Below are 288,358 nucleotides of genomic sequence, written 5' to 3'. Positions count from 1 at the left end.
CACCAGTTGGTTGTAGGACTTATCTTGTGCACATCCACCTGACTAATGTCAACTCACATGCAACACCGTATTCGCTGTATTAGGTGCCCCCTACTATGACAGAAAATGTTCATAACAGTCCATATTTTCTTGTGTATTTTTAGAAAAAAACAGGATAATCAAATGGGCATATACGGTAATTGTCTATTATCAATCTTTTTGTGTTATATCGACTTTCAAACTAAGTTTGTAAACTACTGCTCGGTCTCTGTAAACACATGTAACTTGTTTAAGGTTTTAGTCATTTAAAGCAGCTCTTCTGTCAATTTTATAAGCATTCAGGGCGCTTATTACAGCAAATAAGGAATAAGAATCTTCGAAGATGGTGACATTAACATTAAGATGGCCAATCTTTTTTTTAAATGGGCATAACACAGTTCAACATACATTAATACAGTTCAAACATGATATCATCTTTTTTACTGGACGGAAATTAATGTATTCAGTATTCACCAAAACAGTTCGTAAAAAAGCAATCCATGATCAAAGTCAAATTCAAGGATCAGCATCATCAACAGTAATAATAACGATAATGACCAGCGGCACCATGTCCACCCACGATTGCATGCTCATAGAACAATGTGAAAAATAGAAACTTTTATGGAATGTTCAACCCGTGAAACATCATTATAGATAATTAAGTGGTTGATTCAAGATTAAGGTCTTCGCATTCGAAATTCCTATCAAACACTTGAACTGCAATATGATCCCTGCCTGTCATCGCATCAGCAGTGTTAGTACATACATTCAGCATATTCAGCATAGTGAAGTCAGCAAAATCAGTGTTACAATGGCAACATAGTCCCATTACTATACCAATACACAAAATATTATATATACTGTAGCTGTAATTAAAACTTATGAAACAATTACAGAAGGAGATAAATTCTTATACCTCCATGTCAGAATGATGAGATCTGATTGGTTCGCATGATCTTGATGGAATACAATGTATCCCGCCTAGCAGGCAAATAAATTTCTGAGCAGAGAAAAACTAGCTTATACCCCGCCACAAAGAAGACAGGCTGCATGTGGATTTCTCAGCGGGAAAATACATCCCTTATACCCAACTTTGAATCAAAAGGCCCCACATGAGTCGATGAAAGTCACATGATATAGCAGAAGTTAACCTCAGCTCAATCGAAACAGCTGTTTTCGATCAATTTTGAATTTGTTTAATTGTTTTACAATGGCAGATAAAAACATGTCGGTAAGATAAATTCATTGAAGCAGTATCACCACAAGTACCCCCTGTAAAACTGCTACAACTTATAATGAAGAGCGGCGGACTTATTACCTGGTGTTGGGACGCTACAGACAGATGATCATATTAACACAGACGAGCAGTTGCAATACTGACAAGCAAACAATACTGTGTTCATGACCTCCATGGCAATATCATGAACATTATGGTAGTTATTGTTACACATTAACAATTTATATCTAATCATTATCATACACCTGATCAATATATAGATTGTAAGGCATGGGAAGTTCATATTGTTTGCCTTGAGAAAAGGTGAGGCTTGAGAACAGTTGAGGTGAGGTGAAATGAGATTTAATGTCCTGTTCAAAATTACCTGGAGAATGGAACCTGTATATGAAATAATTCATTTCAACTCAATCACATTAATATGTTTAGGATTTTTTAATCACTCTAGGACCGCCTCTGTGGTCTAGTGGTAGAGCATCTGCCTGGAGAGTGGAAGGTCCAGGTTTTGATCCCCAACCGTGTCATACCTTGACATTAAAAGATGGTACTTGTTGTTACCCTGCCTTATGCTTGGCATTAAGGGGCTAAAACAAAGACTGGTCAGCTTGGAGTCAGCATGCTGTGCCTGAGTGGGGTATTTATGATAAACTGTGACATGATATTTCAGTGGGCTAGCACTATAAAATCGGCATTCGTCCAGGCTAGTACAAGCAGCCACTCACACACATGTGCATACACATTGATATGTAAGTTCAATAATGGGATGTATTAAACTCCATTTCACCTCACCTTTAATCACTTGATTTACTGATCAGTTGGCCCAATATTTCTCAGTTGCGAAATGAAATTAAAATTGTGTGAAGTCTGAAAATTATTTCTAAAAATGAAGAAAGGTTAAAAGCAGATAAATAGAGGAAGGTAAGTTACCCCTACAACTGTTATTCCCAAAATACTTTTTTCCTCCATTTTAAAAAAAAAAGTCTTCTGACAATATTTATGCCATCAGTAAAAGAACATCCTGTCTCCCCAAAATTTCATGATGACCTTCAACACTATGGTTCTGAAATAATAACTGTAAACCAAATAATTGAAGCTAGACGCTAAAGTGACTACATATTGCATTAGTACCATGCTACAGTGCTGTAGCGATACATAATGCCAGATTCCATGCCAATAAATAAATGCAGCATTTTTGAGAATGTATGGACAGCACACAACTGATCAACATTAGAATACATGAAAAAGAATATAATCAATGAATGCTCAAGTTCAGAATAGCAATAATATCACAGCTGTGGATATACATTAATTTCAATCTGAAGCCTGGTTTCGTATAACGAACCACAGAGACAACGCTTCCAGCCATCATGAATACACATCACATGTTGGTGATGAAGATAAACACACAATCGGTAAATCACCGTCAGGCCACGAATTAAGAAGCTCGTCAGTTAATCACCTCTTTCTCCCCCCAAAAACATAATTCAAACCTATTTGATATATTCACATTTTACCCCTTACTTACTTTTCTAATTAAGCAACTGTAACCATGGCAACCAGGCTGTAACCATGGCAACCAAACTATGTCAATCTTTTGTGAAATGAAACAAAATTAATGCATTGAAAAAGCTGAACAAATAAACACGATGAACATGTAATAAAATCTGTAGAATGTGAAACAAATATACAGTGAAACCATCTTAGTCCAGGAACCAGATGATAACCGTACATGGGGAGTGAGTGAGTGACTGTTGTTTCCCTTCAAGATCAGTAATACTCCAATTTTATCACAGTGGCCTGTAAATCTATTGGTTGATGGTATGAGTGAGTGAGAGAGTTGGGTTTAACACCGCTTTTAACAGTATTCCAGTTATATCACGGTCTGCCGGCTTAATGTGGGTGGAAAGCCCAAAGTGATGCAGGTCTCAGATGTTTACCACTTCGGAGAAACCCACGAGCACTGGTATGGTGCTGACAAACCTAGAAACATAATCGGGGCAAACCGGGATCCGAACCCTCAACCATAGGTTTCTGGCGTGCCCAAGGGATGCAACTCTGCACAGCGAATCGTGGCGCCTTAGACGACTGGGCCAACCGTGCCCCCTTGACGGTATGAACATCAATGCACACTGTCTGGGCACAATGACACACACTTTTCACCATGAGATCCTCATTAACTGGATTGTTCCAAAAGCCTCGGGGATATTGGAGACCTTTCTGACCCAGAATTCACACAGGATCACAATTAAAAAAACATTACACAGACATCAATCTAGAATATGTTAATGAGGTTAAAATGGTTTCACTGTATGAAACAAGGAGACGGTCAACAGTGACCAAAATGTCATGGCGCTAAACTATGTTCTGGTTGTGAGACAATAGCACTAATCCATATACAATGTCCATATATTATACATGGCTGCTGAGGCCAATTGGCCTTCTTGGTTGAAGCAGGACACAGGTTAAACAGTAAGCTCTAAAACTACAGTCTGTTGGCAGCTCATGGCTAAACCAGGAGGCAGTTATTTCATAAGCTCTGTATTAACTACAGCTCAATATACAGCTCATGGCTGAACCAGGGAACAGTTATTCAATAAGCTCTGTATTAACTACAGCTCATGGCTGAACCAGGGGACAGTTATTCAATAAGCTCTGTATTAACTACAGCTCATGGCTAAACCAGGAGGCAGTTATTCAATAAGCTCTGTATTAACTACAGCTCATATACAGCTCATGGCTAAACCAGGAGGCAGTTATTCAATAAGCTCTGTATTAACTACAGCTCATATACAGCTCATGGCTAAACCAGGAGGCAGTTATTTGAATAGCTCTGTATAAAACTACAGCTCATATACAGCTCATGGTTGATGATAACAGTCAAACAATAAGCTCTGTATTAACTACAGCCTGTATACAGCTCATGGTTGAAGAAGGCAGTCAAACAATAAGCTCTGTATTAACTACAGCCCATATACAGCTCATGGTTGAAGGAGACAGTCAAACAATAAGCTCTGTATTAACTACAGCTCATATACAGCTCATGGTTGAAGAAGACAGTCAAACAATAAGCTCTGTATTAACTACAGCCAATATACAGCTCATGGTTGAAGATAACAGTCAAACAATAATCTCTGTATTAACTACAGCTCATATACAGCTCATGGTTGAAGGAGACGGTCAAACAAAAAGCTCTGTATTAACTACAGCCTGTATACAGCTCATGGTTGAAGAAGACAGTCAAACAATAATCTCTGTATTAACTACAGCCCATATACAGCTCATGGTTGAAGGAGACAGTCAAACAATAAGCTCTGTATTAACTACAGCTCATATACAGCTCATGGTTGAAGGAGACAGTCAAACAATAAGCTCTGTATTAACTACAGCCCATATACAGCTCATGGTTGAAGATAACAGTCAAACAATAATCTCTGTATTAACTACAGCCCATATACAGCTCATGGTTGAAGGAGACGGTCAAACAAAAAGCTCTGTATTAACTACAGCCTGTATACAGCTCATGGTTGAAGGAGACGGTCAAACAAAAAGCTCTGTATTAACTACAGCCTGTATACAGCTCATGGCTGAGGGAGACAGTCAAACAATAAGCTCTGTATTAACTACAGCCCATATACAGCTCATGGCTGAAGAAGACAGTCAAACAATAAGCTCTGTATTAACTACAGCTCATATACAGCTCATGGTTGAAGGAGACGGTCAAACAATAAGCTCTGTATTAACTACAGCCTGTATACAGCTCATGGTTGAAGGAGACGGTCAAACAAAAAGCTCTGTATTAACTACAGCCTGTATACAGCTCATGGCTGAGGGAGACAGTCAAACAATAAGCTCTGTATTAACTACAGCTCATGGTTGAGGGAGACAGTCAAACAATAAGCTCTGTATTAACTACAGCTCATGGTTGAGGGAGACAGTCAAACAATAAGCTCTGTATTAACTACAGCTCATTACAGCTTGTGGTTGAAGGAGACAGTCAAACAATAAGCTCTGTATTAACTACAGCTCATGGTTGAGGGAGACAGTCAAACAATAAGCTCTGTATTAACTACAGCTCATGGTTGAGGGAGACAGTCATACAATAAGCTCTGTATTAACTACAGCTCATATACAGCTCGTGGTTGAAGGAGACAGTCAAACAATAAGCTCTGTATTAACTACAGCTCATATACAGCTCATGGTTGAAGAAGACAGTCAAACAATAAGCTCTGTATTAACTACAGCTCATGGTTGAGGGAGACAGTCAAACAATAAGCTCTGTATTAACTACAGCCTGTATACAGCTCGTGGTTGAAGGAGACAGTCAAACAATAAACTCTGTATTAACTACAGCTCATATACAGCTCATGGTTGAAGGAGACGGTCAAACAATAAGCTCTGTATTAACTACAGCCTGTATACAGCTCATGGTTGAAGGAGACGGTCAAACAAAAAGCTCTGTATTAACTACAGCCTGTATACAGCTCATGGCTGAGGGAGACAGTCAAACAATAAGCTCTGTATTAACTACAGCTCATGGTTGAGGGAGACAGTCAAACAATAAGCTCTGTATTAACTACAGCTCATGGTTGAGGGAGACAGTCAAACAATAAGCTCTGTATTAACTACAGCTCATGGTTGAGGGAGACAGTCAAACAATAAGCTCTGTATTAACTACAGCTCATTACAGCTTGTGGTTGAAGGAGACAGTCAAACAATAAGCTCTGTATTAACTACAGCTCATGGTTGAGGGAGACAGTCAAACAATAAGCTCTGTATTAACTACAGCTCATGGTTGAGGGAGACAGTCATACAATAAGCTCTGTATTAACTACAGCTCATATACAGCTCGTGGTTGAAGGAGACAGTCAAACAATAAGCTCTGTATTAACTACAGCTCATATACAGCTCATGGTTGAAGAAGACAGTCAAACAATAAGCTCTGTATTAACTACAGCTCATGGTTGAGGGAGACAGTCAAACAATAAGCTCTGTATTAACTACAGCCTGTATACAGCTCGTGGTTGAAGGAGACAGTCAAACAATAAACTCTGTATTAACTACAGCCCATATACAGCTCATGGCTGAGGGAGACAGTCAAACAAAAAGCTCTGTATTAACTACAGCCCGTATACAGCTCATGGTTGAAGGAGACAGTCAAACAATAAACTCTGTATTAACTACAGCCCATATACAGCTCATGGTTAACCAGGAGACAGTCTAAACAGTTTTTTTTGGACAGTGCCTTGTGTCAAGCTCGGCAGTGGGTGAGGAACTATCTGGTGACCCCAAGTTAATTACCTGCTGACAGGTTTTTATTACCAAACAAGATCCTTCTCCATACGGACATTTCCTGGGAATTGCACTTGATAGTCACCCCAACAATGTATAAATTTTCTTCCTAGTTTCATTCCATTGCTCTGTAGCTGAAAAACTGCTGATACAAGATAAATGTTGAACTCACTCACTCACTTCACAAGTGTAGGACATACAAGGAAGAGGGTTGGTTGGTTGGTTTGTTTGCTTTGCCCCACTCAGCAATGTTCCAGCTATATATCGGCGATCTGTAAATAATTGAGTCTGGACCAGACAATCCAGTGATTGACATCATGAGCATTGGGACGATGACATGCATCAACCAAGTCAGCGAGTCTGACCACCTGATCCTGTAAGTCGCCTTCTACGACAAATATAGTCGCCCTTTATGGCAAGCATGGGTTGCTGAAGACCTATTCTACCCTGGATCTTCATGGCAAGCATGGGTTGCTGAAGACTTATTCTACCCCGGATCTTCACGCGTGTACCTGATAAAGGAGTAAGCAGCAGTAGAAATTGGTACTAGTCCCATATTCCTTTCAAAACTGCTCAATAGTTAAGGAATCATAAGGACTAGTAGAAATTTGCCCTCTTTAAGGGTTTTGCTATATGTTATCATTATAAGGACGAGCGGTCTTTAACTGTTAGTTTCTAACACTGAGTAAGCATATCCTCCGAAACGTTGCATTCCTCATAATAAAGAACATCCATAAATTCTCTTCCTGATGTGCATCACTTCTAAATGCCATTCATAGATTTGTATGACATATGTCCCTGTCACGAGCTGAGTAGTGCATATTCATGGTGATATTATTCAAAGTCAATAACATATTCTGCAGAAGAACAATGCTGGGCAACAATGACCTCAATAGATCTGTATCAGTGCGGGAACAGGACACTGGAGGTCATGTTGCTCTTGCCACTTCCTTCCTCCATTGAATGAATGTCTTCCTCTCTTGTCGTTGACAAATCATCATAGTCATATTATGATGCAGGAATTAGGGCTGGGACAGGTAACTCGGGTACTCGGGTCGGGTGGGTACTGAGTAGGACCCGGGTACCCACAGTACTACCCGGACCCCTGGTTAGTCACGTGATATATTGTTTAATGACAAAAATTATCTAGAACTCTATGATTACACTACAAGTCACTGAGGATCCCATTAGTTCTTGACTATGCACCCATCTGCACGACTTCTGATTTTTCATATGTTGAATAAAGATATATCTTAATTCAACTTCAGTGTATGAATGACCAGATTGTTTAATACATGTATCTACATACGTTATGCCAGGGCTATGCTAAAAATGTTCCCAATCAGACATTTTGAGACATCACCTGAGATTTACAGTGGGTACCCGGGTAGGGTTGGGTAATAGAGGGGTGGGTACCCGGGTAGGGTTGGGTAATAGAGGGGTGGGTACCCGGGTAGGGTTGGGTAATAGAGGGGTGGGTACCCGGGTAGGGTGGGGTAATAGAGGGATGGGTACCCGGAGAGGGTCGGGTTATAGAGGGATGGGTACCCGGGTAGGGTTGGGTAATAGAGGGATGGGTACCCGGGTAGGGTCGGGTAATAGAGGGATGGGTACCCGGGTAGGGTTGGGTAATAGAGGGATGGGTACCCGGGGAGGGTCGGGTTATAGAGGGATGGGTACCCGGGTAGGGTTGGGTAATAGAGGGATGGGTACCCGGGGAGGGTCGGGTTATAGAGGGGTGGGTACCCGGGTAGGGTGGGGTAATAGAGGGATGGGTACCAGGGTAGTAAATTATGACCCGTCCCAGCCCTAGCAGGAATCTTGAATATTTGACACAATTCACGCTTAATCACTTGTTCAATGAGTCTATTTCACATTTTGCCTGTCAGTACTACTTCCCACAAGTGAGTGAGTGAGTTGGGTTTTATATTGCTTTGGACAGTATTCTAGTATTATCACTGTGAAACTGTTTGTTTATGTGGGAGGAACGCCAAAGTGATGCAGGACGTTTATCACTTTGATGAAACCCACAAGCACAGGTTAGGTGCTGAAAAAAACTTGAAACATAATTGGACGATTCGAGACTCGAACCCACAATCAAAACTTTCTGGCGTGCCAAAGGGACTCAACTCGGCACACCGAATTATGGTGCCTTAGATGACTGGGCCACCCATGTCCCCAACTTAATAACTACAAAATCATCCAAGGGACAAACAGAGCTTGCTAATATTTTCATTATATGTTTTAATCAATGTTTGACGTTGACTGTGACTGGCATTTCCAACTCTCATGTCAGGTGAGCTAAAAAAACCTCAAAAAGAGTGCAACTTTAATCATCACTGACAACCAAGTTATTCCTTTATGAATTAATAAATAGCAACTAGATAATATAATAATACTTAGTTATGGTATGAATAGCAACTATTTGAGATCCACAATGGGCTATACCGGCGCTCACATCCTGCAAGGATTGCCCCCATTGACAAGTTATACATCACCAAATACTGAGCTTAGAATCATAAACAAATCTTCTCTCAATACTGAAAAATGAAGTGACAACAAATTTTTGGTTCAGAAATACTGGTTGTTATTTTGACAAACAGCAAGGTGTTGAAATCTACATGTTTACTTAGAAACTGTGGCTAGAAACTCCATCATGCTTGCTGACCGTAATACTGCTGGTCACATCTTACCTCTACTCAATGGTTGTTAGCATGTAATAAATCTATGCAAGTACAAATACTACTATCAGAACCTGATGAAGCTTTGAACTGTGGCCAGCACAAACTCCAGGACTGGAGTCTACTTGCTAGGATGCTACGTTTTTATTTCTTTCTCCCACTCTTGGCGTGAAATGCTGTGATGTTGGTTCTGCTAACAAATGCTGTTACTCCTGGAGGCTTTTCCCTTCTTTTTCCCCTTGGTTTTCCCTTTCTTCTTCTTCTTTTTCCCGGGCGTCTTCAGCTCCATGGCACTCTTGGTGCGTCTGTCCTCATCTCGCTTCTGTAACCACAGCAGATGGTCTGCCCTTGCTGTCAGGAAGACAAGGACATGTCAAACATGGAAACAAAGTTAAAACATGTCAAAAGAAAACAAAATCATGAGATTAATGAAGGAGTAAAGTAAGCATATATACTCTGAAACATTGTGTTCCTAATAATGGAGGAACAAAACGTTTCAGTCGTTCCTCATAATAGTGAGTGAGTGAGTGAGTATGGTTTTACGCCGCTTTTAGCAATATTCCAGCAATATCACGGCGGGGGACACCAGAAATGGGCTTCACACATTGTACCCATGTCGGGAATCGAACCTGGGTCTTCAGCGTGACGAGCGAACGCTTTAAACACTAGGCTACCCGACCGCCCCTCCTCATAATAATACCCGTGAAGATTCCGGGGTAGAATAGGTCTTCAGCAACACATGCTTGCCGTAAAAGGCGACTATGCTTGTCGTAAAAGGCGACTAACGGGATCGGGTGGTCAGGCTCGCTGACTTGGTTGATGCATGTCATCGATCCTAATTATGTGGATATCGCGATGCTCATGATGTCAATCACTAGATTGTCTGGTCCAGACTCGATTATTTACAGGCCGCCGTCATATAGCTGTAATATTGCTGAGTGCGGCGTTAAACAACAAACCAAAAAATCCTCATAATAAAGAAGTTGACATCAATATATTCTCTTCCTTAATGGTAGCAATGTCATACAAGGTAACAGAGCTGGAACAAGTCATACAAGTTAAAAACTTTGACATTGTCGGACATTACTGAATATGTACTTCTTCAACTCATAAATACAGAAAGCATTAATGACGGAGACTGCACTGAAATGTGAGGAAGGCAACTTTTGACCCACTAGCAATCGAAAACACATAAAAACCCCAGTAAGCTTAATGAGAGATAACTTTTAAGAAAGAACAACACAATATGTTAGTGTTGGCACTTTCAGTGAGTAAAAAACGGCATTTATCACACATAATCCTGTTACAGTGCTTACATTTGTAACAATTATCATGGTTAAAGAAAACATTATAAGCCAAAGGCTGAGGGGAGTAGAGATATGTAGACTTGTAACTTTTTTTGTAGTCTGTCTTACAGACCCTGATACAAATATATCAAATGCAGCCCATGTAAGTCTATAATGTTTGGAAAGTCTAGATTTCTGCAGTATCTGAAAATAAAGAGAGTCTCTGGGCTCCTTTTTATTAAATTTTTATTAAGATAATTTAACAACTATTTTTATTCTGTACGATATGTTCATTTCAGAGACTAGATGTTAGTCTACTGTTTTTGCTTCTATACCAAGAAATGATTATCACAAAGTTCTCATCTAGTGTCAGGGAAGAGTGAATGAGTGAGTGAGTATGGTTTTACCCGCTTTTAGAAATATCCCAGCAATATCACGGCGGGGGACACTAGAAATGGTCTTCACACATTGCACCCATGTCAAGAATTAAACCCAAGTCTTCGGCGTGAGGAGCGAACGCTTTAACCACTAGTCTACCCAACCGCCCCTGTCAGGGAAGAATGTGAGGGGGATGGACAATCCTCTGCACTGACTTACCCAACTGTTTCTCTGCTAGTTTGAACTTGTTATATTCCTTAGGCAGCCAGAATCTTGGGTGACTCAAAAGCCTGAAATCATCAAAACAGACAAGTTAGAAATCATTACATAACACCCCCCATGAATCAGCAAACTCACAGGTTTGTTTGTTTGTTGTTCACCGGTAAACGCTGCACTCAGCAATATTCCAGCTATATGATGGTCTGTAAATAATCGAGTCTAGTCCAGACAATCCAGTGATTGACATAACGAGCATCGATCCACGCAACTGAGATGACATCATCAACCAAGTCAGCAAGCCTGACCACCCGATCCCATTAGTCGCCTCTTACGACAAGCATAGTCGCCTGTTACAGCAAGCATGGGCTGCTGAAGACCTAACAACGGGTACAGACATTTGTAATGTGAGCAGGTGATTGATGTGTTACACCAAAGTTTGCAATATTCCAGTTGTTTCACAGAGGGCTGTAATTAAATGAGTCTTGGCCATGCAAACCAATGGTTGTTAGCATGAGCAACAAGCCACCCAAGTGACCACCCAATCCTTATTTAACAGGACACCTATGGGGATGTATTCCGCCCCTGAATCCTCAAAGTGAGAATGAATGATTATGGTTTTACGTTTCTTTTTAGCAATATTCCAGCAATATTGTGACTGGGGACACTTCAAATGGGCTTCACAAATTGTACACATATGTGGAGAATTGAACCTGGGTCTTCGGCGTGATGAGCGAGTGCTTTAACCACACAGCTACTTCACAAGGATGTTTGTTTGTTTGTTTGTTTGTTTGTTTAACGCCGCATTCAGCAATATTTCAGCTATATGACGGCGGTCTGTGAATAATCAAGTCTGGACCAGACAATCCAGTGATTGATATCATGAGCATCAATCCACGCAATTGGGATCGATGACATACATCAACCAAGTCAGCGAGCCTGACCACTCGATCCTGTTAGTCGCCTCTTACGACAAGCATAGTTGCCTTTTATGGCAAGCATGTGTTGCTGAAGACCTATTCTACCCCGGGTCTTCACGGGTCTCTTCACAAGGAGAAATCATAACCTTCAGAAAATAATTCTGAACTGTGTACCATATTTTCTTGTGTATATTACATACTTGAGCACAATGTGAATTCCCTTTTCTTGGGTACAAAATTGCCATCAAGTCAATAACTACATCATTTTGCTACAGGTGAACAAAGAGAAGATAACAAATTTGGTCAATGTAAATGTAAATTTGTGTCAAAAGATTATTAGATATGATGATTTACAATTTCAATCATATTTTCTGTTAGGCTACCATTCTTATTTACAAGCAGAGATTAATATTGTCACATTTATAGTCTCGTTAAAATAAGCCAGATATAGCAATCAGCTATATATATCCGTCATCTCTTCTATTTTAATTCAACTATCATGTTATTGGTATAGTAAGAATGTACGGGGGAAGTTGGGTGCTTTTCTTTTAGTTTGCAATCTCAAACCAATCTGATAAAACAAACCAGACATAAAATCATCTGGGAAATAGTAAATCAGTCATAAAAAAAATTAAAAATTTACAATGATGGCATTCCATTATATTATTTTTATCCAAGATTTCATTCAATTTTGTTTACATTAATATCAGCAAAATCATGTATGAACTGATCGACAAATAACATCAACTCACCATGAAGTTGTGCGCGTCTTCCTATCACTGAGTAAGGATAAGAATTTATGGATGAACAACTTCTTTATTACAATTAAGAGCAACGTTTCGGTGTAGGTTCTACGCCGGGCATACCATCAACTCATCAAAGACCCCAATCAGCCATAATCCCGTTGTCTACATTACTGACTTCATCCTTTGTTTATGTCACTGACTTCACCGATGATTGTCATCACTACCCTTGTGTGTACATAACAGGTTTCTCTACTCCAGTATAACAATACCTACTCTACTGTATAAACATTGCCTCCTACTTGTAAACATACTTGCCAACCACACTCTGTATATCACTTGCTTGATAACGGTGTTAGAACCTACACTGAAACGCCGCTCTTAATTGTAATAAAGAAGTTGTTCATCCATAAATTCTTATCCTTACTTAGTACTCCAACTTCTAAATGCCTCTCAAAGAAGTTTTCCTATCACTGTATTGAAATTTCTTTTCAGTTATGATATTGGCCTTGACAATGAATATTTTTTAAACTAAATCACCAATCGATAGGGGAGAATATGTGTGAACAGCTGATTGCTATTTACGGCTTATTTTATGAGACAAATACACATGTAATCCAAATCAATGAAACAATGTCCGGCATACAGTACACAAATACCACTGAATTTGTAAATCATCATGTCTAGTGATGTTTTATTGTACATTTCATGTTTTCGATGACCAAATTTGAAAACGTCAAACCAAGCACACAAACTCCTATTGCCGCCGTGACCATAACACAAGATGTGCAGTAAAGCAGTGTGCATGTAAAGGGAAGTAACTGTGTGCTATACTGGATTGACTTGCTTTTAAGTATTGTAGCATTTCACTGCCGGGGTCATGTGTTCGAGACGTGGAATATTTAAGGATTCTTTAAAAAGGGAATGAAAAGGAAATGTGCGGCAGACTTTATGATAATGCAAGTGATGCCAGAGAACCAAGACTATTTTTTCAGCCTAACAGTGAGATTGGTTTAAGGAGTGTATCATATTTTGTGTTGTCATTTTAGGTCTGAAAAATTTGGGAACTCTTGCATTTCTATGTAATTTATTCTGTATGTTATTAAAACAGTAATTAATAATGACCAGGCTGTGATGAACTCACCCGTCAGATGGAGACATGGGTAGCTCGGAGGGGAGATCGTAGTACAGGGTCTTTCCGGTCGGTGGGAACAGCGCTCTGGAGAAACAGGGAATGTTACAGTCAAATGAAGAACTCTGGGATCTGTTTCACAATGAGATCTTATCACTACGATGATCGTAACGCCATTTTCTGACACAGATTTACAATAGTCTTAGCACTATTAACACACAGAGTGTGTCTAATGCATGACAGCTTAGGTGAGGCTGACATATCAACCTCATCAGGACACTGTCAGGGTGAGTTGCTTCCCTTGTCAGATCATGCACTTAGTGAATTTTTGGAATGTTCCTGACATTATTTTACAGGGTGATCTGATGGCTTGAACAAGTCCTGATTACATGATTGTACATTATGACTCCCATTCTCTGATAGAGATTTACAACAGTCTCAGCACTACGGTGATCGTAACTCCCATACTCTGATAGAGATTTTACAACAGTCTCAGCACTACGATGATCGTAACTCCCATACTCTAGTAGAGATTTACAACAGTCTCAGCACTACAATGGTCGTAACTCCCATACTCTGATAGAGATTTACAACAGTCTCAGCACTACGATGATCATAACTCCCATACTCTGATAGAGATTTACAATAGTCTCAGCAATGCGATGATCGTAACTCCCATACTCTGATAGAGATTTACAACAGTCTCAGCACTACAATGATCGTTATTCCCATACTCTGATAGAGATTTACAACAGTCTCAGCACTACGATGATCATAACTGCCATACTCTGATAGAGATTTACAACAGTCTCAGCACTATAACGATCGTAACTCCCATACTCTGATAGAGATTGACAACAGTCTCAGCACTACGATGATCATAACTGCCATACTCTGATAGAGATTGACAACAGTCTCAGCACTACGATGATCATAACTCCCATACTCTGATAGAGATTTACAACAGTCTCAGCACTATAACGATTGTAACTCCCATACTCTGATAGAGATTGACAACAGTCTCAGCACTATAACGATCGTAACTCCCATACTCTGATAGAGATTGACAACAGTCTCAGCACTACGATGATCATAACTGCCATACTCTGATAGAGATTGACAACAGTCTCAGCACTACGATGATCATAACTCCCATACTCTGATAGAGATTGACAACAGTCTCAGCACTATAACGATCATAACTCCCATACTCTGATAGAGATTGACAACAGTCTCAGCACTACGATGATCATAACTGCCATACTCTGATAGAGATTGACAACAGTCTCAGCACTACGATGATCATAACTCCCATACTCTGATAGAGATTGACAACAGTCTCAGCACTATAACGATCATAACTCCCATACTCTGATAGAGATTGACAACAGTCTCAGCACTACGATGATCATAACTGCCATACTCTGATAGAGATTGACAACAGTCTCAGCACTACGATGATCATAACTCCCATACTCTGATAGAGATTGACAACAGTCTCAGCACTATAACGATCATAACTCCCATACTCTGATAGAGATTGACAACAGTCTCAGCACTACGATGATCATAACTGCCATACTCTGATAGAGATTGACAACAGTCTCAGCACTACGATGATCATAACTCCCATACTCTGATAGAGATTGACAACAGTCTCAGCACTATAACGATCATAACTCCCATACTCTGATAGAGATTGACAACAGTCTCAGCACTACGATGATCATAACTGCCATACTCTGATAGAGATTGACAACAGTCTCAGCACTACGATGATCATAACTCCCATACTCTGATAGAGATTGACAACAGTCTCAGCACTATAACGATCATAACTCCCATACTCTGATAGAGATTGACAACAGTCTCAGCACTACGATGATCATAACTGCCATACTCTGATAGAGATTTACAACAGTCTCAGCACTATAACGATTGTAACTCCCATACTCTGATAGAGATTGACAACAGTCTCAGCACTACGATGATCATAACTGCCATACTCTGATAGAGATTGACAACAGTCTCAGCACTACGATGATCATAACTCCCATACTCTGATAGAGATTTACAACAGTCTCAGCACTATAACGATCATAACTCCCATACACTAACAAAACATTCAGATAATAACTTGGAGTGTGAGGTGCTGACAGCAACGACACCTACCTCTCCAGCGTCTCTGGCTTGACATTGCAGCCCAGCTCTGCCATTCGTGTGTGCATCTCCTGGCACGCCAGGTTCTCCTCTGTCTCCAGATCATGGGACGGCTTCTTGGTGTTGATGTAGATGACGCTGTCGGGGTCCCAGCTCTCCTTCTTCCGGGACAAGTTAGTCTGTGAGTAGTTGGCGTACCGCTCTGTAACAGACAGGAAGTTATAGCATGGAGTTGGTGAGCCAGTAGTTGGCGTACCGCTCTGTAACAGACAGGAAGTTACAGCATGGAGTTGGTGAGCCAGTAGTTGACGTACCGCTCTGTAACAGACAGGACGTTACAGCATGGAGTTGGTGAGCCAGTAGTTGGCGTACCGCTCTGTAACAGACAGGAAGTTATAGCATGGAGTTGGTGAGCCAGTAGTTGGCGTACCGCTCTGTAACAGACAGGAAGTTATAGCATGGAGTTGGTGAGCCAGTAGTTGGCGTACCGCTCTGTAACAGACAGGAAGTTATAGCATGGAGTTGGTGAGCCAGTAGTTGGCGTACCGCTCTGTAACAGACAGGAAGTTACAGCATGGAATTGGTGAGCCCGTAGTTGGCGTACCGCTCTGTAACAGACAGGAAGTTACAGCATGGAGTTGGTGAGCCAGTAGTTGGCGTACCGCTCTGTAACAGACAGGACGTTACAGCATGGAGTTGGTGAGCCAGTAGTTGGCGTACCGCTCTGTAACAGACAGGAAGTTACAGCATGGATTTGGTGAGCCAGTAGTTAGCGTACCGCTCTGTAACAGACAGGAAGTTATAGCATGGAGTTGGTGAGGTAGTAGTTGGCGTACCACTCTGTAACAGACAGGACGTTACAGCATGGAGTTGGTGAGCCAGTAGTTGGCGTACCACTCTGTAACAGACAGGATGTTACAGCATGGAGTTGGTGAGCCAGTAGTTGGCGTACCGCTCTGTAACAGACAGAAAGTTACAGCATGGGGTTGGTGAGCCAGTAGTTGGCGTACCGCTCTGTAACAGACAGAAAGTTACAGCATGGGGTTGGTGAGCCAGTAGATGGCGTACCGCTCTGTAACAGACAGAAAGTTACAGCATGGGGTTGGTGAGGCAGTAGTTGGCATACCGCTCTGTAACAGACAGGACGTTACAGCATGGGGTTGGTGAGCCAGTAGTTGGCGTACCGTTCTGTAACAGACAGGAAGTTACAGCATGAAGTTGGTGAGCCAGTATTTGGCGACTGCTCTGTAACAGACAGAAAGTTACAGCATAGGTTATAAGTGAGCCAGGACCTTTTATCTTATCTTACATTTAAACTTCTGATTATTTAAGGAGCGGGCAAATATTTTCCATGTACCGGTATACTGCACGTTTCATGCATTTATTCATCATGGCCAAGTTTCATAAATTAGCAACTCAGCCCTGTAATAAAAAAAGTGAAACCATTTGTGACCAGTTTCCTGTCGAATCTCATTAAAATCAGATCTTAGTTTTTGCTACATCCTTACAAAAATCTGAGGGCATCCATTACAGGTCACACCAGAACGACCTTTCGCGACGAATAAAATGACTAAGAAGAAGTAGACACTAGCCAATCAGATTGTATGGCAGTATTTCCTCAGATTGTATGGCAGTATTTCCCATGGGCTATGCAAAGTCTCTTCCGCTTAAATGTTGATCCCACTGACGCGAGAGATGAACGATGATTTTGACGGAATCAGTCGTATATCCTGTATCTGTCATTTGGAATACCCCGTATTAACCTTTTTGAGGTGTTATAAACACATTCCGACTGTCAGTTTCATGATATAGCAAGTGACGCTCTGATTGGTCGGACAAAGGTCATTCTGACACTTTTAATATATTTCAGATTATGGGCTGACCAATTAACAGAGGCAGGTAATTCCAACATGTTTTCTGTTTATCGTGGTGATTATACCAGTCAACACTTACTTTTACTGGAGCGAGGACCTCTCTCTGCTGTAGCAGCAGACTGGATCCTGCGAGTGTCAGCATTGCTGCAATATTAACACAGGATCAGGGTGGTGGTTGTTGAGTCAGAGGGTATGTGTGGGGGGAGGTGGCAGTGGGAGGGGTGAGGAGGGGTCAGGAGGGTCTGTCTTGGGGGTGCAGTCAGAAGGGTCTGTATAAAGAGGAGGAGTCAAAAGAGTCTGGAATCGGGGAGGGGTAAGGAGTGTCTTGAAATAGGGGGAGGAGTCAGGAGGGTCTGGAGATAGGAGGAGGAGTCAAGGTCTGACATAGGGTCTGGAAATAGGGGGAGGAGTCAGGAGGGTCTGGAAATAGGGGGAGGAGTTATGAGGGTCTGGAAATAGGGGAGGAGTCAGGAGGGTCTGGAAATAGGGTGAGGAGTCAGGAGGGTCTGGAAATAGGGTGAGGAGTCAGGAGGGTCTGGAAATAGGGGGAGAGTCTGGACATGGGAGTCAGGAGGGTCTGGAAATTGGAGGAGGAGTCAGGAGGGTCTGGAAATAGGGGGAGAGTCTGGACATGGGAGTCAGGAGGGTCTGGAAATTGGAGGAGGGGTCAGGAGGGTCTGGAAATAGGGTGAGGAGTCAAGAAGGTCTGACATAGGGGGAGGAGTCAGGAGGGTCTAGAAATAGGGGGAGGAGTTATGAGGGTCTGGAAATAGGGTGAGGAGTCAGGAGGGTCTGGAAACAGGGTGAGGAGTCAGGAGGGTCTGGAAATAGGGAGAGGAAGCAAAAGGGTCAGAACAAAACTAACAAGGACAAATCTGGTACCATTACCAAGACTGACAGCATTTAGAGATAAATTAGTTTTCTTAACCTTCAATTAGATGCATATTTTTATGTGAAGGGTGGTTTGCAATTGTCAAGGATTTCAAAAATAAGGCAAAAAACAATGAATGATTGTGAGACTCACAGTTTCCTGTCCGAAGTGACGAGACAGGAGGTGGGTCGGAGCATCGAGTTATCCTCCGCATCTGTCTGCATCTGTAGAATCAAGCAGCTGGTCTTCATACAACACACAAACTGAGCAACATGGGTCACTTTAGTAACAACCCCACTGACTGGTCAGGCTGGTGTTCCTGGTGACCAATCACAACCTGCCTTTCAAAAAGATTTCAGAAGAATGACAGGGTATCTCAAAGAAGTAATTAAACTGATTGCCTGTATTTCAAACTATTTATCACCTGTCAATGACCTGACAATGATTAATTTATGAATAATTTCAACAACTATCCGTAGCTTATCCTCACTGGGGTTTTTTGGGCATGGACGTATCTGGTCCTGATCAGAGACCAATATTTAACACCATATCAGCAGCAAATTCCCAACTTGGAATTGTAGTTTTAAAAGAAATTGTGTATTTATGATACTTATCCTATCTCACACTCTGCATTTCTTTCTTCTTCTTATTTCAGTCCTATGTGGAAATGTGTTTGAAATTCCCAGCTCCTAAAAACATTTCACCCGAACACATATGGTATCTCGTGTAGGTCGCTATGCACAGGATTATAGTGCGTGACCCTTTTGTTTGGGTAGTAACCATGGTGATGCTGGGATGTGTTCGAGTGAATTGTTTTCAGAAGCTGGACACTTTGTTCAAGCATGTTTCCACATAGAAAGAAGAACAAAGAAATGCATAGCGAGATAGGATAAGTTAAACAATTGAAGATTTTCCCTATTCATGTTAATCATGCTAAGATAGTTATAACTACTATTATGGTTTGTAGAAGTGACTTTCATTTGTATTACTTTTACTTGTATTTCACTGATAACAGGACCACTACAAAGTCAGAGGCATTATTGTATTGGATGCATGGTTGTAATACCCTGAATTTGAGAAATTGAGGACTTTAAAAAATTCCAATTTTGCACAAAATAATCATTCTTTTCCAAATTTGCCTGCCAAGGGCACTTCGTTTGGAATCCTAGATAAATCCTAGTCTGGTGGCAGCTAGTTTGAGTTCAGTACAAGTAAATTTGTGCCCATAATTAAGTTGCTAAAACAAGGACTTGGTCGCCTCGGACTGTGCATGGGGTGTTCATGTTAAACTGAGGCATGATATCTCAGTGGTAGCACACACACACAGAGACACACAGAGACTCACTCACTCACTCACTCACTGGATGCATGTGATATTAAACCCCATTTCACCCCATTGGTGCCAGCCCAATCTTACTTCTTGTTTTACAAATTTTCTTGGTCAATTTGCAAAAAAGTAGGAAGTTAAATATAGAGAAAATATTTTGCCAAGTTGATTTCATAACAATAGCTCTTTGAAACTTTTAACAAAAATACAAACATAATTAATTTTCTGTTTTGACATTTTTTTTAGACTTGACCCATCTGTAAAACACGAAAATACATTGTGTGGCCGAGTCAATTATTAAACACTGAGTGTTCAAAGGTTTTACTGACACTGAGGGAGATGACGCTCTCTGTGTGTATCTTGATGATATTTTCGTCAGCTGTGGGTTCCCGCTTGGGTTTGTGTCGCTTTGTGTTGGCTGACCTCCCACGACGTTGAGGAGCCGGGGGCGCCAAGAACATGTTGTTGAACTGGAACCAGTCACAGAAACCATATAATAGTAATAATTGTATATACTCACGAGGGCTGGGATGGGTAACTCGGGTACCCGGGTTGGGTGCGTCCTGAATAGGACCCAGGTACCCATAGGACTACACGCAACGGTGGTTAGTTATGTGATAGATTGTTTGATGACAAAAACTCACTATAGCTCAGTGGTTACACTAGGCTCTTTCCTTTTGACTTGTATGTTTGAATAAAGATAAAGCTTCAGTCAACTTCAGTGTACGCATGATCTGATTGTTTGATACATGTATCTAAATAGTGAGTACCCGAGTAGGGTCAGGTAATAGGTGGTCGGGTGGCCTGGTAGTGGCCTGGTAGTAACTTTAATAATCACACATTTACATAGGGACCATATTAAAAAAACAGTCATAAAGGAATAACTTGAGACTTTTTTATCGTATATTTCTATTTCTACAATGGAGGTATTAATTTGACGATGCAGTGGTCACATGACTTGGTCACATGACAGTGGGCCGACAAACTATGGTGTTGATATCTATTCCAACAACGTGTTGATATCTGTCCTCACCAGTATCATAAAAATGGTGCAGTCCCAGGAAGATTTTGTGATTCTGAGATCACAGAGAGATTTGCAGAAAAGTCACAGAATTTGCTTTTTTATAATCAGCCAATACACTAATTTTCATGCTTTTCTATCAAATTTTGCACTTGAATAATTCCCAAACATGTAACATGCAATTCAAACAAACAAAATATGAATCCTACAATAAAACAAATTTGAAATTAATTATTTTCATTTTTATGACCACATAACTATGTCTTAATCTTACCGGAAATAAATCTCAGTGACACACTAGCATATTTAGCTGCATACTTTTATGTCTTATCCAATGACACCTGTTTACATCGAAAGTTTGTGAGATTATTTCATTTCGGATTTGGATTCAAGTTTTTGATAGCGAGATGTTGCATGCTCACACTGCCGAGTGATTTGAAGATAGAAACTTGACTGCTTCTAGCCTTATGATTGTATCATTCCATGGCTTCGTAGAAGTTACTTGTATTTCACTGACCAATTTGAGTAAAATAATGAAGTTTTCCTAAATAGTCTGCCAAGGACACATAGTTTGGGTAAGTGAGTGAGTTTGGTTTAACGCCGCTTTTAACAGTATTACAGTTATATCACGGTGTGTCAGTTTATTGAGAGGAAAGCCCGAAGTGATGCAGGTCTCAGACGTTTACTACTTCAGTGAAACCACAAGCACGGGCATGGTGCTGACAAACCTAGAAACATAATCGGGGCGAACCAGAATTCGAACCCACAATCATAGGTTTCTGGCATGTCCAAGGGACATAACTCTGCACAACGAATTGCAATGCCTTAGACGACTGGGCCACCCGTGCCCCCAGGTGCATATAGTGCCCGCTGAGAAGTCTTATACAGTAAAATTTGACAGCTCTTAGGGGGCGGAGTGTAGACAGGGGAAGGAGTCAGGAGAGTCTGGGAAAAGGGGAGGAGTCAAGAGATGTCAAGAAATAGGGGGAGGAGTCAGGAGTGTCTGGAAATAGGGGAGGAGTCAGGAGAGTCTGGAAATAGGGGGAGATGTCAGGAATGAGGGGGAGGAGTCAGATGTCAGGAAATAGGGGAGAAGTCAGATGTCAGGAAAAAGGGGGAGGATTCTAGACAGGGGGAGGAGTCAGGAGAGTCTGTAAGTAGGGGAGAAGTCAGATGTCAGGAAATAGGGGGAGAAGAGTCAGGAGAGTCTGGAAATAGGGGGAGGAGTCAGGAGAGTCTGGAAATAGGGGGAGGAGTCAGGAGAATCTGGAAGTAGGGGAGAAGTCAGATGTCAGGAAATAGGGGGAGAAGAGTCAGGAGAGTCTGGAAATAGGGGGAGGAGTCAGGAGAGTCTGGAAATAGGGGGAGGAGTCAGGAGAGTCTGGAAATAGGGGAGAAGTCAGATGTCAGGAAATAGGGGAAGAAGAGTAAGGAGAGTCTGGAAATAGGGTGAGGAGTCAGTACAAAACATCCGATTGGGAAACGTTTGACCGTACTACTGTCAAAATGTATTTAGATACATATATAAACCGCTCTCGTCATGAATACACTGAAGATGACAGACGTTTTATCTTTATGCAAACACATAAAGTCAGAAGGAATGTGTGCATAGTCAGAAAGAAATGTGAACATTTGTCCTTTATAGTGTAACCATAGAGTTCTAGATAATTTTTGCCATTAAACAATATAATCACTTGACCAACCACGGGTCCGGGTAGTCCTGTGGGTACCCAGGTCCTACTCAGTACCAACCCAACCCGAGTACCCGAGTTACCCATCCCAGCCCTAACAGGCACACACTGATACTATAAAATATTACATTTGACAGACAGAATCTTGTTTTGACATTTATGTGTAGGCCCTCAACTCCAACAGCTTATGTTTGTACCTTTTCTTCAGACTTGGCTGCAGCCTTAGCAAGGATCTCGAGGTCCTCTGGGGACAGAGAGGCAAACCCCAGACTTGTGGAGGCAGGTGGCTCTGGCTCTGGTTCCGGCTCCTTGGTTTTGGGAGGAACCTGAATAAGACAGTCTTGATTGAGTATGGTTTCACGCCAATTTTAGCAAAATTTCAGCAACGGCAGGAAACATCAGATAAGGGTATCACAGATTTTAGTGGAATCGAACCAGGCCTTCAGTATGATCAGTGTACGCTTTAACCAGTAGGCTACCCTACCACCCTTTGGATGAGAGTGTAGGTGTTATACCTCTTACAGTAGATTGTGGAAGCATTAGGTTTTTAGAACTTGCACACAACGGCTGAAGTCTTATCATGGCTAGAATCATAATATTATATCATGTGTTGGCAAAACAGTCTAAGCATGACAGGACTACTGGCAGTAGCTAGACTGGCAGTTGTTGCTTCCAGTTAAGTTAGATCCATTATTAGCAGATCCTGAAGGTCAATAAGGGAGGCAACTCCTCACCTTGATAGATACAGCACTGTTCCTGGGGGACATCCTTTTCTGTTCCAGATAGTCAACGGCCACAGCCAGCTTCTCCCTGGGTTTAGTGGTGGAAATGAGAGTTCCTGGGATGATACTACGTTCGGTCTTCTCCACCGGCATATTGTCGTCGAACTCGAACGTCTTTATGGTCTTGTAGATCAAGTTCTCCTTCTCCTCACTGCAATTCCTCTCTGGTGATTTACCCCGGTCGGTTCTCATCGCCACTTCGTAGTAATTCTTTTCTGTTTGAGATCTGTATAGTTTTGGATTAGACGGTGGATGTAGGAACTTTGTGATGTTTTTCCGTAGATGTGAATGATTGGTGTTGTTCACGGACAAAACGCTTGATTTTTCGTCCGCGTCGTCTTCATTGTTGTCTTCACTCTCTGTCAAACTGACTTGAGACACCATTGTAATTAAATCAATTTCTTTACGAATCTTTTTCTTTTTTTCCTGTGTTTCCTGTGCGCTGCTTTTTTCACTTTCAGTGTCGTCATAGCGAACTGTTACTGTGGGAACAACAGGCGGAACTGGGACGTGGTTACGTGTCACTGGCCTCACATCAAGTTCAAGGCCAAGTGTGTCATGATCATGAGTGACAATATCACCCTGCACCATCTTTTTCTCTACTAACATCGTAGACGAATCTACACCGGAATTAATCCGACTTCTTACATGACTGTAATCAGAACGCGAAAATTTCTTTTTAGCCATGCCCCGCCTGCCAGCAGAGAGAGTTGCCACTTTACGTCCCGCATTCCTTGGGGTGATGTCAACCGTGACGTTACGGTCCTCCCTGATGAGCACTCCGGCCCGGCCTGCACTTCGCACGTTTAGTCGACTCATGTGCTGCATGGGAGACGTCGTACTTGGAGACACAGGAAGAGTGCGGGCATTCACGTCATACAGACTTGGGCTCCGTCTCCCAGAGACCTGTTCCTCATCCCGAGGTGACAAGTTGCTGTTATCCACAGGCTGCGTGTCAATGTAGGAGATTCCAGAGCGCTGGTTGTACTTGACGAGTCGGCTCGACTTTGTGGTGTTGTTGGTGGTGTTGTTGGTGGTGTTGATGGTGGTGGTGTGACTCTCAGCCTCCCGGAGCAGCCTGGGAATGAGATGGAAAGTCACAATATCAATATGAATGTGTCACAGATAGGATTAGCATTGACTTAGGGAGATACCTAAAGAAATATTGGATTGAATGTTAAGCTGTTTAATGAAGCCCATATAAAATGAAAGAAACATAATTGGATGATGGGCTTTTAAAACACTCCTTGCATACAGGCTTTAATGCACCAGTACATTTGAGGTGAGGTGCTCAAAAGCTCTCAATATCTCATAAATGTAACAAATATTATGTTCAGCCCTCTAAGAGAACCACATCATGTACTTGTATGTAATACCTGTTGGACTGAGCTGAGGAAATTCGCCCATTTCAGGGAGACTGCCAATTTACTGAGATTACCCCCAAATTCCTTTGTGACTGTAACAAGACAGCCCAAATCAATCTCAACCTGATTTACATTATTTAGGTTCAGAGTGGAAGCATCGTTATGGCACAAATGAGAATACTTTTGAGAACAATCGTAACAGAATTTTGATGATCAGTTGGCTTAGTGTTGGCCTGAGCATCAGGTCTACATTGTGTACTGTATACCAGGGTGTACACTTGATACACACAAGACTTTCACACATACATACACACAGGCACACATATACGAGAGACACACACAGACACAGACAAAAGCAAAGCACACACACACACACACACACACACACACACACACACACACACACACACACACACACATGCCTGCTCAAAGATACAGGTATTCTCATGCACGCATCCCCTCACCGCTCGGTGTCCAGTTCATCCATGTCTGCCTCCTCATCCTCAGCTTTAGGTAGAGACAGATGGATGGGTTCCGGTGTCGGCTTCCGGAGCAGGTAGGACTTGTGACTCTCACAGGGTAGCGACCTGGTCATGGGAATAAGGACAATGAGGTCAAGGTTTGAGAGGTGTAATTATATTCAATAGATAGAACAGGGCTCTCACAGGAAGGGACCTTCACATAGGAGTGAGTGAGTATGGTTTTATGCCACTTTTTGCATTATTTCAGCAATATTACGGCGAGAAATTCCAGGAAAAAATAAGCTCCACACATTGTACTCATGTGGGGAATTGAACACACAAGTATTCGTGTGATGAGTGAACGCTTTAAAAACCAGGCTACTCCACTGCTCAACTTCACATAGGAACAGGGAGAGAAAAGTTATAGAATTAAAATTATATTCAACAAACAGAACTGGTACATGACCTTCACATTGGAATAGGGAGGTCAAGGTTAGACAATCATACATGTATGTAATTACACAACTTTCCATTGAACCTGTATCAAAATGTGAAACATCCCAATGAGAAAGGTCACGAAAGAGCCTTGTCATAAGTTGTTGAAAGATCTGTTGAGTAATGTTTAAACTTTGTACTCACTCAACATCACTGATATTATCCAGAGTTCCCTCCCCTGGTTCCGGTGACACACATGGGGCAGGGGGCGCTCCACTGGTAGAGAACTCATAGTGACCATATTCTGGAAGCAGCAAACCATCACTGAAGACTCATAACATTTCCAGGAATGGAAATAAACAAAGGGTTATTCCCAAGGTTACAACCATAGTAACTGGACATTTCATGAAATCCCCATTTTAAGCTGAAGTAATGACAACAGGGGACACTTACCTGACTCAATGGTTGTGTTTGAGTCTGCAGCGATGTTGGGGTTGATCATGTCCATGTCGATGCGCAGCCCAGCAGGGGGACCAACCCATCCAAGCCCGGTTGCCGACCCCACACCTGGTCCGCGTGGGGGGCGCCCGTTTGGATCATACTTGGACCCTTTCACTATAAAACAATAAAGGGTCCATACACTATTACCCTGACAAATTCCAATGACTTTTCCATGGATTAAGCACTTGAACATGCTTAATTCACAGTATGATTCACATAATTGCATAATTACCATTTGAATATGCAATAAATTAGATAATTTCATAACATCTTTTTACTTTTTTTCCATTACATAATAAAAGATAAATTTCATGGTTTATGCTGACAACCTGAAATGTTTATGTACAACAGATAGATACTGTTTTTTGCCAGAATTTAATTGCCCATACTTAAGGGTGCACATAACACACGAGTGCATATTATACGCGAATAATGTGTACATTGATCAATCGGAAGGGGTGCTAATCGGGATTGATCACAAGCCAATATCTTTGCAAATGTCGCCGTTGGCGCTTATTAAAGAGGGGCGCTTATTACGTCGAATACGGTAATGTGTGACATGGTTGAGCCTGAACATCGGATCATGTTAGTTGCCTCTTACGACAAGCATAGTCGCCTTATACGGTAAGCATTGGGGTGCTGAAGACCAATTCTACCCCGGATCTTCACAGGTTGCAATTCCGATTGTTGAACAGTTTGCATTCCAAACTCAACTCTCAAAGAGGAGAGACATAACCTCCTCACCTGCAATGGTTATTGGTTCACTTGCCGGTGATGTCTGCGGCAAGTCTTTGGCACTCTGTGGTCGGTTCTTCCTGCCACTAGGGGGCCGAGTACATCCAGTTGTTTTGGCGCTGGCAGGACGTTTCCTGGTTGGTGTCTTTGTGGCCTCGCTATGATGTTTGATTAGCTCTGGGATGGATGAGTTACTTCCCCTGAAGACAGAACATTCAATTTTTCATCAGCAGGAACATGAGTTCAAGTTTCTTTCCTGAACAAGCTGAAGAAAGTACATATTGATCAGTTTTGGGGGAGATGAGTTTAAGGCATTAAAAAATAAAAGAATTGGTTCTCAGGGAATGGTTTTGGGGGGGTGTTGTTGTAACCAAATAAACAATTGTGCACAATCAACCTTAGGAAAGGGCCTCCCTATATAAATGTATTCCTTGATGAGTAAAATACTGGAATACAGTATTTGACTACTGTTGTAGTTGGAATATTTAAGGATTATTAAAATAAAAATTTATATGGAAATAAAAACAAAATGCAGTGAACTTTATGATGATGCGGGTGGTGCCTGAGAACCAAAACTATTATCTATTTAGCCTAATAACAGTGTTCGAAATACCTGCCTGCCCGACCGTCCGAGACGGGTTGATTTCAACTCGGGCTGCCAGATTTTCAAATCCCCCTGCCCGACGGTCGGGTTATATTTCATGTGTGAAAATATTCAAAATATTTCCCGATGATAAGCATTAATTCACATGATAGACACAATTTTATGGATAACAACTTCTTTAATACTGTAAAAAGCGACGTTTCGGTATAGATCCTTATACCGTTGTCAAGCAAGACTGAATGAGGGACATAGTGCAGAATATATATAGCAAGTGGAGGATTAACAGTAGAGGATTAACAGTAACAACAAGGGCATACATGAGTGGGATAACATAGGTAGGTGTGACAACAAGGATGATGCTATCTTCTAAGTAATGCCTATCAAACAAATTAATTCACATGTAAAGATGAATGATAAAATGTAACCAAAAAGAAACCCCGTTAGCTTATCCTGAGAAACATATGATTATAGTGGGCAGGCAGGTTTTGGTCAGGGCTGGCAAGTATTTCAGCTAGCCAGTCCTGTGGTCTGGCTGAAATTTTTGGGAGTTACATACCCTGCTAATAAGGGATTTTTCTCTTGCTGAAATCTTAATAACATAGACTGGTATTTAACGGGGCTACATTTTCAGTCCTTAATCATGTTAATGAGTTCATGCACTTATTTCACTGTATTAACTAATGGTATTAGGGTATTTTCTTACCATGCATTCTTCTGTAGGTTTACAGTTGACAATGGTGGGTCTGTCTGGATTTCGGACAGGAACTGGTTTCTGCGGTTACGATCATACACCGATGGAGCCTTGAGGTCACGTGGGTCAGCAAGGCCCAGGTTATAGACGGTGGTCTTCACCTGGTCAAGGCGGGCCAAGGACACACTTGCAGGACCGGTCCAGTTCTGAGGAACAGTTCGCATATTAACTATACATACCAACCAAGTGCTGCATCACATACAGAGGGAATGACAATTTTTGTATGTAGCCAGCAGGGCTTGCTCCTCCTAAAAGTTACTGGCCATTCTCCAAACTGGCCTACAACTAAATGGTGGAGGCTGCAAATTGGACGAACCTGAGGTCGCGTAGCCACTTAGCTGTGCTCTCAAAATTTTAGAACTCTTCACCCCTAAAACCTTTTTTCCTGCACTCTGAGAATATATCTTGGCTTCCATTTGCCTCATTTCATGATGAATTATGAGCAGATAAAGATGTTGTTGTACACAACATTACAAAATGGCAGCCAGTTTTCATTCTACCAAGAGGATGATCGACATAGATCTTTGAGTTAACCATAAACATTACCTCATCCCTCCTAAATATTTTCTCATCAAAACTACATGATTCATGAGAAGTGTCCAATTAAAATAATTAAACAGACATGGGGAAGGGGTGAAATTTTGACTAGCCAGACGGGCCATCAGTCATGGCGACCCCTGTAACCATGATGAGTGAGTGATCAAGCATTATCTAAAAAAGCAGTCAGCACTGAGGCAGCATAGGTTGCTGGGGACTAATTATGACTCAGAATCCCGCCGGGGGTCAGGACAGCGTGACTGAACATGACATACATACACGATACATCCAGATGTGTATCTCAATACATGATACAAACTGTATATTTGGGAGACAGTTGTGAGAGGATTTCTGCATCCTAATTAGTGAGTGTAATGTACGTGATGTCATTTTTTTCCTCAAAATTTGAAAATATAACTTTTCAGTTCATTGTTCCTAAGCTTTGTGATTCTGGTGTATCGTGATACATATCGCATCGTGGCCCTCCTTATTGTTGCACCCATAACGGCCAAAAGGAATCCTTCAATAATAGTGAATCAGTAGTGAACTTTTGAATCATATTGCGAAGCTCATCAATTACATTTATCAAAATATTAAACAAAAGCCAAGGATTGCTGTCAAAATTCACATCTATATCATGAATGATAAACAGTTTCATGTCCATGATATCATCATTCAAAATGTTGAAAGAAGACTTTTGTGTCAACTAGCCCAAACCTGTCACTTGACATAATTTTTAGTAGAATCGAGTATTAATTGATGGAGTTAAATAGCAAAGCTTACCAGACCGAAAGAAACTTTACCAGACTTGTTCTTCAGACCACAGACTACACGGTAAGATCAAGACTTTAGTCAGGTTGTGCTGTAATTTTACCATGTTTGCTCAAATAGTGTGGTATATCCCTTCACTATGGCTATAAAAAAGTCCTGATTTCTCTGCTAGGGGACTGGATAATCTGCCGATCACAAATCTAACAAATCTTAGATCAACAAGAGGTGAGTTGAGATGAAATAGGATCGTTAATGTCGCATAGAAAATTATGACACTAACAAAGCGACAAACATGGACATGTGTTTGTACTATTCCGGACAAATGCCAGTTTTACATTACTCGTCCAATGAGATACCATGCCACAGGTTCACATGGATACCCCAGTCAGACACTGTAAACTGACTTTGAGTCAACAAGTCCTTGTTTTATCCACTTAATGCCAAGTACCAGGCAGGGTAACAACAAGTACCATCTTTTAACGTCATGGTATGACACAGTCGGGGATCGAACCCTGCACCTTCTGCTCCCTGGTTGGACGCCCTATCTACTAGACCACAGAGGCAGTTGACCATTAAGAGAATCTGTCCACATAATCAGGGTTCAGCTTTACTGTATGGTTGCTAGTCTCTGCACTCCATAGTATCATCATGGCCAGGTCACACATCAGCATCCATCACCTTCCATTGACAACTATTTTCACTACTGTACTGGTACATCAAAACTATAGTACGTAGTGACTACAATAATGAAAATTGTACCTAGCTTTTACCTGAAATGAATATTCAGAAGAAAGTCATAAAAAAATCAATATTAATATTTCTCAATAGGAAATAAAACGAATATTCATTCCAATATCAGAGTCACGGAATCAAATAAAAATTCATGGATAAATCCCTGACTACAAATGATGATGAACAAACACAACCAACCTTATTGACATATTTCCCCATAGAACAGCTCTAGCACCATCGTCGTTTCATCCAACTGAAAATCACCTGACACTACCCAAATCCACCTCAGATTCTCGCTACGAGACGGAGTGTATATAAACGACCCAATACACAATCAGTTGCTAGGACAAGGCCGCGCAATGAAGTCACACTGTTTATATGTATCGGAGAGAAGATCCTCAACTGAGGTCCACATTCATAATTAATCTGCTGTTTCCGCGTAACTTTGCTTGTGAATAATGAATGCTCCCTGATTGAGTGCCTCCACCGTCAGTTGAGGATCAGATCAGACACAACACAGTGGAATATAGAAAACTTAGCAGGTGCTTCCATGTTGTGTTGACATCGTATGATCTTTTATGACAAGTCACACTGACACTGTGCACTCTTATTTTCTGTTCTGTACAGTGTAATAATGAATGTTTACTTTTCAACTGAATGCGTAGTCATAATCAATACCTGCATCCCTGTCATACCAGTTTCACAGGCTCTGTGTTTGAGTGAAGTACACTGACAGATCCGAGTGGGTGGGTTCCAGAAGGTCGTGTCTCCCCCCCAAAACCACCATTTTATTTTTAAGATCATTTATTTGTGTAGTTGGTGAAAATCTAAGTTTAAGCAGGCAGCTTACACCCCCACCTTGAACCCCCCCACTAAATGAGTACATCTCACAATATGAATAACCCTCACTAAACTAGTACATCTCACAATATGGACACCCTCACTAAACCAATACATCTCACAATATGAACAACCCTCACTAAACTAGTACATCTCACAATATGGACACCTTCACTAAACAAATACATCTCATAATACGAACCACCCTCACTAAACTAGTACATCTCACAATATGAACCACCCTCACTAAACCAGTACATCTCACAATATGGACACCTTCACTAAACAAATACATCTCACAATATGGACACCCTCACTAAACTAGTACATCTCACAATATGAACCACCCTCACTAAACCAGTACATCTCACAATATGGACACCCTCACTAAACCAATACATCTCACAATATGGACACCCTCACTAAACCAGTACATCTCACAATATGAACCACCCTCACTAAACTAGTACATCTCACAATATGAACCATCCTCACTAAACCAGTACATCTCACAATATGGACACCTTCACTAAACCAATACATCTCACAATATGGACACCCTCACTAAACCAATACATCTCACAATATGAACCACCCTCACTAAACTAGTACATCTCACAATATGAACCACCCTCACTAAACCAGTAGATCTCACAATATGGACACCTTCACTAAACCAATACATCTCACAATATGGACACCCTCACTAAACTAGTACATCTCACAATATGAACCACCCTCACTAAACTAGTACATCTCACAATATGGACACCCTCACTAAACTAGTACATCTCACAATATGAACCACCCTCACTAAACCAGTACATCTCACAATATGGACACCTTCACTAAACCAATACATCTCACAATATGGACACCCTCACTAAACCAATACATCTCACAATATGAACCACCCTCACTAAACTAGTACATCTCACAATATGAACCACCCTCACTAAACCAATACATCTCACAATATGGACACCTTCACTAAACCAATACATCTCACAATATGGACACCTTCACTAAACCAATACATCTCACAATATGAACCACCCTCACTAAACTAGTACATCTCACAATATGGACACCTTCACTAAACCAATACATCTCACAATATGGACACCCTCACTAAACTAGTACATCTCACAATATGAACCACCCTCACTAAACTAGTACATCTCACAATATGGACACCTTCACTAAACCAATACATCTCACAATATGGACACCGTCACTAAACCAATACATCTCACAATATGGACACCTTCACTAAACCAATACATCTCACAATATGGACACCGTCACTAAACCAATACATCTCACAATATGGACACCCTCACTAAACCAATACATCTCACAATATGAACAACCCTCACCAAACTAGTACATCTCACAATATAGACACCTTCACTAAACCAATACATCTCACAATATGAACCACCCTCACTAAACTAGTACATCTCACAATATGGACACCTTCTCTAAACCAATACATCTCACAATATGAACCACCCTCACTAAACTAGTACATCTCACAATATGGACACCCTCACTAAACAAATACATCTCACAATATGAACCACCCTCACTAAACCAATACATCTCACAATATGAACCACCCTCACTAAACTAGTACATCTCACAATATGGAAACCTTCTCTAAACCAATACATCTCACAATATGGACACCCTCACTAAACCAATACATCTCACAATATGAACAACCCTCACTAAACTAGTACATCTCACAATATAGACACCTTCACTAAACCAATACATCTCACAATATGAACCACCCTCACTAAACCAATACATCTCACAATATGAACCACCCTCACTAAACTAGTACATCTCACAATATGGAAACCTTCTCTAAACCAATACATCTCACAATATGGACACCCTCACTAAACCAATACATCTCACAATATGAACCACCCTCACTAAACTAGTACATCTCACAATATGGACACCCTCACTAAACCAATACATCTCACAATATGAACCACCCTCACTAAACCAATACATCTCACAATATGAACCACCCTCACTAAACCAGTACATCTCACAATATGGACACCCTCACTAAACCAGTACATCTCACAATTTGGACACCCTCACTAAACCAATAGATCTTACAATATGAACCACCCTCACTAAACTTGTACATCTCACAATATGAACAACCCTCACTAAACCAGTACATCTCACAATATGGATACCCCACTAAACCAGTACACCTAACAATACGGACCACCCCCACTAAACCAATACATCCCAGTTCATTCATTTGAGGATGAAAATGTTTTCTTTAGCTTGACAAAGTATATACGGTTTCTGTGTATAGTACTGTGACCTTTCTATCGAGATAGGTATTCAATTTTAAGTTTATTGTTACCATCATTATAAGTCCTATCATTATAGTTACAGCCAGAATTGAAGGCATAGGTGAGGTGAGGTGAAATGGGGTTTAACGTTGCGATTATTGCATTTATATAGTTACGTGCATGCACGTGTGTGTGTATCGGCTTGTACTAGTCTGGACTCATGCCAATTTATAGTGCTAGCTCACTGTGATACCATGCCGCAGTTTAACATGAATACCCCACTCAGACATAGTATACTGACTCCGAGCCGACCAGTGCCTTGTTTTAGCCCCTTAATGCCGAGCTCCAGACAGGGTAAAACAAGGACCATCTTTTCACGTCTTTTGGTATGACACAGCCAAGGATCGAACTCCGGACCTTCGCTCTCCGGACAGATGCTCTACCACAAGACCTTGGAGGCGGTCGACTGAAGGCATTGAAATATCATTCAGTTCTTCTAACTATCTAAAAATGCATGCTATTGACCACCAAATATATTATCACAATGATTGGTATATATTGCATGAGGACAGTATCATGTTTCACTGAGCATGTTTTCATTAAAAATACTGGCAATCAAGCCATGTCTTTCTCCATGCTTGTCATGCTACACAAATCTTCAGCAGTCATTATTTATTCAAAACGAGATGAGATACTCTGTATGTTTGGCTGGAAAATCAATTGACATTGATGCCACATCTGAGAAATGCTTTTTTAACACTTTCTTAACTTTGATAAAAAATAAGCAAGACTAAATTCAAGCAGTCCTTGTCATAAACCTTATGTCAAAAGATTCAAGGTGAGGTGAAATGGGGTTTAACGTCGCGTCAAAGATTATAGCACTATGTTAACTCCTTTTATCGCTATTATTAACCTTGATGATAGAACAATTTCTTGAAAAACGTGCATCGCCAGGGGAATTTGAACCTGCGAAGTCCGCAACAAAGGTTAATGAATGTAGTCTTCTGCCACACCAACATGGAAGAAATTGTATGAAGTTAACAACCAAATATTTACTTGCATCAGACAGATTAGAGATAACAGTTTATCCGTTTATGAACAGCAAAACATGTGTTTTATGCAGTATGTTTTATGTTTCTCGATGCATTGTATGTACATGTGATTTGGTAGGTTAACGTTCAACAAAACGGGCAAGTACTGTTTAGGTGATTGATAAATGTGCTCGAGTTGGTCGAAAATGAATGGTATACTTGCCCCTGGACATGCATTTTATAACCCGAGTCGACAAAGGGCGAGGTACATTTGCGGAAGGCTCGGGGAACACATTTCACGTGCTTCACGCAGGGCAGACTCACACAGTGTTCTTACAGTTAAGAATAGAGTTCCTGAATATCTTTCAAAATACCTTTAACAAAACAATGTTTTTAAGCATTTTAGGAGCTATGAATGTAGGCCATGGTATATATAGGTTAGGCCACAAGGATCTTGTGTTAAATCACTGAGATGGCTCCGTTCTTCAGTGTTTAACTGACCATTTCAACGATTGAACATCGGATCCTCGTGGTCTAACCTATACTTAATCTATAATATCTTAATCTCTGCGCCTCCAGGTTTAACAAACCATTTTAGTTATTAAACATCGAATCCTCGGGGTCTAAACCATACTTAATCTGTCATGCCATGACCGATTAACTGTAGTAATATGAAAAAATTGGATGGTCCTTAACTTCTTTTGAGTAGTATATTTATCAATATACCTATGATCAGAGACTTAACTAAACTTGCTCAAAGCCTGATATTCAGCCCAATGTCAGTAGCAAATGACAGCTTAAGATTCCACATTACAATTACAAATTTCCCAATTCATGTGATAACTAATGGCTTTGTAGAAGCTACTTGTATTTCACTGACTGATTTGAACAAAAGGGCACATAGTTTGGGTGAGTGAGTGATTTGGGTTTAACACCGCTTTTAACAGTATTACAGTTATATCACGGCGTGTCAGCATATTGTGAGAGGAAAGCCCGAAGTGATGCAGGTCTTAGACGTTTACCACTTCGGTGAAACCCACGAGCACGGGTATGGTGCTGACAAACCTAGAAACATAAACAGGGCGAACATGGGTTCAACTGGGTAGTCTTTTTGGAATTTATTATATAATTTTCTTAATTGACAGGTAGGGCCCAAATAGAAAGTTCCAGGTACCCAATTTCGCCAACTAAAATATTGTTGAACACATGAAATAAAAACAAGAAAGATTTAATTACTTTACAATATTTTAACTCATAACTTTATATCCAAACTACTTTAGTGATAATCATGATATAATCACATCTTAGCTATTTTATGCTTATGGACTAATAGAGATGTTTGGGTGGCAAGTCTTAACATGCTAAAGGAAAAACATGGAACTCCTCTCTCTTCATGCTCTTAAACCCTTGTGCAATGATGTCATCCTAAACTAGTAGTAGTAAGAATTGGCACCAAGTCTAAATGTAGCTACCTCTTTAGATACAGTAAAAGAATAATCATAATCGTTGTAAACTTCCTCCCATTTTATCTTTCATTTCTCTCCAGTAAACACATGGTAAATGAGTTTTCACTTTTTTTCAAAAACACTCACAAACGGTTTGTTTACCTTGCAACCCTAGGGTAGTCAATCAGTGATGTGAAGGTCTCAGACAATCAACTGATGTGGTGTAGTAACTTACCGACGCAGCTCTCTAGAACAGCATCATCCACTATCTACCCCATCATCTCACTCAGGGTGTGGCTACAGCTCCTTAAGTCTCCCCAGTTAACGAACATAATTAATTATCCATATGAGTTGGGTATACGAAGGTTTATACAATCAGCCCTTTGCCTGGCAGACACACTCGGCAATAGGGTTGTGTCTGTGACTATCAACTGTGGCAGACACACCCGGCAATAGAGTTGTGCCTGTGACTATCAACTGTGGCAGACACACTCGGCAATAGAGTTGTGTCTGTGACTATCAACTGTGTCAGACACACTCGGCAATAGAGTTGTGTCTGTGACTATCAACTGTGTCAGACATGCGGCAATAGAGTTGTGTCTGTGACTATCAACTGTGGCAGACACACTCGGCAATAGAGCTGTGTCTGTGACTATCAACTGTGGCAGACACACCCGGCAATAGTGTTGTGTCTGTGACTATCAACTGTGGCAGACACACTCGGCAATAGAGTTGTGTCTGTGACTATCAACTGTGGCAGACACACCCGGCAATAGAGTTGTGTCTGTGACTATCAACTGTGGCAGACACACTCGGCAATAGAGTTGTGTCTGTGACTATCAACTGTGGCAGACACACTCGGCAATAGAGTTGTGTCTGTGACTATCAACTGTGGCAGACACACTCTGCAATAGAGTTGTGTCTGTGACTATCAACTGTGGCAGACACACTCGGCAATAGAGTTGTGCCTGTGACTATCAACTGTGGCAGACACACTCGGCAATAGGGTTGTGTCTGTGACTATCAACTGTGTCAGACATGCGGCAATAGAGTTGTGTCTGTGACTATCAACTGTGGCAGACACACTCGGCAATAGAGTTGTGTCTGTGACGATCAACTGTGTCAGACACACTCGGCAATAGAGTTGTGTCTGTGACTATCAACTGTGGCAGACACACTCTGCAATAGAGTTGTGTCTGTGACTATCAACTGTGGCAGACACACTCGGCAATAGAGTTGTGCCTGTGACTATCAACTGTGGCAGACACACCCGGCAATAGAGTTGTGTCTGTGACTATCAACTGTGGCAGACATGCGGCAATAGAGTTGTGTCTGTGACTATCAACTGTGGCAGACACACTCGGCAATAGAGTTGTGTCTGTGACTATCAATTGTGTCAGACATGCGGCAATAGAGTTGTGTCTGTGACTATCAACTGTGTCAGACATGCGGCAATAGAGTTGTGTCTGTGACTATCAACTGTGGCAGACACACTCGGCAATAGAGTTGTGTCTGTGACTATCAACTGTGTCAGACATGCGGCAATAGAGTTGTGTCTGTGACTATCAACTGTGGCAGACACACCCGGCAATAGAGTTGTGTCTGTGACTATCAACTGTGGCAGACATGCGGCAATAGAGTTGTGTCTGTGACTATCAACTGTGTCAGACATGCGGCAATAGAGTTGTGTCTGTGACTATCAACTGTGTCAGACATGCGGCAATAGAGTTGTGTCTGTGACTATCAACTGTGGCAGACACACTCGGCAATAGGGTTGTGTCTGTGACTATCAACTGTGTCAGACATGTGGCAATAGAGTTGTATCTGTGACTATCAACTGTGGCAGACACACTCTGCAATAGGGTTGTGTCTGTGACTATCAACTGTGGCAGACACACTCGGCAATAGAGTGGTGTCTGTGACTATCAACTGTGGCAGACACACTCGGCAATAGGGTTGTGTCTGTGACTATAAACTGTGGCAGACACACTCGTCAATAGAGTTGTGTCTGTGACTATCAACTGTGTCAGACATGCGGCAATAGAGTTGTGTCTGTGACTATCAACTGTGGCAGACACACTCGGCAATAGAGTTGTGTCTGTGACTATCAACTGTGGCAGACACACTCGGCAATAGAGTTGTGTCTGTGACGATCAACTGTGGCAGACACACTCGGCAATAGGGTTGTGTCTGTGACTATCAACTGTGGCAGGCACACTCGGCAATAGGGTTGTATCTGTGACTATCAACTGTGTCAGACACACCCGGCAATAGAGTTGTGTCTGTGACTATCAACTGTGTCAGACATGCGGCAATAGAGTTGTGTCTGTGACTATCAACTGTGTCAGACACACAAGAAGTTAAACAATAAACAAACAAACAAAACAAGAGTGAGTGAAAGATTTATGTTTCAGCAATAGTCCAGCAATATCACTGCCTAGAAATAGGTTTCCTACATTGTATCCATGTAAGGAATCGAACCCACTTAGGCTACCCCACCGATTCCTCAATCAAATATTAATCCAGAGTGTCCATTGAGAATAACATATTTTCCCAGCACACAATACAATCCCAGAACTGGACATGTTTCACTAGAGTAGGTGATCGTAACCTTCCATAGTCCGTAACCTTCCATGGACGTAGTCCATGAATTATTCATACAACATGTACCTGGACGGTCGTGGATCTATGGACAGTGGCAACACAGTTCCCATATGAGCTAGATGTCATTGTCATTACAATTTTCTGTTTGGTAAAAGTTGTACTCAGTAATGTACTCATCAATGTTCTAGCTATAGGACGGCAGCCTATAAATAATTGAGTCTGGACCAGACAAACCACATCATCGGGTTACAATGATACACAAATGACCAAGCCACTGAGCTGGACCACCCCATCTATTTAGTCACCTCTTACAACTAGCATAGGTTGCTGGGGACCTAATCTAACCCCAAATCACTGGAAGGGAGAAGGGTGCTACATGGAAGGATGGGGTGTTGCATGGAAGGGAGAAGGGTGCTACATGGAGGGAGGGGGTGCTGCATGGAGGGAGGGGGTGCTGCATTGAGGGAGGGGGTGCTGTGCATGGAGGCAGGACGGGTGGCAACGGAGGGATGGGGTGTTGCATGGAAGGGAGAAGGGTGCTACATGGAAGGAAAGAGAGGCAGCATGGCAGGGAGGGGGTGCTGCATGGAAGGAGGGGGTGCTGCATGGAGGGAGGGGGTGCTGTGCATGGAGGCAGGACGGGTGGCAACGGAGGGATGGGGTGTTGCATGGAAGGGAGAAGGGTGCTACATGGAAGGAAAGAGAGGCAGCATGGCAGGGAGGGGGTGCTGCATGGAGGGAGGGGGTGCTGCATGGAGGGAGGACGGGTGGCAACGGAGGGATGGGGTGTTGCATGGAAGGGAGAAGGATGCTACATGGAAGGAAAGAGAGGCAGCATGGCAGGGAGGGGGTGCTGCATGGAGGGATGGGGTGCTGCATGGAGTGAGGGGGTGCTTCATGGAGGGAGGGGGTGCTGCATGGAGGGAGGGGGTGCTGTGCATGGAGGGAGGACGGGTGGCAACGGAGGGATGGGCTGTTGCATGAGAGGGAGAGGGGTGCTATGTGAAAGGGAAGGGTGAATCACTAGTTCAAAACATACAATTAATTTCTCTGACAGAAACAGCCAAACAAATCTTTTTTCAACAACATATATTTTTCATGACATCCAGCATATGCAGAAAACAAACAAAATTGGATGTTGATAAAAAAACCTGAGCTGAAATTATATGCTGGCAATATTTTCTGAAACAATTTAAAAAAAATATCCCAGTGTCCCCCCAACCCAAAGATTATCAAATGGTCAGTCACCTAGTATGTTGAGGAGTTTCAACAAAATGAAGGGCAATATTGCATCAACCGTCACTCCCTCATCTCAACCCATACCCTCCGTGCACCGAACTGAGCATCTACGTGGTGTGTGTGAACTTTTTCTCCTCCACATCAAACCCTCATCAAATATTCACCCATCAGCTAATGACGACCTTATACCAGAATGCTCTAACCTTCATCCCAGATCACTGGGCCTTTTTATAACAAGCACGCCCGATAATTTTGTGTTAGCAGTTGTTAAGTTTCTATCATTGGGATATGAAGGCTGGTGATCAAGGGAACATCACTGGACATCCCAGTTTAGAACAGGAAGCTTGAAGGTAAGTGCTGAAGTCGTTTCAAGGTAATCAGTAAGTATTTTTCTATTTACTATATGATGTTTTATCAATATACATGACATAAGGCCCAAATTTATATATTTTATGGCTTAGAGATATTTTCTAAAACAGCCTGTTGTAGTTGAAATAAAAAAACATTTTGTGTAGCTCAAATGTATCTTTTATGTGACATGAAGTTTTGTGGGTGGGTTTGGTTTAGTGGGACAAAATAAATGTTTATACATGTACCATTTGTCAATAGGGGAATATGTCTGCTAATACATGTACCATTTATCAATCGAGGAATATGTCTGCTAATACATGTACCATTTATCAATCAGGGAATATGTCTGCTAATACATGTACCATTTATCAATCGGGGAATATGTATGCTAATATATGTACCATTTATCAATGAGGGAATATGTCTGCTAATACATGTACCATTTATCAATCGGGGAATATGTCTGCTAATACATGTACCATTTATCAATCGAGGAATATGTCTGCTAATACATGTACCATTTATCAATCGGGGAATATGTCTGCTAATACATCTACCATTTATCAATGGGGGAATATGTCTGCTAATACATGTACCATTTATCAATCGGGGAATATGTCTGCTAATACATGTACCATTTATCAATCGGGGAATATGTCTGCTAATACATGTACCATTTATCAATCAGGGAATATGTATGCTAATATATGTACCATTTATCAATCGGGGAATATGTCTGCTAATACATGTACCATTTATCAATCGGGGAATATGTCTGCTAATACACGTACCATTTATCAATCGGGGAATATGTCTGCTAATACATGTACCATTTATCAATCGGGGAATATGTCTGCTGATACATGTACCATTTATCATTCGGGGAATATGTCTATCTATTATCTATTATAAATTCAGTTATGTTTAATTTTTATGCACAGGAATGCAGATTGTTAGGTATATAATTATTGATGATGCACACATCCAAACGTCACCACTCCAAACACTATCTAACGTGGGACATCTTTTGCAATCAATCAGTTAGGTTTGGTAGGCTCTGTTTTTTTAATGAAAACGACAGGTAAATAACTGTGCTGGGAGTCAAAGGGGGTTGTCCCTACTTCTCATGCATTTTAAAGGACGGAAGCGGAAGTGTCCAAGCATGCAAAATATGCACTTGTTGTGAATTGCTTTTCAATTCTCAGATGCTTTTATAATATTCTTCATACAAAAACCATCAAAATGAAATGGTTTAGTGTCAAATATTTTGGCTACAGGAAACTGTCTTGGTACTTCCACCCAAGCCGCCACTTTCACTCGTTACATTGCTCAGTAGTGATTCAAAAGCTGACTCACACACGTGGCGTTACTTGCCAATTTCACTCCTTTTTCCTGACTATGATCAACATTATCCATACTGTGTTCCCTCCAACACTTTTCTGTCACAAAATCACTCAACGAATTATTAACTACCATGTCATTCATGAATACACAGACATTTGCACGAAGTTTAAGTGTGGGCGTGGCTCAGTCAGTTAGCTGTCAGGCTAAAACTCTGATGGTCTCATGTTCGCTTCTGACAGATTCTAACAAAAACTGGTTGCTTGTCTTAGTGACATGTGCTCCCCTATACTATCTTTGACACCATAAGTTATTTATCATTTATGCCATTAATTACAATGCAAATGTGCTCTTGTGATTACCATGTACTATTAACCGATGACAAAATCCACACCATCGGGGACCAATTACACATAAAGGCAATCCCAGTTATACCGTGTAATCACACTGACACGATCAACACCACACCCCACAGCTCGGATGAACTTAATCCATTCTAAAGGGTATCTAGACGGTGTAGGTTCTTTTTAGTTCATTATAATGTCATGTCATGACGTTAATATAAAAACACAAACATTAACCATGCAATTACCAGGGAAGTAACGTCTCTCGAGTTGACGATTGGTCATTTGTACTATGGTGATCAACTGATCGTCAAAGTCACATACTCTGTTTTGATCGAAAACAGAACAAACTCTAAGCTCACCTTTGCAGCAATAACCCTGATTTCATCACATTGGTCTATCAGGTCATCATTTAGGCTTAAATCCCCCTCATCTTCAATGTCTTCCATGTCTGTGGCAAAAGAATGAAGAAAATCCTCTTTACAATAAGAACTGACTCCCAATAAGTTTACATCGGAACATGTTATCCGCCATGATAGCGCTTCAAGCACTAATTCCTGAGCCCTTTAGTAACGGCACATTTCATTGGCTCATTGAAAACATCGCTTTTAACATATCAATTTAGTTTATTCTGGTGTTGCAAATCTATTTTCAATTTTTTATTTGCGTCTGTTTGTAACGGAAAAATCAACTATATTAAATCAGCATTAAAACCAAACTATTTCATAGCTAATTTCTTTAAAATCGTATATTACTCAATGACCCAAATCCCCTGTTAACCAATCAAAATACATTTTACATCGTGTCCGTTTCAAAGAAACCGGAAGTTCCTTCTCCATGGAAATGTGTAAACAACAAGGCGTCAAGACGGAAATGTATCGTGACTTGTGAACTTGTCCCACCATGTAGCAATCGTATGGAAATAATGAAACAATAAAAGGTACAGAAAATACACCTTTCACTTTCTGATGATTTTGATATTGTGGAGAATATATTTGTTTGATTTCTAATTGTTGAACCGTAAATTAATTTGATTTTAGATCTTGATCTGGGCCTAGATCTAACTAAAGATACTAAATTTAGACCTAACAGAATTTTGTGTTTCATTGACTGAAGTCTTGTGAAGTCAAAATACTTTCTGACGTAATTGTCATTTGTCAAACGTTTTTCATGATCAGGGACTTGACCAAAGTACGGCAAATAATTTAGACTAAGCCTACTTGACTACACTACAGTGACTTGCTCCCAGTTATGGTTGGTGATACAGTTTATAGTATGTTCTTTTCATTGGGGTTAAACAAAAACATAGAAGTGAATAGATGTGCATATGATTTGTGAACAGTTAATTCATCCATTTACAAACCAGAATGCAGAATAACGGACACATTCTGCCGCTTTGGTAAGGAATGTGCACATGCTCATTCCTTAGTAACAGTTTCTAAGTTTTTTAGGGGTGCAGGCTAAAACGGCACCTCAGCCAAATGTCATTTTTTGTCGCCTTGATTAAATAACTTTGGGGTTGGGGGTCTTGTCTCTCACACAACACCTTGAATCAAATGCTTTCGTAAGTAAATGTAATGTTTATCATCAAAGTAGATACATACAAAATACAACAAAGTAGATACAAAATATGTGTTTGCTGAAATGTGGCACTGATGGATGTCACTGATGAGGTTGTCACACACCATGATGTAACTTCTATTTTCAAGTACTTTTTCAATGTTGATGTCCAGTTTTTTATGTTTATGGATTGCCTTGATATTCAATTTCAACGTTTATTCATATTAAACCTTACAAAAGCAACCGGGGTAATTTATTCTGTTCATTATGAGCTTTTCACCATATTTCTAGTATATCGAAGGTGTTGCCTGCGGGTTTATTAGTAGCATCAAACAAATGTGGCGGATGGGTGTCTGGTATAATGCAAGTGTACCCATATACCATTTCATGTATTGCTTGTTGTCCACAGACATCTCATTGTCCAAATATTTTTTTGTCATGTCTATGAAAACATTTATGAAACTTAACCAAATGTAACATTAACTTATAACTTAAATTATCAAGAGAACAATGGATGAAATATGAAATGTCCAAGTCACTACAGACAATATTTAAGTGAACAATATGTACAGTGATCGATAATCTTGAATCCCCTACAAGCTTATACATACACTATTGATTTCTTATTCTGCAGATTCCACTCTTACATTCTTTCATAGATAAGAAGACTTAGATGTTATTCAAATCTGGAGGCACTAGAACACTGGCACACTTTGTGAATTATATGTGAATTTTTATCCAGAATTTCTGCAGATTATAAACATTTTGCTGATACCATGATAATTGTTTACTAATTAGACAAGTTAACTGTTGGAAGATCTAGTAGACGAGTCAGATGAATTTGATGTAGGAACAACACGCAACATTTCCCTGTGCATGTTAATGATGATGTAGATGGAAACTCAGATAATTTTTTGTAGTGAAAATAAAATTTAATTTCTGACCCTGACAAGCTGTAAGAAACAGTTCACCAAAGTATCAAGCCATTGCCTTTATTTTTACACTAACATATGTTTTGTAAGGCCATGTATACATGTGGAATATATGTTATTTGGTAACAAAACTAATTGCAAAATATTCTTCTGATTGTATATACAAAAGTTGGTAGTTAAAATGAATCAGGTCTACTTAATTTGTTTGTTTTGCACCTCTCGTCATTCCTACTGGTGGTGGAATACGGTTGCTTAACACATTTAACAGGTGTTTAGTTTCATGCCTATTACCTCGCTAATAATATTATTGTATAAGCTAGGGTATTGTTATAATTCTATGTGCACGATCAGTTTTATTTTTTGTGTAGACAAAGTTTAGTATAAATTCAGTGTTAAACATGACCACTGGTCTGTTGGGTTGAGACAAGCAACTATCTGGAAGGGCAAGTTCAGTCTGCAACTTTAGCCACTAGTCCAAAGCCTGAGTCTGGTAAAATTCTGTTCAGTTTAGTACACTCAGCTGATAATTGTCCATATGATAACACTAAAATCTAATGAATCCATCTTCGGACTAGTAGACGCAAAAGTTACTGGGACAGCTTGCAAGTTGTTTCCTTATGAAGGTTACAGAAACCAGTAGCCTGGACTGACCTGTGGACTAGCGGAATTATACTCATGGTGTCTATCCCTGATGCGGTTATGTTTAGATCATTGCAATGAAAACATTATTGTAAAGAGTGAAAAGATTAGAGGATATCTTCTGATATCAGGTTATTATATATTCAGTGGTATCGTCTGACTCTGAGACTAGATACTTTGTCTTTATGCTAATTCAACCTATTGTTCCATTGTTTTAGTGGTCGTTAACCAGGCCTTAGAAACATGACTTCATGACATTGCTTTGTCACAATAATTTGAGATAACATCATCCATTATTCATCATATCACAGCAGATTTTGTGTGATGAAGAAAGGTTGGCTTAAGCGATATCACTTTATGTGACAAATAAACATTTTATTGAATTTAATTTTGCGAAAGAAGTGTTGAAAGATTAATTCATTTTGGACTGAAATCCATAATTTCACATTGCTCAAACTTATTGTGTAATTTTATTGCTTTCAGTGATTTGAGGGGAATGGAAGCCTCAGGAGGCTGAAGTGTTCATCATCAGAAACGAACTTGAAGATGTCGACCACCATTAAACCTTCTGATGGAGAGAAGGGGGCCCCAGGGGGTGGCTCCCTGAGTAAGAGTACTCACAAGAAATCTGAATCTGTCGGCGGTGAAATGCAGGGTTACGTACACGAACCTAAGAATGTCAACGTCCACCAGTTCTACCCAGTACTGGAACATACCTTCACAAAGAGCGCCAGCAGGTTTGCCGAGGAACAGCAGCACCAGATGGAGGTTGCCATTAAACAGTTTGTTGAGGAGGAGAACGGGGGTGGCATGAGGGCAATCACAAGTGGCGGGGATGATGGGGAAGATGCTGATGGAGGGGAGCTCCAGGCTGATGCCAACAACTGTGCCGAAAATGACCCCCAGGTAATTATGATCCATACTGCCTTTGACGAATATAAAATATATATACTGAAGCAATTTCACCAGACAAATGATTCTCTATTGTTTGTTCATAAAATGAATTCAAGACACCAGGCCTCAAAGTTTGATATACTTGTTGGGAGACACCTAGCTCCTAATGTTAGTTTTCTGAGCGGTGTTGAAACAGCCAACACAATTTCACTAATTTACTCAAGGAGCAAAATTATTAATAAAGTAATAATCAGTCCTTCAGTAAGGTTTATTTTTCAATCATAATACAGTGAAGGAATATAACTGTTGGTCAAACCAACAGAGCTGGTTTATAGCATTCAAGTTGCAATTTGAATTGTAGAAATTGGGAATGATAGTCTGATATTTGTAGTCATTAAGAGGATTTTGCTTGAGGAAATCTGGAGGCAGTCTGGAGGAAATCTCACGTCTTCATGACAAGAAGTCACTTTGCAGCTTCATGATAAGTCATCAGGGTCATAGAGGTCAAGTTCATAACTTGGTCGCAAAACCAAGGGCTGGATGGATGCTAGATTAGACATGTTAGGATGTAGTAATGTACATGATGTATATTTTATCAATTTTCTGTGATCTTTTCCCCCAAATCATGGTTAAACATAATTTGTCCACAGGTTTGCAAAACATTAAATTTGCTCACTAGATATGTTGGGTGTTTTCAAAAATATGGTGGTTTGAGTAAAAATGTTCTTTAGTTCCTCTTTTTAGAGAAACAATATTAATGTCTTGAAGTTCTGGCTGAAAATATGTTCTGTTGCAAACAAAGCTCTGTGGCTCCTCCCTCCAGAATATGACAGTCAGTCCCTAAACTTCATTGTTTTTGAGGGGAGCCAGTCGTCTGAGGTGCCACAATTTGCGTTGCAAAGTTGCGTCCCTTGGGCATGCCAGAAACCTGTGATCTTGCATTTAAACTCTGGTTCACCCCGATTGTGTTCCTAGGTTTGTCAGAAATACCCAAGCTCTTTGGTTTCACCATATTGGTAAACATCTGAGACCTGCATCTTCCTCCCACATTAAGCTGACAGCATTAAACCCACCTCACTCACTCATTGTTTATGAAGCTTTAAGTTATTGAATGATACATGTGAGTTGAACTGATTGCAGCTGTTCCGTGCTATTTGGGGCAAGAAGGTAGGTACTGTAGACAGCCAAGTGTACAGACAGCCATTGGCCACAATTAAGTAATTTTGCTTCCTGTAATTCTCCATGCTACCTATGATACATTTATTTCAAAGTTGCAAAAATAATTTATTTCCAAGCTTTGTTTAACTAATTTTTGCATGTATGTAGACACTGCTTGAATTATTTTCAGGGGTAGATTTAACAACAAACTTGTATGTAGCCAGCAGGGCTTGCTTCTTTTAAAAGTTACTGGCTCTTCTCCAAACTAACTGGCCTACAACTAAATGGGGGGCACGGGTGGCCCAGTCGTCTAAGGCGCTGCAATTCGCTGTGCAGAGTTGCGTCCTTTGAGCATGCTAGAAACCTATGATTGTGGGTCCGAATCCCGGTTCACCCTGATTATGTTTCTAGGTTTGTCAGCACCATACCCGTGCTCGTGGGATTCACCGAAGTGGTAAACGTCTGAGACCTGCATCACCTCGGACTTTCCTCCCACATTAAGCTGACACGCCGCGATATAACTGGAATACTGTTAAAAGCGGCATTAAACCCAACTGACTCACTACAACTAAATGATGGAGGCTGCAAAGTGGCTGAACCTGAGGTCGTGTAGCCACCAAGTAGAGCTCTGAAAATGTTAGAACTCCTCACCCCTAACACGTTTTTCCTGCACACTGAGATTTAATCTTGGCTTCCATTTGCCTCATTTCATGGTGATTTATGAGCAAGTAAAGAAGCTGTTGTACAAAACATTACAAAATGGCAGCCGCTTTTCATTCTACCGGGTTAATACAATTAAAAATATTAAACATACACAGAGAAGGGGTGAAATTTTAACTGGCCAGGCAGGCCATCTACTTTAAGTTTCAGCAAGCCCTTTGTAATTTTAACTGACTATGGGCCAACAGGCCAGCAGTTAAATCGACCCCTGTTCTTTTATATTTTAAACACGTCAGCAATAGTGAACTGGTGAACACTGTTGTTGCTAAGTTCACAGGATGTGGCAAAGTTTAAACGAAATGCTGTAAGAAGAAATGTAATGGAAAAGTAAACATAAATATTGAATCAATGTACAAGCAAAAATTTTGAAATTTGGTTTGTAAATAAAATCTTGAAAACAATTTGTGCTACATTGACTGGAGAATTACATTTGGAGAACTCGCTTATGGCCAATGACAACTGATGTTCCACTGTGTGCTGTAGTAGTGTGTGTATAGATGTACAACCAAATGTATATAGCATGCGAACGACGTGTTATATATCCGATACTACAGTGGGATGATGATGCTGATATTATTCATATTAAGATAAATCAAATCATGATCTACTAGCCTGAACATTTTCTGTTGATTTAATGTTATTTTTAGCCTATCAGTAACTGAGCTTACCTGTCCAACAGAATTTTACTAGACTCAGACTTCGGACTAGTGGATAAAGTTGCAGACTGCAGACTTATTCTGCCTGGTTTCTATCTCTATTCTCTTACAATAAATACACTAGACCCTCGTGCCTCGTGCCATGGAGATTGTGGCATCACTTCCAAAACAAAGTAGTGGTGGAGAATAGGTCTTGTGTAATTATTACCAATGAATTGTGATATGATACACTACAGGATAATTAAGGATTTTGCACAGTTTTTACTCTTTTTCCTTGAAACAAGATTAAGGCCACACGTTTTTAATTTTATGTTTCACAGATTTATTCCAGCTTTTCCGTACAAGATTGGTCAAATAAAGATAAAAAACCCCAGCTATGTCAATCATTTATTTATTTATGTGAAAGTCTTTCTGATGTGGAGTTAAAACTGCAGCTGGCTTCTCGGATCACTGATAGTGATGTAGACATGGAATTTATTCATGACCTTTTATTTTGTATAAGAGGGTCTATGTTACTAGTGGGAGACATAATAAAAATAAATATTTTTATGTGTAATTTATTCTTTTCCAGCTGCTTTCAGTAGGGGTGGTGTGTCCGTGAAATGAAAAATAAAAAAAGTGTGGCCAAAACATTCAGAATTTTTCATACTGAAACAAGATATGATCATTGAAGACCACTGCCACATTGTTATCCATCCTTACAACATGTAAAATAATTCTTGTAAACTTATCATGCTTATGCCTGACTTTCAAATACCTACTGTATATGACCGCGGATAAGCCGACCCCCTAGATAAGCCGAGGTATTAACTTGACCATTGAAATACGAAAGAAAATGATATGACCCGCAGATATTAAGCAAGAGAGAGGCAAAAAACACTGCGAAGTCGGACTGCAAGACATGTGCCGGTACTCGCAGATATTCAATAATATAAGATAAAAAACGTTGTAATTATATTGAAAAAGTAATTATTATTTCTAATAAAGATTTAACAAACCAGTCATCCACTTTCATAATGTGGGAAGCTGTTTCTCTTGTCTTTTTTTTAATCTCATTATGATAGTTTTTTGTTGCCATCAACAACAAAGCGCAATTTTGTGAATCGGTGTATATAGAAGTATAGAAGTAGTAATTGTGCATCTGCATTCAACTTTATATAGATTTGATGGAAGACTTGAGTAGTTACTAGATCTTTGTGGACAAAGATGGCCCATTTACTGTACCTCAGTTGTGTCCCCTAAGCATGCAAGGATCCTATGATCTTGGGTTTAAATTCCAGGTTTGCCCTGATTATGATCCTTGTTTTGTGAGCATCTAGCTCACTGATGTGTGTGGGTTGCAGAAAAAGGAGTAAAAACATCCAAGGCCTGCATCACTTTGGACATTCCTCCCACACAAGCTGACACACTGTGCCATACATGAAATATTGTTCAAAGCAGTGTTAAACTCAATTCACACACTCACAGTTGAATGGGCATGTCGAGCTGCCATCTATTTCAAGCATGGTCATTCTGTTACCGTATTCGACGTAATAAGCGCCCCGCTCTACTAAGCGCCCACGTTGACATTTGCTGATATATTGGCTGGTGAACAATCCCAATTAGCACCCCTTCCGATTGATCGATGTACACAAGACTAATTTATTCGCGTATAATACGCAGTCGTGTGCTATATGCACCCTTAATTATGGGTGCAATAAAATTCTGGAAAAATATATCTGTCGTACATTAACATTTCAGGCTGTCAGCATAACCATGAAATTTATCTTTCAACTCTGTTTTTTTCACCAAAATAATATTCTAATAAGAGCCCCCTATTTCTAATTTTGAGAACGCCCTGGGCACTTATTATGTCGAATACAGTATCTTTGTTGACCATTTCCACTGTACAGTCTGTGTCCTTAAACCTGTAAACGTAGTTAAACCATAATAATGCAACCATGCCTATTTTGTGATTGAAATATTTTTACCTAGATGTGATCTGTAGCCAGTGATGTATCTGTGTGTTCTGTCTAGAAGTGGTAGCCATTATTTCTTACACAAATATGTCTGTTTTATGTATAAAGGATTGTTGAAAAAATACTTCTTCTTTCCTTCTCTCTTTCTCTTCTTTTTTCAAGTCAAAGTTGTTTTTGTACCAGATTCAAACTTTTTGCACACATCTGGTCCTTCATAGTGTATACATACATCTCCCACAAATGGTCATTTGGTACATTAGAAATCAAGTTGATGTTTACAGTTTTGTAACTAACAAAATGATTGTTGCAAAACAACCTCTCTTCATACCCTGAAAGCTTTGAAAAAAAGTATCAAGAAACAAGACTATTTATTTTAATGGCCTAAACAGCACTGTACGTTATTATTCACCATTTTGTTTTGAACATTTTGAACCGCCCTGATCATGTTTCTAGGTTTGTCAGCACCATGCCTGTGCTCGTGGGTTTCACCAAAGTGGTAGACCTTCGGAGACCTGTATCACTTCAGGCTTTTCTCCCACATCAAGCTGACATGCTGTGATATAACTGGAATACTGTTTAAAGCGGCGCTGAATCCAACTCACTCACTCTTCAACGTCGTAACATTAGTTTTGACTATGATATTATCACATAATTATGCACAGATTGTTTGAATTCCACTATGGGAATGAACACAAATTAAGATAATATTAGTCACATGAATATGACAAATTCCCAAATTTTTGTATTCCAATAATGACCTTCTAGTCATTTGCTGCAGACTTGGCGCTTCTGAGCAGATCTAGAAAAGTCCCTGTAGTGACTTGTTTTGTGTATGACTGTTGTGATGTTTCAGAAAAGGTGCATGTTGTATGTGCTGTAGTCAGTGTAATGAACACCTCTCGTGTTTGAGCAGTTCAGAAACCCAGGTGATTGGGTGGATGTCATTTATTTCGTTTACTGAGATTTATGTCATAGTTCATTCCAGAACAGTAAATACATGGCTGCAGTTTCTTGTAGGGTCAGATTGTTTAAGTGGGTTTATGGGTATTGATAGTAAAAGATATGTTTAAAGGTTGAGTGAGAGTGAGTGAGTATGGCTTTACGCCGCTTTTACCAATATTCCAGCAATATCACGGCGGGGGACACCACAAATGGGCTTCACACATTGTACCCATGTCGGGAATTGAACCCGGTTCTTCGGCATGAACGCTTTAACCACTAGGCTACCCGACCACCCCTTTTAAAGGTGGAAAAAATATTTATATAATATATAGATCCTTGTATAGGTCCTCATAAACATGATAAACCTAAACTCTGACCAGTATTCACATGGTAATACTGATTTATCGCTGATGTATAGAAAATCTTAGAAATCTTTTGGATTGTTTTTATTGTCAATTGATTGTTACTGGATATGGTATAAAAAATACTTTATATTTTTACTTTTGAATTTTCAATTTTAAGGTTGGTGTATTCTTAAACCAGTAATGGAGGTTTGGTTCATGAATATGCATGAATTTCACAAAAAGGTCCTGTGGTTTGCAAACAAGAAACCATGGTTAAATGGCCACCGCACCATTCCACAAAGTGATGATAACACAAGGACATTTGTAATTCCTGCGTAGGTTATCATAGCACTAGGATTGCTTATTGGATTAGGCATCTGGGTATGACAGTTACTTTTGTGGTGGGGTAGCCTTGTGGTTAAAGCGTTTGTTCATATGCCAAAAGCCTGGGTTCAATTTTCCACATGGGTACAATGTGTGGATCCCATTTCTAGTGTCCCCTGCCTGGATACTGCTGGAATATGCTAAAAGCGTCATAAAACCTGACTGACCCACTCACTATCTGTACTATAGTGTCAGTGTTTTGTTTTAGTGTCAGTGTTTTGTTTTAGTGTCAGTGTTTTGTTTTAGTGTCAGTGTTTTGTTTTTGACAATGAGTCTTCGTCCCCCTGTTCAGCCCGAGCCCCAGCCCGAGCCAGGTGTGTTCTCCACCGCGGTGGATGAGGAGACGCTGGAGGCAGCGATGGCCAGGAACAAAAGTATCTTCACCACAGAAGAGTGGCAGACGGAGTCGAAACCCGCCACGCCCGGCGGGGGACAGATTATCAGTGACAGGGCCGATGAACAGTGAGTTGGTGGGGCAGCAGGCGTCAGGATTTAATTTGTTTGTTTTTTTCATCAAGTTTTGAATGTTATTATTTTTTGAAAGGTGTATTGAGGAAACAAATAGAGTCTTTACTTATCAGATAACATGTTTATATCTTTGTGTGACCTGTCAAAGTTGACATTTTTATGAGTGACACAGCCATGAGTGAGAATGTCACAAGAAAAAGACATTTTCCATCCTTGTTAATAAGCAGAGAGAAGACATAAGCAGTTAGTATGAGTCAGGATAAGTATAAATGATATTTTTACCCTAATAAATTCATTTTGCGTTGCTGTCTGACAGTGGAACATCATCGAACTGCTTTCGGAAACATACTTGACAGTTTTAGTTATCTCACTGCACAGCCATGTAAAGAATCAAACTGGTTAAAAACTAGACGTAATTTAAGATGATAGAAAAGGACAAAGTTATCTCCAAGTTCATGCAAACTGGTTGTGTTTTAGATGATTGACAACAAAGCTTTACAATTCCTAAATTACCTCCCTTTGTGAAAGAAAGTCAGATTGTTGCTTACGAAATTTAACAAGTTATAGACCTAGATATATAAAACATTTTTTAAATGTTGTTAATATACTATAAAACTAATAAATAATTAACCCATTATGTTTTCAATGGTACCCAGGTCTGAATAATCTAGTTCCACTGATGACCTGTTTATCACTGAAGTATTCCTCTTGTGTAGTTTAAACAGGTCCGAGGAGTTGAAGAAGTCTGGGGACCACGTGGCAGCCATCAAGTGTCTGACGAAGGCGATAGGCCTGATGCCGGATGACTCAGTGTTTTACATACAGAGGGCCGAGAGCTATGTCCAGCTGTGTGACTTCCAGTCCGCTGTCCTCAACTACAAGAAGGCATGCCTCCTGGGACCCAGCAATGAGAAGATCTACAGTCGGCTGGCGTTCCTCTACTACTTTCAGGTGAGCTATACTCCACTACTTCCAGGTGAGCCATAGTTGTTCTGGACCCCGGCAACAGGGTGTTCTACGGTCGGCTGGCGTTCCTCTACTACTTTTAGGTGAGCTAGACTCCACTACTTCTAGGTGAGCTATAGTTGTCCTGGACCCTGGCAACAGGGTGTTCTGCGGTCGGCTGGCGTTCCTCTACTACTTTCAGGTGAGCTATTCTAGTTCTGGACCCCGGCAACAAGGTATTCTACTGTTGGCTGGCGTTCCTCTACCACTTCCAGGTGAGCTATAGGTGTTCTAGACCCCGGCAACAAGGTGTTCTAGTGTCGGCTGGCGCTCCTCTACTACTTTCAGTTGAGCTATACTCCACTACTTCCAGGTGAGCTATAGTTGTTCTGGACCCCGGCAACAGGATGTTCTACGGTCAGCTGGCGTTCCTCTACTACTTTTAGGTGAGCTAAACTCCACTACTTCCAGGTGAGCTATAGTTGTCCTGGACCCCGGCAACAGGGTGTTCTACGGTCGGCTGGCGTTCCTCTACTACTTTCAGGTGAGCTATTCTAGTTCTGGACCCCGGCAACAAGGTATTCTACTGTTGGCTGGCGTTCCTCTACCACTTCCAGGTGAGCTATAGGTGTTCTAGACCCCGGCAACAAGGTGTTCTACTGTTGGCTGGCATTCCTCTACTACTTCCAGGTGAGCTTTACTAGTTCTAGACCCCGGCAACAAGGTGTTCTAGTGTCGGCTGGCGTTCCTCTACTACTTCCAGGTGAGCTATCGTAGTTCTGGACCCCAGCAACAAGGTGTTATACTGTCAGGTGGCGTTCCTCTACTACTTCCAGGTGAGCTATAAAAGTTCTCAGGGCTGTCAGTATTCTCCAAGTGTTCCCAGATGAAGACTGACCACTGTCCACTGTTTCAGGGCCAAATGTTGTTTGACCAGCACCTGTATGCAGAGGCCCTCGAGTCCTTCTCCAGGGCGGCCGAGATGAAGCCTGACAACATCGGCTACCACATCAGAAGGTGAGTACGTCAACAGAACATGATGCCTGGCTATTAGGACAGAGACTAGGGCCTTTGACATATACCTTGGAAGATATGGAACCATGAGATAATGTCTACCTGTATTCCATTACTGCATTATAAAAATGAAGAAAAAAATCAGTCTAACTTTAATTTCTAATTGAGTATGTCTAGTTTGAATTTTGGTTGTTTTTACAGGAATAAAATGTAGGCGACTGTTGCAGTCTGAAACTTTTACCCACTCTGTCTGAGTCAGAGAGTAACATTGTCTGAAGTCAGAGAGTAACACTGTCTGAAGTCAGAGTAACATTGTCTGAAATCAGAGAGTAACAGTGTGTGAAGTCAGAGAGTAACATTGTCTGAACTCAGAGTAACATTGTCTGAAGTCAGAGAGTAACAGTGTGTGAAGTCAGAGAGTAACATTGTCTGAAATCAGAGAGTAACATTGTCTGAAGTCAGAAAGTAACATTGTCTGAAGTCAGAGAAACATTGTCTGAAGTCAGAGAGTAACATTGTCTGAAGTCAGAGAGTAACATTGTCTGAAGTCAGAGAGTAACATTGTCTGAAGTCAGAGAGTAACATTGTCTGAAGTCAGAAAGTAACATTGTCTGAAGTCAGAGAAACATTGTCTGAAGTCAGAGAGTAACATTGTCTGAAGTCAGAGAGTAACATTGTCTGAAGTCAGAGAGTAACATTGTCGGAAGTCAGAAAGTAACATTGTCGGAAGTCAGAGAAACAATGTCTAGATCAGATAGTAACATTGTCTGAAGTCAGAGTAACATTGTCTGCAGTCAAAGAGTAATCTCTGCCAGTAGAAGGTCATATTTTAACAAATATTTTAATGGTTGAAGAGACCAGTTTAGGCTCAGATTTTGAGACAGAGTGTTGTTGTAATATGCTGACATGTGTTGCAGTATCTCCTGTTTGGCGGCGCTGCAGCGTCATGGAGAGTGCCTGGCATTGGTCAACAAACGGCTGGAGATGGACAACACCAACGCAGACCTCTACATCATGAGGGCCAGGTTGCATGAGATGTTCAGAAACGTGAGTATGGACGGACATTCGGTAAAAAAATACATTACTGAAATAAAGGTCACAGTCTGCCTTAAAAGTCAGATGTTACGAATAAAGTATGCAGTATTACGAATAAATGAATAATGAAACTCAATATACAAAACAAATGTCAATGAACAACGTTGATACATCATGCAGATAGATAAGAAAAGATGTGATATAAAACAAAGAACAATGTCTGCTAAAGAATGCTTGTGCACATAAAAGGACCCCAAAACATTAATATTCACAATAAAGAACGCCAGCTCTGCAGGTTGTGCAACATTCTGAGTTATATTGGCTTATTCTGCTGTGTATAGGATACATACATGCAATCTGTGACCCGTGAAGATCCGGGTTGGAATAGGTCTTCAGCAACCTATGCTTGCCATAAAAGGCGACTATGCTTGTTGTAACGGGATCAGGTGGTCAAGCTCACTGACTTGGTTGATGCATGTCATCATATCCCAACTGCATGGATCGGTGCTCATGATGTCAATCACTGGATTGTCAGGTCCAGATTATTACAGACAGCCGTCATGTGGCTGGAATATTGCTGAGTGCGGCGTTAAACAACAAACAAACAAAACATGCAATCTGCAACACAATGCAGAGGTGCACAAGTTATGGTAGACGCTATTACTGCAATGTATATTGATGTGTTCCAGACGACTCTGTGTTACTACGATGTGAAAGATGCCCTGGCCCTGGACACGGAGCATCCTGAAGCCCAGATGATGATGGCCGCCCTGGAGCATCGAGCAGACGACAACAAGAAACAGGCCATGCATCTGAACGTCCTCAGCAAACACAGAGAGGCTCTACAAAAAATATCCATCGCCATAGAAACGAACCCCTCGGTTGCCGGGTACCATGTCTTAAGGTAACATTCCATCCATATCACAATGACCTTTTATTAATTATCAAGCATGGGGTACTGGGCTCTATTCTGCTGAGGCATCCTCACAGGGAGACAAGCATAGGATTTTATTGGGGACCTATTCTGCCCTGGAATCCTCACAGGGAGATAAGAAAGGGGTACTGGGGACCTATTCTGCCCTGGAATCCTCACAGGGAGATAAGGAAAGGGTACTGGGGACCTATTCTGCCCTGGAACCCCCTCAGGGAAATAGGAAAGGGGTCCGGGGACCTATTCTTCCCTGGAATCCTCACAGGGAGAGAAACACAAGGAACTGGGCACCTATTTTGCCCTGGCTCGTGAAGAGATGGAGCCAGAATTGCCCTGTTTGGTTTTGTAAGTTTTGTTCTGTCTGTCAATATTTTATTTTTATACCTTTTTCCAACACCATGCTTTCGATCGTACTTCAGAGGAGCTCTGCATAGGAAGCTTCACGACTTCAACGCGGCCATAGATGACTTCCTGTTGGCCCTTGACAAGTGTGATCACGATGAAAGCAATCCAGTGTACGCCGACTCACAGCGACAGCTTCTGTTGACTTACAATGACTTTGCTGTGGAGTGCTTCACCAAGGGTTTCTATGATGAGGCCATCATTCTTCTGAACAAGGCCATAAAGGGAGAGAAGAATGAGAAGGGACTCTACATCAACAGGGGAGGTAAGCAAGGTCTTCAAACTGAAGCAAATTGCAATCTCATTAAAGTCCGATCTTTGTTGCTCGCTACTACCACACATCCGGTTACAGGTCATGTCAGAATGACCTTTCCCAAAAGTTGACTGACCAATGAAATGACTGACAGGAAGTCAACATTAGCCAAATAAAAGCACCTTTCTTTGAGCTTTACTGGCCTTCTTTCAAACTAGAGATTTCAATTCCAGACAACGTATGGAGATTTATTTTGACAATGTTCTCAATTCAAAATTTGCAAACTGAACAAAAGAAACTCAAGCTTAGAGCGTATGACTAGTTGAAACAGTACTAATTTTTACCTTATCCTGACTCAAACTAATTGCTAATCTCTTCTCATTTCTGAAAGAGCCCATATGCTTGCCGTAAGAGGCGACTATGCTTGTTGTAAGAGGCGACTAACGGGATCGGGTGGTCAGGGTCGCTGACTTGGTTGATGTATGTCATATGGTATCACAATTGCGTAAGAACGATGCTCATGATTGGTCCAGACTCTATTCTTTACAGACCGCTGTCATATAGCTGGAATATTGCTGAGTGCAGCATTAAACAAAAAACAAACAAAACAAACATACAAACATTGCTGAAAGGTAGTGGAAACTTCCTGTGCTGTGTTCCCAGAGAACAGAAAAGCATCTCAGCTGAACGCACCCCTGTCCCGCGCAGGCACACTGGAACCATGTGACCAATTGACTCATCAATCGTTACTCTCTCATTTTTGTGCTGAGTTAGTTGTAATTTATTTTCTATGTCTCTGTGTAATCCGAACCATCCTATCGAAATTAACCCTTTTCACTATTTGTTGGGGTCAGATTACATCCTTTTATCTCATCCGTTCATCATATCTAACGGTTAGTTTGTGGATTTGGCTTTAGCAGGTCATGGCAAATGTCTTCAGGCTTTAGCAAAGATAAAGAGCTCTTCTTCTTCTCCTCCTCCTCCTCCTCCTCCTCCTCCTCCTTCTTCTTCTTCAAAGTCACTGCCACGCGCACTATATATCCATTGCCTGAGAACCAATTCTTTTATTTTTCAAGCCGTATTACCAGACTGTGCAATGTTAAAGAAATACTGGAACTACTACCACTTTTAGATTTGAAAAATATAAAAATTATGCTGTACATTTCAGACTGTTTCTTCAAGCAGAACGAGCTGAACTTTGCCCTGCAGGACTACCACCAAGCCATGGAGCTGGACGCCGGCGACCAGGCAACCAAGTCGCGTATCGCCGTCATACACAATGAGTTCGGGGTGGGAGCATACCAGGATAAGAACTATGCTGTAAGTTGTCTCCTCTGTCAATACACATAGAGTTTGGAGTAAGAGTTAACTGTTTGTTGTTTAATGCTGCACACAGCAATATTCCAGCTATATGATGGCAATCTGTAAATAATCGAGTCCAGACAATCCAGTGATAGACATCATGAGCATCGATCTACACTCAGCGAGCTTGACCACCTGATCCTGATAGTCGCCTCTTACGACATGCATGGGTTGCTGAAGACCAATTCTAATCTGGATTGTCATGGATGAAGAGTTAACTGAGAAAGGGCTGTGGTGGTTACAATGTGTGACTTGGACATTGTACATAAATTGAGTAGGTGTCATACTATATCAGCCTTAAGTGTGTCTGGTATCCATAGTCATCCTGAGACCAATTGTTGATGTGTTGATGGTGTGACTTTTTCTGCTGTAAACACTTCGGCTGCCATCTTGATAATACAATCCAGTGGCTGAACTGGTTACTGATATTACAGGAACATTTATTCCCCTACATTTTCTTTCCAGGAGTCAGAGGTGAAGTTCACAAAGGCTATCCAGTACAACCCCCATGTTGGGCAGTACTACATCGCCCGGGCACGCACCAGGTACATGCTGGAGGTGAGTAAATCAGCCAGCCTAAAGGGAGATAACTCCATTTGCGCTTTCATGATTACATGGACATAGCTCGATTTGAGCCTTCATGATTACAGGGAGATAACTCCATTTGAGCCTTCATGATTACAGGAAGATAACTCCATTTGAGCCTTCATGATAACAGGGAGATAACCCCATTTGAGCCTTCATGATAACAGGGCGATAACTCCATTTGAGCCTTCATGATTACAGGGAGAACTTCATTGGAGCCTTCATGATAACAGGGAGATAACTCTATTTGAGCCTTCATGATTACAGGAAGATAACTCCATTTGAGCCTTCATGCTAACAGGGAGATAACTCCATTTGAGCCTTCATGATAACAGGGAGATAACTCTATTTGAGCCTTCATGATTACAGGAAGATAACTCCATTTGAGCCTTCATGCTAACAGGGAGATAACTCCATTTGAGCCTTCATGATTACAGGGAGATAACTTCATTTGAGCCTTCATGATAACAGGGAGATAACTCTATTTGAGCCTTCATGATTACAGGAAGATAACTCCATTTGAGCCTTCATTGTAACAGGGAGATAACTCCATTTGAGTCTTCATGATTACAGGAAGATAACTCCATTTGAGCCTTCATGATAACAGGGAGAAAACCCTATTTGAGCCTTCATGATTATAGGGAGATAACTTTATTTGAGCCTACATCATAACACAGTGAGATAACTCTATTTGAGCCTGCATCAAGCTCCTCACAGCGATAGTCCACTTGCAGAGCTCTAGTTTCTATGGCTGCCACCAGCCACAGCTCCCCACTGTGTGAGACAGCCAACAACCATGCATGGAGTTGAATTGCATCCGACAGACTGTTATGTTTTTTAGCAAATGATGACCGTCATCATGCTGAATACTCTACCCCCAGCTAAATTAGTTTATTTGTTTTTCAGTTTTCTATTTCGTTTCAACTATCAGGAAAATAATTTAGTGAGAATGCAACGAAGGGTGTTTCCTTTTTAGTTAGTCTGCAATCTTGAACCAATCAAACATAATTTCATCTGGGAAATACTAAATCAGTGGTAAACCTTTTCTCCATTGACTAGAATTACATTCTCAAAGACAAACACAAAAATATATAGGTCTCTATATTTGGTCAGAGGGAAAAGTTTCAAGATTCTTCTAATGCCCACTTGTGGCAGTGATAATACTGGAAAGGTAACAAAGGTGTCACACACTGGGAAGGAACTTGAGACTACATGATTGTAGTGGGAAAACTGTTTTTAAACCGGCATGATTTAAGGGAGACAACTCTGTTTGAACCCAAATCATTATGGGGAGACAACTCCGCTTGTGCATTATCAGAGGGAGACAACTCTGTTTGAACCTACGTTCACTCGCATCCACAGAGTTTATTCTGCTAAGTACATGATTATAACCGTGGGCAGCAGTGGAGTAGTGGTTTTATAAACCATGAACAGCCAGATGAGGCCGCATGTAGGCCTATAGTAGAAGGTAGGGCTGGGACAGGCAACTCAGGTCGGTTGGGTCCTGAGTAGGACCCGGGTACCCACAGTACTACCTGGACCCGTGGTGAGTCACGTGACATTGTTTTTTAATGACAAAACATCACTATAGCTCAGTGGTTACACTACTGTCGCTAGTGTTCACATTTCTTTCTGACTGATGCACACATTCCTTTTGACTTGTGTATGTTTGAGTAAATATAAAGCTTCAGTCAACTTCAGTGTATGCATGACCAGATCAATTTTATACGGGTATCTTAATAGTTTTTGCCATCTGCAAGAAACAAGATGGCGTCTGGTGCGAACATGTCACAGTTCACAGATAAGTTACTGTCATGAAACAGAGGACTTCATAAACTCTAAAGTGAATTTCGATAAAGCAAAAGGAATGATTACTCTTGACGAGGTCAATATGTGCAAAGAAGGACCCTCAGACCCAACCCCTTCAGCAGTCTGATTGGACCTCGGCCTCAGCCACGAGTAACTATTTGAAAAGTGTCACTTGCATGGTGTATGAGATTTTACGATCTAAATGAACTTGTATACCACTAGACCAAAGATTGAGTGGTTTACACGAACAGTCAGCTCATAAAGTCATCGACTTGTACATTCCACTTGTTACACATGCAACAAATTTGTCATAACAAGTTCACATGTTACAAGACTTATTTATTGGTGAAATATTCGTGAATCAATTAGTCTTGTAACTGCCTTTAGACACTTAGCAGGGTAACTTGAAATAGGAAGTGACAAGCAAGTGGTGTCCCAGCAACATTGTGACGACATGATATCCGTACAAATTGTTTATATTGTTCTTTTCAAGACAGCGACTGGCAACTCAGATAGCGAAATGCTGATGATAATCGCACATCATTAACATTTGTTAATCCTACAGCAGTGAACGACACCTGTGAGACGCCTATACAACGTCACCATGACATCTCAGCATCTCACGCACTGACCCTCTGTCCTCAGAACTCAACTGGAGCTCGCCAGGACCTCATCCTGGGCCTGCTGCTCGACCCCACCAATGAGGATGTGATCTCCATTCTGTCCCGCCTCTTCCCGGGCAAGTCTGTGGCCGACGTCGTCAACAGCCCGGTCGCCGACGCCGCCCGCTACACTCTGGAGAATCTTGTAGCCACAGCTTCCCCAATCCGACTCCAACCACTGGACAGGCAAGTGTTGGACAGCACTGTCCTATCTATAGCAATAGTAGCCATTCATCCTGTGGAGACACAGTTGGCCTAGTCACCTCAGGAACCACAATTTGCTCTGCAGAGTTGTGTCCCTTAGGAGTGTAAGGAAACTATGATAGTGGGTTAGTCTTCCACTTTGCCATGATTATTTTTCTAAAAGAAATGCTGGCTTTGATTGATAAATGTGATTATTTTAGATATCATTTTGTTCATGGCGGGGTAGCCTAGTGGTTACAGCATTCGTTCCTTATGATAAAGACCCAAGTTCGATTCCCCACATGGGTGCAATGTGTGAGCCCATTTCTGGTGTCCCTCACCATGATATTGCTGGAATATTGCTAAAGGCAGCGTAAAACCATACTCACTCACTCACTCATATTGGTCAACTTGTTTAACATTTTCGTTGGTAGTCAAACTCAAATCAACACTGACAATTTCTTTCTTTTTCTGTCTTGCCCTCTGCTTTTTGGCCTTCTGAGAAATTTGTGAAACAAGAAATGAATTTGACTTTCTCTTATTCATGAAATGGGCATTGCACGGTATATGTATTGTAAAACTGTTACATAAATGTATAGTCCCCCACCTCTCTCCCTCCAAGCCATTGTGTACCATCAGTGATGTAATTCTCAATTCCTCCACAGGTTGCAGGGTAGCCAGACAGTGGGTCAAGACCCCAGGCATGACACACGGGAGGAGGAGGGAGGGTTGTCTCCCCCTGACACCCAGATGTGGCGGCCGGGAGGGGGCATCCCAGCCCTGGCGCTGTGTATTGAGGAGAGAGACTTCAACTTGATGTTTGCCCACAAGAAGAAGAAGGTGAGATCTGTGGCTGATCTGTGACTGATCTGTGACGTGTAGGAACCCCAGATTCCATTCCCACACAGGCAGTCAGTGCTACTCTACTCACCCAAACTTGGGAACAAGTGAACATCATTTCCATTAGATTTTAGTGTTAATTTATAGATTAGCTCAAGTATTAGAGAGATATTTTGCAAGGCTTAAGACAAGTGGCTGAAGTATGGCTGAAATGTGTAACATCACTGTGTCCCCTGTTGTGAAATAGCTGCAGTAATAGCTACAGCAGCACCTCACTGTCCTCAGTTTGATTTTAAATTTGATCATTGGGGGAACACCTTCAGTGGCACCAAACCATCCTCTTTCAGTTATACTTGGCTGATTTTGAATTTGATCATTGGGGGAAATGACACTTCAACATTAATCCAAAATTGATGCAGGTTCACATAATTAGTTAGTTAGTTAGTTAATTATAATAGTTAGTTTGTTTATGTATATGCCAGCTATTAGTTATTACTGAGCCAGCTTGTAAACTCATGACTCTCCGTTCTACAGGCGAACACCCGAGTGAAAGACGCGATGTTCAACCGCAAGACCCTCAAGTACAATGGCCCCCGCATGGCCCCCCTGCCTCCCCCCACCTCCCAGCCCCGCTACGGGAGTCTCTCCATCAGGAAGCATCATGTCGTTACCCCTGAACTTGGCCAGCAGAAGGGGTACTCCTGGCGGACATTTAGTCTGGGTGTTGGAACACAGAACTGATGTTACAATAATGGATATGTGCCAAAACCTATTTATGTGTGATATTGTTGGAGGTCTTGTTAAATGTTGAATGAAACTGACAAAAATAATTTAATTCAGCTGCTTATTTCGATGCCCTGTCCTGCTAAACCTGATTTCAGAAACCTTGAAAAATGTTTAACTGCATATGAAGTTGTAAAAATGGCCAAAGTCATCTGTGGTACAATAGAATCCTGTTTTCTGTTGTGCTTCTGAAAGGTGAATGAGTGACAGGGGTTTCACACTCACTTCAGCTTCATCTTCTTTTGACAAGAGGTTAACAAAGAACATTTTGATAGCCCAGTGCCTTTTTCCTGTTTGATATTATATTCAAAATATATGTTGTGCATGGAGTGATGTCTATCTGCAGAAATACATTACCAATACATCACCAGTACAACACCAATACAAAAACCAGTACAACACCAGTACAAAAACCACTACACCACCAATACATCACAATACAAGACCAATACATCACCAGTACATCACTGATACAAAAACCAATACACCATCAGTACAACACCAATACAAGGCCAATACAAAAACCAGTAAATCACCAATACAAGAACCAGTACACCACCAATACATCACCAATACACCACCAATACAAGACCAGTACACCACCAATACATCACCAGAAACCACCAATACATCACCAGAACACCCCATATACATCACCAGTGCAGCACCAATACAAACACCAGTAGTCCAGTACACCCCATTACTTGCAGCTAGTGGGCCGGCCACAAGCAAGGCACATACTACCCATGTTGATGGTAAGTTCTACAACTTGACATGTTATTTGAATGTTTGTACTTGTCAACAAGAATCCCAATGTGCACCACAATCCGTGCCAAGTTGCCTGGCTCTTGTCTATAATCCATGAAACCCATTGAGGATTCAGGACATAGATTCCGATACCACAACAGTATTTACTTTCAAACAATTAAAATGAGTTGAATTTCATGTTTTATTTAGAATTCAACAATTGTTATTTTCACCTTCAGTTCCACGTTAAAGCTTCACTAGTTTCCTGTGACAAGAGAATTATAACCAATATGATCTGTGTACCTAATCAGTCATCAGACCAATCTCATTAAAATCAGATCTAAGTTCTCGCTTCCGCTAAACAAAGATCTGAGGACATCCAATTACGGGTCAGAACGACCTTTCGCGAACTTTGACCGACCACTGAAATGAATAACAAGATGTCGATATCAGCCAATGAGAAAGCAGCTTTCATGAGCTTCAGGGACTCGTTTCAACCTGGCGACTTCCATTTCAGACAATCCTTGAAAAATATGTTGACACAGTTCTCGATAAAAAAAATTAAAACTGAACAAACGAACATTCTGGAATGTCTAATATATGGTTGCGATTGTATGGCAGTGCTTCCCACGTACTGTGCAACGCCTTCTCCGTTCAAATGTTTATTCCACAGAAGCGAGATATAGACGATAATTTTGACGGAATCAGTCGTACGGGCCGTTACTGTCGTTCGGAATACCCTGTTTCAACATTTTCGAGATTGCTGATTAGAAAACACATTCCGACTGTCACTTTCATGATCTGGTAAGCGACGCTTTGATTGGTCGGATGAAGGTCGTTCTGACGTGACCCGTAATGGGATGTCCTCAGATCTTTGTTTAGCGATAGCGAGAACTAAGATGTGATTTTAATGAGATTGGTCATCAGGCTCTAATAGTTATTTCATAAATAACTATTATCCACCATTGCCAAAGTTTCAAGATTTGTATTGCCCAATTTTGGTGAACAAGACAGCAGACTTGATGATTAGGGTTGTGATAGAGAGTAGACATAGAGAACAGACGACATAGAGAACAGACATACAGAGCAGACATAGAGAGAGAGAGCAGAAAGTGATGTCTTCTCGCCGGTCTGTCCAACATTCCACGCTTCTGTCTGATTCTCCACCCCCATCTCAAACACGACCCACCCCCTGCAGCATCTGTACATCAGATACACTGTTGCCCAGCTGTCTGATTCTCCACCCCCATCTCAAACACGACCCACCCCCTGCAGCATCTGTACATCAGATACACTGTTGCCCAGCTGTCTGATTCTCCACCCCCATCTCAAACACGACCCACCCCCTGCAGCATCTGTACATCAGATACACTGTTGCCCAGCTGTCTGATTCTCCACCCCCATCTCAAACACGACCCACCCCCTGCAGCATCTGTACATCAGATACACTGTTGCCCAGCTGTCTGATTCTCCACCCCCATCTCAAACACAACCCACCCCCTGCAGCATCTGTACATCAGATACACTGTTGCCCAGCTGTCTGATTCTCCACCCCCATCTCAAACACGACCCACCCCCTGCAGCATCTGTACATCAGATACACTGTTGCCCAGCTGTCTGATTCTCCACCCCCATCTCAAACACAACCCACCCCCTGCAGCATCTGTACATCAGATACACTGTTGCCCAGCTGTCTGAGACTCCACCCCCATCTCAAACACGACCCACCCCCTGCAGCATCTGTACATCAGATACACTGTTGCCCAGCTGTCTGATTCTCCACCCCCATCTCAAACACGACCCACCCCCTGCAGCATCTGTACATCAGATACACTGTTGCCCAGCTGTCTGATTCTCCACCCCCATCTCAAACACAACCCACCCCCTGCAGCATCTGTACATCAGATACACTGTTGCCCAGCTGTCTGAGACTCCACCCCCATCTCAAACACGACCCACCCCCTGCAGCATCTGTACATCAGATACACTGTTGCCCAGCTGTCTGATTCTCCACCCCCATCTCAAACACAACCCACCCCCTGCAGCATCTGTACATCAGATACACTGTTGCCCAGCTGTCTGATTCTCCACCCCCATCTCAAACACGACCCACCCCCTGCAGCATCTGTACATCAGATACACTGTTGCCCAGCTGTCTGATTCTCCACCCCCATCTCAAACACGACCCACCCCCTGCAGCATCTGTACATCAGATACACTGTTGCCCAGCTGTCTGATTCTCCACCCCCATCTCAAACACGACCCACCCCCTGCAGCATCTGTACATCAGATACACTGTTGCCCAGCTGTCTGATTCTCCACCCCCATCTCAAACACAACCCACCCCCTGCAGCATCTGTACATCAGATACACTGTTGCCCAGCTGTCTGATTCTCCACCCCCATCTCAAACACGACCCACCCCCTGCAGCATCTGTACATCAGATACACTGTTGCCCAGCTGTCTGATTCTCCACCCCCATCTCAAACACAACCCACCCCCTGCAGCATCTGTACATCAGATACACTGTTGCCCAGCTGTCTGATTCTCCACCCCCATCTCAAACACGACCCACCCCCTGCAGCATCTGTACATCAGATACACTGTTGCCCAGCTGTCTGATTCTCCACCCCCATCTCAAACACAACCCACCCCCTGCAGCATCTGTACATCAGATACACTGTTGCCCAGCTGTCTGATTCTCCACCCCCATCTCAAACACAACCCACCCCCTGCAGCATCTGTACATCAGATACACTGTTGCCCAGCTGTCTGATTCTCCACCCCCATCTCAAACACAACCCACCCCCTGCAGCATCTGTACATCAGATACACTGTTGCCCAGCTGTCTGATTCTCCACCCCCATCTCAAACACAACCCACCCCCTGCAGCATCTGTACATCAGATACACTGTTGCCCAGCTGTCTGATTCTCCACCCCCATCTCAAACACAACCCACCCCCTGCAGCATCTGTACATCAGATACACTGTTGCCCAGCTGTCTGATTCTCCACCCCCATCTCAAACACAACCCACCCCCTGCAGCATCTGTACATCAGATACACTGTTGCCCAGCTGTCTGATTCTCCACCCCACACCTCAACTAGCACCCCCACCCCTCCAGGCTCATGTTGTCCCTCAAGACTGTGTTTGTGATATTACAGTAATTATACCACTCAAGTGTTGGTTGAGATATTTCATTATACACCAAACTGGGCACTTACCTGTACATGTAAATAGAAGGAAATGTAGTAGAGTATTATAGTGGCAATGTATGCAACCCTATACAGTGGAATCAGTCCAAATCGGACTTCGGTGAAAGCCAGACTTTTTTTCCGGTCCCCTCGGTTCCTTAATAAATTACCATGATTCAAACTCTCCAGCTCTCTAATTAAGACTTTTTACACTTTGGACTAAACTTAGGGTCCCAACAACCAATTTACTATTGAAAAGAATCTGTCTAAATCAGAACGGACCAGATCGGACCAGATGTTCTGTCACTTTGAAGTAAGCTCAGTCATTGTCACTTAAAACAATTTTGAGTGTAATCCTACTGATCTTATCACTTTGTTGTCCACTTAATTAATTAGAATTTACTCATCTGTTAATGAGAATTCAGCTTAATTAGATTAACTCAGTGTTATGAGCATGTCAATAAATACGGTAAACACAGCCTCATTATCAATCGCAATGGCTGAGCGACCGGCAAAGAAAAGGCGTATCGAACTTATACACTTGCTAACAAAGTTGCTTTAATGGAGGAATTAAAGTGGAGGAATTAAAGTCGGTGCCAAAACCAAAACCGAAAGAGATGGCCGAGATGTATATCATCAGTTAGCAGACTATTCTTAAACGAAACGAAGAGTACCAGCAGCACCAGAAAATAAAGATGAATAATAGTTGTTTTTCGTTTTGTCTCCAGTCCAACTTTTTGTATTTCGTACGGACCTCGCCATAAACCAGACTTTTTTACCAGTCTCAACTGAGTCCGAATTGGACAGATTCCACTGTATTTGTGTACTATGTTTCAGGACTGTGTACATACATGTAGTTTTCCTGGTTTTAGATTTCATTTCATTTGTGTTTTGTTTCATAACTGGACAGCATTGTTTTCAGTATTCTTACATTCAGTCAGGGGATCTGGTATTTATACCTAATTTAGTGAACGTCATCAAGCATAATTTTACACCAGAGTATATTTTTATTGTTTATTGTTTATTATCCCATCTTTGTTACCATGGTTACATAATAAACCAAATAGAACATCATAATTACACTGTCATTATTTATGTGATTGAGTTGTGTGATTGAATAAAGATGATTCAAGTGTTAGTGAGTCGGTTTATACCTTGTAGGAACCGCCTCCGTCGTCTAGTGGTAGAGTGTACGCCTTGGAGTGCAGAAGGTGCAGGGTTCAATCCCTGGCCGCGTCATATGAAAGGACGTTAAAAGATGGTGCTTGTTATGACCTTGTCTGGCGCTCGACATTAAGGGGCTAAAACAAGGACTGGTCAGCTCGAAGTCAGTATTCTGTGTCTGAGTGAGGTATTCATGTTAAACTGCAGCATGGTATCTCAGTGGACAAGTACTATAAAATCGGCATTAGTCCAGACTAGTACAACACACACACACTAACACTAACACACACACACACACACACACTAACACTAACACACACACACACACACACACACACACAAACACACTAACACACACACATGTGCATGCACATAGCTATGTAAGTGCAATAATCTTGGACGCGAAGTTAAATCCAATTTCACCTCACCTATACCTTGTAGTCCAGTAGAACTGCCTAATCTGTTGCAATGTCTTTTGTACTTGAGTTACAAGGAATGGTAGGGGTGTCGTAGTGGTTAAAGAGTGGTTTCATCTGTGAATCCTACTCTTGGTGTATCCAGTACTGGACTGTTGTAAGCAGTGGAAATTGACACAAACTCACTTCAACTGTGTTAAGAAAAGCTGGTTTCAAACTTAGACGAGTGAGGTGCTACACTTCCTCATACAGTGAAAGAGTGAGTGAGTGAGATGGGTAAAACGTCGCTTTCAACAGTTTTCCAGTTATATCACATTTGTCAGCTTAATTGTGGGAGGAAAGCCTGAAGTGATACAGGTCTCAGACAATTACCATTTTGTTAAAACCCACGAGGGGGTGGTGTGGTGATCCAGGCAGCAGATCATCTGACCTTTATGGTAGGGGGGCGGTCAGGTAGTCTAGTGGTTAAAGCATTCACCCGGGTTCAGACCCGGGTTCAATTCTCCACATGGGTACAATGTGTGAAGCCTATTTCTGGTGTCCCCTACTGTGATATTGCTGGAATATTGCTAAAAACGTCATATATAAAACCATACTCACTAAAACACATGAGCATGAGTATGGTGCTGAAAACCTAAAAACATCGGGGTGAACAAAGATTTGAACCCACAATCATAGGCTCTGTCTCGCCTAAAATTTCCAGCGATTGGCAGCGCTTTACATGACTGGGCCACCTGTGTCATCTCTAATATGTAAAACTTCTCACGACTGTCAACACATGTTTTTCTCCAGAATCAAGGGCTTGTTTCTCCCATGACCCTCAGTATCCCACATCACTGCTCATCCCTCTCCCATCCATCCCAAGTTCACAGGTCACCGATAACTCCCCCAGACGATGTTCAGTTTGTGCTAATAAAGATCTGTGGGAAGAATCACAGAGACAGAACACAATGTTAGTGTTCAGGTTTAAAGACTGTCGGGGTCCACTCCGGACCATCAATCATGCAAATACCATCACCGATGCAGCAACAGGAGCCTCGTCTTGTGCACATATTTACATAATTACCTCCGTAAAGCAATAGTTCATGTTTTGGACAAGGATATTTATGTTGGTTTTTTTTGCGCATGTGAGATAAAATTTCATTTGTGTAGCTCAAGGGAAAATGTATACATTGCTATCATGTATATAACCTGTGAAGTAGTTCTTAAGTTTCAAATTACTTTTTTGTATTATTTGTGTTATGATTAGCCATTGTCAATGTAATTATCAGTGTTACAGACAGTGTCATTGTCAGTGTCACAATGTCCTTGTCAGTTTAAGTGTTAATGTCACAGTGTCATTGTCAGTTTAAGTGTTAATGTCACAGTGTCATTGTCAGTTTAAGTGTTAATGTCACAGTGTCATTGTAAGTTTCAGTGTTAATATCACAGTGTCTTTGTCAGTTTCAGTGTTAATGTCACAGTATCATTGTAAGTTTCAGTGTTAATGTCACAGTGTCATTGTAAGTTTCAGTGTTAATGTCACAGTGTCTTTGTCAGTGTCAATGCTAATGTCACAGTGTCATTGTCAGTTTAGGTGTTAATGTCACAGTGTCATTGTAAGTTTAAGTGTTAATGTCACGGTGTCATTGTATGTTTAAGTGTTAATGTCACAGTGTCATTGTAAGTTTAAGTGTTAATGTCACAGTGTCATTGTAAGTTTAAGTGTTAATGTCACAGTGTCGTTGGAAGTTTAAGTGTTAATGTCACAGTGTCATTGGAAGTTTAAGTGTTAATGTTACAGTGTCATTGTAAGTTTCAGTGTTAATGTCACAGTGTCATTGTAAGTTTCAGTGTTAATGTCACAGTGTCTTTGTCAGTGTCAATGCTAATGTCACAGTGTCATTGTCAGTTTAGGTGTTAATGTCACAGTGTCATTGTAAGTTTAAGTGTTAATGTCACAGTGTCTTTGTAAGTTTAAGTGTTAATGTCACAGTGTCATTGTAAGTTTAAGTGTTAATGTCACAGTGTCTTTGTCAGTTTCAGTGTTAATGTCACAGTGTCATTGTAAGTTTCAGTGTTAATGTCACAGTGTCTTTGTCAGTGTCAATGCTAATGTCACAGTGCCATTGTCAGTTTAAGTGTTAATGTCACAGTGTCATTGTAAATTTAAGTGTTAATGTCACGGTGTCATTGTAAGTTTCAGTGTTAATGTCACAGTGTCATTGTAAGTTTAAGTGTTAATGTCACAGTGTCATTGTCAGTTTAAGTGTTAATGTCATGGTGTCTTTGTAAGTTTAAGTGTTAATGTCACAGTGTCATTGTAAGTTTAAGTGTTAATGTCACAGTGTCATTGTAAGTTTAAGTGTTAATGACACAGTGTCATTGTCAGTTTCAGTGTTAATGTCACAGTGTCATTGTTAGTTTCAGTGTTAATATCACAGTGTCATTGTAAGTTTCAGTGTTAATGACACAGTGTCATTGTCAGTGTCAACGCTAATGTCACAGTGTCATTGCAAGTTACAGTGTTAATGTCACAGTGTCATTGCAAGTTTCAGTGTTAATGTCACTGTGTCATTGCAAGTTTCAGTGTTAATGTCACAGTGTCATTGTCAGTGTCAATGCTAATGTCACAGTGTCATTGCAAGTTTCAGTGTTAATGTCACAGTGTCATTGCAAGTTTCAGTGTTAATGTCACAGTGTCGTAAGTTTAAGTGTTAATGTCACGGTGTCATTGTATGTTTAAGTGTTAATGTCACAGTGTCATTGTAAGTTTAAGTGTTAATGTCACAGTGTCATTGTAAGTTTAAGTGTTCATGTCACGGTGTCGTTGGAAGTTTAAGTGTTAATGTCACAGTGTCTTTGTAAGTTTAAGTGTTAATGTCACGGTGTCTTTGTAAGTTTAAGTGTTAATGTCACAGTGTCTTTGTAAGTTTAAGTGTTAATGTCACGGTGTCTTTGTAAGTTTCAGTGTTAATGTCACAGTGTCATTGTAAGTTTCAGTGTTAATGTCACAGTGACATTGTCAGTGTCAATGCTAATGTCACAGTGCCATTGTCAGTTTAAGTGTTAATGTCACAGTGTCATTGTAAATTTAAGTGTTAATGTCACGGTGTCATTGTAAGTTTCAGTGTTAATGTCACAGTGTCATTGTAAGTTTAAGTGTTAATGTCACAGTGTCATTGTCAGTTTAAGTGTTAATGTCATGGTGTCTTTGTAAGTTTAAGTGTTAATGTCACAGTGTCATTGTAAGTTTAAGTGTTAATGTCACAGTGTCATTGTAAGTTTAAGTGTTAATGACACAGTGTCATTGTCAGTTTCAGTGTTAATGTCACAGTGTCATTGTTAGTTTCAGTGTTAATATCACAGTGTCATTGTAAGTTTCAGTGTTAATGACACAGTGTCATTGTCAGTGTCAACGCTAATGTCACAGTGTCATTGCAAGTTACAGTGTTAATGTCACAGTGTCATTGCAAGTTTCAGTGTTAATGTCACTGTGTCATTGCAAGTTTCAGTGTTAATGTCACAGTGTCATTGTCAGTGTCAATGCTAATGTCACAGTGTCATTGCAAGTTTCAGTGTTAATGTCACAGTGTCATTGCAAGTTTCAGTGTTAATGTCACAGTGTCGTAAGTTTAAGTGTTAATGTCACGGTGTCATTGTATGTTTAAGTGTTAATGTCACAGTGTCATTGTAAGTTTAAGTGTTAATGTCACAGTGTCATTGTAAGTTTAAGTGTTCATGTCACGGTGTCGTTGGAAGTTTAAGTGTTAATGTCACAGTGTCTTTGTAAGTTTAAGTGTTAATGTCACGGTGTCTTTGTAAGTTTAAGTGTTAATGTCACATTGTCATTGTAAGTTTCAGTGTTAATGTCACAGTGTCTTTGTCAGTTTCAGTGTTAATGTCACAGTGTCATTGTAAGTTTCAGTGTTAATGTCACAGTGACATTGTCAGTGTCAATGCTAATGTCACAGTGTCATTGCAAGTTTCAGTGTTAATGTCACAGTGTCATTGCAAGTTTAAGTGTTAATGTCACGGTGTCTTTGTAAGTTTAAGTGTCAATGTCACGGTGTCGTAAGTTTAAGTGTTAATGTCACATTGTCATTGTAAGTTTAAGTGTTAATGTCACAGTGTCATTGTAAGTTTCAGTGTTAATGTCACATTGTCATTGTAAGTTTAAGTCTTAATGTCACGATGTCTTTGTAAGTTTAAGTGTTAATGTCACGGTGTCGTAAGTTTAAGTCTTAATGTCACAGTGTCATTGTAACTTTAAGTGTTAATGTCACAGTGTCATTGTAAGTTTAAGTGTTAATGTCACGGTGTCTTTGTAAGTTTAAGTGTTAATGTCACAGTGTCTTTGTGAGTTTAAGTGTTAATGTCACAGTGTCTTTGTAAGTTTAAGTGTTAATGTCACGGTGTCGTTGTAAGTTTAAGTCTTAATGTCACAGTGTCATTGTAAGTTTAAGTGCTTATGTCACAGTGTCATTGTAAGTTTCAGTGCTAATGTCACAGTGTCATTGTAAGTTTAAGTGTTAATGTCACAGTGTCATTGTAAGTTTAAGTGTTAATGTCACGGTGTCTTTGTAAGTTTAAGTGTTAATGTCACAGTGTCTTTGTAAGTTTAAGTGTTAATGTCACATTGTCATTGTAAGTTTCAGTGCTAATGTCACAGTGTCATTGTCAGTTTCAGTGTTAATGTCACAGTGTCCTTGTCAGTTTAAGTGTTAATGTCACAGTGTCATTGTCAGTGTCACAGTGTCTTTGTCAGTTTCAGTGTTAATGTAACAGTGTCTTTGTCAGTTTCAGTGTTAATGTCCCAGTGGCATGGTGAGTTTCAGTGTTAATTTCACATTCTGTTAATATCAGTTTCATAGACAGTGTCAACACAGAATGTGTCAGTGTCAAAGTGTAAATAACAGAGACAGTGTTTATGTCACTGTGCCACAAACAAGAGATGTATCAACAACACACTCATCCATTCAACCACTCATTCACCACCTATAAGGTGAGCTGTGATAGGGAGTGCTTGCCCGGCTCCGTCCCCCTGATTATACACAGCTTACAGCATTCCAAGGATCAATTTGTCAGTGTGAATGTACTTTCCCCGGGTAGCAGGCTCCTGGTCAATACCCCATTGCCTGTCCAGTGTGGTGGAACCTCCACACAATGCTGGTCAAACTGGGCACAGAGCGGTCAGTTGTCCCTGATCAATCACCTGTGTAATACCCTGACCTTCAACTTGCTCGTCCAAAATGTTACAAAAGTACTGACCTCGATTCACGGCTTATCTGTTCAATGGTGTTTATTTGCTATTTTTTGTTGTTGTTAATCTCATTTTCTATAATCTAGGAATATGACCTTATTAAAGAAAGACCTGAACTCATATTTGGACAGAATGAATGTCAAGTACGGCGTGTAAAGAATTTAAATAAAATATAAAATAATAAAATAATTTAAAATTGTCCAGGTTCATTGGGATTCAAGTCTGACAACCTCTTTAAATAAATAAAGACATGCCCCCCATCCCCACAAAAAAAAAGTGTTAAAAAAGAAATTCCAATCAAACATCATACTTCAGGTCTTCAGTTTCTTTTTACTTTCTGATCATCATCTGATCCCTAAAACATTAAAAACAGTTTCTTTGTGCTTTTACTGTACATTGAATCTGGAACATATCAGACCTAATACTTGAGGTGGTGGGGTAGACAATGGGGCTGGGACGAGTCTAAATTTACTACAGGGGTACCTGACCCCCTATTCCCCAACCCTACCCGGGTACCCACTGTAGGTCTCAAGAGATGTGAACAAAATGACTGAATGGGAATTGTTTTACTGAAGCCCTGGCAAAAAGTATTTAGATACATGTATCAAACGATACTGAAGCTTTATCTTTACTCAAACATACATATACAAGTCAAAAGGAATGTGTGCATCGTCAGAAAGCAATGAGAACATTAGGGACTTGTAGTGTAACCACTGACCTATAGTGAGATTTTGCATTAAACAATATATCACATGACTAACCTTGGGTCTGGGTAGTCCTGTGGGTACCCGGATTCTTCTCAGGCAACACCCCATCGAGTACCCGAGTTACCCGTCCCAGCCCTAGTAGACAAGTGATTACATAAAAGTACACCTTATAAAAGCTTGGGTTAGGGAATCCCACATGGGTGCAATGTGTGGATCCCCTTCTCTGTGTCCTAATACCTTTGTATGGCAGGAATACAGGAATATGCTGAAAGCTGCATCAATCCCAACCCAGAACTTCAGACTTTCAAAACAAAGTTACTTGTACATATTTGTTGCAAAAAACGTGAGGGCTTTAATCTAGGGGTGTCATGATAAATCGAAATATCGATATATTGCTTTTGGTTAAATCAGTTTCTGATCAATAGTATCGATTTCAGTTAGGAATATCGATAGTTTCCATTGTACATGCAATGCTGTTCAAATTTATTTTTCTTTTGATCATGAGTGGTAGTAATCTACACATGGTAATGTGGAAGTTTCCTTTTCTTAAATTATTAGGGTAAACAAAAATCAAATCAGTCATATCACAAACTTTACTTTTTATTTGTTGTTCTGGTTATCACATTCAAAGGAAACTTCAGTTCCAAGGTTTAATTCAACTAAAAAATCCATCCAAAATGATACACTGAAAACTATCAATATTTATCGCAATAGTTGCTTGCAATATCAATAGTTATCGCAATAGTTTCTTTCAATATCAATAGTTATCGCAATAGTGATTTCCAGACCAATAGTCACCCTTACTATAATCATGATAATCCAATATATTTCTTTTCCAAAGTCAGTCTGTTGTAGTCCTGAAAGCAGCTTTCTTCACGGATACAAACAGTGAAATGTCGATATGCCAATCACTAGACCTCCAGTTTGTTAAAGAGGACTCCTAAGTCATGAAACCATCCACAACTGTCGATCAGAAACATGCCACCTAAGAACATGTTTATTGACAGCCTTCCCACAATGTACCAATGTGTAGAACTATCCTATGTATGTTGCCCCAACAAAGCCATCCTTTCATGACGATTATCACTCATATTACCTAAACTTTTCAACAGAGTTTTATTATCTCTTAATGTATGTTTATACAACGCTTGATTTAACCGGCTGTTCACTTGAGCGTGGCGAGTGGACGGATCTCGTCGCGACACAGTCGCACATCAACTCGAGCCACGAGGACTGTGTGACACAAGTGAGGTAAGTGCATGTCACAAGTGTGAAGTGAACAAGTTTTTTATCTTTGAGCAATAAACTTATGACGCAGGTTGAAATTGGATAAACATGGGATGCATTAACGGCTGTATATGTCTACCTGTAGGCTTGTGCTGCATAGGTAGATCTTGATGGATCTACTTTATATATAGACATCTTCATCAACATCTTTATATATATATATATCTGGCTTTTGCAGAACCCAGAATTCTGCATTTCATACAAACTGAAACCTACATCTTGATGAATCTACTTTATATAGACATATTTATACACTGCATCTTCATCAACATCATTATACAATGGAATCTGTCCAATTCCGACTCGGTTGGGACCGGTAAAAAAGTCCGGTTTACTGTGAGGTCCAGGTTCCACAAGTACAAAATGTTGGACTGAAGACACAATGAACGATCATTCATCATTCGCATACACATACATTGAAATATTGACATGATCTGCCATTAAATACACATTAAAACATTCTTTACTAGCAAAAGTCATTGAGAACGGACTGCTTATGTTTCTGAAGATTATTGTGGCCTCGGAGTTTCAAGGTGAAGAACTGGAAGTGGTTCGATAATGACAGACTGTGTTTACCGTTATTTATTGACATACTCATGACACACAGTTGGTCTTATTTAGCTGAGTTTCTCATTAACAGGTTAGTAAATTCATATTAGCTAAGATGACAACAAAGTGTTCAGATCAGTAGGACTACATTACAGGAAAAGTGTTCTTCTTTTGAGTATGAATGAGAGATAAACTACAATAATGAAAGAAAATGGTTTTCGTTCACTTCTTTTGAGTTACCAGTATATTTTTGCAGAACACAGAATTCTGCATTTCATACTTACTGAAATCTACATATGATTAATCTCATTTATATAGACATCTTCGTCAACATCAATATATATACAAGGCTTTTGCAGAACACAGAATTCTGCATTTCATACTTACTGAAATCTACATTTGATTAATCTCGTTTATATAGACATCTTCGTCAACATCAATATATATACCAGGCTTTTGCAGAACACAGAATTCTGCATTTCATACTTACTGAAATCTACATTTGATTAATCTACTTTATATAGACATCTTCATCAACATCAATATATGTACCAGGCTTTTGCAGAACACAGAATTCTGCATTTCAAACTTACTGAAATCTACATTTGATTAATCTACTTTATATAGACATCTTCATCAACATCAATATATGTACCAGGCTTTTGCAGAACACAGAATTCTGCATTTCATACTTACTGAAATCTACATTTGATTAATCTACTTTATATAGACATCTTCATCAACACAGAATTCTGCATGTCATAAAAAACTGAAACCTGCATAAGAAAACACACTGCATGCATCACAGAATTTGTTCAGTTTTGCAATAAAAACTTATTAGATTTTCATCCAAATATGTCAAAAAGGTGAGGAGGGTATTTATGTTTTAAATATTTTTTTATATCAAAGCATCTGTGTAAGTTACTCATTTGATGGATGATTCACTTGAAGCATGAATGTTGTGGAGGGCTATGTCTGTAAATGTGTAGGACTATGTCTATATAATGTATATCATGACGTAAAGAAAGAGAACACCCCGCCTGATATTCTTTGTAGGCATTGTATTGTGGGACAGCAGCATGGTATCAGATGGCGTGTTTGGGTGCGAGGCAAGGGGTGAAACTGGCATCATCTTTCATGGCCTTGACTGAAATTGATGAGAGTGTATGTGTACATGCTGACAACATCCGGTTGTATCATGTGACTCCTTGTCAGGATATGGAAATGAGGACTACAAGGTTAGATGCCCTGTTTTCTTGGCCTACAGTTGACCTCCCTAAATTTGCAAAAAATACATATACCAAAATATGTTTGATTTTATCCTCTTTTAAAACTGTTGGATTGGCATTCTAGAAGTGAGTGAGTAAATAAGAAACTTGAGAACGGTGTAAGAATCTACATCGAAACACCGCTAATACGATAAACCAGAATTTGTTATCCATAAAGTTGTATGTTTTCAGGAAGATCTGGGAAAGAGGCGACTAATGGCATCCGGTGGTCAGACTCACTAATTTTGTTGATTCATGTCATCGTATCCCATGCCAAACAAGCCTAATTCAAGAAACATAAACACAGCCTGTTAATATACATTTATTTTTCAAACCCCCCACCCCCCAAAAAAGAAATCAATAAAAAATAAAATAATACTCCATGTATTACATTCCCAATCAGAGTAGATCCCTAGTTTCCCACACTTATTGTAAGAGTCGATCCAGATTGGCATTGGTTAGCCAGATTGTCAGAATAAGCGTGTTTGTTTACAAACAAGAGAGAAGTCTGATCACATGATATGCAAATTAGCCTGTGGCAGTGGTGTTAAGCTAAGTTAGCCTGTGGCAGTGGTGTTATGCTACGTCACCTCTGTGCCGGAGTGTGCTCATTTGTAGCACTGCAATATTCCCAGACTGGAAGTCTGTCTCATCTCCAATATAATGTCATGTGTATGTAGTTTTAATGTTTATATATTCTTAACGCTATTCAGTGACAGCATACACCGTATTCGACGTAATAAGCGCCCACAGCGATATTTGCTATTATATTGTCTAGTGAACAATCCCAACCAGCACCCCTTCCGATTGATAAATGTACACAAGACTTATTTATTCCTGCATAATATGTTTGTTATATGCACCCTTAATTATGGGCAATTATTTTCTGGAAAAATATATCTGTCGTATATAAACATTTCAGGCTGTCAGCACAACACCACAAAATTTACGATCTTTCAACTCTGTTGATTTTCACCAAAATAATATTCTAATAAAAGCCCCCTATTTCTAATTTTGAGAGTGCCCTTGGCGCTTATTATGTCGAATATGGTAATTAAACTACTAGTCAAACATCTGAACAGCAGACAACAGTTACAGCAAGTGAAGATTTCTCAGGTTGGTTTTGTATGAGAATTAGAGTTATCTGCCCTTGTATATATGAACATACACCGCTTCAACCATTGGGGATGGGACAGTATTTAGAAGACTGGCTGTACCTCTATAAGTTTGTTTGTTTGTTTGATGTTTAACGCCACACTCAGCAATATTCCAGCTATATGACGGCGGTCTGTAAATAATTGAGTCTGGACCAGACAATCCAGTGATTGACATCATGAGCATCGATTCACAAATCTAGGATACGAAGACATGCATCAACCAAGTCCGCGAGCCTGACAACCCGATCCCGTTAGTCGCCTCTTACGACAATCAAAGTTGCCTTTTACGGCAAGCATGGGTTGCTGAAGACCTATTCTAATCGGATCTTCACAGGTCTATAGTGACATGCGGGCAATTAAAGGCCTTTTCAATCCGTGTTTTCCACAAGTCTTATCTACTTGCCAAGTACAGTTTGGATACCTGTTTGTAAACACAAATTTCTATTCTTCAAACACTATTCAGGATTCAGGCATGGAAACAGGCCGCTTTCAAGAAAATCAACAGTAACAATTTAATGTTCTGTGCACTGACATTAATTTTAGGGCCTGTTACTTAATGCTGGTGCAACTCATTTGGCTATTGTCTTGCCTTTTTGATTGTAAACCTAACACTGAGAGTTTCAATATACAGTTACCGTATTTGACGTAATAAGCGCCCCGCTCTAATAAGCGCCCACGGCGACATTTGCTAATATATTGGCTAGTGAACAATCCCAATTAGCACCCCTTCCGATTGATCAATGTACACAAGACTTATTTATTCGCGTATAATACGCACTCAAGTGTTATATGCACCCTTAATTATGGGCAATTAAATTCTGGAAAAATATATCTGTCGTACATAAACACTTCAGGCTGTCAGCATAAACCACGAAATTTTTCTTTCAACTCTGGTTTTTTTCACCAAAATAATATTCTAATAAGAGCCCACATTTCCAATTCTGAGAGCGCCCTGGGCGCTTATTACGTCGAATACGGTAACTACGATTATAACAAACTCAAAGAGATCACTAATTTTAGCTTGTTATAACTGTAGGTCGCTATAGGCATTTTGACTGTCAGACATCTTGGATTAAGTCACATGACCACAGCATGTTACTCAATAAACAACCAAAGTTGGCACTGTACACGTACAATGTTTATTCATCTCATAAACGACAAACATTTTATAAATATATTATTTATACAGTTTCATTGACACACACACAATTATATCTTTATTGAATTACCTAAATCTAATCGTCGCATTATATAGAATATATCCACCTCAAAGGTAATAGCCTAATCACTGTTTTACTATTGTTAATTGAGGCTAAGACGTATATAGATATGACTTGATTGTGAGTTTAAGCTGAGGACAAGGTGTGATTACTTAATTCAGTAATCACTTGGCTTCAATTGTTTATTGATGCTTTCAACAGCCGTGTGGCCACGGATGTTTTGATGGGTTGATTGGTGACATATGAGCATCTCAGAGATCAACAGTTCATCATAAACATAAACTTTTTCTCTGACAGTACACACTGGACCATAATTTGAGTTCACTATACCCGTTTTTTCCCCGTTATAAGCATATTCGTTATATCCATCAATTCTATATGACATAATATACAGCAAATGTCAGAGACCAAAAAAAATTGTTATATCCGTCAGTTCATTATAAGCGTGTTCATTATAAATGTAGTTTCCTGTAAATTATTAAATTTTCATTGATCTTGTGTGGTGGTTATTTACCCATTTCAAAACTGAACCAAACACATAATCCTCATTTCAGTCAGTTCTAGTTTACTATGCACCAACAGCTCACTCAGTAGTATGATACGACAAATATACACCAGGCACTGCCACCTTGTATTCCATATCCTGACTGCTCAATCTGTTTGTTGGTTGTTTAACACCTCATTCAGCTATATTCAAACTATAAGGCAAAGGCTTGTAAATAATAGAGTCTGGACCAGACAGTCCAGTGATTGATATTGCGAGCAACTATTCATGCCAAGCCAAGCCTGACTACCCAATCGAATTTAAGTCACTTCTTACAACCAGTATAGGTTGCTGGGAACCAATTCTTACCAAGAATCAACACGGGGACATAGTATGTACAATCACAATTAGAGGTTTCAAGTTGTGTAGGGGGCATGGGTGGCCCCATCGTCTGAGGTGCCGTGATTTGCTGTGCAGAGTTGCGTCCCTTGGGCACGCCAGAAACCTATGATTGTTGGTTCGAATCCTGGTTCGCCCCGATTATGTTTCTAGGTTTGTCAGCACCATACCCGTGCTCGTGGGTTTCAACAAAGTGGTAAACGTCTTAGACCTGCATCACTTCAGGCTCTCCTTCCACATTAAGCTGACACGCACCGATATAACTGGAATAATGTTAAACGCGGCTTTAAACCCAATTCAATCACTCAGTCACTAGTTGTGTTAATGTTTTCTTCTCATGAAATGACACATGTTATCATAGCTTAGAAAGCTTTCACCTTAGCTTTTGATAACACATTCTTGTCACAAACAGCCCTGGATCTGTGATAACTCATTCTTGTCACATTAAAACACATTCTTGTCATGTGATAACTTATTCTTATCACATGATAACATTCTAGCCAAGTGATAACACATTCTTGTCACAGACAGCCCTGGATCTGTGATAACACATTCTTGTCACAGACAGCCCTGGATCTGTGATAACACATTCTTGTCACAGACAGCCCTGGATCTGTGATAACACATTCTTGTCACGTTATGACACATTCTTGTCATGTGATAACTTATTCTTATCACATGATAAACATTCCAGCCAAGTGATAACACATTCTTGTCACAGACAGCCCTGGATCTTGCCAGAGACACAGAAGTTTGTCCCACAAGTTGCAGCAGACGTCAAAATACCATGAGTTTCTTGCTGTCACTCCGTTTCTGCTTGTGTCTCTCCAGGGTGACCTCTGATGACCTCAGTTTTGCCAGGTAGGCTTCTGCGGAGGAAATCTTTTGCCGAACTTGTTCTGCAACCCTTCTGTCCCTGGGAAATGATGGAACAGAAGTTCTAAACAATGTGCTGACAACTGTACAATTTATTTTCTCGGACAAATTTATCAGGTTATGAATGTAAGCCTTTAAAGGAGGACTTGGCTTGGGCAAATTGGCCTTACAAGCATATGTGTTTGCCATGTCACATTTTATAAGCCTTTCTATCATTCTTTCATCTATCTTTCTACATCTCAATTTCACACCAGGCACAAAAGACAACTATAACATCCTGCTCTAACATCAACATGGGGAAAGCTTAGGATGCTGGGGACATATTCTGCCCTGGAATCCCCACAGGGAGACAAGCATAGGATACTGGGGGCCTATTCAGCCCTGGAATCCCCACAGGGAGACAAGCATTGGATACTGGGGACCTATTCTGCCCTGGAATCCCCACAGGGAGACAAGCATAGGATACTGGGGGCCTATTCAGCCCTGGAATCCCCACAGGGAGACAAGCATAGGATACTGGGGGCCTATTCAGCCCTGGAATCCCCACAGGGAGACAAACATTGGATACTGGGGACCTATTCTGCCCTGGAATCCCCACAGGGAGACAAGCATTGGACACTGGGGACCTATTCAGCCCTGGAATCCCCACAGGGAGACAAGCATTGGATACTGGGGACTTTTTCAGCCCTGGAATCCACACAGGGAGACAAGCATAGGATACTGGGGGCCTATTCAGCCCTGGAATCCCCACAGGGAGACAAGCATAGGACACTGGGGGCCTATTCAGCCCTGGAATCCCCACAGGGAGACAAGCATAGGATACTGGGGGCCTATTCAGCCCTGGAATCCCCACAGGGAGACAAGCATAGGATACTGGGGGCCTATTTTGCCCTGGAATCCCCACAGGGAGACAAGCATAGGATACTGGGGGCCTATTCAGCCCTGGAATCCCCACAGGGAGACAAGCATAGGATACTGGGGGCCTATTTTGCCCTGGAATCCCCACAGGGAGACAAGAATTGGGTAATAGCGGGAAGTCTACCCCAACATCCACAAGGGGAGACAACCATTGGAAACTGGGGACCTATTCAGCCCTGGAATCCACACAGGGAGAAAACATTTTGAATAAGGGCCCCAGATCACATCTAGCTGTAACCTGCTCAGTGTCAGAAACATGACCACAACAGCTGGTAGTACTTTACAGAATTTTCATATTTTAACATCTGACTTCATTGGAAATTAGTCAAGAAACTCCAGCAATTGTCAGTCAAAGAAACAACCCAAGTTGAAGTGTTTTCTTTCTTTTTTTTGTCTAAATCTACACTCATTGTTTTTGAGATCATCTTTGCAAGTTTGTCAAAAAAGTAGTTTTTCGAACACCCAAATTCTGTAAACCAAGAATTAAAAACAGTTGTCCTCTCACCTGTCTTTGTTGCGTGCGAGAGAGACACGGAGACGTTTCAATTCCTTTTCTACCTTACTAATCTCTTCGTATGTTTGGAAAGCCTGCAAAAAACAAAAACCATGAGTTACACTCACTCTTCTGTGAGGCACCTCAAGTTACTGAGTTGCATCCCTTAGTCATGCCAGGATCTGCTGCCTGTGGTTTCAAACCCCCGAGTTGTCCAGATAATGATCCTTCATATATCAGCAACTGTGTTCACGGCTTTCACCAAAGTTGTAAATGTCTCATTTGGGCTTTCTTATGAAAATAAAACCAAATAAAATCCCTTGCTCTCTAACTACAGGCAGATCAGAGAGGCTGCAGGGTGTTTTGTTTCTTTGTTTGCTTGTTTGTTTGTTTCTTTGTTGCTTAACATTGTACTCAGCAATATTCCAACCAAATTATGACGTGGGCTGCACATATTTGACTCTGGACCAGACAGTGATTGACATCATGAGCATTGACCTATGAATTGGGATACGATGACATGCATCAAGCAAATCAGGGAGCCTGACCACCCGATCCTGTTAGTTGCCTCTTACGACAAGCATAGGTTGCTAAAGACCAATTCCCCATGGGTTCTAAAAAGACCAATTCTATCAGGGATCGTCATGGGTCCCAGGTTATATGCCAGCCTATGTCTGATGTGTGTCTTTTCACTTGGTGACTTTTCGCCACCCCTTTGGCGATGTATGATACTGTACAGTACTGCTGTATCGGCCTGAGACATCAGGCTCCACACTCCCCACCTGTATGTTGAGGTGCTTGTCCGACTTCTGGCGAAGGTCCGACTCTGCGATGTGTTGACTTGTCCCTGACTTGCTGCCACTTGCATGATGGGATACCAGCTCACCCAAATTACCTGAAAATAGTTTTTGAAAGAATATCTTGTTCATACCCCTCGTCTTTGAACAGAATATAAACAACATCGCACAAGACAAGAAGGTATTCCACAGGGTTAGAGCTAAACTGAAAAGCTGTACTTGCCCGGGAAAAGATAAAATGCCCTTGTTATGTTGAACAATGGTGAAATTGGGAAGTCTGTACTAGTCCACAGGAATTTGTACTAGCCCCGGGCTAATTGGCTACTGTTAAATTTCTAACCCAGTGATTACATAAAACAGAAACAAGCTTTTCTTGGGGGAGACATTTAGCATATGGTACTCAAGTAGGCAAGTTTGCCCTAACATCCACATGGGGAGACAAGCATTGGATACTGGGGACCTATTCTGCCCTGGAATCCCCACAGGGAGACAAGCATTGGATACTGGGGACCTATTCTGCCCTGGAATCCCCACAGGGAGACAAGCATTGGATACTGGGGACCTATTCTGCCCTGGAATCCCCACAGGGAGACAAGCATTGGATACTGGGGACCTATTCTGCCCTGGAATCCCTACAGGGAGACAAGCATTGGATACTGGGAACCTATTCTGCCCTGAATCCCCACAGGGAGACAAGCATTGGATACTGGGGACCTATTCTGCCCTGGAATCCCCACAGGGAGACAAGCATTGGATACTGGGGACCTATATCGAATAGGGTACCCCCAGAGTAATGTCGATATCACACACAGAGTTATATTTTTGTGTGACACCTCATCTCAAACATAGTACCACATAGGATGACTTAATCAAATCTAAACATGCCAATTTCAACTTCTACAGGATAATTACAAACATATTCACAGATGCAAGATTTGAAATTATCAAACCCAATCCTTTCATAAACAAGAAAAATCTTAACTCAAGATTTACAAAGCTCTTTTGTCATTTCAATGGAGTAACCCATCTCTCTGAAAGCACCTAAATCTTGATGACAGGATATCCTATAAACCTTCAATTCATCTCGTCATGCGCCCAGCTTGGGCTGTGTGTCTGCCTGCTGAGCCATGGGTTCTATACAAGCAGGCAAAACATGCGAGTCAGCAGTTTCAGCCAGCATAGCAGGCACAGGGTCTGACAAGCACACACTACACAATGAACATGTACATGGCACACAGAGGCCGGGTGCAAGTAAATGTTCCCATTTTATTATGCAGGAAATTGCCATTAAATCCCACAAGTGGCTTGGTATTCAAGGTCTTATAAGCACAACAATGTCATGTTCTCAGATATGGCTGAAAGGTACATTTTGTGAAGATACATATCCGAGGGCACATGTTAAAGATACACTGAAATATCTCTGTACAGAAACTAATGTGTCATGGTATCTTTGGTTGGTTGGTTGGTTGGTTGGTTGGTTGGTTGGTTGGTTTGTTGTTTAACGCATCACTCAGCAATATTCCAGCTATATGACGGCGGTCTGTAAATAATAGAGTCTGGACCAGACAATCCAGTGATTGATATCATGAGCATCAATCCACGCATTTGGGATCGATGACATGCATCAACCAAGTCAGCGAGCCTGACCACCCGATCCCAGTCGCCTTTTACGACAAGCATAGTTACCTTTTATGGCAAGCATGGGTTGCTGAAGACCTATTCTACCCCGGACCTTCATGGGTCTCATGGTATCTAAAGGGCTTGTGAAACATATTAGGGGGTAGTTGTTTCCGAGGGATCTCTGGTACTTTTATCTTGGGATGAGTGAGTGAGTCTGATTTAATTCAACTTTGGGCAATCTTCTAGCAACATCATGGAATAGAACACAAAAAACAGGCTTCACACATTGCAGCATTGTGGGAATCAAGCATGGCCTTCACAATAATGAGCGAACACTTTAACCGCTGGGCTACCTCACTGACCCAGCTTGGGCTGAGTAGTGACAGGTGACATTGTGATAGATGACAATACACAATGGCTGTAGTGTCGCATGTTGTGACAAGATATGTAACGACAGGACACGTCTGTGCCAGTTTGGGTTGATGAAACTGGATAACTTGTGATTTAACAAGACCCCCGACAACCCCCCCCCCCCCCCCGACACACACACACACACACACACACACACACACACACACACACACACACACACACACACACACACACACACACACACACACACACACACACACACACACACACACACACACACACACACACACACACACACACCAACTGGAAATGGAGATAACTGCTATCTCAGACCTAGCTATGGTAGACCATGGTCATCTCAGACCTAGCCATTATGCATTACTTACACCCTTGAGCAAACCTAAGAGTTAAACACCTCACTCACTCAGAGACATGTGACAATGAAGTGTGTTATAGTACATCTTTTGTTTCAGTGTTGGACACAATTGTTTCAGTGTCTAACACTGTGGATGAATATGCTTTCAACTTTTGCAGAAAGTCATAAGTATTCAAACAAACAGCATTATTTTCTATTCATCCATGATTCATAACATTGATCGATTTTTAATGAAAAGAAAATGAACACAATGTCATCGAAAAAACATTCCAAAAGGCTCATGTTCATCACTTGATTGATGGGAATGCAAAAATTCAAAAAGAAATATTGAATAATTACTCGGTTTAGCTCTGTAAACAAATTTTACACACATCTGAAACTCAGTGGCCCCGTCTTCTAAGGCACCACGATTCGCTGTGCAGAGTTGCGTCCATTGGGCACGCCAGAAACCTATGATTGTGGGTTCGAATCCCGGTTTGCCCCGATTATGTTTCTAGGTTTGTCAGCACAATACCCGTGCTCGTGGGTTTCACCAAAGTGGTAAAGGTCTGAGACCTGCATCACTTCGGACTTTCTTCCCACATTAAGCTGACACGCTGCGATATAACTGGAATACTGTTAAAAGCGGCGTTAAACCCAACTCACTCACTCACTGAATTAGGTTCATACATAATACTTTTTGAGCAAGCAGACAAAGTGCCCTTTTAACATCCCTTAATACCACCAGTACTGCAATTAGGCTCTTCTTGTTCCAGACTGTTTTATTCAAATTGACTTGGTCACCAGAAAATTCAGCCTTTAGTCTTTCAGGTATTTTTAACTGGTTTAATGGAGCTTAAACCGTGCCAAATCAATCTGAACGAATTGAGGTCATGCAAGTGTTTGAATGTTCTCCTAAAACTGGCATGTCAGCCCTGCCCGGCTTCAAGTACAAAACCTTCAAAGAGAAACATTAACAGCCAGTACCGTGGTTACCAGAATCAATTGTGTTGCCGGAATTCTCCCTCTATAACATCAACAACAGCAATACACAGACAAAACAAAAATAGAATCCAGACTTGAGTCTTCATCAAGATCAATAACACCTACATGAAACAGATCCTCAACAGTGTATTACAACATTGACCAAAAACCTATTGATTATTGAGCTTCCTTATAATGAAAAGGATTAGGATAATGTCAGTCTGCCGGACTGATATAAACATCAGAGCGGAGCGTGCATGATTATGGAACTGAAGTCAATCATGTGGAAATGTTTTCTGTCCCGATACATGCTGATGGAGGCAGCTGATCAGTTGACATTGTGGTGGATGGAGATGCTTCGTGGTGGTTGGCAGCTGGGGATGTGACAGAGTGTGGCTTAATACTGTGAGAAGGGATCTGTGAGACAGAGATGTGATATAATGCTGAGAGAAGGGATCTGTGACACAGAGATGTGATATAATGCTGTGAGAAGGGATCTGCGACATAGAGATGTGATGTAATGCTGAGAGAAGGGATCTATAACACACAGATGTGATACAATGCTGAGAAAAAGGATATAACACACAGAGAGGGCTGTGATATAGTGCTGACAGAAAGGAAACAGAGATGTGATGTAATGCTGAGAGAAAGGATATATAACACAGGGATGTGATACAATGCTGAGAAAAAGGATATAACAGACAGAGAGATGTGGCATAACGCTGACAGATTTTAGGAAACACGGAGATGTTAAATGATGCTTTGAGAAGGGATATGGCAGACAGGGATACAGCATCACACTGAGAGATTGGATACATCAAAGTGATGTGGCATAACAATCAGACAAGGGCTATAATAGACAGACATGTGATATAACACTCACACAACGGATATAACACAATATGTGACAATGCTGAGATTTGGCATTCCACTCAGTGAAGGAGAAGCAGAGATAAGAAGAACACTGAAAGGAAGGATATAACAGAAATGTATTAAAACTGAAAGAAAGGATATAACAGAGACGTGTTATAACACTGAACAGAAGGATTATACCATACAGATGTCGTATACAGAGACAGACAGGGTCTTCGCTCCGTCACTTGACCGTAAGTAAACAATAAGCGGGCAACTGACACCCGAGCTGTATTCATGGCCACACATAAAATGATGCCGTTATATAATGTACAATCAGGATACATGTGACCTTTGAGCTCACAGCAGGCTACGAGAAGGTATTTTTTAACTAGGACTCCGACCACTCACTGCCTGCACAGGCTGAATACCAACTACTAAATCAAGGTCAGCACATCACAAGGAAATCAATGACCTTTTAGAGGCATGTCAGTATCAATTTGTTTGTTTGTTGTTTAACGCCGGACTCAGCAATATTCCAGCTATATGACGGCGGTCTGTAAATAATCGTGTCTGGACCAGACAATCCAGTGATTGATATCATGAGCATCAATCCACGCAATTGGAATTGATGACATGCATCAACCAAGTCAGCGAGCCTCACCACCCGATCTCGTTAGTCGCCTGTTACGACAAGCATAGTCGCCTTTTACGGCAAGTATGGGTTGTTGAAGATCTATGCTACCTTGGATCTTCTGCAGTATTAATAAGGAACTGAGGGTGGTACTGAGGGTGGAAGTAAGTGGAATGATTTGTATCTGATCAAATAATTGAGGGATAAATACATGAATGGAGTTCAATCATCAGATACAAATATCTTCCACTATTGGGTGAACATGTTGACATGGTTGTCCTTAAGGCAGCTCCAAGAGTCATAGGTTCCCCGACAATATATCCTGTATGATATTGACAATGCTCCTGTTTCACAACATCCCTCGTGGTACAACAAATAGTTCCTACACTGGCTCGTCACATATGGATCACATTCATGCCATGATAAAAGATATGAAGCTAGTTCTTGATGCATTTCTTCAACCATGATATGTCTTGCTAAAATATTGCTAAAATTGGGAATTAACCTCACTCATTCAATGTATCATTCTTTTTCACACTCTATCACTGTCAGAATTACAATGAGTGACTGAATGTCTACAATGAACAGTTCACTTCAGATAAATATTTACAAGGGGGCATGTACACTGACAAGCACCTTCACACTGACAAACACCTTAACACTGACCAGCACCCTCACACTGACAAGCACCTTCACACTGACAAGCACCTTCACACTGACAAGCACCTTCACACTGACAAGCACCCTCACACTGACAAGCACCTTCACACTGACAAACACCCTCACACTGACCAGCACCTTCACACTGACCAGCACCTTCACACTGACAAGCACCTTCACACTGACCAGCACCTTCACACTGACAAGCACCTTCACACTGACAAACACCTTCACACTGACCAGCACCTTCACACTGACAAGCACCTTCACACTGACAAACACCCTCACACTGACCAGCACCTTCACACTGACAAGCACCTGCACACTGACAAGCACCTTCACACTGACCAGCACCTTCACACTGACAAGCACCTTCACACTGACAAGCACCTGCACACTGACAAACACCTGCACACTGACAAGCACCTTCACACTGAGCAGCACCTTCACACTGACAAGCACCTTCACACTGACAAGCACCTTCACACTGACAAACACCCTCACACTGACAAGCACCCTCACACTGACAAACACCCTCACACTGACCAGCACCTTCACACTGACCAGCACCTTCACACTGACAAACACCTGCACACTGACAAACACCTGCACACTGACAAACACCCTCACACTGACAAACACCTGGACACTGACCAGCACCTTCACACTGACAAACACCTTCACACTGACCAGCACCTTCACACTGACAAACACCCTCACACTGACAAGCACCTTCACACTGACAAGCACCTTCACACTGACAAACACCCTCACACTGACAAACACCTTCACACTGACAAGCACCTTCACACTGACAAACACCCTCACACTGACAAGCACCTTCACACTGACAAGCACCTTCACACTGACAAACACCCTCACACTGACAAGCACCTTCACACTGACAAGCACCTTCACACTGACCAGCACCTTCACACTGACAAGCACCTGCACACTGACAAGCACCTGCACACTGACAAGCACCTGCACACTGACAAACACCTTCACACTGAGCAGCACCTTCACACTGACCAGCACCTTCACACTGACAAGCACCTTCACACTGACAAACACCTGCACACTGACAAGCACCTTCACACTGAGCAGCACCTTCACACTGACAAACACATGCACACTGACAAACACATGCACATGCACACATACACACACCAGCTGTCTGTATGTAGAAATTAGAGACAATATATGACCTAGTTCCACTGGTATGACAACAATAATAAAAAAAACCATAACATGACAAATCAATAAATACCTTCAATAACTATACACCAGCATGAATTCCACAAGCTGCTGACACAAAAGCAGCGACCTGCTTGGCATTGGTCTACTGATAACAAGATGAACATTTAGTATTCTCTTCCCTGACCTTTAGTACTGTAACACCATCTCTGCTCATCCTGAAGATCCGGGGAGAATAGGTCTTCAGCAACCCATTCTTGCCATAAAAGACGACTATGTTTGTCGTAAGAGGCGACTAACAGGATTGGGGTGGTCAGGCTCGAATACTCGGTTGATGCATGTCATCGATCCCAATTGCGTGGATTGATGCTCATGATATCAATAACTGATTGTCTGGTCCAGGCTTGATTATTTACAGACCGCCATCATATAGCTGGAATATTGCTGAGTGCGGCATTAAACAACAAACAAACCAAAGCAAACCTACAGACCTACACTTTAACCACTAGGCTACTCCATCACCTACCTACAGTTTGAGGAGCGGCGGGGTAGCATAGTGGAGAAAGCGTTGGCTCGTCATGCCGAAGCCCTGGGTTCGATTCCCCACATGGGTACAATGTGTGAAGGCCATTTTCCAGAGTCCCATGGTGGGATATTGCTGGGATATTGCTATAAGTGGCATAAAACCATACTCACTCACTCACTCACCTAAAGTTTGAAGAAAATCACTCTGTGTTCCCTACTTTCTGACATAATTACACCATGAACTTAATCTGCCAAACATCCCGCTTCATGTCAACAGTTTGACAGTTCAAACAAAAATTAGGTTGTGAGGTGAAATGGGGTTTAACATCACGTCCAAGATTATTGCACTTATATATATCTAGCAACGTGCATGTACGTGTGTGTGTTTGTGTGGCTGCATGTACTAGTCCGGACTGATGCCGATTTATAGTGCTAGCACACTGAGATACCATGCCGCAGTTTAACATGAATACCCCACTCAGACACAGTATACTGACTCCGAGCCTACCAGTCCTTGTTTTAGCCCCTTAATGCCGAGCGCCAGACAGGGTAACAACAAGTACCATCTTTTAACGTCTTTTGGTATGACGCCGCCGGGGATCGAACCCCGGACCTTCCGCTCTCCAGGCGGAAGCTCTACCACTAGACCACGGAGGCGGTCCAAACAAAAATTAAATGCCTCAACATTCTAACAGGGGGAAATGGGTGGCCCAGTCGTCTAAGGCGCCGCGATTCACTGTGCAGTGTTGCGTCCCTTGGGCACGCCGGAAACTTATGGTTATGGGTTCGTATCCCGGTTCCTTCCTCATCCCTGATTAGGTTTCTAGGTTTGTCAGTACCAAACCCGTGCTCATGGATTTCACCAAAGCGGTAAACAACAGAGACCTGCTTCACTTCGGGCTTTCCTCCCACATTAAGCTGACACGCCGTGATATAACTGGAATACTGTTAAAAGCGGTGCTAAACCCAACTCACTCACTCACTCTAAAAACCTGGATGAAAATATTAAAATTAATTAATTGTATCCTTAAATGTATTTTCTCTAATCATATCTTCATGAGTATTTGCATGAACACTGACAAAAACTACTGTTGGCAGTGTATAGTATGTTAAAGACCAGTGCAGTTTTGATTTCTATCTGCATTTGTTTCTGTGTGATGTAGGAAAAATGCTGATATTTGACATTAATTCCCCTTTGTTGTTCAAAGATATCTGTAAATAGCCTCATTGCAATCCTAAAGATCCGTCAAAATATATCTAAAAAAGAAGCAGACTAATATAGACATATTATAAATATGATGCAACGTTAAGACAGCCAGGAACCAGTCTTGCATAAAGGTCTTCACTGCAGCACATGGCACATTGTTACAGGCTGGGGCTGGAGCATTACATCAGTGTTCAGATAGAATCAGTTGGTGAATTATTGATTGTGTATATTAAGTGTGAAATTAGAAATGATAAAAGACCTAGCTAGGTCATTGAAAACAAATGCAAATAGGATATAAATAACACTCAAAGCACCTAGGTTACTAAAAAGCTCATATGAACGATCAATTTTGCCATCATTAACGCTTTATGTCAGACTCATCTAAAAACATTCCCCTACCATTATGGAAGATGGTTGGTGTTGATGATGTAATGAGGCAGATATTGATGGAGAGAGAGCTGTTCCAGAGGGTCATCTTGACATAAAGGTCAGATGATCTGAAGCCTGGATCATACCATTTTAAACATGAAGCTAAGTTCCATGTTGGTTGGTTTGTTGTTTTACGCCACACTCGGCAATATTCCAGGTTACATGTAGATTTTGACCATGTAAATTGATTTTGGAACAGACATGCAGCTGTCAAAATAGAGGTGGTAATTGTGATTTGAGACCTCTGATTTATGGTAGAATTTGCCTACTCCCATTGCGTTCCAGCATTCTGTGATACTGCTTATTAAAGCATACTTCATAAGTTTTTAACAATAATACAATAACAATTATTTAAAAAAGCTTATTTCATTGAAACAGCATTAATTGCATCAATGTTTTCATTTGCAGAGATTTTGATTCATTTGACCATGAAACACGACCACAATCTGTTCTGGCCTGAATGTTATTACCTAGAATCACATGGTTCTACATTAACAGAGGATTAACCAGTGACATTACCACACACTAATCTCCAACCACCCCCTACTGTGAGTCAACACTGGGTACAGTTCATGGTCATGTGACCTCCCACGCCTCTTCTTCAAACACCCCCCTGCCCTGTCTGTCTGTGTCAGTCAATGATGTATCACATACATGTGTATAGAGGTGGAGTTATTCATTCTGGGTTGGTGAGGTGAAATGGGCTTTAACTTCGCGTCCAAGATTTTTATAGATTTTATAGAGACGTGTATGCGTGTGCGTGTGTGTGGCTGCCTGTACTTAGTGTCCGGACTGATGCCAATTTTATAGTGGTAGCCAACTGAGACACCATGTCGTAGCTTAACATGAATACCCCACTCAGACACAGTATACTGACTCTCAGCCGACCAATCCTTGTTTTAGCCCCTTACTGCACCAGGCAGGGTAACAACAAGCCCCTTATTTTAACATCTTTTTAATGACTGTTGGGTTTTGTCATACATGTTCATGAATGTGTGATGCCTAAAAAATACAGGTACAAGCCGAAAAAGCTATAAAAGGTAATTCCACACAGTGTTATTTTATTGTTTTTTTTACATTTTCCCTGCATTTTTGTAAGCAAGCAACTCTAAATTACCTGGGTAATGGTGATCTGTTTTGTGTATTTTACATAAAAACGCAGTTTTTCTGAAGCGACTTAACTGAACCATTGTATACGTGACATTTATTGCTGCACTGAAAGTCATTGTAAATACTATCTAGAGATGACCTGATGCTAAACATTCATGATGATGACATATGATGCAACATGATATCAGATTTATGTTTACACAAAATACTTTATTCTTGGACAAAAAACTTATTAAACTACAACTATTGAATTATTTTGGTTATTTCATCAATTCTGGGTTGAATAAAAATAAAAATAATTAAAATGCATGGCAATAACTATATTGAGCTGCACAAGGGTTACTTTTGATAACAGATGGGGGCAAGCCTCGTACTTCTATTAGATCCGCAGCTTCAGGTGAATACACTGCATCCACCAGTGTTATGTTTATCAAGCGTGCCGAGCAGTGGGGGGTGGGATTGTGAGGGGTGGGAGTGAGGGATGGGGGTGGGGGGGTGTATACAGACACACGCTATCAGCTGACTGGGTTGGGTAGCTTCTGGTGTCACGCTCCACGTCTTGAGGCGGAGCTATATCAGCTGACTGTTTACTGTTAGAGAATCAGTTGCCGTTACAGCTGACAGGGATATAGACAGCAACATAACACTATACAAGTGGCAATCTACTTTAAGAGAGCCGAAGTAGTGTTTATCACTGTGAAATTGGATATGACATGAGAACTATTATTTATCGGAAATCCTTAGCCGAAGTTAAGGTAAGTCTAAACATTACTTATTTGAATATAGTTGTGGTTTAAGTGGAAAAGGTTACATGATAATTTTGCCAAAACTAATAAATTCACTAAAAAGCCTCAGGACACAGGACACAGGCACAGTTTGATTTAGTCTTAAAGAAGCCTTTTAGGGCTTTTAGGGCCATTTGTTTTTTTTAATTTCTTTCGATACTATCTTGAAATTTCAAGATACTAAGTTGAAATTTCAAGATACTTAGTTGAAATTTCAAGATACTGAGTTGAAATTTCAAGATACTAAGTTGAAATTTCAAGATCTAGAAGTTGAAATTTCAAGATAGTATCGAAAAAAATATAAATAACAAATGGCCCTAAAAGGCTTCCGTAGGATCCTTAATACACTGAACCAAAAAAAGGTACTGGGATCATGAATATTCTTGGGGATATTTTTATAAAATTGTGAGCTCAGTCTTCACTACAATATCCCCCAAAATATCCCCCCAACTATTCACGATCCTTAACGTTTTTGTTCATTATATGTTAATTATAAAGGTTCAGTTGACATTGGGATCGGTATGTGAAGAGTTGTAGTCATCATGGGTTTGACAAGTGGGAGTCACTTGATGACTTCATGATATAACATGGGTGGCAACATAGAGTTGGGTTGCATGTAGAGTTGTACCAGCGACATCAACGACTACATGACACTTTTACATGGTTTTATGTCTTCTGAATGCTACACACCTTTGAAGGTCTGGCTCTAGAAGTATCTTTCATGGGACAGTCGACTATGATGATGGCCCTTAGTTAGACCATACTATGGACCCTAGTTAGACCATACCATATACCCTAGTTAGATCATACTATGGACCCTAGTTAGACCATACCATATACCCTAGTTAGACCATACTGTTGAACCTAGTTAGACCATACTAGGAACCCCAGTCAGACCATACTATGGACCCAGTTAGACAATACTATGGACCCCATTCATACTATACCATGTACCCTAGTTAGATCATACTATGGACCCAAAGTTAGACCATACTAGGAAACCCAGTCAGACCATATTATGGACTCAGTTAGACCATACTATGTACCCTAGTTAGACCATACTATGGACCAAGTAAGACCACGCTATGGGCCCAGTTAGATCATACTATGTACCCTTGTTAGACCATACTATAGACCCTAGTTAGACCATACCATGGACCCCAGTTAGACCATACTATGTACCCCTGTTAGACCATACTTTGTACCCTAGTTATGACATACCATGGACTCTAGTTATACAATATGTGTACCCTCAGTAAATTGTGACATACCAAGGACCCTTAAGTTAGGCCATATGATGTTCCAAGGGGTGCAAAGAAGGACTAGCCCTGTAATTATTAACTCAACAAAAGTGTCTGACCCCCCAATGCCCCTGACAGCCCTGGCCATACACAACTGTCCACAACGATGACTGACCGTGAAGTGAGTGGTAGATCAACAATGTAGGTCCAGATTACCTGGGGATCACTGAGATTTGTACCTGTCTCCTCGTTATCTCACCTATCCACTCACAATGCTCTCATGAACCATAAATGCCAGGTCATAAGAAACTTCCCACGGTAAATAAATAATATCTGTTGTTTGCATAATGACTTTATGAAGATACTGGTTTATTTGATATACACAGGATCTCAATGATTTTGTATGTTTCTTTGTTATTAAATGCTGCAAGCAGCAATATTCCAGCTTTATGACGGCGGTCTGTAAATAATTGAGTCTGGACCAAACAATCCAGTGATTGATATCATTGGTCCATGAGCCTGACCACCCGATACCATTAGTCACCTCTTTCGGCAAGCATGGGTTGCTGAAGACCAATTCTAACCGGATGTTCACGGGTAGATCTCAATGGCAGTAAAAACACTTTTTGTTACTGTTGTGTATCTTTATAAAGGTAGCTGTCAGACACTTAAGCTGGACTGTTGATGGTAAATTAATGGCCGTGTCGGGTGACAGTACAGGTGCAGAGTTTCCCAGACAGTAATGCTTCATCTCGTTTCATACTCCATACATGTCATGAATAAAGATAGCCATCTTAAATAGGTACTGTTTTCCTAACAACATCTCACACACATCATGCTGTTAACCGCACAAGGAAACACTCAGTTGACATGAGCTACGATGTGTTTTCATGAATATATAATGTACATTTTGACTGATATTCTAGGATCCTGTTAGTTGAACTTGCTTGCCTACAATTTATGTCAGGACAGTTCGGTTAACACTAAAACCATAGCGAAAGTTATTAACATAACACCACATGAATTGATAAAAGTTTTTGTCAGGATAAACATCTGATGATACGCTATCAACTGATGCTCATACTAGTTTCCTCAAGCAAGTTATTTAACTAGATTGTGTCAATGAAACGTACTACTTTCTTCTAGGAAGCTACGAGTTCTGATATTTATTTAACAGGATGTAGTCAATAATCGGGGTGAAACAATACACATAGGTCACGATACGATACGTATAGCGATATGCATATTTACGTCAAATTGTACAGAAACTTCTAACTACAAATATTCAGAGCAGGTTCAAAAGGAAAAGCTAGCTGTAGACACATGTCCGTAGCGGCTATGTTTGGTAGTGAATTTGAAACGCTAATTACAATACATTTTGTGATATTTAACTGACAAAGAAATGCTGAGGTCATTAAACGAGTAAGTATTTTATTTTTGCAAATTTATCCTCTTGTATCGATACAGAAAAAAACATGGTGTATCGTATTGTTGCATGAAAATTATGCCGCACAGGTAGACTGATGTATCGTCAGATATAGTCAATGAAATGTACTAGTTTCCTCAAGGCAGTTACTAGTTCTGATAATATTTAGCCAGATAAAGTCAATGAAATGTACTAGTTTCCTCAAGGAAGCTACTCATATAAGTTCTGGTATTATCTGATCAGTCTTCATCATGTAGTCAATGAAATGTACTAGTTTCCTCAAGGCAGTTTCCGGTTCTCAGATATTATTTAACATATATAGTCAATTAAATGTACCAGTTTCCTCAAGAAAGCTACTTATATGGGTTCCGGTATTATCTAACCAGATGTAGTCAATTAAATATACTAGTTTCCTCAAGGCAGCTAAATGTTCTGATATTATTTAGCCAGATATCATATCAGTAAATGAAACAGCTACTTGGCATGTCGTGTGATACTGACACCTATGCAATCGAATTTTGGTGCCATATATATTTATGATGATGATTATGATGACATCGATGATGATGATGATGATGATGATGATGATATCTATATCTAATCTTTAATTCTAAGTCTTTCAAACTCCCACATGTTCTACAGCTTGCGAAACTGTTTGGAACCCAGGATAATATCTTCAACTGAAATATCATAAACAAGCCTAACCACACAGCCATGTTGCTTCATGTCACACTTCACTCCTCCTGCAGCATTCACCACACGCACTCGTGTCCGCACTTGCCTGCACTCAGATACTGTCATTATGGCCTCCGACAATACCCCCACTGTAAATGCACTCTTTAGTCCATGGAGGCACAGAAGACTATTGATAAAACACCATGCAAGCGGCATTAAAGACCATCCAGTCGATCGCTACTGTCAGAGTGTCAGTCTTTGTGTTACACCATACACTAGTTTTTCATCCTTGAGCATACATTGCATCACTTACTGACGTCAAAAGTATTCGTCATACCATTTACCCTTGTGGGCATTCAAACACAACAGCCAAGCCATGCTAATGCATTGATGACCTCGTCATTTACTTACTGAATCACAGGGACAATGGGCTCAAGCAGTCTATAACATCTTTAGATATATTTTTGAATGAATTACTGTATTTCAAGAAGATATATGTCCTCATGGCAAAGATGAAAATAATATGGGGGATAGACATACACATGAAAACATGTTTGTTTACCAAGAAAGACCTTGATATTTTAAACTAATATTACCCTTTCTTAACCAAGCAGAACACAAGATGAATATGGACAGAAGAACATGTCAATGTTCCCCCTGAGTGAGTGAGTGAGGTGAAAAGGGGTTTAACGTTGCGTCCAAGATTATTGCTCTTATATAGCAATGTGCATGCATGTGTGCGTGCGTGAGTGTTAGGGGCTGCATGTACTAGTCCGGACTGATGCCGATTTATAGTGCTAGCACACTGAGATACCATGTGGCAGTTTAACATGAATACCCAACTCAGACACAGTATACTGACTCTGAGATGACCAGTCCTTGTTTTAGCCCCTTAATGCCGAGCGCCAGACAGGGTAACAACAAGTACCATCTTTTCACGTCTTTTGGTATGACACGGCCAGGGATCGAACACCAGATCTTCTGCTCTCTGGGCGGACGCTCTACCACTAGACCACAGAGGCGGTCAGTGAGTGAGTGAGTGATGAGAGAGTGAGTGAGTATGTTTTTACACTGCAGCAATGGTCCAGCTATATCACAACAGAATATAGTAGAGGACTGCAAACCAGTGTTTGATTGCATGAGCAAGAGTCCACACTTAAGAGTTCAAAACTAGGATTCTAAACTGAGTGTTCTTGGCAGTAAAACTCGGAAACAAGAAATTATTTTGTTTAAAACTGGTATTTCGCTTCCATTTTAATTTCTTAACATTGCAATCAACACAATAACGTAAAACAAAGCAAAAACGCCTTTACCTTTACATGAATATTGTTAAAAGTGACATAAAACCATACTCACTCACTCTATCCTTTTCACTTATAAAGCTATCAGATGCTTGTAGCCAGAACAAGAACGAAAAGCTCAAGAAACTAAATGGAAAGTACCAAACATTGTTATTTGACAAAATTCACCAGTCACCCTGACTGTCGGTGTTTTACAGATCCACACAGGACCAATGACCTGCAGAGAGGTAGGAAGTCTGCTACATGTATGCAGTGGTATGAGGTTAATGTTGGTTCAAATCAAACTGATTTATGATCAGATAACCCACATTTGACACCAGTGCAAAAAGCATGAAAATGCTGTGTCGCTCGGAAGTACATTCTAACTGTTCACTTGCCTAGGAATATTTCTTGTCTTCCATCTTGCAAGAAAGCAATACCTCTTCTCAACCATGACATCATGTGAGTTCCCATCAGAATTCTGTTCTCATTTATTTCATGTTTGACTCAGTCTAAAAACAGTTGTTGACACTGACACCTAGAGCATGTAGAGAGAAACAAAGACAGAGACAGGCACAGACGCTGACACAGGGAGGGTACATAGAAACACTGACAGAAATAGACACAGACACACAGACACCGGGAGGGTACATAGAGACACACAGACAGAAGTAGACACAGACACACAGGCAGGCAGACACACAGACACACAAGCAGGCAGATACACAGAAGACACATAGAGAGTCAGACATAGACAAGAAGACACAGACATACTAAGGCACAGACACAAGCAGACACATAGACAGGCACAGACACACAGGGTGGCACAGACACCCAGGAAGACATGTAGAGACACAGACAGTCAGGCACAGACACACAGGGTGGCACAGACACACAGGCAGACACACAGACACACAGGCAGGCACAGACAGACAGGAAAACACACAGAGAGACACAAACACAGATCATAATCCAGGTTCCTGTACCAGTGTTAGGACAAAGGTGTGGGTACTGGTGTCCCTCAGGTCTTCTTCTAATGTTTTTGAATAAAGGGATCCCCAAACTCTTAACCCTAGGGTCATGGCATTGACCCTTTCACTTTATTGCTTAATTTCAAACACTGAGTACCATAATCAGCTGCTCGATCGTCCTTCACACTCTCCGCCCACACACACCTGGGTTCCTGCTAAAATATCTACCAAACTTACAAACAATTTGTCCAGAAAATGCAGACAAAACTTTGATTCAAAACAATTTCACTTGATACACTGGAGTGCTGGACATACCAATGAGAGTTGCATGTACCAAGCAGTGACCGAATATACCATCTCAAACAAACATCTCAGGTCTCCTGTGAACTTCACATAGGAGTTGAAAGTACATGAATAGTTTTCGCCTATATTCTTGATAAAATCAATTATTTGATCTAGAAAGTTCTCTCTGAGAGTGACTGACACCACCACATGGGTCATCTGATGTAGAAGAGGTTGCAAGCTCTGCAGCAGCTCCTGGGAAGAGCCCAAGTGCTGATATATTATCACTTACAGCTTAAGAAATAAAAAAATGACATAATTAAAAGAATAATAGCAAGCTGAATGCTGTCTTTCATTGAAAAATGCCCATAAACTTAATTTGAATACACATTATTTATTTCATCAAGTTTATTTGCAGGCAATAATCTCAAATCAACGCCATTGATAATTTCATAACTTTTTTACCTTTCACTTTGTGGCCAAATAAAAATTTGTAAAACTAAATAAATAAATCTGGTCTGATCACTGACTTCATTATCATCTGCAACATCATCTGCATCCTCCTCCCAGCAACTCCACCGACTACATCCACATCTGACACTTTCTTTGTGCATGATCACACACACTCCTAACAAAGTTACCCCTGGCTACTGATGGCATGTTTGTACGTTGTATCATGTGTACGTACAAAGTATGCAGGCATTTCTCCCATTCAGACATTTGTTGACAAACTTACAGAAACCATTTTCACCAGCTACAGTATCATACAAATAAATGAATATCATAACATCTGGTGCTAAATACATGTGTCATACTCTTTTGTCCTACAACATAATGAACAATGTGAATATATACATTTCACCACGCACAACTAGCACTTGCGAGTTAACAGTTTCAAATGGAGTTGTATTCTGTTTCAAATGGATCCCTATTCAGCTCAGGGACCGCCTATTTAATATCCTTGGGTGGCCTGGCATTTGTGTTTGAGACTGAATATTTTCCAGTCAACGTTTAAAAAATATAAAATTCTATGAAAGGAGAAAGCAATCAATATTTTTTCACCAACAAAACATTATTTATAAGAACAGTCATCATGTTCCATGAATGATTATTTTTTTAAACTGAGGACAATTTTTTTTACCAGTATTTTTGGGTACAGATTGTTTTTTGACAAAAAGTCCCAAGTGACCCCCTCCTCCAGAAGATCAAATGGCCGTCCCCTCAGCTGTGTGCAATCGGAATTAACTCGTAGGAAACAGTTTCTTTTTGTTACAAAATCCTACGTGAGAACTGTGAACATCAGTGTCAATGCACCTAGAGGCTTTAATACATCAAAGAAAACCTCATAAAATATTATACACATTCAAATATTTAATGACAAAAAGATCCACTTTCAAGTCAGTTGCCACTGACATAAATTGATGGTGAAATTACATCTGTTATTTACATTGCCAACAGAGAGAGCATCTCAGCAGAGTTACTTATCTGAATAAGTTGCCACTGTGGTGACAGGCGCCGGCTAGCACAGGCAATAACACACATTTCTGAGTAACAACTCCTTTGAAGTTTACAACCATGAACATTTAATAATATATTAATCCCATCTGAGCATGTATATATAACACTGATATATCATGAGCTGACTGACTTACACATAATCCTCTCCTAACACTGATGTATAACACTGATATATCATGAGCTGACTGACTTACACATAATCCCCTCCCAACATTGTAACATCATAAGCTGATCAACTTACACATAATCCCCTCCCAACATTGTCATATCATGAGCTGATCAACTTACACTTAATCCCCTCCCAACATTGTAATATCATGAGCTGATCAACTTACACATAATCCCCTCCCAACATTGTAATATCATGAGCTGACCGACTAACACATAATTCCCTCCTAACGCTGATGTATAACACTGATATATCATGAGCTGACTGACTTACACATAATCCTCTCCTAACACTGATGTATAACACTGATATATCATGAGATGACTGACTTACACATAATCCCCTCCCAACATTGTCATATCATGAGCTGACCGACTAACACATAATTCCCTCCTAACGCTGATGTATAACACTGATATATCATGAGCTGACTGACTTACACATAATCCTCTCCTAACACTGATGTATAACACTGATATATCATGAGATGACTGACTTATACATAATCCCCTCCCAACATTGTAACATCATGAGCTGATCAACTTACACATAATCCCCTCCCAACATTGTCATATCATGAGCTGACCGACTTACACATAATTCCCTCCCAACGCTGATGTATAACACTGATATATCATGAGCTGACTGACTTACACATAATCCTCTCCTAACACTGATGTATAACACTGATATATCATGAGCTGACTGACTTACACATAATCCCCTCCCAACATTGTAACATCATGAGCTGATCAACTTACACTTAATCCCCTCCCAACATTGTAATATCATGAGCTCCTGATGTATAACACTGATATATCATGAGCTGACTGACTTACACATAATCCTCTCCTAACACTGATGTATAACACTGATATATCATGAGCTGACTGACTTACACATAATCCCCTCCCAACATTGTAACATCATGAGCTGATCAACTTACACTTAATCCCCTCCCAACATTGTAATATCATGAGCTGATCAACTTACACTTAATCCCCTCCCAACATTGTAATATCATGAGCTGATCAACTTACACATAATCCCCTCCCAACATTGTAATATCATGAGCTGACCGACTTACACATAATTACCTCCTAACGCTGATGTATAACACTGATATATCATGAGCTGACTGACTTACACATAATTCCCTCCTAACGCTGATGTATAACACTGATATATCATGAGCTTACTGACTTATACATAATCCCCTCCCAACATTGTAATATCATGAGCTGAATGACTTACACATAATCCTCTCCTAACACTGATGTATAACACTGATATATCATGAGCTGACTGACTTATACATAATCCCCTCCCAACATTGTAATATCATGAGCTGAATGACTTACACATAATCCTCTCCTAACACTGATGTATAACACTGATATATCATGAGCTGACTGACTTATACATAATCCCCTCCCAACATTGTAATATCATGAGGTGATCAACTTACACATAATCCCCTCCCAACATTGTAATATCATGAGCTGACTGACTTATACATAATCCCCTCCCAACATTGTAATATCATGAGCTCCTGATGTATAACACTGATATATCATGAGCTGACTGACTTATACATAATCCCCTCCCAACATTGTAATATCATGAGCTGATCATCTTACACATACCGTATTCGACGTAATAAGCGCCCCGCTCTAATAAGCGCCCACGGCGATATTTGCTAATACATTGGATAGTGAACAATCCCTATTAGCACCCCTTTCGATCAATGATCAATGTACAAAAGACTTCTTTATTCGCATATAATACACACTCGTGTGTTATATGCACCCTTAATTATGGGCAATTAAATTCTGGAAAAATATATCTGTTGTATATAAACATTTCAGGCTGTCAGCATAAACCACGAAATTTATCTTTCAACTCACCAAAATAATATTCTAATAAGAGCCCCCTATTTCTAATTTTGAGAGCGCCCTGGGCGCTTATTACGTCGAATACGGTAATCCCCTCCCAACATTGTAATATCATGAGCTGACTGACTTACAACAAAATCCTCTCCTAACACTGATGTATAACACTGATATATCATGAGCTGACCGACTTATACATAATCCCCTCCCAACATTGTAATATCATGAGCTGATCAACTTACACATAATCCCCTCCCAACATTGTAATATCATGAGCTGATCAACTTACACATAATCCCCTCCCAACATTGTCATATCATGAGCTGAATGACTTACATATAATCCTCTCCTAACACTGATGTATAACACTGATATATCATGAGCTGACCGACTTACACATAATCCCCTCCCAACATTGTAATATCATGAGCTGATCAACTTACACATAATCCCCTCCCAACATTGTAATATCATGAGCTGATCAACTTACACATAATCCCCTCCTAACACTGATGTATAACTCTATAATGATCAACTTAAATGACACTGATATGCGCACATCAGCTATACCGATGTCATACAACGTTAAAAGCAACAAGCTTGCTAAAGAGCACCTGACAAGCCTTCACATGATTTATGTTAAATTTTGGGGGCATGAAAAAGGAGTAGGTAGTTCATTATCATTTGAAAGGTATTAGGTCACAGCGACCCAGGTCTATCCGGCAACTGACATTCAAATCAACACAAGCGAGATGGTCATTGTCGCACTTGAGCGTGTTGTGGAACGTTGGGGTACAATATTGTCCCAGCGTTGTTGTCGCCAGATGTACACAGATCAAGGTAATATATAGTCTCTGTTTCCATCATGTCACAGTGGATTTGCAACATATACTACTCAAAAGAAGTTAAGAACACCAGATTTTTTACATGACTTAAGTTATTTTGTCATGATATAGTCATATAAAAAAATCGGGTGAGCTTTAACTTCTTTGCAGAAGTATATTTAAAAGTACATTTGTAGCAGGGTTATTCTAAATAGAGAATAATATTAACATGTTTGATAAACAAAATTGAAACATAGTTAAATAAATGGATCCTCTATCGTTTCAGATGAATTAAGCATTTGTGTCAAATTTTGGTTCACAGATTACATATCTAAACAGACATATGTGTAAATATTATTAGCAAACAGGATTTAAAACACATGCTATCGTGCTATCCTGAGGCTTGTGTAATACTGACTAGACGAGAAGTACTATCTGACATTTATAAATAAAAATATAAATAACATAAAAGTGTTTTTTTTTCCTTTTGAATAAGAATGAAGACATTTATTTAGGAAATGACGAATTGACCTGCATGTTAATGACATTTTATACATAACAATAGCCATAAGCTTCCATACAAACTAGTGACGTTGCATTACAAAATGGAAACAATGGCCAATTTGGTAACTTTAAAAAAACAGTCATACATCATAGGGCTTAAAAAATCATTACTTTCTATTCTAGTTATGTTTTAGATTCACAAGCCCCAATGTTCTAGTGCTGACTATAACAGTGTTGTGTTGTCATGCTGGTCACATGTTGCAAATACCGGTGGCAGTGATGTAATTATAACTTATGTCCCCATGTTCTAGTGCTGACTATAACAGTGTTGTGATGTCATGCTGGTCACATGTTGCAAATACCTGTGGCAGTGATGCAATTATAACTTATGTCCCCATGTTCTAGTGCTGACTATAACAGTGTTATGTTGTCATTCTGGTCACATGTTGCAAATACCTGTGGCAGTGATGTAATTATAACTTATGTCCCCATGTTCTAGTGCTGACTATAACCGTGTTGTGTTGTCATTCTGGTCACATGTTGCAAATACCTGTGGCAATGATGTAATTATAACTTATGTCCCCGTGATTGTTTATTTAACCTCTGTACAGAGCTCCAGATAAGCTGCGTATCTGCGTAAAATACGCATCAGAAATGCAGAAATACGCAGAAAAATAAAATCCTAGCATATCAAATACGCACCAAACATTACAAATATGCTACAAAAATAAAACTTGTGCGTATCATCAAAATATTGTGAAGTAACCCTGCGTATTCGATTAGCAAATCAGCAACTTATTTTGAAATTATAAGCGGACATTCCGTCAACCTTGCCAAACTCCACGATGACAGTTACATCATGATCATTTGCCATCACACTTTCTTGTGGACGTATCGTGGTATTTTTGAGTCCTATAAAGCTCTCGAACCCACACGACACCAGTTTGCAGGAACTAGATGAAAAGTGTTTTTAAATATTTAACTTAAATACCCACATGCGTAAAAACTAGTGGTAACAGAAATTTGAATACACAGATACCCAATGATTTTAAAATGCATGGGTAAAATACCCACAACTCCAAAAGCCTATCTGGAGCTCTGCTGCATGATATTATAGATCGCAATGTTTAATATATCGCAATGTTTAATATATCAAAATGTATATCAGTTTAACGAGAAACTATGAGCCCAATCTACTTCGCCTATTCATCTCAATCAAACTGGGTGACATTAAATTTCTATATTTAGATGCCTCAAGCTAACAGTCACCACCCACAAAATAAATTGAGATCATTTAACACTCATTTTCCTCTGCCCCTTGCTATAGTTTGGATAACTTTATGAAAAGAACACACAGCAACAACTGCAACATTAAATTATTAATTGATTAAATACATGGGAGGTAAGGTGAAATGGGGTTTAACGTCGTGTTTCAAGATTATTGCACTTTAAAAGCGACATGCATGCATGCATGTATGTGTGCATGTGCATGTGTATATATGTGTGTGTGTGCATGTGTGTGGATGCTTGTACTGACTGCTGACTAATGTGTTCTTATAGTGCTAGCCCCCCGAGAAAGTACCATGCCTCAATTTAACATGAATACCCAATCCAGACACAGTACCCAGGTATACTGACTCTAAGCCAACTCAAGTCTGAGTCACTGTTTTAGCCCCTTAATGCTGAGCGCCAGGTAGGGTAACAACAAGTAGCATCATTTGGAATGACGCGGCCGGGGACTGAACCCCGACCTTCCGCTCTCTGGGCAGATGCTCTACCACTAAACCACTAGACCATGGATGCAGTCCGATTATTGTATAATAAGGACTCCATGACTTTCAAACTTAATTTTGAACACTGAAACGTAAAAGACTGCTACGGTAAAGACACCATGACATAAGTTCACGTGAATTTAGCCTAAAGATTTGCTAAATAAATTTTGGTCATACTGTTGTGGTAATTTAAAACGTCAACGCCACAGAAGTCCAGATTCCAGTAGGCATAAAGGGCAAAATAGTGGTGAAAATGATATGAATAGATCACTGATAATCAGTGATGACCCCAGGTGTTCATAATGAGTGAGTATGGTTTTACGCTGCTTTTAGCAATATTCCAGCAATATCACGGCGGGGGACACCAGAAATGGGCTTCACACATTGTACTCATGTCGGGAATCGAACCCGGGTCTTCGGCGTGACGAGCGAACGCTTTAACCACTAGGCTACCCGACCGCCCCCCAGGTGTCCATAAATAGGGTAACCATATCCTATGTCTGAACCCAGGGTCAGGTCTGAATCTCCCACAATCTACCCTGATGCACCCTCAAGGGGTATCATAGGGCTGACGCTATCCCCAATGTTGTTATTTTCAAGTGTGCATATTTTCAGGAAAAAAACCAACATTTATGGTATCATGTATACTTTTTACTTTACAAAAATAACTTTTTTCTTTGAGGTAACAGGAGGGCAACACTATGATAATAAGTGTGAATTTGATAAACATAAAGTTTCATGTTAAATGAGAAAATAGGGGGTGACTCAGTGAGTTCCTATGTACTGTAAACATATGGAGCCATGGGTGGCCCAGTCATCTAAGGCGCCGCGATTCGCTGTGCAGAGTTGCGTCCCTTGGGCACGCCAGAAACCTATGATTGTGGGTTCGAATCCCGGTTTGCCCCGATTATGTTTCTAGGTTTGTCAGCACCATACTCGTGGGTTTCACTGAAGTGGTTAACGTCTGAGACCTGCATCACTTCAGGCTTTCCTCCCACATTAAGCTGACACGCGACAATATAACTGAAATACTGTTAAAAGCGGTGCTCCTTTCGTGCCTGCTGTATATAACATTACCTACACAAGTTAAGCTCTGTATGTACTGACCCTGTAGAGATGTGACATCTATATTGAAATAGCAGGAAGTGCGAGTAGCTTGTGTGTACGCAAAACAACATGATTGATAACATCCATATGCATTTTAATAACTTCTGATTGTGAATGACTTATGTGGTTATGAAGTTGTTAATAGCCTGGAGGCAAGCTAGGTACATGATGTATTGAGTGGAAGGTTTGTTTGCTTACATGGGTTGTATTCAATATTTGCATTTTTGATAATCAAAATATTGTCCGAGTAGCTCTGTACATAGCTATGAAATTTTCCCAACAACACACAAGGCCTTTCTTAATTCTTTGCTTACATGCATACCCTTAAACCCTAGAAAAAAATGAACATGTTTTTTCATAAATTAGCTCTTAAAAGGACTGTCAGGTTAGCTAAACATGACATGAATCAATTAAAAGATTTTTTTAAATGTCATAACAAAGGTCTAATTTTCTGTCCATGTTGACAAAAGCTACTTTGGAGTTTTTTCATCAATGAAAATAAGATTCTGGGGTAGAATAGGTCTTCAGCAACCCATGCTTGCTGTAAAAGGTGACTATGCTCGTCGTAAAAGGCGACACACAGGATCGGGTGGTCAGGCTCGCTGACTTGGTTGATGCATGTCATCGATCCCAATTGCTCATGATATCAATCACTGGATTGTCTGGTCCAGACTCGATTATTTGCAGACCGCCGTCATATAGCTGGAATATTGCTGAGTGCGGTGTTAAACAACAAACCAACCAACCAACTAACCAACCAATGAAAATAGTTTTGAGACCTGGTGGGAAGTAAAAAGATGGTTCTCAAAATTTTAATTATTCAAAATTTGCATAATTTTGGTCAAATTTGGGAGACACATCATGGCACAATTGTGTTTGCCAATGGAACTAATATTTGTGCTTCTTTTTACTGAACCAATTACATTATTACCCAAACTTAAACATATAGGCTGCAAGTAGACAGAGTCAGACCAGTTAATTTAATAAATATGGTACTTTTAACCTGACAAAGAGTAACAGAATGTATGGTCTGAGAGGAGGAATGCTTATTCTCATTCATGATGTCGAACTACTCCCCTCCAACTATCTCTATTCTCCTAAACCTACTGACCTATAAACCTACCTTATTGTACCTAAATCTCCAAGGTGACAAATGTGCATTCATCTTTAATGTGAATCTTCATGGGATGCCTTATTGTTACTTATAATGTTTTCCTAACAACACAACACATTTAGGATTTTGAGCAATAGTGATAAAAATGGGTGAAACAAATTCCTGGCAAAACATTAACATAAGCAACAATGGTTTCATACAGGTGGAAGTAATTCAATGTCACACAGAGTTAGGTAGGTGTATGTGTATGCACAGTAGTTGTGGGGTAAATTGTATCGTTCTGTGATTTTAGGGCCATCCCCAATCATACTGTTGATTGATGCACCTGTGACACGAGTTGGGTTTTAGAATGAACACAGCCTGCTGCATGTGATATGCTGTGTGTATGAATGGAATATGTTGGAAGGGGTTCGAATTGATGGCTTGACTACTGTTTTCCGTGTACCTGTGACATAAGCAGGTTTCAGAATGAACACAGCATGCTGCGTGAACGATTATAAATTGATGTTGGAAGGTGTTGGAACCTTGACTCCTGACTTGAGTGTATCTAAAGGGACATAGGTCATAAACATTTACCACTTTGGTGAAACCCATATTCACATGAAACCCATATTCAGTGATAAAGTGCTGACTCTGCACAACCTTGAGATCATTGCGCAACCCATGCATTTCTATGTGGGTGTTGAGGGGTGCATAAAGTTCAACAAGCCATTTGACTTTGTACATGCAAGGACTTGCCGAGTGCATAGCAAGGTGCATTATACTTTAGCATTCTCTCTAAAACGAATGACGCACTTTCATGCCACTTGAAAGGTGCATATAAATGTTACACACCGGGCATGTGTTGCTGTACCTACTTCCGTGAATGAGTTTTGTCAGGTTGATGAAGGGTGTACATGTGGTGTAAGGTGGGTTTCAGAATGGAGACCTACAGATGAGGAACACAGGGGGTACTGTGTAGAGTTACTGCAGTCAAATGCTGCATATGTTCCTACTGAAGTAGGGGGTGTTCTAAGTCATACCGAATAACTGCAAATACTGAAACCATTACAATCAGTTACCGTACAGATGCTTCAGCAATGTCAAGGCCATACTTCGGCAGCTGTGATGCACCCCAAACTTTTATGCACGGGCAGGGTCATAAAATTATGCACATCAAATTCAGGTTTAAGAAATTGTGGATCAGTAACATTTTTACTGTCAAGAGATTACCTTCTAGCCACCATGCTTTTCAACATTCATTTTTAAAATCATACCATGCTGTTGTACACTTATAATGAAATTCAAGGCCCCTTTTATTAATGTTGCTTAAGTCAACAGCCCAGGATTCCGGTCAGAACGGGTCCCCAGCACCCCATGCTTGTCTTCCCCTGGGTATTCCAGTCAGTATAGGTCCCCCGAACCCCATGCTTGTCTTCCCCTGGGTATTCTGGTCAAAATATGTCCCTATAAGCCCATGCTTGTCTTCCCCTGGGTATTCTGGTCAGAATAGGTCCCCAGCACCCCATGCTTGTCTTCCCCTGGGTATTCTGGTCAGAATAGGTCCCCAGAACCCCATGCTTGTCTTACCCTGGGTAATCCGGTCAGAATAGGTCCCCAGCACCCCATGCTTTCCTCCCCTGGGTATTCGAGTCAGAATAGGTCCCTATCAGCCCATGCTTTCCTCCCCTGGGTAATCCGGCCAAAATAGGTACCCAGCACCCCATGCGTTCCTCCCCTGGGTATTCCGGTCAGAATAGGTCCCTATCAGCCCATGCTTTCCTCCCCTGGGTATTCCGGTCAGAATAGGTCCCTATCAGCCCATGCTTGTCCTCCCTTGGGTATACCGGTCCGAATAGGTCCCTATCAGCCCATGCTTGTCCTCCCTTGGGTATACCGGTCCGAATAGGTCCCTATCAGCCCATGCTTGTCCTCCCTTGGGTATATTGGTCCGAATAGGTCCCTATCAGCCCATGCTTGTCCTCCCTTGGGTATATTGGTCAGAATAGGTCCCTATCAGCCCATGCTTGTCCTCCCTTGGGTATACCGGTCCGAATAGGTCCCTATCAGCCCATGCTTGTCCTCCCTTGGGTATTCCGGTCAGAATAGGTCCCTATCAGCCCATGCTTGTCCTCCCTTGGGTATATTGGTCAGAATAGGTCCCTATCAGCCCATGCTTGTCCTCCCTTGGGTATACCAGTCCGAATAGGTCCCTATCAGCCCATGCTTGTCCTCCCCTGGGTATTCCGGTCAGAATAGGTCCCTATCAGCCCATGCTTGTCCTCCCTTGGGTATTCCGGTCAGAATAGGTCCCTATCAGCCCATGCTTGTCCTCCCTTGGTTATATTGGTCAGAATAGGTCCCTATCAGCCCATGCTTGTCCTCCCTTGGGTATACCAGTCCGAATAGGTCCCTATCAGCCCATGCTTGTCTTCCATTGGGTATTCTGGTCAGAATAGGTCCCCATCACTCCATGCTTTCCTCCCCTGGGTAATCCAGTTAGAACAGGTCACCTTCACCCCAAGCTTGTCTTCCCCCAACATTGTCTGTAACTGCCACTGATGATGTAGTCAGTTGTTGATGTGTATCCTTGTTCCTTGTTCCTTCTTATGCTGACACTAAGTGTACCGTGATGAGGTGTTCCGTGATGAGGTGTACAGTGATGAAGTCTTACCCCATGTGCGAGTACAAGAATTGTACTGTATTGCTTGCTTTGGTTTGTTAAGGCAACATGTTTTCCTGAACACAAACAAAAGACAATTTATTGCAGCAGGTATGTTATAATGTAGCTTGTAATTTACTTTTTAACTATTTTAGCATCATACCTACTTTCATACCAATGTTGAGAGTTTTCAATTTGTGTAATTTTGTGAAACTGACATGAATTTGAAATAAAAACTGTTCACCTAAATACATCAACATTTAGCCTGGCAGGAAAGGAACATTTGCACATTCGGAATTTGCAATACAACCCTTTGGTCCTTCAGATACTAAGTTTGGTTCCAGGATGGAATAAATAAATCTCTGGGGGAACAAAGACATGTCCCTAGTTACACACACTGTTGCTGTACCTGCTAGCCAACACACTGCCTGACTACCTGTAACCTGACACTCATAAAACACCATGTGCGACACCTTCAGCCTCACAAATCACACGTAACAGACAGAGGTGAGAGTTATCTGCCCTTGGTCTGTGATCAACACACAACGTATGTTCAGACATGTATGGGGACACTTATTTCTCTGTTAAACACTCCAGGGTGGAGTACATACAGGCTGAAACATTCAGGCTTGATCAATGATAAGCATGTGAACACGACACACTCCACAAGCATCAGAGGTACTGAAGCTCACCTTTCCTAGGTGACATAAAGCCGGTGTAGAAATAATTTGTCCCAGGCCAGGAAATTTGTTTTTAAAACATACTATCCAACACTAGAATATGATAAAATGAGTTTTCATTGATACAATTCTCTGAAAAATCATATCTTTTTTTCATAAAATTTTACATTTTACTGTGATACGTTGAGAGGGGCTTTTGGAAAAGATTTCTGTAATTATATGGAAAGGGTTTTGTTGCAATTATTTATCAAGCTGATGTTTTTTTAATGTTATGTTCAGAAACCATAGCTAGGTACACTACTCCACTTTTACCTGTATAATCCGTCATCCCCTGGTTGCTAAGACATAGCTACAATTCATAATGTTCTACTAAATCCTTTACAAGCTCTGTCAGAGTGCAAAATAAATAAACTTTTATACCTCTTTGTTCCCAAATCATTTATCTTTATACCAGGTTCATAAATTAATCTGTGTTTTCACTAGTCCGGGATATGATCTGCTACAGGGTTGCCATCTACTTATTGGTAAAAGTGCTAGTCCACAATCCTTCCAGAAGTCTTCTCAGCTCGGACTAGCAGACTCATGTTAATATCAGCCCCTGTGAACTCCAGGTGGAGTGTTCAGTGTACTGTGCAGTCTTGGTACAGTCTCTGGCCTCTTCACATAACCCATATCAAATTACTCTCTGATTGTCTTGGTCAAAATACCTACTGGGATGCAGTGGAAGAATTTCCTTTTTACGAGAAAGTTGTTAGGGATGATTTGAAATTGTTTTCACAAAAAAGAGTGAGTGAGTTTGATTTTACGCCGCTTTTAGCAATATTCCAGCAATATCACGGCGGGGGACACCAGAAATGGGCTTCACACATTGTACCCATGTCAGGAATCGAACCCGGGTCTTCGGCATGACGAGCGAACGCTTTAACCACGAGGCTACCCGACCGCCCCTTTCACAAGATGTTGAGTGAGTGAGGGAGCAAGTGAGTTACAGAGTGTTGTTGGGTTTAACGCCGCTTTGAACAGTATTCCAGTTATATCAGGGTGTGACAGATTGATGTGGGATGAAGCCTAAAGTGATGCTGGTCGTAGACATTCACCACTTTGGTGAAACCCATGAGCATGGATACTGGTGCTGACAAATCTAGAAAGATAAACCAGGATTCAAACCCACAAAAACATGTCTCTGGCATGCCCAAGGGTCGCAAATTCGCTGTGCAGAGACAACAGTGCCACTGGTGCCCCAGGTGAGATCAAGAGGTCTGCACAGCAAATTGTGGCACCTTAGACAACTGAGCCTCCTGTGTCATCCATAGATGTGGATTTTTAACATGGTTTAAATCAAAGAATGCACACAAAAAATACTTCGGCAGGCGTGGATTAAAAAGAAATACAACATGGAATGTTTTTTAATAAAATTTGCTCTTCAGCAACCCATGCTTGTTGTGAGGCGACTAATGGGACTGACTTGCTCTGGTTGAGAAACATATGCTGATGAAACCCACACTTGTCACCCCACTGTCATCTATCAAAATACACATGATACAATTTATGTGGTTGAGCTTTCACTGCATTTGATTTAAGTTCAATGTTCACAGTAAATTAAACCATCAAGTTATCAGGCTCGCTGACTATAGGTTGATGCATGTCATCGTATCCCAATTGCATTGATCGATGCGCATAATATCAATCACTGGATTATCTGGTCCAGATTTGATTATTTACAGCTGCCATCATATAGCTAGAATATTGCTGAATGTGGCATCAAACAACAAACACTTAAAAAACACCCAAAATAAAATTAGGGATATCTAACCTCATTTTTATACCACATAGAACAGTCAGCAAATTCTATTGGTCAATGTAAGAAGAGAAGGGTTAATAAAAATTAACATGTCTTAGTTGGTTAAGAAACTGACAGCACTGAAGAGGTTAAGTAACAAAGTGATAGAAATAGTATTGTACAACACTTAGAAGTGAAGGTGTTAACAGAGCTCCACACGACCTCTCCCTCACACAATGTTGTACAAACACACGCTAGCAGAGTCAAGGGATCTGTGCATGGCTGTCAAAGAGGTGATGTTGACCCATCTCATTACACTCTCTTTACCTGTACCCTTACCTGGATACCTATCTACCTGTTAATTAAAGGTGAGACACTGGATGAATGGACCAAGGATTTCGAACATATTTCCACAGGCAAATCTTACAGTTTATGTGCATCAGTACATTAGGGGAGGGACGTGAGGACAAACAGTCCCCGAGACAATGAATGATCGGCAAAGGTGAATCAGTAGTTAATTACAGGTAAGACAAGTAAATTTTCCTGGGAACAGAGCCCAATTGTTTTCATGCTTTACTTTTAGCTTAATTGTCTGTGTCAGAAGAAAGAAAGTTTATGAAGGATTGCTCTAAGATTGATAAGTAGCTGATTGTCTATTTTCACAGGTGAGAATACCTGTTGTCAGCAGGTGTGTAACAGGAAGGAAATACCTGGGAACAAGACATGCTTGTTCAGGTACACCAGTGTGATGCTGTTACACCCTGTGTGGATTAACAAGAGGGATTAATGTGGGCTGACAATGTCTGGAGGAAAATGTCTGAAGGTACCTACCCGTTGTTCAAAGATGATATACAAATAAGGGTGGCCCTCCTCAAACAGGTGACACAGGTAATACAAGCAAATTAAAATGGGTTTAATGTCTACGGGGAAGGAGGGAAACTAATTAAGGCAATCACAGCAGATGAATTAATTTTTGATTACAGGATTTCTACACAGATTGTCACTTATTTTCATTTATATTTTATTTCATACCAGGATATTTTCTTTTCCATTCATTTCTGATCTTAAAAATTATCATCCCTTGTGTTTGTATCAAGAGATCTCAAAATAATGGTTAAATTGATACCTTCAAAAAAGGCTAAAATAATGGTTTAATTGATACCTTCAAAAAAGGCTAAAATAATGGTTTAAATGATACCTTCAAAAAAGGCTTCCACATGGTTTCTTGACTGGAAACATTCTCTTATTCAAATATAAATCAATAAAATTATTTTGAAAATTAAAGGTATATTATTTCACTGAAATCCTCTACTGCATAAACTTATGGACAAAATATCTAATTTCTTTCATTGTCGAAGACATATATTTAACTGTTGGCCCGTCGGCCCATGGCAGGTAACTTTGAACAGGAGCAAGCCCTGCTGGCTACACACAAATTTGTAGTTAAATCTACCCCTGTATTAGGCCAAACTTCATAACCTGAATTCATTTATATAAAAAACAACAAACATAAACCATGTACTTTAGTTTCAGCTTCTAATTGTTCTGGAACTATTTGAAATTTAGTCAATAATTATACCTTTGTCCCATTGTATCAAAGGGCTCCATCTAAAACATGACAGAGACGTGTGTACCTGTTGATTACAGGTGAGGGAAAGTGACATCCACCTACACCACAAGTTCTTTACACAGTAACTACCACGGTTTCCTAGCATTGTGAATACAGAGCTGAATGTACATTTAAAATGTCAGGTGTGTTTACCTGTTCATTGCAGGTGCAAATGCAATAAATGCTAAAGAAAATGCAGACACTTTAGGGATGTAAATTTACCATTGTATCACAGGTGAAACATCTGTTTACTAACTTTGTTGACCGTAACAGTAAATGCGCCTGTAAGACTCTGTGTGACAGGCTTCAGTATTCAGCAATCTATTCATATTCTCATTTCAACATTTTCATTTTAAAAGTCTTTTGGGTTTTCTCCCCCACACTTTACAAATCTTGAACTACCAATGCAGTGTGGCTTCAGACTATCACGACACATACATTTCACACCTTTTAAACTCAAGTACTGTGAAATATTTTCATGAGGCTTGAATTTGAATACTACGTGCTGCTGTTGTCATGGTCCCATTTCCCACGATGCACAGCCCACAGGGTGGCCATAAAACTCAACTCTGAAGGAAATTTTTTTTTAATGAAAGTTGCTCCAGGGGTTGCAACACATATCTAAACAGGAAATCTGTGGAAAAAAAGCTTAAAATTGATATTGCTGTATTTCTTGTATTTATCGCCCATGGGCTCTCATAAAACTATTATTATTTAGAGCCTCTTCAAAATGCAAAAGACAGATGACAAGTATGAAACTAAACAAGCACTGTCAAACCTTACTGCATCACCATTTTATCTGTGGGACTGAATAAGTATGATACTTCAATTCAGAGTGAGTGAGAGACCATTGTTCACGATGCAGTCTGTACTGTGTCATGATGCACTCTGTACTGTGTCACGATGCGGTCTGTACTGTGTCAAGCTGCAGTCTGTACTGTGTCCTGCTGCAGTCTGTACTGTGTCCTGCTGCAGTCTGTACTGTGTCCTGCTGCAGTCTGTACTGTGTAATGCTGCAGTCTGTACTGTGTCACAATGCAGTCTGTACTGTGTAATGCTGCAGTCTGTACTGTGTAATGCTGCAGTCTGTACTGTGTAATGCTGCAGTCTGTACTGTGTCATGCTGCAGTCTGTACTGTGTAATGCTGCAGTCTGTACTGTGTAATGCTGCAGTCTGTACTGTGTCACGATGCAGTCTGTACTGTGTGACGATGCAGTCTGTACTGTGTCATGCTGCAGTCTGTACTGTGTCATGCTGCAGTCTGTACTGTGTCATGCTGCAGTCTGTACTGTGTCATGCTGCAGTCTGTACTGTGTCATGCTGCAGTCTGTACTGTGTCATGATGCAGTCTGTACTGTGTGACGATGCAGTCTGTACATGTCATGATGCAGTCTGTACTGTGTCATGATGCAGTCTGTACTGTGTAATGCTGCAGTCTGTACTGTGTAATGCTGCAGTCTGTACTGTGTAATGCTGCAGTCTGTACTGTGTCACGATGCAGTCTGTACTGTGTGACGATGCAGTCTGTACTGTGTCATGCTGCAGTCTGTACTGTGTCACGATGCAGTCTGTACATGTCATGATGCAGTCTGTACTGTGTGACGATGCAGTCTGTACTGTGTCATGCTGCAGTCTGTACTGTGTCACGATGCAGTCTGTACTGTGTCATGCTGCAGTCTGTACTGTGTAATGCTGCAGTCTGTACTGTGTCACGATGCAGTCTGTACTGTGTGACGATGCAGTCTGTACTGTGTCATGCTGCAGTCTGTACTGTGTCATGCTGCAGTCTGTACTGTGTCATGATGCAGTCTGTACTGTGTGACGATGCAGTCTGTACATGTCATGATGCAGTCTGTACTGTGTCATGATGCAGTCTGTACTGTGTAATGCTGCAGTCTGTACTGTGTCACGATGCAGTCTGTACATGTCATGATGCAGTCTGTACTGTGTGACGATGCAGTCTGTACTGTGTCATGCTGCAGTCTGTACTGTGTCACGATGCAGTCTGTACTGTGTCATGCTGCAGTCTGTACTGTGTCACGATGCAGTCTGTACTGTGTCATGCTGCAGTCTGTACTGTGTCACGATGCGTTCTGTACTGTGTGACGATGCAGTCTGTACTGTGTCATGCTGCAGTCTGTACTGTGTCACGATGCAGTCTGTACTGTGTCATGCTGCAGTCTGTACTGTGTGACGATGCGGTCTGTACTGTGTGACGATGCGGTCTGTACTGTGTCACGATGCAGTCTGTACTGTGTCATGATGCAGTCTGTACTGTGTCATGCTGCAGTCTGTACTGTGTCATGATGCAGTCTGTACTGTGTGACGATGCAGTCTGTACTGTGTCATGCTGCAGTCTGTACATGTCATGATGCAGTCTGTACTGTGTGACGATGCAGTCTGTACTGTGTCACGATGCAGTCTGTACTGTGTCATGCTGCAGTCTGTACTGTGTCATGCTGCAGTCTGTACTGTGTCATGATGCAGTCTGTACTGTGTGACGATGCGTTCTGTACTGTGTGACGATGCAGTCTGTACATGTCATGATGCAGTCTGTACTGTGTCATGATGCAGTCTGTACTGTGTGACGATGCGTTCTGTACTGTGTGACGATGCAGTCTGTACTGTGTCATGCTGCAGTCTGTACTGTGTCATGCTGCAGTCTGTACTGTGTCATGATGCAGTCTGTACTGTGTGAAGATGCGTTCTGTACTGTGTGACGATGCAGTCTGTACTGTGTCATGCTGCAGTCTGTACTGTGTCATGCTGCAGTCTGTACTGTGTCACGATGCAGTCTGTACTGTGTCATGATGCAGTCTGTACTGTGTCAAGCTGCAGTCTGTACTGTCATGATGCAGTCTGTACTGTGTCATGCTGCAGTCTGTACTGTGTCATGCTGCAGTCTGTACTGTGTAATGCTGCAGTCTGTACTGTGTAATGCTGCAGTCTGTACTGTGTCACAATGCAGTCTGTACTGTGTAATGCTGCAGTCTGTACTGTGTAATGCTGCAGTCTGTACTGTGTAATGCTGCAGTCTGTACTGTCACAATGCAGTCTGTACTGTGTCATGCTGCAGTCTGTACTGTGTCACAATGCAGTCTGTACTGTGTCACAATGCAGTCTGTACTGTGTCATGCTGCAGTCTGTACTGTGTCATGCTGCAGTCTGTACTGTGTCATGCTGCAGTCTGTACTGTGGTGAGCATAGGGGGTGGTTGCTGCACATATGATAGTGTGGATAGAGGTGTGGGAGGAGATGAAGTGGGGAGGGGGGCGGGATATGTTAGACATGTTAGATATGTGAGAAGACCCACTCTAGTCTCACTGGCGCACCCAGCTTTGTGTATTTACATGAGAGCAGTACTATCATTATGTCGTATACGGTATGTCAATGTCGTACGAGGTAACAGTGTTGACACTCAGAGGAGGGCCACGTGACCGATTCTGTTGAGTGTCACGCGGTGCAAGGTCATCTGAGGCGACAGGTTCACTCACTCCGAGTCAACACCAACAACAAACAAACTAAGTTTATTCTGAAGTAAAAAATAATCACTTTCTAAATGGTTAAGATATGCATGACCAATTTTCACAATATCTCATTCTGTATCAAACACAAATCAATCTCTTGTACTTTAAAAGTTTAAATCGAAACCAGAGAATCAAATAATTTCATTTTCAAGGACATTCACCATGTTCACAGACTCTCATCAAAATGGCCAACATATTTGTTTTTATCCATCATCATCATCATCATCATCATCATCATCATCATCATCATCATCGTAAAAGCTTGGTCCCTGCAAATTCCTTATTTATTTATCATTTTCAGTTGTGTCGAGTGAGTGAGTAAGGTTTCACTCCGCTTTTGGTAATATTCCAGCATTATTATGGTGGGGGATACCAGAAATGGTCTTCAGACATTGTACCAAAGTCAGGAATCAAACCAGGGCGTGATGAGCAAACGCTTTAACCACTAGGCTACCCGACCGCCCCCAGTTGTGTCAAACCTTGGCTAACTCGAAGTATTTACATAGGTCCCTTCAACTTCGACACAATGGTGTTTGACTGTATTTCTTTTTCTTCACTGCTGCACACACAAATCAATGCAACAATCTCATCATTTTCCACACTTGCTAACCAGCAGTACAGCAGTCTGTGTGGAAACCAATGGCATACAATATACATTTAGCTGTCTGCCAGGATGGCTACAGGGCAAACACCTGGTGTCATCACTGATTTTCAGTGATCCATTTATATAACTTTCACCTCTATTTTGCCTTTTACACGCAAAGGAATGCATTTCAATGGATTATGAAGGCTGACTATTATCTGACGTTGACGTTTTAGATTAGTGGATTATTTCAATAATGGGCCATAGCTTTCTTGTGACTAACACAATTACATCAAAAAGAATATGCGCCTTTTCACTCTTGCAATGTCTAATTTTTGAATAACCGCTTCTCTACAAAAATAACTTTAAACAAGAACAACATTTCTTACCCTCTTGGTTCATCAGCTGGACAAACTTCTATCTGACCAACCATGAGATAAGGGCCCTTATGGTGAAAAATCACATTTTGACTTCTTATATTTTAAAACTACAGTATCCCAGGACCACAAAAATACAATTAATAACCTTCAATTCATTAAAGTAATTTATTACAGAGTCACATGGCATCAAACATTTGGACTCATTTTCAGACTTATGACTGTTTTTGTACTGATTGCAGTTTTTAGATAAAAAATCTGATTAATTGAAAGGAGACATGTATGCTGAAATGTTTTGAAATAATATTTTTTATTACATTACGAACTAACGAGAAAAAAATAAGATATTTTTGTAGTCTGCACACATGGCAATTTATACGAGAATTCTTTTAGGTCAAACATCTTTCTTTATGACGTCACTGCACAATTGTATCCGAGCACCCATTAGGTCCCTTTTCTCCTTGCGGGTCACATATATTGTGAAAATGTGTAAGTTGCGCTGTCAACGAAACATGGCAACCCTTCTCTCCAATGGTACATGTAAGTTACTTCACATATCAATTATAATGAGAAGGGTTGTCTCTAAATGCCATAACAAATATATGCTCATAAGTTAAATTATCAGTGAATAAAACGACATGTGGACACCATGCAACCTACGCAAATCAATTACGTGTGGTGTACTAATTGCCCCATTTTCTCTGAACATGGTACACACTGTTTGTGCAGTTTTCACACTTAGATGAAAGAATGTCTAAGCTTGGCCAGAACAGCTTTAATTAGCCTTTCTATACACTGTTATTTTGGGATGCCGTTGTCCCACATTTGTGACCCAGTATTAAAATAGTGCAGATTTACAATGTCTGTATAGCTACAAAACAGGAGATACATACACACGTCCTGTTGTACTGCATGGGTATGGCTTATCACATACATATCCTGACAATGATCACTGGAATGCAATGGATCAATAATCTTCACGTTCTCCGAAAGGTTCTGGGTGGGTTTGACTAGGCAGCGCTTCCTGGGAGAAGTCCCTTTCGCTGTGGGCTGCATGTAGAAGGGGCAAGGGCCCTGAGCTGATGATCAGCCTAACCAGCCTGAATGTGCCAGGATCACCCAAACCCTCTTTGCTGCATTTTTTATTTTAATCTGTACATAATAATAATAATAATAATAATAATAATAATAATAATAATAATAATAATAATAAAAACACAAATAATGATAAAAACAACAACAATAATAATTATGATTTCTTTAACTAAAATGCATCTTGTTTGAAGGCACACCCACACATAAATTCACAACCTGGCCAAATGCACAGAAGGACATGAACACCTGCACACAAAAGAAATCTTGCTTATTTGAAAACAAAGACATAAAATCATGTAAATCATGGCCCATCTTTTGATGGGGACATCTTTCTCACATTTCCGGAACATATTCACGACTGATCAATGCTTCAATACATTTCAACTTGCTTGTTGAAGTGCCATTTGAAGGTGACTAGTTTGCATGTGAATATATGTCCTCGTACACCATGCAAAGGTCCCACAATGCAAACCTTGTCTAACAGGGACTCTCCCGTGACCTTCGATGTGATATGTAAATTTATTCAGCTCCAAATGTTGAAATACAGGTGGCCCATTGTTGGCAGAGGTGGGGGTGAAGCACCTGTCTGTCAGTCGAGATGGCAGCTTTCATAAACACTTACAACCAATGTCAGTGCTCCTAATCTGGGGCATGTATAAAAAGTACAACTACCATATCTGTAATAATAATAATAATGATAATAACGCTGTGGGCTGTGTGTAGAGGGGGCAAGGGCCCTGGGCTGATGATGAGCCTAACCAGCCTAACTGTGCCAGGATCACCCAAACCCTCTTGCTGCATTTTTTATTTTAATCTGTAAATAATAATAATAACTCATAATAATAATAATAATAATAATAATAATAATAATAATAATAATAATAACTATGAAGGTCCAAACGCTAAGCATGCTAAGACGGTGTTATGAAAATTTTCAAAGTGTTAGTTTGGTTCATATTCAGGACACTAAACATATTTGGAATCTAAAATGTCCTGATGATATTTTTCAAATTTGGTAAAGATATAGAAGAATGTTCCATCAATATTTTATGCAATAATGAAAATGTCCAAATGCCATTTATGTCAAGGAAAAATCACTGCACCTGGGCCCTGATAAACAATGATAGGAATATGGAGATAAGAACCCAGACTATTGCTGATAGTAATAACAACATATACCACAAAACTACCTGCTGACCTTGTTTACTTCAACTAACAGTAAACACAACAAAGGGACCAGTTCAAAAGTTTGATGTTGACTAAAAAACGTAAGTTTTCAGACATACCCACTCAAAAAACTAAATTCTAAAAATGTTGAATTTCTGAGTTTAGTGACCTCTTTTGTCATGCATTCTCATGTTTTGCCCTAGTTTTTTTCAGAACATTTATCAAATGAAGTTTATTTACTAAGTGTTGACAATCATTTGTAGTTTTTTAATAGATCAAATTTGTCATCATATATTAGGCACTAAACAAGGTGGACTATTGCCAGCGATGATAAAATCCTAACTTGTGGAAAGACTGGCTGTTTTATATAGACAACTCTTAACAGCATATGAATATAGGATCAGTTTAGTTCATTTACTATATAAAACATTTAGAAATCTGGAAAGTTGATGCTGTTGAATAAAACTAAACAAAAGGAATCAAGATTTTCATTATCCCACATAGAACTTTTGAACTGGTCCCTAACACTTTGTGTGTGAGCGAGGTTTCTGAGTTCAAGTCTGGCTGTTTTAACGACCCTTAATGTGACCAGGTGTTACTAAGCTGTGGTTTGTGCATGTCCACAGGCATTCATGCACCTCGATGCATCTTCATTCAGGCAACAGACTTGTATGAGCAGCTGAGTACAAACTCATTTCTCTTCTCAAAACACTGCGATGCCCTGTAATCTACAAATCTATCACATCTACAGTGACAGATCATGCGTGAATGATGAAGCCTCCAGTCACACCTTCTTAACGTCACAAGTCATTTTTTAATTCACATTCATACACAGTTCAACGTGGAGCTTTTTATCAACTCATGAACAGTGACACAAGGTCATTTCAACCAGAAACTCAAGAAGAACATTCAAGTCAGGGGACGTGTGACATATGTATCATGGGTGACCTCTGTCTTTCATTTGATGATTTCAGATTATTTTATGATGGGCGTCTTGTGGTTCAAACGTGTCATATACTGTAGCCTCCATCAATCGACATTACAGAGCACAATAACCTAGCTTTCTAATACTCCTCCTATTACCCCCTATAGCTCCCCCACTTCTCTTCATCCCCGATACATAGTGAACAAAAAAGTTTGGGATCTTGAATATTTTTGTAGTGAAGACTCGCCACACAATTTCAAGATCTCCCCCCAAAAAATTCTTAAGTTTTTTTGTTCAGTATTTATGTAAAATAAAAGATAATTAAAAAAAAGGTTTCTTCATTACCTGATCCATGATTGGTTTTCTGGGGATCTTTGGAATTATCACAAGGTAAATGTAGTATTCATTGAATATCTGTATACCCGGTAAGTCAAAAGTAATTTTCATAAATCATTTGACCCCCGAAGATCCGGGTTAGAATATGTCTTCAGCAACCCATGCTTGTTGTAAAAGGTAGATTGTCTATATTATCTCCAGTATTGAAGATACATTATATAATTTGCATTGCAAATACATGAGTGAGTGAGTTGGGTGTAACGCCGCTTTTAACATTATTCCAGTTATATCACGGCATGTCTGCTTAATGTGGGAGAAAAGCCCGAAGTGATGCAGGTCTCAGACGTTTACCACTTCGGTGAAACCCACGAGCAAACCCACGGGTATGGTGCTGACAAACCTAGAAATGGGATGACCTGGGATTCGAACCCACAATCATAGGTTTCTGGCGTGCCCAAAGGACGCAACTCTGCACAGCGAATCACGGCGCCTTCGACGACTGGGCCACCCGTGCCCCCTGCAGATACATGAAGATAGATTAAAACTAAACAAAGTAGTTACATGTTATAGTGAAGGAGGTATGAACAAATGCTGCCACTTGTTGACATAATGACAGACTAGTAACATAGTTTCGCCCCATATCTCAAGCTCAAGGTCTTTCATGTCAGGGATCGGGTGGTCAGGCACCCTTAGGCATGCCAGAAACCTATGATTGTGGGTTCGAATCCCGGTTCGCCCTGATTATGTTCCTAGGTTTGTCAGTACCATACCCGTGCTCGTGGGTTTCACCGAAGTGGTAAACGTCTGAGACCTGCATCACTTCGGGCTTTCCTCCCACATTAAGCTGACACGCCTTGATATAACTGTAATACTGTTAAAAGCAGCGTTACACCCAACTCACTCACTCACTCATAACCATAGTTAATCTGTTATGGCCTATTTTGCTTTTCCAATCCATAAATCGAACCAAAATATGTTTGTTTACTGTTTTTCCAATAGAAATCAAGGGATATTGTATAATTGGGAACTCTGATTTGGAATGTAAAAGATTTCCTGCAAAAGGTGATTTTGAGTTTTGAGACGATCCCTCTCCACAGAATGTCAGAGCAATCCGGGCTAAACATTAACATTATTAAATAATAATGTCTGCATAGTGACAGTGTGCTCAGGAATGTTCCTCAACAAGCAGTTCTATACCTACAAGCATTGCGTTTATGTAGTATTCATTGAATATCTGTACAAGTTACAGCTACACACAATGATGAAAAGTGCTTAACATTTTTACCTTCCCCACTCTGGATAGACGCTCTATTACACTACACCATGAGTGAGTGAGTGAGTTGGGTTTAACGCCGCTTTTAACAGTATTCCAGTTATATCACGGTGTGTCAGCTTAATTTGGGAGGAAAGCCTGAAGTGATGCAGGTCTCAGACGTTTACCACTTCGGTGAAACCCACGAGCACGGGTATGGTGCTGACCAACCTAGAAACATAAACGGGGTGAACCGGGATTTGAACCCACAATCCTAGGCTTCTGGTGTGCCCAAGGGACGCAACTCTGCACAGTGAATCGCTGGGCCTCAGACAACGGCCACCAGTGCCCCCGTACTCAATATGAGGCAACATCTAACAACCAGATACTCATGTGAAAAAAATACTGGCAAACTGTTTGAATTAACAAGTTTCCAGAATAAGAATTATGGCTACATAGTCCTTTCCCTTTAAATAAATATATTCCCCAAAGTATGTTTGTTTGTTGTTTAATGCCGCACTCAGCATTATTCCAGCAATATTCATCAGTCAGCAAATAATCAAGTCTGGATCAGACAATTCAGGGATTGACATCATGAGCATCAATCTACACAACTGGGATACGATGACATGCATCAACCAAGTCAACAAGCCAGACCGCCCAATCCCTTTTAGTTGTCTTTTACGACAAACATAGTCACCTCTTACAGCAAGCTTTGGTTTCTGAAGACCTATTCTAACTCATCCAAAGTAAGAGCATAAGGATTCACTGAAAATATTCTTGATTATGTTTAAGTCATCAGTCTTAAGACCAGATAAGAATCATGTTTTCGTAAAGAGACTATACATCCGGTATGAGTCTGGTGTAGCTAGCGGCTGTGTTCTGCTGACCTTTACTTTGCATCCTCATTGTAAAGAAGCGCCTGCTTGTAAAGAATAACTATAGTGTGAAACATCTGCAATAAAACTGGGCTCCAGATAAATCTTTAGGCCATTGATTATTTTATTTACATGTTTTCTTTGGGAACTCAATATATTTGAACTCCCTTGGATCTAGTCTGGTTATTTTATAAAAAAATGACAACAGCCATACATGTCTCAGTTTCAGTAAGTGAGAACTAGCCCTATTCAGAGAATATTATACAAGCATGTGTGTCATATTGATTTTATGAAATGAGTATCAGAATTCTTGAATTTTCCGAGCGAGAGTGAGGATAATACATGAATTCTTACACGAGTTTCGTAAAATCAGTATGACACACATCTGAGTGTAATAATTCCTTTATTACCCATTATTTCTTAATCGTTTTGACCCCCTGTTTAGAAAAATGCACTGATCACGATCGCCGTCTAACAAAACCACATTGTTGAATGACATCAACAGCTATGACATCGTTTCTAGTGTGACGTCATCATAATAAGATTTGAATGATGTCAACAATGCCATCTGGGTGACGTAAACAATGCTCTGGTGTGCAGGAAGCGATGTTTGCACTAGTGTGCATATGGTTTTTATTAACTCAGTTATTTCTAACCCTATGGGTAATAAAACGCATTATTCACTGCAGCAGAGTTTATGTATGGGTGATGCCTGCACTTGAAATTCAAGTACCCAAGCTCAAAAGGCTACAATAGGGTAATAACATATAGTGTTATCATACTGTTGATTCTTAAGAAAAGTAATGTGTATTTGTACGCAAGCTACACAAAATTCATTGAGTTATGGTGATATATTTTGCATATTTTATGCAAATAAGCAGCTTATGTGGAGCTCTGAACATAACTGGCCAATAATAGTGTCTATCAATACCTGACAATACCTGTTAAAAGGGTTATATAATAGGCCATTAACTTTCTTGATAACACATCATGAAATTATATTTCCAGAGCTGGTTGATACACCCATCACAAACAGACAATTCATATTTGATGTGTCATGTGTGCACAGTATATGTTCTAGCTCTTAAATCTATCTGCTCATTTATGCTTAATTTGTATATTAATCCTTCACATATTTGAGCTAGATTTGACATGGAAAAAAACACTTGTTTCATATCTAATATTACAGGGAGGTAGGGTAGCTCAGTGGGAAGGGGGTAGATGTCTTTAGTTTGATTCCATCTTATGAGATGACAGAGGGGTGTGGGACATCCAAAAGACTGTTTAATACTGAGTGAGTGAGTTGCAACACACACATATTGCGATGTGGCTGAAATAATGTGACTTCAAATTAAAAAATTTAACTCACTCATTGGGGAGGAAGAGGGGATGGAAGAGAGGAGGAAAAGAGAGGGAGAGGAAGAGAAAGGGAGGAAGAGAGAGGGAGGAAGAGAAAAGGAGGGGACGAGAGAAGGGAGGAGGGGACGAGAGAGGGGAGGAAGGGAGAGGGGAGTAAGAGAAGGGAAAGAAGCAAGAGAGAGAGGAAGAGAGGGGGATGAAAAGTGAGGGGAGAGAGGGGAGAAAGAGAAGGGGAAGCAGGGGATACACACAGTGAAACAGAGGGTGAGTGTTGAGACTCTATGAATGAGACGAAGTTTAATTTCAGAAGACATCCAAATACCTTCTATAAACTGTATATATCTGCATCACTTTCTGTTTATTTTCAGGTACCACAACTAATGATGAGGTAGACAGACAAGAAAGAGACCACGGAAACTAAACACCCCAAGTACAGGGTGTTGTCTAACAATAACGTGTGATATCTTGGAGGAATCAAGAAACGATATTCAGTGACATGAGAGACTCCTGTAACGTGTGACATCTTGAAACAATCCAGAGAAGATGATGAACCCAAGCCAGCCCCCTATGACTCCGGTCTGCTGCCTCTGTCAGACAGTCTTCCAGGATCCAAAGGTTCTGCCCTGCCTTCATACCTTCTGTTCAACCTGCTTACAGAATCTTGTGACAGGAGAGCCGGGATCAGGGGAGATAACCTGTCCTACATGTGGGTGTCATGTGACTCTGCCTGTCAGAGGTGTGTCTGGATTGGTTACTAATATGCTTGTGAAGCGACTCGCAGATAATTACTTAAGTGAAATAATGAAAAGTCTCCATAATGACCACACAGAGACTTCCGAGCCAGACGAAGGGTTCGGGGAACAGTCGGAAGTCCATGTTGGTCACATGACTAGATCTGAGACCTGGCATGGACAAACAGATGCTGTTCCACAGACAATTGTTGGGCAGGCTAAGTCACTAAATGGAGACAAGCAGTCAGGACTTTCCACAGCAGTTTCAGATCAGTCAAGTCCTGGTGCTGGTGCTACACAAGAGGAAAAACATGAAATGAAGAAGGAGGCATGTCGAGTGACGGGCAAACTCATGTCCAAGCTGATGCACCTCCAGGGGGAGGCTCTGAGGATTACTTACTCTATTGACTCAGTCAACGAGGGGGTTCGTCAGTGGCAGGAGAGGAACATCGAGATCAAAGCCAGCATCATGGACAGGTCACGGATGCTGCAACATCTCATCAAGAGACACGAACAGAAGCTTTTAGCGGAGGTAGACAACCTGGAGAACCATGACCAGTTCCTCAATGAGGCTGACAGGACCAAAAATGAGCTGCGGATGAATCTGAAGCGTGTTCTTAACGGTGTGGAGTTCCTGAAACAGATGCAAAACTTTGGGCAGGATGAGGAGATTCTAGCAATGAAGGACTTTCTCCTGGGTGATCTGAAGATTTTGTGTGGTGTTGAAACCAACAAAAAAGAATATACCTTAAAGGTCCCAACAGTGACATCATATGAGAATCTTGATGATGAGTTTGGCAGTTTGATCCCGGTTGAGAAGAGATCTGTCGTGTTTGAGCCAGATGCTGGAGAAGGACTAGGTGACATGAAACTCACCCAGCTGGAGAAAGTCAAACAAATGGAGTTTACAAAAGCCTCAAGTACAAAACTGAGGCGAAGAAGAGCCAAGACACAGCAGATTCGCTTCTCTTCTCCGCAAGGGAGGGAACTGAGGTTCTCATCACCCCAGAGAAGAGCCACAAGGATCATCACCTCTGAGGACCGGGAGCTGGAAGTGGAGAAGACATCTCCAGAAGATGATCCCGAGAGCCCGGAGGACATGAAGGACCTTCAGGAGACTCTGAAACTGAGGAGGAAGGAGCTGTTGGAAGAGAAACACATGGAGGACAACATGGAGAACATCCATGATGTTCACTTGTTCAGTGCCCACAGACGACCCACCAGAGAGAAGAAGAGGAGAGTCCAATCCTTCAGTGGCAGGCCATCCTCCAGGACACGGCTGATGGAACAGGCTGCCAAAGGATTACAAGCTCCCAGTGAGGCTGAACAACCCGAGGGACACCAGGAGACAGCCACACTGGACAAAGCTGGAAGTATCGACAGCATAGAAGGGGAGATAACTGCAGGTCATGACGCGTCCAAGGAAACAACTCCAGCTGATGAAGAAATGACCATGAAGCTGAAATATCTCCGTGACAACTGGAGACGAAGAAGAGAGATCCTCAAATCCAGCGAGAGTTCACAGACATCATTCGAAAGAGCACCAGGAGATACAAGTCCTGTATCACCAGATTCTCCCAAATCACCTGAAGCTAAGGTAGGAACTGAGACCAAGTTCCAGATGTTCCGAGACCAGCTCAGCTCTATGAGACATCACATCGTACCAAGGGGCAACTCTCCTCCCCCAACCTCACCACACTACAGTCCATCTCGCAGGATGTCGGACAGTATGGCAGCTCGCAAAGGATCAACAGGCTCCATACCCGAAGTGTCTGGTGAGATAGATTTTTCATCCTCTCATAATACTCATGAGAACTCGGTTTATGACAGGCTTGATACAGAAGGGCAAGTTTTCAGTACATCAACATCCCCACCTACAAATGACAGCGGTCTGACACGTAATCGGCTGCAGCAACTCAGAGCCAATGCCAGGAAGAAGAGAGAGAGATGGAGGTCCCAAACACTGTCATAGAGAGGCACACAGGTGGTCAAGGGGAGGTTGTGTGTAACGTAAGAATACAATTGACCAAACAATTTCGACTTGTGTTACAGCATGATAAATCTGTGTACTGATGTAAAGTTTCATGACAGTTATACTAGATACTATTAATACCATTGTGTTGCATAACAGATGTATGCCAAGTATAAAATGTTTATATAACAGACATGATGTCAATACCCATACTCGATTATCCAGTGTATAAAATCTCCATTCTATTAAGATAAATACCCAAGAGGCCCATTCACAACCATTGTTTTGAGCCTGTTAGAAACAGGACTAACTGAGGTAGACTAACATCTAGTCTCTGAAATGTACATATTTTACCGAAAAAAACTGCTGTTAAATTAATTAATAAAAAGAAGCCTTAGGACTTTCTTCATTTTAAGATACTGATACAGCAGTAATCTAGACTTGCCAAACATTATAGACATGCATGGGCTGTATTGGATATCATGACTGACTACGATTGAGGTGGTGATGTCTCTTCCGAAATGAAGCTTTGGTTGTGAATGGGTCCAGGCTATCTAAAACAATAGCGGAGATGTAATACATGTAGAATACTAAACTTGCTCCTGTGTAATACAGTGAATAGTTCTGGTATCTGACAAGCGATATTTACGAGTTTCATAAAATTGGTATTACACGGGAGCGACTTTAGTATCTTATTTATTACTTAAAAAAATTTCAGTGTCGTTTGTGAATAGGCAGACTTCTATGCGATCCACAGTAATAAAATGGATAATCGAGAAAGGTGATAGGGGCAATATGGACATTATTGTACAAATAGGATAGAAACACGCATGTGCTATTCTGCATTCTTCAGCATGCTTAGTGTGACAATGGCTAGCTTGAATTGCAGAGAAACACTGGCACTACAAGATCTCATCACGTTAGTATTGTCTTGTCAGTGGCCATGGTTACGCATCAACCAAAGTTTATCACAAACAGTCGATCAGATGGCCTGGATACACTAACCTTCACTGTTCGTCATATTGTTTCATGGAATGTCAAATGTGCTTTAAAACTTGTGTGTACAAAATGAAAGTACAGTCGACTCTCGTTCAGAATCAAAGAATAATTTGTACAGAATCAAAGGATAATTTGTACAGAATCAAAGGATAATTTGTACAGAATCAAAGGATAATTTGTACAGAATCAAAGCAAAGGCACCATGGCAGGGGGAGGAAAGATGGGGTGTTTGGAGCTTCTTTTTTTGGAGACCATATATACACTACTCACCAGGCTCCAAAAAAGTGAAACAACACCCGATTCTCTCATATTACTACAAATAGTATGTCTTCTTTTGAGTAGTATATTTTCAGTCTGCAGCACGTTTTTGCTCTGAAAGGAGGTGCCAAGCACACTTTTTTACCCAAAACACATAATTTCTCAGAACATCCAGCAGGACAAGTGTTTTTGTGAGATCATTACAATTTGTTTTTTCCTATTTCGCTGTGTATTGCAAAGTCTTAATACCCAGCCATTTTGTTTTGGAAGAAAGGTTGGAAGCCAGAGTTGTAGAAATCCAGGTAAGCAAAAATAAAGGCTTGAAGCCTTCAATATGTTCCAGTTCCGCTGAACGTGAGTCGACTGTATGTAACACAAATTTTAACATGAGCTCAAACTATTGCAAAGGCTCAATTACTGTTATTGATTATGATGAAATACTGTTAAATGATGAAATATCTGTACATAAGTGTATATAAGCATGTCAACTTCTGCAATGATACATTTATGCATATTATTATATAGCAACATACACCAACATGATCTCTGCCATGAAGCCTAATAACCTGTTGTGGTTCCGAACTCTAACTCAGAACTTAGTACTCACTACCGCTAGACCAAAGACCTGAGGACATCCCATTACAGGTCATGACAGAACGACCTTTAGCGAACTTTTGACGTTAGCCAATCAGAAAGAAGCTCTCTCAAATTTAAGGCACAAGTTCCAAAATGGCGCCCTGCATTCCAGACTATGCTTTTAGATATATTTTGAAAAATTTCTCGATTCAAAATTTGAAAACCGAAAAAAGAAACTTGTGGAATGTCTGATGCCCAGATTGTATAGCAGTACTTCCCACGGGCTATGGAAAGAATTCCGTTTTAAATATTTATCCAACTGAAGTGAGAGATCGACAATGTCTAGCATTCAGAATCAGTCATACAGTCCGTAACTGTCATTTGGAATCCCTCATGTCAACCTTTTCGAGGTTGCATGATCAGAAAACACATTGGGACCTATACTTTTATATCTGTAAGTGACACTCAGATTGGTCAGATGATAGGTCATTCTGATGTGACCCGTAATGTCACATCAGAATCCTCAAGGGTGTCCTCAGATCTGTGCGCAGAAGTAATGAGCACTAAGATCTGGTTTTAATGAGATTGTTGTGGTCCCAATTACATGTAAATATTAGCACCGCCATTCAATCATTTCAATCATAATCATAAGAACATTAAACATATTAGTATGTTTCAGCTATTTTTTTGTATTAGACAAGCAAAATAATTGTATTGGTCAGTGTATATAGAATTGATGGAATTGATCAGGTAATTGAACCACAACACTTGGTGTTTTTAACTAGAACAACGTAATGTGCCTACTCCGTACATGTACATTGTAGCATAGATGCAGGTGAGTGGGTGATGTGAGGGCATTGTTTCACTGGCTTTAACAATTGCATAGCACCATATACAAGCTCCAGTGATTGTCTTTGAGGATGGTATTGTTAGGCCAGACTTTTCATGAAACTTGGTTTATGAATCTGCCGACTCCAAAAATTTGAAAAAGCAAATATGAAAAACGGTGTCTTTTTCATTCCAGCCAGAAAAGAATAATGTTAAAAAATTTACTGACACTATCAACATAAATGAATTATTTAAAATACCATAATTAAAACCTCATGAAAATGATACATCTTGAAAACTACTTTTGATATTTGTAATTTTTTTTCGACCTACCATACTGAATTGGGCCCAAATCTGTCAGCTCCTTGCATAAAAAAGAAATAGGAGTCTGGCCTTACCTTGTTGGTGTTCTGTATCCAAGCTGTTGGGTTTTCCTATGTTAGTGATGTTATTTTGTGTTTATTGCTGCTTTGAACAGTATTTCAGTGTGATCCTGGCATGTTAGCTTGATGTGGGAGGGCACTTACCTCTTGGTGGAAACACACCATTCCGGAGGTACGATAGATCAAGACTGATAATTGGCATAATCTGGACCCCTCTGTACAACATGTTGTCATGGTAACCAGATAAATAAAAAAGTTCCAAGATTCCTGAATAGCAAACAGCACCAGTCAAAACATTTATGCTGGGGGATATTTATCTGTCCCATATAAGCAGCCTATCTAATGATGTACAGATGAACAACTGGTCTGCTACCACCTAGGTGAAAAATATTGCATGTCTAAAGAATTTATGATAAGAGCCACATCTATCCCATCCCACCAACCCCAAAACGAAGGGTAGAATGATTCTACAGTGTTACTATAAGGGTATCGCTATTTTTCAGGGCATTATCATTTGCAGAAGTCTGAGGTCTTCCGTTAATTGCCCGACGAAGGAGTGCAGTTGAAAAGACCGAGGGCTTCTGCAAATAATTATGCCCTAAAAAATGGCGTTACCGTTATTATAGCTAAAATGGATAGAATTTGTTATCAAATATAAATAAACAACAATATCGGTTTTGAAACATTTACTGCAATCAACCGAAACGAATGTCACTGACCCACTTTTACAAATATGGAAACGTCACACGACAAACCAGATGATGTCATTATTGAACATCAATATGACATCACCTAACAACGGGCGTGATAATGGCCCGTCGTCAAGCAATATGAGGGCATTATCAAGTTACATTGGCCCGCTCATTAATGATAACATGCGGGCGGTTTGATGATAAGTCTATCCGTTCTAGCTATAATATGTAATAACTGTGTAGTGGGTCTTGGTTTCAAAATACCCAAAAGACTGGAGCAATGGGATTTACATCATGTTGCATACTCCAAGAAAATTGAAGTATCAATGAGAATGAATACATGAGATATAAAACGTCAGCACCAGAGAATAACCAGTCTCGATTATCAGTCGAAACAGATTCCATTGGGTATAAAAGGCAGAATAGTGGTCAAAATTATATGAGAGGATCACTGAAAGTCACCCACTACTGGGATAGCACCCACTACTCACCCAATTTGCATAAAAAGTAAGCGTTTGTTCAAATCAAAGGTAAACACACAAAAATGGATGACTTTAACATCCAAAAGTCTCTCTACTCTAAATGGCCATAGACTGCTGAACACAGTGGTTTGATCAATCACAGGGGTGTCATAAGTGTCTGGTTGTCGAGAAGACTTCAGACTATAAAACACTTCAGTTTATCTCATGTGGGTCATAAACAAGATGGAACATGCCATATTTCATTCTCTTCTGTTAATGGATAATTTAACTTGTTTACTATCAACAAATACCTGTGTGTACTAGCCAAATGAAAGAACAAGATCAGAGACGAAAATAACAGACTCAAAATGTCTAAGACATAAAGAAAGACAGATTACTACTGACTTTTCTACAATTGAGACACCACTGAGGGTGAACCGGAATTCAACCCCCGATATTCATAGGTTTCTAACTAATGGACGCACCTCTGCACAGAGAATTGTGGCACCCTAGACAATGGTTCCATGCACGATTTCAGTCACTTGGTTGACTGGCCCAGATTCCATTACCGTATTCTACATAATAACACCCCACTCTAATAAGTGCCCACGGCGATATTTGCTGATATATTGGCTTGTGAAGAAGCCCAATTTGCATCCCTTCCGATTGATCAATGTACACAAAACTTATTTATTCGGTATAATACGCACACGTGTGTTATATGCACCCTTATTTATGGGCAATTAAATTCTGGAAAAATATATCTGTCGTCCATAAACATTTCAGGCTGACAGCATAAACAACGAAATTTATCTTTCAACTATGTTTTTTTTCAGCAAAATAATATTCTAATAAGAGCACCCGATTTCTAATTTTGAGAGCGCCCCGGGCGCTTATTACATCGAATACGGTATTCACATGCTGCCGTGACATAGCTACAACAATGCTGACTGTTAGTTTTGTTTGTTTGTTTATTTGTTGTTTAAAGCTGCACTCAGCAATATTCCAGCTATATGACGGCGGTCTGTAAATAATCGAGTCTGAACCAGACAATCCAGTGATTGATATCATGAGCATAGATCCACACAATTGGGATACAATGACATGCATCAACCAAGTCAGCAAGCCTGACCACCTGATTCCGTTAGTCGCCTCTTTAGTCTTACCACAAGCATAGTCGCCTGTTACAGCAAGCATGGGTTGCTGAAGACCTATTCTACCCCGGATCTTCACGGGTCTGACTGTTAGTGTACAACATTCACTCACTCACTCAAACTGCTCAACGTACTTTACATCTATGTCCCTGATTAAAGTATGTGTGATAACAGGTCCTTGTATCACACGTTATGCATTTAAATTTACTCCCTCCATTGTGTGTACCCATTATGTATCACATAGTATCCCTCCAGATTGAGGACAAAATCCGTGGCATTATAAAGATCAATGATCAGTCCTTGAACAGTCCATTATAGACTATGGGGAAAAAAATGTTTAAATTCAGAGGAAGAATTCCAATAAATTCCGCAGCTGATTTCTAAAATTCAGCAAAATATTCTTCATTCTTGTGTTTTCAAACATACAAAAAACACTTTTGTTAAAACATGTTTCACTGTTTTGAAAGAAATTCCGAAACGAAAATCCATTTTTTGAAACATTAACACATCATGCATAGTTTGAGTAGAGGGCTATCACTTATCATAAAGCCTTCCAAATGCTTGAAATCCCACATGACACATCAGGCTCAAATATAACTGAATGTCATAAATAACCAAATTCATTCTCAATTTGTACTGAAGACTGCATTTATATTATTACTGTTGTTTAAGTTCTGGAGTCTCCAATCTTTGAAATCTGTCAGCATTTAATAAAGAAAGTTGTAATAGTGCATGGGTTCCACATAAATTGTAACTCTGAATACACGGGGGAATTCTGCCACTGTGGAATCTGAAATATTTAGATACAAGCTAGAATGTATTTCAGTAACGAGAAAGTATGGTTAGGATAATTACCACACTGGATACAGGATCTCTGGTATTAGCATACACAGTAGAGCTCATGCCTTAAAGCATCTTCCCGTGGCAAGGGAGTTAACTGACTTTAAAAGTCCAGTTTCCACCCTTGCCGAAGTAGGCTGGAATTCCTGGGCTTGATCGTAGCGCCACCAGTTGCTATTACCAGTTATGTCCCTTCTAAGCTTCTCCTGTGGACCAATTAGATTCCACCTCCCGTATCACAGTCAAGACGATATGATCGATAATCAAGATCTATGTTGTGATACAAGGAGTCTTACATCGCGAAGTGCATCAAATAACGTGAGCATATTGATTAAAAACATGGAAAGATTTTGAAAATAACTGTTGACAACAAGATGGCAGTGCACATGCTTTGCAAATCCTGCAATCGACCGAAAACTGCACAACAGTTGATGAATCGGATTTCGATTTCGTTCCGCGATTTTGATTGGACTGTGCATAGACTCTTTAGTCCAGGCAAAATGTAACTCCATAATACCAGCCTAGTTTGGCAAGGGTGGAAACTGGACTTTTATAGTCAGTTAACTCTCTTGCCTCGGAAAGATGGCCTTCAAAAGGGACTCTACGGTTTGGTGCCAATTTTTGGCCAAACATTGTAACACCATGTGTGAAACTGAAACATTGTAACACCACGTGTAAACTGAGACATTGTAACACCACATGTGAAATTGATACATTGTCTCTGTTTAACCTATGGACCTATGGTAATCATTAATCCATATAAACTGAAGAAAAGAAATTAGGGATCATGAATATTTTGGGGGATTTGTTTTTGTAGTGAAGACTAAGCCCACAATTTCATAAAAATATCCGAAAAAATATTTATAATTCCTAACTTTTTATGATCCCTAACATTTTTGGTTCAGTATACATAATAAAATATGAACAAACAGACAAAGTGGTGTTTAATGGACTTGAACTTAATTTGCTGGGTCTGTCAAATAGTCTGCGCCTAGTGTCCCTTTAAGCTGAACTTCACCATGACTGCAGTAGGCTCTGCTGGAACTACATAGCGCTCCCCAACCATGTTGATAGTGTAAAAGCCTGCCTCAGTATATGTACTGCATGTGTCATTTCTTCTCTTGTTATCTTCCTAAGTGTCTTTCATGATATCAGTCCTATTGAAGTCTAAGACAAGACAGTATTTTCATAATTTTCCTGGAAGAGGAATTCCCTTCCATTATATTATAACGATCAATATGCAAAGTTTCACGTTGTTATAAGACTAGTTCTATTGTTTGAAAAGACTAGTGTATTTTTATGTGTCTTTATGTTTTGTTAACATGTCTTTTTACATGAATTATGCTTTTCTTAATATGTTTTCTACTATGTTAATGAAAGAGTGAAAATTATATTATCTATGCTTCTACAAATAAAATATAAATTGTAAATTTGTTTGTTTCAATTGAACCTGGCTGGAGAAAGCTTTATGCTCAAACAAGCACTACACCAGCTCTATCATGGAAGTGAGTGTGTTCAGCTTATTGCTGCTTTTAACAGTATTTCATTTATATCCTGGGATCAGGTTAGCGTGACGTGGGAGGAAAGCCGAAATTCATGCAGGTTTTAGACATACAGTAGAACATGGATATAACGAACTAAAAGGGATCGGAGAAATCAATTCGTTACATACGTTGTTCGTTTTATCATGTTTATACGTTTTCGTCCACCATCTTGGCTAAAACAAAACACAATACACACATACGTTTATACATGTTTCCTCCCGCATCTACCGATTGATTTGCTGCTGATTGCGTACAGCCAGTTGTCAGTGACACTTGACACTGACACAAGTATGAGGTACTGGAGACCTACCCTGGTTTGGAATCCCAAAAGGGAGACAAGTATGGGGTACTGGAGCTCTACTCTGGCCTGGAATCCCCAAAGGGAGACAAGCATGGGATACTTGGTACCTATTCTGCTTGAGAATCCCGAGAGTGAGACAATCATAGGGTACTGGAGACAAATTCTGCTCCAGAATCCCGAGAGTGAGACAATCACAGGGTACTATGGACACATTCTTCTCCAGAATCCTGAGAGTGAGACAATCACAGGGTACTGGAGACATATTCTGCTCCAGAATCGCCACAGGGAGACAATCATAGGGTACTATGGACATATTCTGCCCCAGAATCCCGAGAGGGAGACAAGCAGGGTGTACTGGGGATAATTCCTGGAAGGCTAGAATGGTGCTGTCAAACCAAGAATCCTAATCAGGGCAAATACAATATTAGAACCCACCATCATAGTTTTCTGGCAAGCCTAAGGGATGCAAGATTTGTATGTGATGCCAGCCATTGTGAGATCACAGGGCTCCCCTTGGTATCAGTAAAACACACTGTGAAACAAATATGACTGTGTGTCAATCTAAAGCCAGGAAATACTACGGACAATGTTCTATGTTGATGCACTGGGATTTTAACATTTAAAACCTCTGGTCAATAGTGTTCCAAATTTAATTCCAGTGCTTTGATCATGTCTCAAAAACAACCAATAATCTAAAAAATGTTTTATGTTTTTCTATATCAAGAAACAGATGTCTTTGAGGGGTTTTAAGTACAAATCATGTCATGCTTTCATTTGATGCAAGAAGAAGGACATCCCATTTGATGCAGGGGTTCGTATGCTGGTCGCAGGTGTTAATATTTTAATACCTAATGTAAACACTTCAGCTATGTCAAACACTCAGTCTGGGAAAATATAAATTTGATAGAAACAAATAACTCCATTTATATTGAAAAGGAGCCTGCCCCAATGAGGTGGGAGGTTCAGTACCTGATCATAAACCTGTGGAAAATTCATTTAGGGCCTTACCATTACACTAAGGGATGGGAGGAAGGGAAGAAAGGGACTGGAGACAGACTATGTCCTGGTCTCCTATCAACACATCACCCAGCCTTCATGAACAGCACTGATGTGCCAGTAACACAGCACAATACATACTTCCAACTGAGCAAGAAGAGCGCAAAAGTTGTCTCCCCTTGTAACTCTCCGTATAACATCATTCAAAAACACTATAGTAAGTGTAAGGTCCATCTAAAATTTACTGCAACAGTCTTACACAAAACAACAATGAAATACTGATTAGCGCAACATAGAAATGTACTTTGTATCATAAAAGTGGCCAAATGCACTCCTTCGTGGTCCAATGTGTTTACACTATAAATAGCTGTTAGGCTGTAGTTATCCAAGCTACTTGATAAAACCGATTCCATAAACACAATGAAAGAAGGAAAAGAATATATGTTGCTATGTTCCTCAATTTACTGACTACCCGGGTAAATAAGATTTCGACCCCCATTTGTATCAATCTTCACTGACTTCACAGCAAGCAAATCTGCAAACAAAACACAATAAAGGCCATCACACAGGTTAGTGAAGCTCACATCGATTCTCCAGTCAGTTGTCCTACCTTTCTTTCCTCTAAGTTTCTTGTTGATGAAGTCAAACACATTTGGTGGCGTCTCCCTGACAACCGGAGTTCCTGCTGCTGCTTTCTTCTCCTCCTTGCGCTTCTTCCTCTTCAGTTTCTTGAGTGCGTCAAAGAGATCCTGATCTCCTGCAATCTCCTTCAGTTCCATGATCTTATCCAGGGACTTGCCTACAACACACAGACATGTCCTTCATCATATAATGGATTCTGTTATCGATGTGATACACATATCTGATAAACTTGGTATCAGGATCCAATAAACATGTATAACCAGAGAAGTGTATAACCAGGGAACATGTATGACCAGGAAATATTTATAACCAGGGAATATGTATAACCAGGGAACATGTATAACCAGGGAATATGTATTACCAGGGAACATGTATAACCAGGGAATATGTATAACCAGGGAATAGGTATAACCAGGGAATATGTATTCCTTGGCAATCCTTGTAAATCCATGTTCAGATTATTCATGTAAACATGTTCTAACAATTCCAGACATGAATAAGAAGATGTGTAAACATTCCGCCTGAGATACCTTAGAAGTCCAAAGCTGCTTGACCAGCCACTGACCCCTCGGCCACCCAGGTTGAGTGGAGGGAGAAGCATTTGGATACTATTTTTCTTGTTTTAAGGTTTGTCTTGCGTTATTACCGGTATGAATATTTACATTTTTCCTGTTACTTTTGTCTGCTGTGATATGTCACATAAAGATTAAAATAATGGAAACGACAATAACTGTTTAAATACCAAAAGTGGGCCATAAGTATATTAATATTCCTACTCACCCTGGTCTATTGATTGTTTTCTTGTTCATCACTGCACTCAGTAATATTCCAGCAATATGACAGCAATTTGTCAATAAAGTCTGGACCCGAAAATCCCATGATTGATATTATATAAGCCAGACCTCCCAATCCCTTGAGTCACCTCTTTCAACCACCATAGATTGCTGGGAACCAACGCTAACCCCGAATCCCCATGAGGCCACAAACTTCCTAAAACCCAGGCTAGATCTTAAGCACAATGAGAGGAACAACAAGAGATTTGAGATGGACGGTTCCCTCACCTTGTGGCAGAAGCTGTATAGGGACCGGGTCAGCTCGACCTTCACCTCTGACCCCCAGACCTTGACCTGTAATGTAGCCCATCTTTGCCATCAGTTTGGAACCAATGCCCTGAAAATCAAATCATATTCCACATGATGATGAATTCAGTGGTAATTGTAGGTCAAGGATTGGTGGGCCGTGAAGGGTTTTGTTTGTTTGTTTGTTTGTTTGTTGTTTAACGCCGCACTCAGCAATATTCCAGATATATGACATCGGTCTGTAAATAAACGAGTCTGGACCAGACAGTCCAGTAATTGACATCACAAACATCGATCCACGCAATTGGAATGCGATGGCATGCATCAACCAAGTCAAGGAGCCTGACCATCCGATTCTGTAAGTCGCCTCTTACGGCAAGCATAGGTTTCTGAAGACCAGATCTTCACGGGTCATTAACATGACTGCAAAAATGGAAGAAAGGACCTTTTAGTGTAGTATGTCCATGAGTGTCAGACCGCCTCTGTGGTCTAGTGGTAGAGCGTCCGCCTGGAGAGCGGAAGGTCCGGGGTTCGATCCCTGGCCGCGTCATACCAAAAGACGTTAAAAGATGGTACTTGTTGTTACCCTGTCTGGCGCTTGGCATTAAGGGGCTAAAACAAGGACTGGTCGGCTCGGAGTCAGTATACTGTGTCTGAGTGGGGTATTCATGTTAACTGCGGCATGGTATCTCAGTGAGCTAGCACTATAAATCGGCATCAGTCCGGACTAGTACAAGCAACCACACACACACACACCTGCATGCACGTCGCTATATAAGTGCAATAATCTTGGACCCGACGTTAAACCCAATTTCACCTCACTTCCATGAGTGTGTGGTCATCTGAACTGTTTCAGACACTTACCGAAATGTTCGGGCAGTCACTTATTTACAACACTTGGATAAAGACAGGCATAAACTTTCCTATGGGGACACAGACTATGACCTTGAAATTCCTGCCACTGACCTTTGTGTACTGTTCCCATTCTCCTAAAGCTGCTGTTGTCTTTGGTGGTTTCCATAGAAACACAGGCAGTTCATCCTCCGAATCTGAATCCTCTCTTCTAATTGGCTGAGATGATGTTGAAGGCTCCTCCTGTTCTCCATCGGACGGACAACTGTCGTAGCCATGTTGCTCTGCAATGTTCAGAATGGAGAATGAGTGCTAGAAGATGAAATCTACAAAAATTGTTTGTTGGTCAGAGCTACAGCTAAGCTTTTGGTTATTTGGGTATTTTACCCAGGGGTTTAATTTTGATTGGGTATTCACAAGTTTTAGTGCGTATTCAAAACAAATTTTTAGCCACCTGTTTCTTGACATTTGGGTATTTAACTTAAAACCTGTTTTGTAACAATCCCTGTAAATCATTTAAAACTATGTAAATAGTAGTATGTCCGTCTGCGTCTGCTTGCCTTACAAAAACTAGTATTGTTAGAAAGGTGCTATTGACTTAATTACTAATCAGTGACTAATTAAGATACAACATGTACATTGACTAGGCCAAATGTGCTTTTCAGTTGGCATCTATCGGTATGTTTGTCACAGCAGCTTTAACGAATGTAATTGTCATTAAGTGAATTTGGCGATCGGCTGATACACAATCATTTCATCTAACAGTTGTAATATACGCAATCGTTTTATCTAATATTGTAATAAAAGCATTAATTTTATTTCAATAGTATATTTATAGTTTTTGATTTTGATACGCTAGGATTTGATTTGTCAGCTTACTTAATGCGTATTTTATGCAAATCTTAAGCTCTTTTGGTAATGTTTTCAAGAAATCAAACGCTGATAACACAGAACACACCCAGTGGAAGGATGTCCTGGAGCTCCACAGTCTCCGAATTCCCATGAGAGGTGAAGGTCACAGTCACCTGACCGTCTGCTACATCTTCAATGGACGCCGGATGCCAGACATCATCGGAGTAGCGGGCAAAGCACTTCCCTCCAACCTGCACATGGCTGAAACAATGGGTTTAGTTCTTGTTTGTTTATTTATTGTTTAGAATCAAACCTGTAATTGTACACAACTCAAAGTGGCATAAACAACAGGTCCATGTTATGTTTGTTTGTTGCTTAATGCACTATCAGAACCATTCCAGCTACATGTATATGACCTGTGAAGATTCGTGGGTAGAATAGGTCTTCAGCAAACCATGCTTGCCGTAAAAGGTGACTCTGCTTGTCGTAAAAGGCGACTAACGGGATCGGGTGGTCAGGCTCGCTGACTTGGTTGATGCATGTCATTGATCCCACTTGCGTGGATCGATGCTCATGATATTAATCACTGGATAGTCTGGTCCAGACTCGATTATTTACAGACCGCCGTCATATAGCTGGAATATTGCTGAGTGTGGCGTTAAACAACAAACAAACAAACATGTATATGATGGCGGTCTGTAAATAATCAATTCTGGGCCAGACAATCTAGTGACTGGCATCATGAGCATCTTTCCATGCAAGTGGGATACGACAATTAACGAAGTAAGGGCTGGGATGAGTAACTCAGGTACTCGGATCGGGTGGGTCCTGAGTAGGAACCCGGTACCCACAGTACTACCCAGACCTGTGGTTAGTCACGTGACATATTGTTTAATGACAAAAACTCACTATAGCTCAGTGGTTACACTACAAGTTGCTAATGTTAGCATTTCTTTCTGACGATGCACACATTCCTTTTGATTTGTATATGTTTGAGTAAAGATAAAGCTTCAGTCAACTTCAGTGTACGCATGATCTGATTGTTTGATACATGCATCTAAATAGTTAAATGTTGGCCAGGGCTGCGGTAAAACAATTCCCAATCAGACATTCCCAACTCTTGAGACCTGCAGTGGGTACCCGGGTAGGGTCTGATAATAGGGGGTCGGGTACCAGGTTGGGTCTGGTAATAGGGGGTCGGGTACCTGGGTAGGGTCTGGTAATAGCGGGTCGGGTACCTGGGTAGGGTCGGGTAATAGGGGGTCGGGTACCTGGGTAGGGTCAGGTTGGGGGTCGGGTACCCGGGTAGGGTCGGGTAATAGGGGGTCGGGTACCCGGGTAGGGTCGGGTAATAGGGGGTCGGGTACCCGGGTAGGGTCGGGTAATAGGGGGTCGGGTACCCGGGTAGGGTCGGGTACCTGGGTAGGGTCGGGTAATAGGGGGTCGGGTACCTGGGTAGTAAATTTTGACCCTAAACAAAGTCAACAAGCCTAACCACCTGATACAATTGGTCACCTCTTACAACAAGCAGAGGTTACTTCCAGAATCACCACGGAGAAAACAACAATGGGTAATGTCACGTATGTGTAAGTCGCTTAATATTTTAAAACATAACACAGCAACGCGATAAATCGCAAAGAACAATGAAGAACCAAGCGTGCTTTGTTTCACGATAAAACATTGTTCTATCATGACGTCATTTCTGGAGATTCGAATATGTGCCAGCAACTTGATGACATCATATATTGGACAACATTATTTTTGAGAGGGGAGTGTCTGGTGAGTTGCTCCCCATAGATGTAGCAGGGCAAACCATATAAAGGCAGTGGTTGAACGATCGCACACAAAGTGGGAGAGATATGACAATCAGCATTAGGAGAAAGGGTACAGATAATCGACATGAGGATTGAGAGAATATGCGGGAAATACCAAACCTAACCCACCTGTTCGTAAAATGGACTTTTCCATCATGTCCGAGGTTGGATTCTCTTCAGGGAGTCATCATTATTCAAATTTGGGAAATATTTTCAGAGCTCGTACATTTTATCAACATCCTCAAGGTGGCCGTACATAATGCTGATATCTCACACAGAAATAAACAACTTGTGGTTGTTGTTTACTGTTCAACAAAACACTGCAGGGAGAATAAACTATGAGGGGTGTAGGAATTTTCTGGAAATCTGGAGAATAAACTATGAGTGTTTCATTGTACGATAAACAACTTCCATTCTTTGTTAATTTCGTAAATATCAACCCTTCAGTGTGGATAAAAAACATTGCCTATGTTACATAGAAATCGGTGAGGGTTTGATGCCTGACTGAATAAATGGTCAACTGTTAATGTTGTACACCGATAATTGAGCAGAGGTGAGGAAGTGGATAGCATGTTACCATGGTAACTTTGGAGAAATAATCTCTCTAAGCTAAATAAATTACTGAAATTTGGGTCAATCTTTGTCAGTCTGGTATATATTGTACTAGGGAACAGTTGTCTTTCCAAACCCAAATCTGTCAAAAATATCTCTACAAATTACATATCATTAAGAAAATATTTATTTACCAGACAATAAAAAATTCATGGACAGTGAGATGAACACATACTGTGTTTTCCATCCATCCACCAATCATGTCGATGTTTGGTCATTTCGGTTTAGTTTCCAGCAAAGTATTAAAGAATAGGACTCAATACGTCACCTGATTCTTTCATATGTTCAAGGCATAACAGATTAACTATAGTAATATGAAAAAACTCTGTGATCCTTAACTTCTTTTGAGTAGTATATAAAACTATAACAGACAAAACAAAAACAATTTGTCCAACAGTCCAATTCAACAACTTTGGAATGGTATTATGACACCTGTAGTTATTATTTATCTTGTAAGTTTCTGGAATGGCTGAAAACCCAGAAATGGCTGTCAACTTAGAAAAACATAACCCAGCTTCAAACTATTTGCAACTCTCGTTGTCCTAGCTCAGGAAATGAAATCATCAGTTGCAAGTGGCTGTCAAGGGTGCCACCTGTCAACGCCTGTCCTACCTGTAATCAGGATCCTGATATTCCTGGAGGTCTTCTATGCAGACCAGGTGTCCATGAGAGTATCTGAAAAAAAAAACACCAACATCTATAATGGACATGGAGCACAAGCAGATGTAGTTTGTTTGTATATTTGTATGTTTGTTAGTTGTTTAACGCACACTCAGCAATATTCCAGCTATAAGACGGCAATTGTAGATAATTGAATCTGGGTCAGATAATCCAGTGATCGATATTATGAGCAATGATCCATGCAATCAACCATGTCGCCGAGCCTGACCATCCGATCCAGGCGTCTCTTACAACCAGCACAGTTTGCTGGGGACCTATTCTAGCTTAGAATCCCAGCAATCTAATGGCAACACACAAAACTAAATTGCCATCTCAATATGGATATATTAGGGGTGTCACTGATAGGAAAGTTCAGTATCGATATATCAACTCAAAAGTATTATGAAATATCGATTAATAACATAAATTAGTTATTCTGATTGTGTAAAGATAAATATGTCCTTTCTAGACCTGCCATTAATCAACCTAATGCTAAATATGAGCTAGGCAGATCTATTGAATGTCTAAAAGTGAATTTTCTGCCTTCTCATCGTCATCTTAATCATCGTCATCTTAACAAATGTAAACGTTTCTGAGGCAGTGATAGAGGATATTTCATGAGTCGAGTAAAAACATCATGTTTCTCTCATCCAGTAACAGGGGGGGGAAAGGAGATATTGTCACGATTGGTGTAGCCACGAGTGAAAATATCTCCTTTTTGCCTATTAATTTGCCTATCATGATATTTCACAAGACATATGGAATATCCTATTTATTTAAAAAAAATTGTGTAGGCGTCTACTGGAAAATTATATTACTTCCTTACAAATGTAAAACCTTGAAACGTAAATTCTCCCTACCTAACACACAGAGACGGTTCACTTAAACAATATAAACAAAACTATCAAAAACTAATTAGGGTCATGAAATTTCTTTATCATACATATAGATATGATTATATACAAATTCAACTTTAACAAATAATATTCTTGAAAACTAGGAGACAGCTGTTGGAAGCGAAAGAATACAGGCTGGTCAAGTGAAAAAAATTGGCGATTTGCGAAATGAAAGTCTCGATTGATGAGTTAAATGAGAAATTTACAGTTTTATAACGAAAGATTTTCGAGAAAATAACAAACGGCAAGAAGTGATATTAACTCCATAGATGACCATCTGTCATTATTTTGCCTTGTCAATGTGGAACTAACGGGAAAAGGACATCAACAGTTTGTGTACAGGCTAGACACTTACGATAAAGGGAGACAATTTGAGGGGATGTAACTCTTGTATGACAATAGTTCCGTCAAAGTGTTATGTTCATGGCAGTGAAATATCAAGTGTTATGTTCACTGCAATGAAAAAATCTTTTTTCTCAATTTTGGAAAACTCAGTCTTTCACACTTAAGTATATAATAAAATTATTTATTTATTATCGATATTTATAAATTTGTCTGAATACACTAGAGCTGGCTAAAAAGATTGATAATCGGAATGATCGTCGATGGGAAGAAACATTAACGATTATCGATATGAAACAGTTGTCATCAATAAAAACTTATATAAACTATTGTGATGAAATAAAGTTTACATTTACCTAAACAGACTTGTTATTGTCAATCATGTCAAACGTCAAAGATGGAAAGCAACTGTTTTTGTTACATCTCAAATGTCCGCAAAATAATCCATGCATGAGAGTGTCACTGCTCACCAGTGGCGTGAGATATGTTGATTTCTTTCGGTACTTTTTAGCATATTTGCTTCAAGTTCCTTCTCCGATATTTATCGACAACTGATCGATATTTAGTTAGCGATTATCAATATCTATGATCTATATCAACAGCAAGCCAATTATAGTATCGACAATTAAAACTTTATTGTCACATCAATATTCCTGGCACCAACATGTTTTTGTGGAAACTATGATCAAGCTCATTTTTGTTATTTCTAAATGAAAATAATCACTCTTCTGACATCACAGCACCACAGTTAAGTCCTTGATTTCCATAAAATGATCATGAATGTCTAAAATAAAAAGTGTCTACAAGCATACTGACTGGCCCATTGACAATCTCATCACAATTAGATCTGAGAACATCTCATTACGGGTCACATCAGAACGACCTTTCATCCCACCAATCATAGTGGTAGAGGCAGTCAAAATGTATTTTCTAATCATGCAACCTCAAAAAGGTTAACACAGGGTATTCTGAACGATAGTTTTGGGCTGTACAACTGATTCCATAAAAAATCATCGTCTGTCTCTTGCTTCAATGGGATAAACATCGGAAATGGAAGAGACTTTCCGTAGCTCATGGGAAGCACTGCTATACAATCTCAGCCGTCTATTAGACATTCCAGAAGTTTCTTTTTGAGTTTGCAAACTTTAATTAAATCCATAACTTTGTCAAGTTATTTTTCAAAGTGTAGTCTGGAATGGAAGTCACCAGTTTGGAACTAGTGCCGTAAAAGTTTGAAAAAGCATACTTCTTATGTGTCAATTCACTGGTCTGTCAAAGTTAGCGAAGGTCATTCTTGTGTGATCTGTATTTAGATGTCTTCAGATCTTTCTTTAGTGGTAACCAGCACTAAGATCTCATTTTAATGAGATGGGCACATTGAGCACCTGACTCCAAATAACAGTATTCTAAAACCATATAAAATATATGAATATACATACTTGCACTTTTCCTCTGAAAACCGACATCGACCGTCAAGGAAGAATCTGCATGGCACCATAGACATATGGGTGGGGTTACAGAACATCACACTCACCTGTCATAATGACAAACACAGTGGCTACAGGTTACCATGGAAACACAGGTGGGATTTCAGAACATCACACACACCTGTCATAATGACAAATACATAACCTATAGGTTACCATGGACACACAGAATATCACCTGTAAAAATGTAACAAACAGCTATGATTGAAATACAGGTAGGTTACAGAACATCACACGTACATCTCATAATGACAAACACAGAACCTTTACTGACTTTAGGTTGTACAGAACACCACACTTGCATGTCATAACAACTGTTACAGTGGAAGTATGGGCATCCCAACAGTGCTAAGACTGTTGAGTGTGTGTCCTGGCATCCTCCAGACCTACACAGTGCTGGTAGTTCACGTACCAGTTCAAGGCTAATTCTGCATTTACCTTGGAAAGTTTTTCAGAAAACTTAGCTTACCACAGAATTGCAGAAAAATCATGGAATTAGCCCCTTTTTTAATCAATGAATACACTCATTTTCAAACTTTTCGATAGAATTTTGCCCTCGAAGGATGCCCAAACATTTATGAAACAATTCAAAAATACAAAGTATGAATCCTATAAAAACGAAATTTGAAATAATCATTCCCACTTTTAAATGTTCTTGTGGTAATACGATCAATAAATATCAGGCACTATGCATATGTATTTGCATATGTTTATATCTTGAAATGTCTCAATACAAGACATTAAAAAAGTTTTAAAAAAGATTGAGTTTGTATTAATGTTTGGGGGTGAAAGGGTTATGTTTTTACCACAGAATGTACTGCAGAACTGGGCAATGTTAGTCGCAGACTTTTGGTAATATTACAGCAGAAATTTGATAATTTTACTGCAGAATTCATCTGGGACTGATGTACCTGAAAGAGACCACCCTACCTGGGGTATTTCTTCATCTGTTCTGCCGGGCTCCACTTGAAACACCAGTGCATTGTGGTAAGAAAGGCCACCCCAGTCATGGGAGAATGGGGCTCGACATTTCATGCCAACAAGTTCGGAGAAAGACTCTGCAACTGAAGCATTTGCCACTTTCTCGTCATCTGATTGGTCAGACTCTTCATCCTGTAGTTCTGATTGGCTGCCTGTCGCTGATGGTGATCCCCTGGAAGTGCCACCTGGAGGACCATCAAATACATCCCCTCCAAGAGCTGCCTGGGGTTACAAACAGAAAACAAGCACCTGTCAGAGTTCAATCAGGGGGTTCACACAAAATACAAGCACTTGTCAGAGTTCAATCATGGGTTTGACACAGAACACAAGCACTTGTCAGAGTTCAATCAGAGGGTTCACACAAAATAGAAGCACCTGTCAAGAGTTCAATCAGGGGGTTGACACAGAACACAAGCACTTGTCAGAGTTCAATCAGGGGGGTAAAAAAGGATAACCACCTGTCAGAGTTCAATTGAGGGTTCAAACAATATACAAGCCCCTGTCAAGAGTTCAATCAGGGGGTTCACACAGAAGACAAGCATCTGTCAGAGTTCAGTCGAGGGTGCAAACAAAAAATAAGGACCTGTCAGAGTTCAGTCAAACCAACCAAATACAAGCACTGACAGAGTTAAATCGGGGGTTTAAAACTGAAGTTAAGCACCTTAGTGGAAAAGCTTGCAATAAGAGATGCACTTGTGCCCAATCCCACTGTCGTTCTGGACAATAACATCTGTGAAACTGCATCTGTCAGAGTTCAATCAGTTTAATTCAGAAAACCCCAAGGTCACACGCAAACCAGGTTTCACAAAAATACTTTTAATGTATGTAACTTGTAATCCATGCAAAGTGATGAAAAATTTCCCTCACCTGAAATGCAGAATATTCATCATCTATTGTATCTGCAGCTGATGATGCTGATGTTGCTGGTGCTGTAGTTGCAGATGTTTCTAGAGATGCAAGCAACTTACTTTTCTTCAAAGAGAGTAAACTGTCTGCAGGAAGAAGTCAACAGTAAGCATTGTTAGAAATATGAGGCAAGAGAGTTAATCGACTATAGAAGTTCAGTTTTCACCCTCACCGAACTAGACTGGAATGTCGAAGTTACATTTTGGCTGGACTGAGTCTATGCACATTCCAAATAAAACTGTGTAACGAACTAGACATCTGTTCGTTAACAACATGGATTTGAACTTGCAGATTTTCGTTGACTGCAGGATTTGCAAAACGTGTGTACTGTCAACTTCAACAGATTCCAAGATATTTTTATGTTTTTTTATCAAGGTGCTCAAGTGATTTGATGCACTTTATGAGGTGAGACCCGTTATATTGAGATCTTGACTATCAATCAGATCATCTTGACTGGGTGCCACCATTTTGTTTTGAAGTAAATGCAAGTGATATGAAAGGTGGAATTTGATTGGTCAATAGGAGGGAAATAGAAGGGACATAACTGGTGCTGCTACGATCTAGACATGAAAATCCAGGCTAATTTAGCAAGGGTGGAAACAGGACTTTTATAGTCAGTTAACTCCCTTGCCTCGGGAAGATGGACATTTCTATTCCTATGTGATTCTCATTCATAAAAATCAAAATCATTTATCACATAAGACTAAAAAGGCTGTCAAAAAGATATAATAAGCAATGGATAATTGACATGTTTGAACAAGTCTCTCGCTGACTGACCACACCTAACTTGACCAGGATACCTTGGTGGACTAGGAAGATGCATTGCTACAGATACATAACAACCTAGAACAAAGTGTCCTAGAACTATTGAAGTAACTACATGTAGTATCTTTTAGAAGCATAGTATAAGTAATTTCCTAATACTAACTAGTACAATAATCATGATAATATTGATTACACCAACTGTGTAGTAAACATGGCAAAATAGGAATTGTCACATGAAAGAATGAGTGAGGGAGTATTGTTTTACGCCACTTTTAGCCATATTCCAGCAATATCACGGCGGGGACACCAGAAATGGGCTTCACACATTGTACCCACGTCAGGAATTGAACCCAGGTCTTCAGGGTGACGAGCGAACGCTTTAACCACCAGGCTACTCAACCACCCCTTCACGAAAGAATGAGTAAAAGACTCCTACTGAAGATTAATGTCAATGTTTTTTGTAACAATTTACATTGTCGATAGACATTATCATGATCGTGATTTTCGAGGTTTGGAGATGTATTGAGGGTAATCTGCAGGGGTTTCACCTTGTGTGAGGTTGATAAGCTCAGTGAGATCTTCCTTCAGTTTGATCAGGTCATCCGTTCCACCGCCAGCTAGAACCACCTGGTTCACCTGTGCAAACTGTGGGTTAAAAAATATTATCAGAATAGCAGAATTTTTGGCTAGGGTACATTTCTGCATTCTAAAAAGTAAATGGGGTACATATCTGTCGTACCCATGCTGACGACACCTTCAGCATTACTGGGAATCTAGTCTATCCTGGAATACTGCTTCAAGTTGAAGGCACTTATTTTCTAATTTGTGTTTTGTACTACATGTTAGTAAGCAATTACAATGAGTCAGGAAGACATGATTAGGAATTTTGAAGGATACCAACTTCTTCATGGTTTGTAACAATGTTTCAGGGCTACTTCCTGCTCTTCATCAGATGTAGTAAGAATATTAATAGTGAGTGAGTGAGTTTGGTTTAACGCCGCTTTTAACAGTATTCCAGTTATATCGCAGCGTGTCAACTTAATGTGGGAGGAAAGCCTTAAGTGATGCAGGTCTCAGACGTTTACCACTTCGGTGAAACCCACGAGCACGGGTATGGTGCTGACAAACCTAGAAACATAATCGGGACGAACCAGTATTCGAATCCTAAATCATAGGTTTCTGGCGGGTTTGAAGGGACACAACTCTGCACAGCAAATCACGGCGGTTTAGACGACTGGGCCACCTGTGCCCCCCTAAGCATATTAATATATATTCTGTGCCCCCCTAAGCATATTAATATATATTTATATGTGTGTGTATATATATATATATATATATATATATATATATATGTTTACACAAGGTAGGATTAATGTACACAGATAACATACCGAGGAAAACAATGTCATTTACAGGAGAGTATAGTTAAATAGGGTGATATGGGGCTCCATGTGGGATAACAAAGACCCCACTAGTGTAATGTCCAAGGGCGTAAGTTTCGGCCCTCGGATGGCAGCTCAGGGTGATGATGGAAGACAAAACTCAGGGGTGAAGTTTAGACGACAGCAGCCATATTTATTGATGCAGGTTGAAATGAGTCGAAAAGGTACATGTTGATAATAACGTGACAGAACGCACACTGGGACCGAGTGGCCAATCTTCCCGGGTGGGAGAACCGTTCTGTCACTTACACAAGTCGATCTTCTGTCTGTCTCCAGGCTGTCTCCAGGCTGTCCCCCTGACTGACCATGTCAGTCGGGTTTTGTAGAGCGAGGTATTACGTAACGTGTGGCAAGGTCATTGTCCCACGTGTATGTATAGACGTAAGATCCGGCGACGTTAGGAGGTGTTAATTAAAATTTATAGATAGCGCTGGAGATTAAGGGTCCTGCCCGGAGGGGCTTATGATAAGAGGGGATACGCCGAATGTTTGCTGAATATATTAAACAGACAAAGGGCATAGAATTTCGGTGCACTTGGAAACATATTGAACCAGTTAGGTATTTAGATAAATGAAACGTAAAATAAAAGTATTGAAATGGTTTGCACTATAACAGTGATAACATAACAATTAGACAATATGGCATCATGTTCTATCAACTTCTAATATGTGTGTCTTTGCTATGTGTGTGTTATAATTGCACCCCTAAGTACTTTCTCCTAATATTACATATATATAATGTAACTTCTCTATGTCTGTATTTTGTCTGTTCAATGCAATTCACTTTATTGTGTCAGTAAGGGTAGGTACAACACAGGGTTTGTTTTCATTGGGAGATTATATTCCTTTTTTTTCTCATTCCAAACTGGGGTGGTCGGGTAGCCTAGTGGTTAAAGCGTTCGCTCGTCACGCTGAAAACCCGGGTTCGATTCCCAACATGGGTACAATGTGTGAAGCCCATTTCTGGTGTCCCCCGCCGTGATATTGCTGGAATATTGCTAAAAGCGGCGTAAAACCATACTCACTCACTCACTCACTGTTTCCAAACTCCATTCCATTCTTTACTCTATGCCCTGTATTTTGGGCCATTGGCCTCTATATAGAATAAATTGTCTTGACTATGAACTTTAATAACTGTAAGTGTTGTATAATGGATTCAGGAAATGTAGAACAAGGGTTTTAATTCACACAGAGCACATGGCATACATGCAGGCAGACATATTGGAACTCCTCCTTTTCTTACTCCCTAACTGAGAGTACATTTCATAACATAAGCTGTCCGGAGTTATCTCCCCTAGACCATACCATAAACACCAAGCTCCTTCCCAGCGCATGACACCTTCGTTACACTCTCGGTAACATCGCTGCCACCAGTGTGGGCGCGGCCATTACAAGAATCTTGAAATTTGCCCTCTAACCCCATATGTAATAATGTTTATACTTTTTTTATGTCCTTGGGAATGCCACATAGTTCATTTTGAAAAGGTTCACGACTGACCATGTTTTCCAGATGAATTTATTTTGTTGTTTTGATAATCAGATTGGAGAAAATCAACCAACTTCTCCCTTACATTCTTACTATATCAATTAAAGATGATAGTTTTAATGAAATAGAAATTAAAATTGACAAACAAACAAAGTAATTTATCAGCAGTAAGTGTATTCGGCGTCATGACAGTCGTCACTTGTTTGTAAACATAACGGTCATTCGGTTGCGAGTTCAACTCCAAGCACAGTTGTGGCCACCTATCACAGTGGGGAGTTATGACTGGTGTCAGCGATAGTATAGAGAGCTCCGCGAATGGGCTATCGCTGTTTGGAGCTTGCATGAACACATTAAGCCGTCCGGAGTTATCTCCCATAGACCACTACATTGAGTGTACATAAAGACATAACAGTAAGTGAACATAGCACTGTGTCACACACTCACATGATTCATGTATAAACAACATTGACTGCTGTTGCACTAAGTTCCACTTGACATTCACCTATCATTCACTTGATCTGTTGATGGTGAGGTGAGATTGGTTTTAACGTTGCGTCCAGACAGGGTAACAACAAGTACTATCTATTAACGTCTTTTGGTATGACTCGGCAGGGGATCGACCCCCGGACCTTTCGCTCTCCGGGCGGACACTCTAGCACTAGACCATAGAGGTGGTCTGTTGACGGTGAGATATTTCTAGGGCAAGTGTTCTAATTTCTAAGGAGGCCTAGTTCAATTCAAGTTCTACTACAAACGATATGTCAGCACATAACACTTGGGAGTAGGCTACTGCTCTTTACCAGGCACACCTTTTCGGATTTCAATTAGCAGCTCTGGAAATGATGTAACGGCAGCTTGTTGCCAGCTTAAAGCTTATTTTAAGCTAGTTAATATTAAACGTCGCACTCAGCAATATTCCAGCTGTATGACGGTGGTTTGTAAATAATCGAGTATGGACCAGACAATTCAGTGATTGACATCATGAGCATCAATCTACGCAATTGGGATACGATGACATACATCAACCAAGACAGCGAGCCTGACCACCCAAACCTGTTATAGTCACCTCTTACGACGAGCATGGGTTGATGATGACCTATTCTAACCCAGAATCTTGTAGGCTAGGCAAATGAGTTAATCTAATTAGCCAATCAAAAAGGACCATGAAGAGGTGTTCAATTGGAAAATGGTATCTAAAGGGATCCAAAGGCTAAGGATTGAATTGGGGGTAGCCCAGCTACACAACCAAGGCTAGACTAACATCTAGTCTCTGAAATGAACATATCGTACAGAATAAACAGTTGTTCAGTTATCTTAATAAAAATATAATAAAAGGGAGCCCAGTGACTCTCTTCATTTTCCTGATACTGCAGTAATCTAAACTTGTCAAACATTATAGACTTGCATGGGCTGTATTTGATATATATTTGTATCAGGGTTTGTAAGATAGACTAAACCTAGGCCGACGATGAACTCGATATCATTGAAGTGAGTGCCTGCAGCCTGAGCCAATTAGCGCTAAAAGGTACTCCGTAGACTGCATGCAGTCTTACTTTGCCTTCTTTAATTGCTGAAAGAGATTGCTAAACGGACCCAAGAGTACTATGTTAATGTATACAGTTTTCGCGCTCTGTGAGTGTCAAGAGACATATTTACAGTTATCACTTGCCCAGTTTAAAATCATGATGATCTAGGATATACCTGAGTCCGATACAATTCCAGCGACTGCTCTAAGGCTTCCTCGTCCATCTCGCTGACTGGACAATCAAGTTAACGTTCTTGTTTACTTTCAGGTTCACAAACCGGTAGTGTTCATGGGCGCCGCCATGTTGGTAAAGCTAGGCCTGCTAATATTACTTTCGTATTCCACCCTCGTACTGAATGTGATCTTTATTGCAATACTGAAATTTATAAACAGAAAATCATGACCTCTACTTCAGAATTTACAGGCATAAAAGGATATTAACTTACAAGTGTTTCCAATTTGCAGTTCCTAGTTACAGTAGTTTTTATTATTAATGTTTACATTTTGTCAGTGCATAAAAGGACCCGTGAAGATTCCGGGGTAGAATAGGTCTTCAGCAACCCATACTTGCCGTAAAGGCGACTATGCTTGTCGTAAAAGGCGACTAACGGGATCGGGTGGTCAGGCTCGCTGGTTGATACATGTCATCGGTCCCAATTGCGTAGACCGATGCTCATGATGTCAATCACTGGATTGTCTGGCCCAGGCTCGATTATTTTACAGACCGCCGTCATATAGCTGGAATATTGCTGAGTGCGGTGTTAAACAACAAACAAAACAAACAAAACAATACATAAATGTTGTTGGAAGGTTGTAGGAATGTTGTTACTAACTTTCGGATATTACGTTGTCACGACACTGCGACAACTCAACACTTTTATGTTGCCACACCGTTGTGAGCGAACGTTGTGGCAACCACAAAATAACGTTCGCACAACGTTCACACAGCGTAAAATGTTTAGCTGGGAATAGGCTCCTGTATTTCTTTGACATTTGCCTCGCACTGTAGGAAAATAAATATAATGGGTTTTTGCTTGTGCAGGTGCGTCGTGAGCACAGTGTTATCCCTCCATCCCAATATAGTGTTTTCCCTCCATCCCAATATAGTGTTATCACCCCATCCCAATATAGTGTTATCCCTCCATCCCAATATAGTGTTTTCCCTCCATCCCAATATAGTGTAATCCCTCCATCCCAGTATAGTGTTATCCCTCCATCCCAATATAGTGTTATACCTCAATCCCAATATAATGTTCTCCCTCCATTCAAATACAGTGTTATCCCTCCATCCCAATATAGTGTTATCCCTCCTTCCCAATATAGTGTTATCCCTCCATCCCAATATAGTGTTATCCCTCCATCCCAATATAATGTTATCCCTCCATCCCAATATAGTGTTATCCCTCCATCCCAATATAGTGTTATCCCTCCATCCCAAAATAGTGTTATCCCTCCATCCCAATATGGTGTTTTCCCTCCATCCCAATGTAGTGTTATCCCTCCATCCCAATATAGTGTTATCCCTCCATCCCAATATAGTGTTATCCCTCCATCCCAATACAGTGTTATCCCTCCACCCCAATATATTAACTTAAAAGCAATAGAATTGTGGTGATGTCATCATATGTTTGATTTTCAATTAAAAATATTTAAAAAATGAACTTAACTGGCACTTTTTAAGACAAAATTTGATTTAAAGCTTTAAGAATTACAAAAATACCGTCGCATAATACTCAACTGCTGTAGGGTATCTTGGACATCTTATCTTTGAAATCCATAAATTGGATTTATTCAAATGTACAACATTTCAAACATGGTAGAGTTCATATGGTTGCAAAATAAATCATTTCTGTCAACTGTCTGAGTTGGAGTCAGCAAACTGGTTGTTTCGAGGCAGAACCGAGTTAACACACAGGGCAACAAATATATCATTGTCTATGGTTCTTCAGCAAACCTGAAATTAGGGATTCTAACTCGAGCACCAAATATATTCCAAATGAAGCGCAGCGACGATCATATGTACTTATAAACAACAATATAATTCTTCACAATATTTGTTGTAATAAAAAGCACATTAATATTCATATATTTGAGTCCCTGGTCTATACACTGAATGATATACATACGGCTTATCTAATTGGCCTCGTGGTAGAAATTGAAGGAATATTAGATTCCCTGCCATGCTTATCTCGGTTATCTTGTCACCTTAGCCCAGACATATATACTACAAGACGTGGTGTCCAGTGGTCCGAGGCAGCCTACAGAACACACAGGGCAAGGACACAGTCACGCAGCAGTTGCCATGCTGCTCCTTCTTCTCTGTCTCTCCATCAGCGTGACGCTGAGTAAGTTCATGTCCTGCCTTGAGGAGACTGTCTCTCCATCAGCGTGACGCTAAGTAAGTTCATGCCCTGCCTTGAGGAGACTGTCTCTCCATCAGTGTGACGCTAAGTAAGTTCATGTCCTGTCTTGAGGAGACTGTCTCTCCATCAGTGTGACGCTAAGTAAGTTCATGTCCTGCCTTGAGGAGACTGCCTCTCCATCAGCGTGACGCTAAGTAAGTTCAAGTCCTGTCTTGAGGAGACTGTCTCTCCATCAGCGTGCCGCTCAGTAAGTTCAAGTCCTGTCTTGAGGAGACTGTCTCTCCATCAGCGTGACGCTAAGTAAGTTCATGTCCTGTCTTGAGGAGACTGCCTCTCCATCAGCGTGACGCTAAGTAAGTTCAAGTCCTGTCTTGAGGAGACTGTCTCTCCATCAGCGTGACGCTCAGTAAGTTCATGTCCTACCTTGAGGAGACTGTCTCTCCATCAGCGTGACGCTCAGTAAGTTCATGTCCTGCCTTGAGGAGACTGTCTCTCCATCAGCGTGACGCCCAGTAAGTTCATGTCCTTGCCTTGAGGAGACTGTCTCTCCATCAGCGTGACGCTCAGTAAGTTCATGTCCTGCCTTGAGGAGACTGTCTCTCCATCAGCGTGACGCTCAGTAAGTTCATGTCCTCTCTTGAGGAGACTGTCTCTCCATCAGCGTGACGCCCAGTAAGTTCAAGTCCTGCCTTAGGGAGACTGTCTCTCCATCAGCCTGACGCTCAGTAAGTTCATGTCCTGCCTTGAGGAGACTCTCTCTCTATCAGCGTGACGCTCAGTAAGTTCACGTCCTGTCTTGAGGAGACTCTCTCTCCATCAGCGTGACGCTCAGTAAGTTCATGTCCTGCCTTGAGGAGACTGTCTCTCCATCAGCTTGACGCTAAGTAAGTTCATGTCCTGCCTTGAGGAGACTGTCTCTCTATCAGCGTGACGCTCAGTAAGTTCATGTCCTGTCTTGAGGAGACTCTCTCTCTCTCTATCAGCGTGACGCTATGTAAGTTCAAGTCCTGCCTTGAGGAGACTGTCACTCCATCAGCGTGACGCTCAGTAGGTTCATGTCCTGCCTTGAGGAGACTGTCTCTCCATCAGCGTGACGCTCAGTAAGTTCATGTCCTGCCTTGAGAAGACTGTCACTCCATCAGCGTGACGCTCGGTAAGTTAAAGTCCTGCCTTGAGGAGACTGTCTCTCCATCAGCGTGACGCTCAGTAAGTTCATGTCCTGCCTTGAGGAGACTGTCTCTCCATCAGCGTGACGCTCAGTAGGTTCATGTCCTGCCTTGAGGAGACTGTCACTCCATCAGCGTGACGCTCGGTAAGTTAAAGTCCTGCCTTCAGGCGACTGTCTCTCCATCAGCGTGACGCTCAGTAAGTTCATGTCCCGCCTTGAGGAGACTGTCTCTCCATCAGCGTGACGCTCGGTAAGTTCATGTCCTGTCTTGAGGAGACTGTCACTCCATCAGCGTGACGCTCGGTAAGTTAAAGTCCTGCCTTCAGGAGACTGTCTCTCCATCAGCGTGACGCTCAGTAAGTTCATGTCCCGCCTTGAGGAGACTGTCTCTCCATCAGCGTGACGCTCGGTAAGTTCATGTCCTGTCTTGAGGAAACTGTCTCTCCATCAGCGTGACGCTCAGTAAGTTCATGTCCTGTCTTGAGGAGACTGTCTCTCCATCAGCGTGACGCTCAGTGAGTTCATGTCCTGTCTTGAGGAGACTGTCTGTCCATCAGCGTGACGCTCAGTAAGTTCATGTCCTGTCTTGAGGAGAGTGTCTCTCCATCAGCGTGACGCTCAGTAAGTTCATGTCCTGCCTTCAGGAGACTGTCTCTCCATCAGCGTGACGTTCAGTAAGTTCATTTCCTGTCTTGAGGAGACTGTCTCTCCATCAGCGTGACGCTCAGTAAGTTCAAGTCCTGTCTCGAGGAGACTGCCTCTCCATCAGCGTGACGCTCAGTAAGTTCATCTCCTGTCTTGAGGAGACTGTCTCTCCATCAGCGTGACGCTCAGTGAGTTCATGTCCTGTCTTGAGGAGACTGCCTCTCCATCAGCGTGACGCTCAGTAAGTTCATGTCCTGTCTTGAGGAGACTGCCTCTCCATCAGCGTGACGCTCAGTAAGTTCATGTCCTGTCTTGAGGAGACTGTCTCTCCATCAGCGTGACGCTCAGTAAGTTCATGTCCCGCCTTGAGGAGACTGTCTCTCCATCAGCGTGACGCTCAGTAAGTTCAAGTCCTGCCTTAGGGAGACTGTCTCTCCATCAGCCTGACGCTCAGTAAGTTCATGTCCTGCCTTGAGGAGACTCTCTCTCTATCAGCGTGACGCTCAGTAAGTTCACGTCCTGTCTTGAGGAGACTCTTTCTCCATCAGCGTGACGCTCAGTAAGTTCATGTCCTGCCTTGAGGAGACTGTCTCTCCATCAGCTCGACGCTAAGTAAGTTCATGTCCTGCCTTGAGGAGACTGTCTCTCTATCAGCGTGACGCTCAGTAAGTTCATGTCCTGTCTTGAGGAGACTCTCTCTCTCTCTATCAGCGTGACGCTGAGTAAGTTCAAGTCCTGCCTTGAGGAGACTGTCACTCTATCAGCGTGACGCTCAGTAAGTTCATGTTCTGCCTTGAGGAGACTGTCTCTCCATCAGCGTGACGCTCAGTAGGTTCATGTCCTGCCTTGAGGAGACTGTCTCTCTATCAGCGTGACGCTCAGTAAGTTCATGTTCTGCCTTGAGGAGACTGTCACTCCATCAGCGTGACGCTCGGTAAGTTAAAGTCCTGCCTTCAGGAGACTGTCTCTCCATCAGCGTGACGCTCAGTAAGTTCATGTCCCGCCTTGAGGAGACTGTCTCTCCATCAGCGTGACGCTCAGTAAGTTCATGTCCTGTCTTGAGGAGACTGTCTCTCCATCAGCGTGACGCTCAGTGAGTTCATGTCCTGTCTTGAGGAGACTGTCTGTCCATCAGCGTGACGCTCAGTAAGTTCAAGTCCTGTCTTGAGGAGACTGCCACTCCATCAGCGTGACGCTCAGTAAGTTCATGTCCTGTCTTGATGAGACTGTCTCTCCATCAGCGTGACGCTCAGTAAGTTCATGTCCTGTCTTGAGGAGAGCGTCTCTCCATCAGCGTGACGTTCAGTAAGTGAGTGAGTGAGTGAGTGAGTGAGTGAGTGAGTGAATGAGTTGGTTTAACACCACTTTTAACATTATTCCAGTCATATCACGGCGTGTCAGCTTAATGTGGGGGGAAAGCCCGAAGTGATGCAGGTCTCAGACGTTTACCATTTCGGTGAAACCCACGAGCACGGGTATGGTGCTGACAAACCTAGAAACATAATCGGGGCGAACCGGGATTCGAACCCACAATCATAGGTTTCTGGCGTGCCCAAGGGACGCAACTCTGCCCAGCGAATCGCGGCGCCTTAGGCGACTGGGCCACCCGTGCCCCCCGTTCAGTAAGTTCATGTCCTGTCTTGAGGAGACTGGCCTGTAAATATTTCTTGATTGTCTGTTTATCGTTGTTTGACGCCGCACTCAGCTATATGACGGCGGTCTCTAAATAATCGAGTCCAGTGATTGATATCATGAGAATCGATCCATACACTTGTGATACGATGACATGCATCAACCCAGTCAGCCAGCATGACCACCCGATCCCGTTTGTCGCCTCTCACGACAAGCACAGTCGCCGGTTACGGAAAGCATGGGTTGCTGAAGACCTATTCTACCCCGGATCTGCACAGGTCGGCCTGTAAATAATCGAGTCTGGACCAGACACGCTCTTCATCTTGTATTACATTGACTTCGTCTTGTCATCTTGTATTCAGTTTATATTCTGCTTGTTTTAATTCTTTATCCACTTTGTCTTCACGTTTTCTTCCTATCGAAATAGTATTTAACGTTTATCTTGTATTCACTTCGTTTTTATCATTTATTCACTTTGTCAAATGATTGCCTTTACTCTGTCTTCATCTTGACATCGCCAATTTTCCTCGCCATTTTCTTCTCCCCTAGGTGCGTCGTGTGAGAAGGGCTTTGTTCAGTATGGTAGTTCCTGCTACATCGTCCTCCCGGAGACCGGCACCTGGCTCACCGCAATGGTAAACCGGGATATACAACAATATACAATGTATACAACATGGCATATACCTTTATATCTAACAAATGTTATATTTGGGATAACACTTTCTCAGTAAAGTACAGATTCTCGTACTTTTTTGGGTTGAGTCCCGTCAGTGATTCGAACCCACACTTGCCAGAGTGAGGCACCTAATCGCCAGCACACAAAGTCAGCGATCTAACCCACTCAACCACCGAGGCTTCCACAAAAATGAAAGTCCGACAACTGGTAGTCTAGATCACGTACTTTGAGTACGGACGGGACTCAACCCAAAAAAGTACGACAATCTGTACTTTACTAAGAAAGTGTTATCCCAAATATGATATTTGTTACATTTGACCACATTCTAAATGGCATTGTGTATTCATACCTATATATCACCACTTATAACCATAACAGTTATAGGCCCTTTTCTGCAAGTTTTTGACCACAACACGTTATTCAAGTTTGTCCATGTTCCTAAAGGTCCTATCCCCCTGCGTATTTCACTGACCTGTCAGAGCAAAACAATTAGTCCACCTGACTTAATATTTTGTGCATATACCTCTATGGCATCATGTACTGTCCACAACACATGATTTCACTATAATTCCTTCTGTGTGAGGCTTAGGACTTGTCAATCATCTCTCGTATTATTGTACAGTAAATCAGTTAGTGAGTGAGTGAGTTAGGTTTAACGCCGCTTTTAACATTATTCCAGTCATATCACGGCTTGTAAGTTTAATGTGGGAGGAAAGCCCGAAGTGATGCAGGTCTCAGACGTTTACCACTTCGGTGAAACTATGGTGCTGACAAACCTAGAAACATAATCGGGGCGAACCGGGATTTGAACCCACAATCATAGGTTTCTGGCGTGCCTTAAGTGACGCAACTCTGCACAGCGAATCGCGGCGTCTTGGACGACTGGGCCACCCGTGCCCCTTACAGTAAATCATGATTGGTAAACTAAAAAGAGTAACAATATGGTGTGAAGCCCATACACCTTACGATCGCCTTTGGCAAAGGGAGATAATTAACAAATGTGATATGAAAGGTGAGGTGAAATGGTGTTTAACGTCGCGTCAAAGATTATTGCACTTATATAGCGACGTGCATGTACGTGTGTGTGTTTGTGTGGCTGCTTGTACTAGTCCGGACTGATGCCAAATTATAGTGCTAGCTCCGAGCCGACCAGTCCTTGTTTTAGCCCCTCAATGCCGAGCGCCAGACAGGGTAACAACAAGTACCATCTATTAACGTCTTTTGGTATGACGCGGCCGGGGATTGAACCCCGGACCTTCCGCTCTCGGGGCGGACGCTCTACCATTAGACCACGGAGGCGGTCTGATATGAAAGACGGAGATGGCTACTGTCCACCTCATCACCAGACATTCGCGTTCCGCCATCTCACGACGTTAGATTGATGCCGCGGCCACTGTCTGTCGATGACGTTTTTGCTCTACACCGAGTCTCATGTATGTCACATTGAGAAGAACCAGTCACGATGTCACGCAATAGCCCTTCCACGCCTTCCATCAGTCAATTAATGTCGCAGCATCTTCCAACGAGGAGGGAGGAACAAACCGACGATGCTGCTGCCATAGTCTGTTGATGACGCTTTGTTTCGAAACCGATTCTAGCAGATAATAGCCCTCCTCCGCCTAATCACTAATCACTTAGTTAACGTCGCGCAATCTTTCAACGCCGACCAGACGTTGAACAGGTCACCTGATATTATGTCGACAAAATTACCCGAGTGAAGATTTCCACTTTCCACAGTCGATGAAGTTGTATCGATGTCTGGAAACAAATACGTGGTGCTGTGTACTGTCTTATATCTAAGATACCCGGACACAGACACAGATGTTATTGACAATAATTCCCATCGTAATACAGGAGTACTGCAAGGCGTTCGGCATGAGTCTGACCATTGTCCAGAGTCCAGACGAGTACAAGTTCCTCAAGGACTACCTCTACACCCACAGAGGTGAGTCCAGTTCTGTCGTCATCAAGGACAGTGAGGTCGCAGATGCTCTCCTCCAATATGTATCAGCTCATTGTATCGCCTCTATCATTTTGTATTAATATTCAATCGGTTTCTCGATTTTCAAAGAAAATACTCAGTTGTGTTAATGTACTTATGAACAGAAATACAGTAGCTAGTCCAGTTCTGTCCTGATCACAAGAAGTGAGGAGGCACGTGCTATCGCTCGAGCACGGCTGCGAGATCGTACCGATGTTATGTCCTAATTTTACTATCCGACATCCACTGGTCACTGTCACATGGCTACGAGTCATATCTCTATAACGTTCTAACAGCGTCCGATGCTGATTTTCAAACCGGTCTTCACAAGCTTCATAAATATGGATATTGTTCCCAACCCACCCACCTTTGAATACAGCAAAAGCTTTCTTTGAAAATGTATACACGTGTTATAAGTCTAAATAATGAAGGGGTCGAGTTTACGACATGGGCCACGGTAAACAAATAGTCACGTGGTTTGCACTTGGGTGCGTTTTGGCGAATTTGCAAGTTTATGATCTGCCTTTTGTGGCAACTGTAACAATGGCTATATGTTTGTACCGCCAAATTACTTCTGACATATTGTACTGATTTAATTTATTTTGCGTTTCTTTTTTTTGTGGTGGATATTATAAACAGCAGCCGAAGCAATAAGCTCAACACCTTCGTGTTTTCAGGTTCATATTGTTTGACAAACTCCCTATTCAGTCTATTCCTATTCAGAATCATTTGGCGCGCTTACAACTAAAGGATAATAAATGGTATCGTTATCATCATCATCATCACCACAGGCACCTACACACAAGCTCCCGATTTCTGGACAGCGGGCACCCGCCTGATGTCGACTGAGTGGGCGTGGGCAGTGACGGGGGAAGAGATTGAGACGTTCTTCTGGGGCCCGGGGGAACCGAGCAACTCCGGCAACACTGAACGCTGTCTGTCCTTCTATGCAAGAGCAAATTTCACTTGGGATGACGAGCACTGCACTTTCCCGGGGTACCCTGTATGTGAGAAACAGTGAGTGTAGCACGTCCATTTGCCTCATTCAAGAACCATGTCAACTACATATATGTTTCCATGACCCGTGAAGATTCGGGGTAGAACGTCTTCAGCAACCCATGCTTGTCGTAAAAGGCGACTGTGCTTGTCGTAAGAGGTGACTAAAGGATCGGGTGGTCAAGCTCGCTGACTTGGTTGATGCATGTCATTGTATCCCAATTGCGTGAATCGATGTTCATGGTATCCATCACTGGATTGTCTGGTCCAGATTCGATTTTTTACATACCGCCGCCATATAGCTGGAATATTGCCGTGTGTGGGGTTAAACAACAAACAAACAAACAAAACATGGTTCCATGTTCTCAGCAATCCTTGTGACCTTTAGTGAAGTCATTTCTATACTCAGCAATCCTTGTGACCTTTAGTGAAGTCATTTCTATACTCAGCAATCCTTGTGACCTTTAGTGAAGTCATTTCTATACTCAGCAACCCTTGTGGTCGTCAGTTAAGTACTTTCTATACTCAGCAATCCTTGTGACCTTTAGTGAAGTCATTTCTATACTCAGCAATCCTTGTGACCTTTAGTGAAGTCATTTCTATACTCAGCAATCCTTGTGACCTTTAGTGAAGTCATTTCTATACTCAGCAACCCTTGTGGTCGTCAGTTAAGTACTTTCTATACTCAGCAATCCTTGTGACCTTTAGTGAAGTCATTTCTATACTCAGCAATCCTTGTGACCTTTAGTGAAGTCATTTCTATACTCAGCAATCCTTGTGACCTTTAGTGAAGTCATTTCTATACTCAGCAACCCTTGTGGTCGTCAGTTAAGTACTTTCTATACTCAGCAATCCTTGTGACCTTTAGTGAAGTCATTTCTATACTCAGCAATCCTTGTGACCTTGAGTGAAGTCATTTCTATACTCCGCAACCCGTGTGGTCGTCAGTGAAGTACTTTCTATACTCAGCAATTCTTGTGACCTTTAGTGAAGTCATTTCTATACTCAGCAATCCTTCTGGCCGTCAGTGAAGTACTTTCTATACTCAGCAATTCTTGTGACCTTTAGTGAAGTCATTTCTATACTCAGCAATCCTTCTGGCCGTCAGTGAAGTACTTTCTATACTCAGCAATCCCTGTGACCTCAGGTCATGCCATTAAAGTCTTGCATAATTATTAAGAAAATTATGACCTTATGTCATTGAGATTTCTTTAACTGATTTCAGGTAAATGATATATTTATTCATATTATATACATTGCCTATGCCCCAACTAAGTTTCGTATCTGTTGTTTCTTCAGACTTCAACTAAACCCTGGAAAGTGAATTGTCTCTCTGTAGCTCACGAAATAAATCAGTTTACACAGAATATGTTTCTACATTCCTTATTTCCATGTGTGTGTGGGCCTTCTACACACGGCTGGTATGAGTATAGCGAGGCGGTGCATGTAGCGCTGTTTTAAACACTACTTGAATTAGCTCAAATCGGATAAGATTAAATGCAGGTCTACACGATTACGATGCCGTGAAACCCACGAACATGGCCTTGGATCAAAGGATCGCAGTCGATTCGAACCCACGATCAGTGGATCCTGGCATCAAAGGGACGGAACTCCGGGCAGCAAATTACGATGCTTACGGCCATCGCACCCACGTATGATTTTTACGCCACCAACATTGACGACATAGCTCGACAACAGGCAGACTATTGGGAGCCAACAAACCGTCAGCCTTGAGGGAGGTCTGATTCAGGTATTATGAGTTCAACACACATTTGGACAAACAAATACATCATTGCCCATCATCTTATCAGGATATCTGAAGTTAGACAATCTCGTATTCGAACCCGAGCATCTAACATTCCATATTTAATGTAGCGACGAATACATTTCCATTTGTGAAAATAAAAAATAATTCTAATCGCACGCAAACACATGTTCATTTTAACTTTTAAGGACATGAACTAAGAAATAATTTGTACGGCTTATCGGATTGACCTCGTTTCTGAGAAAAATACTGTATTAGATTCATTACCTATCTCGCTTATCTTGAAGCCTTAGTCAACATATATAGTTTAACACGCAGTCAGTGTTCCAGCACCAGACAATACACAAGGTCAGAGTCCCACAACAGTTGGCATGCTCCTCCTTCTTCTCTGTCTCTCCATCAGCGTGACGCTCAGTAAGTTCATGTCCTGCCTTGAGGAGACTGCCTCTCCATCAGCGTGACGCTGAGTAAGTTCATGTCCTGCCTTGAGGAGACTGTCTCTCCATCAGCGTGACGCTGAGTAAGTTCATGCCCTGCCTTGAGGAGACTGTCTCTCCATCAGCGTGACGCTGAGTAAGTTCATGTCCTGCCTTGAGGAGACTGTCTCTCCATCAGCGTGATACTCAGTAAGTTCATGTCCTGCCTTGAGGAAACTGTCTCTCCATCAGCGTGACGATCAGTAAGTTCATGTCCTGCCTTGAGGAGACTGTCTCTCCATCAGCGTGACGCTGAGTAAGTTCATGTCCTGCCTTGAGGAGACTGTCTCTCCATCAGCGTGACGCTGAGTAAGTTCATGTCCTGCCTTGAGGAGACTGTCTCTCCATCAGCGTGACGCTGAGTAAGTTCATGTCCTGCCTTGAGGAGACTGTCTCTCCATCAGCGTGACGCTCAGTAAGTTCATGTCCTGCCTTGAGGAGTCTGTCTCTCCATCAGCGTGACGCTCAGTAAGTTCATGTCCTGCCTTGAGGAGACTGTCGCTCAATCAGCGTGACGCTCAGTAAGTTCATGTCCTGCCTTGAGGAGACTGCCTCTCCATCAGCGTGACGTTCAGTAAGTTCATGTCCTGTCTTGAGGAGACTGTCTCTCCATCAGCGTGACGCTCAGTAAGTTCATGTCCTCTCTTGAGGAGACTGACTCGCCATCAGCGTGACGCTCAGTAAGTTCATGTCCTGCCATGAAAAGATTGCCTCTCCATCAGCGTGACGCTAAGTACGTTCCAAATTCAAACATTCTGTTTCGTTAGAAGAAGCACACCAACCAAAATACTCGTGTTGTCTTCATTTATTTTTTCCCAAAATTTTCACCCTGTTTTTCTCTGAGTTTTTAATATTGTATTCTTCTTTTCATATTGTGTCCACTTTTCAAGCTTTGCTGTGCCATAAACACTGTTTAAAGCAGCCCTTTCGGTGTATATTCAGCTTCTGTTCATCCATTATTTACATTGCCTTTGGCTTTCTTGTTTGACGCCGCACTCAGCAATATATCAGCTGTATTTCGATGGTCTGTACATATTCGGGTCTGGGCCAGACCAGCTCTTTGCGTTGTATTAATTTTTCTTTGTGTTGTATTCACCTTGTTTCGTCTTATGAGCTAGAATGTATCTTGCTTGTTTTGATAATTCACTAAGTCTTTACGTTCTCTTGCTATTGGACTGGAGGCATGGGTGGACAAGTCATCTGAGGCTCCGCATTTCGCTATGCAGGGTTGCGTCTCTTGAGAACACCGGAAACCTGTGATTCGAATTATGGTTCGAATCCGGTTCGCCCCGATTATGTTTCTAGATTTGTCAACACCACAGCCCTGCTCTTGGGTTTCACCAAAGTGGTAAACGTCTGAGACCTGCATCACTTCGGTCTTTCCTGCCACATTAAGCTGACACGCCGCGATATAACTGGAATACTGTTCAAAGCGGCGTTCATCCCATCTCACCCACTCCTATTTGACATATCTTGTCTTGTATTCACTCTTCCCTGGATATATAAACGAAATAGTTAAAACTTTTCTTTTATCACTGTTGTCTTGATTTCGCCGTATCCTTTCCGCGTTGTCTTCCTTACAGGCGCGTCGTGTGAGAAGGGCTTTGTTCAGTATGGTAGTTCCTGCTACATCGTCCTCCCGGAGACCGGCACCTGGCTCACTGCAATGGTAAACCCGTATCTACAACAAATATACAATATTGACACAATGCTATATAACAATATATCACCACTTATAACCAAAACATTTCTAAATACACCAGGCCAGATAGCATTATACCATCATGGATAAAGCGGGCGTTTCACAATTTATCAACCCGTGAAGATCCGGGATAGAATAGGTCTCCGGCAACCCATGCTTGACGTAAAAGGCGACTATGCTTGTTGTAAGAAGCGACTAACGGGATCTGGTGGTCAGGCTCGCTGGCTTGGTTGATGCATGCCATCGTGACATCAATAACTGGATTGTCTGGTCCAGACTCCATTATTTACAGACCGCAGTCATATAGCTGGCATATTGCTGAATGCGGCGTTCATCAACAAACAAACAAACAATTTGAAACAATTTATCATGATTTGTTAAAGCTATCTTATTAGCCAGTTGTCGTCTTATACAAATCCATTGAAATCTGGTGGGAGTAACAATTTAAGTTACCATACTGGCCACGTGACTCCAATGGGAGTTACAAGATAGATGACACATAATTCACCGTAACATTTCTTTCCGCCCCTCCACTGGTTAAAGCGTTCGCTAGTCACGCCGAAGCCCAGTGTTCAATTCCCCACATGGGTACAATGTGTGAAGCCTATTTCTGGTGTCCCCAGCCAGGATATTGCCGGAATAATTCTAAAAGTGGTGTAAATTCATATTCACTCAGCCCAACGAGGAAGGAGGAAGAAACGGACGTTGCGGTCACCGAATATTGAACAAAAGGCCAGTGATGATATGTTTGGTCGTCCAAATTACCTGAGTGGTGATTTACACCTTCCTTAAGTCAGTAGACTAACATGTGTATAAAGTATTGCGATGAAGGGTAGTTCAGATCTATCAATGTATGGGAACAAATATAAATGCTTTTCATTTTAATATGCAACGGATTAGTATGGACGTTGACAACAGGTTTACTCTTTTATACAGGAGTACTGCAAGGCGTTCGGCATGAGTCTGACCATTGTCCAGAGTCCAGACGAGTACAAGTTCCTCAAGGACTACCTCTACACCCACAGAGGTGAGTCCAGCTCTGTCGTGATCAAGGACAGTGATGTCGCAGATACTGTCCTCCAAATTGGTATACGTATCAGCTCATTGTAGTGCATCTATCATTTTGTATTAATATTCAGTCGTTTTATCCATTGTTTAAGTAAATACTTCTGTCGTGTTCTTCTATTATAGCCACCTACACGCAAGCTCCCGATTTCTGGACAGCGGGCACCCACATGATGTCGACAGAGTGGGCGTGGGCAGGGACAGATGAGGAGATAGAGACGTTCTTCTGGGGCCCGGGTGAACCCAATAACTTGGGCAGCACCGAACGCTGTTTGTCCTTCTTTGCCAAAGCAAATTTCACTTGGGACGACGAGCACTGCACGTACCCTGGGCACCCTGTATGTGAGAAACAGTGAGTGTAACACGTCCATATGGCCTCTCCTTCAAGTACTGTTCACTGTGCTAGTAGTTTCCATATACTCATCAGTAAATGTGGCCACCGTTCAAATGCCATCTATTTATACTGTAAAAATGTTTTTAGAATGTAAACACATACAAGACATGGATTTGACCCGAAAATTTCAAAAGTTATCTAAATATTACTAGGCTTAAAACTGCTACAAATAGCTCCCCCCCCCCCCCCCCCCTCCCCCTCACACACACACAGTGCACTTGTTGTTTCCAAGTACTCATCAATCATTATGGCCTCAGTCAAGTACTGTCTATAGTCTGTACTCAACAATCCTTGTGACCACCATGCACGCACAGTCTATACTCAGTACTCATTGTACAATCAAGTACTACGAGTATGTATTCAAGTACTATGTACTCTTATTTATCATTGCGGCCTCAGTCACACCATTCAATATTGCATTTATTATTGATATAAAAATATGCACGTTTCCAAACGTTTCTTTTTCAGACTACAACTGATGCCTGGAAAGTGAATTGACTCTCTGTAGCCCACGAAATAAATCAGGTCTTCAAATGATATAAAGTTTTGTTGACACAGAAAATTTAGTCTATGTTGCTTGTGTCCCTGTGCGCGCCTCTTAATGAAATCGATGCCTGCCGGATCGTGAAGAAGATTGGGAATAATCTTTGTAAACTCATTCAAATACCATTTATTGTCAGAACAGTATTGCGGGTTTATATGCCACACGTACAATGATGCTGGTGTTTATACTACCAGTACAATGCTGCTGGTGTTTATACTACTAGAACAACGATGCTGGTGTTTAGACTACCAGTACAATGCTGCTGGTGTTTATACTACCAGTACAATGCTGCTGGTGTTTATACTACCAGTACAATGCTGCTGGTGTTTATACTACCAGTACAATGCTGCTGGTGTTTATACTACCAGTACAATGCTGCTGGTGTTTATACTACTAGTACAATGATGCTGGTCTACACATTAGTATTGGAATGTTGCCTGTCTGTATACTACAGTTCTTTGTTTCTGGTTTATATATGTACCACCCGTACTACATTACTAGATGTGGTCTAAAAACAACTTCTACAATGTTCTACACATTATCCAGTAGATAGTTCTTGATCTACACATTACTGGTGCATTGTTCTTGATCTACACATTACTGATGCATTATTCTTGATCTACACATTGCTGATGCATTGTTCTTGATCTACACATTACCGATGCATTGTTCTTGATCTACACATTACTGATGCAATTTTCTTGATCTACACACATTACTGATGCATATTTCTTGATCTACACATTACTGATGCATTGTTCTTGATCTATACATTACTGATGCATTGTTCTTGATCTACACATTACTGATGCATTGTTCTTGATCTCCACATTACTGATGCATTGTTCTTGATCTACACATTACTGATGCATTGTTGTTGATCTCCACATTACTGATGCATTGTTCTTGATTTACACATTACTGATGCATTGTTGTTGATCTACACATTACTGATGCATTGTTGTTGATCTACACATAACTGATGCATTGTTCTTGATCTACACATTACTGATGCATTGTTCATGATCTACACATTACTGATGCATTGTTCTTGATCTACACATTACTAATGCATTGTTCTTGATCTACACATTACTGATGCATTGTTCTTGATCTACACATTACTGATGCATTGTTCTTGATCTCCACATTACTGATGCATTGTTCTTGATCTCCACATTACTGATGCATTGTTCTTGATCTACACATTACTGATGCAGTGTTCATGATCTACACATTACTGATGCATTGTTCATGATCTACACATTACTGATGCATTGTTCTTGATCTACACATTACTGATGCATTGTTCATGATCTACACATTACTGATGCATTGTTCTTGATCTACACATTACTAATGCATTGTTCTTGATCTCCACATTACTAATGCATTGTTCTTGATCTACACATTACTGATGCATTGTTGTTGATCTACACATTACTGATGCATTGGTGTTGATCTACACATAACTGATGCATTGTTCTTGATCTACACATTATTGATGCATTGTTCTTGATCTACACATTACTAATGCATTGTTCTTGATCTACACATTACTGATGCATTGTTGTTGATCTCCACATTACTGATGCATTGTTCTTGATCTACACATAACTGATGCATTGATGTTGATCTTCACATTACTGATGCATTGTTCTTGATCTACACATTACTGATGCATTGTTCTTGATCTACACATTACTGATGCATTGTTCTTGATCTACACATTACTGATGCATTGTTCTTGATGTATACATTACTGACGCATTGTTCTTGATCTACACATTACTACCAGGAAGATGCTGCGCTGCATATTACAGGTACAATGTTGCTGATGTATATATTACAGGTACAATTTATTTATCTAAACTTTACGAGTACATTTCTTATCTACATGGTAGAATAGTTCTTCACCAACCCATGCTTGCAGTAACAGCCGACTATGCTTGTCGTAAGATGCGACTAACGGGATCGGGTGGAATCGTGGTAGGTGGGTGAAGGGTCGATCTGACGCTGGACAGTATTTCATTTGAGTCATGGTAGGTGGGTGAAGGGTCGATCTGACGCTGGACAGTATTTCAATCGAGTCATGGCAGGTGGGTGAAGGGTCGATCTGACGCTGCACAGTATTTCAATCGAGTCATGGTAGGTTGGTGAAGGGTCGATCTGACGCTGGACAGTATTTCAATCGAGTCATGGTAGGTTGGTGAAGGGTCGATCTGACACTGGACAGTATTTCAATCGAATCATGGCAGGTGGGTGAAGGGGTGATCTGACGCTGGACAGTATTTCAATCGAATCATGGTAGGTGGGTGAAGGGGTGATCTGACGCTGAACAGTATTTCAATCGAATCATGGTAGGTGGGTGAAGGGTCGATCTGACGCTGGACAGTATTTTACTCGAATCGTGGTAGTAGGGTGAAGGGTCGATCTTACGCTGAACAGTATTTCAATCGAATCATGGTAGCTTTAATGCAAGTCTTACTTGGTTATCATTACGGAACAGCAAATTGCGATGCATAAAGCAAAATAATAACAGGAGACATATCACGATAGCCTGCAGAAGTCGGAATGGGAGTTACGAGGGGCGTTTAAAAAGGTGTGCAAGTCATATCCAAAGCTAAGGACCACTATTTAAAATCATTTATATATTTTGACATAATGATCCGCCTTTCCAGCTCATTTGGTCCATATATCCCTCAGGCTTGTTTATCCCTCTATAACAAAACCTTTCTGTTCCAAACAAGTCGTCAACTGCAGACTTAAAGGCATCTGATAAATGTTTTCCCGAATGCAAGATAAAGTTGTCTAAAGATACTAGTCACTTGGGCAAGGTCTGGGCTGTAGGGGGATAATTCAACGTCCGTATGGCCTCCGATTTAAGTACTATTCAATGTGCTACTTGTTTCCATGTAGTCATCAATGTATGTGGCCACCGCTTAAATGCTATCTATTTACTCCTTGTTTCCAAGTACTCATCAATCCTTGGCCTCAGTCTAGTACTGTCTGTACTCATCAATCCTCGTGCAACAGCAGAACCCCAAGCGTGAACATCCTCTGCGCTTTGTGTGTATTCATTTCAAAATGTTGGTATGACACTGGCCTGGTATTGTGTGTTTTTGCGGGGCAGATATTCCACCAATAACACTCCCTTGGAATACCTAAATACTGAGGCCATGATCTTTCCTGCTGAAGGGTGACTCCGAACGTCTTAGGTGCCGGATGTGTTGGATGCTTCCATTGCAAGTATTCAGTTTTGGTCTCTGGATCCCAATGATGAACCCATGTCCCATCTCTCGTTATTGAACATGATACAATCTGTTGTATCCGACTTCAAGGAGCTCTTCACTGCACTCCATCCCATGGTGGAGATCTTGCAGATTAAGGTTTCTGGGTACCCACCTCGCTGACATTTGAGACATACTAAGATCCTGTTGAAGGATTTTTTCATTGCTACCCACTGAATGACATGCAAGGGATAGTTCGCGGTCCGCGGTTCTGGACTGAGTACAGTTATCATTATCATAATAAGAGTCGGAGATACTGAAAAGTAGTATCCAACTTGGGCATAGCTGAGGCCTGTATATTTGTTCCCATACATTGATAGATCTGAACTACCCTTCATCACAATACCTTATACAAATGTTAGTGGAAGATGTAAATCACCACTCAGGTAATTTGGACGACCAAACATATCAACACGTGACCTTTTGTTCAATATTTGGTGACCGCACCATCAGTTTCTGCCTCCCTCCTCATTGGAGTGAGTGAGTATGATTTTACGCCGCTTTTAGCAATATACCAGCAATATCCTGGCTGGGGTCACAAGAAATGGGCTTCGGCGTGATAAGCGAACGCTTTAACCACTAGAATACCCCCCCCCCCCCTACGAGTTCGAAAGTTACAAAGAAATGTTGCGTTGCGGTTAATTATATCTATCTTGTCATCTATCTTGTAACCCCTATTGGGGCGGTCAGGTAGGCTAGTGGTTAAAGCGTTAGCTCGTCACGCCGAAGACCCGGGTTCGATTCCCGACATTGGTACAATGTGTAAAACCAATTTCCGTGATATTGCTGGAATATTGCCGGGGGCACGGGTGGCCCAGTCGTCGATTCGCTGTGCAGAATTGCGTCCCCTGGACACGCCAGAAACCTATGATTGTGGGTTCGAATCCCGGTTCACCCCGATTATGTTTCTAGGTTTGTCAGCACCAGCTCGTGGGTTTCACCGAAGTGGTAAATGTCTGAGACCTGTATCACTTCGGGCCTTCCTCCCACATTAAGCTGACACGCCGTGATATAACTGGAATAATGTTAAAGGCGGCGTCAAACCCAACTCACTCACTCACTTACTTTTAATTTTGTCGGCCTGTGGAGCATCTTACTGCATTTCGTAACGTACGTCTGACCAGCTGGAGTTTAAACAAATGTGACGGCTCATAGGTGTTCTTGTTGTTCCTTGTTTAACACCACATTAAGCAATATTCCAGCTTTATGACGACGGTCTGTAAATAATCAAGTCTGGACCAGATAATCCAGTGATTGGCGTCATAGGCATCTATCTACGAGCCTGACCACCCGATTCCGTTAGCCGCCTCTTACGACAAGCATAGTCGCCTCTTACAGCAAGCATTAGTTTCTTAAGAACTCTTCTCTACCCGGGTCTTTTTCATGCTTAATCTTTTCAAAGTAATAGCTACATAGTAGTAATAATGTTCATTATAAAGTAGAGCAGTTGAGACATGCAGATATTGCAAGCGCTCTATGGAGGGTAAACCAGTCTGAACAGAACGTAGCTCCCTTTTATGATTGTGCCGGGTAACACTTATAGTTAGTATTTCGTATGTAGCGTATCATTGTACACATGTGAGTCAAAGATAAATTGTCTTTTCAAAATCTTTCGGACTATTCCCAATGTAGCCTCCTCCAACCCAAAACACATGAAGCACGGCGCCTGGTGCCCTGCAATTAACAAGACGTGGCCATTTGACCATCAGAGTGTTAATTTTAGTGTATTTGGACTGTTTCAAGACACGTAATCAGAAAAACTTCTCAGGAACTCGAAAGGCCAATGCGCGAGGATAATTCTAGACGCACGCAAAATTTCAGTTTTTGCTCAACATTGACAGTCACTGACCTATATACTGAATAATATATACAGCTTATCTGATTGGCCTCGTTTTTGAAAACAAATATGTTATATAAGAGATAAAAAAGATATTAGATTCATTACCTACCTCGCTTATCTTGAAGCCTTAGTCAACATATATAGTTTAACACGCAGTTAGTGTTCCAGCACCAGACAATACACAAGGCAAGGTCAGAGCCCCACAACAGTTGGCATGCTCCTCCTTCTTCTCTGTCTCTCCATCAGCGTGACGCTCAGTAAGTTCTTGTTTTCGTCTTGTATTCAGCTTGTCTTCGACTTGCACTAATTTGTCTTCGTTATTTGTATTTAGTTTGTCTTCGTCTTGTATTCAGCTTGTCTTCGTTTATTTGCATCCAGTCTGTCTTCGTTTTTATTCAGTTTTTCGTCAGTTTGTATTCAGTTTGTCTTCGTTTTTTTTTGCATCCAGTTTGTCTTCGTTTTGTATCAGTTTGACTTCATTTTGTATTTAGTTTGTTTTCGTTTACTTGAATTCAGTTTGTCTTCGTATTATATTCAGTTTGTCTTCGTTTATTTGTATTCAGTTTTTCTTCATTTCGTGTTCAGTTTGTCTTCGTTTTGTATTCAGTTTGTCTTCAGTTTGTATCAGTTTGTCTTCGTTTATTTATATTTATTTTGTCATCCTTCATTTGTATTTAGTTGTCTTCGTATTGTATTCAGTTTGTCTTCGTTTTGTATCTGTTTGTCTTCGTCATGTATTCAGTTTGTCTTCGTTTTTATTCAGTTTGTCTTCATTTTGCATCACTTTGCCGTTACACTGTCTTCATCTTGTTGTCCTCGTATTACTCCCTATTGCTTTTCTAACAGGTGCGTCGTGTGAGAAGGGCTTTGTTCAGTATGGTAGTTCCTGCTACATCGTCCTCCCGGAGACCGGCACTTGGCTCACTGCAATGGTAAACCGGGATATATTCAAATATTCCGCATGGCTATATACCAATATATCACCATTTATAACCAAACCCTATCACAATATTCCACAAAGAAATGTTCCGTTGTTGATACACCGGGTGAACAACAATATATTATTCATGAAATAAACGACGAGTGGGAGTTGTGTATCGTACAATAAAACACTGCAGGCAGAATAAACCATGAGGGTCCCAGCAGTGTTTTATTTACGATAAACAAGGACCACGAGTCGTTTATTTCTTATATAAGATATCAACATTTTGTACAGTCTCTCCTGCGATGTTGATAGAATGTACAAGCTTAAAAAATATTTACCCGTATTTAAATAAAGATGACTCCCTGAATACTCCGACCTCGGCAGTGTCGGACAAGTACATTTTATTAATAGGGGCGTTACTTTTGGTATTTCCCGGATATTCTCACAATTTTCACGTCCATTATATGTACCTTTTCTCCCAATACCTATTGTCATATCTCACCCACATTTGTTTGAATGCGATTGTTCACCCATTGCGTCTCATCTGCGGTTGCCAGCTACATCTATGGAGAACATCTCACTTCCCTCTAAAAAATAACGTCTTCACCTTTACGACATCATCAAGATGCGAGCGCATGTTCGAATCTCCAGAAATGACGTCATGGTAGAGCAATGTTTTATCGTGAAATAAACCACGGTTAGTTCTTCAGTGTTCTTTGCGATTTATCGCGTAGCTATCATATATTCATTGTTAAAGAATACTGCTATCTCATTGGCCGTCGTTAGGGTGCCACCTGCAGAATACGCTCGCGATCATCTGGTATCCTCACTATTTGATAGTGATTCATTGACACGTGCTTTTGAAAAAGTCGAAATCGTTTAATGGACACTGCCTTCAGCAGATATTTCATATGATTGTATGAAAAGGGTTATGTCGCTTTTATCTGCTATTGTGAAACACAATACGTCTGTAGGGGTCTCACGTCATAATGTTTGATGTGAGTCACTTGTTCGTCACTCCTTAATTATTGTTCGCATTCGTAATGTATTCAGGGTGGTTATACTTGACCATTGTTTATTCACAATTATCGGGCACAAAGTTTCACAAATTCAGTACCCCTCTGCTAAAATATTGCCATGATTAGCTTCATATAATAACATAATTGTGATATGAACCAAAAAAATACACACACGGAGAAGAAGCAGGAAACGGAGTTTTACATTTTCTTAGGGACTGGTGCTTTTAATGGGGGGAGGGGAGAGGCGGTGAAATTGTTTTTGCGCAGCTACGCAACCACGCCGCGGAGCTACTCCAGAATATCTGAGAATCTAATTGCCCTTTTTATGGTAAAGTTATGCATGCACATTCCATAATGTGACCGTTTTACACTATTCATATTCTAATTTCATTCATAATACATGTACTTCTAAAACACGGAGTGAAAAAACTGTGTATTAAAATGCCAATGTATGAGACATGCATGTAATTTTTAAATGCATATGCTAATCATTTGGAACGTTGTAGCTGTTGACACAACTTTTGCTTTCTCATACAGGAGTACTGCAAGGCGTTCGGCATGAGTCTGACCATTGTCCAAAGTCCAGACGAGTACAAGTTCCTCAAGGACTACCTCTACACCCACAGAGGTGAGTCCAGCTCTGTCGTCACCAAGGACACTGAGGTCACATGTTATTCCTCCGTCCCAGTATATATGAGATTAGTGTATCAATACTACTATATTGGTTTCATATATAATTAATAACTTCTTTTTTTTCGATTTTCCTGAAAGCATACTTCAGTTGTCCATATATTCAGTCAGACGGTCAGAATAAAGAACCAGCACACACGGTAGTACTTCTCTGACAATACCATCGTCGTCATCATCATCATCATCATCATCATCATCATCATCATCATCATTATCATCATCACGTTGTTATTGGTCGTCATCGTCGTCATCACCATCAACACCACCACCATCATATTTATTATATATTATTGTTATGGTTATTATTATTATTATAGGCAGCTACACCCATGCTCCCGATTTCTGGACAGCGGGCTCCCACATGATGTCGACTGAGTGGGCGTGGGCAGGGACGGATGAGGAGATTGAGACGTTCTTCTGGGGCCCGGGGGAACCCAATAACTCGGGGGCCATTGAACGCTGTCTGTCCTTCTATGCACGGAAAAACTTCACATGGAACGACGAACACTGCACGTACCCTGGGTACCCTTTGTGTGAGAAACCGTGAGTGTAACACGTCCATGTGGCCGTCATTCAAGTACTGTTTAATGTTTTACTTCCAAACACTTGCCGTTCCTCGTGGACACAAATCCAGTACTGAGTAAAAGAAAGTATACGCACGTATTTGATGGATGCTAAAAATGAAAGTGGTAAAAAGTGTGTTTAAATCCAGAAAACAAACCTGAGAGCATTGCTTGTGCCATAATTTTGACGCGTTGAAGGTTTAAACTTGTTTGATCCCCTTAAAGCCGAGCGCCAGGCAGGGTAACAACAAGTACCATCTTTTAACGTCTTTTTCTATGACGCGGCCGTCGATCGAACCCATGACCTCCCTGTACGGGCGGACGCTCTAGCAATAGACCACGGTGGTCCAAACATGTTTAGGAATGTGTTTAGCAACTAAACGTGTTTAGGATCTAATTATTGGAAAGACCCACATATTCTTATATTATGGGGATGTTGTGTTTAGGCGGTATTTAAGCTGTGAGACGATAGAATATACCAAATGTTTATTCCGTTTAGGATTTAAACACATTCCTAAACATGTTTAGATCTAAACATGTCTTGTATGTGATCACATTCTAAACACATATTTACAGTGTATTTGGTACGAGCTTTATATTTGTGTTATTCACCTGAAAATTTCAGCCATGTAACGTTTAAATTTTCGGGTTAAATCCATTTTTGAAGTGTGTACTTTCTTAGGCCCAGCACTGTATCTATCATTCATCAGTCACGTCATTTAACTACAGCATACTCTTTAAGAAAGTAGGAAAAATGGCCGTAGTTCTTCTATTTAATGTATTTATTTGTTCAAATTTACATTGCTGATGTCCAAAATGAATTTCTTGTTTGCATTTTTCAGACTTCAATTCCTCAACCCTGGAAAGTGAACTTTCGTTCTGTACCTTATGAAATAAAAGTGGTTTTCAAAACTAAATGTATATTTTTGTCATTTTTACACAGACAACTATTTATGATTCTTATTTCCGAAGGCCACGGGTGGAACTGATGTCTTGTCGCTTTGCAGAGTTACGTCCCTTGGGTATGCCAGAATCCAATGAACGTGGTTTCGAATCCAACATTTGCCCTCAATGTTTTCTTGTTTTGTTAGGACTATTCCCTTTTTATTTGGTTTCAAGTAAATTGTTGCAATATCCTATCACGACAGGAACCACCAGATATATGGGCGTCACACGTTGCACCCATGTCGGGAATCGAACCCGGGTGAAAGCCGATAGTGAGTGAGTGAATTTGGGTTTTTCGCCTCTTTTAGCAATATTCCAGCAATATCACGGCGGGGGACACCAGAAATGGGCTTCACAAATTGTACCCATGTCGGTATTCGAACCCGGGTCTTCGGCGTGACGAGTGAACGCTTTAACCACTAGGCTACCAGACCGCCCCGAAAGCCGATAGGCTACCACTCGTAAATGGTGAAAGCCGATAGGCTACCACTCGTAAATGGGGATCGCTACATCCCATACCACATCAACTAGGCTTCCGATCTTCGTTTTCGTCGCTCTTACGACCTTGGACCTCTGCACCGCGATCCATTAAATGGAGATGACGCTATGTCATCTGGAACAAGACGTTAGCCGCTTGGGTGATTGACCTTACACGGGTTTGTTAAGATTTGATTATTGATAAACACTTTGATACTGCCAAATCCAAATCCAAATCCACTCACAAACATGAAATGTTTACTATGTGGACATCCAGTATTTACACTACCGTTATGCCGAAATACACAGTCACTATAACTCTGGAATTTTGAAGTTTCCAAAATGTCGACATCTCTTAATAATAGGCCATTTATATTGCGCATATTTCCACATGCTCATAGCGATAGTCAGTGGACCAGAGTGCACTCAACAATCATTCCCAGCTCCCTGGGGAGTATACAACCTAAGTTGCCTATGAGGCCTTTGAAGGTTAACAACCACATTGTTTCTCATCCTACCGGGTACCTATTCACTTCTGAGTGAACAGAGGCACATTTCGAACAAACTTGCCCAAGGAGACACCACGTGTTAAATGTGCTTCAGTGTGAGACAGGACCCATCCAACTACTCTCCGTAACTAACGTTGCTTAACTTCAACTGATTTGTGACCTATCCTATATTTCCATTTTATTAGACCGCCTCCGTGGTCTTGTGGTAGAGCGTCCGCCCGAAGAGAGGAAGGTCCGGGGTTCGATCCACGGCCACGTCATACCAAAAGACGTTAAAAGATGGTACTTGTTGTTACCCTGTCTGGTGCTCGGCCTTAAAGGGCTAAAACAAGGACATGTCGGCTCGGAGTCAGTATATTGTGTCTGAGTGGGGTATTCATGTTAAACTGCGGCATGGTATCTCACTGTTTCTAGCACTATAATTTGGCATCAGTCCGGACTAGTACAAGCAGCCACACACACACGTGCATACACGTCGCTATATCAGTGCAGTAATCTTGGACGCGACGTTAAACCTCACCTCAACTTACCTCACTATTTTATTATGATAAATACTCTATTCCACAATAGCTTCGTTTCGGAAGTGACGTCACCATCTCTCGTCACTAACTCAGCACGGAATTTCTCTCACTCATGAGCGTAATTTGATTGCATGGCAACATTTAGCATCTTATGATTCAAATGATGGGTCCAGGTTCTGGTGGGCACATAACACACTTGATAATCGAGGATGGTATATGACACACATGAAAATAATGAATGTCAAATTTTCAATTTAAAACCAGGAGAGATAGTGTTGACCTTGATGCTATATATACGCGGAATCACCGCAATGTAGATTAGTATGTCCGAGTTAGTTGCGGCTATCTTCTCCAACATGGCGGCTTTCTTGAAACACCTGTTCCTTCTGACCCTGTCGGCAGCGAGTAGTAAGTACACATGTCTACAGTGTACCCGTGAAGATCTGGGGTAGAATAGGTCTTCAGCAACCCATGCTTGCCGTAAAAGGTGACTATGCTTGACATGTAAGATGCGACTAGCGGGATCGGGTGGTCAGGCTCTCTGACTTGGTTCATGCATGTCATCGTATCCCCATTGCCTAGATCGATGGATTGGACCAGACCGAGTGGTCAGGCTCTCTGACTTGGTTCATGCATGTCATCGTATCCCCATTGCCTAGATTGATGGATTGGACCAGACCGAGTGGTCAGGCTCTCTGACTTGGTTCATGCATGTCATCGTATCCCCATTGCCTAGATTGATGGATTGGACCAGACCGAGTGGTCAGGCTCTCTGACTTGGTTCATGCATGTCAATTTATCCCCATTGCCTAGATCAATGGATCGGACCTGACCGGGTGGTCAGGTTCTCTGACGTGGTTCATGTATGTCATCGTATCCCCATTGCCTAGATCGATGGATTTTCTGATCGAGACTCGATTATTTACAGGCCACCGTCATATAGCTGGAATATTACTGAGTGCGGCGTTAAACAACAAACAAACAAATATGTCAATAGTATGTGTTCAGTGTATCGTGTCACGCCACACACACCAATACGACACACATATGACGGCGGCGTGTACATTGTCGAGTCAGGACCAAACAAACCAGAGATGGATATTATGAACAACGTCCCACGTCATCGGGGTATTCAATAGCCAAATGACTATCGCTATGTTAAACGCCACTTTGAGCAGTGTATCAGTTAGAGTGAGTGAGTTGGGTTTAACGCCGCTTTTAACAGCATTCCAGTTATATCGCGGCGTGTCAGCTTAACGTGGGAGGAAAGCCCGAAGTGATGCAGGTCTCAGACGTTTACCACTTCGTTGAAACCCACGAGCAGGGGTATGGTGCTGACAAACCTAGAAACATAATCAGGGCGAACCGGGATTCGAACCCACAACCATTAGACTACATAGGTTTCTGGCGTGCCCAAAGGTCGCAAATCTGCACAGCGAATCGCGGCGCCTTAGACGACTGGGCCACCCGTGCCCCCGTATCAGTTGGTCAGTGTCGGCTGAATGTGAAAATGAATGCCGCTCGGCTCAACAATAAAAAAATGCTTCACAATGTAAAAATAATAATATGTATAACATTTTACTGTCCTTTATATTCGAGTGACATGACTACAAACTACATATGCAACATACAACATCCCTTTGTGGTCATGACCCAGGAATGTCGTGGAGATTCGGGGCAGAATATGTCCCCGTTTCTCCATGCTCCATGATCTGTGGAAATTCTGGGGCAAAATGGTAACCCATACCATTACCAGCTAAAACACCCAGTATCCCATACTTGTCTCCACGTGAATATTCTGGGACAAACGCGATGACCAGTGATCCATGCTTGTCTCCACGTGGAAATGTAGGATAGAATCAAACAGACTGCCAGGCAAAAGAAAGTATATACTTGAAAATTGGATTTGACCCCAAAAATTACAAACCCTGCTAGACTGAAAGCAGTCGCCTGTTGTGAGATACTCCTTGATATGATGAATGTAATATCCCCAATGACACCAGCCTCAAATATATCATCATCGAATATTGCTGAAGGCGGAAAACAACATTTACTCAATCATCCTGATAGTTGATAAGTTTCACTCATCTTGGTGGTTGATAAGTTTCACTCATCTTGGTGGTTGACATCTTCCCGAGGCAAGTGAGTTGACTGACTATAAAAGTCCAGTTTCCACCCTTGCCGAACTAGGCTGGTATTATGGAGTTACATTTGGCTGGACTAACGAGTTTATGCATAGTCCAATCAAAATCGCGCACCGAAATCGAAATCCGGTTCGTAAAGTGTTAGCAGATTTCGGTCGACTGCAGGATTTGTAAAGCATGTGCACCGCTAACTCGTTGTAAACAGACATTTTCTACATCTTTTCATGTTTTTAATCAAGGTGATCACGTGATTTGATGTGCTTCGCGATGTAAGACTCGTTTTATCACAATATAGATCTTGATTATCGATCAGATCGTCTTGACTTGGCGCCACCGTTTTGTTTGAAGCAAATGCAAGTGATACGAGAGGTTGAATCTGATTGGTCAATAGGAGAGGCATAGAAAGGACATAACTCGTAATAGCCACTGGTGGCGCTACGATCGAGCCCAGGAATTCCAGCCTAGTTCGGCAACGGTGGAAACTGGACTTTTATAGTCAGTTAACTCTCTTGCCTCGGGAAGATGGGTGGTTGATAATTTCATTCATCTTGATGGTTTATAAGTTTCAGTCGTCTTCAGCTGCCCGAACGGCTTTGTCCGCCATGATGACTCCTGCTACAAAGTGTTCCCTGAGAAGGCCACCTGGCCGGAAGCTGAGGTACGTATGACGTCATGAAGTCCGGGCACCTACAACCAAGTCCCCATGCAATAGACATCCACTGGGACCAGGTTATGATGTCGGTTTGACAGTTTGGTTTTCTCACGTATCCAATTAAACAGTAAATTACGATCTACAAGACATACAGATTATTCCCCTCTATGTAATGAAATACAAGTTACGACTGAATGTTTGCAATTATACATGCGGCCGCAATTGGGAATTGGGACAATGTCACCATGTCTCGAATTAATCCAGCAGGGAAACAATGGAAATTCTGAATACTGGTCATGTTAATTCCACATCTTGTGGCGACGTTTTAATGAAAACCTGCCACATAGTTAGTATATGGAAAGATATTATTTGTACTACAAAAGGTATAATTTCAGTCACCTGTCAAGACATACAGGGTTTTTTCTCTGAAACAAAATGTCGTTTTGGACTCACAAAACATGATAACTCCGAACATGCTGCATGTTCACTGAGCGATTTGTTAAGGGAAAAAATACTTTCCCCAGAACTTTCCAAAACAGTCCCAAGCATATCCCGTCGGCCCCTAAAGACATGGGGACTCCATAAGTGTGAAGGTAACCGTGTGAGCAAGTCTAGTCTGCGGTGCGAGACCGCCAGCGTGGTATAGCGGTAGAGTGTCCGCCCGGAGAGCGTAAGGTCCGGGGTTCGATCAACAGCCGCGTCATACCAAAAGACATTAAAAAATGGTACTTGTTGTTACCCTGTCTGGCGCTTGGCATTAAGGGGCTAAAACAAGGACTGGTCGGCTCGGAGTCAGTATACTGTGTCGGCTCGGAGTCAGTATACTGTGTCTGAGTTGGGTATTCGCGACATGGTATCTCAGTGGACTAGCACTTTAAACTCGGCATTAGTCCGGACTAGTACAATCAGCCACACACACACGTGCATGCACGCCACTTTATAAGTGCAATAGTCTTGGACGCGACGTTAAACCCCATTCACCTCACCTCACCTCACCTCACTGTGGTACACAGACGCAGGCTAAACTTGTCGGGGACACGGGTGGCCCAGTCGTCTAACGCGCCCCTTGGACACACCAGAAACCTATGAATGTGGGTATCGAATCCAAGTTCGCCCTGATTATGTTTCTAGGTTTGTCAGCACCATACCCGTGCTCGTGGGTTTCACCGAAGTGGTTAACGTCTGACACCTGCATCCCTGCGGGCTCTCTTCCCACATTTAGCTGACACGCCGCGATTCAACTGTAATACTGTAAAAAGCGGCGTTAAATCCAACTCACTCACTCTAACCTTGTCTCTACTGTAGGCGTACTGCAAAGACTTCGGGCTGAGCCTGGCCAAGGTAGAGAGTCAGAGGGAACACGACTTCCTGAAAGGCTACGTCACGTCCCTCAAAGGTGAGTTCAGTCTACCAGGAAGGATAAAACAAATCGTATAAAGGAAAGATTTTACGTAATAGTAGAATATTTTTTTAATGTTGAATCTGCGTACGAAATAAGATTTTATTTGCGTCCCGCGTCACGAATACCATCTGATTAGACTCTCGAATACCGCGTCCCGAATACCATCTGATTAGACTCTCGAATACCGCGTCCCGAATACCATCTAATTAGACTCTCGAATACCGCGTCACGAATACCATCTAATTAGACTCTCGCATACCGCGTCCCGAATACCATCTGATTAGACTCTCGAATACCGCGTCCCGAATACCATCTAATTAGACTCTCGAATACCGCGTCACGAATACCATCTAATTAGACTCTCGAATACCGCGTCACGAATACCATCTAATTAGACTCTCGCATACCGCGTACAAAAAGGGGGTTAGCAGCCACAAACCGTCTGCTGTTCCCTGCAATGTAATTACTTGAATACCGCTGACCGCAAAGGCCCAACTCGCCCATTAACTTGGTTCATGGATTTCGCTTAAGTGGCAAACGTGTACGAACTGGGTTCATCCTCTATATATCTAGGGCTCGCATTTCCCGCAAACCTACATTTACCCCTGGATCCATTCCCGTGGTTTGCCCTTGGTTTTCATCATAATTCTACCGACCAATTTAACGTCGAGATGAGGAATGAGGAGATGGTTGAGGGAGAACTTGCCACCGCCAGTTTTAATGGACATGAAGACATCTTTTCCATCAAGTTGTCTTGAGGGCTTTCTTTTGCGTGTCAGTCAATTTTTCAATGCTGAATTTCTCGCAAACTCTATCGTTATTAATGGCCGCCATGTTGTTGATATCGCCAACTCAACATTGAGGCTGTTTGTAACTCGCATTCTGAATGGTCCGTTAGACCGAGTAGCGTAGCCAATCAAATTGGCTGATCGAAATCAAGGCCAGGTAATATGAGATCGCGAGAACCACGGGATTGGATGCAGGGGTTGGTGTAGGTGTCCCGAAATCAGCCCTGGAGATAGAGAGGATGCTCTGGGTCTCCTTCCTCCATATTAACTTGACTCGACGCGATATTCCTGACATTTTGGTCAGCGCGGTGTAAACTCATTCACTCACTCTCCCGACAGCGTTGTACCCAGGAAATGTGGACTTCTGGCTGGACGGGACGAACATGCTGTCAGGGGACTGGATATGGGCGTCAACAGGACAGCCAATCACGCAGTTTTTCTGGCACCAGGGGGAACCTAACAACCTATCCCCCGGGGAACGCTGTCTATCCATGCACGCCGACTACTCGTGGGATGACGAGCACTGCAGCTATTCAGAAGCCTTTATCTGCGAAGTCGAGTGAGCTTTTTTCATCAATATGAGCACAAGGCAGATAAGAATATAAACTGTCAGGGAAAACACCCATACACGTTTGATGGTGGCTAAAAATGAAACAAACAAATAATGGTTATTCGAGGGTGATTTATTTAATACGCGTATCTTAGTTATTTTTGGGACCTTGCACTATTTCGGCGACTGTTTTCAGACAAGCAACGTTTTGATACCGTTTGTATTTTTTGGGTCAAATCCAATTATTAAGTGTATACGTTCTTTTGCCCGCTAGTAAATATACTAACACACAAATCCCATAATCCAACCAAATAATTCTTTACAAATCTATTATTGTTTTAAATGATTTATTTATTTATTTTTTTAAATGATTTAAAGTTGGAACCCTATCTGATTGAAAGAATGAATATTGTATAATCCGGCAATATTTTAACTAATCACGGCGGCGACATATGCTCACGGGATCAGGGTTACAAGCTGTTCTGGGACTTCTCACCCGTCACCATGTCCACCATGTCCTTGAGGTCCACAATTCACTGAATCTGATAATAAAATCAATTGGAAAAAAAAGTTGCGCATCACCCATATCCCGAAATGATATGTACCGTTTGGATATATATTCATATTGCATTGTCACTGAACAGATATTATCATACAAGCATGTGTGTCATACTGGTTTTACAAAACGAGCCAGATCGAGGTTAATGCATGAATTTTTCCATAAGTTTCGTAAAATCAGTATGACACGCATGCGAATATTTCCATTATTACCCATTATTTTTTAATCCTTTGAGCCCCCCTTTCGAAAAAATGCACTGATCGCAAGCACCGTCTTAGAAAACTATAATTGTCAAATGACGTCGACGTTAACAATCTGAAGCTATGACGTCGTTTCTCGCAGCGCTGGAGTCAACCCGGGAGGACTGTTCGGCTGAAGGACATACGAACACGAAGACGGCTGCCTGTCTCTATTTCTCAAATAAAACATATAGCATCCTTACAACGGTTGGTTTGAATTAACTTCGTATGATAGTATTTTATTATGTATGGAAGCGTATTAGTGACACATGCTAAGAAAATAAGTATCACCTACGCAGAAGATACTTTCATCTTCGTATATGACACTACTCACATCAACGTAGAAGATACTTTCATCTACGTATATGACACTACTCACATCTACGTAGAAGGTACTTTCATCTACGTATATGACACTACTCACATCTACGTAGAAGGTACTTTCATCTACGTATATGACACTACTCACATCTACGTAGAAGGTACTTTCATCTACGTATATGATACTACTCACATCTACGTAAAAGGTACTTTCATCTATGTATGTGACACTACTCACATCAACGTAGAAGATACTTTCATCTACGTATATGACACTACTCACATCTACGTAGAAGGTACTTTCATCTACGTATATGATACTACTCACATCTACGTAAAAGGTACTTTCATCTACGTATATGACACTACTCACATCTACGTAAAAGGTACTTTCATCTACGTATATGACACTACTCACATCTACGTAGAAGGTACTTTCATCTACGTATATGACATTACTCACATCTGCGTAGAAGGTACTTTCATCTACGTATATGACACTACTCACATCGACGTAGAAGGTACTTTCATCTACGTATATGACACTACTCACATCTACGTAGAAGGTACTTTCATCTACGTATATGACACTACTCACATCTACGTAGAAGGTACTTTCATCTACGTATATGACACTACTCACATCTACGTAGAAGGTACTTATATCTACGTATATGACACTACTCACATCTACGTAGAAGGTACTTTCATCTACGTATATGACACTACTCACATCTACGTAGAAGGTACTTTCATCTACGTATATGACACTACTTACATCTACGTAGAAGGTACTTATATCTACGTATATGACACTACTCACATCTACGTAGAAGGTACTTTCATCTACGTATATGACACTACTCACATCAATGTAGAAGATACTTTCATCTACGTACATGATACTACTCACATCAATGTAGAAGATACTTATATCTACGTACATGATACTACTCTCATCAATGTAGAAGGTACTTTCATCTACGTACATGATACTTCTCAAATCAATGTAGAAGATACTTACATCTACGTACATGATACTACTCACATCAATGTAGAAGGTACTTACATCTACGTACATGATACTACTCTCATCAATGTAGAAGGTACTTTCATCTACGTACATGATACTACTCACATCGACGTAGAAGATACTTATATCTACGTACATGATACTACTCACATCGACGTAGAAGATACTTATATCTACGTACATGATACTACTCACATCAATGTAGAAGATACTTTCATCTACGTACATGATACTTCTCAAATCAATGTAGAAGATACTTACATCTACGTACATGATACTACTCACATCGACGTAGAAGGTGCTTTCATCTACGTACATGATACTACTCACATCGACGTAGAAGATACTTACATCTACGTATATGATACTACTCACATCAACGTAGAAGGTACTTTCATCTACGTATATGATACTACTCACATCGACGTAGAAGATACTTACATCTACGTACATGATACTACTCACATCGACGTACATTAACGTGGATCCTTGAACAGTCCTCCATAAAAGAAGGCCAAATTTATGTTCATCCTCATACGACAAAGACCCCTTCAGCTTCAATTGTAGCGAGGATATCGGAAGAATAAAGAAGGTGTCGCGTGAGATTGTTGGGTTAAAGGTCAACTCATTCAACGGTTTCATGCACTCGTCTCAGTGTTTTGTACTTAGCGGAACATATGCTGAGTGGACACGGATGTGGTTTCAAGCTCACCGACGATTTCGGGTGAAAATCGGGTTAAGAATATGCCTTCAGCAAAACATTCTTGTCGTGAGAGGCGACTAACGGGATCGGGTGTACATCATCGTTTTCCTATGCTCATGATGTCAGTCACTGGATTCTCGGGTCCAGACTCAATTATTTATAGACCGCAGTCATTTAGCTGGAATATTGCTGAGTACGGTGTTAAGTGAGTGAGTGAGTGAGTTGGGTTTAACGCCGCTTTTAATATTATTCCAGTTATATCACGGCGTGTCAGCTTAATGTGGGAGGAAAGCCCGAAGTGATGCAGGTCTCAGACATTTACCACTTTAAACCCACGAGCACGGGTATGGTGCTGACAAACCTGGAAACAAAATCGGGGCGAACCGGGATTCGAACCAACAATCATCGGTTCCTGGCGTGCCCAAGGGACGCAACTCTGCACAGCGAATCACGTCGCCTTAGACGACTGGGCCACCCGTGCCCCCTGAGTGCGGTGTTAACTACAAACAAAACAATAATTTGATTGGAGAACTTGTATCGTTGATGGTCAAAGGGAAGTAAGTGTAAATCCTATTTACCATTTGCTAAACATGCTTACCTCCCTTTGAGTCAGAGGCAATAACTCTTGATTCGTTGCACGGGGTTAGCTCCCTTTGGTAAACGGAATTGTGTGAAGTTTTAAGCGAATCGCTGTGCGGTGTTAAAGGCAAGGGAGCTTACTCTTGTACACACACGATTGCCTCCCTTTGATCATAAACAATCACTCCCGTCCACTTGGGGTCCTTTCCATGTGATCTTTTTCTGTGCCAAATCCACTTTTTGAAGAAAAAGAAACGCATAAAGGAGGAATAATATAACGTACACATTAAGCTTAATTCACGTAACTGAACCAGATTAGCAGAGCTTCCAATCACTTTTAAGTAATGAAGTTCAAGGGTTTGAGAGCCAGGACCCAGGGGCCGCAGGATGACGGAGTGGAACCCCATGTGGGTTCATCGGGGCGAACCCCTACAATGAATTTATGTAGTAAGCCTCCTTAATTTAACTGTGTATTCCAGGGTTTATAGAATCTCGTGTGCATCACAGCTAAAGATTAGCATTAAACTTTTGATTTGCATTGAGACTTATTTAGGAATGGGTGGTTTCCGTCCGCCACGAAACTTTAATATTTCTTTATGAAACTTGCATGGATATCACTCATATACTGAACTGGTGCCTTACTATGTTTTGGGATTTCTAAAACAATTTATCTTTTTGTGTTTCCTTGGCAACAAACTGGAATTACTCTCAAAAACGTCCCGGCAGCATTCGTTTCCGGAGCATAACATGAAACCGTTTAATATTTTCTATTGCAACGTTTCATGTGTATCAAACACACGCTGTATGGTACCTTGGTTTCCTTGGCAACAAACTTGATTTAAACTCAAATACGTGTAGCAGCTTAACTCGGAAACCGTTTAACATTTAATTATGACACTTTATGTATCAAATACATGCAGAACTGATGCCTTTGGAAGTTTTTGTTTTGCTTATTTTACTGAGTGGCTGCATTGGGGAAACGTTTTCTCAGAAACTACTGAAGTTACATGAATACAACTTTGCAAGCTTATCGAAGACAAATTTGTCAAGACTGAGTTACAAAATTGATGCCGTAATTATTATATTTTTGGAGAGTTACCCTCTCCCTGCTTCAGATGTTTGCAGTGCCTGCTTCAAGGTAGGAAATCAGCAGTGAAGTAAGCACCTCAATGGCGGGGGATAGTGATAACGCTGTTTTCTTGTTTTTGTTGACTTGAAAGTTTGATATTAGAATTGGTAAGTCGGCCTTCCATGCATGTATGGAATACTACAAGGGACATTGTCGCGTTTTCGCGTTTTCGCGTTTTCACATTGTCGCCCTTCCAAAAAGCAAAATATGTCGAAATTAGCGAAAACTCGACATTGCGACAATGCAACATTTTAGCCAATTGTCGCATTGTTGCGTTGTCGCGCATTTTAACGCCTTTTTTTACACATTTTTGATGGGGCGATTGGTACGCCGCTTTTAGCAATATTCAAGCAATATCACGGCGTGGACACCAGAAATGGGCTTCAGACATTGTACCCATGTGGGGAATCAAACCCGAGTCTTCGGCGTGACAAGCGAACGCTTTGACGACTAGACTACCCCACTGCCCCTTTTTGGTGAATGATGATACAAGGTCAGGTCGAATCAGATCATTTATTCTGGAAGACGAGTGTGTAGATACCATAGGCATAGTTGTAGTTCATAGTTTCTTATCTGGTCGTTGTTGGGAAATGGAGTGGGCGTTGTTTCTGACCACGACCCTGTTTGGTTTGGCGTTACACCAGGTGAGACTCTGTTTGTATGCATATAATATATGTTTGGAGACTTCTGCGGTAGGGCTGGGAGGAGTCAAAATTTACTACCCAGGTACCCGCCCCTACCCGGGTACAAGCTATAGTTGGGTACAAACTGCCCGATTGGGAATTGTTTTATCAATTTAAGTACCCTTTAAATACAGATTAGAGTGTCTAAATTTAAACTGTTTTTGATAACTTTGACCAGTATAGAGACACCAGGGTGGTGTATATTTAGCGACGGGTAGAGATTGTAAACCAACAAATAGCATTGCTATCGCCCAAACTCAGATAACGACCAGTGCAGGAAGGGCTGTAGCCATGGTCTCTTCTCGACCCTTACCCTTTACGGATGTCGTCTACATTCACTGGACGGTTCACTAGTGTGCGTCAACTGATACCTGCAGTAGGTTTCAGAACGCCGACGTATAATCATATTAATACGCCATGACGACTATCTTTTACAATAATTCACAACGTTGAACTGAACAGTTTGATGCGATTGAACTTAAAATAGGAGGTGTACTGTTATCTGTATGACAAATTGTGTTCTTAACCCTTAAAGTGTGGTTTGTTGCGCATGGGTCAGGGCATGAGGAAGAGCGCCAGGAAGACGAACATATCGGCCTCACTTGTGCGCTCCAATGTAGAGAGTAAGAAATGCACTCGTCGCTTTTATCATTCAGGGTAAAGCGATTGCGATTGATTTGAAGACATCTCAAGTGAAGTCTGGGTTTAAGTGACTTTTCATCAACAACTTCAACAGCGAAGTCGGAGACTGGCTTCAGCGTTTTTATGTCTGTCGTCTGCAACTTGTCTGAGGATGGGTTTGTCGCTGGCAGAGGTCTTGTATACCTGTGGTCAAATTATCTACTTATATTTGGAATCCTTCTGTAAGCTGCTGTTTCCCCCTGGACGCCGTGACGTCACGGGTTGGCGCGTGCTCATCACGGGCGGTGGTCATGGAATTGGCCGCGAGATGGCGTTGGAGTTTGGGCGCCTTGGAGCAGACGTCATTCTCTGGGACATCAATGTGGTAAGTGTGTATCTGTTCTAGGTGTTCTATCAGTAGCTGAGGTTAGGTGAAATGGGCTTCAATGTCTTGTTCAAGGTTATTGCAGTTATCTATGTTACAGTCAATGTCTATAACCAGGCAATATGTATACTAACTGATTCATTTAGGCAATGTAAATATTGACTGACATTTTGAGTCAATATAGATATTGCCTGTACAAATGAGACTGGATTTAAGAACAGGTTGATTGTAGTATATTTGACTCCTTAATTTAATCTCTTCATTTTAGATGCAATTTGATCGTAAGTTGAGGTGGCCTCGAGATCCAAAGTCCGTGGACAACTTGGGTTTAACGACGACGCCGTCTGTTGTATTTTGTTTACGCTTCTTTTGACATTCTGACATAAAACATAATCTCTGGAAATGTCATTGAACTATTTTGAACGAGTTTGCCACATGGCTATAGTTACTCTGCCATGGCTGGTGGGTATTGTGACACACAGCCTTTCAGTTGTGGGTGTTCCTTAACTTATTTTGAGTGGTATATGTGGTCAAGGCTTCCATTGTTCCGACAGGAGGACATGGAGAACACTGCTGATGTTGTTCGGGCTGTCGGCGCCAAAGTTTCCACCTACACATGTGACGTCAGCAGCGTAGACGACATCAAGGACGTGGCGGAGCGCCTCCGGGAAGATGTCGGGGGTGTTGATGTGTTGGTGAATAACGCTGGGGTGTTGAATGGAGGGACTATCCTAGAGATGACGTCAGCAGATATCAGAAAGACGTTTGAGGTCAACACTTTGGCTCAGTTCTGGGTAAGCACTGCATCTTTGTTGGTTTTGCTTTACTTTTTCCATGAATATAGTAACTGTCGAATTTTACCTTTACAAAATATCATCCGAATGTAAATCAATTCAATGTATTTTACTTACATGTATGTTATATGTAGTACGAGTAATTGACCTACTTCTTGACGAGTATTGTTTTGATTTCTGAACGTTAAAAAATGTTAATATAAATGTCTGCACGGACGGAATACCGTGATTACTCCGGAGATTCCTTTTTGGTCATTATATATTACAAATTATATCTTTGTATAGCTACTGGAAATAAGTAAATACCATGATTGGTAACAACCATAAGTAAAGGATCATCTGTAGATCAATAATAATAATAATAATAATAATAATAGGCCCATTTACAGCTTCAGAAGTATCCAGGCCAACAAACCTGATCTTGTCCGTTTTGATAAATCCAATGAAATCATTTATATCATTGATTGAATTTTCTGTCCCTTTTGACAGTAATGTGATTGACACGATTCAGGAAAAACATGGCAAATATGCGGACCTCGCTTTCGAAATATCACGCTTGTATCCCAAGTACCAAGTTGTCCGACTCCCCATTGTTCTCGGTGCCTTAGGTTTGGTACCTCCCAATCTGATGACTGACATTGGGGATTACCCGGGTTTGCCCTTCTGACAATCAAGATAATGCAGAAGGCTGCAGTGTTAGGGAGTCTTCACATTCTCCGAAAAGTTCTGGGTGGGTTTGACTAGGCAGCGCTTCCTGGGTGAAGTACCATTTGCTGTCTGGGCTGCGTGAAGAAGGGGCAAGGGCCTTGAGCTGACGATGCCTAACCAGCCTGACGGTGCCAGGATCATCCAAACCCTCTTTGCTGCATTTTTTATTTTAATCTGTAATTAACACCAACAACAACAACAATAACGAGGACACGCAATAGACTAAGTAAACAAGCCTGACAACCCGATCCATCGATTGCCTCTTACGACCAGCATAGGTTTGTGGGAACCTGTTCTTAAACCACAATCCACGCAGGGGTTGCGTAAGATGGGTGCGGGATCGGCCACGACGTGTGGCGTGGCAGATGGCGTGGCATCGTACCCGACGGCGTTGATCAATCACCGGCTAACCTGATCCACATTCGATTAGTTACACTTCTAATCAGCCTGTGCCGCGTTCTACAAAGTGATCTTTGCACACAGACTGTCGTAACTCCTATACTTTAACATTGCCTTACGATTGTCGTACCGCTTAGATCGCTTTGTGGAACTAGGCCTGAACTCCACTCTTCTGAATTAGTTATATTGTATCTGTAATCTGTATATTGATGTGTATTCTCATTCCTTTTAGACAGTTCGGGAGTTTCTGCCCGGGATGATAGATCGCAACCGCGGCGTCATTCTCAACATAGCTTCAGCATCGGCAAAGTCGGGGACGGCCTACCTCGTCGACTACAGGTGTAAAACATGCTTCCTAACAACAGACCACTCGCTATCTTTACCCATGATACAATCTAGCCATTTACCCAGCAGTCCCCTGCAGATATATATTTTGTTTGTTTGTTTAACACCGCACTCATTTATTATTCTTTACAACCTAAGGACAAAATATTTTTGTCTAGCATTTTTCTTCTTCAAAATTTGATTTTTGTTAGAGACAGAGTATATTTTCGATCACTGCGAACAGTTGTTTTTCTCTGATTGGAGGCGCCGAACTGCTTCTTTTTTTCACAACACATTTACCAACGTTTAGTCCTGCAGAGCATTAAACAGGACGAAAAAAAGTATACACTTGAACATTGGATTTACCTACAAAATTACAAACGTTATCAACGCCACTGTACTGAAAAACAGCCAAAACATAACAATGATACCCGTATCAAATACATCACCATCGGATAACCATTTCCTGATTGTTTCATTTTAGCCACCACAAACATGGTTGTATACCTTCGTTCGCCTGGCAGTTCATAGTACCATAATACCAGTGTATATTTCCGCTGCTTTACTGGTAACAAATTTGAACATTCTACAACTTTTCTTTGTCACGACGTTTCAGAGCAGCTTCTTGCTCCTCCATCAAGAAGTAGACCCGAAACGTCGTTACAAGGAATAAAAGAAGTTGTTATCCATAAAATGTGTCATGTATTCATGTTTCTTCCAACTTCTAAATGCCCACCAAAGACTGCAGCCTACCAAGGATTGTCTCCGCAACTGTGACGTCATGTAACCGTGTGTTTTTTTGGTCTTGTTTGTTGTTTAACGCCGCAGTCAGCAATAGTACAGCTATATGACGGCGGTCTGTAAATAATGGATTCTGGACCAGACAATCCAGTTATTCATGTCATCCACTGGGATACAATGACATGCATCAACCAAGTCAGCGAGCCTGACAACCCGATCCCGTTAGTCGCCTCCTACGACAAGCATAGACGCCTTTTACGACAAGCATGGGTTGCTGAGGCCCTATTATAACCCGGATCTTCACGGGTCGTAGTAAACGGGGTGTTATCTTAGCTGGGCAATAGTTTGATAATGCTTGCAGTTCTACTCTATTTCCTGTGGGATAGGTTGTCTTGTATGTCATGTGCCCTTGATAACCATTAACCACAACCTGTCGCTAGGTAACAGGTTAGGTTTTATTGCAGTTCCTCCAAGGCGGCAGTTCTGGTTTTCTCTGAAGCCTTGGCGGAGGAGATGGCGTTGCTAGGTTACAGCTGGATACAGGTGACAGTCGTCTGCCCGGCCTTTGTGAGTACAGGATTGTGCCGCAACCCCAAAGACAGGTGGGTCTTCTCTGCTAGAGTTGCTAGAGCTTCTGAATCTACAGCATTTAAATACTTAGAGGCCAACTGACCTGAGCCCAGTTAGATAATTACTCTAACTTACGAGTGAGTGAGTGAGTGAGTGAGCGAGTGGGTGAGTGGGTGAGTGAGTGGGTGAGTGGGTGAGTTTGGTTTTACGCCAGTTTGAACATTATTTCAGTCGTATCACGGCGTGTTCCGAAGTGATGCAAGTCTTCGGAGTTTAAACCAACGATTGTAGGTTTCTGACACGCCTAAGGGAAGCGAAGGGGAAACGCGACGCCTAAGACGAATGGGCCATCCATGCTCCCAATCTTAAGAGGATATTGAAAAATATGATTATCATCACTTTGTTACGGAAACAGCAAAGTTCATATTCAACCTGGACCCATTCCCCTGGCGTTTGGAGGAATACATTGTTAATGTCAAAAAAACATTTTTTTTATTAACACAAGAAAAAATACCCATATATACAAAATATACAATTTTGTATATTTGATATTTCCAAAATATACAATTTTGTATAGTTGGTATTTCCAAAATATACAATTTTGTATATATGGTTAGATTTTACCACTGCTTCATTCAATTTCCTCACCTCTTATAGAATGTTTCACATAATGTGGTTGCAAAGTTTACTAATGATACCGAACAGTATAATCATTGCATGTGACAATAATGCTTTAATACTATTTTCATTATGACAACTATATGATGTTATGAAATAATTTGTATTTCGTTATGTTTTACAGATCTTAATAACAGTTTGATCAATATAAAATGCGTACGCCAGCAACAAGTAGTTGAAAGTAGTTTTAAACATTGATGTTTATCGTTCCAAAGCTCTGTTCTCCAGCTCAGTTCATCTTTGTTTACGAGAACGTTTTTAATATGGGCAATTTTCTTCTTTCGGGACATTGGAGCAGTCATAATATTCATAACATCATAAATATTAAGATTACAGGCAATTTTAACAACTTTAGTACTCCATGAACTTTTACATAGTAACCATTTTCTTCATCAAAGCGTTACAAGTACTGTTATTAAATCTTGGGGTAGTCTAAAAACATTAGCATGTAATGTAACAAACGGGGAGGAGAGACCCATGTCTCCATTAGTGGCTATACATGGAGGTACCGTTACTAACACCAAGAAATAATTTACCGGCTCTATTTTGGATTAGATTAACGTTTTATCCTCATATACCAGAGCCATAGAACATTACCGGCTCAACAAGACTTTCATACAGTTTCATAAAAAACATCATAAGACATACACCCAACAGAATAAGACAAAGCATGGCTGGCAGAATTGTACAACTCTTTCACAGTTTCACATATCTAGATGCTCGTCAACCCGTAGTCCCAGATAACGATATGATTCTACATAGACCAGTGTTTGCCCAGCGAAGAGGAATCTGGTTAATCTGTATCACTTAACGAGTGGTGAATAGCTTACTCTGCCCACAGTCGAGAGCAGCACAGTAATTAGTAGTTAAGACCAGGCGAATACACTGGTCACACTTGACTGGTCTGTCTGATGATTCGGTCACCTGCCAAATGGGATGTCTGACAATTGGGTGTGAACCTTACAGAGGAAGTTATTTTATGAATGCGTCACGTGTTTCAAAAGAGATGACCATTATCTAAGTGAAATACTTCTGAGATCATAAAGGACATAACATTTAATAAAGTGAAATTCATTTTCGACAAACTTTTATGAACAATTTTAAAACAGTGCGGGCAGATTCTATTTTCTAAAAGGTTTGGGGGGGTGTAAATCGTCCTGTTTCGATCCAGATCTCAAACTAGCTAAAATGCGACGGTGGTCCCTGTATTTAAAACATAAGGAGCAACAACGTTACGATCATGAAAGTTCTTAATGTATTGCCCTTAACGTTATGTTTATCGTTCCAAAGCTTTGTTCTCCAGCTCAGTTCATCTTTGTTTACGAGAACGTTTTTAATATGGGCAATTTTCTTCTTTCGGGACATTGGAGCAGTCATAATATTCATAACATCATAAATATTAAGATTACAGGCAATTTTAACAACTTAAGTACTCCATGAACTTTTACATAGTAACCATTTTCTTCATCAAAGCGTTACAAGTACTGTTATTAAATCTTGGGGTAGTCTAAAAACATTAGCATGTAATGTAACAAACGGGGAGGAGAGACCCATGTCTCCATTAGTGGCTATACATGGAGGTACCGTTACTAACACCAAGAAATAATTTACCGGCTCTATTTTGGATTAGATTAACGTTTTATCCTCATATACCAGAGCCATAGATCATTACCGGCCCAACAAGACTTTCATACAGTTTCATAAAAAACATCATAAGACATACACCCAACAGAATAAGACAAAGCATGGCTGGCAGAATTGTACAACTCTTTCACAGTTTCACATATCTAGATGCTCGTCAACCCGTAGTCCCAGATAACGATATGATTCTACATAGACCAGTGTTTGCCCAGCGAAGAGGAAACTGGTTAATCTGTATCACTTAACGAGTGGTGAATAGCTTACTCTGCCCACAGTCGAGAGCAGCACAGTAATTAGTAGTTTAGACCAGGCGAATACACTGGTCACACTTGACTGGTCTGTCTGATGATTCGGTCACCTGCCAAATGGGATGTCTGACAATTGGGTGTGAACCTTACAGAGGAAGTTATTTTATGAATGCGTCACGTGTTTCAAAAGAGATGACCATTATCTAAGTAAAATACTTCTAAGATCATAAAGGACATAACATTTAATAAAGTGAAATTCATTTTCGACAAACTTTTATGAACAATTTTAAAACAGTGCGGGCAGATTCTATTTTCTAAAAGGTTTGGGGGGGTGTAAATGGTCCTGTTTCGATCCAGATCTCAAACTTGCTAAAATGCGACGGTGGTCCCTGTATTTAAAACATAAGGAGCAACAACGTTACGATCATGAAAGTTCTTAATGTATTGCCCTTAACGTTATGTTTATCGTTCCAAAGCTCTGTTCTCCAGCTCAGTTCATCTTTGTTTACGAGAACGTTTTTAATATGGGCAATTTTCTTCTTTCGGGACATTGGAGCAGTCATAATATTCATAACATCATAAATATTAAGATTACAGGCAATTTTAACAACTTTAGTACTCCATGAACTTTTACATAGTAACCATTTTCTTCATCAAAGCGTTACAAGTACTGTTATTAAATCTTGGGGTAGTCTAAAAACATTAGCATGTAATGTAACAAACGGGGAGGAGAGACCCATGTCTCCATTAGTGGCTATACTGGAGGTACCGTTACTAACACCAAGAAATAATTACGGGCTCTATTGTGGATTAGATTAATGTTTTATCCTCATATACCAGAGCCATAGAACATTACCGGCTCAACAAGACTTTCATACAGTTTCATAAAAAAACATCATAAGACATACACCCAACAGAATAAGACAAAGCATGGCTGGCAGAATTGTACAACTCTTTCACAGTTTCACATATCTAGATGCTCGTCAACCCGTAGTCCCAGATAACGATATGATTCTACATAGACCAGTGTTTGCCCAGCGTAGAGGAATCTGTTTAATCTGGTTAATCTGACTGTTGGAATATTATCTATGCATTATCCTGTCTAAAAATCTAGATATATTTACAATATCATGTATGCATTTTTGAATCATTGTATTCCGGAGTGGTCTTCATATAAACTTCTTGACCAATCCGCTTCATGTACATTTTCAGAAAAACATAACATAACATGGGAATACCGTTCGAATTGAGCCTCGCTCAATTTCCCTGTGCGCTGTGATGTTTTATTTATTTTTTTTAAATGAAAATTTTACAGGGACTAGCTGTGCTACCACACATGTTAAACCATTTTTACAGTTTTGTCTAATTTTAGCGATAATGAAAACTGAGTAGAGATAAGATATATTGATGAACAACGTCTTTATTACAGTTAGGAGCGACGCTTAGGTGTATGTTGTAACACCATTATCAAGCAAGTGATGTTGTTCATCCACAGATCTTATCCTCTCTCAATACTCCAACTTCTAAATTCCTCGCAAAGAAGATAATGATACTTGTTTTGAATCTTGCCATCGTACAAAATATTCTTCGCACAGTATTCAAGAAACAATGTAATATTAATATCATACTACGCCATCAATATATGTTGTGCAATATTTGAGAGGTTGGCGCCTGTCGGGACGGTGTGAGATGCTAAAACTGTTCTTGTATAGTCTAGTATCCTTTGGCTAGTGACAGCTACCACTGTTTATTCCCATTCAAGTTGCTAACGGTGTTTCATCTAAACAGTATTATGGGAACGGAAATTAAAACATTTCTTCATTCGTTATGCTACCATTTTTGAATATATGTCCATGAGATTAATCTGTTCATTTTTCCGTATTTTTATTACGGAACTTATAGCTTTGTGTGGCACAAACGATCAAATAGTAAGATGACTACAATTAAAGGGCATTAATAACGAGAGGCTGTTCACATATATGTACATCATATATGTATCACGCGAATCATTTCTGATTTTACTCGACGTAAGAGCTAGAAACGTTACCTACTTCCGGCGCAGCGGTTCTAGATGTTGGCGCTATCTAGATTGGGTCCCTGACACATGCAGCTCTATTTGATGGGTGTATTGTACTTAATAAGCTGAACTTTTATAAATCTATTTTTTGCAAATATATACTGGTCACTCCAACTAATCATTGTTACTAAAATATATAGGATTGTTGTCTATAACGTGTCCATTCGTATGTCTGTTTTACGTCTGTTCTACTAATTATTGACACTAAGAAACTCGTATAATTTTTTAAATCATTACTAAACGTGTTGTACTTGTCTACATCTGAATTGAAAAGTGGGAGAAAAGTTGCTTACGGTATTTTGCCGCCTTTGATTGTTCTGATGATCAAGATGACAACGTCAAAATCTAAGTGTTCAGGAGTCGATGAGGATTCAGGAGTTTTTGAATCGATGCAGAATCAAGGTTGGGGGTTATTATAGGCCTAATAGTGCACCACGTGATTTATGTCCAGGCCCCCGTGACATGCAGTTGTCATGTGACATGTAATTAACTAATTGAATTGCAAAAACAATTCCGACAGCAAATAACCGCATCCACAACAACAATGCGTGGATGCAAAGAAAGAAACCATTTTAAACCCCTTTCTGTATATTTGTATTTGTATTCCTTTCTGAAACTATCATTCTACAAACAGTTGTGTTCACCGCCCATTGTGATACTTCTACTTAAGAAAATAAAAAAGGATGTTTATTTAGTCATTTGACATGCGTTCATTGTAAACAAGGATTAGTGTGAAAGGATTACTAAGTTTGTCATCCAGTATAATGCACTTCCTCGATTAGCATAATTAGAACAGAGTTTGTAATTAGTTATATCCTGACTCCAGTTAACCAAGGCAGCTACATCAGTTGTGATTTATGAATTTGTGGAATCTTAATGAAAATAACGACCGCCTGTCACAAAAATGCAAACGAACATTGAACACGCACAGTTGCAGATTTTCCTTTCGTACATTTGAGGGTGAACGAAGCCGTGCAAGATGCTTTACAGCGATTTGTCTTCAGAACACATATTGAGCTCAGGTAAGTTTATTAATGATGATATTTTCATCCATTCATAGATATGGCGATCATGAGCGCTGACACTATATGTATTCGCAATAGAACATTTGGAAGACTAGACACAAATTGAGTCACAATATGACAACATCAAATCAAAGAATTTGTTTAATGCAACAGATTTAAGGCATTGAAATTGTACATTATTATAAAATACATGAGTGTCGCTACGTCTCATGTCAAATACATCAATGAATTCTTTATAAAAAAAATTAATTTAATATTACTATGAATTTATAGCTAAAATTATGGAGTCTTGCATGTCGAGCCAACAAACTATAGTACATATTATTCACCTTGGAATTTCTGTTTACTGTGCTTCCGGTGGGGTCAACCCTATTCCCAAAATGGACAGTTCCAAATACTACTGCATAAAATATTAATGCCAATTTGGAGAAAATTACCAAATGAATGAATGCAAGTAAAACTTAATCCAGGGAAAAAGAAAACTGTTCAATATCACGTCAAAGTGTGCCCAAGTGCAAAACCTAATCTTAAAATGAAAGGACTTTGGTATTAATATTTCAGTCAGATTATGATATTGGCGAGTTAACGAGGTAAGCCCTATGATTAATTGTCTTAAATACCTTTCTGGTGTCCACCGCCGTGAACCATACTCAATCACTCAGATAAATAACCCCTTTTACATAAGTCATGAACAAGCATATATATATTGCCAATATTTTGCTCCCATGTTTTGGATAATTGTACCAAAGAAAAAGAATTAATCCTAGAATGTCTACACATTAATTTATTACGGACGCTGAAATAATGCCGATGAGACGTTAATTTTTACCTCGCCCACTCACTGATTACGGACTATTTGTGGGCCAATAAGAGGTACAAGCCACGTGAAAATGTAGAGTGAGACCAACGTAGCCATTACACCTTTTTACAAGATGGAAAACATCTTTGCTGTTAGTGATTACATATAAAGAAATCTAACCAATTCACAGGCTATACGTTGTAGAACTGAATGCAAGTCATTCCTACCTGATACCATTAATAATTGGAATAGTCACCCGAAAAAGAGGATTATTAAACTTAGACAATGTTATATTCAGTTAAGCCATGATACCAGATTTTGTCACTTTAAACTTCCATCGGCTTAAAAAACACATCTCAGATAACACATCATGCATGCTCTTGTGGCTGTCACAATGGTACACTGCATTAATTTTTACACATGCCCCAACTACAATATATTTAGAAACGATTCTATTCTAAAGGTTAAGTGAGTTTCTAATCAGTGGTTTATTGGAAACAATTTGAACAGTGCCTAATTTAGCTATTTTGAAATCGGCCATGTACATCCGACGTTCGGGTGGATTTGCACATATATAATAACTAGTAGTAAGACTTAATACATACTTTGAGACACGTATTAAAGAGTTAAATAACTTTTCTTAGCAAACCCCTTTCCATCAACCGCACTGTTGACCTATCTTTTTTGTTCTGTTTTGATGTATTGATGTATTATTTAATACAATATGTATATCTCCCTTCATCCCAATGTTAATAAAAGGAAGCTTGGTGGGGACTTTTGGGATATAAGAAATGAATACAGACTGCCATATTGTCTGAATGTCTTAACAATCACCGGGTGTGACCACGTAGACAGGATATCATTCGGGTTTCTCATAATTACTCCATGAGCATGCTTGGTATTGTAGCTTGGGGATATTAAATGTAAGTTTGTTATCAGAGGAGATTGATAGTGAACTTTTAGTACCAGTTAGATATGATATCTATATGACTTCTTTCTGTTTGACAAAGGATTAAGGGTATATGTGTGGGTAATCCTTCCACGCTGATGAAAGAAAGTCACTCTACTAGTTCATGTAATCTACGTCAAATAAGATCAGAACACATGCATTATTGCAACATACTCAGGATACCAATAACAACGAAATGTACAAATTAACAAACATGATCAATATTATTATTACATGTTAATGCCATGTATGTAAATATAGCTATATAAACATATGTTAAATTTTTCAGCTTGTGTGAAGTCGTCCATAAATACAAGAAAACGTATATTTTCCCAAAATTATATTACCCTCAAAAGGGCAATTATATTCACGTTACATTTTTTCAGTCTCTTTTTTAATTCGAATGACGTAACATTTATGTTACTTTGATTTTATTAGACCCATGTTGTTGTTACAGACCCAGGGATTGACTAGGTTCATTACATGTCATAAAAGTGCCGGGACATAATATGGTGGCAATACATTCTCTAATTAACACCTGTCACAAAGGGACGGGCAATTTGGGTTTGTCCTCAGGGAATGTGTTATGCAATTTGTGTATTCATGAAATAACATTCAACAAATTATGTACATGGTCCTGTGATGTAGGATTGATGCATTCGTACTTTTTATAAATAAATGAATTGCATTTTTTTTCTTAACCGTGTGCGAAATACGCATAATGTCGGAAAGCGCAAGTTAAATACTGACTTCATCCCAAAATAAATCACAAACCCTTTCTTATAATTTGTATATTATTCTATATTTTAATTATGTAAATCACGTTCCTGTCACTTTTAAAGTAGAATACGTTAGTCACTCAACCAATTCCATTATTATTTTCCCAAAGATCAAAGATTAAAGCAGTTATCAAGATTTATTTTCATATCTTTAAAAATACTTAATCTTTACATTGAAACTGCCATCATGATGTATTATTATTATTATTATTTTTACTATTATTATTGATGTACATATGGTTTGCACCCAACCATGCGCGTGCCAAATTATACAGCGTCAAGCTTTTAGAGCGCCAACTAAGTTTTCCAAAGTAGAAATTAAGCCAAATGAATATATATCAAGTTTCCTTTTGCTAGAACATATGCATGCTGTTGTGTTTTTTCAAGGTAATCTTCGTTCTCGCATTGATAACAATATTTAAAGAACAAGTATTATAAAATATAATACGGGAATATATTACGCACGTTATTTACGCATCCGGTTGCTCATAATACAATTTTCCCCAAGGACTACCGTTTTACAAAACGCGATTTTCCGCGTTTCCGCCGAGATTTCACATTATAACAATGTATATCTACAATGAAACCGACAGCTCAGAACAAACCAAATTCAACACTTTTAAGTAGTGATAAAATAGTTTTCATCCTCTGTGCAATCCACTCTGTTGGCATATGTGCACGAGAGCATGTTACAAAACACATCGCGGCCTCCCCGTAAAACAAATCCAAGCTCAAACACTTTCAATACAGAAGTTACCGCCAAAGCAATCGCCCCCGACAGCTAATCCCCTCTGTGCATTTGACCATAAAGTCTACTCACATACCAAGCACCGCGCCAGGAAAAGTACCAGACGCCTCAACCGCCCACCCGTCAATATCATTGCAAGGACAGTATGTACTCCCGCTAACAGTGTGGAGTACTAATTAAACCTTCCAGTAATGTTACCCGCCACTAAATCAGTTTTTTGTAACTTGCTGATACTATTTTGCACATACAAAGCATTTATAGAGCAATACATAGCAATTATCCTCCTTTACCAACATATACAAAGAAACACAGTGCTCAACTTAAAACACTTCAATTTGCACATATATCATAATTATACACAAATACATAATAATTATCTCCCTTTACCAATATATACAAACAAAACAAATTTGGATACACCATATATACAAATTTGTATATTTTGTATATGTCATATATACAAACTTGTATATTTTGTATATATCATCTTTCCAATCTTGTATATCCTTTGGAAATATCATCTTTCCAAAGGATATACAAGCTTGTATATATGGATTTTTTTTGCAGTGTAATTTATCATTACAATGTACATACCCCGTGGGGATGTCGAGATATAACTAGTCCCCAGGAACCTATGCTCGTCGTAAGAGGCCAAATGAATCGGATGGTCAGGTTATCGTTGCTCACAATATAGATCACTGGATTGTCTGATCCAGACTTGATTATTTAATAAAACAGTCATATATCTGGAATATCGCTGAGTGCGGAGTTAAACAACAAACAAACCATTTTTTATGTTTCCAGAATCAACCGTCTACTGAGTCCCAGGGAGACGGCGCTCGCCGCCATTGATGGAATGTTGAGAGGAGAGTTTGTAGTACATGTACCGAAGTCTCTGTGGCTGGGCCTGAAGTTCTCCGAGTAAGTACGATTGGCTTTTTGCAACGCACCCCAAGTTTTGACACTGCGAGCTCTGGCTGACTGTGTCATCATTCCCTGTCATTCGGAATTGGACTCATGCTTCCAACCACCGGCTTATCTGGGCTCCAGTTACAGCAGCCTGATGTGATGCCGCTGGAGTATTGCTGACTGGAGCATAAAACAACATTCTCTCACCCACTTTTGTTCAGGGGCGAGGAAGGTCCCTGTACATGGGTGTTGTCGGCCATATTGAAAACGTCATTCTTGTTCATGTCTAAATCAATTATCCGTGAATCGTGATAATCATGTTTATGCAGTAAGTACGTGGTATGCTAAGTTGTGTTGTGTCTTTTATATTTGAACCTCTTTAATGTTTGTATGTATCTCGTGCCTTTGTGGCTGCCACGTTTAGCCCTCTGATCAGGTAAGTAATCATCAAAGTTGAATAACACTTGCAAATAGCCGAGTGTTGATTCAGCAATAAGCAGTAGTACCTAAAACAGTAATACCGTGTACCTACACTAGGACTGCCGGTATTTGAGTCTTCTTGTTTACCCCGTTTACCCTGTTTACCCTGTTTACCCTGTTTACCCTGTTTACCCTTGTACAGCTTTGAGGTATGGCTTCACGTGTTCAAGCAAGACATTAGGTGAATTTCCGAGCATCATGTTTCTCTTTATTTGTTATGTCCTGAGAATACTGTGTGCTATACAGTTCATGACTCATGTCCATTTGCAACACCAATGTTTCAGAATGCTTCCAGAAAGAGCTCACATGAGAATCAAATCATCCCTGAATCTGGGTATCGATCCTCAGTACTCGCCCCCTGTCACTGCCAGGGTCAAGGACAAAGAAAAGTGTCAAGGAATTAAAGATCTGGATCAAATTCCTGGTGAAGATAATATTCATTGTCTTCAGTAGAGGATGTCTCAGAACATTATCCCTTATGTGAATAATACCTACTGGTAACCTGTAGAACACGTATCGGGGATGCCTTGGATCTGCTTGTTCAATTATAGTGTCAAGGGCTAGTCAGTGATGGTTACAATATTTGAACGGTATTTCAGCAAGCTGGTAAGGGGGCCAAAATGTGTGTTGTGACCCCCTTGTAGTGCAAGTGGTCTCGGCAAATCGTAATGCAGGACGCATCATGGGACTGGCATGTTCAACGTCATTAGTGAGTGAGCGGGTCAGTATTGTGTGGACCGCCTCCGTGGTGTAGTGGTGAAGCGTCTGCCCGGAGAGAGGAAGGTCCGGATAAGAAAGAATGTTAAAAGACAATCTTGTCGTGACTCGCCTCGCGTTGCGCATTAAGGGGCTAAAACAAGGACAGTATACTGTCTGAGCGGGGTATTCATGTTAAACTGCGGCATGGTATCTCTGTGGGCTAGCACTGTAAAATCGGCATGAGCACGTCGCTATATAAGTGCAATAATCTTGAACGCGACGTTAAACCTCAATTCACCTCACCTCAGTTATGTGTGTGAGGAACGACCAAAGTCATGCAAGAGGTCATGGTTCAGATTGAGTTATCAATAACAATTTCCAAAGCAGCACCCATTCAAGTTTATGCTCAAGGCCTAAAATCACACAATAGCAAGATCTGCGGTTTCAAAGTTATAGAAGCTGTACAGATTGTAGGATATCATAGTGCAGTTGGAAGAGTAGGGTCTCCATCTGAGACTCACGATCAGATGTTTCTGATGTGCCTAAGGACTGCAACTCTGCACAGCGAATTGCGGCGCCTTTGTCGACTGGGACACCCGTGTGTCCCTCCCCCAGCTTAATGCTGATGGTTGTAGGATATCCTCGAAACTACAGACCAACTGACATGTGTTACTTAAAATAAATACATAACCCACATACATATATCACATCGGTGCATTTCTTATTTCATCTTTATTTTCTTAATGATATTCAATTTTGATGAACATTTAAGTTAACCCACAATCACAGACACAAATAATTTAGGGTTTTGTATTTACTTAGAACATAAATTCAAAAGGTTTTAGCTGCTGTTGAAGTGAAGTGTCTGATCAAGTACCATGAAGTACTATGAAGAATGATAAGAATTTGGTTAACCCACACATCTTTGTCGTGAGAGGCGACAAACTGATCGGATGGGAATATAGCTGTAAAATCGCTGTGTGCGGCGTTTAACAAAAAACAAACAGGATGGATCCATTTCGTGAAGATCTGGAGTAGAATAGATCTTCAGCAACCCATGATTGCCATAATAGGCGACTATGCTTGTCGTAAGAGGCGACTAACGGGATCGGGAGGTCAGGCTTGCTGACTTGGTTGATGCATGTCATCGTATCCTAATTGAGTGGATAGATGCTCATGATGTTAATCAGTGGATTGTCTGGTCGATTATTTACAGACCGCCAGCGTTAAACAAGAAACAAACAAACATTCCTGGTCATTGAGGGATTATTGTTATTACACGCTTGGGAGGAGATATCTGCAGGTTAGTCAGACGTCTACGATAGACGTCAAAATACACCACGTCACTGAAACAATATAGGCATGTTTTTTTCCACTGAACAAAAAAGTTTGGGATCATTAATATTTTCGAGATAATATTATAAAATTGTGTGCTCACTTTTCACAACCAATTATATCCCCCAACTATTCATGATCCAAAGTTTTTTGTTCAGTTCCAAATGCATGTGTAGTTATAACGACCAATTAAAACGACGATTACTGCTACTACAGAGGCATTGAATGTATTTAACATTGAGTTATAATAGTTAATCATTTACGATTTGTGAATATAGTTGAATATTGTTGACTGCCGCGTTAAACGACAAACAAACAAATCATATTTGTGTACATGGTTGTCGAAGGAAGTACAGGGTATAGCTTTCACTGTTTTTGTGGCGGACCTTGATATCATTTTAGAAGAAAGGAATTTGTTTTTTGATAATTATTGGTAAAAATGTAACCGATATGCATAGACGTTTGAACATAACATATCAGACGGTTCAAACTATTGGCGTTGTATTTATTCAGAGCCGTGGACAACTTGAAATTATATTTAGTTAGGCTAAATTAAATTTAGTTATGTATTATAAAATATATATATTTTAAGTACAAATCTTGATACATTATTTGAATTTATCAAAAGTTTATAGATTGAAATAGAGATTTCTACACTTATGGCGGTTACGTACCATTAGATACGTTTTGAAATAGTGAGTTGTAAGATAAATCATATATTACAGGCGGTAATCTGTTTCTGACGCACCTTTAAATCGCACCATTTTAGCATCGAATCTATGCATATTTTGTTTATTATCATGATCGCAGAGGCGCATTTATACATTTCACAACGCCATGAGTGACCAGATCCGGCTTACTGCTCACTACCTATACCTAGTGAGACCCTCCATGAAAGCACTTCACCAATATCTGTGGATTATCAAGGTAATAACGATAATGCCAACGAGATAAGACCTAAAAACATTTATTAAACCATAAAGTTTCGTCACAGACGTAGGTGAATTCGACTGAAGCGCATCAATGAAGGACAATCAGAAAAGCACTTCGTCCTGATCTGACGTTATGTCATCGCCATGGAGTAGAGGAGACAGAAAAGATTTCAGAGGAGACTCGGCTCCACAGAAGCAGCGATAACAAATCACCATGACAAAAGACACAGCGGTATAAATCCCCCCTGTACACACTCGGCCTCATGGTAGTTGGTACTGGCTGACCCGCCCCCTAGGCTAGTTCTCGCCCCTTCCGGTCATCTTCCCGAGGCAAGGGAGTTAACTCACTATGAACGTTTTGTTTTCACTGGAAACAATTTTTGCCTTTACCATAAGCAGTATTCTATATCAGCGGTGTAATACCTTTGTATTAATGACAAAACTCGAGCTCAATACGAGCCATCTTTACTTCGGCCACGTGACGGTAAGAACAAAAACTTGGTTCGGCAATCTCAAATCAACAATACATATAAAACTCGAATCTGTAAACGAAACAGGATCCATTACAAGCGGAATGGCTTGTTTAAAACGAAATTTTATTCATCACAAAATTAATTCAAGATACGACTTATACATAGTAGGTGGTGCTTAATGTGTTTTCAATGTTATACTAAGTTCTGTGGTTTATACGAAATGTCGCCAGGATGTTAGTGAACCAGTTCAGTGAAAATATTGTTGATGATTCCAGCCACTCGGCCTTATAGGTGTGGTGAGGTGGGGTGGGGTGGGGTGAGGTGGGGTGAGGTGAGGTGAGGTGGGGTGAGGTGAGGTCAGGTGGGGTGAAATGGGGTTTAACGTCGCGTCCAAGATTATTGCACTTATATAGCGACGTGCATGCACGTGTGTGCGTGTGTGGCTGCTTGTACTAGTCCGGACTGATGCCGATTTATAGTGCTAGCCCACTGAGATACCATGCCGCAGTTTAACATGAATACCCCACTCAGACACAGTGTACTGACTCCGAGCCGATCTGTCCTTGTTTTAGCCCCTTTATGTCGAGCGCCAGACAGGGTAACAACAAGTACCATCTTTTAACGTCTTTTGGAATGACGCGGCCGTGGATCGAACCCCGGACATTCCGCTCTCCGGGCGGACACTCTAACACTGGACCACGGAGGCGGTGCCTTATATGGGTGTGAAAAAGATGGAAAATGATAATGTTTTCATGATAACAACCTAATTTGGTTTTGGTTCTGATATGTGTCGATTCCCAAATTGAAACATGTTAACCCAAGAATCTGGTCGTGAAAGAAGTTAGTGTGAAACCAACAACAAACCAAAAAATTATGGTATACAATCATTGTATTACAAAATTAACTAGGTCTACAAATCAATACAAATTTCTACATAGCAATTACAATGCCAGTATACAAAGGAGTGGTAGTACAATATTCAATGGCAGTATCAAATACAAAATATGATGGACGTGGTGATATAAAAAAGTTCAGAGATAATAAATATTCACCAACCCACAACAGTGGTCAAGCTACCAAGATAGGCCCTGGCTTGGACCAATGGGGTGAAAAGTGATCACCATACGAAAAGGTGATCTTGACGTAATGTCAGATGAAATGTCCAGCACTTTAATTTCCACGCAGTACTTGACCAGTCTGCATTGGAATTGAACTGTGTGTATCGGTCACAAAGGCGGCAAATAGTGCTGTGGTCAACGTTGAAGTGGCGTGCAACAGAAGACTGCGATTCACCTCTTTGGATACACCCTATGGCGATGTTCCGACCAGCGCTTAGTCTTGTCATTTTCGAAATTGAAAAATGTTGACAATTGAACGACAAATTATTGGCTCATGCTTGCCTTTTCATAACCACTACCACGAGTTACGAATGCCATAACACGTGCATTTTGCTTTACTGTTTTCCTCCATGACATTGTTGAACAAGTGTGAAAACAATGCCGTTTAAGACATTGCAAATCGACAATGGCTGCGTTTTGACGCACCGTTTGTCGAATATCAGGCCACCAACAACATATATCCAATTTATATACCGAATTGTTTGTGTCAAGTTCAGATAACTACATACTACCTGTACTACCTTTCTTCTTTTGAAGTGTGAGTTAAGGAGTGAGTTGGGTTCAACGCCGCTTTTACTCCAGTTATATCACGGCGTGTCAGCTTAATTGTGGTGGGAAAGTCCGAAGTGATGCAGGTCTCAGACATTTACCACTTCGGTGAAACCCACGAGCACGGGTATGGTGCTGACAAACCTAGAAACATAATCGGGGTGAACCTCGATTCGAAGCCACAATCATAGGTTTCTGGCGTGTCCAATGGACGCAACTCTGCACAGCGAATCGCGGCGCCTTAGACGACTGGGCCACCCGTGCCCCCATACTCGTTCTCGTGGGTTTCGACGAAATGATAACCGTCTGAGACCTGCACCACTCCGGGCTTTCCTCCTACAATCAGCTGACACGCCGTGATATAACTGGAATACTGTTAAAAGAGGCGTTAAAAGCCCAACTCACTCACTCATAACGCATCCCTCAATATGAAAGTTTAAATCAAATACACTGCTGGGGGATACAACAGTAGATTTGGATATTAATATTATAGTCGGTAATAGACATTTTCACGTATTTGGTTACCGTCACCCATGATTATTTGCTCAAAGAGTTGTGCGGAGTTGCGTCCCTTAAGTTTGCCAGAATCCTGTTATCATAGGCACGAATCTTTGGTCGTTGATTCCACCAACGGCTTAAACATCTAAGTCCTGCATCACTTCTGGTTTCCTAATACATCGAAGATACACGCAGTGATATCACTGAAATACTGTTTATTTATATATAAAAATACAGTTTAATAAGGCAATAAGTAAATATTCCTAAATGCTTAGATATATGATAAGGCGTCACGAGTCCTATATTTACGTTTAATCTTAAGCGTGACACTTTCTTTATTGTATTGGGCGGTACAGGTGGCCCAGAAATATCCGGTGACGTAATGCGTCCTGTGCCAGGATCCGCTGATGTTTGGTTCGAATCCCAGTTTTGATGTGTGGTGCATCATTGCCATATATATGCTCGTTCTCGACCTAACTATGTTTCTTAGTTTGTCAGTACCAGCCCGTGTTCGGCGATAAATGTCCATCACTTCGGGCTTTTCTCCACATTAAGCTCACGTGCTGTGACATAACTAACATATTCCAGAGCGGTTTAACGCCAAACCCATTCACCCTTAGTTTGCCGGAGTATTGCACTTCTCCACGATGGGGATCACGTTCACAGAACACAGAGCATCATTATCAGCCTGGTCAATGGATTGTATTCAAGGGCGGATCCAGCAATATTTAACAGGGATGGGTCCAAAATATCATCCTCCTCTCTGGGGGGGGGGGGGGGGGGGGGATCCGCCTATTGATTTTAATGTCAGCTCCTAGGAGCCTTGGGGAAAACCCAGACTTCCAGGAAACGGTGACCCGCCCATGCATCTCCTCTCCGCGACCTACATGTACATGTACGTTGCTTAACAGGACCACGTGTGTCCACGACACCAGGAACCTATCCCTTCTGTGACATGACAGTTATTTAATAAAAACAAAAATATTTTCAAAAAGAGAAGTTTATTCCAAATAGAATTCCACATTTCCAATATTTTCACAACAAAAACATTGTAATTAGTTTTCAATCTGTAACAATAATTAACCATTCATAAAACCGTTTCCTCAAGTACATAATCACAAAGAAGGAGCTTTAATACAAACCCTGGTTATACATGATGTTTTGTCAATGGATGAACATTATATACAGTACAATACACATGAGTATGTACCTCTATTATGAAAAACATTGTTCTTAAGTATATGGATTTAAAGTTACGGACCTCCACAGAGGTAAATAACAGCAAATATGAAGAGCGATGTTCTTTAACATTACTAATGTTTAATACTCAAAAGCGTTTCCTCAAGTATATAATCGCAACGAAATAATTGTATTTGAAAACAGGATTATACAAGGTGTGTTAATACTAAAGTAATATCATTGTTGTGAATTATCAAATCTGATCCAGGCAAGTCAGTGGTTAAAACGTAATCGTGCACATCTCCGGGTACAATACACCTAATCACCTCAGGCTCGCTGACTTGTTTGATGCATGTCATCGTATCCCAATTGCGTGGATCGATGCTTCCGATGTCAATGACTGGATTGTGTGGTCCAGACTCGATTATTTACAGACCGCCGTCCTATAGCTGGAATATTGCTGAGTGCGACGTTAAACAACAAACAAACAAACAAACAAAACCTAATCACCTGTGTAGCACATTGTCCCACCCAATCCTCCTCCATCTGCGTCCTTTACGGCAAGCAAAGGTGATGGGGGACCAGAATCATCAGGAGGTGATACAGATGTAAACATTAACAGCTGAACGTGTATATTTGTACACTGAAGACTTTAGTTAACAGTTTTTGCATTTTAAACTTTTGAATATCTAATGAGTGTGATATTCCTCCAAACGTTTTTCGAGCGTCAAATGAAAAAAACATAAACTCAAGGTTGAAAATATCCAAGTAAAGAAAACATCATTTTAAGTGAGCCTGTAGAACATACATCTTAGAACATAGATCGTTCTTGAAAATTGAGACAAAAAGACTCAGGGGCTGGTGCAAGATGAACAGAAAAGTGGATAATGTCAATATTATACAATAAACAACGTATGTGACTTTATACTAAACCAAAAAATCCATATTTAAATTTAGTCAAACACCCTTGGGTCGAAGTTGAAGGGACCCACGAATATACATCGAGTAAATAAAGAAAAAATACCCAGCAGCCAAGCTTTTACTTCAAGACAACCATAAGTTCGACACATTAAAGTTGGACACAACAGTGTTTGATTGTAAGGGATTTTGACTTCATTAGTACATTTCATAAAAAAAATATCAAGCACGTGGCAGTAGAAATAGACCTCAACATATCCATTGAACACGGGTATTCCGCGTGACGAGGCTACCCAACCATCCTCAAAACTATATGGGGTTTAAAGGAGGAGATCACGCCCAATCATCTTCATCCACCACCTTGTGTTCTGCCTTGAACTTCTCAGCTTCTTCAATTGCTTCTTTCTTCTGCTGTTTGATCGTTGGATCTTCTGGCGGAGGAGGAGGTAAGACGGCTTTCATCTCCCTTTGAATCCTTTCTATCCTCCTCTGCACCTTTGTGTCGAACTCCAGCTGTTTCTGGGCAACAATCAAACCAATCGACACCGTGGCGTCCTTTGCCTGTCTCTTCAACTGGGTCATCTTTAGGGTGACGGCGCCTTTGTCGTTCTCTCCACCCAATGCAAGCAGCTCTCCAAGACTAGCCACTTGATCCATCAGATGCTTCTCGGACACTTCAACATACATCTCTGCCAAGTTGTTCACCATGTACGATAGCTTGTTGGCTTCAGATGCTTGGACATAGATTGTGTCCCTCATCATGTCGGACATCGTGTACTCAAGACGAAACTCTGCCCCTCGCTCGGCGCCCTGGACGAAATTCTTCACATTTTCATCCATGGAGCATCTGATGATGTTTGAAATTGTTGTGAAAAATCTCACCAACTTTCCCCACTGTGTTCGAACCTGTCCAAGAGCGTTGATACCTCTCTGCAACAACTGTTTTATTTCACCAAAGTTGACCTTGTCAAGATTAATGTGTGCAAGTTCTTCAATGACTGACGTCACATGGGCATTGGTTTCCTGTAATGATTTGCTTTTGCTCTTGAAGTCCTCTCTGATTGATTCAAGAGAAGAGGCATGTTGTTCAACTTTGAATCTACACTGTTCACTATATCTTGCTGAAGCTGAACTGGAACTCTCCTGCTCTTTAGTGGACATCATGGGTGTTGGTGTTTGCACCGACTGTCCAAATGCATGTGAACAGAATGTCTCCAGTGCTTTCATATTTCCTTCCAGCCTTCCTGCAATACGCTTCGCATCTTTTTCTTGTGATTGGTCCTTGGTAAGCTGCTTACTAGCAGTCTTCATTATCTTGATGAGTTGATACCCGTCATCTACAATGGCGTTTACTTTCTGCTTACAAACTCCCGAGTAGGACTTCAAAGTCTGAACAATATCCTGAAAGGTTGCCTCGACCATCAAGAGAGGATCCACTTCCATTCCCTGCATAATCTGATCAAAATTGGTTACGAGAGTCTTCACACAAAGTGATAGCTGTGGGAGTTCCAGCATCAGAAGAGCTTCCTTGTCTTCATCTTTCTGCACCTGCTTGTCTTTGGAGGCTTTGTCATTTTTCGTGGACTTCCTTGTAACAGCATTGGTGACTGACTGGAAGACACCAAGTGTGCATTTAGCCAGCCCTTCCACGAAGTCCATACCGATCATGCTCCAACCAGATGGCATAGAGTCCATGGCTTTTTGATACGATTCGGTGGTCTTTTTAAACTGGTCGCGTAATTCATTGTACTCCTCTTCTGCGAGCTTCTTTCTTTCTTCTAATGACTTCATTCTCAATGTCTTCACCTCATGATCCTTTTCAGCTTTGAGCAGTTTCTCAGAATAGTGACCTTCGGCAAATGTGCATGCTTTCTGTAGTTCTCCTATCAAAGCCATGATAGTACAAAATCGTGTCTCCACTTCTTCAGCCCGTACAACGCATGTGTCAGTAATGCGTTTAATGTTAGCTAAGTAATCAGGAACTAGATGGCGCACTTCCATTTCGGATCCATTGACAATGTACTGAAAAACAGAAATACAGCCATATGGGACCGAGATACACTGAACATGGAACATGTCTTCGACTGTCCTTGGGGCAAGGAGAGGGGTTAGGTGTCTGGGAGATGCATGGAGTCTGGGAGGGAGCCACGTGTCAAGAACAGTGTGAGGATGTCTCAGAGAGAATCTGTGTGTTAAAGAGAGAGACGGGGTGTCTGGGAGAGTTGAGATGTGTGGTTGAGAGTAAGATGGTCTTAAAAGGGATGTCACTGTTTTGGAGAAAGTCAGTGTGTCAAGAAGAAAGCGTCATGGAATTTGGAAGAGCGTCAGGTCGGCTGAATGCGATTCTTGTTGTCTGAGAGACTCAGGGTTTCTAGTAGAAAATCTGGTGTTCAAGAGCATCACGGTTCCTGGGAGACTGAGGCATATACTAAAATTAAGTCATTCCTTAATCCATATTCAATGTCAAAATAATTACCTTGACTGCGTTCTTGACGTGTTGAGGAATCTGCAGTGTCAGCAGCCGAATTTGATCCATGTTTTTGTTGGCCAGGTTGAAAGCATTCCATCCCTCATCAGCAACTTGAAGGATGCTGGTCCGCAGAGACTCCGGGTACTCGGTGTGTTTGAAGCGATCTCTAGTCATGTGTTCCGACACAAGAGACACGTCCTTGTCCAGCGTGACGAGGACCAGTTGCCCCAGGAGACACACCGAGAGAGGGGCAGGACACAGCATCTCCTGCCAGTTCATGTGAGGCCCGAGGACCAACATCATGTCCTCCTGAAATCAACAACAATTGAATAGGAAATTAGGCGATTTTCTACATTATTTTGTTGTGCCCTCTGGGGATTCTGGGATGGACTTTGTCCCCAGCATTTTACACTGGTCGTAATAGGCGACTGAATCGGGGGGGGGGGGTGTCTGACATGGTCACAGTGAAGTAACCGTTTGTCTTTCCAAACAACAAACACCCTTGTTCATTTTTTTTAATTTCATTCCATCGATATGTTACTTTCAAGAGAAAGGGGGCAGCATATGTTAGTATCCGTACTTGAATAACTTCATTGAACCAATGAATGACGTGGTTCTTAGTGTGTTATCTTACCCAAACGGCATTTACAGGTCATTGGTACTCAGAGTAAAGTTTTATGTTAAAAAGAGCCCCACAAATGCTAAAACCCAACCTCTCCATAAACACAATACAGCTACTTCTCCAACCCATCTACTCAATCAAGTACCGCCTAACGTGTCCAAGTACACCTACCTCCCTAAATCTACTAAATCCCAATAATACTATCTCTTCAATACTACCTTCTTCGCCTCCCCAATACCACAAACTCCCCAATACCACTCCCTTCCGAATACCACCCATTCCCAAATGCCAGTATCTCCGAATAATTCCAATTCTGGCAACTCATCAATACCATCACGTCCACAAAACCAGGACCTCCCCGATACGCCTCCTCCCAAACACCACGACCTCCCTAATAACATAATATCTCAATACTACCTCAATACCTACTACGAATACCTCCCAATACCAATACCTCCCCCATTCCGCTAACTTCTTATAATGCCACCTCCTAAATGCCACTGCTTAACAATACCGCCACCTCCCAAATACTACCATCTCCCCAACATCTCTATTTCCCAGCATCTCACTACCTCACGACCTCACCACTACGTCCCTAATGCCTACAACGATTTCCTCCAAACCACCACCTCCCAATTAACACTACCTCCCAATACTAATACCCCCTAAATACCACTACCTACCTATACCAACACCACTACCTCCCCAATATCGCTCTCTTCCTCAATGCTGCTACACCAAATCACACCACCTCCGATCCCCAATACCCCCAGCAATACCTCCCCAATACCATTACCTCCAAATACCACAAGCTCTCCAATGCCGCGTCCTCCCAAATACATCTATTTCCAATTCCAATACCTCCCAATACCACAACCTCTCGAATGACACGTTCCGTCTCTAGAGTAATAGAAGGCACAGTGATAGTCTTTAGGCTTAAAGGGGGCACGAGTGGCCCAGTCGTCTAAGGCGCCGCGAGTCGCTGTGCAGAGTTGTGTCCCTTGGGCACACCAGAAACCTATGATTGTGGGTTCGAATCCCGGTTCGCCCCGATTATGTTTCTAGGTGTGTCAGCACCAGCACCATACCCGTGCTCGTTGGTGCTAAGTGGTAAACGTCTGAGGCCTGCATCACCTCGGGCTTTCCTCCTACATAAAGCTGATACGCCGTGATATAACTAGAATACTGTTAAAAGCGGTGTTATACCCAACTCACTAGCTCTTTGGATTAAAGAAGTGTGTGTGTGTGTGTGTGTGTGTGTGTGTGTGTGTGTGTGTGTTTGTGTGTGTGTGTGTGTGTGTGTGTGTGTGCTTGTACCAATACGGACTGATACCGATTAAAGTGCTAGCTCACTGAGATACCATGCCGCAGTTTAACATGAACAACCCTCTCAGACACAAAAAACTGACTCCGAGCCGACCGGTCCTTGTTTTAAGCCCTCAATGCCGAGCGCCAGACAAGGTAACAACAAATACCATCTTTTAACGTCTTTTGGCATGCCGCGGCCGGGGATCGAACCCCGGACCTTCCGCACTCCGGGCGGACGCTTTACCACTATACCACGGGAGAGGTCCCATACAGCTGAAATACTGCTGATTGAGACGATAAACAACAAACAAAAATCGTATTCTTTTGGAATACAGTACCTTCGTATCTTTTGGGCTCATTAGGTCCTTCTCTGCCTTCGCAATCGTCTTCTTGCTGACATCCGCCATGATGCCTCACTCAAGTCACTATAAGTCCAAACAAACCAAACAACCTATATCCAATTCATTAAAAAACAATACGGAAAGGCGTGTACAGTGACTATGTCGATAAGTCAAACGTTTGCATACATTTTCCTCCGGCTTTCATGTTCGGCCGATTTGTGATGTATTCATAGTAGTAACATGTGATTAGTTTGAGTAAGCTAAGGAGCCCTACTCCATGCATATTTGTGTGGCCCATAATACTGCCTGACATTGAGGCAATTTCAACTACGTGTGTTTGTTTGTTTGTTTAACGCCGCACTCAGCAATATTCCAGCTCTATGACGACGGTCTGTACATAATCGAATCTGGACCAGACAATCTAGAGATTGACATCATGAGCATCGATCCACACAATTGGGATCGATGACATGCATCAACCAAGTCAGCGAGCCTGACCATCTGATCCCGTTAGTCGCCTCTTACGACAAGCATAGTCGCCTCTTGAGACATGGATTGCTGAAGACCTATTCTATCCCGGATCTTCACGAGAACCTGATGTCATCTTTACATAATATAATATGTAGGCTCCGAAAATACTGGAAAACATCGTTTTGCTGTGTGTTAAAAAGAAACTTTTGTTGCATAACTGACAAAACTGTTCATCATTGTGGCTCAAAACGACATTCACACAAATGACCCGACTCAGCTTGACTCGTGCGCTTGTAAAACTCACTTTTATATCGATCTCATGTTGCTATGCATGATTCGGCTGATATGTCATTATATGATACAGTGCTAGACCACCGCAATACCATGCCGCAGTTTAATACGAATACCACACTCAAACACAGTATACAGACTCCGAGCCGACCAGTCCTCGTTTAATCCTCTTAATGCCGAGCGCAATGAAGGGCAACAATAATTAAAGTACCATCTCTTAACCTCTGTTGGTATGACGCGGCCGGGGATCGAACTCTCGACTTTCCAGGCGGACGCTCTATCCTCTAGCCATAATTAGGCATCGGTGGTATCGAAGCCACGTGAGACTCCTGTTTTATGTAGATAATTCAAAAAGATAAAAGAAAGTTCGGAATGTACGAAAACTAGGAAATTCTTAAAATAGAATAATTCCAATCCATAACATGTTCTTAAAATCCAAATTCTTATTTTGCAGTATTGGGAAAGTCATGCCTTCCCATATATAGTTCAAATAAGAAACTGCGTTTCTCCGACTAGTCTCATAAGGAAACGAAAAACCTTCCGATCTGTTGACATCTGGTCTTGGAAAGCACATGTTCTTGTAGAATAATTTAACGTCAGACTGTCCATTTACTTTGTCCAGCCAAAGGAAGTTCTATGCACCTCCGGTATGATTCAGGAGAACAACAACTACATGTGTCACTCACAAGATGAACCAATACGTCACATCGTCAATTGTTTTTAACATCTTCATCTTGAAAAACAGAGAAAAATACGACATATGCCCACGTAATGTAGCGGTTTTATAAAGATCGTACCCTGCATTAATTGTCTGACAGAACACATCAGATTTTGATTTTGATAGAGTGACATTTACTCCGAATTTGATGATCTAATGTCATGTTTTGTGACTGGGGCAATTAGATATTTGACTACCCTTACTATTGCTTCCTCTGTTTGATCAGGGGAGTTAGTGAAAGAAACTACACAAATAATTAAAACTTTCTTTTGGGTGGGTGTTGCTTGGTTGACAATTTGAATTATTAAAAGTAGACAAAATGTATGGATAACAACTTCTTTAATAAATGTAAATGAGACGTTTCGGAATAGACCCTTATACAGTTGTCATGCAAGACTGTAAGATGAACATGGTACAGAATATATACACCTCGTCATAAATATCGCACCACCCACTTTTTTCACTAAGTAAAAAACTGGATCTTCAACCTCATAAAAATGGTGCTTAGAAAAGCACATTAAACTATTTATATGGCCTCATGTGAGCGTTCAGTCAGAAAATTGACAACACAAGACCGAATTTGAGCACAAATTGAGGGTCTAATTGTAGCAAACTAAAGTTCACTAAAATCTCCATGAAATAAGTATGGCTGTCGGAGCCGTTACAACAGACACACAACACAGTTCACATTTCATTAATGTCGAACACACTAGTAAGGTCCACAGTGACTGGTTAACTCAGTATCTGGTGTAACCGCCTCGCACTTGGATAACATGTTCTACACGCCGTCCCATGCCGGTCACCAGACGTCTGAATCTCTGTTGGGGGATCTGCTGCCACTCATCATATGCATGCAATGCATGGGCCAATTCCTGAAGGTTCTGAACTGGAGGATCCCTTGCCCTCACCCTACATCCCAAAATATCCCACAAATGCTCAATAGGATTAATGTCTGGACTTCTGGCAGGCCAGGTAATGTCTCAATGGCGTCGTGTTGGTGATGCTGAACAACAGCTCGAGCACGATGTGGTCTGGCATTATCGTCCATGAAGACTGGACGTGTGGCGAGAGCATGGTTATCGAAATTAGACACAGCAGCACCGTCCAGGATCAAGTTCTGGTACCTCTGTCCATTCAGTGTTCCGGGAAGTGTGATGAGGTCAAGTTTACAATCGTAAGACCAACACCCCCACACCATGACGGATCCATCCCCAAATGGAACATCAGCTTGAATGTTCCTCTGATCATATGTTGTGCCTCTCTGCTTCCAAACTCGTGCCCTCCCGTCTGTATAATGCAGCAAAAATCTGCTTTCATCGGAAGCATGTCCATGTCCTCAGGTTCCAGCGAGCACGTGTTTGGCACCAGGCTAAACGGGCATGGCTGTGCTGATTTGTGAGGAGTGGACGTCTGATTGGTCGTCTTGCTCTCAATCCTGCAGAACTTAGGCGTCGTCTGATGGTGCTGATGGACACTTTGTTGTATGGATGCCATCCATGTTGCAGCTGTGTACAAGTAGACTTAAGCACGATCTTCCCTGTCAATGGTTTTTCTGGGACGTCCAGAAGCAGTATGCTTACATATTAGCCTGCTGATGACAGTGTGATTAATATTCAGTTGTGCTCCAAAAGCATGACATGACATACCAGTCTGATGCATACCAACAATTTTCCATCTTTGGTTCAAAGGTACTGGACGCTTGGGCATTTCACTGGTTGGCCAAAATAAAGCTTAATTTATGCCTAAAACCAAATTTTAGCTGTGTCTGCCAACATTACATACGCCAAAAGAGGCTATGTGCATTCATCATTTTTAGCAAACCGACCCCCGGTTCAAGCATGCTAAACGCAAGCATGCACGTGCAGCTCGGAAAAGGGTGTGTTGGTGATATCATGTTCACAGATGGTGTAGTATATGAAATATGTACTTGTAGTTTAAAAAACACGAAAATTATATTTTCTACTTTCACTTAAAAAAATGTGTGGTGCGATATTTATGACGAGGTGTATATATAGTAGGTGAAGGATTAACAGTAACAACAATTGCATCCATGAGTGAGGATAACTTGAGCAGGTTAAGTAATGACAACAGAAGGATAACATACTATAACAACTTGATGGACAGAGAAGACATGACGGGCATTGACATGAGCAGGTCAAGTAATGACAACAGAAGGATAACATACTATAACAACTTGATGGACAGACACCAGACGAGGTGGAAGCCAATAAGACAGGAAGCCAATTCAACAGGATAGGTTTACATTGGTATTGAGATTATTATTCAATGAGTTCATAGTAGGCGGATAGGAAGAAATAGCCTGGATCTCTGTTGATTGGTTGCTTGTGGCGGCGAATGTGGACTGCTTCAGTTAGTTTTCTTTTGATGACATCATTTAGGTTGTTGGAGAGGAATTAGACGTTGTCCCAGTTGATGTTGTGATTGAGGCAGTTGCTGATATGGTCCGAGATGGCAGATTTACTATCTGATTTGATGGTTGAAGCTTTGTGCTCTTTGATTCCGGTGTTCATGGGGCGGAATGTTTCACCACAGTTGCACCACACCAATGCTTGTCCACAGTTGCAGTCAATTCTATAAACTACATCTTTAGGTTCTTGGCGTTTAGTTGCGTTTCTGCCGTTGGCTCTTAGTACTTATCCATAAACTGTGTCTACTTTGTCACCCATCAACTTCTAAGTAATGCCTATCAAACAATTCAATTATCAACTCACAGTATCGTTACTTGGTCTCTGGTCGACGTACAACGGATGCTGTGTCGTCGTGAATGCTTTAACGGCAGATGAGGGGAGATTTCGAAAGCGAAAAAAGCCTGATATATTTCCAACCTCGATTATCCTCAAGACAGAAAATAGAGTACGAAATCTATTCATGAATGGGAAAATTCGTCTGTTGCTTGTGAGAGCGGAATGATTAATGATCAAGCGGGCGACATAAATCTAGTGTCAGGCATTCACCAATAAAACCCACTCAACAGTTATAAGTTTCAACAAACACTTTAATAACTCGAGTACCTTTCAAAGTGATATGGAGACACGAGTCTTGGCAAAATATCAACTGAAGGTATCCCTTATGTTTTCATTCAACAATTTGTCAGTGTCCAAACATACATTGACACTGATCGACATGAATCCACTGCCAATCGTTCTCAAACAAAACCTGATCAGCAAACACTTTAAGAACTTGATTATCCTCTTCACGTGATGGAGACAACAGTCTTAGCAACATTGTCAGGGTATCATTTCTGTTTTTATTCACCAGTCTCCATCGTCATCATCGCAAACGGCCAGAAATTCAGGACGAGAAAGCACTTTCTTCCAGAGATCTGGTTGGGTAATAAACTCTTCAAAACTGTCAAACAAACTCTTAAGCGGTAACCCGATCTCTGCTATATCATGCATGATGGCTGTTGCATCTCTCAGTACCTCTGCTCGTCCCGACACTTTACCCAGACGAGTCATCACCTTCCTCAACGCTGTTAAGGTTCGATTTTGCTCGTTAATGTCCTTCCTGTATGTAGAAATATTCTGCTGAGTTTCCTCAATTTCGTCTTCCATTTTGGTCTTTTCCATTTCACGTTTCTTGATATCGCCTTGAGTATTTTCACGAGCTTTTGCCATTTCACGTAGAGCGTCTTCGGCACTGGATAAATCTGACTTTGTGGAGTCAAGGCAATGTTCTGCATTATCAACACATTTTTTTAGTGCCGTTTCAGATGCTAACAAGAGCGATAATCCGACAAATGGTATGAAGAACGTCACCCTTCCTGCTATCTGAACCTCGTTTCTAGTTGTAATGGCGTCTTCGTATTTAGATTGTGCCTTTCGGACACGTACCTCAGAATCTTTCACATCTGACTGAGCACTTTCAATCTTCTTTCTCTGCTCCTCGAGTGTTTTGGACAAAGACTCCAGTGAATCTTTCATGCCTGCCAGAGATTTAAGAATTTCTTGGTGTCTCCTCTGCATGTTTGATAGTTCTGCTTCCTCTTCCCGACACTTTTTGGTTTGACGACAGATATGTTTTTCTAACTCACTTTCAGCCATTGAGAAAGCCGCACTAGCATTTTCGATGTTACGTTTGACATTGTAATTTCTAAATTGCAGTGCAACAATTAGTTTGTCAATGAATTGGATACCAGTCTTGAACTGGGTCACCTGTAATCCAGCCATTAGCTTGTCAATGAACTGGAGACCCATCTGGAACTGGGACACGACCAAACCTGGCACATGTCGCTCACATCCTCCAAAAGATACCATCGCCATCTTCTGAAAAGGAGGAGCTGAATGAATTTTCAGTTGTGGTTGTGATTCTTTCCACTCTAACTCATGCACATGTTTCAGAAGAATGTGAGTTGAAACGGTCCACAGTTCACAGGACAGTATTAAAATGAGCATCAGTTAATTAGTTACAATATGTAATTGGAGGATGTTGTGATCATTCCCCTACGTATGCTATCAAACACAGCTGCTGTGTCTGGCACAGACTCGACAATAAGGATGTGAGAACAGAGGATCAAATACACTGTTGACCCACAACACACTATTTTCCAGAACATCCAGGATTGTTGTTGGTAAACCTTAGGAGAAATAATTTTTCAAGCTTTCCGGGATTAGATCCAGGTTGGTTTTTTTTATAAAAAACAAACCAAACTCCCAGTGGACCTCTTCCACCAAAATATCAAAAGGTTGGCCTTTAACCGTAGTGTCAAAACAGGAGCTCGAACACGTACATGTCTTCATCCAGTGTCGAAACATTTACGCCTTTGGACTGAAGATTCTATACTTTTAACGTTTGTCGATGAGTGACACGCCACCAATGCTTCGTTTCCAATCATCTCCGTCTCTTTATCGCTGTCTACGCACATCACTACTCTCGCTCATGAGTGTAATTTGATTGGACGGTTATCATTGGCGTTGCAACATTTACGTCGGGCTTAAAACAAAGCTGTGGTAATGAATGGATCCAGGATACTTTGTCTCAATACTAATGAGATAAAATAATGTGAATAGTTGCGGTTCCTGCGAAGGGCACAAAGAATGGGCTTAACATGTATAACCATGCGGGTAATCGAACACTATTCGCATGACAATGTAACATACGTTAACCACTGGACTGCACCAACTCTTTCAATGAATGAAGTAGTAGTTTCTTCTATGCCACAATTACAGTAGTAATATCCAAGTGATCGAATTTTCATCTTTAACCTATGTTTATACAGTGAATGAGCTTGGCTAACCCTCCAATCGCTCAGAAACATTTTATATCGGGTTATGTGACCTTAGACCTTATTATCGTTCACTATATTACTGGTTTTCATTGCTGACATGACTTTCTGCGAAGATTTCAAAGAGCGTCAAACGACTAATGCTCAAAACTTGTTTTGGTCACATTTACAGCCATCAAAACCTTAGTAAAGCTTTCAAAATAATTTTGCAGGTGACTTTTTGCTTTAACTTGTGTTTGTGACTGGTGTCACTGGTGGATTAGGAGATGCTCACCTTCTCGCAAACACCTGATATCATCACAATAGTCGAGTATTAAACAGGTAAACCATTTGTTGATAGCAGGAGTGAGCAACACCCCAGACATGACGAGCTACGATGACACAATCAGTGAGAACGCTCATTTTTTTTGGCCGCACAGCAGGCATTTGGTACTTTCAACCTATTCTACACATTGGACATCTCATGAACACAAGCAGTAAATAAGGAAACTAGAGGCAGCCACCCTCATGCCATTTTATCAAAACACCTAGAAGTATAACAGACCACCATGCTATTCAAGTCAGTAAATATGACTTCTCGACCTTGACCTACATCATCATATTTTTTCAAGATGCAGAAATACCAAGTCCAAGGATTGTTAAAAAAAAAAGTGCAGTAGTAACTGCCAATGAATAATACAACTTTCCACAATGACCTGAAGATGGCTTTGACCTTTGGTAGACATGCAACGACACTACCATGTATGTATCAAATGCAATGCCTGTTGAAGTACTATTCCTCAGGAATTGACAAATGATAAGGTCCTGTTTTACAAACGTTGACGGTTACCTTTGACTTATCTTGGCCAAAAAACTTTCAAAGAAAAAGGGAAAGAAAATAATATCACTGGATCTCCTGACCTTGACATTTGACATTTGTATGGCATGTGTCGTAAGAATTCCTCAAGCCTATGCTTCATATGTCCATTGCAGGATATATCCTCATGTCACACTGTCATGTTGTCAAAATAAAATATGAAACAACTCAGGTGACCTTGATCTTTGACAATTTGCAACATAGGCGGATGGTACATTTATTTTTTTAGTGTTTTTGATCATATATCATACACAAGTTGCGACAGCCTCAGAACATGATATCATCCTTGTGATATATTCCAAAATAACAGATGAGATATAGAGAATCTCACCCGAGTTCTTTTGGTATGAAATATATCAACACGAGTTGATAAAAGTGGAAGAACTTTTCCACTCTTATCAACGAGTATTGATATATTTGATATCAAAAGACACAAGGGTGAGATGTATTGGGTTTTTTATCATCCAACATCATTCTTCCAACTATTTCAGTTTGTAGACAGTAATAAACATTTGCTTAAGTGTAAAAAGTACTGCCCACAGGTTCAGTAGCAGAGCCATCAGTGAAGTCATTTGATTGTGACGTCATGGAAACGATGACGTCACAATCGTCTGCAAAGCATTGTCATGCAATTCTATCGCCGCTATATCTACATATAGAATACTAAACGAGCTCCCGTGTAATACCAATTTTATGAAACGAGTGAATAGTTCTGGTATCTGACGAGCGAAAGCGACTCAGATACCACAACTATTCACGAGTTTCATAAAATTGGTTTTACAAGAGAGCGAGTTTAGTATTTTATTTATTACTTGCCATTTATAATGTTTTTAGAATTATACTGTTGAGTGTGAATAGGCTGACACCTACACGATCCATGGCATAATCCAATTGAGTTTAACAGAATAATACTTCAAACACGTCAAAAGTTGAAACGTATGAATTTAATATCATACAATGGTCCACCTTTAGAATTCAGGCGTTCGTCCCACAAAATTACCGTAGTGCTAAGGCTATCACAACTCACATAATTTAACTTAGACTAACGACTGTCGTTGCGCTAGAGTACGATCGCCTTGTGGAACGGGGCCTTCCACTTCAAAGTTTACAATCACGTCACAATACCCGATGACGTAATTTGTTGAATTTTGTTGCAAGATCCATCGGCGAAATAATGCCATGTGACGTCAGCCTAGCAACAAGGTTGCTGGGGTCATCGAGTGTGTATAAGCTCCCCCCAGTGATCTATCATCTCTACACACAATGTCGTTGAATAAGCCAAGGAATGTTGAGAGCTTTCAATATTTGTTCGAGAAACGTGTTCCGAGAGTACATAAGCACGCGTTGTGGTATTACACAATGTGTAATAAAGCTGTATGTTTATTAAACGGGTGATCTCTTCACGGGCAAGTAATAAATATAGAATACTAAACGAGCTCCTGTGTAATACCAATGTTATGAAACGAGTGAATAGTTCTGGTATCTGACGAGCGAAAGCGAGTCAGATAGCACAACTATTCACGAGTTTATTACTTGTCATTTATAATGTTTTTTGAATTATACTGTTGAGTGTGAATGGGCTGGCACCTACACGATCAACGGCATATCCAATTGAGTTTAACAGAATAATACTTCAAACACGTCAAAAGTTGAACCGTATGAATTTAATACCATATAACGGTCCACCTTTAGAGTTCAGGCGTCCGTTCCTAAAAATTATCGTAGCGCTAAGGTTTTCGCAACTCACACACTTTAACTTAGCCTAACGACTGTAGTTGCGCGACAATACGATCGCCTTGTGGAACGGGGGCTTGCACATCAAAGTTTACAATCACGTCACAATTCCTTGATGACGTAATTTATGGAATTTTGTTGCAAGATCCATCGGCGAAATAATGCCATGTGACGTCAGCCTAGCAACAAGGTTGTTGGGGGTCATCGAGTCTGTATAAGCTCCTCTCAGTGATCTATCATCTCCACATGAAATGTCGTTGAATAAGTCAAGGAATGTTGAGAGCTTTTAATATTTGTTCGTGAAACGAGTTCGGAGTGTACATAAGCACGCGTTTTGGCATTACACAATACAATAGAGCTGTATGTTTATTAAACGGGTGATCTCTTCACGGGCAAGTAATAAAATGTAGATATCGCATGATCTCACCCAAACGATATCTCATGTGGGAGCCAGTTTTGGATGACAAATAATGATACTATTGAAACGAAGAGTGACATCAAATGCGATTTAGTTCCTTCCATGACAGTCTTTGAAAAGACATACAACTCTCCACTATCCTCATCAATAAAGAGCACAGAATTGCTTTATGAATAGGCAAATTCGTCTTTTGCTCTTCATAGCTGGAGAAATATGCAAACAATTAAAGACCTATTTGTCAGTGTCCCAAAGCACACTATCTACATAAATCTACTGTCAAGCATTTCCAAATAAAACCCGCTCAACAGTTATAAGTTTCAACAAACACTTTAATAACTGGAGTATCTTTCAAAGTGATAAGGAGCCACTAGTCTTGGCCAAAGGTCAACTGAAGGCATTATTTCTGTTTCCATTCACATGTCTGCATCATCATCATCGCAAACGGCCAGAAATTCAGGACCAGAAAACACCTTCTTCCAGAGATCTGGTTGCGTAATGAACTCCTCAAAACTGTCAAACAACCTCTTAAGGGGTATCCCGATCTCTGCTATATCATGCATGATGGCTGTTGCATCTCTCAGTACCTCTGCTCGTGACCTACAATCATCTCTAAGGTGACCTTGTCTTTTGACGAATTGTTTTTAACAGTTTTATATTAGTAATGTTACATTTTTGTGGAACACAAAACAAACAAACACAAGATGAGTTGCGAGAGGTCAGCGGGATAAATAGCCTCAGAATACTACAATTACTTTTCATTTATTTCGAAATAACAAAAGAAAATAATAATGACAATACTAAAAAGTGTGAGATCACTTCAAAATGAGCTCCTTCCATGACAGTCTTTGTGAAGACGTACAATTACAAAGACAACAGTGAACATGATTCCTACAGTCGAATTAATCGGTGCAACACCAATTCACCAATTCACTTTCTCACTGACCATAATTAGCATATAAGTCGTGATACCCTGGACAGGAAGTGACATACTGTAAACAGAGTTATTTCCCTTCTCAAATATCCTCAAAAAGCACGGAATAGTTTCATGAATGGGAATTGTTTTCCATAGCGGGATGCTGAATATTCAACAGAGCAACGGGAATCTAGGCCTGGCTGGAGAAACACGTAAACAATTACAGACGACCTATTTGTCAGTGTTCCAAGACACAATCACACTGTCTACATATATTTACTGTCAAGCATTTCCAAATAAAACCCGCTCAACAGTTATAAGTTTCAACAAACACTTTAATAACTTGGCGGCCTTAATAACAGCCTTGGCAACATGTCAACTGAAGGTTTCATTCAACAGACGGCCTATTTGTCATTGTCCAAACATACATTGACACTGATCTACATGTATCTACTGCCAATCGTTCTCAAATAAAACCTGATCAGCAAACACTTTAAGAACTTGATTATCCTCTTCATGTGTGATGGAGACAACAGCCTTAGCAACATTGTCAAGGCATCATTTCTGTTTCCCTTCACCAATCTCCATCGTCATCATCGCAAACGGACAGGAATTCAGGACGAGAAAGCACCTTCTTCCAGAGATCTGGTTGCGTAATGAACTCCTCAAAACTGTCAAACAAACTCTTAAGAGGTATCCCTATCTCTGCTATATCATGCATTATGGCTGTTGCATCTCTCAGTACCTCTGCTCGTCCCGACACTTTACCCAGACGAGTCATCACCTTCCTCAACGCTGTTAAGGTTCGATTTTGCTCGTTAATGTCCTTCCTGTATGTAGAAATATTCTTCTGAGTCTCCTCCATTTCGTCTTCCATTTTGGTCTTTTCCATTTCACGTTTCTTGATATCGCCTTGAGTATTTTCACGAGCTTTTGTCATCTCACGTAGAGCGTCTTCAGCTCTGGATAAATTCGACTTAGTGGAGTCAAGGCAATGTTCTGCATTATCAACACATTTTTTGAGTGCTGTTTCAGAAACTAACAAGAGTGATGCTCCGACGAAAGGTATCCATATCGTCGCCCATCCTGCTACCTCAACCCCGTTTCTAGTTGCGTTGGCGTCTTCGTAGTCAGATTGTGCCTTTCGGACACGTACCTCAGAATCTTTCACATCTGACTGAGCACTTTCAACCTTCTTTCTCTGCTCCTCGAGTGTTTTGGACAAAGACTCCAGTGAATCTTTCATGCCTGCCAGAGATTTAAGAATTTCTTGGTGTCTCCTCTGCATGTTTGATAGTTCTGCTTCCTCTTCCCGACACTTTTTGGTTTGACGACGGATATGTTTTTCTAACTCACGTTCAGCCTTTGAAAAGGACGCACAAGCATTTTTGATATGTTGTTTAAAATTGTAATCTCCAACCTGTAGTGCAGCCATAAGTTTGTCAATGAACTGGATACCAGTCTGGAACACGACCAAACTGGGCAAATGTCGCTCACATCCAAATGATACCATCGCCATCTTCTGAAAAGGAATAGCCGAGTTTCATTTGTTGTTTACAGTTTGTTTTTTTCTTGCTGGCTGCTGTTGCTGTTATCATATACCCACATTGAGAGTTGTTTCTTGTGCAAACGACCACTGGCGTGGCTGGCCCACCATTGCTTTGCTTAGGAAGTGACGTCACCATCTCAGTCTCTAATATCGCTACGATCAGACTAATTTGATTGGACGATTATCAGTTGCGTTGCTGTGGTTTGAATCGGGCTTTAAATGAAACTGTGAGTCCAGGGTAATTTGTTGCAATGCCATTGAGATAAATTATTGTGAATAATTGCGGTTGTTTCAAGGGATGCAAAGAATTAGCTTTACTTTTGCACCATTATTAGAAAACTCCAAGCCGAAGATTTTTTTTTAATAAAGGTGCAACAGTAATTGGAAATACTAAACCACTTTCTATATTGATCTGAGGATGACTATGACCTGTGGGAAACATGCAACGACATTTGATGTGGAAGAATTTATTCAGATGTAGGCTTACATCCAATTTTATGCCTGTTGAAGTAGTTGTGCCAAGGAACTGACAAATGATATTGTCATGTTTTAAATACGTTGACCTTTACCTTGGACTTATCCTGACTAAATACAAAACAGGACCCATTCTTAGATGTTTGATAATAACAACTTATAAGTTCTCCTGATCTTTAACATATGCATATGTCAAAATAATTCCCCAAATTCATACTGCGTAAGTCCATTGCAGGATATCCTCATTTCACTTTGTGACGTCAAATTTTCACAATTATTTCAACATAGACGCATGCATTTTTATCGTTCTTTTATTACCAATGCTGCACGTTATGCAGAAATAATAATATACACGATGGGTTTCGAGACTCCGACTGGATGGAGAAATAACCTTAGAATACAACATTTCTATTTTAATATATTCGGAAATAGCAGAAAAAACTATGACAATATCGTAACTATGAAGCACAGACACGTAGACACACCCATGCCGTACAGCCATGTGCCTACACATTGACACATTGACACATCGTCTTGTTCGAACAATTACATGAATAACAAAAATACACACTTCCCCATCATACATACACCCTTTCCTTACCAACATATACCCTTGCTTTACATGCATAAACCTATCCCTACAAACATAAACCCTTCTCCCAACATACACAAACCAATTCCCCTTCATACTTACACCCTTGTCTAACATACACACAACCTTGCCCTGCATACATACACCTTTCCCCAAGTACATACAACCTTCCTCAACATGCATCCACCCTTTCCAAAAGTACATAATCCTTCTCTTATATACACACAACCTTCCCCTACATACATACACCCTAAACCTACATACATACACCCTACACCTTCATACATGTACATACACCCTTCAACTACATACACACACTTCCCCTACATGCATACACACTTCCCCTACATCCATACACCCTTCCACTGCACACACACCCTTCCCTTACATACATAAACCCTTCCCCAACATACATACACCCTTCCCCTATATGCATACACCCTTCCACTGCACACACATACCCTTTCCCTACATGCATACACCCTTCCCCTACATACATACATCCTTCCTCTACATGCATACATCCGTCCACTACACACACACACCCTTCCCCTACATACACACACCCTTCCCCTAAATGCATACACCTTTCCTCTACATGCATACACCCTTCCACTACATGCATACATCCTTCCCCTACATGCATACATCCTTCCCCTACATGCATACATCCTTCCCCTACATCCATACACCCTTCCCTTACATACCTACACCCTTCCACTGCAAACACACACCCTTCCCCTACATACAAACACCCTTCCACCGCACACATACAGCCATCCCCTACATGCATACACCCTTCCCCTACATACATACACCCTTCCCCTACATACATATACCCTGCCTCTACATACATATACCCTGCCTCTACATGTATACACCCTTCCACTGCACACACACACCCTTCCCCTACATGCATATACCCTTCCCCTACATAAACACACCCTGCCTCTTCATGCATACACCCTTCCCCTACATACATACACCCTTCCACTGCACACACACACTTCCCCTACATGCAAACACCCTTCCCCTACATGCATACATCCTTCCTCTACACGCATACATCCTTCCCCTACATGCATACATCCTTCCCCTACATGCATACATCCTTCCCCTACATGCATACATCCTTCCCCTACATGCATACATCCTTCCTCTACATGCATACATCCTTCCTCTACATGCATACATCCTTCCCCTACATGCATACATCCTTCCCCTACATGCAAACATCCTTCCCCTACATGCATACATCCTTCCCCTACATGCATCCATCCTTCCCCTACATGCATACATCCTTCCTCTACATGCATACATCCTTCCCCTACATGCATACACCCTTCCCCTATATGCATACATCCTTCCCCTACATGCATACATCCTTCCCCTAAATGCATACACCCTTCCCCTACATACATACACCCTTCCACTGCACACACACACACTTCCCCTACATGCAAACACCCTTCCCCTACATGCATACATCCTTCCTCTACATGCATACATCCTTCCCCTACATGCATACACCCTTCCCCTACATGCATACACCCTTCCCCTACATGCATACATCCTTCCCCTACATGCATACATCCTTCCCCTACATGCATACACCCTTCTACTACACACACACCCTTCCCGTACATACACACACCCTTCCCCTACATGCATACACCCTTCCACTACATGCGTACACCCTTCCACTACATTCATACATCCTTCCCCTACATGCATACACCCTTCCCCTAAATGCATAATCCTTCCCCTACATGCATACATCCTTCCCCTACATGCATACACCCTTCCCCTACATACACACACCCTGCCTCTACATGTATACACCCTTCCCCTACATACATACACCCTTCCACTACATACATATACCCTGCCTCTACATACATATACCCTGCCTCTACATACATATACCCTGCATCTACATGCATACACCCTTCCACTGCACACACACACCCTTCCCCTACATGCATACACCCTTCCCCTACATGCATACACCCTTGCACTGCACACACACACCCTTCCACTACATGCATACACCCTTCCCCTACATACACACACCCTCCCTCTACATACATATACCCTGCCTCTACATACATATACCCTGCCTCTACATACATATACTCTGCCTCTACATACATACACCCTGCCTCTACATGCATACACCCTTCCACTGCACACACACACCCTTCCCCTACATGCAAACACCCTTCCCCTACATGCATACATCCTTCCTCTACATGCATACATCCTTCCCCTACATGCATACATCCTTCCCCTACATGCATACACCCTTCCACTACATGCATACACCCTTCCACTATACACACACACCCTTCCCCTACATAGACACACCCTTCCCCTACATGCATAAGCCCTTCCACTACATGCATACACCCTTCCACTACATGTATACATCCTTCCACTACATGCATACATCCTTCCCCTACATGCATACATCCTTCCCCTACATGCATACACCCTTCCCCTGCATGCATACACCCTTCCCCTACATACATAGACCCTTCCACTGCACACACACACCCTTCCCCTACATACATACACCCATTCACCGCACACATACACCCATCCCCTACATGCATACACCCTTCCCCTACATACATACACCCTTCCACTACATACATATACCCTGCCTCTACATACATATACCCTGCCTCTAAATACATACACCCTGCCTCTACATGTATACACCCTTCCACTGCACACACACACCCTTCCCCTACATGCATACACCCTTCCCCTACATACATACACCCTTCCACTACATACATATACCCTGCCTCTACATACATATACCCTGCCTCTACATGTATACACCCTTCCACTGCACACACACACCCTTCCCCTACATGCATATACCCTTCCCCTACATACACACACCCTGCCTCTACATACATACACCCTTCCACTACATACATATACCCTGCCTCTACATACATATACCCTGCCTCTACATACATATACCCTGCATCTACATGCATACACCCTTCCACTGCACACACACCCTTCCCCTACATGCATACACCCTTCCCCTACATACATACACCCTTCCACTACATACATATACCCTGCCTCTACATACATATACCCTTCCTCTACATGTATACACCTTCCACTGCACACACACACCCTTCCCCTACATGCATACACCCTTCCCCTACATACATACACCCTTCCACTACATACATATACCCTGCCTCTACATACATATACCCTGCCTCTGCATGCATACACCCTTCCACTGCACACACACACCCTTCCCCTACATGCAAACACCCTTCCCCTACATGCATACATCCTTCCTCTACATGCATACATCCTTCCCCTACATGCATACATCCTTCCCCTACATGCATACACCCTTCCACTACATGCATACACCCTTCCACTATTCACACACACCCTTCCCCTACATACACACACCCTTCCCCTACATGCATAAGCCCTTCCACTACATGCATACACCCTTCCACTACATGTATACATCCTTCCACTACATGCATACATCCTTCCCCTACATGCATACATCCTTCCCCTACATGCATACACCCTTCCCCTACATGCATACACCCTTCCCCTACATACATAGACCCTTCCACTGCACACAAACACCCTTCCCCTACATACATACACCCATTCACCGCACACATACACCAATCCCCTACATGCATACACCCTTCCCCTACATACATACACCCTTCCACTACATATATATACCCTGCCTCTACATACATATACCCTGCCTCTAAATACATACACCCTGCCTCTACATGTATACACCCTTCCACTGCACACACACACCCTTCCCCTACATGCATATACCCTTCCCCTACATACACACACCCTACCTCTACATGCATACACCCTTCGTCTACATACATACACCCTTCCACTACATACGTACACCCTGCCTCTACATACATATACCCTGCCTCTACATACATACATCCTGTCTCTACATGCATGCACCCTTCCACTGCACACACACACCCTTCCCCTACATGCATGCACCCTTCCCCTACAAGCATACACCCTTCCCCTACATACACACACCCTGCCTCTAATTACATATACCCTGCCTCTACATACATACACCCTGCCTCTACATGCATACACCCTTCCACTACACACACACACCCTGCCTATACGTATACGCACCCTGCCTATACATACACACACACCCTGCCTATACATATACACGCCCTGCCTATACATATACACATCCTGCCTATACATATATACACCCTGCCTATACATATACACACCCTGCCTATACATAGACACACCCTGCCTATACATACACACACCCTGCCTATACATATCCACATCCTGCCTATACATACAAACACCCTGCCTATACACATACACATCCTGCCTATACATATACACACCCTGCCTATACATACACACACACCCTGCCTATACATATACATGCCCTGCCTATACATATACACATCCTGCCTATACATATATACACTCTGCCTATACATATACACACCCTGCCTATACATAGACACACCCTGCCTATACATACACACACCCTGCCTATACATATCCACATCCTGCCTATACATACAAACACCCTGCCTATACACATACACATCCTGCCTATACATATACACATCCTGCCATTACATATTCACATCCTGCCTATACATATACATATCCTGCCTATACATATACACATCCTGCCTATACATATACACATCCTGCCTTTACATATACACACCCTGCCTATACATATACACATCCTGCCTATACATATACACATCCTGCCTATACATATATACACCCTGCCTATACATATACACATCCTGACTATACATATACACATCCTGCCTTTACATATACACATCCTACCTATACATATACACACACTGCCTATACATACACACACACACACACACACACTGCCTTTACATACACACCTTGCCTATACATATACACATCCTGCCTATACATACATACACCCTGTCTATACATATACACATCCTGCCTATACATATACACACCCTACCTATACATATACACACCCTGCCTATACATATACACATCCTGCATATAGATATACACATCCTGCCTATACATATACACACTCTGCCTTTACATACACACGCACACTGCCTATACATATCCACACCCTGCCTATACATATACACATCCTGCCTATACATACATACACCCTGCCTATACATATACACACTCTGCCTATACATACACACGCACACTGCCTATACATATCCACACCCTGCCTATACATATCCACACCCTGCCTATACATATCCACACCCTGCTTATACATACACAGACCCTGCCTATACATATACACACCCTGCCTATACATACACACACACACACACTGCCTATACATACACACACACTGCTTTTACATACACACACTGCCTATACATATACATCTTGCCTATACATACACACACCCTGCCCATACATATCCACACCCTGCCTATACATATCCACACCCTGCCTATACATATATACACCCTGCCTATACATACACACACCCTGCCTAAACACATACACACCCTGCCTATACATATCCACACCCTGCCCATACATATCCACACCCTGCCTATACATATCCACACCCTGCCTATACATATCCACACCCTGCCTATACATATCCACACCCTGCCTATACATATACATCCTGCCTATACATATACACACCCTGCCTATACATATCCACACACTGCCTATACATACACACACCCTGCCTATACACATAAACATCCTGCCTTTACATACACACACTGCCTATACATATACATCCTACATATACATACACACACACTGTCCATACATATCCACACCCTGCCTATTCATAAACACATACACTGCCTATACATACACACACCATGCCTAAACACATAAACATCCTGCCTATACATACACACACCTTGCCCATACATACACACACTGCCTATACATATACACATCCTGCCTTTACATACACACACTGCCTATACCAAACATCCTGCCTATACATATCCACATCCTGCCTATACATATCCACACCCTGCCTATACATAAACACACACACTGCCTATACATAAACACACACACTGCCTATACATGCACACACCCTGCCTAAACACATACACATCCTGCCTATACATACACACACCCTGCCTATACATACACACACCCTGCCTATACATATCCACATCCTGCCTATACATACACACACCCTTCCTATACATATCCACATCCTGCCTATACATACAAACACCCTGCCTATACATACAAACACCCTGCCTATACACATACACATCCTGCCTATACATACACACACCCTGCCCATACATATCCACATCCTGCCTATACATACAAACACCCTGCCTATACATATACACATCCTGCCTTTACATACACACAATGCCTATACCTATACATCCTGCCTATACATATCCACATCCTGCCTATACATATCCACACCCTGCCTATACATAAACACACACACTGCCTATACATAAACACACACACTGCCTATACATGCACACACCCTGCCTAAACACATACACATCCTGCCTATACATACACACACCCTGCCTATACATACACACACCCTGCCTATACATACACACACCCTGCCTATACATATCCACATCCTGCCTATACATACACACACCCTTCCTATACACATACACATCCTGCCTATACATACACACACCCTGCCTATACATATCCACATCCTGCCTATACATAAAAACACCCTGCCTATACACATACACATCCTGCCTATACAATACACACACTGCCTATACACATACACCCTGCCTATACATACACAGACCCTGCCTATACATATACACACCCTGCCCATACATACACACACCCTGCCTATACACATGTACACATCCTACCTATACATACAAACACCCTGCCTATAAATATACATACATATCCACACCCTTCCCCTTCCGTGTAGTCAGTTGTCCCTTTGCTTCGGGAAGATAGCATAAATCCGGACTAGTACAAGCAGCCACACACACACACACACACACACACACACACACACACACACACAAAAACGCGAGCGCGCGCACACGTGCATGCACGTTACTATATAACCTTGAACGCCTAATTCCCCTCAAAACACACCTCTCCATTTAAACAGGCATCATACAAATATTACTAAACATGATACTGTAACATTTTCTCCCCACGCAAATAAAATAACTATTTGGTAGCGAGTGAGTGTACTTACGGTCTGTTGTGAAGCGAGGAAGATGAGAAATGTCACGTGAAACACATCCGAGGACTTTATATCAGACGCTGCTACGATTTCCTTGAAATCCAGATTTCCAACAAGCGACTGGTTTTCCCACATTCAACAATTCTCGGGGAATAACCCAATGCCAGAAAACAGCTATTTATAGAACACGCAAACAGCCAGGGCTCTCTGCAGCTGCTGGAGCGTTCTGTCGCCTTGACCCAAGAGATAAATGTCAGCATACCACTTGTGGACCATTTACATGAGGAGATAGCATGTGAATTTAAAACTGGGCAGGATTTATCGAGAATTCCGTAAACATGCTTGTGATACAGTCGGGACACTGACGTGATTATGGTTAGGTTTCTTTTCTTTTTCTTTATTTATTATTCTCAAACCATGACATAAATTATCACCACAATAACAGGTATTCGGGTGTGTTTAATTTGAAGTGACATTTGCTGAAGATTTGGGGCAATCTATCTGGGGGTTTTTGTGTTTTTTTTGTTGTTTCGCCTCTTACTACAAGCTGACCACATCCGTGGTCTTGTGGTAGAGCAGAAGGGTCATACCAAAAGGGCTCGGCACTAAGGGGCTAAGACAAGGACTGGTCGGCTCGGAGTCGGTATACTGTCTCTGAGTGGGGTGTGCGGCATGGTATCTCAGTGAGCTCGCACTATAAATCGACATCAGTCCGGACAAGTACAAGCAGCCACACACACACGTGCATGCACGCCGCGAAATAAGTACAATAACCTTTAACGCGACGTTAAACCCAATTTCACCTCACCTACGATAACATGAGTTGCTGAAGACCAATTCAAAACCGGATATTCACGAGGTACCAGATATCTGAGCAGGTCTAGTGAGTGAGTGAGTGAGTTTGGTTTAACGCCGCTTTTAACAGTATTCCAGTTATATCGCGGCGTGTCAGCTTAACGTGGGAGGAACGCCCGAAGTGATGCTGGTCTGAGACGTTTACCACTTCGCTGAGCAGGTCCAGATAAATCGATGTTTTTGGTGGTATTTAATCGCAAATGGAAATCGGAGGGGTTTGTTGTGTCGAAGAGGTCACTTGTCCTTATGACTCTAGTTCTTTCAAATGATAGGCATTGTCCACGATAGGCATGCGTCGACAGAGCAGGGATGGCCTTATCCTCAGTAAACAACTGGGAATCCTAGGAGGCGAGTCCAAGGTCATGTCACAGCACTCAGCACTCGACTTACTCCTCTACCTTAATATTACAACGCTGAAGTGAAATCGGCTTACTCCTCTATCTTAATATTACAATGCTGAAGTAAAATCGGCTTACTCCTCTATCTTAATATTACAATGCTGAAGTGAAATCGGCTTACTCCTCTACCTTAATATTACAATGCTGAAGTGAAATCGGCTTACTCCTCTACCTTAATATTACAACGCTGAAGTGAATTTGTTTAACATTTGTTTTTGTTTGTTGTTAAAGTGAGTGAGTGAGTGAGTATGGTTTTACGCCGCTTTTAGCAATATTCCAGCAATATCACGGCGGGCGACACCAGAAATGGGCTTCACACATTGTACCCATGTCGGGAATCGAACCCGGGTCTTCGGCGTGACGAGCGAACGCTTTAACCACTAGGCTACCCGACCGCCCGTTTGTTGTTAAATATCGCACTCAGCAATATTCCAGCTATATGACGACGGTCTTTAAATAATCGAGTCTGGACAAGACAATCCAGTGAATGACATCATGAGCATCAATCCATCAATCCACTCAATTGGGATACGATAACATGCATCGACCAAGTCAGCAAGCCTGACCCCCCGATGCCGTTAGTCCCCTCTTACGACAAGCATAGTCGCCTTTCACGGCAAGCATGGGTTGCGATTTACGACGTAATAGATATTTTAACCGATGAATAAAGCCACTATCTGCCCCCCGCGATGAGTGCAGAGTTTGGTGCAGATACGCATTGCGGCAGCAGTCTATATTTATCCAGCGGGAATTATAAGTTTCATTTCCGTGAGAGCTGACGTGGTCGTGTTTCGTTCTGAAGTAAGGTGAAATGGGTCTTGTTGAAGATTATTGCACTTATATAGCAACATGCCTCTCTCTCAACATAAACATTCTAAACATAAAAACAATCAAAATAGATCCCAAATCCATCCTTAATTTCATCCTCATTCTTGCTAAATCATTCTAGACTTGAGTTGAACTCCTTTTTTGTTTATTTTCTAAGGTCTTGGAGACAGACTATGCGCTGTCGTTTCACATGAATACTCCACACGGACACAGTGTTATCCCCTTAATGCTGATCACCAGGCAGGGTAACAACAAGTACCATATTTTACTGTCTTTTAGTAAGACGTGACCGGGGTTCGAACCTCTGACCTTCCGCTCTCCGAGGTGGCGCTTTATCCAGAAGACCAGGAACTGGCTTAGGATCCTCTAAAAGAAGTCGACACGCCGTTAAACATCTGAAATATCAAGCCTTAACAAAATCGAAACAAATCGATCATGTTTCTTTGTGAAAACATGCAAACCGACGGAACCATTAAAACATACCGCCTCCGTGGTCTAGTGGTAGAGCGTCCGCCCGGAAGGCGGAACGTCCGGGGTTCCAACCCCGGCCGCGTCATACTAAAATACGTTAAAAGATGGTACTTGTTGTTACCCTGTCTGGCGCTCGGCATGAAGGGGCAAAAACAAAGACTGGTCGGCTCGGAGTCAGTATACTGTGTCTGAGTACGTCCCTTAGGTGTGCCTGAAACATACGGCAGAGAGTTCGAATCCCTAATCACCCTGAATATGTTTCTCAGCACCAAACCCTGTTCGTAGATTTCATCAAAGTGGTAAACGTCTACTACAACCTGCGTCACTTCGGACTTTCCTCCCACATCAAGCAGACACGCCGTGATATAATATTTCCCACACGTTAATCATAGTGAACAACTGGAACAAGTCATTACAATCAAATCTAGGAATCTGAGAACTTAACACCAATGCTCTCTACTAGCAAGACCATTCCTTCCCAATTGCCAGAAGCCCATGACCATGGCTTCGAATCCGAGATTCGCCATGGGTATGATTCTCGGTTTGTCAGCACCAACTCGTGCTCTTGGGTTTCACCAAAGTGGTAAGCTTCAAAGATCTTCATCACTTCGGGCTTTCTTCAACATTAAGCTGGGGCGTTTGGGTAGCCTAGTAGTTAAAGCGTTCGCTCGTCACGCTGAATACCCGGGATCGATTCCCGACATGGACACAATGTGTGAAGACCTTTTCGGTATCCGCCGCCGTGATATTGCTGGAATATTGCTAAAGCGGCGTAAAAACATACTCACTCACTCACTCTCTCGTTGCTAAACCCAGCCTGAGAGCGGTGAAGTAGCCTAGTTTTGTTTTGTTTCGTTTGTTTGTTGTTTAACGTCGCACTCAGCAATATTCCAACTACATGACGGCGGTCTGTAAATAATCGAGTCTGAAACAAACAATCCAGTGATTGACATAGTGAGCATCGATCCACTCATATGGGATACGATGCCATGCATCAACCAAGTCAGCGAGCCTGATCACCCGATCCCGTTAGTCGCCTCTTACGTCAATGAAATTACAGCACAAGAGTGGGTGTGTCATTTTGAATCAATGTATTAAGGTATCGGTGAAAAACTTGAAAATGATCAATTATATATTTCAACTGTTGACTTTGTTGCCTCCGAATCTGATAAACTTATTAACAACTCAGTTGATGAATCATCTTACATCGACTCAGAAATAACTCGCTTTCAAGATTATTTCACTTAAATAGCGACGTGCATGCACGTGTGTGTGTGTGTGTGTGTGGCTGCTTGTACTAATCCGGACTGATGCCCACTGAGCTACAATGCCGTCGTTTTAACATGAATCTTTTAACGTCTTTTGGTATGATGCTGTCGGGTATCGAACCCAGGAGGGGCGCTCTACCCTTTGACCACGAAGGCGGTCTAATATTAAGAACAAGTAACTAAACAAAACATACTGTACATTTTATTAGAACTATTGTGCATTTTGGTATATTGATATCATGAATTGTCGCTCTGCAACTGTAAGCCATATCTCACTGTGACCTCTATAATGGGCAGGTGGCCTCTTTCCAGAATAAAGTCTTGATGAATGTTAGCGTATGGGGCTTAAAGGAGGAGATCACGCCCAATCATCTTCATCCACCACCTTGTGTTCTGCCTTGAACTTCTCAGCTTCTTTAATTGCTTTTTTCTCCTGCTGTTTGATCGTTGGATCTTCTGGCGGAGGAGGAGGTAAGACGGCTTTCATCTCCCTTTGAATCCTCTCTATCCTCCTCTGCACCTTTGTGTCGAACTCCAGCTGTTTCTGGGCAACAATCAAACCAATCGACACCGTGGCGTCCTGTGCCTGTCTGTTCAACTGGGACATCTTTCGGGTGACGGCGCGAGTGTCGTTCTCTCCACCCAATGCAAGCAGCTCTCCAAGACTAGCCACTTGATCCATCAGATGCTTCTCGGACACTTCAACATACATCTCTGCCAAGTTGTTCACCATGTACGATAGCTTGTTGGCTTCAGATGCTTGGACATAGATCATGTCCCTCATCATGTCCGACATCGTGTACTCAAGACGAAACTCTGCCCCTCGCTCGGCGCCCTGGACGAAATTCTTCACATTTTCATCCATGGAGCATTTGATGATGTTTGAAATTGTTGTGAAAAATCTCACCAACTTTCCCCACTGTGTTCGAACCTGTCCAAGAGCTTTGATACCTCTCTGCAACAGTTGTTTTATTTCATCAAAGTTGACCTTGTCAAGGTTAATGTGTGCAAGCTCTTCAATGACTGACGTCACATGGGCATTGGTTTCCTGTAATGATTTGCTTTTGCTCTTGAAGTCCTCTCTGATTGATTCAAGAGAAGAGGCAGTTTGTTCAACTTGGAATCTACACTGTTCACTATATTTTGCTGAAGCTGAACTGGAACTATCCTGCTCTTTAGTGGACATCATGGGTGTTGGTGTTTGCAGCGACTGTCCAAATGCATGTGCACAGAATGTCTCCAGTGCTTTCATTCTTCCTTCCAGCCTTCCAGCTATAAGCTTCGCATCTTTTTCTTGTGATTGTACCTTGGCAAGCTGCTTACCAGCAGTCTTCATTTTCCTGATGAGTTGATACCCGTCATCTACAATGTCGTTCACTTTCTGCTTACAGACTCCCGAGTAGGACTTCAAAGCCTGAACAATATCCTGAAATGTTGCCTCGACCATCATGAGATGATCCACTTCCGTTCCCTGCATAATCTGATCGAAATCTGTAACGAGAGTCTTCACACAATGCGATAGTTGTGGGAGTTCCATCATCAGGAGAGCTTCCTTGTCTTCTTCTTTCTGCACCTGCTTGTCTTTGGAGGATTCTTTTTTCGCGGCCTTCTTTGTAATAGCATTGGAGACTGATTGGCAGACACCAAGTGTGCATTTAGCCAGCCCTTCCACGAAGTCCATACCGATCATGCTCCAACCAGATGGCATAGAGTTCATGGCTTTTTGGTACGATTTTTGGGCCTTTTTAAACTGGTCGCGTAATTCATTGTACTCCTCTTCTGCGAGCTGTTTTCTTTCTTCTAATGACTTCATTCTCAATGTCTTCACCTCATGATCCTTTTCAGCTTTGAGCAGTTTCTCAGAATAGTGACCTTCGGCAAATGTGCATGCTTTCTGTAGTTCTCCTATCAAATCCATGATAGTACAAAATCGTGTCTCCACTTCTTCAGCCCGTACAACGCATGTGTCAGTAATGCGCTTAATGTTAGCTAAGTAATCAGGAACTAGATTGCGCACTTCCTTTTCGGATCCATTGACAATGTACTGAAAAACAGAAATATACTCATAAGGGACCGATATACATTGAACATTGAACATGTCTGGGCGAGTCATGATTGTTTTGAGGACAGTTATTTTGATTGGGAGAGTTTAAGGAGTCTGTGAGAGAGCCACGGTGCCCAGGGCAGAGTGAGGGTATCTCGGGGACAATCGGTGTTCCAAAGAGAGAGTCTGGGTGTCTGGGAGCGTGGTGCGTGGTTGTGACGAGACTCCAAGAACAGGATATATATCTGTTTCACAACACATTTTTTCAACACAACTCGTTTAAGATTGTCTTTTGCTATGACGTTTAAAATGTTATCCGTCCTTAAATGATATTGTAACCAAATGTGAAGTGGATGGTTTATAATTTTCAAGAGTTTTTAACTAAATTATATTTACTATTTTGAAATGATAATTCCTTCTGAGAACTTGTTCATCATTTGGTCAGTAGTTACGTATTATAATTACTATAATTAGCAGTTGTTAAAATTGGCCAGATCTGCACGTCAAATGTACTGAAGTTTATTTTACTCTGGTATTTGTCTAAACTTGATACATCAAATTTACATAAACACAATTTGGCCCAAAGAGGTTCCCAGTATTTATAACCAGGTTTTGCCAATGCTTCCTCTGACGTCCGAACAGGGTAATTAATAATTGGGCTGTCATTACATTGGCAGATCCACTGTGGAGCCCGGCCACTGCTGACCCGGACCTCTCACTTGCGCCACCCTTTGGGTTCTTGGTTCTTCTTACTTAAATCTGGCGTTATAACTTGTCACAGTTATTTGTCAAACTACATTGTATACCTATTTTATACCGAGGGCTGGATCAGTTAGTTTATTGAGTATTTGTGTTGGTAGGTTCTTACTTACATTATGGTCTTTATTAAATAAAGTATATATAGTACTTCAGTATTTCGGTAATTATCTACTGGCAGACAGTTATTGGTTGTTGGTTGGTTGGTTGGTTTGTTGTTTTACGCCGCACTCAGCAATATTCCTGCTATATGACGGCGGTCTGTAAATAATCGAGTCTTGACCAGACATTACAGTGATTGATATCATGAGCATCGATCCACGCAATTGGGATCGATGACATGCATCAACCAAGTCAGCGAGCCTTACCACCCGATCTCGTTAGTCGCCTTCTACGACAAGCATAGTCGCCTTTTACGGCAAGCTTGGGTTGCTGAAGACCTATTCTACCCCGGATCTTCACAAGTCGACAGTTATTGGATGCATGTGGTCTAACATGTTTGCATTTTTTATCTCACTTGTTGCGAGTGGCTCAGTGGTGACTGTGAAGCCCCTAAATAACAGCTGGGGTTGTAAACCTCGAGGGCATGCACCAGCTAGTCCCCAGGGGTCCGTTATCTGCACCGTGACACTGGTTGTTGTAAGTAAGGGGGTCTTAAAGGGAGCGTCACTGTCTTGGAGAAAGTCAGAGTGTCAAGGAGGGAACGTCATGGTGTCCGTTCATGGTGTTTGGTCGAGACTCAGGGTGTCTGAATGAGATTCATGTTGTCCGGGAGAACCTCAGGGTGCGTAGGAGAAAATCGGGTGTTCAAAAGGTTCACGGTTCTTGGGAGACTGAGACCTATACCAACATTAAATCACTCCTTAATCTGTATTAAAAAATAATTACCTTGACAGCGTTCTTGACGTGTTGAGGAATCTGCAGTGTCAGCAGCCGAATTTGATCCATGTTTTTGTTGGCCAGGTTGAAAGCATTCCATCCCTCATCAGCAACTTGAAGGATGCTGGTCCGCAGAGACTCCGGGTACTCGGTGTGTTTGAAGCGATCCCTTGTCATGTGTTCCGACACAAGAGACACGTCCTTGTCCAGCGTGACGAGGACCAGTTGCCCCAGGAGACACACCGAGAGAGGGGCGGGACACAGCATCTCCTGCCAGTTCATGTGAGGCCCAAGGACCAACATCATGTCCTCCTGAAATCAACAACAGGTTGAATGTAAACCTAAGCGTTTTCTACATGATTTGGTGGTGCCCTGTGGGGATTCTGGGGGTAGAATTTGTCCCCAGGAACCTACGCTGGTCGCAGTAAGCGACTCAATGAATCAGGTGGTCAGGCAGTCACAGTTAAGTAAGTGTTTGACTTTTCAAACAACAAACACACTTCTACATTTGTTTTCATTTCATTCCACCGATATGTATTTTTCAAGTACCACTACCACCCCAATATCAGTACCTCCCAATTCCATCACCACTACCTCTCAATACCTCTACCTCAAGTTCCAGCACAACTACCACCTCCTCAATACCCGTCCTCTCAATACCAATACCTCCCTGTCTGGAACCTCTCCAATTCCAATTCCCGTCCCTAGCGTAATAGAAGGCACAATGATAATCTTTGCCTTCAGTCGCGTTAGGCTTAGAGATGTCTTAAACAGACTTAAATGACGGTAACACAGATTAGCGGGCGCTTGATCTGTACTTGTTTGGAACCCATGGGGAATCCCTATTAGAAAAGTTCCCCAGCAGTCTATGGACCAAAGTGTGCGGGTGGTCAAGCTCGATGACTTGGGTGATTGCATGTCATCGTACCCCGACAGCGTGGATCATTATTCACAGGCCGCCTTCATGTACCTGTAATATTGCGACGAACAACAACAAACATTAACCCTCTATCTTTTTCTTTTGAAATACTTACCTTAACATCTTTCGGGCTCATCAGGCCTTTCTCTGCCTTGGCAATCGTCTTCTTGCTGACATCCGCCATGCTGTTTCGCTTAAGCCTCTATTAGTCCGTATGGTCTATCAGAATTAAGAAAATATCGTGTGCAAAAAAGAAAAGCGTGTGCAATGACTTCGTCAAAACTTTATGAGTTCGAATTTTTTATCCCGGCCTTGACTACATACAGTCGATTTCCGGTGTATGCATAGTTGTAACATGTGTTTAGTTTTAGTTAGCTATGAACCTACACCGTGCATTAAACTTCTGCCTGGCATTGAAGTACCATTGCCTGATATTAAAGTACCATTGCCTGGCATTGAAGTACCATTGCATGATATTGAAGTACCATTGCCTGGCATTGAAGTACCATTGCATAACATTAAAGTACCATTGCCTGATATCAAAGTACCATTGCCTGACATTGAAGTACCATTGCATGACATTAAAGTACCATTGCCTGATATTGAAGTACCATTGCATGACATTGAAGTACCATTGCCTGGCATTGAAGTACCATTTCCGGACACTGAAGAAGCATTACCTGGCATTGGATTACTATTGCCTGGCATTGAAGTATCATTGCCTGACATTGAAGTATCATTGCCTGACATTGAAGTATTATTGCCTGGCATTGGAGTACTATTGCCTGACATTGAAGTACCATTGCCTGACATTGAAGTACCATTGCCTGATATTGCCTGACATTGAAGTACCATTGCCTGGCATTGAAGTATTATTGCCTGGCATTAAATTATCATTGCCTGGCATTGAGGCAATGACTCGGGCAGATAGCCACAAGACTGAAGCACATGTTGCACGAGAAATATTGCCATTTGTCGATGTAAGCTGAGTATGAGTGCCCATTGGTTTGAGGACATGCTGGATTACCTATCGCTGAAACCGGACCGTAGTTTCATTAGTTGGATAAAATACTACAGAGCACGTCGGACGAATGTGTTCGCGGGTGGTGGGGGAACCTGACAAAAAATGATCTGCAGGTTTCCTATATAATTTGGGAGACACTACTTATTTTTATGACACTAAACATGGCATCGACAAATTGAATTATGTACGAGTGCCTGATGTCATTTTTACATGACATAATCCGTACATTTAGCGAAAGCTAGAAATCATGACTTGCTCATTTTCCTTAACCATTACACCAAGAAGAATATTATTTCTTATAAAAATATATAGTTGTTCAACATATACTGGAAAATATAATGTGGCTTCAGATTGAATAGACAATTGTTCCCTATCTAATATAAAATTATATATCAAATTCTTCGGCTCGAAGAAAAACACACACTAATACAGAGATCCCTAAATCCATCTCCCCAACCCCTTAAACGTTACTACACGATTAAACAAAATACTTCAATTTTTACAAGAAACATTTGCCTGTTAATGTTTCTGTTTTGCTTGAGCAGCTAAGTTCAAACTGTGCCTCTGAGTCCGTGTTCGCGTTTTTGTTTCAAGAGTATACCTGTTTTCATGTTATTTATTTGTAGAGAGAAATCGGAATTTTCTCGTATGTATGAAATAGAGACTTCTATGTAGTATTTAAAGATTAGTCCGTTTTCTATACAGATCAGCAACATGATCGTAACCCGACGGTGTGGCTCATGCTATCAACCACTGATTTGCGTGTGCCATACTCGATTACTCGTATTTACTGGCCGCTAAGTTGGCGCACTTTGCTGTCAAGAATTGCGTCCCTCAGGCTTGGCGTCCCAGAAACCTATGATTGTGGGTTCGAATCCATATTTCGCCCTGAAAATATGTTTCTGGGTTTGTCAGCACCTAATACGTGCTCGTGGGTTTCACCAAAGTGGTAAACGTCTAAAACCTGCATCAGTTCGAGCTATCTTACCACACCAAGCTGACATTTCGGTATACAATTGCAAAACTTCATCATTGAACTCCTGGCGGCTTAGACCGCCTCCGTGGTTTAATGGTAAAGCGTCCGCCTGGAGAGCGGAAGGTCCGGGGTTCGATCCTCAGCCGCGTCCCACCAAAAGACGTTAAAATATGGTACTTGTTGTACAGATCAGGTGCCTGCTGATTCATGTTAAACTGCGGCATGGTATCTCAGTGAGCTAGCACTGTAAATCGGCATCAGTCCGGACTAGCCACACAAACACACACACGTACATGCGCGTCGCTATATAAGTGCAATAATGTTGGACGCGACGTTAAACCCCATATCACCTCACCTCACCTCACCACACCTGGCGGCTTAAACAATATTTATTCATATGACGTGACTCGGCTTGTGCGCTTGTAGAAGCCACTTTAATATCGATCAGATGGTTAACATGCAAGATTCCCACCGTGAGTACACGATAATAATCATTTGCCATCTACTCACATGACTGGTCTAGATGAGGCTAGATAGTTCAGTTACCATACATATGGCGTGTAGGTACACAAGATATCTGCAAAACCATTCATGAGGTAATAAAGATACAAAAATTGATAATAATTGAATAATACAACAATGCACCACATGCTACTTCGACGACAAAGCATTAATCACATAATAAACAAAATCAACACGAATCTTCAAAAAGGTAAATCTTGACATGTGTGACACAGCGATAGTTAATTCCAATTGCTGCCTCTGTCTCATCTGGAGAATGTACTTCTAATACCAACCATTAATTAGGTAGCGGTGGTGTCGTAGACATTCACGACCAACGTTATATGTAGGCATTTACAAAATCTATATGAAAAAAGACCAGGAATCGAGCTTGACCTATTTCCATGTGAATATTTGTAAAATTAGAACAATCCAATACATAACATGTTCTTCAAGTCCAGCATGCGTACTGTCACATTGCGAAAGTCATTTTTTTACAGGTATAGTTCAAATATGGAATTGCGTTCCTCCAATTAATCTCACATGGAAACGAAAAGCCTCCCTGTCTGTTGACGTGTGGTCTTGGAAGCACGTGTTCTTCATTCACCAATCATCATCGTCATCATCGCAAACGGCCATAAATTCAGGACGAGAAAGCACCTTCTTCCAGAGATCTGGTTGCGTAATGAGCTCCTCAAAACTGTCAAACAAACTCTTAAGAGGTATCCCGATCTCTGCTATTTCATGCATGATGGCCGTGGCATCTCTCAATACCTCTGCTCGTCCCGACACTTTACCCAGACGAGTCATCACCTTCCTCAACGCGGTTAGGGTTCTATTTTGTGTGTTAATATCCTTCCTGTATGCATAAATATCATCTTCAATCTCCTCCATTTCATCTTCCAGTCTGGTCCGTGTCTTCTTATGTCTTTTGATAATGGCTCGAGTATTCTCATGTTGTTCTGTCATCTCACGTAGAGCGTCTTCAGCACTGGTTAAATCTGACTCGGCGGAGCCAAGGCAACCTTCTGCATTATCAACACGTGGTTTGAGTATCGCATGATCATAGATCGAGACCGAAGTTCCTACTACAGGTATCCACCACGTGTATTTTACGACCGTCTGAACTTTATTTCTGGTCTCACTGACCTCATCGTACTCAGACTGTGCCTTTTTGACACGTTCCTCAGAATCGTCCACTTCTTCTTGAGCGCCCTCAGCCTCCTTCTTCTGTTTCTTGAGTCTTATTGACAAAGACTCCAGTGAATCTTCCAAGCCTGTCAGAGATTTAATAATTGCTTTGTTTCTCCTCTGCATACTTGATAGTTCTGCTTCCTGTTCCCGACACTTTCTGGTTTGACGATAGATATGGTTGTCTAACTTATCCTCAGCCATTGAAAAAGCCACATGAGCCATTTCTACATGTTTTTTGAAATTGTAATGTCCATCCTGCAGTGCAGTCATTAGATTGTCAATGGACTGGAGACCAGACTGGAACGTGGACACGACCGAACTGGGCAAACGTCGTTCACCTCTTCCAAATGATACCATCGCCATCTTCTGAAAATGTGGAGGAGCTGAATGAAGTTGTGTTCTACGATTGGTTGTTTCATAACTCGAACACATGCTAGACTTTGGAGTTCCATGTGAGTTTCAGGTTACGATCCGTCCACTGTACACAGGACAGTATTATAATCAGTATTAGTTGGTTAATATGTGAAAGAGTGAGTGAATACGATTTTACGCTGCTTTTAGCAAAATTCCAACAATGGACACCAGAAATTGGTGTAGAGAATCGATTGTACCGACGTAGGAAATCGATTGTACCGACGTAGGAAATCGATTGTACCGACGTAGAGAATCGATTGTACCGACGTAGGGAATCGATTGTACCGACGTAGGGAATCGATTGTACCGACGTTGGGAATCGATTGTACCGACGTAGGGAATCGATTGTACCGACGTAGGAAATCGATTGTACCGACGTAGAGAATCGATTGTACCGACGTACGGAATCGATTGTACCGACGTAGGGAATCGATTGTACCGACGTTGGGAATCGATTGTACCGACGTAGGAAATCGATTGTACCGACGTAGGGAATCGATTGTACCGACGTAGGGAATCGATTGTACCGACGTAGGAAATCGATTGTACCGACGTAGGGAATCGATTGTACCGACGTAGGGAATCGATTGTACCGACGTTGGGAATCGATTGTACCGACGTTGGGAATCGATTGTACCGACGTTGGGAATCGATTGTACCGACGTAGGAAATCGATTGTACCGACGTAGGAAATCGATTGTACCGACGTAGGGAATCGATTGTACCGACGTTGGGAATCGATTGTACCGACGTAGAGAATCGATTGTACCGACGTAGAGAATCGATTGTACCGACGTAGAGAATCGATTGTACCGACATAGGGAATCGATTGTACCGACGTTGGGAATCGATTGTACCGACGTTGGGAATCGATTGTACCGACGTAGGAAATCGATTGTACCGACGTAGGGAATCGAGCCCGGGCCTCCGGCGTGACAGACGAGTGGTCTAATCATTTTTGTCAAGTTGTTTTCGAGAATATGTCCAGATAAGTTTTTTGTTTGAAATCCCATCCCATCCCTCCCCCTCAGAATATCAAATGGTCGGCCCATATATTGCAGTGTCAAACAGGATCTCGGATTCATGCGGAGGTGTCGTAACATTACCGATACACTGAAGCCTTCATACAGTATACACCATAGTATTAGCGATTATCGTCTGTATCTTAGTTGAACAGTGCTTCGTTTCGGAAGTGACGTCAACATCTCGATCGATATCTCAGCACATGATTACTTTCGCTGATGAGTGTAATCTGATTGGACGGTTATAATTAACCTCACGTCATTTGATTCAGGCTTGAAACGAAGTTGTGGTGAATGTATACAGGGTAATGCTATTGACATAAAGTCCTGTGACTATCGATGTTTCTGCGAGGGACGCAAAGAACGGGCTTTACATTTATCCATGCGGAGAATCGAACATTAGTTTTCGGCATGATGAGCAAACACGTTAACCACTAGGCTACCCTCATCACCTATTTCAATGGACGTAGCAGTGGTTTCTTCTTTACGTTTTTTGGTTTGTTGTTTAACGCCGTACTCAGCAATATTCCAGCTATATGACGGCGGCCTGTAACTAATCGAGCCTGGACCAGACAACCCAGCTATTGACATCATGAGCATCGATCCACGCAATTGGGATACGATTGCATACTTTAACCTATGTTTTTATAGTGATTGAGTTCGGCTGACACATCAATCACCTACAAAAAAACACACCCAAAAACAGGAACATAAATTTCTTTCTTGCCTAAAGCGAATTGCGGAGCCTTACACATCTAAGCACCCTGAGCCCTTTTATGCTAATTCATGGCAGCTCTACTGGTATGTATTGTTGTTAAACCTTTATCTCGTTTATATAAATCCATATTATTGACTTCCGTACTTGATCTATGAGTATCGACACTAGATCAGGTCAAATTCTAATTAATGTTTGTCAACGTTATCTTCCAGGACGACAACTAGACCATATATTTTAAATCAGGTTCTGTGACCTAAACCTTGTTATCATTGACTGACATTACTGGTTTTCGTAGCTGACTCGTCTCTCTACGAAGATTTCAAACAGCGTAATACAACTCTGCTCAAAGTTGCGTGATAAGGGTTCCAACAATGAAGGCATCAGTAACGTTTTGTGGACATGTGGAGGACATTTCCAGATTTGACGCATCAGTGACCAAAGGGATGTCCAATTCCCTATTTTGACAATTTTCATGTGTGCTTTCAGGTGAACAATTGCCTTGCCTTTGCACGCTTTTGTGACGGGTGCCACCGGTGGGGCACGGCACGCTTACCTTTATGCGAAAACCTGGTAACATCTCCATGTGATAGTGATTCATAAAGCACATGCGTATGATACTGTCGGTACCGTACAATGGACTGTGCTTTTACCAGAGATGTCTCATGATTATGGCGAGACCGCCTCTGTGGTCTAGAGGTAGAGCGTTCGCCCGGAGAGCGGAAGGTCGGGGTTCGATCCCCGGCCGCGTCGTACCAAAAGACGTTAAAAGATGGTACTTGTTGTTACCCTGTCTGGCGCTCGGCATTAAGGGGCTAAAACAAGGACTGGTCAACTCGGAGTCAGTATACTGTGTCTGAGTGGGGTATTCATGTTAAACTGCGACACGGTATCTCAGTGGGCTAGCACTATAAATCGGCATCAGTCCGGACTAGTACAAGCAGCCACACAAACACACACACGTACATGCACGTCGCTATATAAGTGCAATAATCTTGGACGCGACGTTAAACCCCATTTCACCTCACCACCTCCTGGTTATGGCAATAGTTTTGTCCCTTGGATTTTCATCAGGGGTGAACTGTTTCTTATATCTGCATCGAAGCCGAAAATTAACTTCGGGGCAGACGTGCGACCCATCATTGTAAAAAGCGCTTCTCTATGCAAACACATGGATACTGCAATGACTTAAAACCTGGCGTCTATAGTCCTTGCCACCTGACACAGAATCACGAAATATCGATTTTATTAATAAGTTGTTGCAGTTGGTTTGTTATTTAACGTTGCACTCAGCAATATTTGACGGAGGACTAAATAATCGAATCTGGAACAGACAATCCAGTGATTGATGTCATGAACATCGATCCACGCAAGTGTGATCGATGACATGCATCAACCAAGTCGGCGAGCCTGACCACCCGATCCCGTTCGTCGCCTCTTACGACAAGCGTAGTCGCCTTTTACGGCAAGCATGGGTTGCTGAAGACCTATTCTATCCCGGATCTTCACGAGTCTGCTGATAATGAACCGACGCTGCTAAAATAGGTGCTCACAGTCAAGTAGCTGCCGACCCTTACCCGGATTTTAAGTACGTGATCTAATCTCGGTTTCTTAGGACAATGTCTTAAGCGCTTTCGACAGTATTCAATTACATCATGGCGGGTCACCAGCTTGGTGTGTCACCCTAATTGATACATGTCTCAAACATGTACCATTCTGATGAGTGAGACAGTGAGTTTGGTTTTACGCTGCTTTTAGCAATATTCCAGCAATATCACGGCTGGGGACACCAGAAATGGGCTTCACACATTGTACCCATGTCGGGATTCGAACCCGGGTCTTTGGCGTGACGAGCGAACGCTTTAACCACTAGGCTACCCTACCGCCCCACCATTCTGATGAACCCCGCGACCACGGGTAAGTACGGACAATCCAGAAACATCATTAAAATTTAAGTGCACAATTAAGATCCATTTATTGTCTTTGGTGGTTATTTATACAGAAATAAAGATTTTTTTCTGTATCCGCCCATGCATTGCACATCTCTTGTACACAAGCAACACATTAGGGAACATTTTCTCAAAGTCCCCCAAAGAATAACAGGCCACCATGCTATTCCAGTCAGTAAACAAGACCTTTCCCCACATGAAAATTCAATTTCAAGATGCAACAATAACAAGTCTAAGGGTTTTTCAAATAAAAGTGCAGCAGTAACTGGCAACGAATAACACAACCACTTTCCGCAAAGACCTGAATGAGTGAGTTTGGTTTTATGTTAGCAAAATTCGAGCAAGTTCATTGCGGGGGCCGCGTACAGAATGTACCCTCGTGGGAATCGAACCCAGGTCTTCAGCGTGGAGAGCGAAAGCTTAAACCTCTTGGCTAACCAACCCCATTGTGCAATGACCTGAAGATGACTTTGACCTTTGTTAGGTTTGTTTGTTTGTTGTTTAACACCGTAATATTCCAGCTATGTGACGGCGGTCTGTATATAATCGGGTCTGGATCAGACAATCCAGTGATTGACATCATGAACATCGATCCACGCAGTTGGGATCGATGATATGCATCAACCACGTCAGCGAGCCTCACCACCCGATCCTGTTTGTCACCTCTAACGACACAAGATTTGATGATTAAGAATGTGTTCACATACACGAATATATCAAATGTCACGCCTGTTGCAGAAACTATGTCTCAGGAACTGACAAATAATATGGTCATTGACCTTCACCTTTGACTTATCTTGACCAAAGATTTTCAAAGCAGGACCCCATCTTAGATAAATTTAAATAATTGAAGCTTTCTGAAATTTAAAGAAAGACAAATTCTCCTGACCTTGACCTATCACATTTACATGGCATGTGACAAAAGAACTCCCCATACTGCCTAAGTCCATTGCAGGATAACCTCATTTTACTTTGCGACGTTGCCAATGGGAAGTATGAAACAATCATCTCTAAGGTGACCTTGTCTTTTATAAGTGGCATCAAAGGCGCATAGTTTTAACAGTTTTAAATTAGTAATGTTACATGTTTGTGGAACACAAAAACAAACAAACACAAGATGAGTTGGGATAGATCGGCGGGATAAATAGCCTCAGTATACTACAATTACTTTTTCATTTATTCCGAAATAACAGAAAAAAATTAATAATGACAATACTGAATGGTGTGAGTTCACTTCAAAATGAGCTCCTTCCATGACAGACTTTGTGAAGACATATAAGTCGTGATACCCTGGGCAAGAAGTGACAAACAGTAAACAGAGTTATTTCCCTTCTCAAATATCCTCACGTTCAAAAAGCACGGAATAGTTTTATGAATTGGAATTGTTTTCCATAGCAGGATGCTTAATATCCACCGGGGCGACGGGAATCTTGGCCTGGCTGGAGAAACACGTAAACAATTATAGACGACCTATTTTTCCGTGTTCCAAGGCACAATCACACTATCTACATATATTTACTGTCAAGCATTTTCAAATAAAACCAGCTCAACAGTTACAAGTTTCAACAAACACTTTAATAACTGGAGTATCTTTCAACGTGATATTGAGACAACAGCCTTGGCAAATTGTCAACTGAAGGTATCATTTCTGTTTTCATTTACCAGTCTCCATCGTCATCATCGCAAACGGCCAAAAATTCAGGACGAGAAAGCACCTTCTTCCAGATTTCTGGTTGCGTAATGAACTCCTCAAAGCTGTCAAACAAACTCTTAAGAGGTATCCCGATCTCTGCTATATCATGCATGGTGGCTGTGGCATCATTTAGTACCTCTGCTCGTCCCGACACTTTACCCAGACGAGTCATCACCTTCCTCAACGCTGTTAAGGTTCGATTTTGCTCGTTAATGTCCTTCCTGTATGTAGAAATATTCTTCTGAGTCTCCTCCATTTCGTCTTCCATTTTGGTCTTTTCCATTTCACGGCTCTTGATATCGCCTTGAGTATTTTCACGAACTTTTTCCATCTCACGTAGAGCGTCTTCAGCGCTGGATAAATCCGATTTTGTGGAGTCAAGGCAATGTTCTGCATTATCAACACATTCTTTCAGTGCCGTTTCAGACACTGCCAAGAGCGATACTCCGACAAAAGGTATCCATATCGTCGCCCATCCTGCTACCCGAACCCCGTTTCTAGTTGCGATGGCGTCTTCGTAGTCAGATTGTGCCTTTTGGACACGTTTCTCAGAATCTTTCAAATCTGCTTCAGCACTAGCAACCTTCTTTCTTTGTCCCTCGAGTATTTTGGACAAAGACTCCAGAGAATCGTCTAAGCCTGCCAGAGATTTTAAGAATTCTTGGTGTCTCCTCTGCATGTTTGATAGTTCCGCTTCCTCTTCCCGACACTTTTTGGTTTGACGACGGATATGGTTTTCTAACTCACTTTCAGCCTTTGAGAAAGCCGTACTAGCATTTGCTATATTTCGTGTGACATTGTAATAAAACTGCAGTGGAACAATTAGTTTGTCAATGAACTGGATACCAGTCTTGAACTGGGTCACCTGTAATCCAGCCATTAGTTGGTCAATGAACTGGAGACCCATCTGGAACTGGGACAAGACCAAACTGGGCACTTGTCGCTCACATCCTCCAAAAGATACCATCGCCATCTTCTGAAAAGGGTGTTGCCTTCCTGTGGTGTGAAACAAGAGCTCGGGTTATACCCACTGTTGTAGCAAGTAACACTGAAATCTTCAAACTGTACAAACCATAGTTTTAGCGGCCATCATCTGTATCTGAGATGAACAGCGAGTGACCCGCCGGCAATGGTTCGTTTCGGTAGTGTCGTCATCATCTCCATCTCTCTTATCGCTATCTACGCACATCACAACTCTCGCCCACGGGGCGGTCGGGTAGCCTAGTTGTTAAAGCGTTCGCTCGTCACGCCGAAGACCCGGGTTCGATTCCCGACATGGGTACAATGGGTGAAGCCCATTTCTGGTGTCCCCCGCCGTGATATTGCTGGAATATTGCTAAAAGCGGCGTAAAACCATACTCACTCACTCACTCACTCACTCACTCACTCACTCTCGCACACGAGTGTAATTTCATTGGACCCACCATTAGCGTTGCAACATTTTGCATCAGGCTTAAAACGAAACTGTGGTAATGAATGAGTCCAGGCTACTTTGTCACAATACTATTGAGATAAAATAATGTGAATAATTGCGGTTGCTGCGAGGGGCACAAAGAATGGGTTTACATGTAACCATGCGGGAAATCGAACATTAGTCTTCGGCATGACAATGTAACATACATGTACGTTAACCACTTGGCTGCACCAACCCTTTCAATGAATGAAGTACTAGTTTCTTCTTCGCCACAGTTACGGTAGTAATATCCAATTGATCGAATTATTACCTTTAACATATGTTTATACATGTACAGTGAGTGAGTCTGGCTAACCCTCCAATCACCTAGAAACATAATAATGGTGAATCTGGGATTCGAACCCAAGAACATAGATTTCTGGCACGCCCAAAGGACGCAACACAGATATAACATAGACAAATTCTAATCAATGTTTGTCAAAGTTACCCTCCAGATTTGATTACTAGGCCATCATTTTAAATCGGGTCATGTGACTTTAAACCTAATTATCATTGGCCGATATTACTGGTTTTCATTGCTGACATGTCTTTCTACGAAGATTCAAACGACTAATGCTCAAAACTTGTTTGGTCAAGGTAACAGCAATCAAAACCTTAGAAAAGCTTTCAAAATATTTTGCAGGTGACTTTTTGCCTTTATGTGTGCGGAAACGCTCACCTTCTCGCGAACACCTGATATCATTATAATAATCGAGTATTAGACAGGCAAACCAGTTGTTGATAGCATGAGTGAGCAACGCCCCAAAAATGACGAGCTACAATGACACAATCAGTGAGAACGCACATTTGGTACTTTCAACCTATACTACACATTGCACATCTCACGAACACAAGCAGCAGATAAGGAAACTAGAGGCAGCTACTCCCTTGCCATTTTCTCCAAACACTTAGAAGTATAACAGACCACCATGCTATTCCAGTCAGTAAATATGACCGACATCAACATATTTTTCCAAGATGCAAAAATACCAAGACTAAGGATTTTTAAAAAAAAAGTGCAGCAGTAACAGGCAACGAATAATACAACTGTCCACAATGACCTGAAGATGGCTTTGACCTTTCGTAGACATGCAACAACATTTGATGTGGTAGAATATCTTTCAGATACTTGCATGTATGTATCAAATGCAATGCTTGTTGAAGTACTATTCCTCAGGGACTGACAAATGATATGGTCATGTTTTACAAACGTTGACCGTTACCTTTGACTTATCTTGCCCCCCCCCCCCCCCCCCCCCAAAAAAAAGGGGGAAAAAAAGGGAAAGACAATAATGTCACTGGACCTTGACATTTAACGTATGGTATGTGTCGTAAAAATTCCTCAAGCATATACTTCATAAGTCCATTGCAGGATATATCCTCATTTCACAATGCAATGTTGTCAAAAGAAAGTATGAAACAACTCAGGTGACCTTGACCTTTGTCAATCAGCAACATAGACGGATGATATATTTTTTTCAGTGTTTTTAGTAATATATCATACACAAGCCTAAGAATATAAATAAGACGAAATATAGAGAACCTCACCAGAGTCTCGTTTAGTATCAAATATATCAACACGAGTTGAGAAAAGTGGAAGAACTCCGAGGCTTGCCAAGACATTAATTAAGTCACCTAGAACAATAAGCATAGATTGCTTGGGACCTATTCTAATCTGGAATTTCCAAGGAGATTGACATCTGGATAAATCAAGAAGACGATTATATCCAGTCAAATTATGTTAAGCTTTGTTTATCAATATTTAAGCTTTAATGACAGTGACCTTGGGACAAATAAAATTGGCACGACCTTAGAAGTGGGCGAGTGTGGTGTAAGGCTGCTTTGCACAGTATTCACCCCCAGGTAATAGAAGTCTTAGGTGCTTACCATTCTGATGAAACCTACGAGCACGGGGGTGGAACTGACAAACCAGAAACATGACCAGGGCGAATCTGGGATTCGAACAACGAATTTAAGAAACTATAATATATTTCATCACAACCGTTTGGAATGGTGTAGTCCAAAAGAACATTATCTCAGCTTTAAGTCGGGTCTGGGACAGGCAGACCACTTGTTGATGACAGCGACCCGTACAAGACGAGGTACGATGACACGCAATCAGTGAGAACCCCCATTGTGTCCCCCCGATCCTCATTTTCGTCCGTCCAACAGGCTCTGGGTACGTTGGACCTACTCTACACATGCGCATATCTTTAACACAAGCAGCAAATAAGGGAACTGTCCCCAGGCAGGGTCTATCACGTCATTTTCTCGAAGCCCCCAAATGTATATCATACAACTGTACTACCATTGCATTCCAGTCAGTAAACATCACTTCTCAACCTTGAACTACATAAAAATATCGTTTCAAGATGCAAATATACCAAGTCGAAGGATATAGCTGGAATATGCTAAAAGCGGAGTAACATCATGCTCGCTCACTCGCTGTATGGCAGACTTTGTAAAAACATTCAATTGTGTTCAATTCATAAATGCTGAACAGTGAACATGGTTCTACAGTCGAGTCAATCGGTGTGACACCATCATACCCATTCTTTCCATTATATCATTTCCTTCTTTTCCCCCGCACAGTTAAATTATCTTGGATTCGATTTGTTTAACTTCGCCCTCTCGTTTATGGGGCTATCACAAGCGGAGGCCTATGATAAGAGAGCAAGCAGCCTGTGGCAGATAAACCAGCCTGTATGAAAAAGTAAATGTTTAACGAAATAGGATATATTCAGATCCACCCATTGTGATAAACTTGGGGTTTACGCTATAATACGTTTGTTCTGTACATTTCAAAGTATGTTGAAAAGAGAAAAAAATGAGCTTGTTCCTCAATCTCAGCGGCTACAAAACATGCTAAAACACTTCTGGTTGCAAACCTAGGTAATCTCTCAATTCTCTCAAACTAACAGTTGCTCTAGCACACAATTACACCCATCAGACTCGTTTTGGTTCCCACGAAACAAACTCGGCTTCTCCACACTGTATCTGTGGTTGATAGCAAAATCCAGAGAATGTGACAGGCCAAGCAAGACTCAGATAACACACCTCCAGCAGCACGAGTCAGTGTTAACACCAAGGCGGGTGATAGTGTTTACAGTTACAGCGTCAATTTTGCCTCATGTTGGCTGTTATCAGGAAGTAACGTCGTCCAAAATGGAAACAACCCAGTTAATTGTAATCAAATTATTCAATTAAAATATGATCCATATGCATATATTTATTTTATTACTTGGATGCGAAGTTGTCTGAAAACTATTCACTCATCACGACTGTGAAATAGTTTTTTTATCCTCCGCCACGATGGTGGGTGATGTGAAATGGGGTTTAACGTCGCGTCCACAAGATTATTGCATGGGGACACATTTTCTCAAAAACTATTTAAGTTAGAGAAATGAAATTTCACACAGTGATGTAATATAACGCGTAACGATCTCAAAAGAGTTCGAGCATTGGTGCCATAGTTTTGTTTATTTGAGAAGGGGCATTTTGTGTGTACTAATTTAACATTTTTCAAAAAAACATTCTTTGATAGTTAACATTAACTGCCATGTTATGCACTTTAGTCTACTTTATGAACAAATAATGTGCCCCATGGCGGGGGGATAGTGCTGACGCTGTTTCTTGTTTTTTTAATAGAGCCCGTTGCCAGGCTAGCGAGCATATATTCCACATGTGAAATCGGCAAAGGAGAAAAGAAGCAGAGAAAACGCATTTTTATTTGAATAGAACAACCGCTATTATTATTATTATTATTATTATTATTTCACTGGCTAGCTGTTAGTAAACATACCAGTACTCTCCCTCGTTATCACTTAATGCCTACCAGACAAACACTTTCCTGCATTAACAATAATTTGTGTTTCTCACATATCCGCTTTCTAATTGTTAGTAGGTGTATGTAATGATTGAGGGTATGTCATATGGGTCAGCCTGTCGTAGGGGATATGAGGAATTGGCCTACTATACAAGAGAAAACTATTTGTAAGTAGTATTGAGACATTTCTTGTGACACTTGTGAAACTTAATAAGTTTGTAACTATCTATAGTACCATATATAAATAAGACATGAATGTCGTGCTACTCACAGGATGTAGGAGACATAATAAACTCCAGTTTTAAATAATGTGCAGTTGGTGACGTAAATGTTATCATGACTGCATTTAAATTTGGTACATGTTATTTTGTATTTTTATACATGACAATAAATCTAAATTTCATATAACTTAATATTTTTTTCCATTGTTCGGTTATTATTGTTGGGATCATTATATCACTGCATAAAAGTATCGGCTGATAAACTTTTTTCCATCCCAAGTTAGCACTAACACTTATCTCTCTCCACTCAACTCTAGTTACAGACAACCTTATTCGAGCTGCGTTTTACAGATACCAGACTCGATTATTTACAGACCGCCGTCATAAAGCCATCTTCCCGAGGCAAGTTAGTTAACTGACTATAAAGTCCAGTTTCCACCCTTGCCGAACTAGGCTGGTATTATGGAGTTACATTTTGGCTGGACTAACGAGTCTATGCAGAGTCCAATCAAAATCGCGCACCGAAATCGAATTCCGGTTCGTAAAGTGTCATGCAGATTTCGGTCGACTGCAGGATTTGCAAAGCATGTGCACCGCTAACTCGTTGTCAACAGATATTTTCTAAATCTTTTCATGTTTTTAATCAAGGTGCTCACGTGATTTGATGCACTTCGTGATGTAAGACTCGTTTTATCACAATATAGATCTTGATTATCGATCAGATCGTCTTGACTGGGCGCCACCGTTTTGATTGAAGCAAATGCAAGTGAGACGAGAGGTTGAATCTGATTGGTCAATAGGAGAGGCATGGAAGGGAGATAACTCGTAATAGCCACTGGTGGCGCTACGATTGAGCCCAGGAATTCCAGCCTAGTTCGGCAAGGGTGGAAACTGGACTTTTAAAGTCAGTTAGCTCTCTTGCCTCAGGAAGATGTCATAAAGCAGGAACATTGCTAAGTGCGGAGTTAAAGAACAAACAAAAAAATACAGCAAAAGTTCCCCGCCAGTTAATGGCATATGCGTGATATGTTGAGGAAGGAAAGAATAGCATTGCAATGGAAGGAGTGAGTGAGTCAGTATTCCAGTTATATCGCGGCGTGTCAGATTAATGTGGGAGGAAAGCCCGAAGTGATGCAGGTCTCAGACGTTTACCACTTCGGTGAAACCCACGAGCACGGGTATGGTGCTGACAAACCTAGAAACATAATCGGGGCGAACCGGGATTCGAACCCACAATCATAGGTTTCTGGCGTGACCAAGGGACGCAACTCTGCACAGCGAATCGTAGCGCCTTATACGACTGGGCCATCCAAGCTCCAACAAATGGAAGCAGAGGATTAATGGAAAGTACTAATTGGTTGTTATTAACAAACTTTGTTGAACTTTAAAATATGTATTATTTTATCTCAAATTCAAGATAAGAGGGCAAATTAATATGCATTTATATAGTGAGGCGGTCGGGATAGGAAAATAGGTTCGATATATCGGTACATTCGAGATAACAGGGTTCGACAGTAGTCTGATATACCGTTGTGTAGGGTTTCATTTGGTTAGCTTTGTTTGTGGTGTGATTACATCCGCTGTAGGTTTGAAGAATGTTTAGAAGGATTTACTGTGTTCAACCAAACATTGTGAATATGTCACGCCGCCATGTTTTTAGGTGACAAATACACCTTCAGTTCGCCCTGGTTTCAAAGGCATTTTAAGCAACTGGTATCGGTGTTCGACTAAATTCATCTTTGAAATGTTATTTGCTCTCATATCAAACCCGTTGTTTGAAGTGTGTTATTTACACGTTATAGTAGCCTGGTATTTAATCTTGTTTAACAATCACCTGAAGCAATAACAGCGTGAAGAGAGAGCAGTGTGAAGGAAGAGCCATAGCCTTGACCTGCATTCATTCCTGGCTGCCTGCCCGAATAACATACTTTGTCCCGCGGCCGGAAAATACTCTGTCCGGACCCCCCCCCCCCCCCCCTGCTAGGAGAGGTCCCCAATAGGGCTGGGACGAGTACCCACCCACCCCTATTACCCGACCCACTGTAGGTCTCTAGAGATAGGTACAAAATGTTCAATTGGGAATAAATCTTTTAACCATAGCACTGCCAAAACGTAGATACATGCATTAAACAATCTGGTCATGCATACACTGAAGTTGACTCAAGTTATTTCAACGATATGAAAAGTCAGAAGGAACGGGTGCATAGTCAGAAAGAAATGCGAACATTTGTGACTTGTAGTGTAACCATAGAGTTATTTTATAGAGTCATTAAATAATATATCACGTGACTAACCACCGGTACGGGTAGTCCTGTGGGTACCCCGATCCTACTCAGTACCCACCCGACCCGGGTACTCGAGTTACCCCGTCCCAGCCCTAGTCCCCAAGAGACTGCTCGGCCACAGGGAGGGAGATGGATACTCCTAGCTGTGACTTACTGTGTCCACTATTTATTATGTCAAACATGACACATATTGTCCAATTTTAACTAAGATTAACACATAACGTACTGAGTAATCTCTCTCTTTTCACCCTTTTTCAATATCAACATATATATGCCTTACATAAACATGATCATTCTAAATATAATACCAGATTTCAGCATGTCTTCAACTGAGAGATCAACCACGTGGAAGAGAAAACACAACTAAGTCTTTCATTTTCAATTTTTGTGAACTGAACACATGATGATCATCACATCCTTTTGTAAATGCGAGGTTATAAGCTGCGTTAATTTTTAATTTGATGAAACTAAAATAATTGTCATAGTTTTCCTGATTGTCATTCAAAGCTATTTGTATCTGACAAAGTCAATAGTGTATATGTACATGGCAAATATAATAATAAATAATTCATTTATTAAATAAACCCTCATCAACAACTTATTCTTTAATATGGCCGTAGTATATTGTATGTCAGGACAGTAAGTAACTTCTATAATTGTTTTCTGTTCTTAATTAGCAGATGTATTTGAAATAGACCAGCAAAATATAGGCAGTTAAACTACTCAAAGGTCAAACTATTGATCATATGAATGATATGATAGTAGCCTCTTGCTCAGATTGTTCATAAGATTGTTTGATTCGAAAGGGCATTACAACTAAACACAACGATTCATATCTGTACTATCTATCTTATATATTATAATTATGTAATGATATTTAGAGCGTCTGTGAGTGAGTGAGTATGGTTTTACGCTTTTAGCAATATTCCAGCAATATCACGGCGGGGGACACCAGGAATGGGCTTCACACATTGTACCCATGTCGGAAATCGAACCCGGGTCTTCGGCGTGACGAGCGAACGCTTTAACCACTGGGCTACCCGACCGCCCCTAGAGCGTCTGTAATGAAAGAATGGTATGTCTCATAGAAACTACACTGTACCCGATTCACGACCATCTCATAGATCTTATGTGGGTACTTACCTGTTTTAGTTGACACATTTGCTGATATTATTAGTTGAACTCATTGAATGTGAGATTGTCATCCGGAAGTAAAGAAAAGAGTCGTCTGCTACAGTTTGCGACAGACGCCTAAGGCATTTAATCAGCTAACTGTCAAGAGGCAGGGACTCCTCGCTCTTTTCAGTAAGGAGGGGAGAGGGAGGAAGGAATTTTTTATATAAATCTTCACTGAAGGAATTTTTTCCGGGTTATTTAAAAAATATTTCGAGTACAAAGTTAACTGTGCCAATAACTTTGATTTGTGTGAAACTGCTAGCAAATGCGCGTATTATGTCCGTTTAAAAAGTTTCAGTAGATTTCTGTTATAACGCGACGACGGGAAATCAAAACAGTGGAAATAGATCCCTTCGATCCGTATCGCCATCGTCTACACAGCACGTGCCACGTGATCACGCACACCGCTTCAGTTATACAAATTTATTTTTCTATTTTCTCTGGTATCGCACTCAATTTTTATATTCATTAAAATTTATAAGAAATGCTTTTATCAATTTGTCGTCTGCAAACTGCAGGACACCAACATCCCCCAAAGTCTATTTACACATGCTCTTCTAGCCCTGCACCATGACCGTGGAATATATTTATTTTATGAAAAACAAATAAATCTAGAAATTCATACAAAAGTAAGTCTAGCCAGATCAAGCTAGCTCTATTCCACTATTCTGAAATCAGCATGGGGAATTTTTTATATTTTTAGAGTCAAGAAGGATATTGTGTAAAATAAGATTTCAGAGACTAAATGTAAGTCTAATGCTCCTCCTCAACACCATGTACTAGGGATTTCGCGATATATATAGGGTTATGCATTTTTGGAAAATTATATCAAATAGGTTTTATAATTGTAATTTGGGGAAGAAATGACAGTGGCATCTATGACAGAACTGAATGTGCATCATCGTGTTGTTGGATGTTTGTTAACGCGTGAATTAGTCACGTGAAACCGCCTGCGTGTCTCTTTTGAAATTGTATTTGAGAATGGTGACTATATCGTTTGTTTCTTAATTATTTCTTAATCTTTTTTTGTGTAATTATTTCTCTTTTCTAATAAAACGAGCAAAGGTAAAACGAGATGCCATCACATGTGCGCTTTAACGGGGAGTTGGGGATAATTGGTCCTCGGCGATAACTGATCGCTTGCCAGTACAGATTATATCACTCTCGCTATATTTTACGCATTCGATGTTTTCGAGAATCAAAATGGCGCACTTCTTCAAGTCACAAAAATACTAAACAAATACTTCCCTGGGAAAAATGAAACATCAGACCTATCGTGAACAAAGAAAGCAGTCTCTCAGTACAACTTACTAGATACATATTATTTTAGCATTCGTAAAGGAAGCTTACCTTTATTATATAAATCCTATCAACCGGCCCACCCGCACAGTTGCAATACAGGGACAAAGTGCGCGGTGGAGCTCGAGCAAACAGCGACTTCCAGCACTCGATTGTGAGTGGCTTGTATTTCCGGGACAAGTAGGGGGGCTGGCCACAGACTCTTGATACGTGGTAGATGGTAGACGCCACACCGACGCGATTAAAACAGCTATCACTGACACAACAATATATGACAGATACACGTATTTCCAATTTTGACATGTGTGCTATTGTACCGTACACATTCTCTTATACACGCCATGTACAAGTTTCTCCTCGCAGTTGTTTATGTACAAGTCTCTAAGGCAATGATTATTGGTTTATATCATATCACCCAGCATCTTCCCGAGGCAAGAGAGTTAACTGATTTTAAAAGCCAGGTTTCCACCCTTTCCGAACTAGGCTGGAATTCCGGGGTTCGATCGTAGCGCCACCAGGGGCTGTTACGAGTTATGGCCCTTCTAAGCCTCGCCTATGGACCAATCAGATTCCACCTCTAGTATAACTTGCATTTGCTTCAAACAAAATGGCGGCGCCCAGTCAAGACAATCTGAACGACAATCAAGATGTATATTGTGACAAAACGGTTCTTACCTCGCGAAATGCATCAACTCAGTTGAGCACCTTGATTAAATACATGAAAAGACTTGGAAAATATCTGTTGACAACGAGTTGGCGGTGCATATGCTTTGCAAATCCTGCAATCGACCGAACTCTGCATGACAGTTTACGAACCGGATTTCGATTTCGCTGCGCGATTTTGATTGGACTGTGCATAGACTCGTTAGTCCAGCCAAAATGTAACTCCATAATACCAGCCTAGTTCGGCAAGGGTGGAAACTGGACTTTTATAGTCGGTTAACTCCCTTGCCTCGGGAAGATGATCGCCCAGAGTATAAGGAAGAGAATATATGGTTGTCAACTTCTTTATTACGAGGAACACAACGTTCCGGAGTGTATGATTACTCCTTCAGGTGATAGATATGCCTTTCAAAGACCCAGAGTATATACATGGCAATATTAAGTGGCACGTGGTCCTGTGCACAGATCACAAATCAGATGAAGTTAACAACGTCGGTCTCGGAGAGTAGTTGGATGGGTGACCACGTTAAGCAGCTTGACTCCTTAGAGTTTCGAGGGTTTCGGTCCTGCCCAACACTGAAGCACATGTGGCGTCTCCTTGGGCAAGTGACTTTGTTCGAAATGTGCCTCTTTTCACCCAGCAGTGAGTGGGTACCCGGTAGGATGAGATGGTAATGTGGCTGTTAACCTTCTAGCGCCTCACAGGCAGCTTGGGTTGTATACTCCCCAGGGAGATGAGAATGAAAATCGAGTGTTCACTGATCCATTGAACGGGGTAATAATAGTGTAGCGCTATGAGCATCCATGATTAGAACAAGTTGTCCCCAAAAAGACTAGAGGCTCATTAACATCTTAATTTAGGCTGGGGTTCTGTCCCATTGAGTTTTAAGTTTGTTGTTTAACGTCGCGCTCAGCAATATTCCAGCTATATGACGGTGGTCTGTAAATAATCGAGTCTGGACTAGACAATCCAGTGATTGATATCATGAGCAGCGATCCACGCAACTAGGTGACGGTGACATGTATCAACCATTTCAGCGAGCCTGACCACCCGATCCCGTCAGTCGCTTCTGACGACAAGCATATAGTCGCCTTTTACGACAGTAAATAGCGGACACTTCAAGATCGATACGCTATAACCAGGGTCATGTGCGACCTGTAGTCTAGGATGTAGACTCAAGTCTAGAATGATTTGGCAACTATAGATTGCCATAGCTCTAGAAATTCATGATTGTTCTTTGCTCCATTTGGATATTATTATTATTATTATTATTTTGTAGATATATATTAAATGAGAAAACTTTATTTATGGGACTAAATGTCAGTCTAGTGAACCTGAGACGTCTGTCTATAAACTGCGTATTAATATTTCCTGCTAGATGAATAACTAAAGCATGATGCGGAGAAATAAAGTGGTTTCGGGTGATTTGAATCAAACTTGCTTGGCCCGTCACCTTGTCCACCTGGACGTTTACCATGGCATACGCAGCGAACTCTTAGCCTATTGTGAAACATACTCAGGACGAACAGGGATGCGACTCCACGATCATAGGTTACTGGTACATCTAAGGGACGCAACTCTGCAAAACGAATACTTGTTTACTCAGCATCTTTACCACGCCTCCATTTAAAAGGAGGCAAGTGGTTAAAGCGTTCGCTCGTCACGCCGAAGAACCCGGTTCGATTCCCCGCGTGGGTGCAATGTGTGAAGCCCATTTCTGGTGTCCCCTGCCGTGATATTGCTGGAATATTGCTAGAAGAGGCGTATAACCATACCCACTCACTCACTCCATTTAAAACCGCCTTTTTTCAGGCGATAGAACATCTGCGCGGAGAGCGGAAGGTCAGACATCCGATCCCCTGGTCACGTCATACCAAAATATGGCGCTCGACGTTAATGAGCTGAAGAAAAAGGCACGTCAGTGTCAGTGAACTGTGTCTGAGTGGGGTCTCAGTATTAAACTCTTGATATTCAGTGGGCCATGAAACATGCAAAAATAATGGCTAGTACAAACAGCCACACGTGCATGCACGGCACTTTAAATCTTGAGTTCGTTGAACCCCACTTCATCAAAACACACCTATCATAAGAATAATGCTAAACATAATACTGTGACAGTTTCTTCCCAGGCAAATGAAAAGGCAAGTGAGTGTACTTTGGGTATGGTAGGAAGCGAGGAAGATGAGAATTATCAGGTGAAAAACATGTGACGACTCTATATAAGACGAAGGCTGCTGCGATTTCCTGGAAAAAACACTGGTGGGTTTTCCACATTCGACAATTCTCGGGGAATTACCTTTCATCGGGAAACAGCTATATATTGACTGGGCGAACAGTCAAAACTCGCTCCCAGACCAAGCGAGGGACATCAGGAGATATGCAGGTGAATTCAAAGTGAGGCATTATCGAGAATTTTTGTTTGTTTGTTGTTTAACGCCGCACTCAGCAATATTCCGTTTACATGACGGGGTCTCAATCACTGGATTGTCTGGTCCAGACTCGATTATTTACAGACCACCGTCATATAGCTGGACTATTGCTGAGTGCGGCGTTAAACAACAGTCAAACAACCAACAACAGTTATCAGTGCAATACAAAGCGCCTTTGTTTACATGCTTACGATACAGTCGGGACAATGGACTCACTCTGTTAGCTGAGTTTTCTTCTGATTATGGTTATTTTTTTTGGTTTTATTTATTTATTATTCTCAAACCATAACATTAAGTATCACCACTTTAACAGGAATTCGTAAGTGTTTGAAATCATTTCGGAATTTGAACTGACATTTACTGCAAATTTGGGACCGAATACTTGATTAAGTCTAGATAAATCCCTGTTTTTAGTGTGAGTGAGTGAGTTGGATTTTACGCCGCTTTGAACAATATCAAAGCGACCTCACGCCGGGGGAACACCGGAAATGGGCGTCAGTCATTGTAACCATGTGGGGAATCGAACCCGGGACTTCAGCATGAACGCTTTAACCACTAGACTACCCCACCGCCCCGGGGTCACTATAGAGCCCCTATGATATAAGTTTAAATACCAAGCATTCACTGCCAGTCAAAAATACCCGGATTTCACAGCCGGACTATAGGATAGTACATTGAACGTGTAAACATACTGGTGTTATATAATCATCATAACTTAACTTTTCCTTTTTCGACGTTTAGAAACTTCAATTATATTTTAATTGATTCACTTTACTTGTTATTTTGGGAACTGGATATTGTAACTGCAATTAAAAATATGATCCTGGATATTTAAAAAGAGAAATCTTGCAACAATGTGTTTTCTGGCGGACGATTTCTTGCTTTTTTCAACAGCCTGAGGCAAAATTGGACAATTGTTTTTAAAATAAATCAAATATCTCTAAATATACTGTGCAACCTTTCCACAACCCCGATACTGGACGCGATCAGTTGTCTAACGAGCCAGTGACATTACAATCTCAAGTATGTGACCTCTTGACCCAGATACCCAGTTTATCACAAAATTCGCTGCGGTTTTCAAGCGCCCAAACTCGTCTACTGCTGTCTTCTGGCGATAGCAAGCAACACATTCCCACCTGCACTCTGTAGAACAATCACGTGACTTATGCACGGGCACCAGTGTGATTTTACTGCACGTGACATTCACTGCTCTTGTTACAGGACAACTGATTACCGTAAAACCTCTAACCATGGTCCCCACGCAGTGCCTCGGGCCCCAAATGTGTATTCTATCAAGTAAATCAACAGTAGACTGGGCTCATCGTTTAAATAATCCATGGGATCCTCCATCACACGTAAATAAGTCGGACGGTCTGGTTCTAGCTGTAGCGCTGATTGCATGGAACGGTACAGATACGCATTGCGACAGCAATCAATATTTAGCATTCCAAGTTTCATTTCTAAAATAGCTAGTGTAGACTTGTTTCGTTCTGAACATTCACTGGAGTGAGTGAGTTGGGTTTAACGCCGCTTTTAACAGTATTCCAGTAATATCACGGTGTGTCAGCTTAATGTGGGAGGAAAGCCCGAAGTGCAGGTCTCAGACGTTTACCACTTCGGTGAAACGCACGAGCACGGGTATGGTGCTGACAAACCTAGAAACATAATCAGGGAGAACCGGGATTCGAACCCACAATCATAGGTGGGACGCAACTCCGCACAGCGTATCGCGGCGCCTTAGACGACTCGGCCACCCGTGCACCCAGATTCATTGGAAATATGTAACACCTAATGCTGTAAGTAGTCATGAAAAATAGTATATATTCTGTGTAAAAATGACTACACTAATGAGTGACAGAGTGAATTTGTGAGTGAGTGACTGAGTGAATAATTGATTGAGTGATTGAGTGAATAATTGAGTGAGTGAGCCAGTGTTTCAGTTATATCACGGCGTGATGTGGGAGGAATGCCCGAAGTGATGTAGATTTGCCACTTTGGTGAAACCAACGGGTTGTTGGTGCTGAGAAACCTAGAAACATTCATGTCGAATATGGGATTTGAACCCACAATCGTAGGTTTCTGACTCGCCGTATATAGCGAACCGAGGAGCCGAAGGCGACTGCCTTAAACACATTTCCTTCAAAATATTTTGAACCCGTGCAGATCCGGGTTAGAATTGATCCTCAGCAACTCGTGCTTGTCATAATAGGCGACTATACCTGCCGTAAGAGGCGACTAACAGGATCGGTTGGTCAGGCTCACTGACTTGGTTGATGCAGGTGATCTTATCCCAATTGCGTAGATCGATGCTCATGATATCAATCACTACACTGTCGATTGTTTACAGACCACCATCATATAGCTGGACTATTGCTGAGTGCGGCAACAAACAAACAAAAACATTCAGAAAACATTCATAAATAAATATCAGATAATAACCCTTTGACCCGTACGGATTCAGTGTCTCCAGTAGACTAATATGCTGGGTTGTTCAACATACTGAGGCAACTTAATATAATGGGCGGTCAGGCACGGTATATAATTGGTTGACCGCGTTAATTGGACGCTGTTCATAGAATTAATTCTCTGATAATTTAGTAGGCCGTGGTCATATTATAGCCGTGGCAAACAAGAAACAAACATATACAGGTTGAATATTGCTGAGTGTGATATTAAACAACAAACAAAATAATCAGGGGCAGTAGAGTAAATTTAATGTTGGTCGCCTCACACAGAAAATCGCTGAGAACACAAATTGTTCGCATACTATGTTTCAATATAATCTCCTCTAATAACAGCCAGCGGTGTAGTCTGTCTTACAGACCCTGATACAAATATATATCAAATACAGCCCATGCAAGTCTATAATGTTTGGCAAGTCTAGATCACTGCAGTATCAGGGTCTGTACATTTTAGTCTACCAGCAGTGTTCCAGCTTTGTTATCCCTGCCCTATATACACAGGGTACTGGAGATACACGCACGCGGCCCTGGTTGCTGATGGCTATAAATAAAAAGCTTTGGGAAGTCTTGGAAGCAGTGTCTTCACTTCTATAATATACAAAATATGTGAGTGTTTGATGAAGTTGTTGCGTTTAGTAATTTAGTGAGAATTGTATAATGTCCAAAGGAAAATGATATTTTGTAATTATGCAAGCAATATGTCTTTGAGAGCCCGCTCAAGTAAAGCACTGAGTCGCCCCGCCATCTTCCATTTGGCTTGAAGGCCCTGAGACTGTCAGCCGGCTAAACAGTGGGGCAGGCTGGACATTCTCAGACATGATAAGAAGAGATCAGGTTCTCACCGCAGTGCCCGGTTCTGGGGGTAACACTAGACTAACATATAGTCTCTGAAATGAACATATCATACAGAAAAAACAGTTGTTCAGTTATCTTAATAAAAATCTAATAAAAAGGGAGCCCAGTGATTCTCTTCATTTTCAGAGACTAAACAAATCTGCAGTGCTATAATTTCTTGGAATTTTACGACACGTGTAAAGGATCCTATCACCCATCACTGGCATGCCATTGAAAGTGTGTGTGACAGGAAATTTTATTGCCCCTACCACATCTCCCCAAACACACACCCCTCCCACTGGAAGCTGGGGGGGGGGGGGGGTCAGTTTAGATGGCAGTAAGTATCAAATGTCCAGAAATCTATTTTGAGAGCGAGCTTGGGTACCAGCTTAGGGGCAGCATTTAGTGTGATTCCCATGGCTAAACAACTTGACCTCTCGAAAACTCCAACGAAGGTTTCAAAGTTACTTAATATTTCTCCAAAATCTAAAGGTTCTGTTTGCACTATATGTGGCAGTTTCATTGATGTGCCATCAAACAGGAGAAAACTTTTTATTGGAAGTACTAAGACAGAGCCATGTCTTCTGATTGAAAAAGTTTTAAAAGTGTCAGTACATCGGGAATGTTCTACACATACTGTGTGCAGAAAATGTCTAGCTGAGGTAACTCGAGTGGACAATACTTTAAGCCGACTTGTGACATCATTTGAAAAGACTGTTATTTCTTTGTACCAATCCCATGGAACTGAAGTTACAAAAAGACTAAGATCTGAAGATGTTTCTGAATCAAGGGATTTCCGGAGAAAGTCATTATTCCAGGAAATAAGATCTGAAATCTCCGAAGATACAAGCTCTGCGTCTGCTTTTACATGCAGCAGGGGTACCGATGCTGTCAGAGTAAGTAGATTATCAATTTATTATCAAACTTGTCGATCACAAACATTAACTAGGTGTAGTCATATGTTCATTTCGTTACAGTAATATTGTTATGAATATGTACATAACAACAAAGTTCACAAACATCCCTCCTATATCATATTTACAGGTCATGAATTTTCATATACCGATGTCATATTATTGGTCTTATTCACGGGTATAATTGTCATTGTCCAGACAATTCTCCACACGCCCCACTTTTTTGTTTCGTTTCCGTAAGAATATACAAGAAAAAGTTTGTTTTGGGGCTCTAACATTTAACATTATTTATAAGAGGATAATTCAAAAGAATAGATTTTGGGATCTTAACAATCAATGGGTGTGATTATGTATACATCATCTCATTAGGGTTTGTGATGTTTTTAAATGGTATAATCAAATTCGAGAAAAGCGGGCGAATTTTATGTATCTCTCTACTGAGGCAGTCGGGACCAGGGAATTGGTTCGAGATAATGCTACATTCAACATAACAAAGTTCAACTACTGAGAGATAATTTTATTAAGAACAATAAAACCACTAAAACAGGAATGAATTCTACAAAACAATATATATAATAAACACAACTATTTAAATGCAACTATATAATACTGCAGACATGTAGTTGGGCTATTACATGTTGTTTGATTATAAAACCAAAACCAACAAAAAGTATGTACATGTTTCATAGATCCCCTATATCTTGAACATTACCTTTCAGGTAACGATTACTACTTCTGATGGTTGCAACAGGACTGTACTTCATCCTCTGTCTAGTTTGGCTCTTGCCACTACAGCTCCAGACTTCAAGAATCTATCAACTTTGATACTGGGTACAGAAGTATTGAAGCCTTATATCATAAGAGGTGTTTGTGGTGTAATTCAGGGAGAGATAGCTAAAATATGTTCCAAAAAAGAAGCTTCAATTCTAAGGACTACGACTGCATCTTGTCTGCAGAACCTATCATGGGAAACTATTGCAAATGAATGGAAAACAAAAGCACCAACATATTGGACACTTCTACAAGTATTTGCATCAAATCCTTCTTTGCACAGAAATAAGACGAAGAATGAAAATTCTCTTCTTCCTGCAATAGTTTCAGCTGGTTCCAAACTTTTATCTTTTTACAACCGAGAGCTGAATAGCCTACAACACTTAAACAGCATCATCCTTCTGAAAGGTGGAGCTAAACAGTCTGCATTTAACAGGCTGTGTGTAACAAATGACAGCACAAGTTATTCCACAGCAATAACTGATATAGAACATCTATCCAGAGAATGGGATGTGGCCATTAATGAGTGGAAAACTCAGTGTGAAGCTGATGCTCTTACCGAAAGTGTTTACCTGAAAAATGTTTCAGAAGCACAAGAATTTGTGGCAGCGAATGGGGCTTCTCCAAATGCACTATTTCATCTTGACCAGGAGGAAAAAAACACTTGATGCACACAGAAAAAGGATGCACCCAGGCTATTATTTTGTTGGGGACAATGTTGACTTCTACACAAGAGTACGATTTATGTCATCAAAACACCAGAACAAAAGTCAGCACATGTTCCAAATATGTGCTTACAAGAACAGAGTTGATGGGAACACTTTGGATGATTCAAGCCCCCAACAGGATGAAGAAGAAATTCAATTTTCCACTTTACTGCCTGGCCAAGAAGAACAGTCAATCCTGATCAACGAATTTGCCTATATTGTCGCAAAGAAGTGGATTGAGTTCATTCCCAGTTTTCGCGTTTTTGAACCAGTTTTGCCACCATGCATTCCTCATAAATACATGAAGGAAATGCGCCAGAAAAATGAGAGAATCAATCTCGGCGTCCTGGAGAAGAATGAGCAATATAATGATCAAATGACCAATATCTGTGAGTTCATCCACAAATTCGTTCCTGGCCATAACGAGGAAGAAAACTGTGCACAAGAACCTCAGAAGGTTCTGAGTGGAGGGGATTATCTGACATATGAGAGGCACAAACAGGCTAAGAATTGTAAATCTAATTGCAGAACACCATCAAAACAACTGAAAGGACTAGTCCCCAAAATAGAAGAGTTTCATAATCAGGCAGAATTTCTCAAATTAATTTGGAGCCTTCTCTGTGACACCTCCTCATCCAATTCAATTGGAACACTGTACGCAGCAAGAAACAAAATGAATTCAAGGAATGTGCCATCCGATCCCCATGACAACTTCTATGCCTCTTCTGAGTTCATGGATAAAGTCACAACTGCCTACATCATTGCTGGTGGACTTCATCACTTCGAAATGGAAAATTTACATTCTAAACCAAAGCCAGATTATGCAGGTCCAGTTGGGGACCATGACGCAATGAAGGAATACATCATGGAACATGCCCACCAGTTTGTTGAGAATCATGCCGTCCCTCATGTGCAAAATCTTCCTGATTATGGCATTCAGTCAAATGACATCAAATGCAGATACTGCGACAAAGAATATCGAAGGCCCATGTCGCTTAGAAAACATGAAGCTCGTATACATGGTCATCCTGATCCACAGTTTAATCAACAGTCAGGTATAAGCCCTCCCGTCAAAACATCATCCAAATCCAGTGTGTATGACTACACAAAACTTAGGATTGCTGAGGCTCAACCACAATGATGCCATCAGATTTGGGGATGGCGAGAGATTGCTACGATTAGCAAAATTCTTTTGCTTATATTACAAAGGTGGAAAGTGCCCCAAATATGCATTTGCCCTGCTTGAGACTACTGCTCAAGCACAATGTCTTCTGTCGGAGAGACAGGCGGAGAGATTTGTGTGGAACAGGACAGTCAACCACCAGGGAAAAATTGACACAAACCATCCCAATGATCTTGACCTTGAACATTGCAACAAAGTATTTAAAGAGGATGTGCATACATATAGGGGGAAATACACAGAGAAAACTATTCTGAGAGTTAGCAGGAGTGCACTTGCAACTGATGGCATATGCAAGAAGTTTGATAATGTGTCTAGTGTGAGGCAATGCTCTGGGAAGCACAAGAAAACTGATATGGCAGATGACATTCAACTACTGGCTGAACAACTACACAGTATTGGAAACGTTTTTGATATTGATGACAGCAGAGTTCATGATAGCTTTCCAAACCTAAAAGACCCGTTAGCATCCCTTAACATGGAAGACATCCAAACTTGGATATCAGGCAGTTTGAAAAAGTTCAGCAGTAAACACTATGTATGAATTCAGTCACTCTCTGAACTGTACGTCAAGACAATAGGTTTTCTCCTGGTATTCTCATCAACCTCGCTGTCACTGGATACGTCATCATCAGATGCAGTGTCACTTGAATCACTTGATGAATACAGAGGGGAGCGTATCTTGTCCATGACCAATGATGAGATTTGGTTACAAGTTTGGTCACAATCACATGTTTCCACGCAGTCAGAGCACATACATCACACCAGTCATGAGGTGGACTCACTTTTGATGGGGAACTTTCAAAATGCTGTAGAAGTTCCACACGGCGACATGAAGTTCCTTTGCAATACTGTCTCATGCAAGGCTTGACTGCATTTCTCCCGGACAAACACCTCTTATATTTCATCAATATGGCATGTGCTTGCGTATTGGGATCTCTTCCACCTCTTCCAGTTTCTTGTAGATAATCTTCAACATCATAAGCTGGTCCATAGTGAATGACATGGTCTACACCTTGACCATCGAGGCCCATGCTGAAGGATGTAGACACTAAAACAACACGCTTTGTACCCTGCGGGTCCATGAATGAGGAGCAGATACTTTCTTTAACATGTCAAACAGTCTATTCCGGTCATCATTTGGTCCCTCAGGCTTAAAGTCGACATAAGCCTTCTGACGAAGAGAATACATCAGATATTGATATAGATCGCCTATCTGCCGTGTGCTTCTGAAGAAAATGATCATTCTTGGAGTGTTCTGACCCTGTTTCAGAAGTAGATCTGCAAGCCATGCAAAGTCTTCAGTTAGGCTGTGTTTTGTCTCATACATCCAATATTTGATATTACATTTATTTGGACTTACAATAACTTCTTCACACTTCTGCATGCACAGTTTTTCTTTGATTATTTCCCGAGTTTTTGTACATGCAGTGGCAGTAAGCGCAATGACTGGAACAGTTGTTAATGATCTTAGCTCTCCAAGCTGCCCATAAGCTGGTCGAAATGGAGCCGTGTTCTTGTCACATGACATTCCACTGAAAAGACATGTGACAAACCTATAACCGTGTATACTCATTGAAAACATGTTGATGTTATTAGTGTTTCACAATTACTATGACCTATGAACTAGCTCGGAATTATAATTTCAGAGTTGTTGTGTTGTTAGTTGAAATGTTAATTAATTCTTGAAAGTGTCCTAGTGTCATGTGGACTGTTACTCCATTGCAGGTATGAGAGTTTTTGCGTGCTCATGTGGTGTTACTAAGTGTCTGTTAAAGTGCTAAGCTAAGGATGATGATGGGAAGACATTTTATATTGTCCAGAGCATTACAAGTAGATAAATGTATGGTACACATATGTTCCGAGACAATACACTTTCTGGTTGACAATCTTCACATCTTATAATGCTTAGAATTACACACTTGTATTAATAATAGGTTTACCTGGTATAGATTTAAAGGTTAAGCATAGGCTATTATTTTGTTCGAAACTGGTTAATTTTTGTGTAAACAAAAGAGCAGGCATTTCAGTTATGAAAACAACATCTGTTCACATGTAACTACAGCTACTATGTAATGTCTAGCAGGAGTTTCGTTTGTACTACTAGTGTTAAGACAATGGATTTATCAAATACACATGTAATAGTCTCATTCAGATTCCTCCCACCCAAACCCGACTTCTTGCTAATTTTCAAATTTATCCCATGGCTGACAATTTGTTATATTAATACTAATAAACTCGCGTAAATTTGGAAATAGCTCTATGTCAGCTCCCCAAAACACAAATTTAATTAAATATTTGCAGTAAACTAGCAATGTTACTACCTTTTATTAGAAGTAGGTTATCATACTGGAAAAGGTAATATTATATAGGTTTGCTTTGAAAAAGGGTAAACAACATTTTGTCTTGAGCAGTGAAATATTATGAGCTTTGAATAATTTGTTGTTTTATTTAGCAAAGTATCCAAAGAAAATACAAATTCCAGATGGATGCCTTGGGGGCCCATTCATACTTACTGGGGTGTGGGTGTGTGGGTGTGTGGGGCGGGGGGAGGTGGTGGTTTTGTTTACGACCAGTTTCGATCACTGGATTAATTAAACATTTCAATTAGCTAATATGATGACATCATGTTGATGCAGTATCTCCGCTAAGCCCCCTCCTAAGCCTTTTGTCCTGCATTTGTATACAGGAAAAGCAAACATTGTAATAAACAGTAAGGTGTCACTACATATCCCTGTCAAGCCTAAGTGTCCTTATTTATACCAGCTGCAAACAAACACTTCACTTTCTTTTACCACCCACTCCCACCCAGCCAAACCCCCACCCCCATCAGCTTTATTAGATTAGCACTGTAAAGGTTATATTTTTGTGTGTTGCACTTCTTTATTTATTCATTACGCTTTTTTCCCCACTAGTGTAAGTGCAACCCCCGTTAAATCTCCAATGTGATGATGATGATGAAACACTTCCACTGAGCAAATATAGTTTACTTTGCCATTTTGTATTAGCAAACATTTGTGCAGTTCATTGGTATAGTACATGAAATGAAATAATTTTGTAATAGAGAGAGAGAGAGAGAGAGAGAGAGAGAGAGAGAGAGAGAGAGAGAGAGAGAGAGAGAGAGAGAGAGAGAGATACATAGATACACAGATAAATAGATAGATACATACATATTGGTATGTATACATGTTGAGAGAGAGAGGCAATCTTGTATACTTACAATTTGGAAATACAATGTGCTTCATCTATGAAAACTGCCTTCAGATGTTTTTCTTTATCCAATTCAGTAACTATGTTCCGATGATGTCCAAGAATAGATTCTGGACTGGTGAATATTATGTCTGCTTTTCCATCCCTTATGTCATCGACGGTCAATTTCTCAATGGTTGATACCAGACTGTCATCATTTGTCGGTGTTGCCTCCTGTGCGACATCATTCATGTACACAGCTTTGAGTCCTATTGACACACATTTCTCCGTTTGCTTCTTCATAAGAGCAATCAAGGGTGACACAACAATGACAGTAGCATGGCTTGTGTTTTCTACTGCCTTGTATAAATAGGGAGAAAGTTCAAAAGTCAATGATTTTCCACTCCCGGTTGGAGAGCAAAACAACACATCTTTGCCATCTAAGTACCTTTCAATGACTGTCTTTTGATTTGGACGTATTCTCTGTATATTTGCTTTCATCAGTGATGAAGCAATAAGCTCAGTTATGTTCCTATTCATTCTTACAAGCAGAATAGAAAAAAAGCAATTCTTACACAGCAGTGAAAAACCTTTAGAAACCTTTAGAAATCCTCGTCTTTCCGAACCAGGGTGACAATGAAAGAAATAAAGAAACTAGATTTTATATATGTCACTAAGTCTCCAATATAATCCCACATGTTGTCTGGCCAGAGTGAGTTGGCAGGGCCAGAGCGGGAGGTCTTGTCTCAGTGTGGGGTCTTGGGGAGTGGAGGGGGGTGAGGCTCACCACATGCTAATACTAAACACTAATGACAGCTAGAGATTTACTGATAATTACAAGCTCTGTGCTCGCTTGTGAATTCAGCAGATTTGTACAGACCCTGATACTGCAGTAATCTAGACTTGCCAAACATTATAGACTTGCATGGGCTGTAGTTGATATAAATGTATCAGGGTCTGTAAGACAGACTAGGGGTAACACTTGAAAACATGTCTTTAAAATAATATTTTTTTTAAAAAATTCGAAAAAAACTTTCTTATTGATCTAGACTTGCCTAGGCGTTTAGTAAAAAAATACCTAAAACATATAAATACCACAGTCATGGTGCAGGATTAGGGGAAAATCACAAAGTATTATATGATTCTTCATCTTGGTATAGGGCGGTCGGGTTGGCTAGTGGTAAAAGCGTTCGCTCGTCACGCCAAAGACCCAGGGTCGATTCCCGACATGGGTACAATGTGTGAAGCCCATTTCTGGTGTCCCCCCGCCGTGATATTGCTGGAATATTGCTGAAAGCGGCGTAAAACCATACTCACTCACTCACTCATCTTGGTATGTTGCGTTCTTTGGGCACACCAGAAACCTATGATCGTGGGTTCGGATCCCGGTTCGCCAGATTATGTTTTTAGCTTTGTCATGATCAGCACCATACCCGTGCTTGTGTGTTCCACCAAAGTGGCAAACGTCTGAGACCTGCACCACTTCGGGATTTCCTCCCAAATTAAACTAACGCGTTGTGATATAACTGGAATACTATTCAAAGCGGCCATTAACCCAACTGACTCATGCTGGTCTCCCAAACAGGCATCGACAACGGCAGTCACCCTATATTGGTAGAAATAATATCACGCAGGTATGATTAGAGTTTAAGGACGTGATAAAAGTCAAAGGGTGCTTAGTGATGAGAGTAAGGGGCATGGTAAACAAAGTCAAAGCCACAATGTGCAGCTGCAGCCACAACCACTTGTTGTTTGTTTAACGCCGCACTCAGTAATAATCCAATATAACATGAACGCTAGTCTGTCTTACAGACCCTGATACAAATATATATCAAATACAGCCCATGCAAGTCTATAATGTTTGGCAAGTCTAGAGAGTCAATGGGCTCCTTTTTATTAAATTTTTATTAAGATAACTAAACAACTGTTTTTTTATGTACGATATGTTCATTTCAGAGACTAGATTTTAGTCTACATGAACGCACGACCAGTAGAAGCTACACCATGGCGAAGCAAATGATGCCAGCCTCTTCAACTTGGCAGTTGTTGGAATATTGCCGAGCGCGGCGTTAGTTTGTTTGTTTGTTTGTTTGTTGTTTAACGCCGCACTCAGCACTATTCCAGCTATATGACGGCGGTCTGTAAATAATCGAGTCTGGACCATACACCTCCCGATCCCGTTGGTTGACTCTCAAGACAATCATAGCATTGGGCTGCTGAAAACCTATTCAAGAACAAGTATTTTATAGCAGGATGCTTTTTTATATTTTATTTCAGCTATCGATACTACCGATTGTGTTTCTGATGAAAATGAAAATAAATAGGCTCGCAAGAAAACCTTTGACGACTTCTCATTAATTCAGAAGCATACACCAACATAGATCCATGAAGATCCGGTGCTGTAAAAAGCGACTCTGCATGTCATAGGAGACGACTAGCGGGGTCGGGTGGTCAGGCTCGCTGACTTGGTTGATGCATGTCATCGTATTCCAATTGCGTAGATCGATGCTCATGATGTCAGGCACTGGATCGTGTGGTCCAGACTCGATTATTTACAAACCGCCGTCAAACAGCCGGAATATTTGGGAGTGCGGCATTAAACAACAAAGATAAAAACCGACCTAACAAAGGAGAACCGCTTGTTAGAAACTGACACTGATAAATGAGGGACGGGGGGCAACCTTTCCTGACAGTATCGTAACTGGATATGGAAAGGCTCTGACAAAATAAGCCTTACGGTTTAGTTCGTAAACGCCAATTCTAATCATGAAGTGTTACTCTAACAATGAACATCCTTTCCACATAAATACTGGGTGAGTGAAGAATTCGGTGAACGTGACACACTTACCCTAGCCTTGCTCTAAGCTGTACAGAATGATAAGTCCATGGGTGTATAGTAATTATATCCTTCTTATAGGCAAGTCTTGATAAGCGGACAGTACAAGGACGCCATTCTTTTATAGGCCAGTCTTTTATGTTCTTTATATTTATATAATCTAGATATTATGATTTAAACTTGCTTCACCAGCTTAATAAATCATTGTACAGTGAATGAGCGGTGGGATTTGTCTGTCTTCCAGATCCCAGAGAATAAATTAAAAAATGATTCCAACTGAAGTCTAGAATGATTTGGCAAGTCTAGATTGCCTCATGTCAGAAACTGAGGATTGTTCTTGGCTCCATATGCATTTTAAAATATTTTGTAGTAACTGTTAAATATTTTTAAAGATAACTTTATTTCTGGGACTTAATGTCAGTCAATGGTGGGCTTCGTCTGATATATAAGAGAATTTCGTTGAGAAAATTTAGTTGAGGAGTTTGGGTATGTATTAGTCTGTCTTACAGACCCTGATACAAATATATATCAAATACAGCCCATGCAAGTCTATAATGTTTGGCAAGTCTAGATCACTGCAGTATCAGGAAAATGAAAATGAAGAGAGTCACTGGGCTCCTTTTTATTATTTTTTTATTAAGATAACTGAACAACTGTTTTTTTATGTACGATATGTTCATTTCAGAGACTAGATTTTAGTCTAGGTATGTTTCAAAACTTACAGATTTTTTTATACTGAACTTTTGAACGGTTCCTTTACATTTTTTTAAGTTTGGTAAACAATGCGAAAATTCCTATTATCACTTTACAAATATCATTTCGCACTATCACTGAGCATACCACACCGGATGTAGGGTCACGTACATACTTACCAGAAGTAGATCCGGTCTGACCTCTAACCTTTAAGCGTGACAGCCCCAAGAAATGAGTGAGTGAGAAAGTACGTGAGTTGAACAGTATTTCAGTTATATCTCGGCATGTCAGCTTTGATGTGAGATAAAAGCCCGAATTGATTCAGGTCTAGTTGATTATCACTTTGGTCTCACCGACAAGCACGGATATGGCTCTGACAAACCTAGATACAATCAGGGCGAATCTGGGATTCGAATCAACAATCATAGGTTTCTGGCACACCCAAGGGACGCAACTCATTATAGTGAAATGCGGAGAGCACTAAGGACTTGTCCATACTATATGGCTGGGACAAATCAGTCATTGTCGGTCGACCGCAGAGGGTGATAGTGGGACCGAGTCTCGACTCCCAGGGGTCGACCGCAGAGGGTGATAGTGGGACCGAGTCTCGACTCCCAGGGGTCGACCGCAGAGGGTGATAGTGGGACCGAGTCTCGACTCCCAGGAGTCGACCGCGGAGGGTGATAGTGAGACCGAGTCTCGTCTCCCAGGGGCCGACCATGGAGAGTAATAATTAATTGATCCGTGTCTTGACTCCCAGGGGTTGACCGCAGAGGGTGATAGTGAGACCGAGTCTCGACTCCCAGGGGCCGACCATGGAGAGTAATAATTAATTGATCCGTGTCTTGACTCCCAATGTCGACCGCGGAGGGTAATGGTGAGACCGAGTCTCGACTCCCAGGGGTTGACCGCGGAGGGTGATAGTGGGACCGAGTCTCGACTCCCAGGGGTTGACCGCAGAGGGTGATATTAGGACCGAGTCTCGACTCCCAGGGGCCGACCATGGAGAGTAATAATTAATTGATCCGTGTCTTGACTCCCAATGTCGACCGCGGAGGGTGATATTGAGACCGAGTCTCGACTCCCAGGGGTTGACCGCAGAGGGTGATAGTGGGACCGAGTCTCGACTCCCAGGGGTTGACCGCGGAGGGTGATAGTGAGACCGAGTCTCGACTCCCAGGGGTCGACCGCAGAGGGTGATAGTGGGACCGAGTCTCGACTCCCAGGAGTCGACCGCGGAGGGTGATAGTGAGACCGAGTCTCGTCTCCCTGGGGCCGACCATGGAGAGTAATAATTAATTGATCCGTGTCTTGACTCCCAGGGGTTGACCGCAGAGGGTGATAGTGAGACCGAGTCTCGACTCCCAGGGGCCGACCATGGAGAGTAATAATTAATTGATCCGTGTCTTGACTCCCAATGTCGACCGCGGAGGGTGATAGTGGGACCGAGTCTCGACTCCCAGGGGTTGACCGCGGAGGGTGATAGTGAGACCGAGTCTCGACTCCCAGGGGCCGACCATGGAGAGTAATAATTAATTGATCCGTGTCTTGACTCCCAATGTCGACCGCGGAGGGTGATAGTGAGACCGATTCTCGACTCCCAGGGGTTGACCGCAGAGGGTGATAGTGGGACCGAGTCTCGACTCCAAGGGATTGACCGCAGAGGGTGATAGTGAGACCGAGTCTCGACTCCCAGGGGCCGACCATGGAGAGTAATAATTAATTGATCGTGTCTTGACTCCCAATGTCGACCGCGGAGGGTGATAGTGAGACCGAGTCTCGACTTCCAGGGGTCGACCGCAGAGGGTGATAGTGGGACCGAGTCTCGACTTCCAAGGGTTGACCGCGGAGGGTGATAGTGAGACCGAGTCTCGACTCCCAGGGGTTGACCGCGGAGGGTGATAGTGGGACCGAGTCTCGACTCCCAGGGGTTGACCGCGGAGGGTGATAGTGAGACCGAGTCTCGACTCCCAGGGGCCGACCATGGAGAGTAATAATTAATTGATCCGTGTCTTGACTCCCAATGTCGACCGCGGAGGGTAATGGTGAGACCGAGTCTCGACTCCCAGGGGTTGACCGCGGAGGGTGATAGTGGGACCGAGTCTCGACTCCCAGGGGTTGACCGCAGAGGGTGATATTAGGACCGAGTCTCGACTCCCAGGGGCCGACCATGGAGAGTAATAATTAATTGATCCGTGTCTTGACTCCCAATGTCGACCGCGGAGGGTGATAGTGAGACCGAGTCTCGACTCCCAGGGGTTGACCGCAGAGGGTGATAGTGGGACCGAGTCTCGACTCCCAGGGGTTGACCGCGGAGGGTGATAGTGGGACCGAGTCTCGACTCCCAGGGGTCGACCGCAGAGGGTGATAGTGGGACCGAGTCTCGACTCCCAGGGGTCGACCGCAGAGGGTGATAGTGGGACCGAGTCTCGACTCCCAGGAGTCGACCGCGGAGGGTGATAGTGAGACCGAGTCTCGTCTCCCAGGGGCCGACCATGGAGAGTAATAATT

At 41.3% G+C, this 288,358-nt stretch overlaps 11 protein-coding genes and 1 long non-coding RNA gene across 21 annotated transcripts; 8 read left to right on the top strand and 4 right to left on the bottom strand.

The window, feature by feature from the left end:
• Positions 1-8,216: 8,216 nt before the first annotated feature.
• LOC124144803 lies at positions 8,217-42,610 on the bottom strand. 2 transcript variants are annotated; one of them, XM_046514370.2, is made up of 15 exons: positions 42,402-42,610; positions 28,427-28,620; positions 27,129-27,319; positions 26,337-26,498; positions 26,088-26,187; positions 25,452-25,574; positions 23,576-24,701; positions 23,039-23,167; positions 20,459-20,599; positions 18,956-19,026; positions 18,011-18,075; positions 16,070-16,259; positions 13,910-13,984; positions 11,106-11,176; positions 8,217-9,573 (listed from the first exon to the last, which is right to left on the bottom strand). In XM_046514370.2, exons 1-15 carry the CDS (start codon positions 42,486-42,488, stop codon positions 9,416-9,418), a joined length of 2,883 nt encoding a protein of 960 aa, XP_046370326.2. In that variant the 5' UTR covers positions 42,489-42,610; the 3' UTR covers positions 8,217-9,415. The 2 variants fall into 2 exon arrangements, with proteins under 2 accessions (XP_046370326.2, XP_046370327.2); XM_046514371.2 differs by lacking the exon at positions 42,402-42,610 and adding an exon at positions 30,713-31,154.
• A 249-nt stretch (positions 42,611-42,859) lies between these two features.
• Positions 42,860-64,169, top strand: LOC124144802 (tetratricopeptide repeat protein 16-like). Of its 2 annotated transcripts, XM_046514368.2 has the most exons (14): positions 42,860-42,979; positions 45,654-46,076; positions 47,205-47,231; positions 52,519-52,688; positions 53,411-53,645; positions 54,556-54,656; positions 55,571-55,700; positions 56,378-56,592; positions 57,039-57,286; positions 58,443-58,594; positions 59,102-59,194; positions 61,676-61,878; positions 62,541-62,715; positions 63,250-64,169. In XM_046514368.2, exons 2-14 carry the CDS (start codon positions 45,717-45,719, stop codon positions 63,454-63,456), a joined length of 2,316 nt encoding a protein of 771 aa, XP_046370324.2. In that variant the 5' UTR covers positions 42,860-42,979; positions 45,654-45,716; the 3' UTR covers positions 63,457-64,169. The 2 variants fall into 2 exon arrangements, with proteins under 2 accessions (XP_046370324.2, XP_046370325.2); XM_046514369.2 differs by lacking the exon at positions 47,205-47,231.
• Positions 64,170-81,508: 17,339 nt separating this feature from the next.
• Positions 81,509-156,521, bottom strand: LOC124144800 (zinc finger CCCH-type with G patch domain-containing protein-like). Its single transcript, XM_046514367.2, has 13 exons — positions 156,384-156,521; positions 152,304-152,400; positions 150,952-151,076; positions 150,034-150,306; positions 149,056-149,150; positions 146,331-146,393; positions 143,399-143,553; positions 142,555-142,724; positions 141,571-141,679; positions 140,478-140,666; positions 84,403-84,515; positions 83,633-83,715; positions 81,509-82,249 (listed from the first exon to the last, which is right to left on the bottom strand). The coding sequence occupies exons 1-13, from the start codon at positions 156,429-156,431 to the stop codon at positions 82,111-82,113; spliced, it is 1,659 nt and encodes a 552-aa protein (XP_046370323.1). The 5' UTR covers positions 156,432-156,521; the 3' UTR covers positions 81,509-82,110.
• On the top strand, positions 87,988-134,313 carry LOC124144799. Of its 6 annotated transcripts, none has more exons than XM_046514365.2 (2): positions 87,988-88,854; positions 128,501-134,313. In XM_046514365.2, the coding sequence occupies exon 2, from the start codon at positions 128,676-128,678 to the stop codon at positions 130,833-130,835; it is 2,160 nt and encodes a 719-aa protein (XP_046370321.2). In that variant the 5' UTR covers positions 87,988-88,854; positions 128,501-128,675; the 3' UTR covers positions 130,836-134,313. The 6 variants fall into 6 exon arrangements, with proteins under 6 accessions (XP_046370321.2, XP_046370318.2, XP_048245502.1 ...); XM_046514362.2 differs by lacking the exon at positions 87,988-88,854 and adding an exon at positions 94,929-95,117; XM_048389545.1 differs by lacking the exon at positions 87,988-88,854 and adding an exon at positions 100,115-100,231.
• LOC125376944 lies at positions 140,983-143,650 on the top strand. Its single transcript, XR_007219413.1, has 2 exons — positions 140,983-141,136; positions 143,370-143,650. It is a non-coding gene; the product is annotated as an uncharacterized LOC125376944 (long non-coding RNA).
• A 1,891-nt stretch (positions 156,522-158,412) lies between the features above and the next one.
• LOC124144797 (ladderlectin-like) lies at positions 158,413-167,035 on the top strand. Its single transcript, XM_048389895.1, has 5 exons — positions 158,413-158,552; positions 162,565-162,650; positions 164,546-164,636; positions 165,464-165,689; positions 166,968-167,035. Exons 1-5 carry the CDS (start codon positions 158,510-158,512, stop codon positions 166,990-166,992), a joined length of 471 nt encoding a protein of 156 aa, XP_048245852.1. The 5' UTR covers positions 158,413-158,509; the 3' UTR covers positions 166,993-167,035.
• Positions 167,036-167,720: 685 nt separating this feature from the next.
• LOC124144798 (perlucin-like) lies at positions 167,721-171,609 on the top strand. Its single transcript, XM_048389894.1, has 5 exons — positions 167,721-167,847; positions 169,493-169,578; positions 170,548-170,638; positions 170,803-171,028; positions 171,539-171,609. The coding sequence occupies exons 1-5, from the start codon at positions 167,805-167,807 to the stop codon at positions 171,561-171,563; spliced, it is 471 nt and encodes a 156-aa protein (XP_048245851.1). The 5' UTR covers positions 167,721-167,804; the 3' UTR covers positions 171,564-171,609.
• A 5,240-nt stretch (positions 171,610-176,849) lies between these two features.
• LOC124144796 (perlucin-like) lies at positions 176,850-180,858 on the top strand. The gene is made up of 5 exons (XM_046514358.2): positions 176,850-177,001; positions 177,591-177,676; positions 179,226-179,316; positions 179,696-179,921; positions 180,784-180,858. The coding sequence occupies exons 1-5, from the start codon at positions 176,959-176,961 to the stop codon at positions 180,809-180,811; spliced, it is 474 nt and encodes a 157-aa protein (XP_046370314.2). The 5' UTR covers positions 176,850-176,958; the 3' UTR covers positions 180,812-180,858.
• Positions 180,859-182,667: 1,809 nt separating this feature from the next.
• LOC124144852 (perlucin-like) lies at positions 182,668-188,929 on the top strand. The gene is made up of 5 exons (XM_048389518.1): positions 182,668-182,801; positions 185,101-185,195; positions 186,495-186,585; positions 187,719-187,938; positions 188,831-188,929. Exons 1-5 carry the CDS (start codon positions 182,717-182,719, stop codon positions 188,862-188,864), a joined length of 525 nt encoding a protein of 174 aa, XP_048245475.1. The 5' UTR covers positions 182,668-182,716; the 3' UTR covers positions 188,865-188,929.
• Positions 188,930-193,067: 4,138 nt separating this feature from the next.
• Positions 193,068-209,458, top strand: LOC124144795 (estradiol 17-beta-dehydrogenase 11-like). The gene is made up of 7 exons (XM_046514357.2): positions 193,068-193,136; positions 193,832-194,181; positions 194,736-194,975; positions 196,315-196,421; positions 197,612-197,749; positions 207,466-207,582; positions 208,335-209,458. The coding sequence occupies exons 2-7, from the start codon at positions 193,969-193,971 to the stop codon at positions 208,501-208,503; spliced, it is 984 nt and encodes a 327-aa protein (XP_046370313.1). The 5' UTR covers positions 193,068-193,136; positions 193,832-193,968; the 3' UTR covers positions 208,504-209,458.
• Positions 209,459-214,638: 5,180 nt separating this feature from the next.
• On the bottom strand, positions 214,639-241,164 carry LOC124144793. Its single transcript, XM_046514352.2, has 4 exons — positions 241,015-241,164; positions 220,490-220,576; positions 218,228-218,530; positions 214,639-217,773 (listed from the first exon to the last, which is right to left on the bottom strand). The coding sequence occupies exons 2-4, from the start codon at positions 220,556-220,558 to the stop codon at positions 216,085-216,087; spliced, it is 2,061 nt and encodes a 686-aa protein (XP_046370308.1). The 5' UTR covers positions 220,559-220,576; positions 241,015-241,164; the 3' UTR covers positions 214,639-216,084.
• A 3,847-nt stretch (positions 241,165-245,011) lies between these two features.
• On the bottom strand, positions 245,012-269,461 carry LOC124144794. 3 transcript variants are annotated; one of them, XM_046514355.2, is made up of 5 exons: positions 269,220-269,461; positions 251,931-253,481; positions 249,536-249,639; positions 248,511-248,813; positions 245,012-246,866 (listed from the first exon to the last, which is right to left on the bottom strand). In XM_046514355.2, exons 3-5 carry the CDS (start codon positions 249,602-249,604, stop codon positions 245,181-245,183), a joined length of 2,058 nt encoding a protein of 685 aa, XP_046370311.2. In that variant the 5' UTR covers positions 249,605-249,639; positions 251,931-253,481; positions 269,220-269,461; the 3' UTR covers positions 245,012-245,180. The 3 variants fall into 3 exon arrangements, with proteins under 3 accessions (XP_046370311.2, XP_046370312.2, XP_046370309.2); XM_046514356.2 differs by having other exon boundaries at positions 251,931-251,997; XM_046514353.2 differs by lacking the exon at positions 251,931-253,481 and having other exon boundaries at positions 269,220-269,460.
• Positions 269,462-288,358: the final 18,897 nt, after the last annotated feature.

This window comes from Haliotis rufescens, unplaced genomic scaffold, assembly GCF_023055435.1.
Source record: "Haliotis rufescens isolate VD_foot unplaced genomic scaffold, xgHalRufe1.0.p SCAF_8, whole genome shotgun sequence".
Taxonomy (NCBI): Eukaryota; Metazoa; Mollusca; class Gastropoda; order Lepetellida; family Haliotidae; genus Haliotis; species Haliotis rufescens.
The sequence above is the reverse complement of the archived record's forward strand: the minus strand, read 5'-3'. Positions and strand labels throughout refer to the sequence as shown.

Bases quoted from the DNA above. Each gene is read 5' to 3' on its own strand.
- LOC124144803 (XM_046514370.2), bottom strand. From the start codon at position 42,488: ATGGAAGACATTGAAGATGAGGGGGATTTAAGCCTAAATGATGACCTG. The intron at 27,320-28,426 runs GTAAGAAAATAC...TTCTGTCTTCAG, and splicing joins AACCTACAGAAGAATGCATG to GGGAAGTAACTCATCCATCC. The intron at 13,985-16,069 runs GTAGGTGTCGTT...CTGTTTCTCCAG, and splicing joins AAGCCAGAGACGCTGGAGAG to AGCGCTGTTCCCACCGACCG.
- LOC124144802 (XM_046514368.2), top strand. From the start codon at position 45,717: ATGTCGACCACCATTAAACCTTCTGATGGAGAGAAGGGGGCCCCAGGG. The intron at 58,595-59,101 runs GTAAGTTGTCTC...TTTTCTTTCCAG, and splicing joins ACCAGGATAAGAACTATGCT to GAGTCAGAGGTGAAGTTCAC. The intron at 62,716-63,249 runs GTGAGATCTGTG...TCCGTTCTACAG, and splicing joins TTGCCCACAAGAAGAAGAAG to GCGAACACCCGAGTGAAAGA.
- LOC124144799 (XM_046514365.2), top strand. From the start codon at position 128,676: ATGATGAACCCAAGCCAGCCCCCTATGACTCCGGTCTGCTGCCTCTGT.
- LOC124144800 (XM_046514367.2), bottom strand. From the start codon at position 156,431: ATGGACGAGGAAGCCTTAGAGCAGTCGCTGGAATTGTATCGGACTCAG. The intron at 152,401-156,383 runs GTATATCCTAGA...TTTAACCCACAG, and splicing joins TGGAATTGTATCGGACTCAG to TTTGCACAGGTGAACCAGGT. The intron at 141,680-142,554 runs GTCAGTGGCAGG...TTTGATTTTCAG, and splicing joins AATGGGAACAGTACACAAAG to GGCATTGGTTCCAAACTGAT.
- LOC124144797 (XM_048389895.1), top strand. From the start codon at position 158,510: ATGCTGCTCCTTCTTCTCTGTCTCTCCATCAGCGTGACGCTGA. The intron at 158,553-162,564 runs GTAAGTTCATGT...CTTCTCCCCTAG, and splicing joins CTCCATCAGCGTGACGCTGA to GTGCGTCGTGTGAGAAGGGC. The intron at 165,690-166,967 runs GTGAGTGTAGCA...TTGTTTCTTCAG, and splicing joins TACCCTGTATGTGAGAAACA to ACTTCAACTAAACCCTGGAA.
- LOC124144798 (XM_048389894.1), top strand. From the start codon at position 167,805: ATGCTCCTCCTTCTTCTCTGTCTCTCCATCAGCGTGACGCTCA. The intron at 170,639-170,802 runs GTGAGTCCAGCT...CTTCTATTATAG, and splicing joins CTACCTCTACACCCACAGAG to CCACCTACACGCAAGCTCCC. The intron at 171,029-171,538 runs GTGAGTGTAACA...TTTCTTTTTCAG, and splicing joins CACCCTGTATGTGAGAAACA to ACTACAACTGATGCCTGGAA.
- LOC124144796 (XM_046514358.2), top strand. From the start codon at position 176,959: ATGCTCCTCCTTCTTCTCTGTCTCTCCATCAGCGTGACGCTCA. The intron at 179,317-179,695 runs GTGAGTCCAGCT...TTATTATTATAG, and splicing joins CTACCTCTACACCCACAGAG to GCAGCTACACCCATGCTCCC. The intron at 179,922-180,783 runs GTGAGTGTAACA...TGCATTTTTCAG, and splicing joins TACCCTTTGTGTGAGAAACC to ACTTCAATTCCTCAACCCTG.
- LOC124144852 (XM_048389518.1), top strand. From the start codon at position 182,717: ATGTCCGAGTTAGTTGCGGCTATCTTCTCCAACATGGCGGCTTTCTTG. The intron at 185,196-186,494 runs GTACGTATGACG...TCTCTACTGTAG, and splicing joins CCACCTGGCCGGAAGCTGAG to GCGTACTGCAAAGACTTCGG. The intron at 187,939-188,830 runs GTGAGCTTTTTT...CGTTTCTCGCAG, and splicing joins GCCTTTATCTGCGAAGTCGA to CGCTGGAGTCAACCCGGGAG.
- LOC124144795 (XM_046514357.2), top strand. From the start codon at position 193,969: ATGGGTTTGTCGCTGGCAGAGGTCTTGTATACCTGTGGTCAAATTATC. The intron at 196,422-197,611 runs GTGTAAAACATG...GTTTTATTGCAG, and splicing joins GCCTACCTCGTCGACTACAG to TTCCTCCAAGGCGGCAGTTC. The intron at 197,750-207,465 runs GTGGGTCTTCTC...TTATGTTTCCAG, and splicing joins TGCCGCAACCCCAAAGACAG to AATCAACCGTCTACTGAGTC.
- LOC124144793 (XM_046514352.2), bottom strand. From the start codon at position 220,558: ATGGCGGATGTCAGCAAGAAGACGATTGCGAAGGCAGAGAAGGACCTA. The intron at 218,531-220,489 runs GTACTGTATTCC...TGTTGATTTCAG, and splicing joins TGAGCCCAAAAGATACGAAG to GAGGACATGATGTTGGTCCT. The intron at 217,774-218,227 runs GTAATTATTTTG...TCTGTTTTTCAG, and splicing joins ACGTCAAGAACGCAGTCAAG to TACATTGTCAATGGATCCGA.
- LOC124144794 (XM_046514355.2), bottom strand. From the start codon at position 249,604: ATGGCGGATGTCAGCAAGAAGACGATTGCCAAGGCAGAGAAAGGCCTG. The intron at 248,814-249,535 runs GTAAGTATTTCA...TGTTGATTTCAG, and splicing joins TGAGCCCGAAAGATGTTAAG to GAGGACATGATGTTGGTCCT. The intron at 246,867-248,510 runs GTAATTATTTTT...TCTGTTTTTCAG, and splicing joins ACGTCAAGAACGCTGTCAAG to TACATTGTCAATGGATCCGA.